The 261,337-nt window shown below is 48.4% G+C and overlaps 1 protein-coding gene across 5 annotated transcripts; it reads right to left on the bottom strand.

Annotated features, from left to right (window-relative positions):
* Nucleotides 1-65,672: 65,672 nt before the first annotated feature.
* On the bottom strand, nt 65,673-237,124 carry SLC4A11 (solute carrier family 4 member 11). 5 transcript variants are annotated; one of them, XM_063925343.1, is made up of 21 exons: nt 236,957-237,124; nt 169,779-169,829; nt 154,071-154,229; nt 140,475-140,521; nt 137,090-137,321; nt 128,645-128,726; nt 119,746-119,869; nt 117,683-117,886; nt 116,391-116,459; nt 113,788-113,872; nt 110,912-111,037; nt 106,630-106,743; nt 100,548-100,680; nt 100,078-100,151; nt 98,098-98,347; nt 91,398-91,504; nt 89,795-89,963; nt 89,449-89,622; nt 88,493-88,688; nt 68,196-68,365; nt 65,673-67,886 (listed from the first exon to the last, which is right to left on the bottom strand). In XM_063925343.1, exons 1-21 carry the CDS (start codon nt 236,994-236,996, stop codon nt 67,823-67,825), a joined length of 2,670 nt encoding a protein of 889 aa, XP_063781413.1. In that variant the 5' UTR covers nt 236,997-237,124; the 3' UTR covers nt 65,673-67,822. The 5 variants fall into 5 exon arrangements, with proteins under 5 accessions (XP_063781413.1, XP_063781415.1, XP_063781414.1 ...); XM_063925345.1 differs by having other exon boundaries at nt 116,421-116,459; XM_063925344.1 differs by having other exon boundaries at nt 140,475-140,518.
* Between the last annotated feature and the right edge of the window lie 24,213 nt (nt 237,125-261,337).

The raw sequence follows: 261,337 nt of genomic DNA, 5'->3' as shown, positions 1-261,337 counted from the left end.
ATTTTATGCATGCTAATATCTTATTAGCCTTCTTTGCTGCAGTCCTACTTTGGGTACTACTGCTTAGCTTGCTATCTATGAGGACACCTAAGTCCTTTTCCAGTACAGAAACCCCTAATTTTACCCCATTTAGTAGGTAGGTGTAATTTATGTTCTTGTTACCACAGTGCATTACCTACACTTGTCTGTGTTGAAGCGCATTCTCCATTTGGCTGCCCATGCTTCTAATTTAACTAAGTCGTTCTGAAGAGACTCGGCATCCTCCTCTGTATTTATAGCCTTACACAATTTGGTATCATCTGCAAAAATTGACACCATGCTCTCTAGACCTTCTGTTAGGTCGTTAATGAAAATATTGAACAATAGCGGTCCTAATACTGAGCCTTGCGGCACACCACTTAGCATTTCAGTCCAAGTTGAAAAAGATCCATTAACCACAAAGCGCTGCTTCCTATTATCTAACCAGTTTTTGACCCAAGTGCATATTATGCTTCCTAGCCCTGATTCTTGTAGCTTGTAGATAAGTCTCATGTGTGGTACAGTATCGAACGCTTTGGCAAAGTCTAAAAAGATTACATCCACGTCTTTACCCTGATCTAGGTTTGCGCTTACTGTTTCATAAAAGCCAAATAAGTTGGTTTGACAGGATCTGTCCTTCATAAACCCATGTTGATTCCTTTTAATGACCTTATTGGTTTCAAGGAACTTCTGAATACTATCTCTTAGAATACCTTCCAATACTTTCCCCACTATAGATGTAAGACTAACTGGTCTATAATTACCTGGTTCAGCTTTACTTCCCTTTTTGAATATAGGCACTACTTCCGCTATACGCCAGTCTTTGGGAACCATACCTGATATAACTGAATCCTTAAAGATCAAAGATAGCGGTTTTGCCAGTTCAGAGTGAAGCTCCATTAGAACCCTTGGATGAATACCATCGGGCCCTGGTGATTTATTAATCTTTAAATGTTTTAATCGGTCACAGACTACTTCCTCGCTTAAATAAGTACCTATCAGTGTGATATTCTCATTATTGAGATTGTGCGTTAGTCCCTGAATTGGGTCCTCACGAGTGAATACTGTTGAAAAAAACTCATTTAGTGTGTCCGCTATGTCATTATCATTTTTGCTTAAGACTCCCAACTTGTCTTTTAAAGGGCCTATACTCTCCTTCTTTAATCTCTTGCTATTAATGTATTTAAAGAATTTTTTGGGATTCGCTTTGCTTTCCTTTGCTACTAGTTTTTCAGTTTCTACTTTAGCCGCTCTTATTTCCTTTTTGCAAATTTTGCAAAAGTTGTTCGCTCGCAAGCTGCTTTTAGCAGCTTTGCACACGCTAAGCCGCCGCCTACTGGGAGTAAATCTTAGCTTAACAAAATTGCGAACGAAATGTTCTCAAAATTGCGAAAAGACTTCTCTGTGCAGTTTCTGAGTAGCTCGAGACTTACTCTTCCAGTGCGATCAGTTCAGTGCTTGTCGTTCCTGGTTTGACGTCACAAACACAGCCAGCGTTCGCCCAGACACTCCTCCGTTTCTCCAGCCACTCCCGCGTTTTTCCTAGAAACTGTAGCGTTTTTTCACACACACCCATAAAACGGCCAGTTTCCGCCCAGAAACACCCACTTCCTGTCAATCACATTACGATCACCGGAACGACGAAAAAAACCTTGTAATGCCGTGAGTAAAATACCTAACTGCATAGCAAATTTACTTGGCGCAGTGCGAACATTGCGCATGCGCAGTTAGCGGAAAATCGCTGCGATGCGAAGGAAATTACCGAGCGAACAACTCGGAATGACCACCACTGTATGGATGTATGTAGATTTCGACAGCTGCAGGTGGCGATGCCCATTCACCGCAGCAAGGACAGAGCTGTCCCTGGCTGTGGCGAGTTCCGGCTACGGAGTGCGCAGGGATCTCGCGTGAGTAGCGAGATCCCACCCAGGCGCAGTGGAGCCGATCGGGATAGGGAGACACAGCATTTCAGCACTGAGCTGAAGCGATGTGTGCTCGGGGTACATCGCTGAAGGGGGAGCGAAAGCAGACAAGATGTTAGTACATCTTGTCGATGTCGGTAATAACGATCCGTGCTGTTATAATACATTTACCCCATAGTGTCTAACTGGTCAACATGACGGGTGTAGTATGTCTGACCGGCGGTCAGGAGACTGCCGGTCAGCATACCGACGCCTGGATCCCGGCAGCATACCGACGCCGGGATCTCGGCGGTCACATGAATAACACCCAACATGACAGACGGCTCTGGATTACTGTGGTGATAGTGATGTGATGCGGGGGTCTTGAACGGTCATTTACTGACAAAGGTCGACAGACTGATAAAGTTATAACCTTTTATCTTGAATGCATTTCTGTACCATGTTGACCAGTTAGGCACTATAAGTGCTACTAATGACTTTTGAAAAATAAAAATATACGTGATTGTGTCTATAATCAGTGATGTTCATATATATATATATATATATATATATATATATTTTTTTAGTTTATTATGCACTATTTAGGGCTGATTCTAGGTTGAAAGCAAAGCAAAAACAGAAAAAGCAAGTAACTTTGCACCTTGGCAAAACAATTAGAAAGGCTTTATAATATTTCTAAGCAATCTGAGCTGCCATTTAATCATTGGCTCAAGGTAGTGGATGTGTTTTTTTGCCTTTTGGGACATGGTCAGCTTTGCTGTTTTATCTTTTTGACCCACATCAGAAACCTTTCATTTAATGCAAATTTTGGACTGTTGCATTTTTTTTTGGTCATTTATCATGAACAGCGAAACAAACGGCCATGAGAAATGAGAACTAATCAATGCATTTTGGAGGTCATTCCGAGTTGTTCGCTCGCAAGCGGATTTTAGCAGATTTGCTCATGCTAAGCCGCCGCCTACTGGGAGTGAATCTTAGCATCTTAAAATTGCGACCGATGTATTCGCAATATTGCGATTACACACCTCGTAGCAGTTTCTGAGTAGCTCCAGACTTACTCGGCATCTGCGATCAGTTCAGTGCTTGTCGTTCCTGGTTTGACGTCACAAACACACCCAGCGTTCGCCCAGACACTCCTCCGTTCCTCCGGCCACTCCTGCGTTTTTTCCGGAAATGGTAGCGTTTTTTCCCACACGCCCATAAAACGGCCTGTTTCCGCCCAGTAACACCCATTTCCTGTCAATCACATTACGATCGCCAGAACGATGAAAATGCCGTGAGTAAAATTCCTAAGTGCATAGCAAATTTACTTGGCGCAGTCGCAGTGCGGACATTGCGCATGCGCATTGAGCGGAAAATCGCTGCGATGCGAAGATTTTTACCGAGCGAACAACTCGGAATGAGGGCCTTTATTTTTACTATTGGCGCTTTCTTGCCGAGCCGAGAACCTAACAGGCTTCTTTTTTTTGTTTTTTTTCTAGAAGCCGTGCAAACCTTTATTTTTCTGATTCTCAAAACATAATATGTGAAACTACTGCAATATGGCCTGGCTCCCAGCCCTGACTGTATTTTTTTAATGGCTCTATGCCATATGTAGTCATTCATGCAAAAAGCATTACAGCCTATGAGGGACTAACAGTTCCCTGCTACAAGCTGCAACATATTCAATCCATCTCTTCTGTGACATCTGGGCGACCTCTGTAAGGGAAGAGCGTACAGTATATAATGCATATCTCCGCTGTAAAGTGCATTCAGAGATAAAAGTCTGCCTTTTGTTGCCAAAGGGAACATCCTCCCTCCTGCTCCATCCAGCAGCTAATTATTATTACAAATGTATCTTGACTCAAATATCTCCAGCGAGACTCAAAATGAATTCATGTAAAGGATCAATTAAGATTAAAAAAAAAAGAAGACTGCGGAGAGTGTGAAAGCTTTGATTTATCTTGCTCTTAAATGTGCTTTTCATTATAGAAACACAGGACAATGCAACCACAAAATTGATGTAGATTTACCTCCATTTAAAGAGCATGCAATTTAATAGTTACGTCTGTTTTCCACGCATCCACCCAGCAAGGACTGATGGAAAAGAATAGCAGCCGCTGGAATCCACTTATTACTAGAGATCCCTTTTTTTATGGGGTCTATTTACTAAGCCGCGGAGAGAGACAAAGTGGCTGTCAATCAGCTCCTAAGTGCCATGTCATAGGCTGTGGGGGAGATGCCCGAAGCCTTGGAGAGAGAGAGAAAGTGGAGAGAGATAAAGTGCCAGCCTAACTGCCATGTTACGGGCTGTGTTTGAAAAATGACAGGAGCTGATTGGTTGGTACTTTATCTCTCTCCGAGGCTAAGTAAATAGACCCCATAGATGTAATATGTGTGACGGTCCTTGATCCCGGGGATCGGCAGCACTGTCTGTCACACCCGCGGCTGCACTCGTGATGCACCACTCTGCTTCAGTTCTCCTTCCTGTATGAGCCCACCCCCAGGCTCCCATTGGCTAGTTACACAGGCGTCTGAGTTACACAGGAAGGGAGACCTGAGTGCAGTGACGGCTGTGACACCCACAGCTCTCCCGGTCCCAGGGGTCATTGGTTTTATTACAAGTCACAACTCTAATTGAAATGAACAGTGACTTAATATTATACAGAAATGAATTGCCAAATCACGTATTTACTATACAGTATTTAGTGACTGATCTCGGGGGGAGGGGGGGAGGCAGCATCTCACAGCATCGGGGGGTCACAGCGGAGCACAGGGTCAGATGCCCGGCTGGACTCACCGGATCACCAAACACCAGTCCTGGCCACAGGTAAAGTTGTGGGGAATTCACGGGTGGTGGCGCATGCGTGGTCACATGCTCAGGGTATTTTTAATGGAAAATGCCCTGAGAACTGTGGTAGGAGGATTTGCAGGGACAGAGATTTCTCACAAGCAGTAGGTGTACTACCTGCAAATAAGTCCTGGGGGCACCTAAGTACCAAGGAGAACATAGCACCTTATGGAAAAGAGGGATTCTTCTTCCACAGGTTTGCTCACATGAGGGAGTGATGTATCAAACGTTGGAAAGAGATAAAGTTAAACCAGTTGCAAGCCAATGACAGGGCATTGACTCTGACTGTCAGTGTCCTGTGCTGCTTGAATTCCCAGCACTGGGAGACAAAATGGAGAAATGTTTCCTTGCACCAGCAGCTGGGGACATCACACTCCAGTACTCTCAGTGATAACAGGGTAACAGCTAGGGCAATAGTACAGCTGTAGGTCCTTTGCGGCAGGGGGGGAGGGGGTTACTCGCTAGTATGTTTTCACACATGTACTCCAGGTGTTTGGCCTTGTATGTGAAAACTAGTTTGCAGATAACACCCCTTCCCCCTGCAGACATACTCCTTCTCCCTGTATCCCGCAACCCACTTTTCTACATGTTGGGAATAATGTGTGTGTAGGTGCTGATATTGCAGAGGTATGTAGGCACACACCAGCAGGTAACTCAAACTGTGAGCAGCCCTTGTACTGGACCACAGATGTTGGTTTATTGAAGTATAACAGGTACAGCCGTACTCACTGTTGTATGCAGCCCAAATGTCCCATTCCCCATGTAGCCTGATTCCCCTTTTCCCTGAGCTAAAATCCTTCCTATGGCACTATGTTGGTTAGGGCCCGGCTCTGCATATCGGTTTTATATGCAGTTGATTATGGGGACATTTGATTGGAACTCATTGCTCCTGGTCATTGGGGGTAATTCAGAGTTGATCGCAGCAGCAAATTTGTTAGCAGTTGGGCAAAACCATGTGCACTGTGGGGGGGCAGATGTAACATGTGCAGAGAGAGTTAGATTTGGGTGGGGTGTATTTAAACTGAAATCTAAATTGCAGTGTAAAAATAAAGCAGCCAATATTTACCCTGCACAGAAACAAAATAACTAGAGATGTGCTGTGGGCACTTTTCGTGTTTTGGTTTTGGATCTAGATCCTCGCTCATGTTTTGGATCTGGATTGGTTTTGCCAAAACCACCCTGTGTTTTGGTTTTGGATCTGGATGATTTAAAAAAAAAAACCCACAAAAACAGCTAAAATCCCAGAATTTGGGGGTAATTTTGATCCTACAGTATTCCATACCTCCCAACTGTCCCGATTTTCGCGGGACAGTCCTGTTTTTTTGGGACTGTCCCACCAGCGGGCCGCAGTGACCCGCGGTGGGGGGTGGGGCAGTTGGGAGGCTCCTGCACTCGCTGCTCTGCGTCTATGCAGTGGAGACAGGAGGAGAGGGGGCATGCCAGCAGCTCACAGAGCGCTGGGCATGCCCCCTCAGTGATGAAAACAGGGGCGTGGCTCGCCCGCAAAGTCACGCCCCCTTTTCATAGGCCATGCCCCTTTTGGGCGGCCATGCGCCGATGTCCCTCCTTCTCATGACCAGAAGTTGGGAGGTATGGTATTATTAACCTCAATAAAATTAATTTCCACTAATTTCCAGTCTATTCTGAACACCTCACACTATTGTTTTTAGGCCAAAAGGTTGCACGGAGGTAGCTGTATGACTAAGCTAAGCGACACAACTGTGTGGTACAAACACCTGGCCCATCTAGGAGTGGCACTGCAGTGGCAGACAGGATGGCACTTAAAAAAACAAGTCCCCAAACAGCACATGATGCAAAGAAGTAAAAGAGGTGCAATGAGGTAACTGTATGACTAAGCTAAGTGACACAAGTGTGCGGCACAAACACCTGGCCCACCTAGGAGTGGCACTGCAGTGTCACTGCCCTAATGGCGGATACGGGACGCACCTCTAACACCAACACAGCTGCTAAGGCCTTAGTTATCCGCTTTGCAACAGTATGACTGCTGTCATATTTCATCTTCCTCGCAAAGGACTGTTGGACAGTCTATTGCTTACTGGAAGTAGTACAAGTGGTCTTCCGACTTCCCCTCTGGGATGACCATCGACTCCCAGCAGCAACAACAGCAGCGCCAGCAGCAGTAGGAGGAAGTGGTTCTTGATCTTTCCCTATTTTATCCTATTTTAACACCTGGCCCACCTAGGAGTGTCACGCAGTGGCTGAATGTCAAAAGTGGCCCGCAAATTTTTCAGGCTACTGACAGCATCTCCTGCACGCCCCAGTCATTTCTCAAAAAATTCTGCACCACTAAATTATTTGTATGTGCAAACCATGGGACATGCTGGAATTTGCCCATATGTAATACACGCACAACACTGGTGGCACGGGAGAGCGTACCTGCTTATGTCTAAAAATAACCCACCCAAATCTTACTCTCTCTGCACGGTACATCTGCCCCCCCCCTGCACTGCACATGGTTTTGCCCAACTGCTAACAAATTTGCTGCTGTGATCAACTCTGAATTACCCCCATAGTCTTCAAATGCAAGTGATGGAGTGTGGACCTGAGTCAGATAGAAAAGGGCGCACTACAAACATCTGCCGGACGTTACACACCACATTTGTTGCAGATTACATAACTGCCTCTTGGCTTGATGTCTCTCATATTTGGCCAGGTATGACATGCATGCATACATACATACACAAACATACATGTGTGGGGCCAAGTAGGACACATTCACTCATTCAGGAGCCCGTGCAGTCTGGGGATGACCACATTACCATCGTTTTCATCCGACTGCTGACAGTAATCCAGTCTTTTTGGACCCATACACTCAGATTTCCTTCCAGTCATGGCTCAAATGGTTATACCCATCCCAGCATGTCCTGTACGCAGGACAGTTGTATTTAAGCATTTGGATTTATTTGACCACATTTTATACTATTTTCTGTGTGAAGAAATGATGGTTATTAATTATGTTAAAAGGATTTTACTGCAGTCTCAGTAGCGGCTCTTGCCACGGGCAAGCAGGCTTTTTACCCGGGGTGCCGCTGCTCCGAGGGCGCCGCCACCGTGGCAAGAGCTGCTACTCCTGATCCCGGGGACACCCCGCAACACCATCCCGCTCCCCGGCTGCAGCGGGCGCCGTGGGCTGTGTGGGCGCCCGCTGCAGCGGCTCCAGTGACAAACACTAGAGGTCTTAATTGGCCCCTAGTGTCTGTGCGGCACTACTATGGGAGAGACGTCATGACGTCTCTCCCATAGAGAGGAGTGGCGGCCGGAGATGGAGGGCAGCGCAGCAGGAGCGGTATTAGGTGTGTTTTTTATTTTTTAATGTGTGTGTGTGTGTGCACGGCGCAACTGGAGCACTTCTACTGGGGGGGCACTGGCACAGCTACAGGGGGCACACCTACTGGGGGCACTGGCACAGCTACAGGGGCACAACTATGGGGGGGTCACAACTACTGGGGACACTGGCACAGCTACAGGGGGCACAACTACTGGGGGCACTGGCACAGCTACAGGGAGCACAACTACAGGGGGCACAACTACAAGGGGCACAGCTACAGGGGGCACAACTACTGGGGGCACTGGCACAGCTACAGGGAGCACAACTACAGGGGGCACAGCTACAGGGGGCACAACTACTGGGGGCACTGGCACAGCTACAGGGAGCACAACTACAGGGGGCACAGCTACAGGGGGCACAACTACTAGGGGCACAGCTACAGGGGGCAAATCAACTAGGGGTACAGCTACAAGGGGCACATCTACTGGAGGCAAATCTACTGGGGGCACACCTACTGGGGGCAAATCTACTGGGGGCACAGCTACTGGGGGCACAACTGCAGGGGTCACAACTACTGGGGGGCACTGCTACAGGGGTTACAACTACTGGGGGCACAGCTACAGGGGTCACAACTACTGGAGGCACATCTACTGGGAGCACTGCTACAGGGGGCACAACTACTGGGGGCACAGCTGCTGGGGGCACAATTACTGGAAGCACATCTACAGGGGGCACAGCTACAGGGGGCACAGCTACAGGGGCCACAACTACTGGTGGCACAGCTACAGGGGGCACAGCTATGGGGGGGTCACAACTACTGGGGGTACAGCTACTGGGGGCACTGGCACAGCTACAAGGGGCACAGCTATTAGAGATGAGCGGGTTCGGTTTCTTTGAATCCGAACCCGCACGAACTTCACTTTTTTTTCCACGGGTCCGAGCGACTCGGATCTTCCCGCCTTGCTCGGTTAACCCGAGCGCGCCCGAACGTCATCATGACGCTGTCGGATTCTCGCGAGGCTCGGATTCTATCGCGAGACTCGGATTCTATATAAGGAGCCGCGCGTCGCCGCCATTTTCACTCGTGCATTGAGATTGATAGGGAGAGGACGTGTCTGGCGTCCTCTCCATTAGAATAGAGATAGATAGATTAGATAGAGAGAGATTGTGCAGAGTCGCAGACAGAGTTAGTTTACCACAGTCAGTGACCAGTGCAGTTGCTAGTTAACTTTTATTTAATATAATATATCCGTTCACTTCTCTCTGCTATATCCGTTCTCTGCCTGAAAAAAAAAACGATACACAGCACAGTCAGTCACACAGTGTGACTCAGTCTGTGTGCACTCTAGAGATGAGCGGGTTCGGTTTCTTTGAATCCGAACCCGCACGAACTTCACTTTTTTTTCCACGGGTCCGAGCGACTCGGATCTTCCCGCCTTGCTCGGTTAACCCGAGCGCGCCCGAACGTCATCATGACGCTGTCGGATTCTCGCGAGGCTCGGATTCTATCGCGAGACTCGGATTCTATATAAGGAGCCGCGCGTCGCCGCCATTTTCACTCGTGCATTGAGATTGATAGGGAGAGGACGTGTCTGGCGTCCTCTCCATTAGAATAGAGATAGATAGATTAGATAGAGAGAGATTGTGCAGAGTCGCAGACAGAGTTAGTTTACCACAGTCAGTGACCAGTGCAGCAGCTAGTTAACTTTTATTTAATATAATATATCCGTTCACTTCTCTCTGCTATATCCGTTCTCTGGCTGAAAAAAAAAACGATACACAGCACAGTCAGTCACACAGTGTGACTCAGTCTGTGTGCACTCAGCTCAGCCCAGTGTGCTGCACAGTCATCAATGTATAAATTAAAAGCTTATAATTAATTGTGGGGGAGACTGGGGAGCACTGCAGGTTGTTAGCAGGAGCCAGGAGTACAATTATATTAATTAACAGTGCACACTTTTGCTGCAGGAGTGGTGACCAGTGCCTGACCACCAGTATAGTATTGTTGTATACTACTAATATCTCTTTAAATATCAACCAGTCTATATTAGCAGCAGACACAGTACAGTGCGGTAGTTCACGGCTGTGGCTACCTCTGTGTCGGCACACGGCAGGCAGTCCGTCCGACAAGAATTGTATTATTTATTATTATATACCTACCACCTAACCGTGGTTTTTTTTTCATTCTTTATACCGTCATAGTGTCATCCTAATTGTTACGAGTATACTACTATCTCTTTATCAACCAGTGTACAGTGCGGTAGTTCACGGCTGTGGCTACCTCTGTGTCGGCACACGGCAGGCAGTCCGTCCGACCAGAATTGTATTATTTATTATTATATACCTACCACCTAACCGTGGTTTTTTTTTCATTCTTTATACCGTCATAGTGTCATCCTAATTGTTACGAGTATACTACTATCTCTTTATCAACCAGTGTACAGTGCGGTAGTTCACGGCTGTGGCTACCTCTGTGTCGGCACACGGCAGGCAGTCCGTCCGACCAGAATTGTATTATTTATTATTATATACCTACCACCTAACCGTGGTTTTTTTTTCATTCTTTATACCGTCATAGTGTCATCCTAATTGTTACGAGTATACTACTATCTCTTTATCAACCAGTGTACAGTGCGGTAGTTCACGGCTGTGGCTACCTCTGTGTCGGCACACGGCAGGCAGTCCGTCCGACCAGAATTGTATTATTTATTATTATATACCTACCACCTAACCGTGGTTTTTTTTTCATTCTTTATACCGTCATAGTGTCATCCTAATTGTTACGAGTATACTACTATCTCTTTATCAACCAGTGTACAGTGCGGTAGTTCACGGCTGTGGCTACCTCTGTGTCGGCACACGGCAGGCAGTCCGTCCGACCAGAATTGTATTATTTATTATTATATACCTACCACCTAACCGTGGTTTTTTTTTCATTCTTTATACCGTCGTCATAGTGTCATACTAGTTGTTACGAGTATACTACTATCTCTTTATCAACCAGTGTACAGTGCGGTAGTTCACGGCTGTGGCTACCTCTGTGTCGGCAGTCGGCAGGCAGTCCGTCCATCCATAATTGTATTATTATTATAATATATACCACCTAACCGTGGTTTTTTTTTCATTCTTTATACCGTCGTCATAGTGTCATACTAGTTGTTACGAGTATACTACTATCTCTTTATCAACCAGTGTACAGTGCGGTAGTTCACGGCTGTGGCTACCTCTGTGTCGGCAGTCGGCAGGCAGTCCGTCCATCCATAATTGTATTATTATTATAATATATACCACCTAACCGTGGTTTTTTTTTCATTCTTTATACCGTCGTCATAGTGTCATACTAGTTGTTACGAGTATACTACTATCTCTTTATCAACCAGTGTACAGTGCGGTAGTTCACGGCTGTGGCTACCTCTGTGTCGGCAGTCGGCAGGCAGTCCGTCCATCCATAATTGTATTATTATTATAATATATACCACCTAACCGTGGTTTTTTTATACCACCTAACCGTGGCAGTCCGTCCATAATTGTATACTAGTATCCAATCCATCCATCTCCATTGTTTACCTGAGGTGCCTTTTAGTTCTGCCTATAAAATATGGAGAACAAAAAAGTTGAGGTTCCAAAATTAGGGAAAGATCAAGATCCACTTCCACCTCGTGCTGAAGCTGCTGCCACTAGTCATGGCCGAGACGATGAAATGCCAGCAACGTCGTCTGCCAAGGCCGATGCCCAATGTCATAGTACAGAGCATGTCAAATCCAAAACACCAAATATCAGAAAAAAAAGGACTCCAAAACCTAAAATAAAATTGTCGGAGGAGAAGCGTAAACTTGCCAATATGCCATTTACCACACGGAGTGGCAAGGAACGGCTGAGGCCCTGGCCTATGTTCATGGCTAGTGGTTCAGCTTCACATGAGGATGGAAGCACTCAGCCTCTCGCTAGAAAACTGAAAAGACTCAAGCTGGCAAAAGCACCGCAAAGAACTGTGCGTTCTTTGAAATCCCAAATCCACAAGGAGAGTCCAATTGTGTCGTTTGCGATGCCTGACCTTCCCAACACTGGACGTGAAGAGCATGCGCCTTCCACTATTTGCATGCCCCCTGCAAGTGCTGGAAGGAGCACCCGCAGTCCAGTTCCTGATAGTCAGATTGAAGATGTCAGTGTTGAAGTACACCAGGATGAGGAGGATATGGGTGTTGCTGGCGCTGGGGAGGAAATTGACCAGGAGGATTCTGATGGTGAGGTGGTTTGTTTAAGTCAGGCACCCGGGGAGACACCTGTTGTCCGTGGGAGGAATATGGCCGTTGACATGCCAGGTGAAAATACCAAAAAAATCAGCTCTTCGGTGTGGAGGTATTTCACCAGAAATGCGGACAACAGGTGTCAAGCCGTGTGTTCCCTTTGTCAAGCTGTAATAAGTAGGGGTAAGGACGTTAACCACCTCGGAACATCCTCCCTTATACGTCACCTGCAGCGCATTCATAATAAGTCAGTGACAAGTTCAAAAACTTTGGGTGACAGCGGAAGCAGTCCACTGACCAGTAAATCCCTTCCTCTTGTAACCAAGCTCACGCAAACCACCCCACCAACTCCCTCAGTGTCAATTTCCTCCTTCCCCAGGAATGCCAATAGTCCTGCAGGCCATGTCACTGGCAAGTCTGACGAGTCCTCTCCTGCCTGGGATTCCTCCGATGCATCCTTGCGTGTAACGCCTACTGCTGCTGGCGCTGCTGTTGTTGCCGCTGGGAGTCGATGGTCATCCCAGAGGGGAAGTCGTAAGCCCACTTGTACTACTTCCAGTAAGCAATTGACTGTTCAACAGTCCTTTGCGAGGAAGATGAAATATCACAGCAGTCATCCTACTGCAAAGCGGATAACTGAGGCCTTGGCATCCTGGGTGGTGAGAAACGTGGTTCCGGTATCCATCATTACTGCAGAGCCAACTAGAGACTTGTTGGAGGTACTGTGTCCCCGGTACCAAATACCATCTAGGTTCCATTTCTCTAGGCAGGCGATACCGAAAATGTACACAGACCTCAGAAAAAGAGTCACCAGTGTCCTAAAAAATGCAGCTGTACCCAATGTCCACTTAACCACGGACATGTGGACAAGTGGAGCAGGGCAGGGTCAGGACTATATGACTGTGACAGCCCACTGGGTAGATGTATGGACTCCCGCCGCAAGAACAGCAGCGGCGGCACCAGTAGCAGCATCTCGCAAACGCCTACTCTTTCCTAGGCAGGCTACGCTTTGTATCACCGCTTTCCAGAATACGCACACAGCTGAAAACCTCTTACGGCAACTGAGGAAGATCATCGCGGAATGGCTTACCCCAATTGGACTCTCCTGTGGATTTGTGGCATCGGACAACGCCAGCAATATTGTGTGTGCATTAAATCTGGGCCAATTCCAGCACGTCCCATGTTTTGCACATACCTTGAATTTGGTGGTGCAGAATTTTTTAAAAAACGACAGGGGCGTGCAAGAGATGCTGTCAGTGGCCAGAAGAATTGCGGGACACTTTCGGCGTACAGGCACCACGTACAGAAAACTGGAGCACCACCAAAAACTACTGAACCTGCCCTGCCATCATCTGAAGCAAGAAGTGGTAACGAGGTGGAATTCAACCCTCTATATGCTTCAGAGGTTGGAGGAGCAGCAAAAGGCCATTCAAGCCTATACAATTGAGCACGATATAGTAGGTGGAATGCACCTGTCTCAAGTGCAGTGGAGAATGATTTCAACGTTGTGCAAGGTTCTGATGCCCTTTGAACTTGCCACACGTGAAGTCAGTTCAGACACTGCCAGCCTGAGTCAGGTCATTCCCCTCATCAGGCTTTTGCAGAAGAAGCTGGAGGCATTGAAGAAGGAGCTAACACGGAGCGATTCCGCTAGGCATGTGGGACTTGTGGATGCAGCCCTTAATTCGCTTAACAAGGATTCACGGGTGGTCAATCTGTTGAAATCAGAGCACTACATTTTGGCCACCGTGCTCGATCCTAGATTTAAAGCCTACCTTGGATCTCTCTTTCCGGCAGACACAGGTCTGCTGGGGTTGAAAGACCTGCTGGTGACAAAATTGTCAAGTCAAGCGGAACGCGACCTGTCAACATCTCCTCCTTCACATTCTCCCGCAACTGGGGGTGCGAGGAAAAGGCTCAGAATTCCGAGCCCACCCGCTGGCGGTGATGCAGGGCAGTCTGGAGCGACTGCTGATGCTGACATCTGGTCCGGACTGAAGGACCTGACAACGATTACGGACATGTCGTCTACTGTCACTGCATATGATTCTCTCAACATTGATAGAATGGTGGAGGATTATATGAGTGACCGCATCCAAGTAGGCACGTCACACAGTCCGTACTTATACTGGCAGGAAAAAGAGGCAATTTGGAGGCCCTTGCACAAACTGGCTTTATTCTACCTAAGTTGCCCTCCCACAAGTGTGTACTCCGAAAGAGTGTTTAGTGCCGCCGCTCACCTTGTCAGCAATCGGCGTACGAGGTTACATCCAGAAAATGTGGAGAAGATGATGTTCATTAAAATGAATTATAATCAATTCCTCCGCGGAGACATTGACCAGCAGCAATTGCCTCCACAAAGTACACAGGGAGCTGAGATGGTGGATTCCAGTGGGGACGAATTGATAATCTGTGAGGAGGGGGATGTACACGGTGATATATCGGAGGGTGAAGATGAGGTGGACATCTTGCCTCTGTAGAGCCAGTTTGTGCAAGGAGAGATTAATTGCTTCTTTTTTGGGGGGGGTCCAAACCAACCCGTCATATCAGTCACAGTCGTGTGGCAGACCCTGTCACTGAAATGATGGGTTGGTTAAAGTGTGCATGTCCTGTTTTGTTTATACAACATAAGGGTGGGTGGGAAGGCCCAAGGATAATTCCATCTTGCACCTCTTTTTTCTTTTCTTTTTCTTTGCATCATGTGCTGATTGGGGAGGGTTTTTTGGAAGGGACATCCTGCGTGACACTGCAGTGCCACTCCTAGATGGGCCCGGTGTTTGTGTCGGCCACTAGGGTCGCTAATCTTACTCACACAGCTACCTCATTGCGCCTCTTTTTTTCTTTGCGTCATGTGCTGTTTGGGGAGGGTTTTTTGGAAGGGACATCCTGCGTGACACTGCAGTGCCACTCCTAGATGTGCCCGGTGTTTGTGTCGGCCACTAGGGTCGCTAATCTTACTCACACAGTCAGCTACCTCATTGCGCCTCTTTTTTTCTTTGCGTCATGTGCTGTTTGGGGAGGGTTTTTTGGAAGGGCCATCCTGCGTGACACTGCAGTGCCACTCCTAGATGGGCCCGGTGTTTGTGTCGGCCACTAGGGTCGCTTATCTTACTCACACAGCGACCTCGGTGCAAATTTTAGGACTAAAAATAATATTGTGAGGTGTGATGTGTTCAGAATAGGCTGAAAATGAGTGTAAATTATGTTTTTTGAGGTTAATAATACTTTGGGATCAAAATTACCCCCAAATTCTATGATTTAAGCTGTTTTTTAGGGTTTTTTTAAAAAAACACCCGAATCCAAAACACACCCGAATCCGACAAAAAAAATTCGGTGAGGTTTTGCCAAAACGCGGTCGAACCCAAAACACGGCCGCGGAACCGAACCCAAAACCAAAACACAAAACCCGAAAAATTTCCGGCGCTCATCTCTAGACTGCACTCAGCTCAGCCCAGTGTGCTGCACAGTCATCAATGTATAAATTAAAAGCTTATAATTAATTGTGGGGGAGACTGGGGAGCACTGCAGGTTGTTAGCAGGAGCCAGGAGTACAATTATATTAATTAACAGTGCACACTTTTGCTGCAGGAGTGGTGACCAGTGCCTGACCACCAGTATAGTATTGTTGTATACTACTAATATCTCTTTAAATATCAACCAGTCTATATTAGCAGCAGACACAGTACAGTGCGGTAGTTCACGGCTGTGGCTACCTCTGTGTCGGCACACGGCAGGCAGTCCGTCCGACCAGAATTGTATTATTTATTATTATATACCTACCACCTAACCGTGGTTTTTTTTTCATTCTTTATACCGTCATAGTGTCATCCTAATTGTTACGAGTATACTACTATCTCTTTATCAACCAGTGTACAGTGCGGTAGTTCACGGCTGTGGCTACCTCTGTGTCGGCACACGGCAGGCAGTCCGTCCGACCAGAATTGTATTATTTATTATTATATACCTACCACCTAACCGTGGTTTTTTTTTCATTCTTTATACCGTCATAGTGTCATCCTAATTGTTACGAGTATACTACTATCTCTTTATCAACCAGTGTACAGTGCGGTAGTTCACGGCTGTGGCTACCTCTGTGTCGGCACACGGCAGGCAGTCCGTCCGACCAGAATTGTATTATTTATTATTATATACCTACCACCTAACCGTGGTTTTTTTTTCATTCTTTATACCGTCATAGTGTCATCCTAATTGTTACGAGTATACTACTATCTCTTTATCAACCAGTGTACAGTGCGGTAGTTCACGGCTGTGGCTACCTCTGTGTCGGCAGTCGGCAGGCAGTCCGTCCATCCATAATTGTATTATTATTATAATATATACCACCTAACCGTGGTTTTTTTTTCATTCTTTATACCGTCATAGTGTCATACTAGTTGTTACGAGTATACTACTATCTCTTTATCAACCAGTGTACAGTGCGGTAGTTCACGGCTGTGGCTACCTCTGTGTCGGCAGTCGGCAGGCAGTCCGTCCATCCATAATTGTATTATTATTATAATATATACCACCTAACTGTGGTTTTTTTTGCATTCTTTATACCGTCGTCATAGTGTCATACTAGTTGTTACGAGTATACTACTATCTCTTTATCAACCAGTGTACAGTGCGGTAGTTCACGGCTGTGGCTACCTCTGTGTCGGCAGTCGGCAGGCAGTCCGTCCATCCATAATTGTATTATTATTATAATATATACCACCTAACCGTGGTTTTTTTTTCATTCTTTATACCGTCGTCATAGTGTCATACTAGTTGTTACGAGTATACTACTATCTCTTTATCAACCAGTGTACAGTGCGGTAGTTCACGGCTGTGGCTACCTCTGTGTCGGCAGTCGGCAGGCAGTCCGTCCATCCATAATTGTATTATTATTATAATATATACCACCTAACCGTGGTTTTTTTTTCATTCTTTATACCGTCGTCATAGTGTCATACTAGTTGTTACGAGTATACTACTATCTCTTTATCAACCAGTGTACAGTGCGGTAGTTCACGGCTGTGGCTACCTCTGTGTCGGCAGTCGGCAGGCAGTCCGTCCATCCATAATTGTATTATTATTATAATATATACCACCTAACCGTGGTTTTTTTTTCATTCTTTATACCGTCGTCATAGTGTCATACTAGTTGTTACGAGTATACTACTATCTCTTTATCAACCAGTGTACAGTGCGGTAGTTCACGGCTGTGGCTACCTCTGTGTCGGCAGTCGGCAGGCAGTCCGTCCATCCATAATTGTATTATTATTATAATATATACCACCTAACCGTGGTTTTTTTATACCACCTAACCGTGGCAGTCCGTCCATAATTGTATACTAGTATCCAATCCATCCATCTCCATTGTTTACCTGAGGTGCCTTTTAGTTCTGCCTATAAAATATGGAGAACAAAAAAGTTGAGGTTCCAAAATTAGGGAAAGATCAAGATCCACTTCCACCTCGTGCTGAAGCTGCTGCCACTAGTCATGGCCGAGACGATGAAATGCCAGCAACGTCGTCTGCCAAGGCCGATGCCCAATGTCATAGTACAGAGCATGTCAAATCCAAAACACCAAATATCAGAAAAAAAAGGACTCCAAAACCTAAAATAAAATTGTCGGAGGAGAAGCGTAAACTTGCCAATATGCCATTTACCACACGGAGTGGCAAGGAACGGCTGAGGCCCTGGCCTATGTTCATGGCTAGTGGTTCAGCTTCACATGAGGATGGAAGCACTCAGCCTCTCGCTAGAAAACTGAAAAGACTCAAGCTGGCAAAAGCACCGCAAAGAACTGTGCGTTCTTTGAAATCCCAAATCCACAAGGAGAGTCCAATTGTGTCGTTTGCGATGCCTGACCTTCCCAACACTGGACGTGAAGAGCATGCGCCTTCCACTATTTGCATGCCCCCTGCAAGTGCTGGAAGGAGCACCCGCAGTCCAGTTCCTGATAGTCAGATTGAAGATGTCAGTGTTGAAGTACACCAGGATGAGGAGGATATGGGTGTTGCTGGCGCTGGGGAGGAAATTGACCAGGAGGATTCTGATGGTGAGGTGGTTTGTTTAAGTCAGGCACCCGGGGAGACACCTGTTGTCCGTGGGAGGAATATGGCCGTTGACATGCCAGGTGAAAATACCAAAAAAATCAGCTCTTCGGTGTGGAGGTATTTCACCAGAAATGCGGACAACAGGTGTCAAGCCGTGTGTTCCCTTTGTCAAGCTGTAATAAGTAGGGGTAAGGACGTTAACCACCTCGGAACATCCTCCCTTATACGTCACCTGCAGCGCATTCATAATAAGTCAGTGACAAGTTCAAAAACTTTGGGTGACAGCGGAAGCAGTCCACTGACCAGTAAATCCCTTCCTCTTGTAACCAAGCTCACGCAAACCACCCCACCAACTCCCTCAGTGTCAATTTCCTCCTTCCCCAGGAATGCCAATAGTCCTGCAGGCCATGTCACTGGCAAGTCTGACGAGTCCTCTCCTGCCTGGGATTCCTCCGATGCATCCTTGCGTGTAACGCCTACTGCTGCTGGCGCTGCTGTTGTTGCCGCTGGGAGTCGATGGTCATCCCAGAGGGGAAGTCGTAAGCCCACTTGTACTACTTCCAGTAAGCAATTGACTGTTCAACAGTCCTTTGCGAGGAAGATGAAATATCACAGCAGTCATCCTACTGCAAAGCGGATAACTGAGTCCTTGACAACTATGTTGGTGTTAGACGTGCGTCCGGTATCCGCCGTTAGTTCACAGGGAACTAGACAATTTATTGAGGCAGTGTGCCCCCGTTACCAAATACCATCTAGGTTCCACTTCTCTAGGCAGGCGATACCGAGAATGTACACGGACGTCAGAAAAAGACTCACCAGTCTCCTAAAAAATGCAGTTGTACCCAATGTCCACTTAACCACGGACATGTGGACAAGTGGAGCAGGGCAGGGTCAGGACTATATGACTGTGACAGCCCACTGGGTAGATGTATGGACTCCCGCCGCAAGAACAGCAGCGGCGGCACCAGTAGCAGCATCTCGCAAACGCCAACTCTTTCCTAGGCAGGCTACGCTTTGTATCACCGCTTTCCAGAATACGCACACAGCTGAAAACCTCTTACGGCAACTGAGGAAGATCATCGCGGAATGGCTTACCCCAATTGGACTCTCCTGTGGATTTGTGGCATCGGACAACGCCAGCAATATTGTGTGTGCATTAAATATGGGCAAATTCCAGCACGTCCCATGTTTTGCACATACCTTGAATTTGGTGGTGCAGAATTTTTTAAAAAACGACAGGGGCGTGCAAGAGATGCTGTCGGTGGCCAGAAAAATTGCGGGACACTTTCGGCGTACAGGCACCACGTACAGAAGACTGGAGCACCACCAAAAACTACTGAACCTGCCCTGCCATCATCTGAAGCAAGAAGTGGTAACGAGGTGGAATTCAACCCTCTATATGCTTCAGAGGTTGGAGGAGCAGCAAAAGGCCATTCAAGCCTATACAATTGAGCACGATATAGGAGATGGAATGCACCTGTCTCAAGTGCAGTGGAGAATGATTTCAACGTTGTGCAAGGTTCTGATGCCCTTTGAACTTGCCACACGTGAAGTCAGTTCAGACACTGCCAGCCTGAGTCAGGTCATTCCCCTCATCAGGCTTTTGCAGAAGAAGCTGGAGGCATTGAAGAAGGAGCTAACACGGAGCGATTCCGCTAGGCATGTGGGACTTGTGGATGCAGCCCTTAATTCGCTTAACAAGGATTCACGGGTGGTCAATCTGTTGAAATCAGAGCACTACATTTTGGCCACCGTGCTCGATCCTAGATTTAAAGCCTACCTTGGATCTCTCTTTCCGGCAGACACAGGTCTGCTGGGGTTGAAAGACCTGCTGGTGACAAAATTGTCAAGTCAAGCGGAACGCGACCTGTCAACATCTCCTCCTTCACATTCTCCCGCAACTGGGGGTGCGAGGAAAAGGCTCAGAATTCCGAGCCCACCCGCTGGCGGTGATGCAGGGCAGTCTGGAGCGACTGCTGATGCTGACATCTGGTCCGGACTGAAGGACCTGACAACGATTACGGACATGTCGTCTACTGTCACTGCATATGATTCTCTCAACATTGATAGAATGGTGGAGGATTATATGAGTGACCGCATCCAAGTAGGCACGTCACACAGTCCGTACTTATACTGGCAGGAAAAAGAGGCAATTTGGAGGCCCTTGCACAAACTGGCTTTATTCTACCTAAGTTGCCCTCCCACAAGTGTGTACTCCGAAAGAGTGTTTAGTGCCGCCGCTCACCTTGTCAGCAATCGGCGTACGAGGTTACATCCAGAAAATGTGGAGAAGATGATGTTCATTAAAATGAATTATAATCAATTCCTCCGCGGAGACATTGACCAGCAGCAATTGCCTCCACAAAGTACACAGGGAGCTGAGATGGTGGATTCCAGTGGGGACGAATTGATAATCTGTGAGGAGGGGGATGTACACGGTGATATATCGGAGGGTGAAGATGAGGTGGACATCTTGCCTCTGTAGAGCCAGTTTGTGCAAGGAGAGATTAATTGCTTCTTTTTTGGGGGGGGTCCAAACCAACCCGTCATATCAGTCACAGTCGTGTGGCAGACCCTGTCACTGAAATGATGGGTTGGTTAAAGTGTGCATGTCCTGTTTTGTTTATACAACATAAGGGTGGGTGGGAGGGCCCAAGGATAATTCCATCTTGCACCTCTTTTTTCTTTTCTTTTTCTTTGCATCATGTGCTGATTGGGGAGGGTTTTTTGGAAGGGACATCCTGCGTGACACTGCAGTGCCACTCCTAGATGGGCCCGGTGTTTGTGTCGGCCACTAGGGTCGCTAATCTTACTCACACAGCTACCTCATTGCGCCTCTTTTTTTCTTTGCGTCATGTGCTGTTTGGGGAGGGTTTTTTGGAAGGGACATCCTGCGTGACACTGCAGTGCCACTCCTAGATGTGCCCGGTGTTTGTGTCGGCCACTAGGGTCGCTAATCTTACTCACACAGTCAGCTACCTCATTGCGCCTCTTTTTTTCTTTGCGTCATGTGCTGTTTGGGGAGGGTTTTTTGGAAGGGCCATCCTGCGTGACACTGCAGTGCCACTCCTAGATGGGCCCGGTGTTTGTGTCGGCCACTAGGGTCGCTTATCTTACTCACACAGCGACCTCGGTGCAAATTTTAGGACTAAAAATAATATTGTGAGGTGTGATGTGTTCAGAATAGGCTGAAAATGAGTGTAAATTATGTTTTTTGAGGTTAATAATACTTTGGGATCAAAATTACCCCCAAATTCTATGATTTAAGCTGTTTTTTAGGGTTTTTTTAAAAAAACACCCGAATCCAAAACACACCCGAATCCGACAAAAAAAATTCGGTGAGGTTTTGCCAAAACGCGGTCGAACCCAAAACACGGCCGCGGAACCGAACCCAAAACCAAAACACAAAACCCGAAAAATTTCCGGCGCTCATCTCTAACAGCTATGGGGGGTCACAACTACTGGGGGCACTGGCACAGCTACAGGGAGCACAACTGCTGGGGTCACAACTACAGGGGGCACAGCTACAAAGGGCACAGCTACAAGGGGCACAACTACTGGGGGCACAGCTACAGGGGGCAAATCAACTGGGGGTACAGCAACAGGGGGCACAACTGCAGGGGTCACAACTACTGGGGGCACTGCTACAGGGGGCTCAGCTACAGGGGTCACAACTACTGGGGGCACAGCTACAGGGGGCACAGCTGCTGGGGCACAACTACTGGGGGCACAGCTACAGGGGGCACAGCTGCTGGGGCACAACTACTGGGGGCACAGCTACAGGGGGCACAGCTGCTGGGGCACAACTACTGGGGGCACAGCTACAGGAGGCACAGCTACAGGGGGCACAGCTGCTGGGGGCACAATTACTGGAAGCACATCTACAGGGGGCACAACTACTGGGGTTACATCTACTGGGAGCACTGCTACAGGGGTCACAGCTACAGGGGGCACATCTACAGGGGGCACAGCTACAGGGGGCACATCTGCTGGGGGCACAACTACTGGAAGCACATCTACTGGGGGCACAGCTACAGGGGGCACATCTGCTGGGGGCACAACTACTGGAAGCACATCTACTGGGGGCACAGCTACAGGGGGCACAACCACTGGGGGTACAGTTACAGGGGGGCACAAGTACAAGGAGATAACTGTGGCCATGCCCCTTCCCTATGAAGAAGCCACGCCCCTTCCCTATGAAGAAGCCACGCCCCTTCCCTATGAAGAAGCCACACCTTCGGCGCGCACCAACTCTGTTTTACCTGGGAAGGGGGGGGGGGGACCACAGGAGACTTTCGCCCTGGGCGCCACAAGGTCTAGAACCGGCCCTGGGACTGCAGTATGGTCATTGCAGCCATCTCTACCTGAACCGCGCAATTGTGAGACAGTGTGTCCCAAAATCACAGATCGGGTCAGTTGCCAATAGGACAGATCATCCGGATCCAGCATTGTGCTATAAATATAAACTCTATAGAGCTGATCGTATTTCTTAAGGGCCCTACACACTTAGCAACGTAGACGGGTGATATGAACGATATCGTTCAGAAATGAACGATTATATCGTTCATATCGTTTAGTGTGGAGCCTCCGACGATGAACGATGCGCGTCCCTGCGGCCGCTCAACGTTGGTTTTCCATCGTTTTTCGATGCAAGTCAATTTGGACGATAACGATCATCATTCAGATCGATCATCGTCCAAATCGCTGACATCGCTAAATGTGTATGGCCCATTAGCTAATAATTTAGTGGATCAGAGCTCTGTGCGGTTACCAGCAGCATGAAGGGAGTCTTGCTGTACGCCAGCAGAAGACCTTGTGGCTAATTCAGACCTGATCGCTAGGCTACGTTTTCATACAGCGGGCGATCAGGTCCACACTGCGCATGTGTATGCTCCGCAATGCGCAGGCGTGTCGCACGGGTACAAAGCGGATCGCCGCTCAGCGATGGGTTTGTGCAAAGGATCCATTCGCACGGGCGTTTCCAAGGAAATTGACAGGAAGGGGGCGTTTTCTGGGAGTGTCTGGAAAAACGCAGGCGTGTCCATGCGTCTGCAGGGAGGGTTCCTGACGTCAGTTCCGGTCCTTGACAGGCTGAAGTGATCGCAGCTGCTGAGTAAGTCCTGGGCTGCGCAGAGACTGCACAAACTGTTTTTGTACCGCTCGGCTGCACAAGCGTTCACACACTTGCAAAGCGAAAATACACTCCCCTAAGGGCGGCGACTATGCGGACGCAGGACTGCAAAGAAAACCCTAGCGAACGATCAGGTCTGAATGACCCCATTGTTATAATAGAACCTTTGGTAAATAGTATATGCTCAGGATTGTTTACACTCCATGACACGCATCTGAGTAACTGGTCGGACAATACACAATCATTTGTCTTATTAGAGTACCCTGTCATCACAGCGTTTATCTTCCACTCAGCAGATAAGTCATCTCTAGCCGGACGGCAGCTTGTCCAGAACAGGGCCAGTGTGACATAAACGCTCTCTGAAGGCACAGCGCACTCACAGCTCTCTGCAATGTGGCATTAGCTCCCCCTAGAGATTTATACAGGCTGGTTCTCTCGCACAATACAAATCAGTGCAGGAAGTTACAGGATTTGTCATCTCATTCCATTTAGTATCATCAGTGTTCTTTTATTTATCGTTTTGTTTTCTTATACCTATGGAACAATACGGAACATATATAGAATCTGGGAGGGGGGACTTCCAGAAGGGACACAGAGGCATCTATAGATTAATAGCAGAAGGATGACTTCTGTAAGTGACAAATTTCTGTGATGGCGTTGTCTGAGCTGAGAACATCATATACCTAATAAAAAAAAAATATTGGTGTTGTAATTGGTTGCTCATTTCGGAGTTATGTGGCGAAACATCCGCCTGCCATTTACAATGCATCACCATTGTGCTCTGGGAAAAATGTGACAGTTGGTGAACTTTCTCTGTACACCTGCTTGGGTGACCTGGAACATGTGACCTGCTGGGTGGTCTGGAAACTGTGACAGTTATATGCAGCCACCACTAAGCAGGAAATTTCCCAAATTTGATCCCTAAGGGGGAGAAAAGGGGTAAAATGTTCTGCCCAGCAAACCTTTGCCCGGTTAAAACCGGGCACATCAGCTAGTTATTATTATTATTATTTGCGGTGAGCCGCAAAAATTAAAGATGACTTATTGCCTCAATTTGCAGCAATAAGGACTTTCTATTCGTCCAGATGTAGCTTTCTGAGTCACCAGCACAGGGCTGCAACAGAAGCCCATCCCAGCTATCAGCAAGAAGTCATGGCACTGCAATCACTTTACTTCCTTCCTTGCCCCCTCAGCTGTGCTACTGCAAATGGACTGACGTCTGTCGTGCATGTTCAAACAGGAAGCACCAGGGAGCGGATCCTTTGGCTGCCTCTCCAGAAAAAAAACATTGAAAAGTAGCTCATAGACAACTACATCATGGAGGCCACAAATAGAGCCCAGAGCCAGGACTACAAGGCAAGCCTACAGTCATTTCTGTAGAGCCTTACCCAGTGTCTGACAGATGTGGGCTCTGCCAGGGGTTAACATTTGTGGGTGGCGTCAGATGGCGGTCACACCTTAACTTCTGGTTACCGCCAGGGGATGCAGATCTAAACGGTTGCAATGTCCAGTGGTGCGGCCATTGGTCCGTCAGTGGTGAGTCTTTGTATGCACATCTGCGGATGTCCACCGCTGCAGGCGGGTATCTTCTAAAAGTGGCGCATTATTGTGGCGATCTCTAAACTACTCTTAGGTTTTCCTCATTTACATAGAATAGAATATGGAGAAACTGGCAATCAAAACAGGTCCTACAGTATGGACCCAAGCCATCGGTGAAGAATTCCAAAATTATTAAAATCTATTTAACCTTCTAGCAAACCACAATGCTGCTGAAACACAAGAACAATTACTATCTAAATTCATAGAAGAACTCCCTGATCTTTCCTAATGTCCGGATACAAAACTTCAGGAGGAAATCTCGGTACAAGTATCCAAGGCAGATAAATCGGGGCGATGCTCAAGCCCATGATTTACTGCACTGCTTGCTTAATGCACTGTTAAAGTAGTCATCAGAGGGTGATACCCAGGTGCGGGCCACACCCACCGCACCCCCCTTGTGACGCCACTGTCTTAGACCTACCAATCATAACATTAAAACAACGGACAGGTGAAATGAATAAAATTGATTATCTCACTACTTTAGTACCTGTCAAGGGGTTGGATATATTAGGCAGTAATGAAATGCTCAGTTCTTGAAGTTGATGTGTTGGAAGCAGGAATACTGGGCAAGCATAAAGATCTGAGACAAGGGCCAAACTGTGATGACTAGACAACTGGGTCAGAGCACCTCCAAAATGACAGGTCTTGTGGGGTATTCCAGTATGTAGTGGTTAGTACCTAACAAAAGCAGTCCAAGGAAGGACAACCGGTGAACTGGCAACAGGGTCATAGGAGCACGAGGCTCATTAATGCGAGTGGAGGGGACAAGGCTAGGCTGTCTGGTCCTATGCCACAGAAGAGCTACTGTAGCACAAAGAGCTGAAAAATTGAATGCTGGTTATGACAGAAAGGGAACTTGTATGGGAAGAAGAGAAGACTGTTTGTTAGGGGCACGCTTTAGTGATAACTCAAGTGTACCCCTAACAAAGAGTCTTTTTTTCAGAGAGCACCACAAATTCTAGGGAGCACCACCAACTATACAAAATGTTACAAGTTGGATAGACATAAGTCCATCCACCGAGATTCACCAAACCATTCTGGGTGGAGAACACCCAGCACATCACAGTTTGCTACGTATGGGGTTATGTAGATGCAGACTGGTCAAAGTGTCCATGTTGACCCCTGTCTACCACCGAAAGTGCCTACAATGAACATGTGAGCGTCAGAACTGGATCATTAACAAATAGAAGAAGGTGGCCTGGTCTTTACATCACGTGGACAGCATGGTGTGTGTGCGTTGTTTACTTGGGGAAGAGATGGCACCAGGATGCATTATGTGAAGATGGAAAGGTGGTGGAGGCAGTAGAATACTCTGGGTCAAGTTGTGCTGGAAACTTTTAGTCCTAGCAAAGACTTGGATAATACTTTGATGTTTACCACTTCCATAAACTTTGCTGCAGATACCTCTTTATGGAAACAATATTCCCTGATGGCAATGGCTTCTTTCAGCAGGATAATGGGCCCTGCCACATTGCAAAAATTGTTCAGGAATGGTTTGCGGAACATGACAAAGAGTTCAACGTATTGACATGGCCTCCACATTTCCGATTTCAATCCAATTAAACATCCGCGGTATGTGCTGGATAAACAAGTTCGAGCCATAGAGTCCCCACCTTACAACTTATAGGACAGGCCTGGCCAACCTGTGGCTCTCCAGCTGTTGTAAAACTACAATTCCCAGCATGCTTTGCCACAGTTTTGCTATTAGGGAATGCTAAAACTGTGGTAGAGCAAGCTGGGATGTGTAGTTTCACAACAGCTGGAGAGCCACAGGTTGGCCAGGCCTGTTATAGGACTTAAAGGATCTGCTGCCAACATCTTGGTGCCAGATGCCACATACCATCTTCAGAGGTCTTGTAGAGACCATGCCTTGATGGGCCAGGCTCCAGCAGAGAGGCTGGCCCCATAACCACATTGCATTATATAATGTGAAGAGACTTGAGAAATAGAATAATTAATCCGATTTAATAAAGGGGGAAAAAGAGGATGTGGGCCCAGGGAAGACATTATGAAGAAAATAATCATCGCTGTATATATGGCAATTATGGCACAGTAGGGACATGGGAAATGTAAGACATTAGTTTTCAGTGAGGTAGTAAATAGGCAATGGGCAATAAATCTAACAATTAAATGTGCTTCTTAACTTGCTTAACTGCTGCAGCACCTCTGTGGCTATAACTAGGAAATATTCAGTTTCTCAATTACTTCAATACACTAGATGCTAAACAAACAATAACCTTCACAAAACACACATATAATGAAATAGAAAAACAGATTATTACTCAGCAGAATAGTTCAGCACCAGACTGATCAATCATTTACTTTAAAGTAAACACAAAATTTTGCCATTGGAGTACTCTCTCCGTAGGGGGTCACTGTCCTATGACATGCATGAATTTGTAATCCACAATAGACAAAATGCATAGGATTAGCATCTAATAATGGTCTTTCTTGATTCCAGAAAACAATAGATTTGACTTTCCACTGATAAAGCACAATAAAAACAGTTCCACTTGTCGTAGCACAGTTATCTTCAGCACTTAATAGTATCAGTAGCTCAGTCCCAAAGTGCACTTTAATCAGCTTACAATTCTCTCACAAAATGGTTTCCTTTCTTTATACGCACAGGCTCAGTCACTGGGCCAATAGTAGCACAAATAAGACACATATATATTGCTGTCAGCACATTGAGATCTGTAGTTCAGTCTTCTGTAAAGGTTAGGGTTACTCAGTGCTTTCAATATATTTCCTATATGCTTCCAATGTACTTCCAATATACTCTTAAAATGATCTCATTTGGGATGTCTCCTTTTAACAGCTTTAACTCAGACAGCCTCCATGGATTCCCAGTTGTGGAGCCAAGTGCTTACCCACTGGATTTCAGGTTTACGCTGCTGTCGCTTCTACAGTGTTCTCCATTGCACCATCAGTGGGAATTAAGTGGCTTTTGGCACCACTTCATCGTCTTCATTTGCCCAGTCCTGAATCTGTAGCACCTCATCCCACTCTCCTGCTCCATCCACAGCATCTCTACTGTGTATCTGCAACCACTGAATCCGTTACTTTTTTTTTGCTTATGTGGAATATCCCATGAGAGACCTTGCTGACAAGCTGGATATCAAGCTGCAGGGGTTAACAAACCCCCCTATCTGTGTCATCACCAGCAACTAAATGACCCCTCAAGCTGGGGGCTGGGTGGAGGAAAATAAGAATTTACTTACCGATAATTCTATTTCTCGTAGTCCGTAGTGGATGCTGGGGACTCCGTCAGGACCATGGGGAATAGCGGCTCCGCAGGAGACAGGGCACAAAAGTAAAAGCTTTAGGATCAGGTGGTGTGCACTGGCTCCTCCCCCTATGACCCTCCTCCAAGCCTCAGTTAGGATACTGTGCCCGGACGAGCGTACACAATAAGGAAGGATTTTGAATCCCGGGTAAGACTCATACCAGCCACACCAATCACACTGTACAACCTGTGATCTGAACCCAGTTAACAGCATGATAACAGCGGAGCCTCTGAAAAGATGGCTCACAACAATAATAACCCGATTTTTGTAACAATAACTATGTACAAGTATTGCCGACAATCCGCACTTGGGATGGGCGCCCAGCATCCACTACGGACTACGAGAAATAGAATTATCGGTAAGTAAATTCTTATTTTCTCTGACGTCCTAAGTGGATGCTGGGGACTCCGTCAGGACCATGGGGATTATACCAAAGCTCCCAAACGGGCGGGAGAGTGCGGATGACTCTGCAGCACCGAGTGAGAGAACTCCAGGTCCTCCTCAGCCAGGGTGTGCCCCTGACCAAGTAGCAGCTCGGCAAAGTTGTAAAGCCGAGACTCCTCGGGCAGCCGCCCAAGATGAGCCCACCTTCCTTGTGGAATGGGCATTTACATATTTTGGCTGTGGCAGGCCTGCCACAGAATGTGCAAGCTGAATTGTACTACACATCCAACTAGCAATCGTCTGCTTAGAAGCAAGAGCACCCAGTTTGTTGGGTGCATACAGGATAACAGCAAGTCAGTTTTCCTGACTCCAGCCGTCCTGGAAACCTATATTTTCAGGGCCCTGACAACATCTAGCAACTTGGAGTCCTCCAAGTCCCTAGTAGCCGCAGGTACCACAATAAGCTGGTTCAGGTGAAACGCTGACACCACCTTAGGGAGAAACTGGGGACGAGTCCGCAGCTCTGCCCTGTCCGAATGGACAATCAGATATGGGCTTTTGTGAGACAAAGCCGCCAATTCTGACACTCGCCTGGCCGAGGCCAGGGCCAACATCATGGTCACTTTCCATGTGAGATATTTCAAATCCACAGATTTGAGCGGTTTAAACCAATGTGATTTGAGGAATCCCAGAACTACGTTGAGATCCCACAGTGCCACTGGAGGCACAAAAGGGGGTTGTATATGCAGTACTCCCTTGACAAACTTCTGGACTTCAGGAACTGAAGCCAATTCTTTCTGGAAGAAAATCGACAGGGCCGAAATTTGAACCTTAATGGATCCCAATTTGAGGCCCATAGACACTCCTGTTTGCAGGAAATGCAGGAATCGACCGAGTTTAAATTTCTTCGTGGGGCCTTCCTGGCCTCACACCACGCAACATATTTTTGCCACATGTGGTGATAATGTTGTGCGGTCACCTCCTTCCTGGCTTTGACCAGGGTAGGAATGACCTCTTCCGGAATGCCTTTTTCCCTTAGGATCCGGCGTTCAACCGCCATGCCGTCAAACGCAGCCGCGGTAAGTCTTGGAACAGACATGGTACTTGCTGAAGCAAGTCCCTTCTTAGCGGCAGAGGCCATGAGTCCTCTGTAAGCATCTCTTGAAGTTCCGGGTACCAAGTCCTTCTTGGCCAATCCGGAGCCACGAGTATAGTTCTTACTCCTCTACGTCTTATAATTCTCAGTACCTTAGGTATGAGAAGCAGAGGAGGGAACCCATACACCGACTGGTACACCCACGGTGTTACCAGAACGTCCACAGCTATTGCCTGAGGGTCTCTTGACCTGGCGCAATACCTGTCCAGTTTTTTGTTCAGGCGGGACGCCATCATTTTTCCCAATGGTTCACAATCATGTGGAAGACTTCCGTGTGAAGTCCCCACTCTCCCGGGTGGAGGTCGTGCTGAGGAAGTCTGCTTCCCAGTTGTCCACTCCCGGAATGAACACTGCTGACAGTGCTATCACATGATTTTCCGCCCAGCGAAGAATCCTTGCAGCTTCTGCCATTGCCCTCCTGCTTCTTGTGTCGCCCTGTCTGTTTACGTGGGCGACTGCCGTAATGTTGTCCGACTGGATCAGCACCGGTTGTCTTTGAAGCAGAGGTCTTCCTAGGCTCAGAGCATTGTAAATTGCCCTTAGCTCCAGTATATTTATGTGGAGAGAAGTCTCCAGACTTGACCACACTCCTTGGAAATTTCTTCCCTGTGTGACTGCTCCCCAGCCTCTCAGGCTGGCATCCGTGGTCACCAGGACCCAGTCCTGAATGCCGAATCTGCTGCCCTCTAGTAGATGAGCACTCTGCAGCCACCACAGAAGAGACACCCTTGTCCTTGGAGACAGGATTATCCGCTGATGCATCTGAAGATGCGATCCGGACCATTCGTCCAGCAGATCCCACTGAAAAATTCTTTCGTGAAATCTGCCGAATGGAATCGCTTCGTAAGAAGCCACCATTTTTCCCAGGACTCTTGTGCATTGATGCACTGACACTTGGCCTGGTTCTAGGAGGTTCCTAACTAGCTCGGATAACTCCCAGGCTTTCTCCTCCGGAAGAAACACCTTTTTCTGGACTGTGTCCAGAATCATCCCTAGTAACAGCAGACGTGTCGTCGGAATCAGCTGCGATTTTGGAATATTTAGAATCCACCCGTGCTGTCGTAGAACTACTTGAGATAGTGCTACTCCGACCTCCAACTGTTCTCTGGACCTTGCCCTTATCAGGAGATCGTCCAAGTAAGGGATAATTAAGACGCCTTTTCTTTGAAGAAGAATCATCATTTCGGCCATTACCTTGGTAAAGACCCGGGGTGCCGTGGACAATCCAAACGGCAGCGTCTGAAACTGATAGTGACAGTTCTGTACCACGAACCTGAGGTTCCCTTGGTGAGAAGGGCAATTTGGGACATGGAGGTAAGCATCCTTGATGTCCAGGGACACCATATAGTCCCCTTCTTCCTGGTTCGCTATCACTGCTCTGAGTGACTCCATCTTGATTTGAACCTTTGTATGTAAGTGTTCAAAGATTTCAGATTTAGAATAAATCTCACCGAGCCGTCTGGCTTCAGTACCACAAATAGTGTGGAATAATACCCCTTTCCTTGTTGTAGGAGGGGTACTTTGATTATCACCTGCTGGGAATACAGCTTGTGAATTGTTTCCAATACTGCCTCCCTGTCGGAGGGAGACGTTGGTAAAGCAGATTTCAGGAACCTGCGAGGGGGAGACGTCTCGAATTTCCAATCTGTACCCCTGGGATACTACTTGTAGGATCCAGGGGTCCACTTGCGAGTGAGCCCACTGCGCGCTGAAACTCTTGAGACGACCCCCCCCCACCGCACCTGAGTCCGCTTGTACGGCCCCAGCGTCATGCTGAGGACTTGGCAGAAGCGGTGGAGGGCTTCTGTTCCTGGGAAGGGGCTGCCTGCTGCAGTCTTCTTCCGTTCCTCTACCCCTGGGCAGATATGACTGGCCTTTTGCCCGCTTGCCCTTATGGGGACGAAAGGACTGAGGCTGAAAAGACGGTGTCTTTTTCTGCTGAGATGTGACTTGGGGTAAAAAGGTGGATTTTCCAGCTGTTGCCGTGGCTACCAGGTCCGATGGACCGACCCCAAATAACTCCTCCCCTTTATACGGCAATACTGCCGTTTGGAATCTGCATCACCTGACCACTGTCGTGTCCATAAACATCTTCTGGCAGACATGGACATCGCACTTACTCTTGATGCCAGAGTGCAAATATCCCTCTGTGCATCTCGCATATATAGAAATGCATCCTTTAAATGCTCTATAGTCAATAAAATACTGTCCCTGTCAAGGGTATCAATATTTTCAGTCAGGGAATCCGACCAAGCCACCCCAGCGCTGCACATCCAGGCTGAGGCGATCGCTGGTCGCAGTATAACACCAGTATGTGTGTATATACTTTTTAGGATATTTTCCAGCCTCCTATTAGCTGGCTCCTTGAGGGCGGCCGTATCTGGAGACGGTAACGCCACTTGTTTTGATAAGCGTGTGAGCGCCTTTAATTTTCTATCGGGGGAGACCCACGCATCATCACACACTTCATTTAATTTATCTGATTCAGGAAAAACTACAGGTAGTTTTTTCACACCCCACATAATACCCTTTTTTGTGGTACTTGTAGTATCAGAAATATGTAACACCTCCTTCATTGCCCTTAACATGTAACGTGTGGCCCTAATGGAAAATACGTTTGTTTTTTCACCGTCGACACTGGAGTCAGTGTCCGTGTCTGTGTCTGTGTCGACCGACTGAGGTAATGGGCGTTTTAAAGCCCTTGACGGTGTTTGAGACGCCTGGACAGGTACTAATTGGTTTGCCGGCCGTCTCATGTCGTCAACCGACCTTGCAGCATGTTGACATTATCACGTAATTCCCTAAATAAGCCATCCATTCCGGTGTCGACTCCCTAGAGAGTGACATCACCATTACAGGCAATTGCTCCGCCTCCTCACCAACATCGTCCTCATACATGTCGACACACACGTACCGACACACAGCACACACACAGGGAATGCTCTGATAGAGGACAGGACCCCACTAGCCCTTTGGGGAGACAGAGGGAGAGTTTGCCAGCACACACCAAAACGCTATAATTTTACAGGGACAACCTTATATAAGTTTTTTCCCTTATAGCATCTTAATATGTAATAATATCGCCACAAAAATGCCCCCCCTCTCTGTTTTAACCCTGTTTCTGTAGTGCAGTGCAGGGGAGAGCCTGGGAGCCTTCCCACCAGCAGTTCTGTGAGGGAAAATGGCGCTGTGTGCTGAGGAGAATAGGCCCCGCCCCCTTTTCGGCGGGCTTCTTCTCCCGTTTTTCTGACAACCTGGCAGGGGTTAAATACTGCCATATAGCCCCAGGGGCTATATGTGATGTATTTTTAGCCAGCATAGGTACTTTCATTGCTGCTCAGGGCGCCCCCCCCAGCGCCCTGCACCCTCAGTGACCGTTGGTGTGAAGTGTGCTGAGAGCAATGGCGCACAGCTGCAGTGCTGTGCGCTACCTTAAGAGGACTGGGAAGTCTTCAGCCGCCGATTTCTGGACCTCTTCTCTCTTCAGCATCTGCAAGGGGGTCGGCGGCGCGGCTCCGGTGACCCATCCAGGCTGTACCTGTGATCGTCCCTCTGGAGCTAGTGTCCAGTAGCCTAAGAAGCCAATCCATCCTGCACGCAGGTGAGTTCACTTCTTCTCCCCTAAGTCCCTCGATGCAGTGAGCCTGTTGCCAGCAGGACTCACTGAAAATAAAAAACCTAACAAAACTTTTACTCTAAGCAGCTCTTTAGGAGAGCCACCTAGATTGCACCCTTCTCGGCCGGGCACAAAGATCTAACTGAGGCTTGGAGGAGGGTCATAGGGGGAGGAGCCAGTGCACACCACCTGATCCTAAAGCTTTTACTTTTGTGCCCTGTCTCCTGCGGAGCCGCTATTCCCCATGGTCCTGACGGAGTCCCCAGCATCCACTCAGGACGTCAGAGAAAACAAGGAAAGTGAAGGAGGAGGTGGACTACAAAAGGTGCTAGCTGGAACACAAAAGGAAGAGTCCATGATGGGGAGATGTGAAGCAGATAGCAGAGAAAGTTACATGATGTGTGAAAGCCTGATATAGGAGACAAAAAAGAAAGGCATGCAACTAATGGGAAAGACAGTATCCAGAGACAAACTGCATTAAAGAGGTGGCTGAGACTTGTTGTGCCACAGGCAGACCAAGCATTCCAGTAGAAATGAAAGCTCCAAGTGATCACAGATTGCCCTGAAGAAGGATACTCTGGGGGTTGCCCTCATCTCTCTGCCAAAATGTCCACAGAAGTGACGTCCGGAGCTCTTCAGGAGGCTGAGACAGACGGTTGCGGGAAGGTACAGGTATGACACGTACACCTGCAATCACCCAACCACGAGTGACTTACCACACTTGTCCCTTTTCGGTATTCTGCAGCTTCACCTAGTGGCAGCCTCCTAAATTACAGTGTCTATTGGCTCCTATAGAGACAGGGTATAACAAAATCAATAGCAAAAATGAGTAAACATCAGGAGCTGTCCAACGATTCCTCTTGTACACGAGACAGGTCCTAAGAATATACTCTACAGTACCTTTTACACATCTGAACATGCAGGGGGAGGGGGAGCCAAAATACAAGAAATAATACATTACGTTACTTATAATGACTTCTTTACGTCACTGCATACTTGCCTACTCTCCCGGAATGTCCGGGAGGCTCCTGAAAATCGGATGACCCTCCTGGCCCCCCCAGAAAAGCAGGCATGTCTCCCGACTTCTGTGCTCACCCCTGCCCGGCCGCCCACTTACTGAGTAAAGTGGGCGGTCCGGGCAGTCGATGATGCGATTCTTGTTGAATCGCGCCATCATAGCCACGCCCCCTGCAGTATAATGCCGGTGATAGCAGCATTATATAGTGGGGGGAAGGGGCGTGGCTTAAATGATGCAATACATCAGCCACGGCCTCATCCTGCCTCCGATCCACCCCCTTTCTGCCTCTTCTCCGCCCCCTCTGCTTGTCACTACCCTTTCCCGCCCCCTGCTGATCTGACTTGGCTGCTCTCTCCCGGAGAGAGCAGCCAAAAAGTCAGTAAGTATGCGTCAATGAAATAAGACCTATGACTGCACAACCTTACATAACTGCATAGGTCCTTTCCTCCACTAACTTCCATACTTTGAAGTCCCACATTTCCCCCACTCTCCCCCTCTCTATACCTCCCAACATGACCCTCTCCAGGAGGGACACAATGCTCTGTTCCTGGACTTCCCTCTTAATTTATGATTGCCGTCACCTGTGTAGAACTGGTTAATTGAGAAGAAAGGTGTTTCAGCACAGGTGATGCCAATCTTAAATTAAGAGGGAATCCCAGGAGCAGAGCATTCTGTCCCTCCTGGAGAGGGTCATGTTGGGAGATGTGCATGTCTTCATGTTCTTCTCCTTAGTTATCCTATCTGCACCCCCTCTCACTCAAGTTAAAACCAGTTGCTGTACTTGCTCCGCAGATATGTTTTCTTGTTAACCGATGCAAAATGAGGACTGTGTAATTAGAATGTCACTCCTCTGTAACGCTATCCTGCCAGTTTGAAGCAAAAACATTAATTATGCATTCAGCAAGAGGTACGGAAACTACAATACTAAGCAAACCCTAAGCAATATACAGTATATAATAGACTTTTACAGCATATGAGCAATAAAACCCAAACCCGTAATCTGCTTATCTGCTTGTCATATGGCCTGAGCTAGGAAATCGCTAGTTTCTTTTTTGCCTCAGATTTTCCTTTTCTTTTAAAATCATAGTTTTAATTATACAGTGAGAGAGACTACTGCTATCCCGTCGCTGCCGCAATGGGCTGTGTGACAAGATGAAAGGAAACATAGCTACGAGCCAGAAGACACATTCTTACATTTATCTCTACTCGGAGAGGTCACATAGGATAGCACTTACATTATCAGAGGGATACGCATTTCAGAAGAAGTTCCAGAACGTTACAGACATTGGGGGTCATTCCGACCCATTCACACGCAGCGGTTCTTCGCTATGGTGCGAACGGGTCGGGACTGCGGCTGCGCGGAGCCTGCAATGCGATGCTACCAGTGCAGAAAGTGATCGCAGCGGCGATCGCATGAAGACTGACAGGCAGAATGGCAGGAGGCGTTCTGGGGCGGATACTCGCTGTTTTCAAGGCGTGGTGAGGCAAACGCAGGCAGATCCAGACGTTTGGAGGGCGGATGTCTGACGTCAATCCCGAGACCTTCGTCGCTGGATCCGTCGCACAGGGTAAGTAACTCTTACCCTGGTTTTGTTTTGCAGGAAACTTTTTTAGCATAGCAGGGCTGCACAAGCGATCGCAGCCCTGCTATGCTAAAATAGCCCATAGGCGGCGTCTAGTTGATCGCACGAGCAGCAAAAAGTTGCTACGTGCGATCAACTCGGAATGAGGGCCATTATGCAGTCACTACACACATAACATCTGCACACAGTACTACAGGGTGTGGCGTGATATGTAAATTTTCATCATGTAGACAGTGATGAAATCATCCTGGTGGCCAACGGTGACTTACCTGATCTGGATGCAGTGGCGGATTCAGGGGGGGGGGGGCACCAAGGCACGTGCCCCCCCTGTCATTCAGGAACTTTTATTTAACACTGCCTAAAGCTTACAGCATTAAGAAATGACACCCGTCCACCGTACACGATGATGGCTGCTGGCTGTCAGTCAGACGCTGTCAGCCCTCCCCTGTTCCGCCTCCGTTAGTAGGATTACTGGGCTATTGGCTCACTGCACCATGTGACATGCAGTGTTGCTGCGCACAAGAGCCCAGCAGCCACCTTGCTGACGCCATCACAGTGATCTCCGCTGACAATCCAGCCCAGCGGACTAAATCAAATATAGTGCCGCTGAGGGACAACATGCTGCAGGGACTCCCAGCCAGGCCAGACGATGTTGCCTCAGAGGACGTCGATAACACGGTCCAGACGCAGAGCAAGCCAGAGGAGGATGCAGTGGGCGCTGAGTAGTGGTGCTGCTAGGTAAGGGGAGAAGGTCCAGGAGTTAGGAGGTTGCTGTTGAGTAGGAGAGTCAGTCTACAGTGGGTGAGGACGGAGGCTGGATGCTGCTGGGGGAGGGTAGTCTGGTGTAGGCGAGGAGCTGATTAGCTGTGCTGCTATATAAAAATAGTGTCAGTATTGGGTGTTAACCAGTAGGGAACCAAAATGCTAGGTGAGTGAGCTGATGTGAGTACAGAATTAATATAGCAAAATCAAATAAAAGAAAATGTTAAATTATTACACATAGTATGAACCACTTCATTGACTCTCATTTCATATAGACCTATTGTCTTTTATGCACTGTTATGCCATTTAATGGGTGTGGATCATAGGGTAAAGTATCGGGGAACCCCAATTAGTGCACCGTGTACGCTCGCCATGCTTCGGGTAAGGTTATTATTCCCAATCGTAGTCCACGTGGATCATAAAGTATGAAAAAGTTAAAAAAATAGAATAAATATGAAAAACTCATGTCAACCTTTTCATGCGTAGACCTTTGCCATGTCGTCCTAATGACCATGTCAACCTAATGCATGTTGACCAATAGTGGTCGCCCTAATGAGTGTCGACCAAAGTGCTGTCGACCCAAAGACCGGATACCCCATTTAATAAAGTAACATATTTTGTGTTATACATTTGACATTCTCTTTTAATTGATTTTGCTATATCAATTCTGTACTCACACCCACTCACACTTGGTCACGCATACTCCGCCCCTCCTCTGTAGCCCTACTACTGATGGTGCCCCCCCCTGTCATTTTTTTCTGGATCCGCCCCTGTCTGGATGGCTACATAGGCTCCAGCGTGACTTCTGGGTCCGGGCAGTCATCTGACCATTACTTCCAGGTCAGACCTCCTCCTCCAGCGTTCCAGTAACATTAATTACCGTATCCCTAACCCTAAATCTTCTTCTAGTGCCTATCCCTATACCACCCCACCCCCACCGCTGCCCAACCCTAACCCGTCTCACCCATTCTCGCAATGTACACACTGTAAATGACATTGACTGCTTCTCGTACTACACACCACACACACACCGCACACACAACAAGCGGAATCAAGGACTCACACAGAGGGGCCGCAGTGGCTGATCAAGTGGCTGGCCAGGGGAGAGACCGCTAATTCTTTCACAAACTCCAGCCTGCATAACTCTGCGCACATCAGAGACCTCATCATATCGAGTGGTAACATAAAATCAGTGTAGCCAGCCCTCCAAACACACAAAGGCCCTCATTCCGAGTTGTTCGCTCGCTAGCTGCTTTTAGCAGCTTTGCACACACTAAGCCGCCGCCTACTGGGAGTGAATCTTAGCTTTGCAGAATAGCGAACGAAAGATTTTCAAAATAGCGAATAGAATAGCGATCAGAAATTTCTTAGCAGTTTCCGAGTAGCTCGATACTTACTCTGCCACTGCGATCAGTTCAGTCAGTTTCGTTCCTGGTTTGACGTCACAAACACACCCAGCGTTCGCCCAGACACCCCGTTTCTCCAGCCACTCCTGCGTTTTTCCCAGAAACGGCAGCGTTTTTCCGCACACTCCCATAAAACGGCCAGTTTCCGCCTAGAAACACCCACTTCCTGTCAATCCTACTCCGATCACCAGAACGAAGAAATTTCTTCGTTAAGCCGTGAGTAAAATACCAAACTTCTTAACAAATTTACTTGGCGCAGGCGCGGTGCGAACATTGCGCATGCGCAGTTTGCGGAAAATCGCTGCGATGCGAAGAAAAATAACGAGCGAACAACTCGGAATGAGGGCCAAAATAGTAATAACGTCCATTTGTATACCGGTTCTCCCAGGCATCCCCCTAGTACCTCAGCACAGGACTGCAGAATTCACCTCTGAAGAAATTCTTCCACCCTGGGCAGATGGTGACTTCAGTCAGTATTCACTATTCATGTCGGAGATGACATGGTCTGGAAGACCCCTGTTTGCATAGGAATATAACTAGGGATGTGCATTTTTGCTGGATTTGGATTTGGTTCTGATTTATCGGCTGGCTTTGGATTTGGATTTTAATTTTTTTTTAAATTGATAAAATCACTTAATTTGGGCCATTTTTTTTGTGCCTAGCGTATTATTAACCTCAATAACATAAATTTCCAGTAATTTCCACTCAATTTTGAGCACCTCACAGCTCACAATATTGTTTTCACCAATATTGGCCAAAGGCTGGCTGGCTAACTGCAGTATACAGTGTGGGTTGGATAAAGTGCGGAATACAGTGTGGGTCAGATACAGTGCAATATACAGGACAGGTTGGATACAGTGTGGAATACAGTGTGGGTCAGATACAGTGTGGGTTGAATACAGTGTGGAATACAGTGTGGGTCAGATACAGTGTGGGTTGGATACAGTATGGAATACAGTGTGGGTCAGATACAGTGTGGGTTGGATACAGTATGGAATACAGTGTGGGTCAGATACAGTGTGGGTTGAATACAGTTTGGAATACAGTGTGGGTCAGATACAGTGTGGGTTGAATACAGTGTGGAATACAGTGTGGGTCAGATACAGTGTGGGTTGGATACAGTATGGAATACAGTGTGGGTCAGATACAGTGTGGGTTGGATACAGTATGGAATACAGTGTGGGTCAGATACAGTGTGGGTTGAATACAGTGTGGAATACAGTGTGGGTCAGATACAGTGTGGGTTGGATACAGTATGGAATACAGTGTGGGTCAGATACAGTGTGGTATACAGTGTGGGTCAGATACAGTGCGGGATACAGGACAGGTTGGATACAGTGCGTTATACAGTGTGGGTCAGATACAGTGCAGGATACAGGACAGGTTGGATACAGTGCGGTATACAGTGTGGGTCAGATACAGTGTGGGTTGAATACAGTGTGGAATACAGTGTGGGTTGGATACAGTGCGGGATACAGGACAGGTTGGATACAGTGCGGCACACAGTGTGGGTCAGATACAGTGTGAGTCAGATACAGTGCAATATACAGGACAGGTTGGATACAGTGTGGAATACACTGCGGGTCGGATATAGTGTGGGTTGGATACAGTATGGAATACAGTGTGGGTCAGATACAGTGTGGTATACAGTGTGGGTCAGATACAGTGCGGGATACAGGACAGGTTGGATACAGTGCGTTATACAGTGTGGGTCAGATACAGTGCCGGATACAGGACAGGTTGGATACAGTGCGGTATACAGTGTGGGTCAGATACAGTGTGGGTTGAATACAGTGTGGAATACAGTGTGGGTTGGATACAGTGCGGGATACAGGACAGGTTGGATACAGTGCGGCACACAGTGTGGGTCAGATACAGTGCAATATACAGGACAGGTTGGATACAGTGTGGAATACACTGCGGGTCGGATATAGTGTGGGTTGGATACTGTGTAAGTCGGATACAGTTTGGCTTGGATACAGTGCAGGATACATTGCTAGTCGGATACAGTGTGGGATGGATATACAGTAGTGCAGGATACAGTGCAGGGTGGATACACCAATAGTGCACTTACTGTGACAGTGCACTCCTCAGTGCGGGAGTGTCGGCAGTGCAGGGGTGCTGGCAGAGTCCTCAGTGTGGGGTTGCTGGCAGTGTCAGTACTGCTGGGGTGATGGCGGTGTCTACAGTGACAGTGGTGTCCTCAGTGCAGTGTTTTCTGGCAGTTTTTGTACTGCTGGGGTGCCGGCAGTGTCCTCGGTGCGGAGTTGCTGGCGGAGTCAGTACGGCTAGTTGTGTTGGCAGTGTGGGGGTGCCAGGGGTGTCCTCACTGCAGGGTTGCCGGCAGTGTCGGCAGTGATGGTGTTGTCCTCAGTGCGGGGTTGCCGGCAGTGTCTTCAGTTCGGAGTTGCTAGAGGAGTCGGTCCTGCTGGTTGTGTTGACAGTGTGGTGGTGTCCTCAACGCAGGAGTGCCAGCAGAGCTGGCAGTGTCCTCAGTGCTGGATTGCCGGTGGTGTCAGTACTGCTGGGGTGCTGGTGGTGTCGGCAGTGTCCTCGGTGCAGGGTTGCCGACAGTGTCGGCAACACAGGAGTGCCAGCAGTGTCCTCAGTGCTGCGGTGTGTCAGTGGTGTCGGCAGTATGGGGGTGCCGGCTGAGTCATCAGTGCTGGGTTGCTGGTTGTGTCGACAGTGCAGGAGTGCCGACAATGTCCTCAGTGTGGGGGTGCCAGCAGTGTTGGCATTGCTAGAGTGCCGGCGGTGTCCTCAGTGCGGGGGTGATCATCAGCGCAGGAGTGCCGGCGGTATCCTTAGTGCGTGGTGCCAGCAGTGTGGGCTGCGGTGTCATTTGCGTGGTGTGGGACGCCATGTAGTCCCATTAATGTCTATGAGGGCAAGCTGATTGGCTAAGAGCCGTGACAGACGGCTCTCTCAGTCAATCAGTGTTCAATCGCCCAAGCCGAAACCGTAAGATTCGACAGCGGGATCTCGTGGTTTTGCCTCGGGTCAGGATCCGAGGTAGCCGGGCCAGATTCGAGGCCTGGTTCGACGGCCTTGGATCCCGGAAGTTTGGAGCGGTTCGGATTTCTTAAAATCCGAATTGCTCATCTCTAAATATAACCAATCGTCATATAGCAGAGGTTCTACCAGATAATACATAGCAACAGAAGTTTTGGTCTAGGACAAAATGTGAACTTTGGTACAACTTGTATCAGTGATGTTTCTTTAGAATGAAGATTACTGTCCGAGGTGAGTATTGCTGAAGAGCACAGAAAGGATGTCATACAGTAGCTTATGTCCTTCGACCAGCATCCCATAATGCAATATGTCTGTGCTTCACAGTCCTGTAGCGGGAGAGGCATTCCGCTAGAGCGTCACAGGGTCACACAGCCATTATGTACACAGCGTCATCCCTGAAGCTGCCACATCCACTTAGCAGAGAGAACACTGCGCTGAGTGAGCAGGTTCCAGGGGGAGAGGAATCAGGACGCCAGCCTGTTACAGCTGCTGCTGGTCTGATCTACTGACGCGATGACCCCGTACGGTGGGGCAGCGGAGTGTATGAGCTGGGGTTCTTTAAATATTTATAATATAAATAAAACATTTATGAGCCTAATTAGAGTGGAGAACATTATGCCCCATAAAACGCTGATTGGTTTAAAGAAAATGACTGCAAATATTTAGTTTTTAGAAGCGCGGTGTGCACCCGTGCACATTATTATTTATTTATTAATAGTTTCTTATATAGTGCAGCAAATTCCGTTGCGCTTTACAATTGGAAATAACAATGATATAACAAACTGGGTAATTATTAATGAACACAGAGAGTGTATGACGCTATGTCATAATATCTAGGATGCGCGTCTCGGTTTTCCAGAAAACTGAATACACCCGAATTTTGTGGGTCACAACTAAAAATCAAAAACTGGCTCCGCATTCCATGAGGCGATCCAATCCGAACCGAGTCCCGGTTCGAATCTTCCCGCGGTTCGGAATTTGGATTTTACTTTTGAAGTTCAGATTTTGGAACGTAAAAATTACATGATTTTATCTGTTCATCAGCGCTGTCGCCACCTCCCTCTCCGGCCCTCATCTGTGTGTGCCCACTTATATAGTTTCATACCATCGATGGTTCCACTCATTTTCCATTGATAGCTGGAGACAGGTAACCATTTTCTTGTAGCTCACATTCTCCTTATTGTTTTCCTCCATGGTGGGCGTTGTAGCAATCGCTAACCATCTCTGTGTTGCGCACGTCCAGGCTCACAGTCAGACAGACGCACTGACAGCACCCACCCTCTTTCCAGGGCCATCTTATGCCACACTGGGGCCCCTACACACCCATTCACGGGAACCAATTAAACAAAATCATCACATGCCCCTCCTGCGGTTCCGCAACATCTCTCCACATGCTTCCATGCAGTGAATGGCTGTCAGCACTATGATTGGTGGCTAGCTCCAGTCTTTCACCAATCCACATGCTGACAGCCATTCACTGTCTGGCTACAGGCTGGGAGGCAGGTAGAGAATGCTGCACTCTGATTGGTGGCTAGCTCCAGTCTTCCACCAATCCACATGCTGACAGCCATTCACTGTCTGGCTACAGGCTGGGAGGCAGGTAGAGAATGCTGCACTCTGATTGGTGGCTAGCTCCAGTCTTCCACCAATCCACATGCTGACAGCCATTCACTGTCTGGCTACAGGCTGGGAGGCAGGTAGAGAATGCTTCACTCTGATTGGTGGCTAGCTCCAGTCTTCCACCAATCCACATGCTGACAGCCATTCACTGTCTGGCTACAGGCTGGGAGGCAGGTAGAGAATGCTGCACTCTGATTGGTGGCTAGCTCCAGTCTTCCACCAATCCACATGCTGACAGCCATTCACTGTCTGGCTACAGGCTGGGAGGCAGGTAGAGAATGCTGCACTCTGATTGGTGGCTAGCTCCAGTCTTCCACCAATCCACATGCTGACAGCCATTCACTGTCTGGCTACAGGCTGGGAGGCAGGTAGAGAATGCTGCACTCTGATTGGTGGCTAGCTCCAGTCTTCCACCAATCCACATGCTGACAGCCATTCACTGTCTGGCTACAGGCTGGGAGGCAGGTAGAGAATGCTTCACTCTGATTGGTGGCTAGCTCCAGTCTTCCACCAATCCACATGCTGACAGCCATTCACTGTCTGGCTACAGGCTGGGAGGCAGGTAGAGAATGCTGCACTCTGATTGGTGGCTAGCTCCAGTCTTCCACCAATCCACATGCTGACAGCCATTCACTGTCTGGCTACAGGCTGGGAGGCAGGTAGAGAATGCTTCACTCTGATTGGTGGCTAGCTCCAGTCTTCCACCAATCCACATGCTGACAGCCATTCACTGTCTGGCTACAGGCTGGGAGGCAGGTAGAGAATGCTGCACTCTGATTGGTGGCTAGCTCCAGTCTTCCACCAATCCACATGCTGACAGCCATTCACTGTCTGGCTACAGGCTGGGAGGCAGGTAGAGAATGCTTCACTCTGATTGGTGGCTAGCTCCAGTCTTCCACCAATCCACATGCTGACAGCCATTCACTGTCTGGCTACAGGCTGGGAGGCAGGTAGAGAATGCTGCACTCTGATTGGTGGCTAGCTCCAGTCTTCCACCAATCCACATGCTGACAGCCATTCACTGTCTGGCTACAGGCTGGGAGGCAGGTAGAGAATGCTTCACTCTGATTGGTGGCTAGCTCCAGTCTTCCACCAATCCACATGCTGACAGCCATTCACTGTCTGGCTACAGGCTGGGAGGCAGGTAGAGAATGCTGCACTCTGATTGGTGGCTAGCTCCAGTCTTCCACCAATCCACATGCTGACAGCCATTCACTGTCTGGCTACAGGCTGGGAGGCAGGTAGAGAATGCTGCACTCTGATTGGTGGCTAGCTCCAGTCTTCCACCAATCCACATGCTGACAGCCATTCACTGTCTGGCTACAGGCTGGGAGGCAGGTAGAGAATGCTGCACTCTGATTGGTGGCTAGCTCCAGTCTTCCACCAATCCACATGCTGACAGCCATTCACTGTCTGGCTACAGGCTGGGAGGCAGGTAGAGAATGCTGCACTCTGATTGGTGGCTAGCTCCAGTCTTCCACCAATCCACATGCTGACAGCCATTCACTGTCTGGCTGCAGGCTGGGAGGCAGGTAGAGAATGCAGGCAGAGAGTGACCATGTTCGAAGGCCTCTAGAATTGTGGGGGCCTGGGCAGCTGCCCAGTGTTCCTGTACATTAAGATGGCCTTGCCTCTTCCATCAGGCAGCTACAGCTTCCCTCCCTCCCAGAACTGTGAGAAGGCACCCCCTGCAGACATAGAGGAGACACTTAGCATACAAATGGTCTGCTCTTCTATCTTCCACTGGCAGTCTCCTTCAGGGTCGGACAGGCCACAGGCAGCGTCAGACGGGGGCATAAAGGTCCCACCGGGGTAATGCATTTGTAGGGGCCCATGTTTAGGGGTGTGGCCAGTCTTCAGAGGCTTAGCTAACCATTAAAGAGTGCATTGTCCAGGCTCTTTGATAAAGTTATACACTAAATACTGCTAGTACATGCATGATAATGTACCATAGTCCTGTGCAGTATAACGTAACATATGTATAATGTATAATTCAAATGCTCAGTGTGGAACCTGATCCCTAGAGGAGGAGGTGGGCCCCCAGGCAGTGAAGTCCCCTGCACCTGTTAACAGGGTCAGACTGGCACACTGGGATACAGGGGGAATTCCCTGTTGGGCCCCACTGCCTGAGTGCAACCCCTCCACTAGCCCTCTGCTGGGCGTCCCCGCGCATGTCAGGGAAGCTGATCGTAGATGTGCTAAATTTATCACAGCTACGATCAGGTCTGAATCCCCCCCATATGTTCTCTTCTATAAAAACGACACCAAGTTTCGCCCTCCTGCTATAACTAAATCCTGGCCCTCCTCTTGTGGGCTGTGGGCTCCAAGTAGGCATTGAGAGCAGAAAAAAATGTTTCTGATCTCGATAATTAAATTTACTCTTTGTGTACTGTACACAAGGAAATGTGCAGCACGCTCTAAGAGGAGCCTGAGTCACTAGCATCAGAGCATAATAGAACATTTATTTTCACAATCGTCCAAAGTACACTGCTCAAAAAAAATAAAGGGAACACTTAAACAACACTTCTTAAACAAATGCTTCCTAAGTGGACAGTTTGATTTCACAGAAGTGTGATTGACTTGGAGTTACATTGGGGTCGATTCTATTCGGCAACTTAAGAATAGCGCCGGGAATTAGCTCCCGACGCTATTCAATTCAGCTGCTAGTGACCCGCAATTGTCGGGAATTCTTCTCTCATCCCCGGGGGATGAGAGAAGAAACCCGACAAAAGTGCTGCCTCGCGGCCGGCGCGAGGCTGATTCTGTCGGGAATCAGCATCGCCGCAGGTAGTTAAGTCGGAGAATGCCCGTTCTCCCGACAAAACTACCTGTTAAGTCGGCGAGAACGGGACATCGCCGACTTAACTGGAGCTGAATTGAATAGCGTCGGGAGCTAATTCCCGGCGCTATTCTTAAGTTGCCGAATAGAATCGACCCCAATGTAACTCCAAGTCAATCACACTTCTGTGAAATCAAACTGTCCACTTAGGAAGCAACACTGATTGACAATCAATTTCACATGCTGTTGTGCAAATGGAATAGACAACAGGTGGAAATTATAGGCAATTAGCAAGACACCCCCAATAAAGGAGTTGTTCTGCAGGTGGTGACCACAGACCACTTCTCAGCTCCTATGCTTTCTGGCTGATGTTTTGGTCACTTTTGAAAGCTGGCGGTGCTTTCACTCTAGTGGTAGCATGAGACGGAGTCTACAACCCACACAACTGGCTCAGGTAGTGCAGCTCATCCAGGATGGCACATCAATGCGAGCTGTGGCAAGAAGGTTTGCTGTGTCTGTCAGCGTAGTGTCCAGAGCATGGAGGCACTACCAGGAGACAGGCCAGTACATCAGGGGACGTAGAGGAGGTCGTAGGAGGGCAACAACCCAGCAGCAGGACCGCTACCTCTGCCTTTGTGCAAGGAGGAACAGGAGGAGCACTGCCAGAGCCCTACAAAATGATCTCCAGCAAGCCACAAATGCGTATGTCTACTGAAACGATCAGAAACAGACTCCATGAGGGTGGTATGAGGGCCCGACGTCCACAGGTGGGGGTTGTGCTTACAGCCCAACACCGTGCAGGACGTTTGGCATTTGCCAGAGAACACCAAGATTGGCAAATTCGCCACTGGTGCCCTGTGCTCTTCACAGATGAAAGCCTGACTGCCATTAGGTACCGAGATGAGATCCTCAGACCCCTTGTGAGACCATATGCTGGTGCGGTTGGCCCTGGGCTCCTCCTAATGCAAGACAATGCCAGACTTCATGTGGCTGGAGTGTGTCAGCAGTTCCATTGATGCTATGGACTGGCCCGCCCGTTCCTCGGACCTGAATCCAATTGAGCACATCTGTGACATCATGTCTCGCTCCATCCACCAACGCCACGTTGCACCACAGACTGTCCAGGAGTTGGCGGATGCTTTAGTCCAGGTCTGGGAGGAGATCCCTCAGGAGACCATCCGCCACCTCATCAGGAGCATGCCCAGGAGTTGTAGGGAGGTCATACAGGCACGTGGAGGCCACACACACTACTGAGCCTCATTTTGACTTTGTTTTAAGGACATTACATCAAAGTTGGATCAGCCTGTAGTGTGTTTTTCCACTTTAATTTTGAGGGTGACTCCAAATCCAGACCTCCATGGGTTAATACATTTGATTTCCATTGATAATTTTTGTGTGATTTTGTTGTCAGCACATTCAACTATGTAAAGAACAAAGTATTTAATAAGAACATTTCTTCATTCAGATCTAGGATGTGTTATTTTAGTGTTCCCTTTATTTTTTTGAGCAGTGTATTTTGTTCTCATCTCTAATCCTAATGATATAATCATAATGCAACTTTGAAATAAATGTTTTTCTTTCGGTCGCAATGCTACACATAGCCACTTGATGGCAGTGGGTGGCAACATATTGGGTCTTTTATAAAATAGTATTTACCGTGCTGTGCATACCCCATTACTCCAGCATCAATATACAGTACAGTGGAGAAGTCCAAGTTGTAGTAACAGCAGCAGCAGAATTATCTTCCTATCACTGGCACAAACTTGATGGTTCCCTTACAGATGGTTTCCCACTATCGAGGTTATCCATCAATGGTACCTTTGATGGTAACCATCGATTGATAGCCCTAATAAAAATGATATTTGTAGAGTGTCTTACTTTATTATGACGTTCCTACATTGCTCTCTGCGTGCAGTCCTCCTACAGCTGGGGGGGTGACAAGAACATCATCTGGAGAATCAGGGAGAGAGCCGATTATCTAACCTCGGATGAGACATCCATGTATGTGTTGCTTTCGTTACTAGGCCAGCAGCGAGACGTCTCTTGTGGGGCAGCGCACGGTACAACTGCAGATGGCAGGATCTTAGAGGGTTATATAATAGATCATATTATTATAAAGGACGCAGCGGATCTGCGAACATATGCTAATGCCGCAACCTCGGGGATTGTACGGAAGTGTTCACCGACGGCGGTCCTAATCCGCTGCTTGCATGCAAAGATGCATCACTGGACCTCTGAGAAACCCTCAGGATGTCTGGCAAAACCATGTAGATGGGGCCAGTGACAGTGCATCCAAGGACGCGGTCAATGTCTTCAGCACTTCCAGAAACGGGCACTGCAACGCTCCTCGTTGCCACACAGAAATTCCTGCAATCAGGCCACCGCTATCGAGACAACTAGATACTCGCCTACTTATAGGGGGTAATTCTGAGTTGATCGCAGCAGGAAATTTTTTAGCAGTTGGTCAAAACCATGTGCACTGCAGGGGGGGGAGGCAGATATAACATTTGCAGAGAGTGTTAGATTTAGGTGGGTTATTTTGTTTCTGTGCAGGGTAAATACTGGCTGCTTTATTTTTACACTGCAATTTAGATTTCAGTTTAAATACACCCCACCCAAATCTAACTCTCTCTGCTCATGTTCTATCTGTCCCCCCTGCAAAGCACATGGTTTTGCCCAACTGCTAACAAATTTGCTGCTGCATTCAACTCAGAATTACCCCCCATAGCTCTCTCCTCCGAGAGAAGCCCAGAGGAGATACGCCGCTGACTGGAGGTGGGGCATGTTATTAGCCCCCACACGGAGAATGCCACCATTCGCCGGGCCACTCATGAGGGGGCAGGGCCCATATTACATGATTTGCATAGAAAGGCATCCTATTGTCCCCGCCCCCTCACAAATGACCCACAAATAACAGCATTATCCACTGGGTAGTGGCCACTTTACTAGGAAGTGAGCAGGTAGCGGGAGGACAACCTAATCTTCCATACATGCCATATGGTGGCAACGTCACAACTATTCGATGGCGCCCTTTCAGAAGGCCGTGCCTACTTCAGTGTCAGGTACGGCCAGGAAGAGTGGCACCGCGCTATGATGTCACAGCCGAGCACCGCACTCCCGGATTGAAAGATGGAGATGTTGCACCCTCACCCCCTCCTTCTAAGGTAAAAAAGCAAAGTGGTGTTTGGGAGTTCTCATGGGGGCAGATAGTTGCCAGAGTGCTGAGACCAGTGCCTGAAGCTGTTCCTTCCATATATACAAGCTAAAGCAATTTGTTCACTGGTCCCTGATAGTTTTAGCCTGGCCCGTAGGCTGACAGACTAGAATGACGATTATTGTGGTAACTGGTCACTATAATGTAATGTATGTTAGTGTCACTGTATATTACTAATGATTTGAAGGGTTAGTAAGTGGTTTAGCAATATTATCTGGTATTTATGCAATAATAACTGGATTTTGGTGCTTAGCGGTAAATCCCTTTCTCCAATTCCACTGGGGACACTGGAGGCTTAAGACCGTGGGGTATAGATGGTGGTAGATGGGAGCCGGTACTTTAAAAATGTAGAAGTGGGACTGGCTCCTCCCCCTCTATACCTACCACCCCCCCCCCCCCCCCCCCCCCCCCCCCCCCAGACCAGTTATAGAAAATGATCCAGAGGAGAGACGGGAAGAAAAAACGGAGGAGAAGGTGAAGAAGAACAACAGAATAATGTAAACTGTGTGAAAAGACAAAACATATAACTTGTAAAAACAGATACAGTCACAACAAACACTAAACACTACTCACTACGGCAGGAAAGAACAGCGCAGGGTGTGTGTCCAGTGGCCCCTGTGGAATTGGAGAAAGGGATTTACAGGTAAGCACCAAAATCTAGTTTTCTGTTTTATCCACTGGGGGACACTGGAGGCTTAAGACCGTGGGGACGTCTCAGAGCTCCCTTTGTCGCATGGGAGAGCACTAAGAACCCTGCAAAACAACACGGCCGAACTGAGAGGCCGAAGCCGCAAAAGTGTCAAACCAGATAAACTTGATGAAAGTATACCGGCCTGACCAAGTAGCTGCACAACATAATTGCGTCAGAAAGTCCCCCTGGGGGCCGCCCAAGCGGGCCTCACTGACCAAGTAGAATGAGCAAAATAGACGTTGGTGGTTGTCTAGATGAAGCCACATACGCCTGACAAATGGCCAATCGAATCCCACGAGATAACTGCTTTGAAGCAGGCCAGCCAGGACAAGCAGCATCATTAAGGACAAAGAGTTTGTCTTACGAATGGAATAAGTCCTGTCAACATAAATCTGTAGAGCTCTTACAACGTCAGGGACTTTGCCAAAGGAGAGACATCTGAGACCACTGGGACCACAATAGGCTGGTTAATGTGGAAAGCCGAAACCACCTTTGGTAAAAAGGACATCCTTGTGCTCAGTTCTGTTCTATCTGAGTGGAAAATCAGATATGGGGATGACACAAAAGAGACCCCCAACTCTGAGACTCTTCTGGCTGAGGCCACTGCCAACAGTAGCACCACCCTCCAAGTAAGGTATTTTTGATCCATTGTTTCCAAAGGTACAAACACCAAATATTGTAGAAAAGATAGAACCAGATCTAGGTCCCACGGTTCCGGTGGGGGAACAGATGGTGGTTGCAACCGAATGAACCCTTGGAAAAAGGTCTGCACGTCCGGTAGCAGAGCTAACGTCTTCTGGAAGAAAACGGTAAGTGCTGATACCTGCACTCTGTGAGACCCCAGACACAGGCCTGCCTAAAAAACCTGAGTGAAGGAAAAGCAGCAGTCTAGACAGCTTGAAACGATGTGGATGAAACGTTACGATCTCACACCAAGTTACATAAGCCTTCCATATTCGGTAGTAATGCTAAAATGTAACTTCTTTCCTGGCTCAAAGCATAATGGGAATAACCACTGAAGGAATACCCTTATCCTTCAGTATTGCCTTCTCAACAGCCAAGCCATCAAACATAGCCGCCTTAAGTCTGGATAGACAAATGGGCCTTGCAGTAGAACAGAGGTTCTCAAACTCGGTCCTCAGGACCCCACACAGTGCATGTTTTGCAGGTAACCCAGCAGGTGCACAGGTGTATTAATTACTCACTGACACATTTTAAAAGGCCCACAGGTGCAGCTAATTATTTCACTTGTGATTCTGTGAGGAGACCTGCAAAACATGCACCGTGTGGGGTCCTGAGGACCGAGTTTGAGAACCTATGCAGTAGAAGATCCTCCTGATGTGGCAGTGGCCACGGATCGTCGACTAGCAGCCTGTGAAGATCGGTGTACCAAGATCTGCGAGGCCAGTCTGGTGCTACCAGCAGCACCGTGACCTCCTCTCTCTTGATTCGTTTGAGTAGACAAGGTAACAGTGGGAATGGCGGAATAGATAGACAAACTGGTAAATGCCAAGGAGTTGTCAAGGCATCCACTGCCTCCACCTTCAGGTCTCTCATTCGAGAACAGTAGGGAGGAAGCTTGTGATTGTGTCTGGATGCCATGAGATCTATCTTCTGAAGACCCCATCGGTGTACTGGTGATGGAGTTTCCACTCTCATGGGTGTAGATCCTGACGACTGAGATAGTCTGCTTCCCAGTTTTCGACCCCTGGAATGAACACTGCTGATACTGCATTGGCATATTCCTCTGTCCACTGGAGAATGCAAGTTACTTCTCTCATTCCTGCTTTGCTGCAAGTGCCCCCTTGTCGATTTATGTACGCCACAGCTGTGGCATTGTATGATTGCACACAGATTGCTCGATTCTTCAACAATGGTAGAGCCAATTGGAGATTGTATATTGCTATTAATTCGAGAATGTTGATAGGTAATGCTGCGGTCCTGAAATTGACGGTCTAACGTCACTGCCCCCCAGCCTCTCAGACTGGCAACCATTGTGAGCAGAACCCAGTCTGATATTCTGAATTGTCTCCCTTGTGACAAGTTTGAGGCATTTGTCTACCAGAGCAAGGAAAAGCGAGTCCTGAGACACAGCTGTACCAGCTGATGAAGAAATAGGTGCGATCCCAACCACTGGGAGAGAAGGTCCAGTTGGAAAGGCCTAGAATTGAAACTGCCGTATATCCCATATGGCAAATTCCATTCCAGGCCTTTCCAACTGGACCTTCTCTCCCAGTGGTTGGGATCGCACCTATTTCTTGCGAAAGCGGCTATCATCTTTCCCAGAAGCCAAATGCATAGGTGAACCGACACTCTGCGAGGTTGTAATATCAAACGCACCAGTTCTTGAATGGAGAGAACCTTGTCCTGCGGAAGACAAATCTTAGTAAAGTGTCCAGGATCATCCCCAAAAACTTAAGTCTAAAGATGGCTAAAGCTGAGACTTTTGTTTAAGATCCAGCCATGTTGAATGAGCAGACGATGAGTACACCCAAAGTCTCGCAGTAGTTCGTTGGACTGTGCCTTGATTAATAGATCGTCTAAATCTGGAACAATGTCCACCCCCTGGGTGCGTAATTCAGCCATCATGACAGCCCGAAAGGTAAGGATAGGAATTGGTAATGGGCGTTCTGGATGGCAAACTGCAGATACTCCTGGTGAGGTGGCCAGATCGGAATGTGGAGATAGGCATCCTTGATATCCATGGACACCATGAAGTCTCCCACGTCCAGTCCACCAATAACTGAATGAAGGGATCCCATCTTGAACTTGAATACTCACAAATAAGGATTGAAGGCCTTAAAGTTCAGTATAGGTCTGACAGAACCGTCCGGCTTCGGAACCACGAACAAACTGGAGTAAAACCCCTGTTTTTGTTGATTTATGGGCAGGAGAACCCCTGTTAACAGGAATTTGACAATTGCCGCCTGTAGCACCTGTCATCATTTTACAGAAAACTGGCAAACCTGTTGTGGAAAAAACGTGGAGGAGGTTGGAACTGGTCAGTGCCGGCTCCATCTACCACCATCTATACCCCACAGTCTTAAGCCTTCCCGTGTCCCCTAGTGGACGAAGGAGAAATACAGAGAGCATGGAGATACTAAAGGGACATTATAGAAACGCTTCTGTGTTGTACTCCGTGGCACTGCGGACATTGGGCTTATGTAAACTGTATTATCGGAGGGACACTGACCGATGTGACTACGTCACTAACCCGGGTGTTGGCCGACTGCACAGATAACCAGTAAGACCAGCCATAAACTGTATCCATGGATGAAGCCAGACAATGTCTCTGTACTGCTTGCATTGCTAGATTAATGCCTATATTGATTTGAAGAGCAGCGTCATTCATTTCCATTGTAATCCAGACTAACAGCGTCCGACTGAAACCAAACCAATCAATAACGTAATGCATTTTGAGCTTTCTATCCAATGTATCCCAGTCCTCCTAGGCTGATCCTAATAGCGGGAAACAAGAGGATTATTTCCGGTGCTGAGGAAGCTAGAGCAATAATATCCGTTGTAACCTGATAAAATGACCCCTTACTCTCCTAAAAGCAGCTATACAGTGTTCTGGGACTGTCCTGACCATTGTGTCAGCGTTAGCCTTTTACTCACACAGTGGGAGGTGTACTGAGAATTAGAGAGAGATAAAGCAGAGACTGAAGAGAGCTAAAGTACCAGCCAATCAGCTCCTAACCGCCACGTTACAGGCCGTGCTTCAAAAATGACAGGAGCTAATTGGTTGGCACTTTATCTCTCTCCACGGCTTCGTACAGCTCCTCCACAGTGAGCTAAATGATAAAAGAGGGATGACCAAAGAGAGTGACCAAGTAAACATATAAATAAATAGTACATTTTTACTAATTAATGGCATCAAAACATATACAGCTACTGTACTGGATACGCAACTTGCACAATGAACGTTTTCTCTAGTGCAGACAATTGAAAAACTTAGGAAAAAATAAAATTATTTTAAAGCAGTATCACATTGAAAAAATATTAGAAAAGGTTTTATTATGTAGCAGCCGAGTCACAGACACATTTTATCAGGTTACAACCAAGATTATTGCTTACTACCTTCCTCCGGGTGTGGATCATTGGGTCGGCCAGAAATAGGTCAACCCATATGGTCATCATGATGTAGGTCGACTGGATTAAACAGTGGACAGGGTCAATAAATCAACATGGAAATGGTCGACACAAAAAAATGTAGACACTTTGATGAGGTTTATTTTCTGTCATTTTGTATGTTTAGCTACATGTAAGGCAGCAAGGCTTTTGTAGGCCAATTAACTATTGCGCAAAGTTCTGCCATCTTGTTCTGCTGCGCATGTTACTACATAATACGGTAGCCAATCAACTCTAATTTTCCTGCTGATCTCTAGGTGAGGCAAGGGAAAACCAGAACTGTGATTGGTCACAACACTATTCCGGGAGGCATATTGCAGTCTCCTTATAGGTTAATATATAACTCCAGTGGGACACGGAGCAGATATAGGAGGGTATTCAATTGTTTGAAAACTCAGTTGGGTGTCTGTTTTTTCCTATCTAACAGACAGGAAAAAACAGACACCCAACCGACTTTTCAAACATTTGAATTCCCCCCATAGAGTGCTATTTGCTGTGTGTGGAGAGAGAGAAGGACTGAGAATGCCCTGTATTATTATAATACTCCCATTTCATTCTTCAGAATGAAAGCTTGGAGAATTTTAGCATCGGAAGCAATTACCCAAAGCAATCGTTATAATGGAGGAAATGGACCTCGCAGGTAGGAATGACCGGACAGGGGCGACTTTGCTCTGTGATGGAGAGGTACTGTTGTGCAAATTCCGAATTCTCCAGCGGTGATCTGGGGAATGTGGAAGCCAAGTCCGCATCTTACACTCTTCGTCATGTTCCTCAAACCATTCCTGAGCAATGTTTGCCGTCTGGCAGGGAGCGTTATGCAGCGGAAAGAGTCCACTGCCATCAAGGAATACTGCTGCCATGAAGGTGTGTACCTGGTCTGCAACAATGTAGTGCCCCATATAACATCCACATCTAGGAGAACGCCCTTGTCCAAGTCACGCAGATCTTTACGCTTGCCCATTTCTCCTGCTTCTAACATCAATTTCAAGTTCTGACCATTCACCTGCTGACTAATATATCCCACCGCCAGACAGGCGCCATTGCAACGAGATAATCAATGTCAGTCACTGCACCCGTCAGTGGTGTTAACGTTATGGTTGACCGGTGTATATATCTACGCATATAGCAAGAACCAGCGTCGCCCGCCGAGAGCTGCCACGGCTACTGTGTAATGGCCTCATTCTAGACTAGACAATGAGCCATTCATCTGCGAATCTGAGACACGCGGTGTAGTGTAACACAAATCGCTCTCTGATCGCTGCGGAACACTTAGCGAATATTATGACGGCAGAACGGATTCTTTTCACATTACAGCTCATTGCCTATCACTGATATTACAAGCACGGCCCTCTGTGTATCTATAGGATGTCTCAGCAGAACATCTTCTAGAACAGGGGTTCTCAACTCAAGCACCTCACGGGCTCCCAGCAGTTCATGTTTTCAGGATTTCTTTCACTATGCACATGTGAGAGGATCTACTTTGCTGGTCAGTAAAAATCCCAGCTGGTCCACAGACATAAATCCTGAAAACATGTCCTGTTGCGGCTACTTGAGGACTGGAGCTGAGAATCACTGTTCTAGAAGAAATCATCTGTACAACGGCGACAGCGGTCACAGAATGCAGTTTATTATCTACGGGGAGATCCTCCTCTAACCAGATTATAATCCTAAAATGGGCACTTTATGGCACACACCTTTAGATGTACTTACAGGCGATGTTCGTGTAATGAGACATATGGTGCACTCACTGAAACCAGTATGTAAAACCTACATGACCTGCGGGAGTGCTTGGGCTTAGCGGTACCGCAGCAAGTGTCACCTTCAAGTGTTCCAGTCGTCTGTACCCCGCGCAGGTAGCCAGTAAGTGGGCGACATGTATTCCTAACAATTCAACACATTAATTCCCTGGGAACGCCGGGCAGGGTGTAGAACAAATTCATATCCGTAGGAATGCATCCTATCCGTTCCCTAGAATCAGGGGAACACTTTGGAGGATCAAGCATCCATTGACATGTGAGGAGGGGAATGGAGGCAGCAGGAAGCCACACACAGAGTTATATAGTAGGAGGAGCAGGGTCCCCAGCAGCACAGAGTATATCAGGAGATGAGTCATGTGTCAGTGAGGACAGGGCTGCATGTGACAGGGGCAGTGACATGATGTGAGGAGGGGAATGGAGGCAGCAGGAATCCACAGACTGAGAATTATATAGTGGGAGGAGCAGGGTCCCCAGCAGCACAGAGTATATCAGGAGATGAGTGATGTGTCAGTGAGGACAGGGCTGCATGTGACAGGGGCAGTGACATGATGTGAGGAGGGGAATGGAGGCAGCAGGAAGCCACAGACTGAGAGTTATATAGTGGGAGGAGCAGGGTCCCCAGCAGCACAGAGTGTATCAGGAGATGAGTGATGTGTCGATGAGGACAGGGCTGTATGTGACAGGGGCAGTGACATGGTGTGAGGAGGGTAATGGAGGCAGAAGGAAGTCACAAACTGAGAGTTATAGAGTGGGAGGAGCAGGGTCCCCAGCAGCACAGAGTATATCAGGAGATGAGTGATGTGTCAGTGAGGACAGGGCTGCATGTGACAGGGGCAGTGACATGATGTGAGAAGGGGAATGGAGGCAGCAGGAAGCCACACACAGAGTTATATAGTAGGAGGAGCAGGGTCCCCAGCAGCACAGAGTATATCAGGAGATGAGTTATGTGTCAGTGAGGACAGGGCAGCATGTGACAGGGGCAGTGACATGATGTGAGGAGGGGAATGGAGGCAGCAGGAAGTCACAGACTGAGAGTTATATAGTGGGAGAAGCAGAGTCCCAGCAGCACAGAGGATATCAGGAGATGAGTGATGTGTGAGGACAGGGCTGCATGTGACAGAGGCAGTGACATGATGTGAGGAGGGGAATGGAGGCAGCAGGAAGCCACAGACTAGGAGTTATATAGTGGGAGGAGCAGGGTCCCCAGCAGCACAGAGTATATCAGGAGATGAGTTATGTGTCAGTGAGGACAGGGCAGCATGTGACAGGGGCAGTGACATGATGTGAGGAGGGGAATGGAGGCAGCAGGAAGCCACACACAGAGTTATATAGTAGGAGGAGCAGGGTCCCCAGCAGCACAGAGTATATCAGGAGATGAGTGATGTGTCAGTGAGGACAGGGCTGCATGTGACAGGGGCAGTGACATGATGTGAGGAGGGGAATGGAGGCAGCAGGAAGTCACAGACTGAGAGTTATATAGTGGGAGAAGCAGAGTCCCAGCAGCACAGAGGATATCAGGAGATGAGTGATGTGTGAGGACAGGGCTGCATGTGACAGAGGCAGTGACATGATGTGAGGAGGGGAATGGAGGCAGCAGGAAGCCACAGACTAGGAGTTATATAGTGGGAGGAGCAGGGTCCCCAGCAGCACAGAGTATATCAGGAGATGAGTTATGTGTCAGTGAGGACAGGGCTGCATGTGACAGGGGCAGTGACATGATGTGAGGAGGGGAATGGAGGCAGCAGGAAGCCACAGACAGAGGTATATAGTGGGAGGAGCAGGGTCCCCAGAAGCATAGAGTATATCAGGAGATGAGTGATGTGTCAGTGATGACAGGGCTGCATGTGACAGGGGCAGTGACATGATGTGATGAGGGAAATGGAGGCAGCAGGAAGCCACAGACTGAGAGTTATATAGTGGGAGGAGCAGGGTCCCCAGCAGCACAGAGTATATCAGGAGATGAGAGATGTGTCAGTGAGGACAGGGCAGCATGTGGCAGGGGCAGTGACATGATGTGAGGAGGGGAATGGAGGCAGCAGGAAGCCACAGACAGAGGTATATAGTGGGAGGAGCAGGGTCCCCAGAAGCATAGAGTATATCAGGAGATGAGTGATGTGTCAGTGATGACAGGGCTGCATGTGACAGGGGCAGTGACATGATGTGATGAGGGAAATGGAGGCAGCAGGAAGCCACAGACTGAGAGTTATATAGTGGGAGGAGCAGGGTCCCCAGCAGCACAGAGTATATCAGGAGATGAGAGATGTGTCAGTGAGGACAGGGCTGCATGTGACAGAGGCAGTGACATGATGTGAGGAGGGGAATGGAGGCAGCAGGAAGCCACAGACTAGGAGTTATATAGTGGGAGGAGCAGGGTCCCCAGCAGCACAGAGTATATCAGGAGATGAGTGATGTGTCAGTGAGGACAGGGCTGTATGTTACAGGGGCAGTGACATGATGTGAGGAGGGAAATGGAGACAGCAGGAAGCCACAGACTAGGAGTTATATAGTGGGAGGAGCAGGGTCCCCAGCAGCACAGAGTATATCAGGAGATGAGTGATGTGTCAGTGAGGACAGGGCAGCATGTGACAGGGGCAGTGACATGGAGTGAGGAGGAGAATGCAGGCAGCAGGAAGCCACAGACTGAGAGTTATATAGTGGGAGGAGCAGGGTCCCCAGCAGCACAGAGTATATCAGGAGATGAGTGATGTGTCAGTGAGGAAAGCGCAGCATGTGACAGAGGCAGTGACATGATGTGAGGAGGGGAATGGAGGCAGCAGGAAGCTACAGACAGAGTTATATAGTAGGAGGAGCAGGGTCCCCAGCAGCACAGAGTATATCAGGAGATGAGTGATGTGTCAGTGAGGACAGGGCAGCATGTGACAGGGGCAGTGACATGATGTGAGGAGGGGAATGGAGGCAGCAGGAAGCCACACACTGAGAGTTATATAGTAGGAGGAGCAGGGTCCCCAGCAGCACAGAGTATATCAGGAGATGAGTGATGTGTCAGTGAGGACAGGGCTGCATGTGGCAGGGGCAGTGACATGATGTGAGGAGGGGAATGGAGGCAGCAGGAAGCCACAGACAGAGGTATATAGTGGGAGGAGCAGGGTCCCCAGAAGCACAGAGTATATCAGGAGATGAGTGACGTGTCAGTGAGGACAGGGCTGCATGTGACAGGGGCAGTGACATGATGTGAGGAGGGGAATGGAGGCAGCAGGAAGTCACAGACTGAGAGTTATATAGTGGGAGAAGCAGAGTCCCAGCAGCACAGAGGATATCAGGAGATGAGTGATGTGTGAGGACAGGGCTGCATGTGACAGAGGCAGTGACATGATGTGAGGAGGGGAATGGAGGCAGCAGGAAGCCACAGACTAGGAGTTATATAGTGGGAGGAGCAGGGTCCCCAGCAGCACAGAGTATATCAGGAGATGAGTGATGTGTCAGTGAGGACAGGGCAGCATGTGACAGGGGCAGTGACATGTTGTGAGGAGGAGAATGGAGGCAGCAGGAAGCCACAGACTGAGAGTTATATAGTGGGAGGAGCAGGGTCCCCAGCAGCACAGAGTATATCAGGAGATGAGTTATGTGTCAGTGAGGACAGGGCTGCATGTGACAGGGGCAGTGACATGATGTGAGGAGGGGAATGCAGGCAGCAGGAAGCCACAGACTGAGAGTATTTAGTGGGAGGAGCAGGGTACCCAGCAGCACAGAGTATATCAGGAGATGAGTGATGTGTCAGTGAGGACAGGGCTGCATGTGACAGGGGCAGTGACATGATGTGAGGAGGGGAATGGAGGCAGCAGGAAGCCACAGACTGAGAGTTATTTAGTGGGAGGAGCAGGGTCCCCAGCAGCACAGAGTATATCAGGAGATGAGTGATGCGTCAGTGAGGACAGGGCTGCATGGGACAGGGGCAGTGACATGATGTGAGGAGGGGAATGGAGGCAGCAGGAAGCCACAGACTGAGAGTTATATAGTGGGAGGAGCAGGGTCCCCAGCAGCACAGAGTATATCAGGAGATGAGTGATGTGCCAGTGAGGACAGGGCTGTATGTGACATGATGTGAGGAGGGGAATGGAGGCAGCAGGAAGCCACAGGCTGAGAGGTATATATTGGATGGAGCAGGTCATCCAGCAGCACAGAGTATATCAGGAGATGAGTGATGTGTCAGTGAGGACAGGGCTGCATGTGACAGAGGCAGTGACATGATGTGAGGAGGGGAATGGAGGCAGCAGGAAGCCACAGACTGAGAGTTATATAGTGGGAGGAGCAGGGTCCCCAGCAGCACAGAGTATATCAGGAGATGAGTGATGTGCCAGTGAGGACAGGGCTGTATGTGACAGGGGCAGTGACATGATGTGAGGAGGGGAATGGAGGCAGAAGGAAGTCACAAACTGAGAGTTATAGAGTGGGAGGAGCAGGGTCCCCAGCAGCACAGAGTATATCAGGAGATGAGTGATGTGTCAGTGAGGACAGGGCTGCATGTGACAGGGGCAGTGACATGATGTGAGAAGGGGAATGGAGGCAGCAGGAAGCCACACACAGAGTTATATAGTAGGAGGAGCAGGGTCCCCAGCAGCACAGAGTATATCAGGAGATGAGTTATGTGTCAGTGAGGACAGGGCAGCATGTGACAGGGGCAGTGACATGATGTGAGGAGGGGAATGGAGGCAGCAGGAAGTCACAGACTGAGAGTTATATAGTGGGAGAAGCAGAGTCCCAGCAGCACAGAGGATATCAGGAGATGAGTGATGTGTGAGGACAGGGCTGCATGTGACAGAGGCAGTGACATGATGTGAGGAGGGGAATGGAGGCAGCAGGAAGCCACAGACTAGGAGTTATATAGTGGGAGGAGCAGGGTCCCCAGCAGCACAGAGTATATCAGGAGATGAGTTATGTGTCAGTGAGGACAGGGCAGCATGTGACAGGGGCAGTGACATGATGTGAGGAGGGGAATGGAGGCAGCAGGAAGCCACACACAGAGTTATATAGTAGGAGGAGCAGGGTCCCCAGCAGCACAGAGTATATCAGGAGATGAGTGATGTGTCAGTGAGGACAGGGCTGCATGTGACAGGGGCAGTGACATGATGTGAGGAGGGGAATGGAGGCAGCAGGAAGTCACAGACTGAGAGTTATATAGTGGGAGAAGCAGAGTCCCAGCAGCACAGAGGATATCAGGAGATGAGTGATGTGTGAGGACAGGGCTGCATGTGACAGAGGCAGTGACATGATGTGAGGAGGGGAATGGAGGCAGCAGGAAGCCACAGACTAGGAGTTATATAGTGGGAGGAGCAGGGTCCCCAGCAGCACAGAGTATATCAGGAGATGAGTTATGTGTCAGTGAGGACAGGGCTGCATGTGACAGGGGCAGTGACATGATGTGAGGAGGGGAATGGAGGCAGCAGGAAGCCACAGACAGAGGTATATAGTGGGAGGAGCAGGGTCCCCAGAAGCATAGAGTATATCAGGAGATGAGTGATGTGTCAGTGATGACAGGGCTGCATGTGACAGGGGCAGTGACATGATGTGATGAGGGAAATGGAGGCAGCAGGAAGCCACAGACTGAGAGTTATATAGTGGGAGGAGCAGGGTCCCCAGCAGCACAGAGTATATCAGGAGATGAGAGATGTGTCAGTGAGGACAGGGCAGCATGTGGCAGGGGCAGTGACATGATGTGAGGAGGGGAATGGAGGCAGCAGGAAGCCACAGACAGAGGTATATAGTGGGAGGAGCAGGGTCCCCAGAAGCATAGAGTATATCAGGAGATGAGTGATGTGTCAGTGATGACAGGGCTGCATGTGACAGGGGCAGTGACATGATGTGATGAGGGAAATGGAGGCAGCAGGAAGCCACAGACTGAGAGTTATATAGTGGGAGGAGCAGGGTCCCCAGCAGCACAGAGTATATCAGGAGATGAGAGATGTGTCAGTGAGGACAGGGCTGCATGTGACAGAGGCAGTGACATGATGTGAGGAGGGGAATGGAGGCAGCAGGAAGCCACAGACTAGGAGTTATATAGTGGGAGGAGCAGGGTCCCCAGCAGCACAGAGTATATCAGGAGATGAGTGATGTGTCAGTGAGGACAGGGCTGTATGTTACAGGGGCAGTGACATGATGTGAGGAGGGAAATGGAGACAGCAGGAAGCCACAGACTAGGAGTTATATAGTGGGAGGAGCAGGGTCCCCAGCAGCACAGAGTATATCAGGAGATGAGTGATGTGTCAGTGAGGACAGGGCAGCATGTGACAGGGGCAGTGACATGGAGTGAGGAGGAGAATGCAGGCAGCAGGAAGCCACAGACTGAGAGTTATATAGTGGGAGGAGCAGGGTCCCCAGCAGCACAGAGTATATCAGGAGATGAGTGATGTGTCAGTGAGGAAAGCGCAGCATGTGACAGAGGCAGTGACATGATGTGAGGAGGGGAATGGAGGCAGCAGGAAGCTACAGACAGAGTTATATAGTAGGAGGAGCAGGGTCCCCAGCAGCACAGAGTATATCAGGAGATGAGTGATGTGTCAGTGAGGACAGGGCAGCATGTGACAGGGGCAGTGACATGATGTGAGGAGGGGAATGGAGGCAGCAGGAAGCCACACACTGAGAGTTATATAGTAGGAGGAGCAGGGTCCCCAGCAGCACAGAGTATATCAGGAGATGAGTGATGTGTCAGTGAGGACAGGGCTGCATGTGGCAGGGGCAGTGACATGATGTGAGGAGGGGAATGGAGGCAGCAGGAAGCCACAGACAGAGGTATATAGTGGGAGGAGCAGGGTCCCCAGAAGCACAGAGTATATCAGGAGATGAGTGACGTGTCAGTGAGGACAGGGCTGCATGTGACAGGGGCAGTGACATGATGTGAGGAGGGGAATGGAGGCAGCAGGAAGTCACAGACTGAGAGTTATATAGTGGGAGAAGCAGAGTCCCAGCAGCACAGAGGATATCAGGAGATGAGTGATGTGTGAGGACAGGGCTGCATGTGACAGAGGCAGTGACATGATGTGAGGAGGGGAATGGAGGCAGCAGGAAGCCACAGACTAGGAGTTATATAGTGGGAGGAGCAGGGTCCCCAGCAGCACAGAGTATATCAGGAGATGAGTGATGTGTCAGTGAGGACAGGGCAGCATGTGACAGGGGCAGTGACATGTTGTGAGGAGGAGAATGGAGGCAGCAGGAAGCCACAGACTGAGAGTTATATAGTGGGAGGAGCAGGGTCCCCAGCAGCACAGAGTATATCAGGAGATGAGTTATGTGTCAGTGAGGACAGGGCTGCATGTGACAGGGGCAGTGACATGATGTGAGGAGGGGAATGCAGGCAGCAGGAAGCCACAGACTGAGAGTATTTAGTGGGAGGAGCAGGGTACCCAGCAGCACAGAGTATATCAGGAGATGAGTGATGTGTCAGTGAGGACAGGGCTGCATGTGACAGGGGCAGTGACATGATGTGAGGAGGGGAATGGAGGCAGCAGGAAGCCACAGACTGAGAGTTATTTAGTGGGAGGAGCAGGGTCCCCAGCAGCACAGAGTATATCAGGAGATGAGTGATGCGTCAGTGAGGACAGGGCTGCATGGGACAGGGGCAGTGACATGATGTGAGGAGGGGAATGGAGGCAGCAGGAAGCCACAGACTGAGAGTTATATAGTGGGAGGAGCAGGGTCCCCAGCAGCACAGAGTATATCAGGAGATGAGTGATGTGCCAGTGAGGACAGGGCTGTATGTGACATGATGTGAGGAGGGGAATGGAGGCAGCAGGAAGCCACAGGCTGAGAGGTATATATTGGATGGAGCAGGTCATCCAGCAGCACAGAGTATATCAGGAGATGAGTGATGTGTCAGTGAGGACAGGGCTGCATGTGACAGAGGCAGTGACATGATGTGAGGAGGGGAATGGAGGCAGCAGGAAGCCACAGACTGAGAGTTATATAGTGGGAGGAGCAGGGTCCCCAGCAGCACAGAGTATATCAGGAGATGAGTGATGTGCCAGTGAGGACAGGGCTGTATGTGACAGGGGCAGTGACATGATGTGAGGAGGGGAATGGAGGCAGCAGGAAGCCACAGGCTGAGAGGTATATATTGGATGGAGCAGGTCATCCAGCAGCACAGAGTATATCAGGAGATGAGTGATGTGTCAGTGAGGACAGGGCTGCATGTGACAGGGGCAGTGACATGATGTGAGGAGGGGAATGGAGGCAGCAGGAAGCCACAGGCTGAGAGGTATATATTGGATGGAGCAAGTCATCCAGCAGCACAGAGTATATCAGGAGATGAGTGATGTGCCAGTGAGGACAGGGCTGCATGTGACAGGGGCAGTGACATGATGTGAGGAGGGGAATTGAGGCAGCAGGAAGCCACACACTGAGAGTTATATAGTAGGAGGAGCAGGGTCCCCAGCAGCACAGAGTATATCAGGAGATGAGTGATGTGCCAGTGAGGACAGGGCTGCATGTGACAGGGGCAGTGACATGATGTGAGGAGGGGAATGGAGGCAGCAGGAAGCCACAGACAGAGTTATATAGTAGGAGGAGCAGGGTCCCCAGCAGCACAGAGTATATCAGGAGATGAGTGATGTGTCAGTGAGGACAGGGCTGCATGTGACAGGGGCAGTGACATGATGTGAGGAGGTGAATGGAGGCAGCAGGAAGCCACAGGCTGAGAGGTATAGATTGGATGGAGCAGGTCATCCAGCAGCACAAAGTATATCAGGAGATGAGTGATGTGTCAGTGCGGACAGGGCTGTATGTGACAGGGGCAGTGACATGATGTGAGGAGGGGAATGGAGGCAGCAGGAAGCCACAGGCTGAGAGGTATATATTGGATGGAGCAGGTCATCCAGCAGCACAGAGTATATCAGGAGATGAGTGATGTGTCAGTGAGGACAGGGCTGCATGTGACAGGGGCAGTGACATGATGTGAGGAGGGGAATGGAGGCAGCAGGAAGCCACAGACTGAGAGTTATATAGTAGGAGGAGCAGGGTCCCCAGCAGCACAGAGTATATCAGGAGATGAGTGATGTGTCAGTGAGGACAGGGCTGCATGTGACAGAGGCAGTGACATGATGTGAGGAGGGGAATGGAGGCAGCAGGAAGCCACAGACTGAGAGTTATATAGTGGGAGGAGCAGGGTCCCCAGCAGCACAGAGTATATCAGGAGATGAGTGATGTGCCAGTGAGGACAGGGCTGCATGTGACAGGGGCAGTGACATGATGTGAGGAGGGGAATGGAGGCAGCAGGAAGCCACACACTGAGAGTTATATAGTGGGAGGAGCAGGGTCCCCAGCAGCACAGAGTATATCAGGAGATGAGTGATGTGTCAGTGAGGACAGGGCTGCATGTGACAGGGGCAGTGACATGATGTGAGGAGGGGAATGGAGGCAGCAGGAAGCCACAGGCTGAGAGGTATATATTGGATGGAGTAGGTCATCCAGCAGCACAAAGTATATCAGGAGATGAGTGATGTGTCAGTGAGGACAGGGCTGTATGTGACAGGGGCAGTGACATGATGTGAGGAGGGGAATGGAGGCAGCAGGAAGCCACAGACTGAGAGTTATATAGTGGGAGGAGCAGGGTCCCCAGCAGCACAGAGTATATCAGGAGATGAGAGATGTGTCAGTGAGGACAGGGCTGCATGTGACAGGGGCAGTGACATGATGTGAGGAGGGGAATGGAGGCAGCAGGAAGCCACAGACAGAGTTATATAGTAGGAGGAGCAGGGTCCCCAGCAGCACAGAGTATATCAGGAGATGAGTGATGTGCCAGTGAGGACAGGGCTGTATGTGACAGGGGCAGTGACATGATGTGAGGAGGGGAATGGAGGCAGCAGGAAGCCACAGGCTGAGAGGTATATATTGGATGGAGCAGGTCATCCAGCAGCACAGAGTATATCAGGAGATGAGTGATGTGTCAGTGAGGACAGGGCTGCATGTGACAGGGGCAGTGACATGATGTGAGGAGGGGAATGGAGGCAGCAGGAAGCCACAGGCTGAGAGGTATATATTGGATGGAGCAGGTCATCCAGCAGCACACAGCAGCGGTGTAATGCTAATTACAGTGATTCAGGGTTGTGGTGTGAAATGTATGCCATCTGAACACATTTCATACATCTAATGTGACACAGTGTATATACCAGGAAACATGCAGCTATAACAATGTAACATGCAATTGTCACAATACCACTCAAGTTTTTGTTTTAAACCATTGTTTATTAATAGAATTTCTTCGGTGCTCTGTTCTCTTTGATTCAAGACATATCAAATATTTACAAAATAAAAGACTCTCTCATAACAAACGCTAGACTTAAAGCAGCCATTGGCCGCCAGGAGCCGTCCGACATGGAGCATGCACCGCACAGTTACAAGGGACACGGGAGGGAGACGCTGCAGCCCTCTAAATACATTCATGAGTCTCAATGTGACATCCACGCCCATCAGCCACCGCCAGAGACACAAAACACTTCTGTATCGTCAAGAAGACAACTCATCCCGGATCTGCAAGGATGGCGCCTACAGAAATACTCTATATTTAATGATGGTATTTTGCTTTCAGATATAGTGCAGTCAAGTGCGTATAGTGATACTTAGTATCCATATAGGCTGCAGCATGCTCAAAGTCAAAAACAAGCGGATGTCTTCTTTGTTCTTCTTCTCCCAGAACATGGAACGGCCGTCCTAAGTAACCAGGTTTCATGCAAGGTGTACAACACAGTGAGATATAGCAAAAACAAAGTATCACTGCAAACAAGACACAGAACAAATCTTTGACAACATTTTTTTTGCCTCAATGTCATATAGAATCTGAAACCGATATACACGTATGTACAAAAATAGCCTTTTTCTCATAAAACTTAACCCATTAGAATATCAGGGACACATTGAAAACATCATACAAAAATTCACGTCAGATACAACAGACTCTGGAGATGTCACGGAAGAGCCCCGTCTGCTAGAAGATAGGACCTTCGCCAGATCTGCTCTGGGGTGGGTTTGGGACAGGCAAAAAACCAGACCCTGCATTTTGCAGGAAATAACTCAGCATTTCGGCTGAAACACCAGCAATGTAACAGGTGACCACGGTAGAGGACCAGGATCTTCGAGCTCTCCATGTAGACTACATTCAAAAACGTTAGTGAACATCCATACATGAACCACAGTTTGGAGATGCCAGCTGTCCACCCATGGTGGTGGTTCAGACGTCATGCATGGGATAGAGCTGTCTTTCCAAAAAAGTGCAGCAGAAGAAATCCAGTCAGTGATTATCGCAACGCAGTCATCCATGAGTTTGGCCTTGACCTCTTATTGGTGAGTGAATGCCGGCCACCACCGCCGCTGCTGCTGCTTGGACGTCCAGAAGGAGGTCATATTGAAACGCTAGTGTGACACCTTCCACTAGTGTTGTATAAACATTATACATAAAACATGCATTTTCAATGCACTGTAAAGCATATACGCGTGGAGGTTTGTCAACACACACATATATATATATATATTATATATAATACACAAAAGCTTTAGAGTTGAAAAAGTGCTGGTATCTGACTGAATTAGTGCATAATGCCAAGTCGCTGCTGTGCAAATTTACAACTCCGATTAAACGTTTCTTTACTTATATTACAAAAAGAAAAACACACAAACAAACCCCAAAAACAAAACAAAAAACAATTCAAACAGATAAAAATAGCTTCAATTCTAAGGCTGGTTTAGCTACAAAAGGGGGGAGAAACACAAGAAACACTTTTGGTTGATCTGCAGACGTCGCCACTGCTGAGTCCAGCGACACAGTCCTTTGCTTTGCAACCCGAGTAAAAAAAAAATAAAAATAAAATAAAAATATATATATATATATATATATATATATTTAAACAGGTCTCATCTCTGCCGGAGTCCTGTCCTTGCACAGCTTGCACACAGCCACAGTTCACTTAAAGCCATTTAAAAAGACTGGTTCATCGGAGGGAAAAAAAAAATAATATATATATATTTTTGGGAAAACACCCCCTCACTGTATTATACTCCAGAAAGGAAATCTGTAGTCCTCGGAAATGGACATTAGGTTCGCTGGATATATAAAAAGGTACAATGCAGTACGTCAGGTCCAGAGGTGAGACAAGCCGGCTCCGGAGCAGCAGAGCATATTTGGGGTATTCCAGTTATGGTTAAGACAGCTTGTTGAGGTCCATGTGCACCTAGTTCCACTCCCATCAATCGTTTCCGATATCAATCCAAAAAGGTTACAGGGCTCAAAATAAAGCTTCAAATTAAAATAAGATAAAAGCCCTGCAATTTCTCCGTCGCAGAAGGACGTCAGCACATTGCGGGCGGGGTAAATCCCCACCCTAGTGCTCAGCATCCATAGCATCCAGGTATTTGGATTCTATTATTTTCGGTAGAAGGTTGTATCTAAGGAAGGAAAAATACCTGCGTTAGATGTAGGCCAGAGGTTGCGGCAGTATCACAGAAGCCAGTGTGCGGCTACGGAGCCTGACGGATTAGTTATACATGGGGTGCGCCATTATATATAAAGGGTCTGCCGCACAGAGGGGGGTATAAATAATCAAATTTTTTTTTTAAAATGCAAGAAAACAGGCGGCTTAAATTGCAGCAACTAATGTGGGATTCAGTTTCGGTACATCTCGCATGGATGACGCTACAACCCCAATGTACGTAAACCCCACGCGTTTTGCTTGCTGTTATTCGCCTGTAACATACCTGATTGGGATCATTCCTATCATGATCAGGGGAAAGATCATCTTCATGTAAGGGAGAGGGGACATGCCGAACCCACACAGGATGACCAGCTGCAGGACCTGGAGCCCTGTGAAGTAGTGAATCTTCCGCTGGGGGACCCTCCTGATGTAATGGGTGGGAGGATACGCAGTCTGTCGGGAGGAACAGAAGAGAGTGAGACAGGAGTGCAGGAAATGTGGGTACAGCACAGAGACTGCCATAGGCTGATATGGCTGGGAACAGAAGTACTCTGAATATTGGAGTTTTCTGCAGTTTGGAATACTTGCATACCGTAATGAGATATCTTGGGGATGGGACCAAAGTCTGTTCACCGAATGCATTTTTTTTCCACATGCCGCGAATACACAGAGTCCTAGGGTCATTTTCTACATTAAATTGCGTTCATGAGACAAGGTCTGTCTACACTGAAGCATCAGAACACAAAGCTGCCACTATCTCAGGATCGCTCAAACAATTCTGGATTTCAGATTATCAGATATTGGAGACTCAACCTGTATACGTAATAGAGTTATACACAAAGAAAACCGGATACTCTCTACTTACATTACAGCAATCAATCCATCATTTCTAGAAATCTCCAGCCAGGTAAAGCAGAATAGAGGGGAGATTAGAGGTGGCACAAGAGGGTAGTGATAGAGTAGAATGGAAAAGAGGTAGGGTAAGGGGGTAGAATAGAATAGAGGTGGGGTAAGGGGGTAGAATAGAATAGAGGTGGGGTAAGGGGGTAGAATAGAGGTGGGGTAAGGGGGTAGAATAGAGGTTGGGTAAGGGGGTAGAATAGAGGTTGGGTAAGGGGGTAGAATAGAATAGAGGTGGGGTAAGGGGGTAGAATAGAGGTGGGGTAAGGGGGTAGAATAGAATAGAGGTGGGGTAAGGGGGTAGAATAGAATAGAGGTGGGGTAAGGGGGTAGAATAGAGGTGGGGTAAGGGGGTAGAATAGAATAGAGGTGGGGTAAGGGGGTAGAATAGAGGTGGGGTTTAGGGGGGTAGAATAGAATAGAGGTGGGGTAAGGGGGTAGAATAGAGGTGGGGTAAGGGGGTAGAATAGAATAGAGGTGGGGTAAGGGGGTAGAATAGAATAGAGGTGGGGTAAGGGGGTAGAATAGAATAGAGGTGGGGTAAGGGGGTAGAATAGAATAGAGGTGGGGTAAGGGGGTAGAATAGAATAGAGGTGGGGTTAGGGGATAGAATAGAATACAGGTGGGGTAAGAATAGAGGTGGGGTAAGTGGATAGAATAGAGGTGGGATAAGTGGATAGAATAGAATAGAGGTGGGATAAGTGGGTAGTATAGAATAGAGGTGGGGTAAGAATAGAGGTGAAGTAAGCGGGTAGAATAGAATAGAGGTGAGGTAAGCGGGTAGAATAGAGGTGGGGTAAGCGGGTAGAATAGAGGTGGGGTAAGCGGGTAGAATAGAGGTGGGGTAAGCGGGTAGAATAGAGGTGGGGTAAGCGGGTAGAATAGAGGTGGGGTAAGCGGGTAGAATAGAATAGAGGTGGGGTGGGGTAAGCGGGTAGAATAGAATAGAGGTGTGGTAAGAATAGAGGTGAAGTAAGCGGGTAGAATATAATAGAGGTGGGGTAAGTGGGTAGAATAGAATAGAGGTGGGGTAAGCGGGTAGAATAGAATACAGGTGGGGTAAGAATAGAGGTGGGGTAAGTGGATAGAATAGAATAGAGGTGGGATAAGTGGGTAGTATAGAATAGAGGTGGGGTAAGAATAGAGGTGAAGTAAGCGGGTAGAATAGAATAGAGGTGAAGTAAGCGGGTAGAATAGAATAGAGGTGGGGTAAGCGGGTAGAATAGAATAGAGGTGGGGTAAGCGGGTAGAATAGAGGTGGGGTAAGCGGGTAGAATAGAGGTGGGGTAAGCGGGTAGAATAGAATAGAGGTGGGGTGGGGTAAGCGGGTAGAATAGAATAGAGGTGTGGTAAGAATAGAGGGGAAGTAAGCGGGTAGAATATAATAGAGGTGGGGTAAGTGGGTAGAATAGAATAGAGGTGGGGTAAGCGGGTAGAATAGACTAGAGGTGAGGTAAGAATAGAGGTGAAGTAAGCAGGTAGAATATAATAGAGGTGGGGTAAGTGGGTAGAACAGAGGTGGGGTAAGCTGGTAGAACAGAATAGAGGTGGGTAAAGGGGGTAGAAAAGAATAGAGGTGGGTAAAGGGGGTAGAAAAGAATAGAGGTGGGTAAAGGGGGTAGAAAAGAATAGAGGTGGGGTAAGGGGGCAGAATAGAGGTGGGGTAAGGGGGTAGAATAGAATAGAGGTGGGGTAAGGGGGTAGAATAGAATAGAGATGGGGTAAGGGGGTAGAATAGAATAGAGGTGGGGTAAGGGGGTAGAATAGAATAGAGGTGGGGTTAGGGGATAGAATAGAATACAGGTGGGGTAAGAATAGAGGTGGGGTAAGTGGATAGAACAGAATAGAGGTGGGATAAGTGGGTAGTATAGAATAGAGGTGGGGTAAGAATAGAGGTGAAGTAAGCGGGTAGAATAGAATAGAGGTGGGGTAAGCGGGTAGAATAGAATAGAAGTGGGGTAAGCGGGTAGAATAGAATAGAGGTGGGGTGGGGTAAGCGGGTAGAATAGAATAGAGGTGAGGTGGTGTAAGCGGGTAGAATAGAATAGAGGTGGGGTAAGTGGGTAGAATAGAATAGAGGTGGGGTAAGCGGGTAGAAGAGAGGTGGGGTAAGCGAGTAGAATAGAGGTGGGGTAAGCGGGTAGAATAGAATAGAGGTGGGGTGGGGTAAGCGGGTAGATTATAATAGAGGTGGGGCAAGCGGGTAGAATAGAATAGAGGTGGGGTAAGAATAGAGGTGAAGTAAGCGGGTAGACTATAATAGAGGTGGGGTAAGCGGGTAGAATAGAGGCGGGGTAAGCAGGTAGAATAGAGGTGGGGTAAGTGGGTAGAATAGAATAGAGGTGGGATAAGCGGGTAGAATAGAGGTGGGGTAAGCAGGTAGAATAGAGGTGGGGTAAGTGGGTAGAATAGAATATAGGTGGGGTAAGCAGGTAGAATAGAGGTGGGGTAAGCGGGTAGAATAGAATAGAGGTGTGGTAAGAATAGAGGTGAAGTAAGCGGGTAGACTATAATAGAGGTGGGGTAAGCGGGTAGAATAGAGGTGGGGCAAGTGGGTAGAATAGAATAGAGGTGGGGTAAGCGGGTAGAATAGAGGTGGGGTAAGTGGGTAGAAAAGAATAGAGGTGGGGTAAGCAGGTAGAATAGAGGTGGGGTAAGCGGGTAGAATAGAGGTGGGGTAAGCGGGTAGAACAGAGGTGGGGTAAGCGGGTAGAACAGAGGTGGGGTAAGCGGGCAGAATAGAGGTGAGGTAACCAGATAGAATAGAGGTGGGGTAAGCGGGTAGAATAGAGGTGGGGTAAGCAGGTAGAATAGAATAGAGGTGGGGTAAGTGGGAAGAATAGAGGTGGGGTAAGCGGGAAGAATAGAGGTGAGGTAACCAGATAGAATAGAGGTGGGGTAAGCGGGTAGAATAGAGGTGTGGTAAGCAGGTAGAATAGAATCGAGGTGGGGTAAGCGGGTAGAAAAGAGGTGAGGTAACCAGATAGAATAGAGGTGGGGTAAGCGGGTAGAATAGAGGTGGGGTAAGTGGGTAGAATAGAGGTGAGGTAACCAGATAGAATAGAGGTGGGGTAAGCGGGTAGAATAAATGTGGGGTAAGCGGGTAGAATAGAGGTGGGGTAAGCGGGTAGAACAGAGGTGGGGTAAGCGGGTAGTAGAGAGGTGAGGTAACCAGATAGAATAGAGGTGGGGTAAGCAGGTAGAATAGAATAGAGGTGGGGTAAGCGGGCAGAATAGAGGTGAGGTAACCAGATAGAATAGAGGTGGGGTAAGCGGGTAGAATAGAGGTGGGGTAAGCAGGTATAATAGAATAGAGGTGGGGTAAGCGGGTAGAATAGAGGTGGGGTAAGCGGGTAGTATAGAGGTGGGGTAAGCGGGTAGAATAGAGGTGGGGTAAGCAGGTAGAATAGAATAGAGGTGGGGTAAGCGGGTAGAATAGAGGTGGGGTAAGCGGGTAGAATAGAGGTGAGGTAACCAGATAGAATAGAGGTGGGGTAAGCGGGTAGAATAAAGGTGGGGTAAGCGGGTAGAATAGAGGTGGGGTAAGCGGGTAGAATAGAGGTGGGGTAAGCGGGTAGAATAGAGGTGAGGTAACCGGGTAGAATAAAGGTGGGGTAAGCGGGTAGAATAGAGGTGGGGTAAGCGGGTAGAATAGAGGTGGGGTAAGCGGGTAGTATAGAGGTGGGGTAAGCGGGTAGTATAGAGGTGGGGTAAGCGGGTAGTATAGAGGTGAGGTAACCAGATAGAATAGAGGTGGGGTAAGCGGGTAGAATAGAGGTGGAGTAAGCGGGTAGAATAGAGGTGGGGTAAGCGGGAAGAATAGAGGTGAGGTAACCAGATAGAATAGAGGTGGGGTAAGCGGGTAGAATAGAGGTGGGGTAAGTGGGTAGAATAGAGGTGAGGTAGCCAGATAGAATAGAGGTGGGGTAAGCGGGTAGAATAAATGTGGAGTAAGCAGGTAGAAAAGAAAAGAGGTGGGGTAAGCGGGAAGAATAGAGGTGGGGTAAGCGGGAAGAATAGAGGTGGGGTAAGCGGGTAGAATAGAGGTGGGGTAAGCAGGTAGAATAGAATCGAGGTGGGGTAAGCGGGAAGAATAGAGGTGGGGTAAGCGGGAAGAATAGAGGTGAGGTAACCAGATAGAATAGAGGTGGGGTAAGTGGGTAGAATAGAGGTGAGGTAACCAGATAGAATAGAGGTGGGGTAAGCGGGTAGAATAAATGTGGGGTAAGCGGGTAGAATAGAGGTGGGGTAAGCGGGTAGAATAGAGGTGGGGTAAGCGGGTAGAACAGAGGTGGGGTAAGCGGGTAGTAGAGAGGTGAGGTAACCAGATAGAATAGAGGTGGGGTAAGCAGGTAGAATAGAATAGAGGTGGGGTAAGCGGGTAGAATAGAGGTGGGGTAAGCGGGAAGAATAGAGGTGAGGTAACCAGATAGAATAGAGGTGGGGTAAGCGGGTAGAATAGAGGTGGGGTAAGCGGGTAGAATAGAGGTGGGGTAAGCAGGAAGAATAGAGGTGGGGTTAGCGGGTAGAATAGAGGTGGGGTAAGCGGGTAGAATAGAGGTGGGGTAAGCGGGTAGAATAGAGGTGGGGTAAGCGGGTAGTAGAGAGGTGAGGTAACCAGATAGAATAGAGGTGGGGTAAGTGGGTAGAATAGAGGTGGAGTAAGCGGGTCGAATAGAGGTGGGGTAAGCGGGAAGAATAGAGGTGAGGTAACCAGATAGAATAGAGGTGGGGTAAGCGGGTAGAATAGAGGTGGGGTAAGTGGGTAGAATAGAGGTGGGGTAACCAGATAGAATAGAGGTGGGGTAAGCGGGTAGAATAAATGTGGGGTAAGCAGGTAGAATAGAATAGAGGTGGGGTAAGCGGGAAGAATAGAGGTGGGGTAAGCGGGAAGAATAGAGGTGAGGTAACCAGATAGAATAGAGGTGGGGTAAGTGGGTAGAATAGAGGTGAGGTAACCAGATAGAATAGAGGTGGGGTAAGCGGGTAGAATAAATGTGGGGTAAGCGGGTAGAATAAATGTGGGGTAAGCGGGTAGAATAGAGGTGGGGTAAGCGGGTAGAATAGAGGTGGGGTAAGCGGGTAGAACAGAGGTGGGGTAAGCGGGTAGTAGAGAGGTGAGGTAACCAGATAGAATAGAGGTGGGGTAAGCAGGTAGAATAGAATAGAGGTGGGGTAAGCGGGTAGAATAGAGGTGGGGTAAGCGGGAAGAATAGAGGTGAGGTAACCAGATAGAATAGAGGTGGGGTAAGCGGGTAGAATAGAGGTGGGGTAAGCGGGTAGAATAGAGGTGGGGTAAGCGGGAAGAATAGAGGTGGGGTTAGCGGGTAGAATAGAGGTGGGGTAAGCGGGTAGAACAGAGGTGGGGTAAGCGGGTAGTAGAGAGGTGAGGTAACCAGATAGAATAGAGGTGGGGTAAGCAGGTAGAATAGAATAGAGGTGGGGTAACCAGATAGAATAGAGGTGGGGTAAGCGGGTAGAATAGAGGTGGGGTAAGCGGGTAGAATAGAGGTGGGGTAAGCGGGTAGAATAGAGGTGGGGTAAGCAGGTAGAACAGAGGTGGGGTAAGCAGGTAGAATAGAGGTGGGGTAAGCGGGTAGAATAGAGGTGAGGTAACCAGGTAGAATAGAGGTGGGGTAAGCGGGTAGAATAGAGGCGAGGTAACCAGATAGAATAGAGGTGGGGTAAGCGGGTAGAATAGAGGTGGGGTAAGCGGGTAGAATAGAGGTGGGGTAAGCGGGTAGAATAGAGGTGGGGTAAGCGGGTAGAATAGAGGTGGGGTAAGCGGGTAGAATAGAGGTGGGGTAAGCGGGTAGAATAGAGGTGGAGTAAGCGGGTAGAATAGAGGTGGGGTAAGCGGGAAGAATAGAGGTGAGGTAACCAGATAGAATAGAGGTGGGGTAATCGGGTAGAATAGAGGTGGGGTAAGCAGGTAGAATAGAATCGAGGTGGGGTAAGCGGGTAGAATAGAGGTGAGGTAACCAGATAGAATAGAGGTGGGGTAAGCGGGTAGAATAGAGGTGGGGTAAGCGGGTAGAATAGAGGTGGGGTAAGCGGGTAGAATAGAGGTGGGGTAAGCGGGTAGAATAGAGGTGGGGTAAGCGGGTAGAATAGAATCGAGGTGGGGTAAGCGGGTAGAATAGAGGTGGGGTAAGCGGGTAGAATAGAGGTGAGGTAACCAGATAGAATAGAGGTGGGGTAAGCGGGTAGAATAGAGGTGGGGTAAGCAGGTAGAATAGAATCGAGGTGGGGTAAGCGGGTAGAATAGAGGTGAGGTAACCAGATAGAATAGAGGTGGGGTAAGCGGGTAGAATAGAGGTGGGGTAAGCGGGTAGAATAGAGGTGGGGTAAGCGGGTAGAATAGAGGTGGGGTAAGCGGGAAGAATAGAGGTGGGGTAAGCGGGAAGAATAGAGGTGGGGTAAGCGGGTAGAATCGAGGTGGGGTAAGCGGGTAGAATAGAGGTGAGGTAACCAGATAGAATAGAGGTGGGGTAAGCGGGTAGAATAGAGGTGGGGTAAGCGGGTAGAATAGAGGTGGGGTAAGCGGGTAGAATAGAGGTGGGGTAAGCGGGTAGAATAGAGATGGGGTAAGCGGGTAGAATAGAGCTGGGGTAAGCGGGTAGAATAGAGGTGGGGTAAGCGGGTAGAATAGAGGTGGGGTAAGCGGGTAGAATAGAGGTGGGGTAAGCGGGTAGAATAGAGGTGGGGTAAGCGGGTAGAATAGAGGTGGGGTAAGCGGGTAGAATAGAGGTGGGGTAAGCAGGTAGAATAGAGGTGGGGTAAGCGGGTAGAATAGAGGTGAGGTAACCAGATAGAATAGAGGTGGGGTAAGCGGGTAGAATAGAGGTGGGGTAAGCGGGTAGAATAGAGGTGGGGTAAGCGGGTAGAATAGAGGTGGGGTAAGCGGGTAGAATAGAGGTGGGGTAAGCGGGTAGAATAGAGGTGAGGTAACCAGATAGAATACAGGTGAGGTAAGCGGGTAGAATAGAGGTGAGGTAATCAGGTAGAATAGAGGTGGGGTAAGCGGGTAGAATAGAGGTGAGGTAATCAGGTAGAATAGAGGTGGGGTAAGCGGGTAGAATAGAGGTGAGGTAACCAGAAAGAATAGAGGTGGGGTAAGCGGGTAGAATAGAGGTGAGGTAACCAGATAGAATAGAGGTGGGGTAAGCGGGTAGAATAGAGGTGAGGTAACCAGATAGAAGAGAGGTGGGGTAAGCGGGTAGAATAGAGGTGGGGTAAGTGGGTAGAATAGAGGTGGGGTAACCAGATAGAATAGAGGTGGGGTAACCAGATAGAATCATTTGAACAGTTGAGTTCCTGGGTAATCTCTGAAGGTTTGTGATGGTTCACAAATAAAGATTTTAAACATAGAACAGAGTGTTTCCCCCAATCATAACCGGTCTCTTGTATCTGGCCTGGACTCTTCCTGACGGACACCACTGAGGAGGGAGCAGAACTGTTACCTACGAGCACATGACAGCACTGTAACACACTGCATGCTATACTGCTCAGCTGCACTACGTGTCTGTCTGTGACTCCCAGGTCACACTGCATGCTATACTGCTCAGCTGCACTACGTGTCTGTCTGTGACTCCCAGGTCATACTGCATGCTACACTGCTCAGCTGCACTACGTGTCTGTCTGTGACTCCCAGGTCACACTGCATGCTATACTGCTCAGCTGCACTACGTGTCTGTCTGTGACTCCCAGGTCACACTGCAAGCTACACTGCTCAGCTGCACTACGTGTCTGTCTGTGACTCCCAAGTCACACTGCATGCTATACTGCTCAGCTGCAATACGTGTCTGTCTGTGACTCCCAGGTCACACTGCATGCTATACTGCTCAGCTGCACTACGTGTCTGTCTGTGACTCCCAGGTCATACTGCATGTTATACTGCTCAGCTGCACTACGTGTCTGTCTGTGACTCCCAGGTCACACTGCATGCTATACTGCTCAGCTGCACTACGTGTCTGTCTGTGACTCCCAGGTCACACTGCATGCTATACTGCTCAGCTGCACTACGTGTCTGTCTGTGACTCCCAGGTCACACTGCATGCTATACTGCTCAGCTGCACTACGTGTCTGTCTGTGACTCCCAGGTCATACTGCATGCTATACTGCTCAGCTGCACTACGTGTGTCTGTGACTCCCAGGTCACACTGCATGCTATACTGCTCAGCTGCACTACGTGTCTGTCTGTGACTCCCAGGTCACACTGCATGCTATACTGCTCAGCTGCACTACGTGTCTGTCTGTGACTCCCAGGTCACACTGCATGCTATACTGCTCAGCTGCACTACGTGTCTGTCTGTGACTCCCAGGTCACACTGCATGCTATACTGCTCAGCTGCACTACGTGTCTGTCTGTGACTCCCAGGTCACACTGCATGTTATACTGCTCAGCTGCACTACGTGTGTCTGTGACTCCCAGGTCACACTGCATGCTATACTGCTCAGCTGCACTACGTGTCTGTCTGTGACTCCCAGGTCACACTGCATGCTATACTGCTCAGCTGCACTACGTGTCTGTCTGTGACTCCCAGGTCACACTGCATGCTATACTGCTCAGCTGCACTACGTGTCTGTCTGTGACTCCCAGGTCACACTGCATGCTATACTGCTCAGCTGCACTACGTGTCTGTCTGTGACTCCCAGGTCATACTGCATGCTATACTGCTCAGCTGCACTACGTGTCTGTCTGTGACTCCAAGGTCACACTGCATGTTATACTGCTCAGCTGCACTACGTGTGTCTGTGACTCCCAGGTCACACTGCATGCTATACTGCTCAGCTGCACTACGTGTCTGTCTGTGACTCCCAGGTCACACTGCATGCTATACTGCTCAGCTGCACTACGTGTCTGTCTGTGACTCCCAGGTCACACTGCATGCTATACTGCTCAGCTGCACTACGTGTCTGTCTGTGACTCCCAGGTCACACTGCATGCTATACTGCTCAGCTGCACTACGTGTCTGTCTGTGACTCCCAGGTCATACTGCATGCTATACTGCTCAGCTGCACTACGTGTCTGTCTGTGACTCCAGGGTCACACTGCATGCTATACTGCTCAGCTGCACTACGTGTCTGTCTGTGACTCCCAGGTCACACTGCATGTTATACTGCTCAGCTGCACTACGTGTCTGTCTGTGACTCCCAGGTCATACTGCATGTTATACTGCTCAGCTGCACTACGTGTGTCTGTGACTCCCAGGTCACACTGCATGCTATACTGCTCAGCTGCACTACGTGTCTGTCTGTGACTCCCAGGTCATACTGCATGCTATACTGCTCAGCTGCACTACGTGTCTGTCTGTGACTCCCAGGTCACACTGCATGCTATACTGCTCAGCTGCACTACGTGTCTGTCTGTGACTCCCAGGTCATACTGCATGCTACACTGCTCAGCTGCACTACGTGTCTGTCTGTGACTCCCAGGTCACACTGCATGCTATACTGCTCAGCTGCACTACGTGTCTGTCTGTGACTCCCAGGTCACACTGCATGCTATACTGCTCAGCTGCACTACGTGTCTGTCTGTGACTCCCAGGTCATACTGCATGTTATACTGCTCAGCTGCACTACGTGTCTGTCTGTGACTCCCAGGTCACACTGCATGCTATACTGCTCAGCTGCACTACGTGTCTGTCTGTGACTCCCAGGTCACACTGCAAGCTATACTGCTCAGCTGCACTACGTGTCTGTCTGTGACTCCCAGGTCACACTGCATGCTATACTGCTCAGCTGCACTACGCGTCTGTCTGTGACTCCCAGGTCACACTGCATGCTACACTGCTCAGCTGCACTACGTGTCTGTCTGTGACTCCCAGGTCATACTGCATGAAATAAGCACAAGAATCTGCTGTGTAACATGAAAAGCTACAATAACAACCCCTGCTCTAGGCAACACTTCTAATTAGGCTCCAGCAGCTCGTTAGCAGAGACATTTCTGCAAATCACTTAACCACATCCATCTCCAAAATACAACACTACTTCTGGGGCTGGAGACATAGGAACGGAACGCGTTCACCTTCCCCTGATGACCTTGTGGCACAGCGAGCGGTAAATGAGCAATTAGCAGGCGTCTGGTGCTGAGGGAGCACTTGTCTCAGAAACACATGTATACGGCCTCTTCCCAGGATAAGATATATACATTTACACACACAAGTTGGGCGACACAGACGGTGTAATGGTCAGCATTGCTGCATCACAGCACTGAGGTCATGGGTTTGATTGCCACCATGGCCCTAACTGTGTGGAGTTTGTTTATTCTCCCCGTGCTTGCCATGTAGGGAAGAAGGGGGAAAACGGACTATGGTTGAAACAAAGACTTTAAGATTGCTCAGATTAGTGGCGCTGGTCATTCAGCAGTTACAATGTATATACAGGTTGAGTATCCCTTATCCAAAATGCTTGGGACCAGAGGAATTTTGGATATGGGATTTTTCCGTATTTTGGAATAATTGCATACCATAATGAGATATCATGGTGATGGGACCTAAGTCTAAGCACAGAATTATGTTACATATACACCTTATACACACAGCCTGAAGGTCATTTTAGCCAATATTTTTAATAACTTTGTTTAATACACAAAGTTTGTGTACATTGAGCCATCAAAATACAAAGGTTTCACTATCTCACTCTCACTCAAAAAAGTCCGTATTACGGAATATTCCGTATTTCGGAATATTTGGATATGGGATACTCAACCTGTATATATTTATATATTGTATCACTTTAAGGATAGAGAGAAGCAGCAGCAGACCTAGGGGGTAATTCAGATCTGATCGCAGCAGCAAATTTGTTAGCTAATAGGCGAAACCATGTGCACTGCAGGGGGGGGGGGCAGATGTAACATGTGCAGAGAGAGTTAGATTTGGGTAGGCTCTATTGTTTCTGTGCAGGGTAAATACTGGCTGCTATATTTTTACACTGCAATTTCAGTTTGAACACACCCCACCCAAATCTAACTCTCTCTGCACATGTTACACCCCCCCCCCCCCCCCCTGCAGTGCACATGGGGCCTGATTCAGATCTGATCGCTGCTGGGCGTTTTCACACAGCGGGCGATCAGATCCGAACTGCACATGTGTATGCACTGCGCCAGCGCGTCACACGGCTGCAATGGGTATCTGCGCCCTGCGACGGGATGGTGAGAAGTATCTACTTGCACGGGCGATCGCAAGCAGATTGACAGGAAGAAGGCATTTGTGGGTGTCAACTGACTGTTTTCTGGGAGTGTCTGGAAAAACGCAGTCATGTCCAAGCATTTGCAGGGAGGGTTCCTGACGTCAAATCTGGTCCCGGACAGGCTGATGTGATCGCAGCGGCTGAGTAAGTCCTGGGCTGCGCAGAGACTGCACAAGATCTGTTTGTAAAGCTCTGCTACACATGCGTTCGCACACTTGCACAGCTAAAATACACTCCCCCTGTAGGCAGCGACTATCTGACTGCAGGGCTGCAAAAATCCCCTGCTAGCGACCAGGTCTGAATTAGGCCCTTAGTGTTCCTGGGGTCAGGAGACATGGCAGGAGACGGACGGAATTATCTATATACACTGTATGTCGAGCATTTCTGGACAGAGTTGGACAGTGGTTGGGAAAGAGTTAAGGGACCACAGGCCAAGGAAGGCGCCAGAACGGATGACAACAATTACACGAGGATTGCTTTGGATAAGATTTATTACAGTGATAACTGGTTTGCGTCTGCTCTTCCACCTGGATTTATGGTGATGACTGGATGCGAACTGGTTGGGAGCCAGATGATGAAACTCCAGAACGCATTGGAAGTAAGCGATTCCAAGGGACAGAGCAGCAGGAAATACAAGTATACAAATACTATAGTGTTCATAGTAATAAAAGCAGAATCCAGATTAATCCGCTTTTATACTAGACTCAAATAAACACACTGACCCAGAGGTTCCCAAACTCCGCCACTGCACTCCAGGTTTTAAGAATATCCATGCTTGAGCCTCGTTAGTAAACCAAATAAAAGCACACAACTGCGCAAAACCATGTGTATTGCAGGTGGGGCAGATGTAACATGTGCAGAGAGAGTTAGCTTTGGGTGGGGTGCATTCATACTGAAATCTAAATTGCAGCGTAAAAATAAAGCAGCCAGTATTTACCCTCCACAGAAACAATATAACCCACCCAAATCTAACTGTCTCTGCACATGTTACATCTGCCCCACCCACAGTGCACATGGTTTTGCCCACTTATGTGCTTTTTGGTTTGCTACAGACAGGTATGTAACAGTGCTATCAGTGTGTATGAGTGTAAGTAACACATGTACAATGTACAGAAGGGTAGGTAACAGTGCTATCAGTGTGTATAAGTAACACAGGTATAATGTACAGAAGGGGAGGTAACAGTGCTATCAGTGTGTATGACTGTAGGTAACACAGGTACAATGTACAGAAGGGTAGGTAACAGTGCTATCAGTGTGTATGACTAAGTAACACATGTACAATGTACAGAAGGGGAGGTAACAGTGCTATCAGTGTGTATGAGTGTAAGTAACACATGTACAATGTACAGAAGGGGAGGTAACAGTGCTATCAGTGTGTATGACTGTAAATAACACATAATGTACAGAAGGGGAGGTAACAGTGCTATCAGTGTGTATGACTGTATGTAACAGGTATAATGTACAGAAGGGGAGGTAACAGTGCCATCAGTGTGTATGACTGTAAGTAACACATGCACAATGTACAGAAGGGGAGGTAACAGTGCTATTAGTGTGTATGACTAAGTAACATAGGTATAATTTACAGAAGGGAAGGTAACAGTGCTATCAGTGTGTATGACTGTAAGTAACACAGGTATACTGTACAGAAGGGTAGGTAACAGTGCTATCAGTGTGTATGACTGTAGGTAACACAGGTATAATGTACAGAAGGGGAGGTAACAGTGCTATCAGTGTGTATGACTGTAGGTAACACAGGTATAATGTACAGAAGGGGAGGTAACAGTGCTATCAGTGTGTATGAGTGTAAGTAACACAGGTATAATGTACAGAAGGGGAGGTAACAGTGCTATCAGTGTGTATGAGTGTAAGTAACACAGGTATACTGTACAGAAGGGGAGGTAACAGTGCTATCAGTGTGTATGACTGTAACTAACACAGGTATAATGTACAGAAGGGGAGGTAACAGTGCTATCAGTGTGTATGAGTGTAAGTAACACAGGTATACTGTACAGAAGGGGAGGTAACAGTGCTATCAGTGTGTATGACTGTAAGTAACACAGGTATACTGTACAGAAGGGGAGGTAACAGTGCTATCAGTGTGTATGACTGTAGGTAACACAGGTATAATGTACAGAAGGGGAGGTAACAGTGCTATCAGTGTGTATGAGTGTAAGTAACACAGGTATAATGTACAGAAGGGGAGGTAACAGTGCTATCAGTGTGTATGAGTGTAAGTAACACAGGTATACTGTACAGAAGGGGAGGTAACAGTGCTATCAGTGTGTATGACTGTAAGTAACACAGGTATAATGTACAGAAGGGGAGGTAACAGTGCTATCAGTGTGTATGAGTGTATGTAACACAGGTATAATGTACAGAAGGGGAGGTAACGGTGCTATCAGTGTGTATGAGTGTAAGTAACACAGGTATAATGTACAGAAGGGTAGGTAACAGTGCTATCAGTGTGTATGAGTGTAAGTAACACAGGTATAATGTACAGAAGGGTAGGTAACAGTGCTATCAGTGTGTATGAGTGTAAGTAACACATGTACAATGTACAGAAGGGTAGGTAACAGTGCTATCAGTGTGTATGACTGTATGTAACACAGGTACAATGTACAGACAGGTATGTAACAGTGCTATCAGTGTGTATGACTGTAAATAACACATAATGGGGGTCATTCCGAGTTGTTCGCTCTGTATTTTTTTTCCGAATCGCAGCGATTTTCCGCTTAGTGCGCATGCGCAATGTCCGCAGTGCGACTGCGCCAAGTAAATTTGCTATGCAGTTAGGAATTTTACTCACGGCTTTTTCATCGTTCTGGTGATCGTAGTGTGATTGACAGGAAGTGGGTGTTACTGGGCGGAAACTGGCCGTTTTATGGGTGTGTGCGGAAAAACGGTACCGTTTCTAAGAAAAACGCGGGAGTGGCTGGAGAAACGGAGGAGTGTCTGGGCGAACTCTGGGTGTGTTTGTGACGTCAAACCAGGAACGACAAGCACTGAACTGATCGCAGATGCCGAGTAAGTCTGGAGCTACTCAGAAACTGCTAAGAGAGGTGTAATCGCAATATTGCGAATACGTCGTTCGCAATTTTAAGAAGCTAAGATTCACTCCCAGTAGGCGGCGGCTTAGCGTGAGTAAATCTGCTAAAAGCAGCTTGCGAGCGAACAACTCGGAATGAGGGCCAATGTACAGAAGGGGAGGTAACAGTGCTATCAGTGTGTATGACTGTAAATAACACATAACAGTAACACAGGTATAATGTACAGAAGGGGAGGTAACAGTGCTATCAGTGTGTATGAGTGTGAGTAACACAGGTATAATGTACAGAAGGGGAGGTAACAGTGCTATCAGTGTGTATGTAACACAGGTATAATGTACAGAAGGGGAGGTAACAGTGCTATCAGTGTGTATGAGTGTAAGTAACAAAGGTATACTGTACAGAAGGGGAGGTAACAGTGCTATCAGTGTGTATGAGTGTAAGTAACACAGGTATACTGTACAGAAGGGGAGGTAACAGTGCTATCAGTGTGTATGAGTGTAAGTAACACAGGTATACTGTACAGAAGGGGAGGTAACAGTGCTATCAGTGTGTAAGTAACACAGGTATACTGTACAGAAGGGGAGGTAACAGTGCTATCAGTGTGTATGAGTGTAAGTAACACAGGTATAATGTACAGAAGGGGAGGTAACAGTGCTATCAGTGTGTATGAGTGTAAGTAACACAGGTATACTGTACAGAAGGGGAGGTAACAGTGCTATCAGTGTGTATGAGTGTAAGTAACACAGGTATACTGTACAGAAGGGGAGGTAACAGTGCTATCAGTGTGTATGAGTGTAAGTAACACAGGTATACTGTACAGAAGGGGAGGTAACAGTGCTATCAGTGTGTAAGTAACACAGGTATACTGTACAGAAGGGGAGGTAACAGTGCTATCAGTGTGTATGAGTGTAAGTAACACAGGTATACTGTACAGAAGGGGAGGTAACAGTGCTATCAGTGTGTATGAGTGTAAGTTACACAGGTATACTGTACAGAAGGGGAGGTAACAGTGCTATCAGTGTGTATGAGTGTTAGTAATACAGGTATACTGTACAGAAGGGGAGGTAACAGTGCTATCAGTGTGTATGACTAAGTAACACAGGTATACTGTACAGAAGGGGAGGTAACAGTGCTATCAGTGTGTATGACTAAGTAACACAGGTATACTGTACAGAAGGGGAGGTAACAGTGCTATCAGTGTGTATGACTGTAGGTAACACAGGTATACTGTACAGAAGGGGAGGTAACAGTGCTATCAGTGTGTATGACTGTAGGTAACACAGGTATACTGTACAGAAGGGGAGGTAACAGTGCTATCAGTGTGTATGACTAAGTAACACAGGTATAATGTACAGAAGGGGAGGTAACAGTGCTATCAGTGTGTAAGTAACACAGGTATACTGTACAGTAGGGGAGGTAACAGTGCTATCAGTGTGTAAGTAACACAGGTATACTGTATAGAAGGGGAGGTAACAGTGCTATCAGTGTGTATGAGTGTAAGTAACACAGGTATACTGTACAGAAGGGGAGGTAACAGTGCTATCAGTGTGTATGAGTGTAAGTAACACAGGTATAATGTACAGAAGGGGAGGTAACAGTGCTATCAGTGTGTATGAGTGTAAGTAACACAGGTATACTGTACAGAAGGGGAGGTAACAGTGCTATTAGTGTGTATGAGTGTAAGTAACACAGGTATACTGTACAGAAGGGGAGGTAACAGTGCTATCAGTGTGTATGAGTGTGAGTAACACAGGTATACTGTACAGAAGGGGAGGTAACAGTGCTATCAGTGTGTATAAGTGTATGTAACACCGGTATACTGTACAGAAGGGGAGGTAACAGTGCTATCAGTGTGTATGAGTGTATGTAACACCGGTATACTGTACAGAAGGGGAGGTAACAGTGCTATCAGTGTGTATGAGTGTGAGTAACACAGGTATAATGTACAGAAGGGGAGGTAACAGTGCTATCAGTGTGTATGAGTGTGAGTAACACAGGTATAATGTACAGAAGGGGAGGTAACAGTGCTATCAGTGTGTATGAGTGTAAGTAACACATGTACAATGTACAGAAGGGTAGGTAACAGTGCTATCAGTGTGTATGAGTGTAAGTAACACATGTACAATGTACAGAAGGGGAGGTAACAGTGCTATCAGTGTGTATGAGTGTAAGTAACACAGGTATACTGTACAGTAGGGGAGGTAACAGTGCTATCAGTGTGTAAGTAACACAGGTATACTGTACAGAAGGGGAGGTAACAGTGCTATCAGTGTGTATGAGTGTATGTAACACAGGTATACTGTACAGAAGGGGAGGTAACAGTGCTATCAGTGTGTATGAGTGTAAGTAACACAGGTATACTGTACAGTAGGGGAGGTAACGGTGCTATCAGTGTGTAAGTAACAGGTATACTGTACAGAAGGGGAGGTAACAGTGCTATCAGTGTGTATGAGTGTAAGTAACACAGGTATACTGTACAGAAGGGGAGGTAACAGTGCTATCAGTGTGTATGACTAAGTAACACAGGTATACTGTACAGAAGGGGAGGTAACAGTGCTATCAGTGTGTATGACTGCAAGTAACACAGGTATACTGTACAGAAGGGGAGGTAACAGTGCTATCAGTGTGTATGAGTGTAAGTAACACAGGTATACTGTACAGAAGGGGAGGTAACAGTGCTATCAGTGTGTATGACTGTAAGTAACACAGGTATACTGTACAGAAGGGGAGGTAACAGTGCTATCAGTGTGTATGAGTGTAAGTAACACAGGTATACTGTACAGAAGGGGAGGTAACAGTGCTATCAGTGTGTATGACTGTAAGTAACACAGGTATACTGTACAGAAGGGGAGGTAACAGTGCTATCAGTGTGTATGAGTGTAAGTAACACAGGTATACTGTACAGAAGGGGAGGTAACAGTGCTATCAGTGTGTATGAGTGTAAGTAACACAGGTATACTGTACAGAAGGGGAGGTAAGAGTGCTATCAGTGTGTATGAGTGTAAGTAACACAGGTATAATGTACAGAAGGGTAGGTAACAGTGCTATCAGTGTGTATGAGTGTAAGTAACACAGGTATAATATACAGAAGGGGAGGTAACAGTGCTATCAGTGTGTATGAGTGTAAGTAACACATGTACAATGTACAGAAGGGGAGGTAACAGTGCTATCAGTGTGTATGAGTGTAAGTAACACAGGTATACTGTACAGTAGGGGAGGTAACAGTGCTATCAGTGTGTAAGTAACACAGGTATACTGTACAGAAGGGGAGGTAACAGTGCTATCAGTGTGTATGAGTGTATGTAACACAGGTATACTGTACAGAAGGGGAGGTAACAGTGCTATCAGTGTGTATGAGTGTAAGTAACACAGGTATACTGTACAGTAGGGGAGGTAACGGTGCTATCAGTGTGTAAGTAACAGGTATACTGTACAGAAGGGGAGGTAACAGTGCTATCAGTGTGTATGAGTGTAAGTAACACAGGTATACTGTACAGAAGGGGAGGTAACAGTGCTATCAGTGTGTATGACTGTAAGTAACACAGGTATACTGTACAGAAGGGGAGGTAACAGTGCTATCAGTGTGTATGACTGCAAGTAACACAGGTATACTGTACAGAAGGGGAGGTAACAGTGCTATCAGTGTGTATGAGTGTAAGTAACACAGGTATACTGTACAGAAGGGGAGGTAACAGTGCTATCAGTGTGTATGACTGTAAGTAACACAGGTATACTGTACAGAAGGGGAGGTAACAGTGCTATCAGTGTGTATGAGTGTAAGTAACACAGGTATACTGTACAGAAGGGGAGGTAACAGTGCTATCAGTGTGTATGACTGTAAGTAACACAGGTATACTGTACAGAAGGGGAGGTAACAGTGCTATCAGTGTGTATGAGTGTAAGTAACACAGGTATACTGTACAGAAGGGGAGGTAACAGTGCTATCAGTGTGTATGACTGTAAGTAACACAGGTATACTGTACAGAAGGGGAGGTAACAGTGCTATCAGTGTGTATGAGTGTAAGTAACACAGGTATACTGTACAGAAGGGGAGGTAACAGTGCTATCAGTGTGTATGAGTGTAAGTAACACAGGTATACTGTGCAGAAGGGGAGGTAAGAGTGCTATCAGTGTGTATGAGTGTAAGTAACACAGGTATAATGTACAGAAGGGTAGGTAACAGTGCTATCAGTGTGTATGAGTGTAAGTAACACAGGTATAATATACAGAAGGGGAGGTAACAGTGCTATCAGTGTGTATGACTGTAAGTAACACAGGTATACTGTACAGAAGGGGAGGTAACAGTGCTATCAGTGTGTATGAGTGTAAGTAACACAGGTATACTGTACAGAAGGGGAGGTAACAGTGCTATCAGTGTGTATGAGTGTAAGTAACACAGGTATACTGTACAGAAGGGGAGGTAACAGTGCTATCAGTGTGTATGAGTGTAAGTAACACAGGTATACTGTACAGAAGGGGAGGTAAGAGTGCTATCAGTGTGTATGAGTGTAAGTAACACAGGTATAATGTACAGAAGGGTAGGTAACAGTGCTATCAGTGTGTATGAGTGTAAGTAACACAGGTATAATATACAGAAGGGGAGGTAACAGTGCTATCAGTGTGTATGACTGTAAGTAACACAGGTATAATATACAGAAGGGGAGGTAATAGTGCTATCAGTGTGTATGAGTGTAAGTAACACAGGTATACTGTACAGAAGGGGAGGTAACAGTGCTATCAGTGTGTATGAGTGTAAGTAACACAGGTATACTGTACAGAAGGGGAGGTAACAGTGCTATTAGTGTGTATGAGTGTAAGTAACACAGGTATACTGTACAGAAGGGGAGGTAACAGTGCTATCAGTGTGTATGAGTGTAAGTAACACAGGTATAATGTACAGAAGGGTAGGTAACAGTGCTATCAGTGTGTATGAGTGTAAGTAACACAGGTATAATATACAGAAGGGGAGGTAACAGTGCTATCAGTGTGTATGACTGTAAGTAACAGGTATAATATACAGAAGGGGAGGTAATAGTGCTATCAGTGTGTATGAGTGTAAGTAACACAGGTATACTGTACAGAAGGGGAGGTAACAGTGCTATCAGTGTGTATGAGTGTAAGTAACACAGGTATACTGTACAGAAGGGGAGGTAACAGTGCTATCAGTGTGTATGAGTGTAAGTAACACCAGTGTGACGTAGAACACACTCTGTAACTACACAATGAGGGTCACACTTCTCGGCCTGTGATTGATTGTGTAACATAAGGCCACGTCTGACCCTGTAACCAGACAGGAAGACAGCAGTGCGGCGCTATAGGCTGTGTACAGCACAATGGTGTCTTTGATGTGTCAGTGATACACACAATAAATCCGTTTCCTCAGGATGCAGAGAGAGACTCTATACCTGCGGCACATCCTGCGCACGCTCTCACCACGTACCTGCTCTTTCAGCAGCAGGGCCACCCTCTCAAAGAGCTGGCTGCCGTCAATGGAGGTCAGGGCGATGTACAGGAAGAGGCCGTACAGGACCGGTTTGGGGATCCACTGCAGGGGGAGAGGCAGGAGGAAGAGGGAAAGGCCGACCATCACATTAGCCACCAGCGACGTCAGGCGGGTCTCCTTCACGCTGACAATCCTGTGACGGAGACAGAGACAGCTCAGTGACAGCGGATTGTAAGATACTGTACGTTGTTAGAAAGGGACTGCTCAGGAACGGCAAGCAAGTGTTCAGCAATTACCGTCACCGTTGCTGATAAGTCTTGGTTGATATCACACTGCCCCCTGCTATTTGTGCACCAGCCAGGGCCCCCCCCTCCCCGCTCCCGGTGCGTCTCTCCGTCCATCCATGGAGCTTCTGCAGAGGCTTACGGATGGCTCGTAGGACACAGAGTGAAAGACCCCGGTTCTGCTCCACATTACAATCCGGCACAAGGGCCATAAAAGTGATTAGAATCTTTAAGTGCACCTGACTCCAATAAAGACAGCCTTTGTATTAGGTGCTGACACGTGCCAGTATAAGCTGGTATTTGTTGGATTCTCAGGAGGCACCTATTGGCCAACTGGCATGACGTCCTCCATCCCAGCCAACACATGGGAGCATCGGGTTACTTCATGCCTAATCTCTGCAGAACCGTGCTGTGCAAATAACACTTATTATGCTGCTGCGGGATGTTCCATGGCTGCGCATATTATATAACCTGTCCTGCTAAAGGCTGTGTGCAATCATTGACTTCTCATCAGGGCTACAGGGAAACCCTGCCAGGGGGCTGCCACGGACTGTATGCAGAGACCGTCACTTTAGTAGCAGAGCCAATGCAGAGTACAATAAAACACTAAGAATACACCAACAACAGGACGTCACATAGTATATATAGTCAGCACACCCTGTTACTTACGTCTCATAGATGTGACCATGCTCCACTCTCTCTTCTACGTTGGCCAGGGCTCGGACGTGCATGGGAGAGTGCGGGAAGGCAGCGTGAATCCAGGGCATCCCAAAGACGGACAGTCCCGTGTTAATAAGTGCAACCAGTAGGAGATCCCAGTGGTAGGCTGTACCTTTAACCAGCCTGCGGGAGAAGAGAGCGGCTTAGTGAGAAAAGCAAGAGGGGGGGCGAGGGCCTCCTCGGATAGGGGCGAGGGCCTCCTCGGATAGGTTACCTACTAATACATTTTCTATGTAGAATGCAGAACGCTAAAGGTGCAGTGTTCCAACACACGAGTTGGGGACTGCGGACTTACCTGTTCTCTGGAGCGTTGGTGAGTGAGGCCACAATGTTCTGCTCTATGAAGAACAACATGGACAGGAGGAAGCCTAGACCCATGGCGCTGGTGATGGAGCCCATGGAAAGCGACCCGATAGGAGCCAGCACAAACAGACTCTCCGTCTCGATGTAATTAAACTTGGCAACTGCAAAACAAGAACCACAGATGTCGGTGACCCAGTGTGAACTCTGACCTCTCTTCCTGACCCCTCCAGGTGACACCAGGAGCGCAATCCAAAGAATTTCATCAAAACAAGTGCGTAACGAGAGATACAGCGGTCGCTGACAATGAGCGACAGACAATAATGTTCCGAGTAAATTGCTAACGTCCCCCACAGGACGGTGGGAATTCCTGGCCGGCCTGCATGGCTCTTCCTGAGGTCGGAAAGGTTTCACCCCTTTGCCAAACTGATCTGATTCAGTTCCTATAAGGCCATTGTGTACAGAGGTGGCCGGGTTGTACCAAATGTGGAAAGAAGCGAGAACACAACACGTCCTCTGCGGTCCAAACACCTGCACAGAAGGCGACATATCCCCTTCCTGTTATTTGGGTGAGAACAATAAAAAACCTAGAGGAATCATTTTCACTATGAGGATGGTGATCGGGACACGGTACGAAATAAAGGTGAACACGCAATGCCACGGATATGCGTCCACAGATTGTGAATGATTTCAGGTTACGGGGACTTTCTGGTAGCTCGGGCCAGAGAATGCTGGGACGGCAAATCTCCCGTAGCATACAGATGGTGCCCTGCTCATCTATCCCTTTAATAGGATTTAACTGAGCCAGTGCTGTCTGACTTAATCCCCTGCTGTAATGACTTAATCCCCTGCTGTATTGTTCTCTCTGTATTGTATTGCAGCTGGGAACAATAGATGAAAGGCTTATGCTAATATACCTTGGTGCACCTAGGTGCAGCAGAGAAGCCAAGATAAACGTGGCTCGATCTGTACAATACAGAAACCTTGAACTACAAACAACAAAGTGTAACGATACACTGCTCTATAACTTAATGGGGGTCATTACATATGTTGCAGCAGGTCACAGGGGACCTTTAGCTACAATTCGGTCCCTGTCGTCCAATCTGGAGCTGGTAAGAATTGGACCCAGAGTTGGAGGAGTCTATCCTGCAGCTACAAGGGAGAGATGTATCAAGACTTCTACAGAGTGTGGAGTGGACCAGAGAAGGAGCACAATTGGCTTCCATGTAGCGAGTACATTCTATAAAATGATAGGCAGAAGTGGATAGGTTGCTATGGGCCAACTCCATGTCCGCAGCCGGGGCAGCAAGTGGGAAGCGCGTGGGCACTATAGCTCCTATGTGGAGTCTCCTGCGACGGCTTTTTCTAGGGTAACACTGATATCAACATTTCTGCACTTGCAATGGTGAAAGATGCACAAATTAAACCGCACCAGGGGCTTGGGTTCTTTGAACATGAAAACTTTATTAAGCAGGATCTTTAATTCCCTTTAATTGTGACGCTGATCCGCAGCCCCCATGAGGCCAGCCCCCGGCCACTCATCCAGAGCCAGCCACTGTTATGTCAACAGAAGAAATAGTATTGACTTGTGCACTTACTGCGTATGTCCTGGAAGAAGTACGATCCCACCGCGGAGAAGGTCAGGACGGAAATGGGCAGCGCACAATCCGAAAGCATCTCTCGCACTCGTGAATGCAGGTATGGGCTGAAAACCAAACGGACGCCGTTAATCATCTTGAAGGTGGATAACTTCAGTTTTCAGACTTTTTTTTTTTAAAGTAACAATTAAATTGTACAGAATCCTTAGATCCAAGCAACACAATGGAACAGTAACGACAACCGGAGGAGCAAAGTTATCAGTCCCAGGAGCTATATTTACAGTATACAGATGTGTTCTGATACAGGGTGAGATGTATCAAACATTGGAGAGAGATAAAGTACCAACCAATCAGCATATAACTCATATTTTAAAATAAGAATTTACTTACCGATAATTCTATTTCTCGGAGTCCGTAGTGGATGCTGGGGTTCCTGAAAGGACCATGGGGAATAGCGGCTCCGCAGGAGACAGGGCACAAAAGTAAAGCTTTTCCGATCAGGTGGTGTGCACTGGCTCCTCCCCCTATGACCCTCCTCCAGACTCCAGTTAGGTACTGTGCCCGGACGAGCGTACACAATAAGGGAGGAATTTTGAATCCCGGGTAAGACTCATACCAGCCACACCAATCACACCAATCACACCGTACAACTTGTGATCTAAACCCAGTTAACAGTATGATAACAAAAGGAGCCTCTGAAAGACGGCTTCCTACAACAATAACCCGATTTTTGTAACAATAACTATGTACAAGTATTGCAGAATAATCCGCACTTGGGATGGGCGCCCAGCATCCACTACGGACTCCGAGAAATAGAATTATCGGTAAGTAAATTCTTATTTTCTCTATCGTCCTAGTGGATGCTGGGGTTCCTGAAAGGACCATGGGGATTATACCAAAGCTCCCAAACGGGCGGGAGAGTGCGGATGACTCTGCAGCACCGAATGAGAGAACTCCAGGTCCTCTTTTTGCCAGGGTATCAAATTTGTAGAATTTTACAAACGTGTTCTCCCCCGACCACGTAGCTGCTCGGCAGAGTTGTAATGCCGAGACCCCTCGGGCAGCCGCCCAAGATGAGCCCACCTTCCTTGTGGAATGGGCATTCACATATTTTTTGCTGTGGCAAGCCTGCCACAGAATGTGCAAGCTGAATTGTACTACAAATCCAACGAGCAATAGTCTGCTTAGAAGCAGGAGCACCCAGCTTGTTGGGTGCATACAGGATAAACAGCAAGTCAGATTTCCTGACTCCAGCCGACCTGGAAACTATATTTTCAGGGCCCTGACAACATCCAGCAACTTGGAGTCCTCCAAGTCCCTAGTAGCCGCAGGTACCACAATAAGCTGGTTCAGGTGAAACGCTGACACCACCTTAGGGAGAAACTGGGGACGAGTCCACAGCTTTGCTCTGTCCGAATGGACAATCCGATATGGCTTTGTGAGATAAAGCCGCCAATTCTGACACTCGCCTGGCCGAGGCCAGGACCAACAGCATGGTCGCTTTCCATGTGAGATATATCAAATCCACAGATTTGAGTTGTTTAAACCAATGTGATTTTAGGAATCCCAAACTACGTTGAGATCGCCCAGTGCCACTGGAGACATCAAAAGGGGGTTGTATATGCAGTACTCCCTTAACAACTTCTGGACTTCAGGAACTGAAGCCAATTTTTTTTTTTTTTTTTTTTGGAAGAAAATCGACCGGTCGAAATTTGAACCTTAATGGACCCCAATTTGAGACCCATATACACTCCTGTTTGCAGGAAATGTAGGAATTAACCTAGTTGAAATTCTTCCGTGGAGCCTTCCTGGCCTCACACCATGGAACACATTTTCACCTAAGCAGTGATAATGTTGTGTGGTCACCTCCTTCCTGGCTCTGACCAGGGTAGGGATGACCTCTTCCGGAATGCCTTTTTCCCTTAGGATCCGGCGTTCACCCGTCAACGCGGCTGCGGTAAGTCATGGAACAGACATGATTCTTGCTGAATCAAGATCCTTTCTAGTATCTCTTGAAGTTCCGGGTACCAAGTTCTTCTTGGCCAAACCGGAGCCACGAGTATAGTTCTTACTCCTCTCCTTCCTATCATTCTCCATACACTGGGTATGAAAGGCAGAGGAGGGAACACATACACCGACTGGTACACCCACGGTGTTACCAGAGCGTCCCAGCTATTGCCTGAGGGTCTCTAGACCTGGCGCTTCATGTGGGACGCCATCATAACCACCTTTGGTCTTTCCCAACGGTTTACAAACATGTGGAAACTTCCAGATGAAGTTCCCACTTTTCCGGGTGGAATTCATTCATGCTGAGGAAATCTTCCTATTTGTCCACTCCCGGAATGAACACTGCTGACAGTGTTATCACATGATTTTTCGCCCAGCGAAGAATCCTTGCTGTCATTGCCCTCCTGCTTCTTGTGCCGCCCCGTCTGTTTACGTGGGCGACTGCCATGATGATGTCCTACTGGATCAGCACCGGTTGACTTTGAAGCAGAGGTCTTCCTAGGCTCAGAGCATCGTAAATTGCCCTTAGCTCCAGTATATTCATGTGGAGAGAAATCTCCAGACTTGACCACACTTCCTTGGAAATTTCTTCCCTGTGTGACTGTTCCCCAGCCTCTCAGACTGGCATCCGTGGTCACCAGAACACAGTCCTGAATGCTGAATGTGCTGCCCTCTAGAAGATGAGCACTCTGCAGCCCCCACAGAAGAGACACCCTTGTCCTTGGAGACAGGGTTATCCGCTGATGCATCTGAAGATGCGATCCGGACCATTCGTCCCGCAAATCCCCCTGAAAAGTTTTTGCGTGAGATCTGCCGAATGGAATCGCTTCGTAAGAAGCCACCATTTTTCCCAGGACTCCTGTGCATTGATGCACTGATACTTGGCCTGGTTTTAGGAGGTTTCTGACTAGGTCGGATAACTCCCTGGCTTTCCCCTCCAGGAGAAATACCTCTTTCTGGACTATGCCCAGAATCATTCCTAGGAACAGCAGACGTATCATCGGAAAACAGCTGCGATTTTTGGAATATTTAGAATCCACTCGTGCTGTCGTAGAACTACTTTAGATAGTTCTTTTCCGACCTCCAACTGTTCTCTGGAAACTTGCCCCTTTCAGGATATCGTCCAAGTAAGGGATAATTAAGATGCCTTTCTTCTTTTAAGAATCATCTTTTCGGCCATTACCTTGGTAAAGGCCCGGGGTGCCGTGGATAATTCAACGGCAGCGTCTGAAACTGATATTGACAGTTCTGTATCACGAACCAGAGGTACCCTTGTTGAGAAGGGCAAATTTGGACATGGAGGTAATCCTTGATGTCCAGGGACACCATATAGTCCCCTTTTTTCCGGTTCTCTATCACTGCTCTGAGTGACTCCATCTTGATTTGAACCTTTTTATGTAAGTGTTCAAAGATTTCAGATTTAGACTATGTCTCACCAAGCCGTCTGGCTTCAGTACCACAATATAGTGTGGAAGACTAATACCCTTTTCCTTGTTGTAGGAGGGGTACTTTGATTATCACCTGCTGGAAATACAGCTTGTGAATTTTTTCCCAATACTGCCTCCCTGTCGGAGGGAGCCGTTGGTAAAGCAGGCTTCAGGAACCTGCGAGGAAAAAATGTCTCGACTCTCCAATCTGTACCCCTGGGATAATACTTGTACGATCTAGGGGTCAACTTGCGAGTGATCCCACTGCGCGCTGAGACTCTTGAGACTAACCCCCCACCTCACCTGAGTCCGCTTGCACGGCCCCAGCGTCACGCTGAGGACTTGGCAGACGCGGTGGAGGGCTTCTTTTCCTGGGAAGGGGCTGCCTGCTGCAGTCTACTTCCCTTTCCTCTATGTCTGGGCAGATATGACTGGCCTTTTGCCCGCTTGCCCACATGGGAAACGGAAGGATTGAGGCTGAAAAGACAGTGTCTTTTTCTGCTGAGATGTAACTTGGGGTAAAAAGGTTGGATCTCCCAGCTGTAGCCGTGGCCCCCAGGTCCGATGGACCGACCCCAAATAACTCCTTCCCTTTATACGGCAATACTTCCATGTGCCGTATGGGATCTGTATCACCTGACCACTGTCGTGTCCATGACATCTTCTGGGAGATATGGACAACGCACTTATCTTGATGCCAGAGTGCAAATATCCCTCTGTGCATCTCGCATACATATATATAGAATGCATCCTATTAAATGCTCTATATCAATAAAATATTTTTAGTCAGGGAATTCGACCAAGCCAACCCAGCACTGCATCTCCAGAGTGATGGCGATCGCTGGTCGCAGTATAACCACCGTATGTGTGTATATACTTTTTAGGATATTTTTCCAGCTGCCTATCAGCTGGCTCCTTGAGGGCGGCCGTATCTGGAGACGGTAACGCCACTTGATAAGCGTGTGAGCGCCTTATCCACCCTAAGGGGTGTTTCCCAACGCGCCCTAACTTCTGGCGGGAAAGGGTATAACGCCAATATTTGCTATCGGGGTAAACCCACGCATCATCACACACTTCATTTTATTTTATCTGATTCAGGAAAAACTACAGGTAGTTTTTTCACTCCCACATAATACCCTTTTTTGTGGTACTTGTAGTATCAGAAATATGTAACACCTCCTTCATTGCCCTTAACGTGTGGCCCTAATGAGGAATACGTTTGTTTATTCACCGTCGACACTGGATTCAGTGTCCGTGTCTGTGTCTGTGTCGACCGACTGAGGTAAATGGGCGTTTTTTTTAAAAACCCCTGACGGTGTTTCTGAGACGCCTGGACCGGTACTAATTGTTTGTCGGCCGTCTCATGTCGTCAACCGACCTTGCAGCGTGTTGACATTTTCACGTAATTCCCTAAATAAGCCATCCATTCCGGTGTCGACTCCCTAGAGAGTGACATCACCATTACAGGCAATTTCTCCGCCTCCTCCAACATCGTCCTCATACATGTCGACACACACGTACCGACACACAGCACACACACCTGGAATGCTCTGACAGAGGACAGGACCCCACTAGCCCTTTGGAGAGACAGAGGGAGAGTTTGCCAGCACACACCAAAAAACGCTATAATTACATAGGGACAACCTTATATAAGTGTTTCTCCCTAATAGCATCTTTATATATATATATTTATATCGCCAATTAGTGCCCCCCTCTCTGTTTAAACCCTGTTTCTGTAGTGCAGTGCAGGGGAGAGCCTGGGAGCCTTCTCTCCAGCCTTTCTGTGAGAGAAAAAATGGCGCTGTGTGCTGAGGAGATAGGCCCCGCCCCTTTTCCGGCGGGCTCGTCTCCCGCTCTTTAGTGAAGTTTGGCAGGGGTTAAATATCTCCATATAGCCTCTGGGGGCTATATGTGAGGTATTTTTAGCCAGTATATAGGTTTACATTTGCCTCCCAGGGCGCCCCCCCCAGCGCCCTGCACCCTCAGTGACAGCGTGTGAAGTGTGCTGAGAGGAAAATGGCGCACAGCTGCAGTGCTGTGCGCTACCTTTAGAAGACCGTCAGAGTCTTCAGCCGCCGATTCTGGACCTCTTCTAACTTCAGCATCTGCAAGGGGGCCGGCGGCGCGGCTCCGGTGACCATCCAGGCTGTACCTGTGATCGTCCCTCTGGAGCTGATGTCCAGTAGCCAAGAAGCCAATCCATCCTGCACGCAGGTGAGTTCACTTCTTCTCCCCTCAGTCCCTCGTTGCAGTGATCCTGTTGCCAGCAGGACTCACTGTAAAATAAAAAACCTAAGCTAAACTTTCTCTAAGCAGCTCTTTAGGAGAGCCACCTAGATTGCACCCTTCTCGGCCGGGCACAAAAATCTAACTGGAGTCTGGAGGAGGGTCATAGGGGGAGGAGCCAGTGCACACCACCTGATCGGAAAAGCTTTACTTTTGTGCCCTGTCTCCTGCGGAGCCGCTATTCCCCATGGTCCTTTCAGGAACCCCAGCATCCACTAGGACGATAGAGAAAAATAGCCTGTACCATGGCAGGTAGAAGCTGATTGGTTGGTATTTTATCTCGCTCTGCTTATCTTTACATTTTACGTATTAGTCGCATTACAGATGCAGCGAAAAGCCACTCGCAGAGACGCCGGGCTGCGACTTTACCGCACGGGAATTGGGCTTACACATGTACAAAGTCGCAGATGAAGCACAACCAACTCATCTAAGCACACATCTATACAGAGCAGGCAGCGTTCAGTTGGCCAGTGCCCCATCGCTGACCCAACCGCATCTAAGTACCAAGTCTGGAATGCAATAGGACTTTCTATCGATAGGCTCCCCGCCTATCTGCCACCGATGACGGGGCTCCCCGCCTATCTGCCACCGATGACGGGGCTCCCCGCCTATCTGCCACCGATGACGGGTCTCCCCGCCTATCTGCCACCGATGACGGGGCTCCCCGCCTCTCTGCCACCGATGACGGGGCTCCCCGCCTCTCTGCCACCGATGACGGGGCTCCCCGCCTCTCTGCCACCGATGACGGGGCTCCCCGCCTCTCTGCCACAGATGACGGGGCTCCCCGACTATCTGCCACAGATGACGGGGCTCCCCGACTATCTGCCACAGATGACGGGGCTCCCCGACTATCTGCCACAGATGACGGGGCTCCCCGACTATCTGCCACAGATGACGGGGCTCCCCGACTATCTGCCACAGATGATCTGCCACGTATGATGGGCCTCCCCGCATATCTGCCACGGACGGGTCTCCTGTACCTTTTCTTGAACTGGTAGAGTGTGTGACCTAGCCACAACGTCCCAAACATCAACATGAGGCTGAGGACGGCGGACTCCTTCCCGTGCTGGTCATCGTCGTGATCCAAGCTTTGGTTTTTCAGGAATGAGTTGTTCAATGTGGCGTTTAACAAGGTGTCGATAGTAAAGCTGACATTGGACGTGGTCTCGTAAGACCCCATTTGGTAATTTAGCTGCTTTCCCGGAGACTCCAGATAATATTTCTTGAAAACTGTAAGAAAATAAATGAAGAGAATGAGCGGGAGAGACGGAACCGCAACTCACTATATTCAGGTCTGTCTCATGCGCAGGAAATATTGGGTCCCAGTATATTCAAAATGCGATCCACAAAATACAGCTGCATCACCAATTTACACAAAGGTTCAAGACGGACTTAATAATGTACATATGTCACTCCGTGATTACTGGCACTATATTATTATAGGTCTGCTTTTCAATATGCAGTAACACAATGTATTAAAAAACAATAATATATATATATATATATATATATATATATATATATATATATATATATATATATATTAGTCCACACGGACCGGCACTCCCTCCTCCCCCTGGGTAATAGCTCCGGTGCCCTCCGGGAACAGTTCAAACAGCAGCAAAAAAGAGGCGGCACTCCGAGACTTAAAAAGTGCAAAAAGTTGTATTACACAGATAGACTGACGTTTCGGGGTCAATATACCCCTTTGTCAAAGTGAACCACGAAACGTCAGTCTATCTGTGTAATACAACTTTTTGCACTTTTTAAGTCTCCGAGTGCCGCCTCTTTTTTGCTGATATATATATATATATATATATATATATATATGAGTAACTGATTATAGCTGTGCAAAATTTTGCACGGCTACGATCAGGCCTGAAGTAGGACCTTAGTACAGACAGATGAACGTAATACAGAACCATAAATAAAGGCTACATGTAACACTTATGTCTGTTGAGGCTTTAAACCCGCTGCAGATAGACTGAACGATCTGTACTAGACCTCTACGGGGTCATTTACTCCCGTCCGGAGGGTATCTAGGTAGGGGGTCCTGTGAAGAGGGTCGGTGGTCTTCCACATCTGTCATAGACAATGGGCCATTTCATTGTATTTTATTTCCTCTCTGTGATTAGTGAAGATAACATTTAAAGGGAGAACGTTGATAACTGGGGAAAGTTTTCCACCGGGAAATGACAGCGAGTGGAGCTGGATTTAGCAGGGCAGGTGCGGTAGAGAGAAAAGGGCTGTTTTATGTGCGGTGACCTCTTCTGCAGAGAGTGGGATCCAGATGTGCGATTCCGGCTTCCTGAGCGTAGCAGCTGACCCAACCAGCCGTGTGTGTGTGGGGGGGGTGAGATGTGTCAATTATTGTAGAAAAGCCTGACCTGCATTGCTATAGCTAGAGCCCCGCACTATGCATTAGGAGAGAGGAGCAGCTACGGATACTAGTGACGCGCGTCATCTTCTGCGGCAGATAGTAATTATTACATGATGCAATAGCCTCTATATGGGAGGACGTGGCCGTTTATTCTCAACTATAAAATATTCTAATTCACTGTATAACTGCTCTCATTTCACCATTGCCCTCTAACAAGGTCACAGTCAGGCTGACGGGGGGAATTGTATGAACAGGAGGCCACATGGCAACAACAACAAGCATCCAAAAATACATCTATTACCGCTCTCATGGCTCCAGCAAATCCCGCTACATCCTCGTAAAAGTCCGAAAAAGACCCAGTTCTTTCCATCGGCATCTGCCCCCCCCCCCCCCCCCCCCCTCCCTCCCGCATCACGGACACGATACCAAGGTCAGCCGGCACTAAAATCCCCGCTTACTAAGCCGTGATCCGCAGCTGCCTCTCCCAGTGCCCAGCGCGTTACTGGTCTGCTGCGACACCCGTGACTCAGCCAGCGCATACCTGCCCTGCGTTATAAATACGCATCACGCAGCCACTTACTTTTGATAATCCCTTTAAGTGCATCCAACACAAACGTTATGGATATAAAAAGTGCTATGATTTCTTCTGTGGACCTGAGGAAAAAGAGGACACAATACGAAATGAGAATCCGGACACAGGAAGCCCCCCCACAACTGCGTTATACCGGCGCTCACAGATAACTCATTGCTGCGTTATACCTCATCTATATTAGAGAGATAAGGTCATGACCCACTGATCGATAGACAGTAAAAAAATGTTTGCAGGCGGAGTGGATATAAATTTAGATTACACATTACATTGCCGTATACGTAAAGGGTCAATGAGGATAAAGTAATGCACAAGTAAAGCGATAACGGTAACAGATATGTATGCAAAGCTTCCAGGAACTTCTTAGATATATGCAAATATATGTATAATAGCAGTACTAATGTGGGGGGGGGGGGGGGGGGGGAGAGAGACCCTTCTACACATATTAGAGAGCAAGTCACCTCTTGAAGAGTTTCATCAGCAGGCTACAATTGAACAGAGAGTAGAGGACAAGAAAACAGCTATTCCACAGCCCCGTCCAGGCGTAGAACGCCTTAAAGTCCAGGTTGTAGTCATCGCAGATTCCTCGTATAACTGCGGGAAGAGGAGACCGGAGGTTACACGCTGCTCATTTATAATACACATATGTAGCTCTGTGTAGACCTCCCCACCCCACCCCAGTAGTCAGCAGCTGACAGAGCTACGGTGCAATAAAGACATCTTACATTTCCGTGTAAATAAATGGGAAATGAGAAAATGATTCTTTACCATGTATACTAATGTACAGATGCGCCCTCATACATCTTTGCTGCAGTTGCGTGTGATCAGCCCCTCTTGGCGTGTCAGGTCCTCAGGGGCTCTGCTAGTGTCGGGGGTCTCTTTTGCAGAAAATGTGTCTTGGTTGCAACGTGATATGACTAGGAGGCACCAGGAGACTGTCATTTGATATGCGGCACTTTGTATATCTGTGTGCGACTGAGTCTCTGAATCTGCATACAAAGCTGCGGCTTTTTCCCATGTCAAGTTCCACTGTGCTCTGTATACAGACTCAGGGGTCTATGTACTAAGGGGGTCATTCAGATCTGATTGCTGCTGTGCGTTTTAGCACAGCGGGCGATCAGTTACTATCTGTGCATGCACCGCAAAGTGCAGGCGTGTCAGACAACGGGGATCGCCAGTCAGAGACGAGATGGTGCGAAAATTCAATTTGCACGGGGGTTCGCAAGGTGATTGACAGGAAGAGGCCGCTTGTGGGTGGCAACTGACCGTTTACTGGGAGTGTCCAGAAAAACGCAGACGTGTCCAAGCGTTGTCAGGGAGGGTGTGTGACGTCAGCTCCGGCCCCCATCAGCCTGTTCTCATCATACTGTAGGCGTAAGTCCTGGGCTGCGCAGAGACTGCACACAGTGGATTTTAGCAGCTCGGCGTACACATGCATGGCGAATTTACACTCCCCCTGGGGGCGGCGACTATCTGATCACAGGACAGCAAAATTAGCAGCCCAGCGATCAGGTCTGAATCTCACCCTAAAGGGGGGTACTCATGGAGCGATCGCTGCTTAAAATCAAAGCATGATCTGTCCGTGTGTACCCCCCAGCGATAGCGATGCGCAGCCCCGCACATCACTATAGCTGGTGCTAGATTGGCGTGCATGCAAGCTCAATCTAGCACATCGCTCATTTCACCCAGCGGGTGAAATGAGCGCCCCCCCCGTCTCCCCCCGCACGCTCAGCACACATCTCTCACCAAATTGGCCCGTGTATACGGCCCTTAAGTCTTGGAGAGAGATCAACTGAACAGAGATAAAGCACCAGCCAATCAGCTCCCAGCTACCATGTCACAGGCTGTGTTTGAAAAATGACAATTGGCTGATTGGCTGGTACTTTATCTCTCTCCAAGGCTTAGTACATAGACCCCTTAGTCACACACAATATACAAGTGTCATATATCAAATGAATCTGCACAGTCTCCCGATGCGTCCTAGTGACATCACATAGCAGCTAAGATGTCAGTAGAGCTGCGCGGGAGCTCACACTGCTTGGTGTATTGCGGCTAGATGAGGACACATCTGTATATACCACCTACAGTGCACAGGCAATGGAGAGCCCGCATTACATACATAAGCTGCACTGTATATAGCAATCACCTTCTATAGTAACACACAGCAGGAGGTTACAGACAGCGGAATATAAAATGTAGCTTTGTCGCACTCTACCCCTCACACATCCCCCCATGTCCCTCTCACTGCTCTCCCACCATACCGCTCTGGCACGTGCTAGGTTACACAGCAATCCTAGCGCAGCGGGTGCCACAATGTGTATAGTGCAGTGGGTGACTCCATGTGTATAGTGCAGGGCAGTGGGAGCCACCATGTGTATAGTGCAGGGCAGTGGGTGACTCCATGTGTATAGTGCAGGGCAGTGGGTGACTCCATGTGTATAGTGCAGGGCAGTGGGAGCCACCATGTGTATAGTGCAGGGCAGTGGGAGCCACCATGTGTATAGTGCAGGGCAGTGGGAGCCACCATGTGTATAGTGCAGGGCAGTGGGAGCCACCATGTGTATAGTGCAGGGCAGTGGGAGCCACCATGTGTATAGTGCAGGGCAGTGGGTGACTCCATGTGTATAGTGCAGTGGGTGACTCCATGTGTATAGTGCAGTGGGTGACTCCATGTGTATAGTGCAGTGGGTGCCTCCATGTGTATAGTGCAGTGGGTGCCTCCATGTGTATAGTGCAGTGGGTGCCTCCATGTGTATAGTGCAGGGAAGTGGGTGCCTCCATGTGTATAGTGCAGGGAAGTGGGTGCCTCTATGTGTACAGTGCAGGGCAGTGGGTGACTCCATGTGTATAGTGCAGTAGGTGCCTCCATGTGTATAGTGCAGGGAAGTGGGTGCCTATATGTGTATAGTGCAGCGCAGTGGGTGCCTCCATGTGTATAGTGCACGGCAGTGGGTGACTCTATGTGTATAGTGTAGAGCAGTGGATGCCTCAATGTGTATAGTGCAGTGCAGTGGGTGACTCCTTGTGTATAGTGCAGCGCAGTGGGTGACTCCATGTGTATAGTGCAGCGCAGTGGGTGACTCCATGTGTATAGTGCAGCGCACTGGGTGCCACCATGTGTATAGTGCAGGGCAGTGGGTGACTCCATGTGTATAGTGCAGGGCAGTGGGTGACTCCATGTGTATAGTGCAGTGGGTGCCTCCATGTGTATAGTGCAGTGGGTGCCTCCATGTGTATAGTGCAGGGAAGTGGGTGCCTCTATGTGTATAGTGCAGAGCAGTGGATGCCTCTATGTGTATAGTGCAGGGCAGTGGGTGACTCCATGTGTACAGTGCAGGGCAGTGGGTGACTCCATGTGTATAGTGCAGTGGGTGCCTCCATGTGTATAGTGCAGGGAAGTGGGTGCCTCTATGTGTATAGTGCAGCGCAGTGGGTGCCTCCATGTGTATAGTGCACGGCAGTGGGTGACTCCATGTGTATAGTGCACGGCAGTGGGTGACTCCATGTGTATAGTGCAGAGCAGTGGGTGACTCCATGTGTATAGTGCAGCGCAGTGGGTGACTCCATGTGTATAGTGCAGCGCAGTGGGTGACTCCATGTGTATAGTGCAGCGCAGTGGGTGACTCCATGTGTATAGTGCAGCGCAGTGGGTGCCACCATGTGTATAGTGCAGGGCAGTGGGTGACTCCATGTGTATAGTGCAGTGGGTGCCTCCATGTGTATAGTGCAGTGGGTGACTCCATGTGTATAGTGCAGGGCAGTGGGTGACTCCATGTGTATAGTGCAGTGGGTGCCTCCATGTGTATAGTGCAGTGGGTGCCTCCATGTGTATAGTGCAGTGGGTGCCTCCATGTGTATAGTGCAGGGAAGTGGGTGCCTCTATGTGTATAGTGCAGAGCAGTGGATGCCTCTATGTGTATCGTGCAGGGCAGTGGGTGACTCCATGTGTACAGTGCAGGGCAGTGGGTGACTCCATGTGTATAGTGCAGTGGGTGCCTCCATGTGTATAGTGCAGCGCAGTGGGTGACTCCATGTGTATAGTGCAGCGCAGTGGGTGACTCCATGTGTATAGTGCAGCGCAGTGGGTGCCTCCACGTGTCTAGTGCAGCGCAGTGGGTGCCTCCATGTGTCTAGTGCAGCGCAGTGGGTGACTCCATGTGTATAGAGCAGCGCAGTGGGTGACTCCATGTGTATAGTGCAGCGCAGTGGGTGCCACCATGTGTATAGTGCAGGGCAGTGGGTGCCACCATGTGTATAGTGCAGGGCAGTGGGTGACTCCATGTGTATAGTGCAGGGCAGTGGGTGCCTCCATGTGTATAGTGCAGTGGGTGCCACCATGTGTATAGTGCAGGGCAGTGGGTGACTCCATGTGTATAGTGCAGGGCAGTGGGTGCCTCCATGTGTATAGTGCAGTGGGTGCCTCCATGTGTATAGTGCAGTGGGTGCCTCCATGTGTATAGTGCAGGGCAGTGGGTGACTCCATGTGTATAGTGCAGGGCAGTGGGAGCCACCATGTGTATAGTGCAGGGCAGTGGGTGACTCCATGTGTATAGTGCAGGGCAGTGGGTGACTCCATGTGTATAGTGCAGTGGGTGACTCCATGTGTATAGTGCAGGGAAGTGGGTGCCTCCATGTGTATAGTGCAGGGAAGTGGGTGCCTCCATGTGTATAGTGCAGGGCAGTGGGTGCCCCCATGTGTACAGTGCAGGGCAGTGGGTGACTCCATGTGTATAGTGCAGTGGGTGCCTCCATGTGTATAGTGCAGGGAAGTGGGTGCCTCTATGTGTATACTGCAGAGCAGTGGATGCCTCTATGTGTATAGTGCAGCGCAGTGGGTGCCTCCATGTGTATAGTGCACGGCAGTGGGTGACTCCATGTGTATAGTGCACGGCAGTGGGTGACTCCATGTGTATAGTGCACGGCAGTGGGTGACTCCATGTGTATAGTGCACGGCAGTGGGTAACTCCATGTGTATAGTGCAGGGCAGTGGGTGACTCCATGTGTATAGTGCAGGGCAGTGGGTGCCTCCATGTGTATAGTGCAGCGCAGTGGGTGCCTCCATGTGTATAGTGCAGTGGGTGACTCAATGTGTATAGTGCAGTGCAGTGGGTGACTCCATGTGTATAGTGCAGCGCAGTGGGTGACTCCATGTGTATAGTGCACGGCAGTGGGTGACTCCATGTGTATAGTGCAGGGCAGTGGGTGACTCCATGTGTATAGTGCAGCGCAGTGGGTGCCTCCATGTGTATAGTGCAGCGCAGTGGGTGCCTCCATGTGTATAGTGCAGCGCAGTGGGTGCCTCCATGTGTATAGTGCAGCGCAGTGGGTGCCTCCACGTGTCTAGTGCAGCGCAGTGGGTGCCTCCATGTGTCTAGTGCAGCGCAGTGGGTGACTCCATGTGTATAGAGCAGCGCAGTGGGTGACTCCATGTGTATAGTGCAGGGCAGTGGGTGACTCCATGTGTATAGTGCAGGGCAGTGGGTGCCTCCATGTGTATAGTGCAGGGCAGTTGATTACTCCATGTGTATAGTGCAGTGCACAGGGTGCCTCCATGTGTATAGTGCAGCGCAGTGGGTGCCTCCATGTATACAATGCACTCAGGCGCAAATCGCTAGCCTTTATAGGGAAAACTAACAAAACACAAATGTATAAAATGAGCTTTGCTGTGTGGCCATCTCTGGGGAATATACTGCTATTACCAGTGATAACTGTAGCATATGACGGACTCCTCTTCCATATAGCAGAACGACAGCACACATGTAATATAAAGGGAACTTTTAAGCTTTTGTGCTTTTTATGTAGGAGACATAAAACTAGAAATGTTCAGGAGAATAACGTTTATTTTACGGAGAGAGACTAGCACTAACCCATACATTGTACTGCAGACCTGCCTCTACTTCTTTTCCTGTATACTTGGATATATGACAATGCACAGTGCCACTTCTCTTGTGGTGTATACTAGGTTATAGAGCAATGCACAACACAGCTTCTCTTATTGTGTATACTGGGAGTACAATGCACAGTGCAACTTCTCTTGCTGTGTGTAGTGGGGCATATGATAATGCACAGCACCACTTCTCTTGCTGTGACAGACGACAAATCAGTGGGTTACTTCCCTTGTTGTGTATACTGGGAAAGCGTACAATACTCGGTGCAACTTCCCTTCCTGTGTATGTGGGACATATGGCAATGCATAGCATCACTTCTCTTGCTGGGACAGAAGACAATGCACAGAGTCACTTCTCTTATTGCCGGTGTATAATAACATCACCATGTTCACCATTCTAATTTAACAAATAATTGCCCTTATTTATCAATGAGTGATACATTTCACTGAGAGTGATAAATTGCACCAGCCAATCCGCTCCTTTCAAACACAGCATGTGACATGGCAGTTAGGAGCCGATTGGCTGGTGCAATTTATCACTCACAGTGAACTTTATCGCTCATTGATAAATAAGGGCAAATGTTTTTTCAACTAAAAATGAAATGTCTACCCTACAGGTGTCACAGCTTCGCTGGAGGCTGCATTTCTATACGTACCGTTGATATATAATGCCAGAGGTGCTGTCGTCAATAATACAACCAGAGGCTGCCCAGAAAAGAGGGCGTAAATTACACCCCCAATGCACTGACCAACTATCGTCTTTTGCACGTCTGTAACGAGAGTTAAAGTGGGAAATGGTGTTAGGTCATGTTCATCTATATCAGTGTTCATGTAATATTAGGAACAACCTATGCACTGGACACTATGATACAGATACAGTCACATTTTTAAAAGGATTTAAAAACCAGGAAAGAAAGATCACCATACAATGTTACAGCAGGGCAATATATTTAGGGCAACAAAGGAGATATATGGACAAAACAGCATCATTAATGTTGAAGTCACATAGCTGGTGTGGTCTATGAGCTTGCTGCAATCACCCGCTCTAGGGGTGCCCCAGGTAATTACTATAAAGGTGTATGTCTAATAGGATAGGCAGCTATACTGTGGGCTTAAATCAACATCCATTTAATAGGAACCAGTGACATCACTGAGAACGCAGCCTATCCATTCACTAAGAGATGCTGACATCACAGAGTGAAACTAATCCATTCACTAGGAACCAGTGACATCACTGTGAATGCAGCCTATCCAGTCACTAGGAGCCAGTGACATCACTGAGAGTGCAGCCTATCCATTCACTAAGAGATGCTGACATCACAGAGTGAAACAAATCCATTCTCTACGAACTAGTGACATCACTGTGAATGCAGCCTATCCAGTCACTAGGAACCAGTGACATTACTGTGAATGCAGCCTATCCAGTCACTAGGAACCAGTGACATCACTGTGAATGCAGCCTATCCAGTCACTAGGAACCAGTGACATCACTGTGAATGCAGCCTATCCAGTCACTAAGAGATGCGGACATCACAGAGTGAAACTAATCCATTCACTAGGAACCAGTGACATCACTGTGAATGCAGCCCATCCAGTCACTAGGAACCAGTGACATCACTGTGAATGCAGCCTATCCAGTCAATAGGAACCAGTGACATCACTGTGAATGCAGCCTATCCATTCACTAAGAGATGCGGACATCACAGAGTGAAACTAATCCATTCACTAGGAACCAGTGACATCACTGTGAATGCAGCCTATCCAGTCACTAGGAACCAGTGACATCACTGTGAATGCAGCCTATCCAGTCACTAGGAACCAGTCACATCACTGTGAAAGCAGCCTATCCAGTCACTAAGAGATGCGGACATCACAGAGTGAAACTAATCCATTCACTAGGAACCAGTGACATCACTGTGAATGCAGCCTATCCAGTCACTAGGAACCAGTGACATCACTGTGAATGCAGCCTATCCAGTCACTAGGAACCAGTGACATCACTGTGAATGCAGCCTATCCAGTCACTAAGAGATACGGACATCACAGAGTGAAACTAATCCATTCACTAGGAACCAATGGTTCACCTGCACTGTGAATGCAGCCTATCCAGTCACTAGGAACCAGTGACATCACTGTGAATGTAGCCTATGACATCACTGATGTACATTGTGCTATAGTAAATGGATTACTGGTTTAGCCTTTGGATGCAGCCTCCAGATCTCTTTTACTATCTATACCCACGTCACACACACACACACACACACACACACACACACACACACACACACACACACACACACACACACACGATAAATGGTCTGAAATGGGACATAATTACAGCTAGACAAGTCTCCCAGACCATGAATGTATCAGTACAATGAGACAGAGTAGACTATACATTACTTATAGGACTCAGTTCCTTCTATTTTATTCAATGCTGCTTAAATTCAAGCAGCCTCGCCAAGTGCTGACCCGAGTAACCCTACTGAAATTACATGGTAAGGTAGAATAGGGTCCAGGCTTGCAAAAAGCATATGGAGGGGCAATAAGCCCAATCTCCTTTGCTATTTACAGGCTTAAAATGCAGATACAGCATTAATTAAAATATGCCCAATAACACCAGATCATACAGTATAATTATCTATTGCAGCAGAGTATAATCCCCCATCACCCAATCAGGACAATAACCGGGCATTCGTCTTCCTAATACACATTTTTATAATGGTCACAGAAGTGATGACATCAGAACTCAGAGATTATAGGTAATTACAGCAGAACTCACTATACAGATACGTCACATGACTTTATAGGTTTGTTCACATATTTATATGCATAACTGGACTACATCTACACAGGAAAATACTACACAATAAACATAGGACATAATTCTACTGTAGACCAGGGGTTCTCAGCAGTAATACTCAGGTATCCCCAACAGGTCATGTTTGGCGGATTTACATAATCATGCACAGGTGAGCTAATCTACTGTGCGTGGTCAGTCATCATTACCTCCTGTTTCCACAGACACAAATCCAACAAACTTGACCAGTCTGGAGTACTTGAGGTCTGGGGTGCAAAGAGAGAGAGAGAGAGAGAGAGAGAGGTGACAGAGGCAAAGATAGACAGGGAGAGGGGTGAGAGAAAGAGAGGGGGTGTGGATGAGAGAGGCAAAAGAGAGACAGGGGGAGAGGGGCAAGAGAGTCAGAGAGAAAGTGAGAGAGAGGGACGAGAGAGTCAAAGAGAAAGAGAGAGGGGCGACAGAGGCAAAGTGATAGGGGCAAGATAGGCAAAGAGAGACAGACAAAGAGAAAGAGGCAACGAAAAGAGACAGGGAGGGGCAAGAGAGGGGCAAAAAGGCAAAAGAGAGAGGGGCGAGAGATGCAGAGAGAGGGAAAGTGAGATGGGTGAAAAGCATAGAAAGAGAGGGGGCAACAGAGGCAAAAATGAGAGGGAGTGGAGAAAGGCAAAGAGAAAGAGAGGGGGTACAGAGGCAAAGAAAGAGGGAAAGGGGCGAGAGAGGCAAAAAAAAGGGAAAGGGGCGAGAGAGGCAAAAAAGAGGGAAAGGGGCGAGAGAGGCAAAAAAGAGGGAAAGGGGCGAGAGAGGCAAAAAACAGGGAAAGGGGCGAGAGAGGCAAAAGAGAGGGAAAGGGGCGAGAGGCAAAAGAGAGGGAAAGGGGCGAGAGGCAAAAGAGAGGGAAAGGGGCGAGAGGCAAAAAAGAGGGAAAGGGGCGAGAGAGGCAAAAAAGAGGGAAAGGGGCGAGGCAAAAAAGAGGGAAAGGGGAGAGAGAGGCAAAAGAGGGAAAGGGGAGAGAGGCAAAAGAGGGAAAGGGGCGAGAGAGGCAAAAGAGGGAAAGGGGCGAGAGAGTCAAAGAAAGAGGGAAAGGGGCGAGAGAGGCAAAGAAAGAGGGGAAGGGGCGAGAGAGGCAAAAAAGAGGGAAAGGGGCTAGAGAGGCAAAAGAGGGAGATGGGCGAAAGAGTTGCAAAAGAGGGAGAGGGGCGAGAGAGTTGCAAAAGAGGGAGAGGGGCGAGAGAGGCAAAGGGAGAGGGGCGAGAGAGGCAAAGGGGGAGAGAGAGAGAGAGAGAGAGAAAGGGGCAAGAAAGGCAAAAAGAGAGAGGCAAAGAGAGGGGTGAGAAGGCAAAAAAGCGAGAGGGGCGAGAGTGTCAAAGAGAGAGACAGCTACAGAGTGGGCAAAGGGAGAGATGTGGGGAAAATAAAAAGAGTAAGGAAAGGGAGAGAGAAAAAAAAAAAAAAAAAAAGAGATGGATAGTGGAGATTCATTATGAATTATTATATTTTTTTGCACTAGCAGGTATGAAGGAAGATGTGTAACTTATCACCACTACCCGCTCCCTACTCCAAAAAAACAAACTAAACAAGTACAGATTTATGCAGTACTCCCTCAAGCATTAAGGAAACGTGGGACACTTGTTTCCTTAATGACGGAGGGCCCTGCACTTTTGGGGAAGAAACAGCTGTGACACTTACTCAGCGACCGCGAGAATGGTGGCCGAGCAGACACTCGCTCATCTATGTGACTCCATAAGTCTCCTGCGGTTGTCTGGATTCGGAGAAACACTGTCTACAGCAAGGTCGTTGTCTTATAAAAACAACTTCTAAAAGTGGAGGCTGGGGCAGCGTACAGCCGTTCACCCTATAAGACACGTCATGGTCTATTGGAAGGTAGCATCTCCGTAATCTAACCAAAGATCATCTTGGCCTGGTCAAAAAAAGGACCATACAACGAAAGGGACCACTCAGAATCCAGGCAAGGAACTCGTTCACAATGACCAACGAGGCAGGAGATGTCTACTCGCCCACTCGTCTCATCAGTGGGTAAGTAAGTAGCACTGCTGCCTGATGCCACCTCTGCTACCCACCTGTTTAATCTCTTCCAAGTTGATAGTTGCAAAACAAATGATCTTCAAAGAAAATCTTACCAATCACCCCTCCAGTGCTTTCATCGTTCAGAGAGCCGAAGGCGATAGAGGGAAGGAGGCAAGCAAAGTACAAGAAAATCATAGTTGTAATGTACTTTCCGATGGCCTTGTTATGTCCGAGAATACCTGCGAGGAGAAGCAGATGAATGTGGAGTGTAGTTACTGCCTCAGCACTAGGGACATCTGTTAGGTACTCATCATGGATAATGGGGGTAGTTGTGTCAAGCAGTAAAAGAGTGGAGAAGTGGTCAAGTGGAGAAGTTTCCCATAGAAACCTATTAGCAGCTACCTATCATTTAACAGAATGCACTTGATAAGTTCTACCCCAATGCTGATTGGTTTCCATGGGAAACGTCTCCACTGGTCCACTTCTCTACGCTTGATACACCAACCGCTATACTGGCAGGCCCAGCCCATCCTATGACATTAGCAGAGGTGCTTACAATCTAAGTAATGCCTGCAGGCGTGCTCCGGGTCTTCCACCTCTCCACCGGTCATGGACTACCTCCTCCACCCCTTGCTCTGGGACATAGACCGCTCACCTGGGCTGCCCAGGTAAGCAGTCTATGTCCTGTGGGATGGGGAGTAGTAGTCCATAATGCGGCGGAGGGGGAAGTCCGAAAGCGCCACCCCCCTCTCTGGAGGGATTTTTAATGGGGTTTTTTCCCCATAACCATAGCAAATGTCTAGTTTTCACAAGCTGAACAAATTGGTCATATCCATGGCTGTTAGTACATGGGATGCAGAACATGCTACTGGTGCATCTGGATATAGTTACATCACTCAATTGTGGTTTTTAGAGAATGCATTTTACCCTGGTGTTTCTGGTCCAGTTCGGCATCAAAGACCCCACCCCCACCCTCCCTCCTCGTGTGTACGCGCCCGGAGCTCTTTAACTCCACAATTTGTCTAAATATTCAGTAAGCTTCCCATCAGGGGCTTCAATACTAGCACTATAAATCCAAAACACCATCTCTAAGCTTGCAGGGTGTGATGGAACTTGCAGTTCTACAAGATGCACAAAAAAGGGAACAATGGACCCACAGGGGTGTCTGCCAGTATCAGTAAGGGACCCGGAACACCTATGACAATTTGGCAGGGACCTAAATGATGAAAGCAGCGGCTTATGCGATCATCTGCAAGGCCCGTAGGGATTATGGATGTAAGGCCCATCCATCACTGAATGGCAGACCAAATTGTCATTGTGAAAGTTGCTCGGGTTATATAAGAATCACTTAACCACTTATCCTGAGGATAAAATGACACCATTAGGCATTAAATGGATACAGGTAGAGAGGAAGACTTGTGGGAGCCTATTAGTACTGTGTGCCGTCTGCAGAGAGCGAGCTGCATGACCCAGTTATTCCATACATGATATTTCTCAGGAGCAGAGATGCAATAACTGGGTCACATAATTATTACCGGTGGCACAGCAGCAACACACTCACTAACTGCTACTTAGCCGCAGGTCTGGCTCAGCAGCCTCCAGCTAAATAATTATCAGGAAAAGACAGCGCTTAGCCCTGGTACCTGCAGGGCGCACGGAAAACTGGTAGAGCAGAGCTTACTGCAGCAACTGCCGTACCACATTTAGAATTAATGATAAATCTCAGATTACTTTGGCTGGGAACAGCTGAAGAACATCTGCGTGGGCCGTGTTATATTCCACTGTTTATCCGCATGGTAATAATGTCACTTTCCCGGGCATATACTTACAATTCCCTGTCTTGACATTGTAAATGTATTCGTAACACGGTGCGGCGGCTGCTCTGCTAATTCCTGCAGAGTGTTTATTATCACTATTAATATTATCACGGTTCAGTTACGTTACATCAGAGAAGCTCCGCAGCGCCGCACAGAGGGGTGAAACATAAAACACTCTGCATATAAGTACAAAATAATACAGACAAGAACATAACAGTACATATATACATTACTGCGGGGCTCAGACTACATAATTACATACAGCGTACAGGGCGGAGGGGGCTCTGCTTGTGGACCCAGAAGAGGGTGAGTTGAGTAATGTATACATGACGGTGGTAAGAGGACTGAACTGGCAGCAGTATATAAAGTACATTTCCAGGAAAAACTAGGGGTGAGATTTATCAAAACTTGGAGAGAAAGTGGAGAGAGATAAAGTACCGGGCAATCAGCTCCTCGCTGCCATGTTACAGGCTTAGTGCAGTTATGTTGTTTTATGGTTTAATTTGTGAAATTAAGGCAAAAATGTTTTATTACACGGACCACTTACTGAGCTGTTATTCCTATAGGACCCTATTTTCTAACCCCAAGCAAAGGGGCATTTTTGGTTTGCTGAGGGAACATCTGCCTAGCGTGGTTCGTCACCCCTCTCCCCCCCTACTTATGGCCAAAGGTCTCGTATAATCTTCTCTTGGTAACGGCTGGAAACAGGCTGAGTAAGGAGCCTTACGTTTCTCTTCCCAGTCATGGACTGAGAGGCCTCCTGAGATATCTCTAGGACAACTGGGAGAAATAAGCCCTCAATCAGATTCAAAGGCAGGAGAGGATGGGGTCATGGCCTGACCTATAAACCATGAACCTTATCCAAAGATTAAGCCCCTGCTTCCCTGCCATGGACCAACAGAGTATTCGCAACACTGGCCAGTCAGCTTTCCAATCTCCTGTTCCAATTTCCATCACTTATGATCTAGATTTGAAACTCCTTAAACTCATTGCCCCCTTGCAATTGGGTGGCAGGCACGAGCTGTAAGGTCATAGACGAGAGTGAAAGGGAGTTACACAGAAGAGACGTATTTTATCCTTAGGGTGATTCCGCTGGGGCGTCCTGGCGCTTCCAAACGAAGACCTTTCTACACTTTACATGAAGGAGAGCGAGAAAAGAAAAGGTCTCTTACCATCCGTGAAATCCAGGGGGTAGACCGGCAGCCTACGTGCAATGTCATCGAAAATTCCCTTTCCCACATTGAAAAATTCTTGCAGCTGGAGAGAGGAAGGAAAGAATGAGAGGCAAGTTGTGACCGTACCACTCACCTCCACCACGGCTCACACAGGGACTGCCACAGAGGTCACAGGACTAATGAGGCCCTTTCAGCACCATGACTGAAGCTACGCGCACAGGATGTCCTGAAGGGCGGCAGATGGCAAACACAGCCCATAGCCAATCGCAGTAAACACATTCAAAAGGTTCTCCACTCATCGCCTGTCCATCTGCATTCTTACCATGGACAGGCAGGACCACGTCTACAAAGCAACATGTCAAATGATCGGAAGTCATCGCTCACCGAGCACAGAGTCAAATTTATCCTAGCTTTGGTAGTGCGGCAGCCAACAGATGATGCTGCATTTAGTAGCTACAGAGCACAATTCGGCTCACTGATATTTCTTGCAACGTGATGGGAAGTCAAAATCTGTATAAATTTTAGCAAATGCCAATGAAATGCAGAATTAGGTTGCTTGCTGGGGACTAATGAACCTGATGAAAGCCCTCATACTAATTTGGTAACTTCTTTCATAAAATATTGACCAAGTCAATAAGGTGATCAACTACGTTCAGATCAGTATAAAGGGCCCAGTACAGGACTATGGGGTCTATTTACTAAGACTTAGATGGAGATAAAGATTCAAACCCAGCTTGTGACATGGCAGTTAGTAGCTGATTAGCTGGTACTTTATCTCCATCCACAGCTTAGTAAATAGACCCCTTTGAACGACAAGGTTTTCCCTCCCCTGTGTACATGGACACCTTGCAACAGACAAAGCCTAATTCAGACCTGATCGGTGCTGTGCGTTTTTGCACAGCGGCCGATCAGGTCTGAACTGCACGTGCGCCGGCACATGCCAGACAGCCGATGGGAGTCTCCGCGCCTGCGATCGCCTCTGCCTGAGGTAGAGGCGGTCGCTGGGCGGGTGGGAGTGGGCCGGCAGCGTTTGGCCGCCAGTTTAGGGGCACGGTCCGGACCGTGCGTGTGTTGGGCGTCCCCCCGCATGTCTGTGTGACTGATCGTAGATGTGCTAAATTTAGCACATCTACGATCAGGTCTGAATTAGGCCCATAGGGCGAGACTTATCAAAGCTTGGAGACAGATAAATTGGAGGGAGATTAAGTGCCAAACAATCAGCTCCTATCACCCATGTTACAGGTCGTGTTTGAAAAATGACAGTTATGAGCTGATTGGTTGGCAGTTCTCTCTCCACTTTATCTCTCCCATAAAGCCTAACACGAGCACATATGTTCTTTATAGAAGGTGCTCATACAGCCAATCATTATGTGCGGAACGCTATGGTGAAAGGTTTCTTACCAGTCACAGTGTTTGTGGTTTTTGATTTTTATGATCAGTATTCTAATTTCCCTGGGGCCTCATCCACACGAGCACATTCTGGTCCCACTCCAAATAGAACACAACTCAAGAGTGCCTCCAGGGAATGATGTAGCAGATGTATCTATACTGTATGTTGGATCCTATACTCTGCCCAGACAAAGCAGCGATAGTAGGCGTCCATATTATTGTGGTCTGCGTGGATACAGGCGCCACTGCACAATGGAAGGGTATGCCGCCCTGAGCTCTGCTTTTGGGATAGGACACGAGGGGAGTTGAGTGGATGAGCCCTTAGTGTTCAATCCTCTCCATCCAATGCCGTGAGACAGTGCTCACTGAGTTATATACCAACACTGCTCATTGGTGCAAGACATCACTGGACAGCGGCAACCAACCAATCAGCGATGAGCCTTTATCTAGTACGGATTAGACTGGTAAGAGCGGACTTCCGAGTGGTTCTATGTTAATGCTGCAACTTCAAGCAAGGCAATAAGTACAGCAGCAGAGCTTCACGGATGACACACAGAGATGGATGATGTGCATTCAACATGCAGAATACCTCATACAAGCCGATATTGTAGATACAGACATATTATATTATACATAGGTTACATTACATGTCAGTCAGTCAGACGCTGCATGGCATCATGGTATTATAACTGAGCTTTTGCAGAGTCTGCTGGCAGCGCTGCCAGGTTGGATGTGGACAGGCGTTATGCTAGGATAGCGGTATTACAGCAGCATGTTATCAGACATGTGACATCGCGGCAGCTTGCATGGAACTTTGTAAAACGGCAGAAACAGGATGGAATGAAGCACAACAGATCAGAACTGTACAGCTCGTCCGCTGCCAGCGCCCAGGGGCCGGCTGGCTTGTACGGAGCGATTAGGTATATTTTTAGTGTACTTGAATCCACCACTGGAGACCTGTATCCCCCCCCAGTGGTGCTCGCCAGAGGTACAGCAGACTGACCGTCCCTTCCCAAGGAGCCTTCAACTACCTGGTCACCTGCAGGTGTTAGTCTACCTTGGGGGCACGGAATTCCGGGCTCCCACTGCTGACTCTCTCGTTACAGTAGAAATATAGAGAGTGCCCATGACGTGACGCCCCCGGGAGGTGCTGCCAGCCGGCCCCCGGTCGCTAGCGCAGATAGGCCGGCCCACGGCTCTCGGACACAGACCAGCAGACAGAAGAAGGAGTTGTGGCAGACCTGCCTGTGAGGCCCGGCACTCGGGAACAGTAGCAGATCCTCCAGAGGCAGAGGCGGGGGGGGGCAGAAAGAAAACAGACATAAACCAGCAATAATACAAGGTACAAAAATAACCCAAAAGGAAAATAACAAATAAAAAATACATAAAGGCAAAAGATATTAGGATTTCACATTTCAACCTAAGGGTGATATAGGTGAGGCTGTCAGGTGTGTCGTTATTACACCTGGGGGAAATTGTGGGTGTGGCCTGGTGATAAAGGACAGGCTGTCAGGGTGTGTGTCTCCATTATACATGGGGACAATTGTGGGTGTGGCCTGGTGATAAAGGACAGGCTGTCAGGGGGTGTGTCTCCATTATAACTGGGGACAATTGTGGGTGTGGCCTGGTGACAAAGGACAGGCTGTCAGTGGGTGTGTCTCAACTACACCTGGGGACAACTGTGGGTGTGGCCTGGTGATAAAGGACAGGCTGTCAGTGGGTGTGTCTCCATTATACCTGGGGACAATTGTGGGTGTGGCCTGGTGACAAAGGACAGGCTGTCAGGGGGTGTCTCCATTATACCTGGGGACAATTGTGGGTGTGGCCTGGTGACAAAGGACAGGCTGTCAGTGGGTGTGTCTCAACTACACCTGGGGACAATTGTGGGTGTGGCCTGGTGACAAAGGACAGGCTGTCAGTGGGTGTGTTTCTACTACACCTGGGGACAACTGTGGGTGTGGCCTGGCGATAAAGGACAGGCTGTCAGTGGGTGTGTCTCTACTACACCTGGGGACAACTGTGGGTGTGGCCTGGCGATAAAGGACAGGCTGTCAGGGTGTGTGTCTCTATTACACCTGGAGACAATTGTGGGCGTGGCCTATTGGCTAGGAAAAGGCTGAAGCAAATCTGGTGGACTGGAGGCACATTCAAGGCTGTTTAGGACGTAGTCTATGTGTTTCTTTTTTGGGGGTAATTTGAACAGGTATGTGCAGATCATCAATCCTACCCCTCACAAAGCATTCCTGTATCACTGCAATGTCACGATTAAACACACACGGAGGCAACAGCTACCCGCTGGTATAATGGTACTGCAGCGGAGACCCCATACACTTACATTCTGCGACTGAGGAGAGTCAGTACTACACCCTGCCGCAGGTGCGCTCTGCAGACGGACAGTGATATCTTTGGGGATATACCTGCACGGTGGTCAGGGGGGGCGCTCTTTATTTCAGAGCACAGAACATAAGAGGAGACGAAGGAGCACGCAGGTAAGGACACTTACCTTTAAAGGTTTGTGGCTGTGGACTTTGTGGCCGTCGTTCATGGAGGAATGCCTGTTTACTACGGTCAGGAGGTGCCTCTGATGCACCAGCGCCTCCTTGAACTCCTCTTCCGTTTTGGTTTCTAAGAGCTTCTGCCGGAACGCGATGTCCGAGAACATTGTTGCAAACGTCCTCCCGACTTCCGAGGCGGTTTTGGTACTTTTCTGAGCGATGGGGAGAAGGAACACAGAGGTGGCGGTGAGAGAGCGAGTGCGCACAGTGCAGACCATTACTCTGACTACACGTATACATGGCTACACACGTGCCACATTGTCCATCGTATTGCCATTTACAGGGATTCTGATGCTTGATGTCAAACTACTAATTATCAGTTTCTGATCGCTGCATTCTGGAATATTCCACTGATATGGCCACGCTTCATTCAAAGAGTGATCTGTGCTACAGGGTTCATATAATATAATATGGGCAGCACGGAGGGCGTAATGGTTAGCATTGCTGTGTGACAGCACGGAGGCCACTGATTCCTGTTCATGGACTGTTCGTGTGGAGTTTGCATGTTCTCCCTGAGTATGCAATGGTTTCCTCCCACACTATACTGGTAGGTTATCTACCGGGATCCCGATGACATTTAATAGATCGAACCCATAATAGAATTATTCTGTATCCGTAATCAGTTTTCAATAAATTAATGTATAATGGGCTGGCCAAGTAATGGAGGCTATTGGGCCACTCGCTAACAATAGCCAGGCACTGCTGGTGTGAGCATTCCACAGGACAGAACTGGACAACGTGTATTTATGCAAATACCAGGGTGTTCTGAGACTTGTAGTTCCACAGCGGTTTTATTTTATGGATTCCATTTGCTAATAACGTTTTTGGCTATAATGTTATTTCACTAAGGGAAATAAGTACAGTATCAACTGGGCACAATGAAAACGTTCATATGGATTAATCACACGCTATAATAGCCATAAGTTTAACCCAGTTACATGACAAAAACACATTTTATAAGGGGCAATCCCTTTACTTTGCTGCCGATCATTAACATAAATCACTCTAGTTAGCTTTAAAAAGGCTCATGAGTCATTAATTTGCCCCTCCGGCTGCAATAAAGATCTGCAGCTTACAAAGTGTCATGTGATTACCACAGTATCCCAATCACATGACATGCAGTGAGTATGAAGGCTTTGGAACGTTCAGAACATAACCTCATACGTCCTCTGCAGTCACATGACCAGAGAGGAGCTGGATGACTGACTGGCAAAAAGTAAAAAAGCTATGTGGGATTGCACCGTTATATTAGGGAGTTGGCAGATATTGGATCTTGGGTTAATTATCATTTGGAGAGGAGGAAAAAAAGTCACACTTACACCATGATTACTGTAGATTTCATTAAAACATGTAAAGATTTTTATTAAACTATAACGTTTATTACCTTACCCATAAAATGAAATGAGCAAAAATAAAGTCTGTGAATAGTACCTGTTCTTTAACAGGAAAAAAGTGTACAGGTTGAGTATCCCATATCCAAATATCCGAAATACGGAATATTCCGAAATACGGACTTTTTTGAGCGAGAGTGAGATAGTGAAACTTTTGTTTTCTGATGGCTCAATGTACACAAACTTTGTTTAATACACAGTTATTAAAAATATTGTATTAAATGACCTTCAGACTGTGTATATAAGGTGTATATGAAACATAAATGAATTGTGTGAATGTACACACACTTTGTTTAATGCACAAAGTTATAAAAAATATTGGCTAAAATTACCTTCAGGCTGTGTGTCTAAGGTGTATATGTAACATAAATGCATTCTGTGCTTAGATTTAGGTCCCATCGCCATGATATCTCATTATGGTATGCAATTATTCCAAAATACGGAAAAATCCGATATCCAAAATACCTCTGGTCCCAAGCATTTTGGATAAGGGATACTCAACCTGTAATATAATACTTTAATAATCAGTACACATATACGGGTGCTTCTCGTGAATAAGACCCATCGTCCTCACGCGGCAAAGTGTTGTGTGTATTTTGCACCCCAGGGTGTGTACTCACCATTTTTGGCGGCGCTAGAACCAGGATGACGAACCTCACTTCGCAGGAGTTTTCCCCCCAATTCTGTGGCCTCTCCAAGCGGCTGATACACACGTGCCGTCGCTGAAGGGACTTTATAGTGCAACTGCGGATGATACAGAGACCGCGTCACTGCAGGCTGCCAACATTGCACAGTGACCAAGGCACGCCATAACATGAGGTACAATGGCAAGCCATACAATACCCTGGCACACTCCACTTAGCAGCGGCTTTATCCGTACTTTCCCGGTCCGCACTACCAATAATATATATTCATGTTACTGTACTGCCTCAGTTTATCAGAACAACAGAATAAGGAAGGACACACACGTTGGCTTAGCCAAAAACACTCTGTGCTGCGGTTATCATTTGCAATACTGTGGTAGGGCATGCTGGGACTTTCACAAGTTTCACAACAGCTGGAGAGCCACAGGTTGGCCAGGCCTGCTGTAGCCAGGATGGCTAAGGGAGGGTTAACCATCAACGGTCACCATCGATTGTACCATTGATGGTTCACTGGATGGTATGAAAAGGTTGGCAGGGGAATCATCGACAGTTACGGCCACCGATGGTCCTCTCTGCTCTATTACTCACTGGGCAGCGGGCCAATCAGATGTGGGGGTGGGGCAACGCGGGTTGCATCAGGGGCGGGGCTAGGAATTGTGTCCCACGCACTAAGAAGAAAAAAAAATGTGTTTTTTTTTAGTGGCATAGATGGCAGAGAAACATTGGATCTCCACCATCGATGGCGGTGGTTAACCATCGATGGTTGTTATCCATTGATAGCCGTTGGCCATCCCTAGTAAGTAGCTATTTACATATAGGAACTAGAACACTTTTAACATAAGACTCAAAGCAGTTCTGCCCCTTCTCGGATAATACTATTACGTGGTACTTACCTCACGTGTCCCTGTGTCATTACCACTGATCTGCAGAAGCCGTCCTGATCCCGACGCCAGCCTGCAGTGTATGTGAGCGTGCACAGGAGCAGATGGGCACAGGGGAGGCTGAATGAACGCATTGTTCTGTGCAGACCTAAACAATTAGCCGGTAAGCAGATCCATATGGGGGATTTAACTTGTGAGCGGATCTTTTTGATGGACACTCCGATAGCTAAACTGCCAGGTTTATGCAATTGAACGCTTTTGGCAAACAGACGGAAAGCCCGGAGACTTTGCGCGCTCCGATGTAACATGTTTATTCCGCTCTTATCTGTAATCTATTTGGAACTCCCCGAGCGCCAACATATTATTATTCCACTTTGTTTTCCGAAATGGAATTTTCTAAGCGCCCTATTTTCTTCCAGGCTATCAGTGGTCGAGATGGACAGATACCGACCTACAGCTTTGGAGGGAGATAAAGTGCGGCGAGACTTAGTACATCTCCCCGTAGGAATCAGTGACATCACTGAGGCATGAGGCACTAGGTTCCTCACCCAGGGAATACAGCTACAATATATTATATATATATATATATATATATATATATATATATATATATATATATATATCTGCACTTTATATTTCGGTTATGCCCTTTGTAAATGCTAAAGGTGATATTCAAGCGCGGTGTAAGTACTGGGCAAGGACGAGAGGAGGCAATTTCTTTCCTTAAAAATATAACCAATGCCCAGACATTATACATTATCTAGACACGATGTCGCCAGAGATGTTAGAAGCAGAGTTATAAATATTTCAAAGCTGTAAAACACTGAACATTAACGTATATAATTGGACACACAAGTAACTATAGAAGGGACGTAACCCGTAGTGACTGATCAGCTTCTGTTATAGTAGTATAGTGTAGAAAATACTAGTAACGCTGTCACTGGATGCTAAAGTGTACAGACCCTCAACGCGTTTCACCACCTGGGCTTCATCAGGGACCCACAAGCCCTCAAGTGCCATCGCTGAAACGCGTTGGTGACCTCACACATTTCTATCAATGAGATTCCACAGGTTTCTTAACGTGGATAAACGCTGAGGCTTGGACTTCCTTTCCTTCCAACTTGTAGATCGGATAAGCGGTTTTACCATTTTATTATCGTGAGCTTTGTCTGGTTTTTAGTTTGTTTTTTTAAATAGTAAAGGAAAAAAAAGGAAGGTCATCAACTGATCTAGGCTTCGATCCTATTAGAAAACAGTAGGACTATGCAGACAACCCGTGGCTCTCTAGTGGCAGTGGGACTACAAGTCTCAGCACGCCCATCGTGCTCCACAACTGTTGAATGGCCAGTTTGTCTGGAACTGCCTTAACATTATGAATGCTAATTCCTTATTCTAGAGGTATACAGAAATACTGCTAAATCAAGCAGCAATGTCCAGGGGCTCCTAAGAACGAGGGAGATATGGCCTCGAAAATGTCCTGTTTCACCACCGCAACACAGAATATGCCCCTAACCAAGCACGGAACTCACCCCTGCTGTGTGTGATGCATGTCTGCGCATATACTACAGCAGCATGTACCCTTCGTCAGGTGCTTCGACATCAATACGCCATCAATTGCGCACCACGGCTGACCCTTCCTCCCAGCTACTCCAACAGTGACTCATAACGACTTGTTCCAAACATACTGAAGCTCCACTTCAATGACCTGCCAGCGGACTGGAGGAGATAACTCAATAATATATAATGTACGAGAGAGGAGGAGGAGGAGGATGAGGAGGAAGAAGAGGAGGAGGAGTGGAAAACACACAAGGAGAATGGGCAACAAAGACCAACACTTTCCACGCAGGTCTTACACTGACAGCAGCAGTGGGGTGCAGGAAATGCCGGAGGAGGATGATGGGGGGGGGTTACTCCGTACGGAGAGGACAATCAGAAGCGTTACACCCATAATAGAAGAGAGGGTGCAGGAGACAAGGTCCCGGGCTGCGTCCAAGCGTGAAATCCCAGTTTTTCTCTATGTACTTTTTAGCTTTAGCTGCCCTGTAAGATATCAGCTTCTGAGAAATGAATGGCACCTATGAAAATGCATTTTGTTTTCCCATCTCCTTATCTTGCGTTGTGACATCGTTTCCCCAGATACAAAGCCGCTACCCATTGTCCTACACAAGCCTTTATTTGCAGGAGATGCTTCCAAGGTCTTGGTTTGCAGCGTGTAAGAATTCCTGGGAGAAAGGAGATACTTCATACATGAAGCGGCACGCCGGGCACTGCCCAGCAGTTACACATCACCACCGGACTCCCGGCTACTTCTGTTCAGTGCCGTTACACAGGGGCAAGCTATTTGGCAAACCATTACATTGGAATTTGCTTACCAACTTATCAGGGAGAATAATGATCACAGACGTTCAGCTTTTATCTCTCCCTCGCACATTAAAACCCAAACATTGCGGACAGTCCATAGCAGATGACGCAGGACGTCTTAATGGACATTTATTTACAGTACTTAGTAATATGCTGTGCGGCGACTCTGCTACTGCCGCCTGTCACCTTGTCACAGGGTGATGTCCAATGGTCAGCAAACATACATGTTCTTAAACATACATACATAATATCTCCATTTACTGACATATACAATACTGTGCAAAAGTTTTAGGCAGGTGTGGAAAAAATGCTGCAAGGTAAGAATGCTTTCATAAATAGAAGTGTTAATAGTTTAATTTTTATCAATGAACAAAATGCAAAGTGAATGGACAGAAGAGAAATCTAAATCAGATCAATATTTGGTGTGACCTCTCTTTGCCTTCAGCACAGCATCAATTCTTCTAGGTACGCTTGCACACAGTTTTTGAAGGAACTTGGCAAGGATTTTGTTCCAAGCATCTTGGAGAACTAACCACAGATCTTCTGTGGATGTAGGCTTGCTAAAATCCTTCTGTCTCTTCATGTAATCCCAGACAGACTCGATGATGTTGAGATCAGGGCTCTGCGTGGGCCATATCAATCACTTCCAGGACTCCTTGTTCTTCTTTACGCTGAAGGTAGTTCTTAATGACATTGGCTGTATGTTCGGGGTTGCTGTACTGCTGCAGAATAAATTTGGAGCCAATCAGACGTCTCCCTGATGGTACTGCATAATAGAGAAGTGCCTGCCTGTATTTCTCAGCAGGCAGTAACAAAGCAAGACAACAGAGATTCTACTTCACAATGTTTTCCACAAGCAGAACTCGCTCTCAGAAATGTGCTGTGTGCCGACAGCTAGCAGATCCATCAGTAAATACCACACAAATTGCACAGATTATTCTCTGACTGGGCAGAGCTGTCAATTTACAGAGCTGTTAAAGAAGACAATTGCTTTGTACAGAAAAAGGCAGACAATGGCATGGAGGGGAGAAAATAAGACCCAATTAAACAGTATAAAAACACAAAGGACAAAGTCGGCTAACAGACAGCTGCTTCGGAGAATCGCCTGCCGCAATTTCACTCCGGTAATGTTTAAATTCTCAAACTGCAGAAATCTGTAATTTGAAAGGCATGGAGTCGGATGACCGAAGACGGAGAGAGCCTTGTCCACTAGGAAAGACTGCATCATGGGGTACGACACCCTTCTGGAGATGTAGAACAGGGCTGGTGGCCTTGCTTCCTCTAAAGACCACTGGCCGTACAGAGCAGGAAGCAATGAGCATTCATGACCGGTGTCTGTAGGGTCTACAAAGGATGCAGCCGTGATTCATGTAACCTATTGCAAATCCACCACAGGAGAGAGACTGCCCTCACTTGATAAACCTGGTGGCAACAAAGAGATAGAACCTGGACCTCTCCTATACAACCAAGCTTAGAGGACTCCGAGAGTGGGAACATGGCAACCTTGCTCCCATCTACTGGGAAAGAACTGATGCATACGAAACAGATGTGCTCTAGTGGGTCCTGAACGTGCTCACCATGGCTCAAACAACCCCGATGTCTAGCACTGTCCAGGAACTCTTAGGAGGTCCATGTCTTTTACAAGCTGGGCTCAGACCTGTGTCTGTAGGGTCTACAAAGGATGCAGCCGTGGTTCATGTAGCGTGATGCGCACCCACCACAGGAGAGAGACTGCCCTCACTTGATAAACCTGTTGGCATCACAGAGGTAGAACCTGGACCTCTCCTATACAACCAAGCTTAGAGGACTCCGAGAGTGGGAACATGGCAACCTTGCTCCCAATCTACTGGGAAAGAACTGCTGCATACAAATCAGATGCGCTCTAGTGGGTCCTTAACGTGCTCACCATGGCTCAAACAAACCCGATGTTTAGCACTGTCCAGGAACTCTTAGGAGGTCCATGTCTTTTACAAGCTGGGCTCAGACCTGAGCATTTAAAGTCTCCGATCCACCCCTTAGAGGCTCCCAACAATCTTTGTGAATTTGTCGGTGGAATCATGCCTGAAGGTGAGGACTCTGAATGGCTGCAGCAAGGCCTATATAAGGACTGAAGAGAAGATCTTGTAAATGCATGGCCACCAGAAAATCCTCCTGCATCATACGAACCAGGGACAGCTTCTTTAGGGAATCATAAGTACATTAGGTACTTATCAGGTAAAGAATGAGATATAAGGCCAGCGGACTAGGGGCCAGATGTACTAAAGCCTTGAAAAGTGATAAAGTGGAAAGTGATAAACTACCAGCCAAGCAGCTCCCGTCATTTTTCAAACAGGGCCCGTGACATGACAGTTAGAAGCTGATTGGCTGGTGCGTCATCACTCTCCACTTTATCACTTTTTAAGGCTTAGTACATCCGGCCCTGCTCCCCTGGGTCCTACATTCTGCCAGGACCTTAGCATTAGACTCATTGATGGAAGGGACTGAATATTGTTTCAGAAAGCCACTTTAGTAACCCTTTACTCAGGGATATTCCTGTAAAGGAACTATATAAAAATACCTCCAAGGATCCGCTCTGGCTGTCCCTTCTGGACAATAAGATCTCGGGGCAGCAGTCTCACTACTACCACTTCTGTGCCCCTTCCCCCTGCTCTTATGTAGCCCTTTGCTGCCTGGGGCTGCCCTGGGTCACTGCACCTGCCGAGTTCATTCAAATTCAGGAAGTGAGAAGGATAAAGCCTCCAACAAATGAGCACTTACAGTACAACGGCAGGCTGGGGTCACCCTGGAGTGGCTACGTCTACCCTTCATTATGGGGCTGCACCTGCAATCCCCCCACTGGTCTACCGTACCATGGATGTGGAATCGCCAATGGACACCAGAACAGATGACACCCGGTAGGCTCCAGATCACCTCTAGAACACCAGGGAAACAACATTTTATATACATTTATTATATTTAAATCTAAAGTCCCCGGCACCAGCCTCTGGCCGCCCTTGCAGTACACAGGGGCTCCTAAGAACGAGGGAGATCTGTCCCCGAAAATGTTCTGCTTCACCACCGCAACACAGAATAAGCCCCTAACCAAACACGCAGCTCACCCCTGCGGTTACTACAGCAGCATGCACCGGTATCAATGTGCAAAGCCCTTCATCAGGTGCATAGAAATGAATACACCAACAATTTTGCACCATGGCTGAAGTTCTGACCCTTTCCCCCAGCTACTCCAACAGCGACTTGTTCCAAACATACTGAAGCTCCACTTCAAAGATCTGCCTAGCGGACTGGATGATATAACTTAATATCTGCTGTACGAGAGAAAAGGAGGAGGAGAGTGGAAAACACACAAGGAGAATGGGCAATAAAGACCAACACTTTCCCCGCAGGTCTCACACTGACAGCAGTGGTGGGGTGCAGGAGATGCCGGAGGAGGATGATGGGGGGGGGGGTTACGCCGTACGGAGAGGACAATCAGAAGCAATACACCCATAATGGTAGAGAGGGTGCAGGAGACAAGGTCCCGGGCTGCTTCCAGTAATCTCAGTTTTTCTCTATGTACTTTTTAGCTTTAGCTACCCTGTAAGATATCAGCTTCTGAGAAAATGAATGGCACCTATGAAAATGCATTTTGTTTTCCATCTCCTTATCTTGTGTTGTGACATCGTTTCCCCAGATACAAAGCCGCTACCCATTGTCCTACACAAGCCTTTATTTGCAGAAGATGCTTCCAAGGTCTCAGTTTGCAGCGTGTAAGAATTCCTGGGAGAAAGGTGATACTTCATACATGTAGCGGCACGCCGGGCACTGCCCATCAGTTACACATCACCGCCATCCTGTACTCTGAGCTTGAGCCTTACGAATATTAGGGACCCACCTGATGAGGTCACCTGGCCGTGGTAGCTGGGCCCATATCTTTGGCCTAAAATGATGCTAAAAACCTGAATTTTACTTAACGTTACATTGCAGAGTTTATTATACTTGTTTTGATTACCAATGCTATTAGTGCTTAGAGTGTGCACCTGCATTTTGCCTTTTTTCTGTGTGGTAACTAAACCAGTAATATAGGGGCAGATGTATTAACCTGGAGAAGGCATAAGGAAGTGATAAACCAGTGATAAGCGCAAGCTGATAAACGCATCAGCCAATCAGCTCCTAACTGTCAATTTACATATTGGAGCCGATCGGCTGGTACGTTTATCACCTTGCACTTATCACTGGTTTATCACTTCCTTATTCCTTCTCCAGGTTAATACATCTGCCTCACTGAGTGGAAGGTATTTGCGGAACTTAGAGCACAATGAAGGCTATGTTCACGAAAAGATATCCGTGAAAAACATACGGTTTTATAAATACGCCAAGCATCTTTTTCGCACAAATCTGCCTCTTAAAAATCACAATGTGATGCAACAAAACCACTGCATGGGACTACACTGATTCATTTGATGTGCGACACTTTTATATCAGTGTGCGACAGAGTCTGTATACGAAGAACAGCGGAACTTGGCGTGAAAAGAAAATCTGGAGCGTTTTATATCCCAATTTAGACTCCGTTGCACACAGATGTACAATACAACTGTACAATCTACCATCTGTAAGCCTCACATTGCAATTCGGATGCACATTTGCAAAAAAAATAACGCTTAGTGCAAAACTTACTGCACAAGAACTAGCGCGCTGACAGAACACGTTTGGCGCAAGTAAAGCCATAATGTACGAGGACACATCTGGATGAGAAAGTGACAGGGGGCTGTCTGTAGCTGTACAATGGTTATAATAGGAAGTTGTCCAGCTGCCAGTATGGAATCAGGAAGGGTTTCCCCACCTCCCACAGGACAGGAAACTACCGAGCTTTATTGGCTTCTTTGTACTTTCACTGAATCAACTGGAATTTTTTTTATTATTTATAAAAAAATGTAAAGGGTCAATGGAGTTTTTACTAAATTTAAAATTAATGAAATTTAGCCGTGTATTGAAATTACCAGCACAAGCCATTTCGTTTTCCCTACGACCCAGCTGTGAAGTGGGATATATAGAGCGGTTCTGTGTCACATCCAAGGGGACAGTGGCATGCAAAAGAGAATCAAATGGCGGCGCCCAGCTGCCAGTTTATTGCAAATGGCTTACACACAGCTTCCCTTGTGCACATTCAGGCGGCAAAAGCACAAGGACTGGGCCGCCCAATTTTAGCGCACGTACACATTTTAATACCAATTTGCGTGTCCGTATAGTTACATTAACGCTTGGTCACGCCAATTTTGGGGATGAAGCAATAAGCTATGGCCAACCCAGCTCTCAGAAAAGTTCAATATTGCTACGCTCCTATTCACCATGGTGACATTCCCCCGGCTACCCTGGAGTTTTAGTAAAAATGGTTGGGACTGTCGCACCTAAAATCACCATCGTTGGAAGGTATATGATACAGGGGTAGGCCCCAGAGTCTCTCCAGCTGCCCGCCCGTACAGATAACACATAAATACATACTGTACATAATATATAACGGCAATGTGCCACTACCACAGCATAAAGTCAGCGTAAATTCACCATAAACCAGCGTAAAGTCGCCATAAATGTAATCATTGCAGTCCATGCAGCAATATACAGTAGATTATCACCAAGGATTCCTGACACATACTCACATTATACAGAGCCAGGATTGCTGGTACTGAACTCCCATTGCCGTGGCTGTAACCCCTTGAATTGTATCAGACAGGAGGTGAACTAGAAAACAACAAAATGCAGAGTTTTAGGTTTATGCAAAAAAACCAATGCGTCACATCGGTGCGTTTATTCGATGGGAGAGTCTCAACATGTGTTGGCACAGCCAGAGTTCTGGCGATTAGCTGAGAGGTTTGCGGCAATGATACAAGCGGATGATCCCCTGCAGAGTTATCAGGGGATATTTGGGAATTCCCTTTCGCAGCCTTACAGTGCAGAATCTTATCATACAGGCCGCTGCACAGGAATAAACGCAGGACTGCAAGATTACCGGATGGGAATCATGAAAATCTCTCCGCTGCTCGTGCAGAGCACACGTCACTGCTCAGCTGCAAGAGGCAAAACCCCAGCGCGGGCCAATCTGCGATATATAGCGGCTTACATGCTATTCGATCGTACGTTCTCAGAAAACGACATAATCCAGTTTAAAAGAAAAACAAAAAAAAGTCTGCTCCCCTCATAAACCATTTCCAAGGGCAGTAAAAAAAAAAAAAATCTCAGTCCGACAGTGCAGTTTACTATTGCAAGTATATATTTAACAAGAATGATAATGATTACAGATGTCGCCAACATGAAACCACACCATCGTCTCTCAGGCCAGGACGGGTTCATGCGAGGAACGGGCGGCACAGGAGGTCACTGGGATGTACATCAACTCAAAACAAGATTAATCTGCATAGGAGGAGATTTATCAATGCCTGGAGAGAAAAAGCGGAGAGGGATAAAGTACCAACCAATCAGATATATATCACTTGTATATGTGTGTGACTAAGGGGTCTATTTACTAAGCCTTGGAAGGAGATAAAGTCAACTGAGATAAAGTACCAGCCAATCAGCTCCCAACTGTCATTTTTCAAACACAGCCTGTGGCGTGTCAGTTAGGAGCTGATTGGCTGGTACTTCATCTCCGTCAACTTTATCTCCATCCAAGGCTTAGCAAACTTACCCCTTAAGGGTATATGTACTAAGCTTTGGCGAGAGATAAAGTACCAACCAGTCAGCCAACTGTAATTTTTCCAACCCAGCCTGTAACATGACAGGAGCTGATTGGCTGGGACTTTATCTCTCTCCAAGCGTTGGCAATTCTGCACTGTATCTTTCAAAAATGTAGCTGCATTACCAACAGAGGTCTAGGGGCGGCGGCCATTTTTTAAAAGACTGTGATCCCCAGACACAGAAAGCTTATGCAAATGCATGCTTTTTTGTTTTTTTTGTAATAAAGGTCATATTTGAGAATTGTCTCAGAACCATCTGTTTCAGACCATATTTGATTAAAGCCAATAAAGGCCAGGTTTAACCTTCATATTCTAGGATTACTTTTACTTTGCATAACTTCCCGAGTCTGTCAATCACGGCTCATTGGGGGCGATTCCACTGTTTATCGTGGCCGATCTCCCTTCTAAAGTGACGGGATAGCGGGGGCTCGTCGTGCTTGAACAGGGCAACAATTTAAATTGTTGCCATAAAGCACCGGCTGCCGGTAAAAACAATTGGCTCGCCGCCTTCGTGTGTTAGCAAAACACTTATTAATCGAATTATCTTCTGAAGGAAAATAAGGAACCAGTAAGGGCACTCTGACCCATGCCCGCGAAGGAAAGACACGACGAGGGCCTCGCTGCGTCGGCTGTAGAGACATGACAGGGGTGCGCTGCATCTATCGGGGCACGTGCTGAAGCTCCCATCGACTGTATAAAGGGTTCTTGCCTAGTCAGACAAACTACAACAGCTGCGTTACCTCAGCCAGAGCTGGAAGGAATTATCTTCCCGACTCCAAAGTGTATGAGTCACCTCAGAAATATTTATGAAGGGAGAAAACAAGAGGCTAATTGGTAGGAGATCCTGCAGCCCCATCTCTATGCCAAGCACGCACCGTGGTGCCAATACAACAGCGTAAACACAGGAACTGTGCATATTTATTATTGCTTCAGAAAAAAATAAAAAATCTGTCCGCGCGGCTGTCTCTCTCTCATTCCTCCCAAACATGTCATAACACAAAGAAATGTAAAAAACAGGATTTTAATACCTACCGGTAAATCCTTTTCTATAAGTCCGTAGAGGATGTTGGGGACACCAAAAGAACCATGGGATATTGACGGATCCGCAGGAGACATGGGCACTTTAAGACTTTCAAAGGGGGCGTGACCTGGCTCCTCCCTCTATATCCCTCCCCAGACTCAGTTTGGAACTGTGCCCGGAGAGATGGACATTTTGAGGAAAGGAATTAACAACAAGGTGAGCATCATACCAGCTCACGCCATAAACATGCCGAATAACATGGCATTCAACTGAACACATGCCAACGGACATGAACAAAATTCAGCATCAAGCTGAAGAAACCATAACACAACCTGTGTGTAACCAGAACTAAACTGCAGATACAGTACGCACTGGGACGGGCGCCCAACATCCTCTACGGACTTATAGAAAAGGATTTACCGGTAGGTATTAAAATCCTGTTTTCTATTACGTCCTTGAGTATGTTGGGGACACCAAAAGAACCATTGGATTATACCAAAGCTCTAGAAAGGGCGGGAGTGCGGATGACTCTGCAGCACCGATTGACCAAACTTTAGGTCTTCATCGGCCAAGGTATCAAACTTGTAAAACTTAGCAAACGTGTTTGACCCCGACCAAGTAGCAGCTCGGCAAAGTTGTAATGCCGAGACACCCCGAGCAGCCGCCCAGGACGAGCCCACCTTCCTAGTGGAATGGGCTTTTACCGATTTAGGTAACGGCAAACATGCCGTGGAATGAGCCTGCTGAATCGTGTGACATATCCAGCGGGCAATAGTCTGCTTGGAAGCAGGATACCCAAGTTTATTGGGAGCATATAGCACAAACAGAGACTCTGTTTTTCTAACTGGAGCCGTTCTGGCAACGTAAATTTTCAAAGCTCTGACGACATCCAGAGACTTTTTCTCAGCCAAAGTGCCAGTAGCCACTGGCACCACAATAGGTTGGTTAATATGAAAAGAGGAAACAACCCTTGGCAGAAATTGTTGCCGAGTTCTCAATTCTGCCCTATCTTCATGGAAGATCAAATAAGGGCTCTTGTGAGACAAGGCCACCAATTCAGACACCCGCCTTGCGGATGCCAATGCTAACAAAATGACAACCTTCCAAGTGAGGAATTTCAACTCCACTTTACTTAAAGGTTCAAACCAATGTAATTTTAGGAATGTCAAAACCACATTAAGATCCCAAGGTGCCACAGGTGGCACAAAATGAGGTTGGATGTGCAGGACCCCTTTTTTACAAAGGTCTGCACCTCAGGAAGTGAGGCCAATTGTTTCTGAAAGAAAATTGACAAAGCAGAAATCTGCACTTTTATAAAGCCTAATTTAAGGCCCGCATCCACTCCATTTTGTAGAAAATGGAGAAAACGTCCAAGGTCAAACTTCTCCACTGGAGCTTTCTTGGACTCGCACCAGGAAAAATATTTCCTCCAAATACGGTGATAGTGTTTCGACGTTGCACCCTTCCTAGCAAGGATAAGAGTGGGGATGACTTCATCGGGAATACCCTTACGGGCTAAAATCTGGCGTTCAACCGCCATGCCGTCAAACGTAGCCGCTGTAAGTCTTGATAGACGAATGGCCCCTGCCGCAGCAGATCCTCGCGAAGAGGAAGAGGCCATGGATCTTCGACTAACAACTCCTGAAGATCCGGGTACCAAATTCTCCTTGGCCAGTCTGGAACTACAAGGAGCGCTGGAATCTGTGATTTTCTTAGGATTCTCAGAACCTCTGGAATGAGAGGAAGCGGAGGGAAAACGTACACCGACGGATACACCCAAGGTGACGTCAGTGCATCCACTGCCGCCGCCTGAGGGTCCCTGGACCGGGAACAATACTTTAGTAGTTTTTTGTTGTGGCGGGACGCCATCATGTCTATGTGGGGAACCCCCCATAGATTTGTTAGTAGGGAGAAGACCTCCTGATGGAGGCTCCACTCTCCTGGATGTAGATCGTGTCTGCTGAGGAAATCTGCTTCCCAGTTGTCCACTCCCGGAAGGAAAATTGCCGACAGATCGCTTACCCGAGTCTCTGCCCAGCGAAGAATACTTGTGGCTTCTGCCATTGCTGTTCTGCTCTTTGTGCCGCCTTGGCGGTTTATGTACGCTACTGCTGTCACATTGTCCGATTGGATCTGGACAGGCCGGTTTCGAAGATGATGCTCCGCTTGTAGAAGGCCGTTGTAAATGGCCCTCAACTCCAGCACGTTTATGTGAAGAAGAGTTTCCTGACTTGACCATCTTCCTTGGAAGGTCACCCCTTGTGTGACTGCTCCCCAACCCCGGAGACTTGCATCCCTGGTCACTAGGATCCAGTCTTGGATCCCGAATCTGCGTCCTTCTAAGAGGCGAGAGCTGTGTAGCCACCACAGGAGTGAGATTCTGGTGTTGGGGGATAGAACTATCCTCCGGTGCATATGAAGGTGGGATCCGGACCATTTGTCCAACAGGTCCCACTGAAACACTCTGGCATGGAAACTCCCGAATTGGAGGGCCTCGTATGCCGCCACCATCTTCCCCAGCAATCGAATGCATTGATGAATGGAGACAGTTGGTTTCAGAATGAGTTTTACCAAACTCTGAATTTCCAGTGCTTTCTCCGGAGGGAGGAACACTCTCTGCTGGACCGTGTCCAGAATCATACCCATGTTGGAATTAAGTGTGATTTCGGCAGGTTCAAGAGCCAGCCGTGCTGTTGTAGAAGCGACAGAGACAGTGCAATGTCCTGTACCAGTTTTTCCTTGGACCTCGCCTTTATCAGGAGATTGTCCAAGTACGGGATAATTGTAACTCCTCTTTTTCTGAGGAGAACCATCATTTCTACCATGACTTTTGTGAAAATCCTCAGAGCCATGGCCAGGCCAAACGGCAACGTCTGAAATTGGTAATGAGTATCCTGGATTGCAAACCGGAGATAACTCTGATGAGGGGGATAAATGGGAACATGAAGGTAGGCATCCTTTATGTCCAAAGACACCATGAATTCCCCCTCCTCCAGGCTGGTGATCACCGCTCGGAGAGACTCCATCTTGAATTTGAATTTCTTCAGGAAAACATTTAGAGATTTTAGGTTGAGGATTGGTCGTACCGAGCCATCCGGCTTCGGCACTACAAATAGGCTTGAATAAAACCCTTCCCCTTGTTGCGCCCGGGGGACCGGGATCACAACCTGATTTTGACATAATTTTTGTATTGCTCCACAGAATAGAACTCTGTCTGGAAGCGAAACTGGTAAGGGTGATTTGAAAAAAGGCGAGGGGGAACGTCTTGGAATTCCAGTTTGTACCTTTGGGTCACAATTTGTAACACCCAAGGGTCCAGGTCCGAGCGAACCCAAACCTGACTGAAAAGCCTTAGACGTGCCCCCACCGGTGCGGTCTCCTGTAAGGGAGAACCGGCGTCATGCGGTGGATTTGGCGGAAGACGGGAGGACTTCTGCTCTTGTGAACTCGAGGAGGCGGAAGTTCTCTTGCCCCTTCCTCTACCTCTGGTAGCGAGGAAGAAGTTACCTCGGCCTTTTCTATATTTATTGGGCCAAAAGGACTGCATTTGATAGTGCGGTTTCTTCTGTTGCGCAGGAGCATTATGTAAATAAGTAGATTTACCCGCTGTGGCCACTGATACTAAATCAGTAAGGTCGTCACCAAACAGTTCCCCACCCTTAAAGGGTAGGGACTCCATATTTTTCTTGGAATCAGCGTCAGCATTCCATTGATGAGTCCATAGCGCACGCCTAGCCGCAATTGACATAGCATTAGCCTTAGCCCCCAGGAGGCCAGCATCTCTTGCAGCCTCTTTCAAGTACGCAGCCGCGTCCCTGATATAACCAAGCGTCACTAGGATGCTATCCCTATCCAGAGTATCTAAATCCGCAGATAAACTTTCAGCCCATTTTACAATGGCGCTACTAACCCACGCTGACGCAATAAGCGGTCTAAGCTGCGTCCCCGTGGTAGTAAAAATAGCTTTTAAAGTAGCCTCCTATTACGATCAGCCGGCTCCTTAAGAGTCGTCAACTGAGCCGCAGGGAGCGCTACCTGTTTAGACAAGCGTGCTAGGGCTTTGTCTACTGTGGGTGGTATTTCCCACTTATCCCTATTCGCTGCGGGAAAGGGGTATGCCACCTTGATCCTATTAGGAATGAGAAATTTCTTATCTGGTGTATTCCAAATGCCATCAAAAAGGTCATTTAGTTCAAAACAAGGAGGAAAAGAAACCGAGCGTCTCTTTTCTTTGTAAATAAGGACCCTCGTTTCTGGTGTAAAGGGGTCCTCGTCAATACGTAATATGTCTTTGGCAGCCACAATCGTATATTGAATACTCTTAGCCAATTTAGGATGTAATCTAGAATCAGCATAATCGGCACCGGTATCAGAGTCCGTGTCGGTATCTGTGTCATCTAATTGGTCAACACCACGTTTTAGTGACCCTTGTAATAAAGCGTCATCTACTGATCTCTTCCAAATCTGCAGTTGAGAGTCAGATTCAGTAAACTTTTGATTTAATAGAGTAACATTAGCATTTAAAGCAATTAAAGCAGTTAACCAATCAGCAGTCGGCGGTGCCGACAGGACCCCCAAAACATTTGGTGTACCCAATAAATTATCCCCCTGAGAGGAAAATTCTGCCTCAGACATGTTGTCTCCCTAACAGCACCCAAAAGAAAGCCTCTGAGGGAACAAAAGGAGAGGAGCCAGCTCACACCCCAGCGCCAAAGTACAGGTCTGAAAACACCCTCAAGTGTCACAGAGCTGCAGCGCTATAATATGTATGTAAATAATCTGCCCCCCCTCGTTTTATAGCCCCTGGTACTTGCTGCTGTGAGGAAGGACCAGCGCTGCTGCTTGGAGGAGTGAGCCTGGAGGAAGAAGCCCCGCCCCCAACATGGCGCTCTTCTTCCCGCTTATTTTTACATGTTTATCCTGGCGGGGGTTTGCGGGCAGTGCCAGGGCACTGTACAGATATGCCAGCCTTATTTATGAGGTATTTTTAGCTCCCCCCCCAGCGCCCTGCACCCAGCGGTGTGTACAGTCCGGCGCGCACTGAGCAAATCACGTTGCGCGGTACTTCTATATGCCGTCTTTGTTGAAGAGAAGAGGTCTTTTCCTCACATACTCACCTGTCTTCTGACTTCTGGCTTGAAGAGGGGGGACGGCAAGCTGTGGGAGGGAGCATCCAGGAGAGCCCGGCGTTCATCTCCCCTCAGGAGCTGAAGGCATCCTGTCAGCAGCAGCAGAGCCCTGAAACTCATTAGAAGTGGGTCTAGACTGCTCTCCCCTCTTTCCCACGAAGCAGGGAGTCTGTAGCCAGCAGATCTCCCCAAAATAAAAAACCCAACATTAAGTCTTTTCAGAGAAACTCTAATAGCTCCCCCGAGTGCCTCCATCTCGCAGGGCACATTTTCTAAACTGAGACTGGGGAGGGATATAGAGGGAGGAGCCAGGTCACGCCCCCTTTGAAAGTCTTAAAGTGCCCATGTCTCCTGCGGATTCGTCTATATCCCATGGTTCTTTTGGTGTCCCCTTACATCCTCAAGGACGTAATAGAAACAAAAAATAATGCTGCAAGAGAAGCAGATTTCTGTACAAGGGACTATTATACAGTGATATAATGTTGCGCAATACCCCAGGAACGCTGCAAACTATGAGCAATCCGCGCAGGAGTCGTGCTCCTGGTAGCCCAACACGTGACCGCACTGTACTGATCTGTCCCGCCCCCGCTCCCGCCGGGCACGCATACAGACACTACGCAGCCCCGTCACAGTCACAACGCTCCACGGTACAAGACCACATTGCGCAGCGCTTCACAGAGAATATTTATCACACGTAGGGCCGGATTTATCAAGCCTTGGAGAGTGATTACTTTATCTCCATGCAATTTACCACTATCCAAGGCTTGATAAATCTGTACTGTAATCACACAAACAGGATATTCTTTTTATTTATTTTTTCAGGAGCCAGTTAACCTACCTGTATGTTTTTGGATTGTGGGATAAAACAGAAGTACCCGGAGGAAACTCCTGCAAACAAGGGGAGAACACACAAACTTCACACCAAAGGGTGGGAATGTAACCCGAGACCTAAGTGCTATGAGGCAGCAATGCTAACCATTGCACCAGCAGTGCTGCTCCGATAGATAAGAGCGTTGCTCACTCTTCAGTGACTGCATGGGCGATAAAGGCAGAAACGGTGGCCTGCGTATTACTCAATGAAACGCCGCATCCAACAACAATGCTGGATTAAAACAAGCACCCAGATAGTTAATGACATCTGCACATGCATGAAAGAAAACCCTAGGTGAATGGTAACAGGTCATGGGGATGATTGGAAAAAGCCCACAATGACGTTCTCACCGTTGCCTTCCCGCGGTGCGCCGGAGTCCGTGAATAAAGTGCTCATGATTTTGTCAAAGTTGCAGCTGGGCTCAGCGTTCTCTGGGTCTTCCACAAAGTGCTTGAGCATGTCCCGCAGGACGTCGTCCAGGGAGGTGGCCGCCTCGTCCAGGATGATGCTGGCTTTGGCGAGGAAGGTGTCCAGGTCCCGGTGAGCTCTCACCTCCTCCTCAAAGTTCTTTAATTTTAGATACTGTGTAAAGAAAAAAAAAAAAAAAAAAGAGCGATCTTAGAGACAGTTTCACATGTTGTTAACGTTGGTGCTTTGCTACTGAATGTATATAGGAGATCTTCCTAAACATGTACCAGGGGGAATCGTTGCTTGGAGCTGCTGTGTCTCATATAAGGATTATATACTGAACTTTTAATATGTTCATCTTTCTATATTTCAGAAAGGACAAACGTCGGCGTAGGTTAGCAAATGTCAGCACGCCAACACCTGCATATCTCAGCTTACTGCCGCTAGCTGTATCACCATATGTAAATGACAAAGCAATCCATCAGCAGCAAAGCATCTTTTAATATGCAGAAATGTGTACGTAGGGAGTAAGCGCTGCCTTAGATTCCTTGGTATATGTAAATGGCTTTTATTAACTCGAATTCCACATTCCAAAGATCACGCGTCTTAAGGGTAACCGACTAGAGAGAACTGAAGTAAAAAAACAATAATTCTACACAACTTGTGGTGAAACAATCGTCTGCGATGTAACATCAACAAGTTAACGAAGAGAAGGAACACTGTTGCACTCATTACAGGTGTCACTCAAACAGGGACGTGTCTTATATGTGTTTCGTTCAGCGCTTGAGAGGAGTTAATTTATATTACCCCAGCGAGACGGGTATGAGTAATACGGACCGAAATGTGCCATCACAGTTACCCGTATTCCCGCTGATCACTCATTGGAATTCCTCCCATAAAGGCAGGACTTCAATAAACACAAAAAAACTATGTAATATAAGCCAACTCGCAGTAATTAAACCTGTACCAAAATGAAAAGCATGTTTTCCAATGCAACGTAATTAAATTCAAAGCAAACATTCCCTAAAACTATATTTTGCGCAAGTTCCTCATTTTCTCGCTCATCAGATAGCATAGGCCACGGAAAAGAGTAAAGAGATCAGGCCGGAGACATTAACTGAATGACCAGCCACTGGACGTGTGGGCTCTTCCGCAGAAAACCAAGTCACATGGCCACCACCCCAATTGCTAAATGTGTGATGTCATCACAGAAACATAGAATGTGACGGCAGATAAGAACCACTTGGCCCATCTAGTCTGCACCTTTTTTTTAACCATATTTTTATCTCAAACCTTACTTGTTCCTTATTTGTACCTCTACCACCTCTGACGGGAGGCTATTCCACTTGTCCACAACCCCTTCTGTGAAGTAATTTTTCCTCAGAGTTTCCCTGAACCTCCCCCCCTCCAGTCTCAGTGCATGTCCTCGTGTCCTATTGCTTCTCTTAATTTGGAGAATATTTCTCTTCTGCACCTTGTTAGAACCCTTGATATACAGTATTTGAAAGTTTCTCTCATGTCCCCCCTTTCCCTTCTTTGCTCCAAACTATACATATTGAGATTTTTTTAGTCTTTCTGGGTATGTTTTGTGATGTAGGCCAAGTTGCCCTTCTTTGTACAGTCTCGAATGTATTAATATCATTCTGAAGATATGGCCTCCAGAATTGAACACAGTATTCTAGTAGAGGCCGTACCAATGACCTATACAGTGGTTTTATTACTTCTTTCTTTCTGCTGCTGATTCCTCTCCCAATGTAGCCAAGCATCTGACTAACCTTCCTCATTGCTTTGTTATATTGCTCATCATATCACACCAAACCGTGCAGGAGTATATGTGGCAGGGTTACAATCCGTTTGCTTTTAGCAACATCACAACAACTAAAGCATCATTCTTTTACAAGTGTGTCCTGACAGAAAGAGGAAGTAGTATCATTGTGATTTTAGCCTAAAAAGGTTTATTACAAAAAGAATGTAAATGTTGCCATTATATACGCTTAGGAGTTCATTTAGTCAAAACAGTCACCAGCAAAACAAGGGGTTAATGTATTTTGATGGAAGAGGAGGAAATATTTCAGAGGTCTGCTTTCCGTCACATTACCATGATTGGTTATACGGGGATAGCCCTGATCACAGGGGAAATTAACCATTCTTACCGCACAAAGCACCATCAAAGTTTGGCTAGAGGCCAGAAAGGACCATATATTTAGAATTCAAATTCAGTATACATTCCTTATATACAAACAGAAATGATTAGAGCAATACTTCTCCCTAAAACATGCTTAGGAAGATCTCTGTATACATTTGTAGTCTCTGAAAGGAGAAAACGTGTCAACTGTACATAAATGTCCCATAAGGTATACAGTATATGATGACGTAATATAACAATTATATTTCACATCTATATGTGCAGAAAATTATACAATGTTTCATTTAGGAACTATCGTAGGAAAGGAGTTATGGTATTTAATTGGGAGTCGTTAATAGAATTGTTGGACCATAAGGTAATAAAAACTGGTGCGAGTGAGGTCACGTGCTTTCTTGGGCGAAGAAGAAAAAAGTTAACACTGGGAGATATCTTTAAATGTATCATTTTTGGGGGGTTCAGTCTGCTACGGAGAACATTCCACATTCATGCCTTTTCCAGGTGGAAGACTACATAGAGTAAATGAACATGGTCTACCTGTTTCTAGGTTTTATTTGAGCTTTATGTTAATAAACTGTTTTGCATTTATAGCTTTGGATGTTAATGTGTTAACATAATTTTTATTCAAGCAAGCATTGTGACTTTCTGTCACATTAAATCCAATTCAATAATGTACTGTCTGTGTGTTCTTAAATGTCAGATACTGTAGGTTTGGTTTGTAGATCGCTACAATTTGACATGGAATTTTGGAACAGTGGAGGCAATGTCTTGTGTATAATAGAGTGAACTATTAGGGGTGTTAGACTGTTTTAGAAAGATGAGGTGTTGTGTGTGTGTCCAGGTGGTTTTTGTTGCGACAAGAACCTTTAATCCAGCAGTAACTGGCAGTGCAAAGTGGTTTCCTAACAATATCACAGCATTAAACCGATATAACTAATGAATGCCACTAGGCGCTAACCCTGCAAGCACAGGTAGGCAACAGAACATTTTACAACTGGTACTTGCTGGGAATTGTAGTTCAGCTGAAGATTCTTACTGGTTCTGTTCAACAACAAAACTAATATGGCTGAAAATGATGATACGACTTTATTTTTTGGATAAAAAAAACTCCTTTATAAAGTGTTAATCAGACAGGCTATAAATAATGTACACAACAAGGGGTCGTGTAATAAAACGTTACTTACTTTCCGTGATGTATGCAGCAATACGCAACCGGAGCTCTCATTTTCTGCTGAAACGAATACAAAACAAAATAAGAACGTGCAAATTTCACAAACATTCGTGTGACAATCTCTCTCCCGATTCAGGGGCCGATTCTGATTCACAACGCAGCTCCGAATATGGCGGCAACTACAGAATTCCCGCAAACTGTAGTGAACATACGCATCATTGTGCATCTCTAGGTGATTTCTCTCCATACGTGAAATGGGTATTTCTGAGTGTAAACTGGGTATGCGCCGTCTCCCAGGAGTATCCTGGGAGTGATGTGGGCACACATCCAGAGTTGGGTCCTATTCTGAAACGTGCAGATGCTAAACAGTCACCTATATCAGGCGGAACTCTTGCACCAAGCCAAAGGTAGGTGTAAGCGGCAGCACGAGTGACAACAGCTGCGCTTGCAAGCAGAAAACAGTGGGTGGTGCTGTTGTTCCTGCTAGGCAGGATAAGCAGGGCGCTGATGGCATGTGGGGAGTACTGAAGGGGCATGTGGGATGGACCAGGAGGCAATGAAAGGGCATGTTGCTTGGTCTGATGGGCATTGCAGGGGCATATGATGTGATTTGATCTCGAGATGGGAATACGGAGAAGCACTAAAGGGGATATGTGGGGTGATCTGTTGGCATGTGGGGAGTACTGAAGGGGCATGTGGGGTGACCAGGGTGGGCCCTGTTTGGCCCTGAAAGGCATGTTTCTTGGTCTGATGGGCATTGCAGGGGCATACGATGTGGTCCGATGGCATGTGGGGAGGAGACGTGGCCTGAGAGGCTTGGCGGGGCATGTGAGGTGGTTTGTTGGGCCATGAAGGGGCATGTTGCTTGGTCTGATGGGCATTGCAGGGACATATGATGTGGTCTGATGGCATGTGGGGGAGGAGACAGGGCCTGAGGGTTGGTCTGAGAGGCATTGACGGGGCATGTGAGGTGGTCTGTTGGGCATTGGGGGATTGAATGGGAACGATATATTATATATGATTCTATGCCACACATCAGTGCCCGCAATTCATAATAGCTGTAGCAACGCGTCTCATCCAAAATTTTGCCTTTTAAAATGAAACTGTGCCCTCCGTAGTGACCAGCGCACTTGGGTGAACACTATGGTGTGATGTATACGCATGCAGACAGACGCATAGTCGTACTGGCACTCCATTAGCAAATATCTCCTTTTCTAAATGCAGCCGCATATGTAGCTGTGGGCGCCTCTATAATTCATCCCCTCAACGAGCGGAACAAGCAGTATACACATAGACTGGTGCATATTCCTGTAGAGCATGAATCTTACATTTTGAACAATTTCATCCATAAACCAGAAGTGACCAATATCATACAGACAACTCATGGAGTCGGAGGGCCATTTTAATGGGTGCTCTAACACTACTGGCTGAAGCATGGGGCCATTTATGGTGTATTACCATTATTTTCGCTTTCTTTTTTCCAACTAGTAATGAATAATGCATATTGTACATATCGCAGTGGACCAATCACACATACCTACATAGAGCGCTGACAGACGCAATATAATCCATCATTACCAGTCACATGACAGAATATAATAATGGCTACAATGAATGGAAGGGGAGATATTCCCGCTCAGGTTAGCCAGATAAGTGTGACCAATACCCATACAGGTGCTTTGTTGTACACCGGAATTCTTGATTTAATTCCAGTGCGAGCATGCACATCAAGGATCATGTTGCTAGGCAACTGCAATGCTGCAGCCATGTTTACTCCTGACTGCTTAGCAACCATGGCTTTCAATGCAAGGACATTGGCTCTTCCTTCATTATTAAGTTAGACCTCATACAACATCTTTCACGTATACGCACACGCCGGTAATTATAGGCAGTCACTTGACGCAGCAATGACAATATTTTGCACGTCCAAGTATAGAGATGACGGAGTGGTTCTTTAAGGATAATCCTCCGTTTCCTGATGTCTGGCTATAGGGTCCTACTACCCAGATACGAAGGGGTAAATTTACTAAGATGGGAATTCTATTCAAAATGGGGTGTTGCCCATAGCAACCAATCAGATCCCAGGTATTATCTTCTAGAAGGTGCTAGATAAATGATAAGTAGAATCTGATTGGTTGCTATCGGCAACATCCCTAGGAAACAGTTTCCCTAATACTGGATCATCTGCAAGCATGCCCTATAATTTGGCAATGGTGGCACTTTATTGCCCACAATGCTGTATATGATTGGGAAGTGTTACACGGCCAGTGCTGAGAAAAAACAAGGTATGTAGTAATAGTCCAGCGCCTTGTACAAATATCTGCACGCTGACACATTGTCACACAACACAATGGCAGCATTCCAACGACATTCCGCAGAGCAGAGACCGTCGCAGCACTCCTGAGCCCCACACCACCCAGAATTCCTCTGTGGAATAGCAGCGAGGCCTCGCTGAACCCGTCTCATCCACCTCACCGCAGGCAAATCAGAGAATGTGCATCGTATTTGTCACGCTGGCCTGGCAGGTGAGTAAGAGCGCCAGGAAGCACGCTCGCAGAGCAGCACGGGGATCTCTGATGGCTGCCGCGATAAGAGCTCCCACACACGAAGGCGACTGCGGGCGGGGTAACTTGGCACAGAAGTAAGGACACAGGTGGATCTGTGGATAGGTGCTCCTAATGTATGGCAGCACTTAGGTAGGCAGGTGATCCCTATAAACACGCGTATAACGCAAGACAAGTTTCACAGCACAATTACTGCTAAGTGTATAACGCAGAGGAACAGTCTTAGGCTACAGCCGCCATATAACTGTATGTGTATAACGCAGAGGAAGAGTCTGTCGCTACAGCCGCCATATAACTGTATGTGTATAACGCAGAGGAACAGTCTGACGCTACAGCCGCCATATAACTGTATGTGTATAACGCAGAGGAACAGTCTGACACTACAGCCGCCATATAACTGTACGTGTATAACGCAGAGGAACAGTCTGTCGCTACAGCCGCCATATAACTGTATGTGTATAACGCAGAGGAACAGTCTGACACTACAGCCGCCATATAACTGTATGTGTATAACGCAGAGGAACAGTCTGTCGCTACAGCCGCCATATAACTGTATGTGTATAACGCAGAGGAACAGTCTGACACTACAGCCGCCATATAACTGTATGTGTATAACGCAGAGGAACAGTCTGACACTACAGCCGCCATATAACTGTATGTGTATAACGCAGAGGAACAGTCTGACACTACAGCCGCCATATAACTGTATGTGTATAACGCAGAGGAACAGTCTGTCGCTACAGCCGCCATATAACTGTATGTGTATAACGCAGAGGAACAGTCTGAGGCTACAGCCGCCATATAACTGTATGTGTATAACGCAGAGGAACAGTCTGAGGCTACAGCCGCCATATAACTGTATGTGTATAACGCAGAGGGACAGTCTGAGGATACAGCCGCCATATAACTGTATGTGTATAACGCAGAGGAACAGTCTGACACTACAGCCGCCATATAACTGTATGTGTATAACGCAGATGAACAGTCTGAGGCTACAGCCGCCATATAACTGTATGTGTATAACGCAGAGGAACAGTCTGTCGCTACAGCCGCCATATAACTGTACGTGTATAACGCAGAGGAACAGTCTGACGCTACAGCCGCCATATAACTGTATGTGTATAACGCAGAGGAACAGTCTGACGCTACAGCCGCCATATAACTGTATGTGTATAACGCAGAGGAACAGTCTGACACTACAGCCGCCATATAACTGTATGTGTATAACGCAGAGGAACAGTCTGACACTACAGCCGCCATATAGCTGTATGTGTATAACGCAGAGGAACAGTCTGAGGATACAGCCGCCATATAACTGTACGTGTATAACGCAGAGGAACAGTCTGACACTACAGCCGCCATATAACTGTATGTGTATAACGCAGAGGAACAGTCTGACACTACAGCCGCCATATAACTGTATGTGTATAACGCAGAGGAACAGTCTGACACTACAGCCGCCATATAACTGTATGTGTATAACGCAGAGGAACAGTCTGACACTACAGCCGCCATATAACTGTATGTGTATAACGCAGAGGAACAGTCTGACACTACAGCCGCCATATAACTGTATGTGTATAACGCAGAGGAACAGTCTGACACTACAGCCGCCATATAACTGTATGTGTATAACGCAGAGGAACAGTCTGACACTACAGCCGCCATATAACTGTATGTGTATAACGCAGAGGAATAGTCTGACGCTACAGCCGCCATATAACTGTATGTGTATAACGCAGAGGGACAGTCTGAGGATACAGCCGCCATATAACTGTATGTGTATAACGCAGAGGAACAGTCTGTCGCTACAGCGGCCATATAACTGTATGTGTATAACGCAGAGGAACAGTCTGACACTACAGCCACCATATAACTGTATGTGTATAACGCAGAGGAACAGTCTGACACTACAGCCGCCATATAACTGTATGTGTATAACGCAGAGGGACAGTCTGAGGATACAGCCGCCACAAAACTGTATGTGTATAACGCAGAGGAACAGTCTGAGGCTACAGTCGCCATATAACTGTATGTGTATAACGCAGAGGAACAGTCTGACACTACAGCGGCCATATAACTGTATGTGTATAACGCAGAGGAACAGTCTGACACTACAGCCGCCATATAACTGTATGTGTATAACGCAGAGGAACAGTCTGTCGCTACAGCGGCCATATAACTGTATGTGTATAACGCAGAGGAACAGTCTGACACTACAGCCGCCATATAACTGTATGTGTATAACGCAGAGGAACAGTCTGACACTACAGCCGCCATATAACTGTATGTGTATAACGCAGAGGAACAGTCTGACACTACAGCCGCCATATAACTGTACGTGTATAACGCAGAGGAACAGTCTGACACTACAGCGGCCATATAACTGTACGTGTATAACGCAGAGGAACAGTCTGACACTACAGCCGCCATATAACTGTATGTGTATAACGCAGAGGAACAGTCTGACACTACAGCCGCCATATAACTGTATGTGTATAACGCAGAGGAACAGTCTGTCGCTACAGCCGCCATATAAACTGTATGTGTATAACGCAGAGGAACAGTCTGACACTACAGCCGCCATATAACTGTATGTGTATAACGCAGAGGAACAGTCTGTCGCTACAGCCGCCATATAACTGTATGTGTATAACGCAGAGGAACAGTCTGACACTACAGCCGCCATATAGCTGTATGTGTATAACGCAGAGGAACAGTCTGAGGATACAGCCGCCATATAACTGTATGTGTATAACGCAGAGGAACAGTCTGACACTACAGCCGCCATATAACTGTATGTGTATAACGCAGAGGAACAGTCTGTCGCTACAGCCGCCATATAACTGTACGTGTATAACGCAGAGGAACAGTCTGACGCTACAGCCGCCATATAACTGTATGTGTATAACGCAGAGGAACAGTCTGACGCTACAGCCGCCATATAACTGTATGTGTATAACGCAGAGGAACAGTCTGTCGCTACAGCGGCCATATAACTGTATGTGTAGAACGCAGAGGAACAGTCTGACGCTACAGCCGCCATATAACTGTATGTGTATAACGCAGAGGAACAGTCTGACACTACAGCCGCCATATAACTGTATGTGTATAACGCAGAGGAACAGTCTGAGGATACAGCCGCCATATAACTGTATGTGTATAACGCAGAGGAACAGTCTGTCACTACAGCCGCCATATAACTGTATGTGTATAACGCAGAGGAACAGTCTGACGCTACAGCCGCCATATAACTGTATGTGTATAACGCAGAGGAACAGTCTGTCGCTACAGCGGCCATATAACTGTATGTGTATAACGCAGAGGAACAGTCTGACGCTACAGCCGCCATATAACTGTATGTGTATAACGCAGAGGGACAGTCTGAGGATACAGCCGCCATATAACTGTACGTGTATAACGCAGAGGAACAGTCTGAGGCTACAGCCGCCATATAACTGTACGTGTATAACGCAGAGGAACAGTCTGAGGCTACAGCCGCCATATAACTGTATGTGTATAACGCAGAGGAACAGTCTGTCGCTACAGCCGCCATATAACTGTATGTGTATAACGCAGAGGAACAGTCTGACACTACAGCGGCCATATAACTGTATGTGTATAACGCAGAGGGACAGTCTGAGGATACAGCCGCCATATAACTGTATGTGTATAACGCAGAGGAACAGTCTGAGGCTACAGCCGCCATATAACTGTACGTGTATAACGCAGAGGAACAGTCTGAGGCTACAGCCGCCATATAACTGTACGTGTATAACGCAGAGGAACAGTCTGAGGCTACAGCCGCCATATAACTGTATGTGTATAACGCAGAGGAACAGTCTGACACTACAGCCGCCATATAACTGTATGTGTATAACGCAGAGGAACAGTCTGACGCTACAGCCGCCATATAACTGTATGTGTATAACGCACAGAGGAACAGCCTGACACTACAGCCGCCATATAACTGTATGTGTATAACGCAGAGGGACAGTCTGAGGATACAGCCGCCATATAACTGTATGTGTATAACGCAGAGGAACAGTCTGAGGCTACAGCCGCCATATAACTGTATGTGTATAACGCAGAGGAACAGTCTGTCGCTACAGCGGCCATATAACTGTATGTGTATAACGCAGAGGAACAGTCTGAGGCTACAGCCGCCATATAACTGTATGTGTATAACGCAGAGGGACAGTCTGAGGATACAGCCGCCATATAACTGTATGTGTATAACGCAGAGGAACAGTCGGAGGCTACAGCCGCCATATAACTGTACGTGTATAACGCAGAGGAACAGTCTGAGGCTACAGCCGCCATATAACTGTATGTGTATAACGCAGAGGAACAGTCTGTCGCTACAGCCGCCATATAACTGTATGTGTATAACGCAGAGGAACAGTCTGACACTACAGCCGCCATATAACTGTATGTGTATAACGCAGAGGAACAGTCTGACGCTACAGCCGCCATATAACTGTATGTGTATAACGCACAGAGGAACAGCCTGACACTACAGCCGCCATATAACTGTATGTGTATAACGCAGAGGGACAGTCTGAGGATACAGCGGCCATATAACTGTATGTGTATAACGCAGAGGAACAGTCTGAGGCTACAGCCGCCATATAACTGTATGTGTATAACGCAGAGGAACAGTCTGACACTACAGCGGCCATATAACTGTATGTGTATAACGCAGAGGAACAGTCTGTCGCTACAGCGGCCATATAACTGTATGTGTATAACGCAGAGGAACAGTCTGACACTACAGCGGCCATATAACTGTATGTGTATAACGCAGAGGAACAGTCTGACACTACAGCCGCCATATAACTGTATGTGTATAACGCAGAGGAACAGTCTGACACTACAGCCGCCATATAACTGTATGTGTATAACGCAGAGGAACAGTCTGACACTACAGCCGCCATATAACTGTATGTGTATAACGCAGAGGAACAGTCTGACACTACAGCGGCCATATAACTGTATGTGTATAACGCAGAGGAACAGTCTGAGGCTACAGCCGCCATATAACTGTATGTGTATAACGCAGAGGAACGGTCTGACACTACAGCGGCCATATAACTGTATGTGTATAACGCAGAGGAACGGTCTGACACTACAGCCGCCATATAACTGTATGTGTATAACGCAGAGGAACAGTCTGACACTACTGCCGCCATATAACTGTATGTGTATAACGCAGAGGAACAGTCTGAGGCTACAGCCGCCATATAACTGTACGTGTATAACGCAGAGGAACAGTCTGACGCTACAGCCGCCATATAACTGTATGTGTATAACGCAGAGGAACAGTCTGACACTACAGCCGCCATATAACTGTATGTGTATAACGCAGAGGAACAGTCTGACACTACAGCCGCCATATAACTGTATGTGTATAACGCAGAGGAACAGTCTGACACTACAGCCGCCATATAACTGTATGTGTATAACGCAGAGGAACAATCTGACACTACAGCCGCCATATAACTGTATGTGTATAACGCAGAGGAACAGTCTGACACTACAGCCGCCATATAACTGTATGTGTATAACGCAGAGGAACAATCTGACACTACAGCCGCCATATAACTGTATGTGTATAACGCAGAGGAACAGTCTGACACTACAGCCGCCATATAACTCTATGTGTATAACGCAGAGGAACAGTCTGTCGCTACAGCCGCCATATAACTGTATGTGTATAACGCAGAGGAACAGTCTGTCGCTACAGCGGCCATATAACTGTATGTGTATAACGCAGAGGAACAGTCTGACGCTACAGCCGCCATATAACTGTATGTGTATAACGCAGAGGAACAGTCTGACACTACAGCCGCCATATAACTGTATGTGTATAACGCAGAGGAACAGTCTGACACTACAGCCGCCATATAACTGTATGTGTATAACGCAGAGGAACAGTCTGTCGCTACAGCCGCCATATAACTGTATGTGTATAACGCAAAGGAACAGTCTGACACTACAGCCGCCATATAGCTGTATGTGTATAACGCAGAGGAACAGTCTGACACTACAGCCGCCATATAACTGTATGTGTATAACGCAGAGGAACAGTCTGACACTACAGCCGCCATATAACTGTATGTGTATAACGCAGAGGAACAGTCTGACGCTACAGCCGCCATATAACTGTATGTGTATAACGCAAAGGAACAGTCTGTCGCTACAGTCGCCATATAACTGTATGTGTATAACGCAAAGGAACAGTCTGACGCTACAGCCGCCATATAACTGTATGTGTATAACGCAGAGGAACAGTCTGACACTACAGCGGCCATATAACTGTATGTGTATAACGCAGAGGAACAGTCTGTCGCTACAGCGGCCATATAACTGTATGTGTATAACGCAGATGAACAGTCTGACACTACAGCCGCCATATAACTGTATGTGTATAACGCAGAGGAACAGTCTGTCGCTACAGCCGCCATATAACTGTATGTGTATAACGCAGAGGAACAGTCTGTCGCTACAGCGGCCATATAACTGTATGTGTATAACGCAGAGGAACAGTCTGACGCTACAGCCGCCATATAGCTGTATGTGTATAACGCAGAGGAACAGTATGTCGCTACAGTCGCCATATAACTGTATGTGTATAACGCACAGAGGAACAGTCTGACACTACAGCCGCCATATAACAGTACGTGTATAACGCAGAGGAACAGTCTGACACTACAGCCGCCATATAACTCTATGTGTATAACGCAGAGGAACAGTCTGACGCTACAGCCGCCATATAACTGTATGTGTATAACGCAGAGGAACAGTCTGACACTACAGCCGCCATATAACTGTATGTGTATAACGCAGAGGAACAGTCTGACACTACAGCCGCCATATAACTGTATGTGTATAACGCAGAGGAACAGTCTGTCGCTACAGCCGCCATATAACTGTATGTGTATAACGCAAAGGAACAGTCTGACACTACAGCCGCCATATAGCTGTATGTGTATAACGCAGAGGAACAGTCTGACACTACAGCCGCCATATAACTGTATGTGTATAACGCAGAGGAACAGTCTGACACTACAGCCGCCATATAACTGTATGTGTATAACGCAGAGGAACAGTCTGACGCTACAGCCGCCATATAACTGTATGTGTATAACGCAAAGGAACAGTCTGTCGCTACAGTCGCCATATAACTGTATGTGTATAACGCAAAGGAACAGTCTGACGCTACAGCCGCCATATAACTGTATGTGTATAACGCAGAGGAACAGTCTGACGCTACAGCCGCCATATAACTGTATGTGTATAACGCAGAGGAACAGTCTGAGGCTACAGCCGCCATATAGCTGTATGTGTACAACGCAGAGGAACAGTCTGTCGCTACAGTCGCCATATAACTGTATGTGTATAACGCAGAAGAACAGTGACACTACAGCGGCCATATAACTGTATGTGTATAACGCAGAGGAACAGTCTGACACTACAGCCGCCATATAACTGTATGTGTATAACGCAGAGGAACAGTCTGAGGCTACAGCCGCCATATAACTGTACGTGTATAACGCAGAGGAACAGTCTGACACTACAGCTGCCATATAACTGTATGTGTATAACGCAGAGGAACAGTCTGACACTACAGCGGCCATATAACTGTGTGTGTATAACGCAGAGGAACAGTCTGACGCTACAGCCGCCATATAACTGTATGTGTATAACGCAGAGGAACAGTCTGACGCTACAGCCGCCATATAACTGTACGTGTATAACGCAGAGGAACAGTCTGACGCTACAGCCGCCATATAACTGTATGTGTATAACGCAGAGGAACAGTCTGACGCTACAGCCGCCATATAACTGTATGTGTATAACGCAGAGGAACAGTCTGTCGCTACAGCCGCCATATAACTGTATGTGTATAACGCAGAGGGACAGTCTGACACTACAGCGGCCATATAACTGTGTGTGTATAACGCAGAGGAACAGTCTGACACTACAGCCGCCATATAACTGTATGTGTATAACGCAGAGGAACAGTCTGACACTACAGCCGCCATATAACTGTATGTGTATAACGCAGAGGAACAGTCTGAGGATACAGTCGCCATATAACTGTATGTGTATAACGCAGAGGAACAGTCTGACGCTACAGCCGCCATATAACTGTATGTGTATAACGCAGAGGAACAGTCTGACACTACAGCCGCCATATAACTGTATGTGTATAACGCAGAGGAACAGTCTGTCGCTACAGCCGCCATATAACTATGTGTATAACGCAGAGGAAGTCGGTCGCTACAGCGGCCATATAACTGTATGTGTATAACGCAGAGGGACAGTCTGACACTACAGCGGCCATATAACTGTATGTGTATAACGCAGAGGAACAGTCTGACACTACAGCCGCCATATAACTGTATGTGTATAACGCAGAGGAACAGTCTGACACTACAGCCGCCATATAACTGTATGTGTATAACGCAGAGGAACAGTCTGACACTACAGCCGCCATATAACTCTATGTGTATAACGCAGAGGAACAGTCTGACGCTACAGCCGCCATATAACTGTATGTGTATAACGCAGAGGAACAGTCTGACACTACAGCCGCCATATAACTGTATGTGTACAGTCTGTCCTCGCAGCGTAAGGGCATGTATAAATCGGCCTTTAATGTTCAGGACATTCAGCATCAAAGCTCCTTCCTTGTGTATATGACTGTGCAGCGGTGTCCTCATACAACTATCCTCAATATGCCACGCAGCACGATACGTATTAAGGATCTGTGTGCGACCGAGTCTGTATATGGAGCACAATGGAACTTGGCATGGTAAAAAGCTGCGACCGCTGCATTGTAACAATGATGCATTTTTGGGGAATAAAAGACACCCGAGGCTAGCAGAGTCACACAGGGCCTGGCTCGCTGAGAGGGGCTGACATATGCGGACGCATCTGTAATATTTACTTCAGAGTACACATCACATATACAGCAAGGCCCTGCATACAGCGCGTGGCGAGTGTGAACGACACACACACACAGCATATTATATAGGAGAGGCCGCATGCCGCCGTCTTGCACACTTGCCAGCGTGGTGTCTTATCAGTACAGGAAGACATACAGCGCGAGCCCCTTGTGCAGAAGCAGCCAGAGGTGAGGCTGCTGTGTGCATTGTCTCATGGCTCATAAACAGCATTCATGTGAGGAAGCAGCCCTCTATTGTGTGCCGAATGTGTCTCCATCAGCCCCAGACCTCCTGCCGCTAGTCCGTGGTCTCCAGGGAATAGAGCAGGCTCATGCGCACGGAGCGGTGAAACATCTCTGTGCTCTGTATAATAAGGGGGGGCTGCCTACCACAGATGCACAACAACTCACACAATGCTCACTTCGGCACGCACAGCCGTGTACTAGTCCCTACTTCTCTAGACTGACCTTCATACAACAAGCCAGGGCAGAACAGTGCCCACTTGTCAATAATTTACAGGCACAGTCCCAGGTTTTAAGCATCATTACCTGCAACTGCCCCTATTTATCAACACCGGCCTGGAGCGCGGTACACTTTAATATGATACGCCATTTCCAAGGATCTTCTGGTCATTCCCGTGGCTGCGTAACGTCATATTTCTTAAAGTGATTGATTTAAAATTCAACTGTATTCCAAAGAACAAAACCAGAGCATGGATCCCAAATAATCAAGGGCTAAATTATAGGAACCACTGTCATGTGATCACTTAGTCCCCCTGCTACAAGTCTGGCCGGGACTCTACGGATTATATCACCAGCGGAACAGTCACTGGATGGACGCGGCTGTAGTTCTTTGCTAGGTACCAGCGACCGGATCCTGTACACATGAAGCCTGCGCTGTGCGGTAACGCCACTCGGCGCTCACACACTTCCCAGTTAGACGGGCGGGATATGGTGAAAGCAGACACGGAGACACATTATCTCAGCCTGCTGTCTGCATGTGTTCTCCATCTGCCACTACGCAGGGTTAGGAAGAGAATACTGCATTATTTATACTGCGGATTAGTGCCAAGGGTAAACAATGAAAATAAATAAATGGCAGCAAGCTGCGGCAAGCACCCGGATGAGGGCACTGCTCGGGAACCTGAGCGTTGGTGCCTGGGTGCTATTAACCCCTTAGCCCCCAGGAGCGGTTTGTGCTACAACCATCAGACACATTTGTACATGTGGCCCCCTCCCCGGTAAGTTTTACAGATTTACATAGAGGTTAGGACGCAGCACAGAGGAATAAGGTGGTTTCACTAGATAGGAATATACAAGACTTCCTTTGCTATAATCCTGCCCGTAGTTACTGTACAGGTAACGCCCCAGAAAGCCACTCTGAAACGCATTTGCTACTTCCCTAAAAAACCGGGCATAACAAATATGAGCGCTGTACGAGGGGTGTCTGATGGCGTTGTGGTACCGGAAATACAATACAGATTGAGGCTATGTACTGTCACCCTAATACTCATTGACAGATTTATGTTAATTAATTTTATAACCTGCAGAGGTTTGTAAAGGGATTACAGCAGAAATAAATGTGAGGGGCTTGGCACACACACACGCCGTTCCCTCTAAGCAGGGCGATCTGGAAGGGAAAAGGGTTAAAGGGTCTATGTAACGGCAACGCCAAACCCACAGGGTGGAAGCAGGATTTTTACTAGAGTACTATTAACACCATTATCCCCAAATCACTCAGTGTAAAGGGAACGGTGAGCGCAGCCAATAAAACCCTGGGAAAACCACCTTTACCGCACCCAACACCAAAGCCATTAATTGCTAGACAGAAGAGAACGATCACGCGCTGCCAAAAGTGCAAGACGCCCATCTTTAACGTCTCGGGGGGCGACGTCCGCACAGTAGTCATTTTGAATTGTAAGTAGACGTATGACATTAGCTGGACGAGTCTTACTTCTCAGGACTCGTCGAGACATTGGTCAGAGTCTACACTGTTCAGGGGTCAGCGACGGCTGCCTCCATGGTGAGCAATCGTGAAATCATAGAGATAAATGTAAAGTTTTGCACAGTGACCATGAAGACGGCCACCCACCTGTGGTGCTCTGCGGCCCCTCTAGGTTGACGTTCACGAAGAAGCGGATGCTCTCCCCGGATACGATGGAGGAGTGCACAGTATCAAACAGCTCCTCGCCTCCCACTCCTTCCTCTTCTTTGGGGTCGCAGCCATCATCAGTGTCACACTTAAGGTAACCTGCAGATAAAGCAAATAGGTTAGGTGGGATGTGGTGGTCTGGAAGCATATTACAGATCAGTACTTCATACGGCGCCCCTTCTTTATAACACCGGCTCCCACCACAGAGAGCAAAGACGTCCAGTGCTGGACAGACACGCCAACTATACACAGCACCAAGCTACAGTAAATAATAGGCCCGTAGTAAGTAACATGCAAGATCTGGCCGGCATGTTATCTTTCCTCTCAGCGTGGTGACAGCGGACATGTTTCCATGGGTTTTCCTAGGCTTCAAACTGGAGGGGGGACTGGTAGACCCAACACCACACACCGTGAGACAATACAGTTAATTAGGCCTTTTGCTTGCTAATGGCAGAGCTCATCAGACCACTGATTAAACAAAGTACAAAAATCACATTATGAAATCTCCTGAATCCTTCCCAACATCTGTGACTGGACATAATGGCCGAGCTTCAGTGTTGTTCTTCACAGGGAAATTGCGGGATTGTACCGTAGTCGGGGAAAATCCAGCAGCTTTCACAAACAATGACTAAGGGGATCCGTCCGGGAATGGGAAACAGGTTACTTTACACCTTCAGCATATTTTAGGATATGACAAGGGGGTAGATTAAGGTTGAAGCAGCGACACTGTATATAGCCATCACACAACATCACCAAGCACCAGACATCTTCCTCACCCACCAAACCATCCTCAATCCTACCGGTACAGAGAACCAAGTCTCTTCACTACTGTCTTCACCCCCAACCGGTCCCCTTCTCATCTCCTCCAATTGCTCCCACCTGAAAGAACATCTGCACCTAGCTCACCTCTGCCCTGTTACCCTCAGCAGCACAAAATACTTGTTGGGGAGTGTGAGCGAGCAAGCTGCAGTACAAGGCAGGCCGCCGCCGTATTCCTCAGTCGGTTCCGGCATCTCAGCAGCATCACAGTCCCGTTGCGTTGCAAAGCTTCGCTCGCTCACACATCCTTTTACTATTACAATGGTTTGCTCACTTCATTATGTCAAGACATGGCTGCCAGCCAAGCGAGAAATACAGGCCACGCGCAGAGAATTTAACCCTCGCTCAGCTGCAATGTCGGAGTAAAGAGGACACAAATCAAATATATTGTGGCTGAGCCAAATAGCATGCAGACTGTCACTTAATAGAATCTGGTGACATCTCTGTGTGATGAACCAACAGCCGGAACCACTCACCCTCACAACCCGATAAGAAAATCTAATGGAAATTAGATCCTAAGTGTATAGTTACTCCCTGATATTGGCTTTTCTAATGTTTGTTTTCCCCCTTACTAGAAGAGTCTCACCCCCCACCTCCCCTTACTTTGTTCCTCCTATTAGGGCAACACTAGTTCCTTCCACCCACAATCACCGTATTAATGACATAGAATGTGACACTAGTCTGCAGCCTGCATTCATTAGTGCGATATTCAGCATCCTCTTCAGCAATGAGCTCTTGTTTGGGGAAATAGTGTGGAGTCCTCTAATGAGGCTGGCTGTTGCGCGATCAAAGGAGCTCGTTTGCAATTAACATGAATGGCACAACAGAAAGGAAGACAAGTAGGCCAAATATGTGCAGAAAATTTAGTAAAATGTGAGGTCTGAACGCTTTGAAGGTGCTTGGGGGGGAGGCGCAGCGTAGGAGGGTATTCCCAGCGCAGGGAGCGTAGTGTTTGTACACTGCATCTGTATCATTTGCTTAGTGAAATTTATTTTCATATTCTTTCAACTCTCTAATTAACCCCGCAGCGTCCATGGTAGGAATATTTTCCTTAACTCACATATCGCCCAGCATAGCTGTATCCCAGTGCGGAATCTTCATGGTGATAACAGGGGGGAGATATATCAAAGCTTGGAGAGAAATAAAGTAGCAGCCAATCAGCTCTGAACTGCTGTGTCACAGGATGTGTTTGCAAAATGACTGTTAGGAGCCGATTGGTTGGTACTTTATCTCTCGCCAATCTTTGATAAATCTTCCCCAATGTTAGAAAGACCACACAAATCGTAACTGGGAGCTGCTGGACATTCCACAGTTCCACCGTGGTTGTAGTTTATAATTTCACCGATGCTTTGCTATTGTCGGCCGGACTGCTGGAGAGGCCACACTGCTGACTGGATTGTGATAGATGCAGGACACTGGCTAACCCTGGAGACATGCTATAAGGCCGGATGCTCGTTACAGCATTAGGTCTCGTTACTGAGCGACACACAGTACTTGCAGGCTCCATAATCTTGATTGTTTAAATGACCCAGGGGCGCTCCTGTCATTTGCATGACGTACTGTATAATGTGCAAATGTGTCTGAGCCAAAAGGACAAGATAGAAATAGAAGAGGGCGTTCACTTTCCAAACACGTGTAACCTGACGTGGGTGTTCTGCAAAACTATTGCGGTTATTTTCTCCCCCTTTAAATTCGTTTCATTCTTTCAAACAGATACTAAGTTGTTAGGAGTGAAATGGTAATGAGGCGTGAACAGGTTTGGCCCTAGCTGCTATTACACAGGACTGTTCCTGTAGGTATTGCTTTAGGGGCACTGTGAAGAGAAAGGAAATTGTGAATCACGGTTCCTATGTTAGAGGCTATAGACACAGACATCAGCCGATAGAGCGGAGGGGGGACAATTACACAGACAGGTAAACTGCAGGTTGGATAAATAGGGGATCATTTATCAACAAGTAAAAAAAAAAAATCTTTTTGCGTACGTATAACAATAAATCTGGGAGGGGGGAAATTTCAGGATCTGTGAAACAATCAATTGCGATTGCAGATGTATTACAGGCATACTCCGCTGCAAGTGTGATGCAACTGAAACGCGTGGGACTCTGCAGGGGGAGGGCTGTCCTGCGGTACAATCTCTGCACCGGAGGGGAGGGCTGTCCTGCGGTACAATCTCTGCACCTGGAGGAAGGCTGTCCTGCGGTACAATCTCTGCACCTGGAGGAAGGCTGTCCTGCGGTACAATCTCTGCACCGGAGGGGAGAGCTGTCCTGCGGTACAATCTCTGCACCTGGAGGAAGGCTGTCCTGCGGTACAATCTCTGCACCTGGAGGAAGGCTGTCCTGCGGTACAATCTCTGCACCGGAGGGGAGAGCTGTCCTGCGGTACAATCTCTGCACCTGGAGGAAGGCTGTCCTGCGGTACAATCTCTGCACCTGGAGGAAGGCTGTCCTGCGGTACAATCTCGGCACCGGAGGGGAGGGCTGTCCTGCGGTACAATCTCGGCACCGGAGGGGAGTGCTGTCCTGCGGTACAATCTCTGCACCAGAGGGGAGGGCTGTCCTGCGGTACAATCTCTGCACCGGAGGGGAGGGCTGTCCTGCGGTACAATCTCTGCACCGGAGGGGAGGGCTGTCCTGCGGTACAATCTCTGCACCGGAGGGGAGGGCTGTCCTGCGGTACAATCTCTGCACCGGAGGGGAGGGCTGTCCTGCGGTACAATCTCTGCACCGGAGGGGAGGGCTGTCCTGCGGTACAATCTCTGCACCGGAGAAGGGGGCTGTCCTGCGGTACAATCTCGGCACCGGAGGGGAGGGCTGTCCTGCGGTACAATCTCTGCACCGGAGGGGAGGGCTGTCCTGCGGTACAATCTCTGCACCGGAGGGGAGGGCTGTCCTGCGGTACAATCTCTGCACCGGAGGGGAGGGCTGTCCTGCGGTACAATCTCTGCACCAGAGGGGAGGGCTGTCCTGCGGTACAATCTCTGCACCGGAGGGGAGGGCTGTCCTGCGGTACAATCTCTGCACCGGAGAAGGGGGCTGTCCTGCGGTACAATCTCTGCACCGGAGAAGGGGGCTGTCCTGCGGTACAATCTCTGCACCGGAGAAGGGGGCTGTCCTGCGGTACAATCTCTGCACCGGAGGGGAGGGCTGTCCTGCGGTACAATCTCTGCACCGGAGGGGAGGGCTGTCCTGCGGTACAATCTCTGCACCGGAGAAGGGGGCTGTCCTGCGGTACAATCTCTGCACCGGGGAGGAGGGTTGTCCTGCGGTACAATCTCTGCACCGGGGAGGAGGGTTGTCCTGCGGTACAATCTCTGCACCGGGGAGGAGGGTTGTCCTGCGGTACAATCTCTGCACCGGGGAGGAGGGTTGTCCTGCGGTACAATCTCTGCACCGGGGAGGAGGGTTGTCCTGCGGTACAATCAGTTAGTGGACAGAGAACCACAATGACAGAATAGTGAAAGGGTGCGTTACTCTGCTCCAGGATAAACCGTAAGTAGGCAAAATATACGCCTATGGGTTTTTCTGACATTTCTAACAATGAAATCCTAAGCCTTCATCAGAAGAGACGTGACTGCTGTGCAAGGCTCTTGTAGAGGCACCTGGGAACTGCACATAGTGATTTTCAAATAATACACTGGAGATTTATTTTTATAACCTGGCATTGTGGGAGTGGTATGAAGCAATGCCTGACTTGGCATAACACAGTGTTCTAGTTCATCAGCATTCCCCTGGTATTGGCCCATCTGTATGGATACCAGCACAGGTGACGGTATGAGTGTCGGCTCTGTAGAACCGGGCAGATCAGTGATGCAGGGAGGATTGCTCCAGAGGACAGAGAATCAGACAGCATCCTCCCTTTATATGTCCCTTCCCTGACAGCACAAAACAGCAGGAGGCAGATTCTCTGTGCGATATGCTGCAGACAGGACTAGAGACCGCCCGGGGGACCAGCACCTACAACCTGACGTGGAGCTGGGGAGGAAGAGTTAGGCTGTTACACAAAGTCATCTCGCAGATCAACCTCGTGTCACGCTCACCTGCTTTACCGCCGGGATCAGAAATTATTATTATATATATATATATATAAAGACTGTCAGTATGGCGTGTTCTATTAAGGAGATGTCCCTCTTTACTTGTGTAGATTAACTAAGGAATTGACATTTTATCCGTTGAACCCAGCACTATACTGATCTGACCGTCTTTACCCATTATATATCCTATATGGAGCTACACTTTACGTGACCATATTTACATTATGGATTTATTTGTCTGAAACCTTTTTGAACAATCATCTATAGCGACATTCATGCCAGTCTTCAGAAAGATCTCTTTGTGGAATCGAAACGTCGACATTGATGGCAGTATACGAATCAAGTGAATAAAAGGAACTTTTTACCAATTAAGTTTATGAGTGAGTGCCCTATTCCAACAAGTGGATACTTCCGTGTATTTGGGTGGACCCTGACCAAGGGCCCATTGGGAGCACCCTACAGTTGTCTTGTTAAGCGGATGAGAGTGCAGGACTTTTGGGAATATATATATATATATATATATATACATACATACACACACACACACACATACACCTGTATATATACACACACACATTTTTTTTTATTTTTACGTTTTGTTTTTTTTCTTCTTTTCCTCCTCTTGATCAGACCTTAAATAACTTGTAATAAAGGAAGTGGGCACTGAAATACACACAAACAAACGCAGAAGGGAAGATAAGGGAATAAATACAATCAAAATCCCGTGTTGTTCTGTAAGACAGCTTTAGAGTAGCTCCCTAACTCCGTCACACAGGCCTGTGCGCCCAGCGCCAAACCAGCACTGCAACATGCCTGCACAGCCCAATACTCGGTGCAAAGATCTGCTGCCTCATCGGTGAGTGCGATTCCCTCCCCTGCACCAGCTGTGACCGCGTGTGGCGCAGTGTGGCCCAGCAGGGGAGAGTGCAGGGAGACACTAGAGTGGGAGGAAGGAGGGGGGTTGTACTTTAAGTGCTGTGAGCAATGAAGACATTGCTGGAAGAGACTCAAGTACAATTGCAGCTCTCTGCCAGAACTCGTTGTAGTACAAAAGCAGATTTATATCCCAGTGCTGGTGCGCGTAGCGACACTAGCCAGGATATTTCCATGCTGCCCGCTGGTAGCTCTCTGGGACAAGGGGGCAAAGTGCAGAACTGATGGCTGCGCAGGTTTGCAAGCAGTTGCAAAGCGGAAATATATTCCAAAGGGCTCTTGATGGCGAGCGCAGTCAATGTGGGCAATATTGGGGAACACAGAAGAAGATTAGCCACGTATCCCGTGCAGCACCATGAACGCCAAATATAACGTAAACGCCCCTGTCTGTGCTTATTGCCAACTCACACGCAATGCATCGTTACTAAAGCCTTTACCGCATGATGTCAACCAGACGCATTTCACGTTGTAAACAGACGCATTGCAATCCATCACCAAAACGGTTTAACAACAAAACGCTGACGACCGCCAGCAAAACTCATTATGAAGTCACATCTTACACTACCAAGTTAAACGATCAGAAACATTTATCTGACTTCCATTCAATACTTTCCAGTTTGTTTGATTACACAACGAGCACAAATCCGCTGGTGTGTTACTGCCGCTTTAGACAGCAGACGAACAGGAGTAAGAAGGAACACAGCCGAGACATTCCAGGGAAGGATTTGCATATAGTAATCTAAATTTAGATATTGATGCTGCAACGGAGATGAAAAAGCCGCTCCACCTGTTTGCAGAGGCACATGGATAGTAAAATAGGAAGTTCCATGTGTAAGTACATATGACAGCTCCAACGCGGTTACACCCACATGGGCAGTGTGTACGCTTACAGAGCAATTATTAAATAGAGCAAAGGGCAATTCCAGCATTAGTCACCAAAACCAGTGTTGTGACTGCAAGCAGTGTGATTCTGTACATGATACTGGAAGGATGCCATGCCGGTGTAAACGTGTCAATATCCGAGGTGAAAAATAAAGCACAAAAAATCATAATTATGTAATAACTCAAAACGCCAGAAGGCAAATGTGTATGAAATGTTGTATCGTAAATCTCTTAAAACTGCAGCACTGACTAAAGGAGATTCATTGAAAAAAAAAAAAAAAAAAGGGTTGAAATGTTGCTGGAATATATATATATATATATATATATATAATATGTGCTGTGACAAATTCGAGAACTACTGAACCCGATTTTGATTGGGTTTTCACTGGAATGTTCCTTGAGATCCTCTGAGTAACACAGGCTATGAATCATCTCGCTAGCAAGTTAACTGGCTAATGGCCCTCATTCCGAGTTGATCGCTCGCTGCCGATTTTCGCAGCGGAGCGATCAGGTTAAAAAACGGCGAAACTGCGTACGGGCCGCAGGGCGCACGCGCGACATACTTTCACACAAAAGTATGCAGTTTTACACAAGGTCTAGCGACTCTTTTCCGTCGCTCTGTTGATCGGTGAGTGATTGACAGGAAGTGGGTGTTTCTGGGTGGTAACTGTCCGTTTTCCGGGAGTGTACTAAAAAACGCAGGCGTGTCAGGTGAAAACGCAGGCGTGCCTGGGGAAACGGGGGAGTGGCTCGCCGAACGCAGGGCGTGTTTGTGACGTCAAAGCAGGAACTAAACAGACTGAAGTGATCGCTAGGTAGGAGTAAGTCTCGAGCTACTCTGAACTGCACAATCATTTTTTGTAGCAGCGCTGCGATCCTTTCGTTCGCACTTCTGCTAAGCTAAGATACACTCCCAGAGGGCGGCGGCCTAGCGTTTGCACTGCTGCTAAAAGCAGCTAGCGAGCAACTCGGAATGAGGGCCATTAAGTGAACAAAATAATAAACACATCTTATGGTCTCTGTCGTCGTGCCGCAGAGCAGGTAATGCGAGGGTTGCAGGCACACATGGGTAATGCGGCATATAATAATGGGGCACCCCCTGTCATTTAGGAAAATGTTAATTTTATTCAAGTGCAGCAACACAGCGTGCAAAGGCGTCGCGGAGGATAACGGCTAAGGGGGCACCAGTCAGTGTCATGGGGTGCAGCGCGTTGAGGAAGCTAGTACCGTTTGCCAGTCACCTGCATTGCTGCATACTAGAACGCCCCCTACCCAGTACCGGCACTCGTCTTTGTACACTGTGCTGCTCTTTTATAATATACAGGTTTTCCTAAATGGCAGGGGGGAACATGTGGGCGCATTACACTATAACACGCATGTCACATGTGCGGTCTAGTCCAGGCTATGCAGAAAGAGACATCAACAAGTGTAATAATAAGAATTTACTTACCGATAATTCTATTTCTCGGAGTCCGTAGTGGATGCTGGGGTTCCTGAAAGGACCATGGGGGAATAGCGGCTCCGCAGGAGACAGGGCACAAAAAAGTAAAGCTTTACTAGGTCAGGTGGTGTGCACTGGCTCCTCCCCCTATGACCCTCCTCCAGACTCCAGTTAGGTACTGTGCCCGGACGAGCATACACAATAAGGGAGGCATTTTGAATCCCGGGTAAGACTCATACCAGCCACACCAATCACACCGTACAACTTGTGATCTAAACCCAGTTAACAGTATGACAACAGAAAGGGCCTCTTAAAGATGGCTCCTTAACAATAACCCGAATTAGTTAACAATAACTATGTACAAGTATTGCAGATAATCCGCACTTGGGATGGGCGCCCAGCATCCACTACGGACTCCGAGAAATAGAATTATCGGTAAGTAAATTCTTATTTTCTCTATCGTCCTAAGTGGATGCTGGGGTTCCTGAAAGGACCATGGGGATTATACCAAAGCTCCCAAACGGGCGGGAGAGTGCGGATGACTCTGCAGCACCGAATGAGAGAACTCCAGGTCCTCCTTTGCCAGGGTATCAAATTTGTAAAATTTTACAAACGTGTTCTCCCCCGACCACGTAGCTGCTCGGCAGAGTTGTAATGCCGAGACCCCTCGGGCAGCCGCCCAAGATGAGCCCACCTTCCTTGTGTAGTGGGCTTTTACAGTTTTAGACTGTGGCAGGCCTGCCACAGAATGTGCAAGTTGAATTGTGTTACAAATCCAACGAGCAATCGACTGCTTAGAAGCAGGTGCGCCCAACTTGTTGGGTGCATACAATATAAACAGCGAGTCAGATTTTCTGACTCCAGCCGTCCTTGCAATGTATATTTTTAAGGCTCTGACAACGTCCAACAACTTGGAGTCCTCCAAGTCGCTAGTGGCCGCAGGCACCACAATAGGTTGGTTCAGATGAAATGCTGATACCACTTTAGGGAGAAAATGCGGACGAGTCCGCAGTTCTGCCCTATCCGAATGGAAGATTAGATAAGGACTTTTATAAGATAAAGCCGCCCATTCAGATACTCTCCTGGCAGAGGCCAGGGCTAGTAACATAGTCACTTTCAATGTGAGATATTTCAAATCCACCTTTTTCAATGGTTCAAACCAATGGGATTTGAGGAAATCTAAAACTACATTTAGATCCCACGGTGCCACCGGAGGCACCACAGGAGGCTGTATATGCAGTACTCCCTTGACAAAAGTCTGGACCTCAGGGACAGAGGCCAATTCTTTTTGGAAGAATATTGACAGGGCCGAAATTTGAACCTTAATGGATCCCAATTTGAGACCCATAGATAATCCTGATTGCAGGAAATGTAGGAAACGACCCAGTTGGAATTCCTCCGTCGGAACCCTCCGATCCTCGCACCACGCTACATATTTTCGCCAAATGCGGTGATAATGTTTCACGGTGACTTCCTTCCGTGCCTTAATCAAGGTAGGAATGACTTCTTCTGGAATGCCTTTCCCTTTTAGGATCTGGCGTTCAACCGCCATGCCGTCAAACGCAGCCGCGGTAAGTCTTGAAAAAGACAGGGACCCTGCTGTAGCAGGTCCCTTCTCAGAGGTAGAGGCCACGGTTCGTCCGTGAGCATCTCTTGAAGTTCCGGATACCAAGTCCTTCTCGGCCAATCCGGAACCACTAGTATTGTTCTTACTCTTCTTTGCCGTATGATCTTCAATACCTTTGGTATGAGCGGCAGAGGAGGAAACACATACACTGACTGGTACACCCAAGGAGTTACCAGTGCGTCCACAGCTATTGCCTGTGGATCTCTTGACCTGGCGCAATATTTGTCCAGTTTCTTGTTGAGGCGAGACGCCATCATGTCTACAATTGGTCTTTCCCAACGGTCTATTAACATGTTGAAGACTTCTGGATGTAGACCCCACTCTCCCGGATGAAGATCGTGTCTGCTGAGGAAGTCTGCTTCCCAGTTGTCCACGCCCGGGATGAACACTGCTGACAGTGCTATCACGTGATTCTCCGCCCAGCGAAGAATCTTGGCAGCTTCTGCCATTGCACTCCTGCTTCTTGTGCCGCCCTGCCTGTTTACATGGGCGACCTCCGTGATGTTGTCCGACTGAATCAACACCGGCTTTCCTTGCAGGAGAAGTTCCGCCTGGCTTAGAGCATTGTAGATTGCTCTTAGTTCCAGAATGTTTATGTGAAGAGACTTTTCCAGACTCGTCCATACTCCCTGGAAGTTTCTTCCTTGTGTGACTGCTCCCCAGCCTCTCAGGCTGGCGTCCGTGGTCACCAGGATCCAATCCTGAATGCCGAATCTGCGGCCTTCTAATAGGTGAGCCTTCTGCAACCACCACAGAAGTGACACCCTTGTCTTTGGTGACAGGGTTATTCGCAGGTGCATCTGCAGATGCGACCCTGACCATTTGTCCAACAGATCCCTTTGGAATATTCTTGCATGGAATCTGCCGAATGGAATTGCTTCGTAAGAAGCCACCATTTTTCCCAGGACTCTTGTGCATTGATGTACTGACACTTTTCCTGGTTTTAGGAGGTTCCTGACCAGATCGGATAACTCCTTGGCTTTTTCCTCTGGAAGGAAAACCTTTTTCTGAACCGTGTCCAGAATCATTCCTAGGAACAGCAGACGAGTTGTCGGGATTAAATGGGATTTTGGAATATTCAGAATCCACCCGTGTTGTCTTAGCACCTCTTGAGATAGTGCTAAAGCTGTCTCCAGCTGTTCTCTGGACCTTGCCCTTATTAGGAGATCGTCCAAGTATGGGATAACTAATACGCCTTTTCTTCGAAGAAGAATCATCATCTCGGCCATTACCTTGGTAAAGACCCGAGGCGCCGTGGACAATCCGAACGGCAGCGTCTGAAACTGATAGTGACAGTTTTGAACAATGAACCTGAGGTACCCCTGGTGTGCGGGGTAAATCGGAACGTGTAGATACGCATCCTTGATGTCCAAGGATACCATAAAGTCCCCTTCTTCCAGGTTCGCTATCACTGCTCTGAGTGACTCCATCTTGAACTTGAACTTTTTTATGTAGAGGTTCAAGGACTTCAGATTTAGAATAGGCCTTACCGAGCCATCCGGCTTCGGTACCACAAATAGAGTGGAATAATACCCCTTTCCTTGTTGTAATAGGGGTACTTTGACTATCACCTGCTGAGCGTACAGCTTGTGAATGGCTTCCAACACCCTCTCCCTTTCGGAAGAGACGGTTGGTAAGGCAGACTTCAGGAAACGATGAGGAGGATCCGTCTCTAATTCCAACCTGTACCCCTGAGATATTATCTGCAGGATCCAGGGGTCTACCTGCGAGTGAGCCCACTGCGCGCTGTAATTTTTGAGACGGCCCCCCACTGTCCCCGAGTCCGCTTGAGAGGCCCCAGCGTCATGCTGAGGTTTTTGCAGGAGCCGGGGAGGGCTTCTGTTCCTGGGAAGGAGCTGCCTGTTGGTGTCTCTTCCCTCTTCCTCTGCCTCGTGGCAGGTACGACAAGCCCTTTGCTCTCTTATTTTTGTAGGAGCGAAAAGGCTGTGGTTGAAAGGTCGGTGCCTTTCTCTGTTGGGGAGTGACTTGAGGTAAAAAAGTGGATTTCCCGGCAGTAGCCGTGGCCACCAAGTCTGATAGACCAACTCCAAATAACTCCTCCCCTTTATACGGCAAAACCTCCATGTGACGTTTTGAATCCGCATCGCCTGTCCACTGTCGTGTCCATAAGGCTCTTCTGGCTGAAATGGACATAGCACTCACCCGAGATGCCAGTGTGCAAATATCCCTCTGTGCATCACGCATATAGATAAATGCATCCTTTATTTGTTCTAACGACAGTAAAACATTGTCCCTATCTAGGGTATCAATATTTTCAATCAGGGATTCTGACCAAACTACTCCAGCACTGCACATCCAGGCAGTTGCTATAGCTGGTCGTAGTATAACACCTGCATGTGTGTATATATTCTTTTGAATAACTTCCATCTTTCTATCTGATGGATCCTTAAGTGCGGCCGTCTCAGGAGAGGGTAACGCCACTTGTTTGGATAAGCGTGTGAGCGCCTTGTCCACCTTAGGGGGTGTTTCCCAGCGCGCCCTAACCTCTGGCGGGAAAGGGTATAATGCCAATAACTTTTTTGAATTTATCAACTTTTTATCAGGAGCAACCCACGCTTCATCACACACGTCATTTAATTCTTCTGATTCAGGAAAAACTGTTTGTAGTTTTTTCACACCATACATAATACCCTGTTTTACGGTATCTGTAGTATCAGCTAAATGTAACGTCTCCTTCATTGCCAAAATCATATAACGTGTGGCCCTACTGGAAAATACGTTTGAATTTCTACCGTCGTCACTGGAATCAGTGCCCGTGTCTGGGTCTGTGTCGACCGACTGAGGCAAAGGGCGTTTTACAGCCCCTGACAGTGTTTGAGGCGCCTGGACAGGCATTAATTGATTGTCCGGCCGCCTCATGTCCTCAACTGACTGTTTAAGGGAAGATAAACCATCACGTAATTCCACAAATAAAGGCATCCATTCTGGTGTCGACCCCCTGGGGGGTGACATCTGCATATTTGGCAATTGCTCCGCCTCCACACCAATATCGTCCTCATACATGTCGACACCACGTACCGACACACACCGCAAACTCACAGGGAATGCTCTAATGAAGACAGGACCCACTAGCCCTTTTGGGGAGACAGAGGGAGAGTCTGCCAGCACACACCACAAAGCGCTATATATACAAGGGATATCCTTATATTAAGTGCTCCCTTATAGCTGCTTTAATATATATATATATAGCCATTAATGTGCCCCCCCTCTCTGTTTTACCCTGTTTCTGTAGTGCAGTGCAGGGGAGAGACCTGGGAGCCGTTCTGACCAGCGGAGCTGTGACAGAAAATGGCGCCGTGTGCTGAGGAGATAGGCCCCGCCCCTTTTTCGGCGGGTTCTTCTCCCGCTATTTTTCCAGTCAGGCAGGGGTTAAATATCTCCATATAGCCCCTATGGGCTATATGTGAGGTATTTTTAGCCTTGTATAAGGTTTATATTTGCCTCTCAGAGCGCCCCCCCCCAGCGCTCTGCACCCTCAGTGACTGCCCAGTGAAGTGTGCTGAGAGGAAAATGGCGCACAGCTGCAGTGCTGTGCGCTACCTTATGAAGACTGAGGAGTCTTCAGCCGCCGGTTTCCGGACCTCTTCACGCTTCAGCATCTGCAAGGGGGTCGGCGGCGCGGCTCCGGGACCGGACTCCACGGCTGGGCCTGTGTTCGATCCCTCTGGAGCTAATGGTGTCCAGTAGCCAAGCAGCAAATCCACTCTGCATGCAGGTGAGTTTACTACTTTCCCCCTAAGTCCCACGTTGCAGTGATCCTGTTGCCAGCAGGACTCACTGTAAAGAAAAAAACCTAAACTAAACTTTCTCTAAGCAGCTCTTTAGGAGAGCCACCTAGATTGCACCCTTCTCGTTCGGGCACAAAATCTAACTGGAGTCTGGAGGAGGGTCATAGGGGGAGGAGCCAGTGCACACCACCTGACCTAGTAAAGCTTTACTTTTTTGTGCCCTGTCTCCTGCGGAGCCGCTATTCCCCCATGGTCCTTTCAGGAACCCCAGCATCCACTTAGGACGATAGAGAAAAACAGATACATGAAGTAAATCCGACGTAAAGAGCGAAGTGGAGAGAGACGAGGAAATAGATAAAACACGTGCGGATTACAGGGGTAAGCAGGGAACAGATAACTAAAGATCTAGTCTTCTCAATCTAGTATGCCAGTACAGCAGGCACCAAAAGCAGAGCATATGGACCATACATGCAGATGGAGTAGGATGTAGTCCCAACTATGCATACAGGGCAATATCTGCAATCCAGTCATTGTGCGAGCCTGTAAGCCTCCCAGAATTATTCCCCCGCCGAGACACCATGCATATAGGGGATGCATCTTCCACTCCAACCCTTCCACCCCCCAAAAACTGCTGAATGACCTGGAGCTTGCATGTTCTACCCCTGCACCGTAATAATAATGGACGGGGAACAATTGATACCCCTTTCACACTGACCAATATTTCCCGGGTTATTGCACATGAACGCGCATCAACCCGGGAATTTGCTCAGTGTGAAAGGGTCCCGGGATGCGCGCAGTGTGAACCGGTATGCCGGGTCAAGGCGACCCGGCACCCGTTCTCTGCATAGGAGGAGGCGGTGCTTGGAGAGGATTTATCAATGAGTGATACATTTCACTGTGAGTGATAAATTGCACCAGCCAATCAGCTTCTAACTGTCATTTTTCAAACACAGCCTGTAAAACGGAAGTTAGGAGCGGATTGGCTGGTGCAAATTATCATTCATGGATAAATAAGTGTATGGGGTCTATTCATGAAGCAGTGAAAACTGTGGAGAAGTGAGCCAGTGGAGAAGAACCAATCAGCATTGAAGTAACATTTATCATTTGCATACTATACAATTGTACGGAGCAGCTGATTGGTTGCCATGGGCAACTTCTCCACAGGCTCACTTCTCCACTCTTTTCACTGCTTCGTGAATAGACCCTTAATCACCCCCACATAGTATTAGGCTACCTAAGAGACCGCAAGCCTAGTACTCTGATACTGGTAATGAGAAAAGATGAACAATTCAGTGAAATAAGACACTAATAAAACGGCTTTTTCTCTACGTACAACAGTAATCCCATAAAAAAAAAAACATCATGATCCCAATCAAGTAATCCCACTATGGAAGTGTGGGACAGTAACGCCCCCAATGTTCGAGGATTGCTTGTGTGAGTGAGATATAAGCTGCACAAATTCAGTTTCTTGCCGCCATTTAATGTATCGGATTCTGCGGTCGTGGGCTTTGATCTCCCGTCATTTGATGGGCCAGCACTTATTTATAATTAGTCAGATGGTGAAACAATTTACAGCTAGTTGAGACAACTTGAAAAGGCCGGCGGTCGGCATTCAACTCCGTCTCCATCCCGTGCAGAAAGTCTCACAGACGTTACATGGAAAAAACAAACCACGGAGGAGATTGCAGAGGAGATGCAGTAACACAGCAGAGCTATTTTTATATCAAAGCACCACACAAAGACGGGAATGCTCCGCACACACAAACCGCTCTGCAACAGTTCAGGGTCTGAATAAAACAGATCTCATCCGTATGCAGTTTTACTGCACTTGTGGTCAATTGTCACTATTGTAGGAAACGCGAAGAGAAACCGTGAACATCATCTGTCATGGACATGTTTGTGTCAAACATATTATATTGATTAAAAAAGAAATAAAAGCAGATTATACTGTATGTCTGCAGAACAGATGGAGAAGACTTTGCAGCTGTGTTGGACATATTCTGGATGCAGAGCCTTTGCCCCTCTGTCTACAGGCACCCGGTACAGAGGAGGGGCAGAACCAGTCTGGCACCAGCGGTATAATCTGCATGGTCTGCGGCCACTTCAATGCAACATTACAATATCCCAGATTATTAAATGTAATAACGGGCGGTAGCAGACTTACCAGTTTCTTCAAAGAAGTATCCATTCCTGGACATCGCTGCCGGGGGTGACTCTGCGGAAATGAGAAGAGACAAGGAGTAAGTCGGTGTTTGTTTGCTTGAGAAAATGCCATGAACATTCTACAGTACTGGGGGGGGGGGGGGGATATGTTTTTGTTCTATTTTGCATTCTGCCAGGTGGGTGTACAGTGGTATCTCCAAGTGCCCTGTGAATCCTTTCTCACCTTCTCTGACTGTTCTTACCCTTAATGACTGATATACACTTTACGCCACGCCCCTCTGCCACCAACACCCTTGGCACCATCTGCTACAACTGCTACCAATGCCCCCCCGCCACTCTTGGCAACAGTCACCAAAGTCTAGGTAATGGTAAATAAATGGGCAATTCTGGCACGTGGCGGCTTCCGATGGCTGGACCCCAGCAGACAGAGCAGGTGGTGTACACTTCCCAATACTCGGCACACTCTCTCTAGGGCCCTTTGATGACTGGTAATGCAGGTCGGATGCAGCCAGAGAGCCCCTACTGCCAGCCGGGCACAGAACCGGTCACTGTGGTCGTATCATAAAGCACGACTCTGAGGCTTCTGACTGCTGCAAGGGAAAACACAACCTCTGGCTTTGTGTGTTTCATCACGCAACCCATCTGAGGCCACAGACCAAAATGCAAATCAGCCCCCTCAGCTGCGGACCGTCAGGCCGGCGTCACCAGGCACACTGAGCAGGGAAATAAGATTTACTTCATTCAGCAGCTACAGTTTAGAATTGTCCTGTGGAGAAGGATCTACAAAACATGTGGCTGCAAGATGGCTCCGGCCCAATGGCTTCTATGGGTGGAGGGCGGGATAGTGACCGTTCTCACTCACAGTATATTGGGGGTCATTCCGAGTTGTTCGCTCGGTAAATTTCTTCGCATCGCAGCGATTTTCCGCTTAGTGCGCATGCGCAATGTTCGCACTGCGACTGCGCCAAGTAAATTTGCAATGCAGTTAGGAATTTTACTCACGGCATTACGAGGTTTTTTCTTCGTTCTGGTGATCGTACTGTGATTGACAGGAAGTGGGTGTTTCTGGGCGGAAACTGGCCGTTTTATGGGTGTGTGTGCAAAAACGCTACCGTTTCTGGGAAAAACGCGGGAGTGGCTGGAGAAACGGAGGAGTGTCTGGGCGAACGCTGGGTGTGTTTGTGACGTCAAACCAGGAACGACAAGCACTGAACTGATCGCAGATGCCGAGTAAGTTTCGAGTTACTCAGAAACTGCACAGAGATGTGTTATCGCAACATTGCGAATCTTTCGTTCGCAATTTTAAGAAGCTAAGATTCACTCCCAGTAGGCGGCGGCTTAGCGTGTGCAAAGCTGCTAAAAGGAGCTTGCGAGCGAACAACTCGGAATGACCCCCATTAGCAGATACTACCGGTATAGACACTAGAGAGGTTACACAGACAACGGATAGATTAGAAAAAAGCCAGCCCAACACTATATAAACACATTATGATGGGGCTCCTTGCTGGGATCAGTAGTTCTGCGGCATTCCTGCAGCCAGAACTTTTATGCAGGCTCCATGTGTGGCTCTCGGCCTAACCTCAACTATCAGTCTGCAGGTGCGGGTACTCCCTCAAGCCGGCTGTCTGTGCCAGGGTCTACGTATGCCCTGCACCCTCTCCAACGGTCTCCAACTGTCACTCCGCATCCCCCGCCCTCCTCATGGTGACTCCCACCAGTCTGTATGGTCTATTTACTAAGCCTTGGATGGAGGTAAAGTACCAGCCAATCGGCTCCTAACTGTCATTTTTCAAACACAGCCTGTGACATGGCAGTTAGATGCTGATTGGCTGGTACTTAATCTCCGTCCTAGGCTTAGTAAATAGACCCCTGTATCACTGGGCGAGCCTGGTCACACCTTTATTACACATACAGAAAGATCCACATTCACTCATTTACAGCTCACAGAGAAAAGGTTCAAAATGTCATCTCAGGAACAGGACGACAAGTTCAAAAGGTCGACACACAAATTGTCGACGCACGTGATTTGGGTGTGTTTTTTTTATTGTTTTCCCAACATTTGCTTGATTTACTCTACACAGGGGCTACAATTGGGAATAGTACCCTGTGGCAAACAACGCGGAGCGAGCCATTTTGCCTGAACCAAACATACAAGATTGGATTAAAAAAAAACAACCTTGTGTCAACCTTAACAACTATCTATCTTTATCTGTCGACCTAATGAATGTCGGCTATGTACCTTTCGACCTAATGAATGTCGGCTGTTTGGTGTAGACCTATTGTCTGTTGACCTAAATACTGTAGACCTCTATTCCGCACACCCAGGACCAAATGATTCTGGAAGGGACAAGGGACAAAAGTGAGTGTCTCCAAAAGGCGTAGGTAGATAGGCGAGGGGCACTAGGACCACGCAGCCTACCCTAGATCTTGTAAAAGGTACACCTACACCCCGACAGTCCAAATAAAAGATTATTATTGTTAATAATAAGATTATTTTTTATTATTATTATTAGGAATATTGGGGTAAATTACTCAAACCATTTATCTTTCTATAAAATGATAGCTAGAATTCAAGTGGTTGCTACGGGTAACTTCTCTACCTGTCCTCTTTAAGAGCCTTAATTAGACCTGATCGTACAATCAAAACTTAGGCATGCGGGGGGGGGGGGGGGGGACCAGCGCAGGGCTTGCCCGCCCCGCACGACCGGCCCTACCCCCCCCCCCCGCGCGCAGACGTGCAAAAGCTTTGCACAGCGGCGATGCTTTCACATCTGCCGAGTAGCGGCAGCCTGCCCGGCAAACGGTTCCGGACACTCCTGCGTTGTCCAGACCACTCCCCCCAATGCCACCAATCAGGCAGAGTCGATCACACAAATGAGGTTCCTTTGCATCTCACTGTGAGCGCACGCGCAGCGCGGCTACTGCACACACGGCACAGGGCTTCAGCCTGCGACCGCTGCAGTGACCAGGTCTGAATTAGACCCTAAATTTGCTCAAACTACCCCTATTATCCTAGATTTCTCAGACATTTCCCCGCAGACCCCAAAAACGCACCTTACTCCAGGATGGATTTAAAGTTGAAAACTATTTAGATCTCAAATTTTAATTTTTTTCCCTTTTTTTTTTTTCCCCCCAATTAACCCCTTACAAATAAAATGTTGGGGTAATTTCCACAGGTACCCGCCCCCTGTGCTGCTAGGAGTCCAATTTGCACATAGGCTGGGTGCAATGTCAGTCACAAATCTGTCCACAGACCTTCAGGTCAGACAATGTGACCCCGGGTGGGGTGGGGTGGGGTGGGATTACCCCAATTCAGGTCTGGGGGCAAGATTGATCGATCGATCCATTCATTTGCAAGGTAATTTGCAAAAAAATATATATATATATATGTGTAACTTTGCAAACATCTTGCAACTTCTAAAGTGAAGAGATTTAGAACCAAATGATAAGCGAGACGCAAAGCCCCTTCAGCTCGCACGCTGGTTGTTTTTAAGGGGACGCGGCCTGAACGGTTACAGGAAACGACAGCAAATCATTTATACGAGCTGGCTACATTCCTCCGCGAGCGGCGCTCGTACTGGGACAGATTTATTAAATTCATATGCTTGAAGGCTTGTAATAAACCCACCAGCAGACATTTATACCTGGATTACCGATCACAGGCTGTGCCCCCAAAAACAACAAAACAAAAACACACATTCCCCGGATACTTCAGAGCTGGAACCAGATGATACGCCGCCGGTATTTAATTAGGAAGACGCGGCCAGGGCATATTCACTATTATGCACCGAGGAGCTACAGTAACAGCCCAACAACTTCTCTGTCCATCCATCCGGCAAACTTCAGAGGAGGCTTCTAATCGGAGGAACCTCTCTGGCAGCGACAAAACCCTGCTGAGACCTACATTGCTCAGTGGATCGGTCAGAATTGCAGAGCCAACGCCACCGATTTCACACGCAGAAGCATGTGAGATTTAATGTTATTAAAATCTTATAAAATGCAATCTTATTACGCGAAGTTTAACATGAGAAAGATACAATGCTTAACGTATACACAAAATCAATAAAAACACGAATGACAAAAGATAGCCGTAGGCAAATTCGTCTTCTTAGACATTAGAAGGAAACAAAAATTACCGCACCCCTCCTTGGCTTCATTTACTAAGCAGTGATAAGAGCGGAGAAGTGTGCCAGTGGGGAAGTTGCCCATGGCAACCAATCAGGACTGAAGTAACATCTACAATTTGCATACTATAAAATGATACAGAGCTGCTGATTGGTTGATGGGGAAATTTCTCCATTGGCTCACATCTCCGTTCTGATCACTGCTTAGTAAATGTCCCCCTTAGTGTAGATTGAAAGCACCGACGAGCAGGGCCCTCTTCCCTCATGTGCTTTTCCTTCCCTCGGTTATATCATCACCTCCCCCACACTGCATACAACGGCACCTAGCTCTCGGGTTCTGCCGAGCCACTAGTTGTTTGGGTGCCATGAACGTTGCAGCACCGCTCACAAGCCTGGTCCATGTTCTGCAATGTTTCTGTACTCTGGGGATAATTCAAACCTGATCTCTGGGCAGCGATTTTTGCAGCCCTGCGATCAGATAGTCGTCACCGCCTACGGGGGGAGGGGGGTTGGGGGAGTGTATTTTAGCTGTGCAAGTGTGCGAACGCATGTGTAGCAGAGCTGTGCAAACACATTTTATGCAGTCTCTGCGCAGCCCAGGACTTACTCAGTCGCTGCAATCACTTCAGGCTGTTCTGGAGCGGATTTGACGTCAGGAACCCTCCCTGGAAAAGCATGGACACGACTGCGTTTTTCCAGACACTCCCTGAAAACGGTCAGTCGACACCCACAAATGCCTTCTTCCTGTCAATCTCCTCGCGATCACCTGTGCGATCCGCTTTGTAGCCGTGCGACGCGCCTGAGCATTGCGGTGCATGCGCAGTTTGTGTCTGATCGCCTGCAGTGATCGGGTCTGACTCGGCCCCTTTGTAAGGCTCTGCAGACCCCTTGTGGCGGCACAGAAATATTTCTGCAGGTGATGTGTGACAGTCCAGGATTTCATGCCGCACAATCCAGCAACAGCGGTCTGCCCCTGACTTCTGCCTACGTGACCTACCTAACACCGTGCTAATGAATTGCATGCAGCAATCTGGGCCTTCTCCCCTATCACAGATACACGTTTTCCCCAGCTCAGGAGACTTTGAAGTCAGCATGTGAACGTGTCGGGGGAAGTAACCAGCAATGGATGCAGAACTGCAACTGCCAACAAAACCTGGGAGTTCCGGCACTTCTCCTATTGAGACACAGGACAATAACTTCCTAGAGATCGGTCGGACGGCGCGAGCAACAAAGGCTGCGGGTAATCGGGTCGCAGTTGTGCATCCACACTTCATGCAAGACACAAACTTCCTGCACGTGGTGCCGGTACTAGGCCACGCTGTACCAGCCTTTACAGCACGCAGAGATCAGCCTATTATCTGGAATAACAGGTTATGGAATGTTCCCGGCTGATACTGTACGCTGTCATTTTCTGCTGCATTTCCAATTATCTGCACCTTCACAGATAGAATTCAAAATAATTCCCCAACTGGCCAATTGTAAGGCGCAACGGAATATGTCGACGCTATATAAGTACCTGCTAATAAATAGAAACGGCTGCTTCCATCTGTGGTTATGTGTATGAGGCACTGGGACGGAGGCGGATGTGAATGTAAGCCTGGTTGCGGAGCGCGCCGTCTGCCTTTTTGCACTGCGCGTGCTCTGGAACAGAACAGTATGTAGGAACGAGCAATACAGAGCTGTACGCACTTGCGACGGATCAGAGATACCTGGGTAGTAATCGGGGTTCTCACGAAAGCGATAATCCGTGCGGAGCGTGCAACTCCGGGCTCCGCAGATTTGGAGCAAGGGGGTAATTCAGATCTCATCGCTGGGCTGGGTTTTTTCCTGTCCTGCGATCAGAGAGTATTTTCGCTGTGCAAGTGTGCGTTCCTATGTGTGGCAGAGCTGCTAGCAATCCGTTTGCGCAGTCTCTGCGCAGCCCAGGACTTACTCCTCCCGAGCGATTGAATTCTGCTGATCGGGGCCGGAGCCGACGTCACTCAAAACGCTTGGACACGGCCACGTTTTTCCGGACACTCCTTGTAAACAGTCAGTTGCCACCCACGAACAGCCTCTTCCTGTCAATCACCTTGCGTACAACCGGGCGAATGGATCCTTCGCACCATCCCGTCGCTGACCGCCGATGCCCGCTGTCTCATGCGCCTGCGCATTGCGGCTCAGACGCATGCGCAGTTTGGACCTGATCGCCGGCTGTGCAAAGATCTGAATCACCCCCCAAGTCCGCAATGATGAGGATTACCGATAACAAACGGAGCCAAACACACAGCATCTGCTCCGAAGTGTACGCATAGGGGGCGTACACATGCCTCATTAATAGTATGACCGAGAAATGAAATAAATACACTAAATGAAAAAAAAAAATTAAAAACCACAAGGTGACCCAGTTAGCCCCTTTGCACAGGAAAGTCGTCTAAAACTAAAACTTTTCTGTATATTTTTGCCATTTCAGCAGCAGCTTCTGGCGCCCGTTACGCAGGAAGTTTTGAGGACAGTTTACCCTACAATTAACCTACAATTTCCTGGCTTATCCACCTGCTGCTGCGCAGCAACGTCACAGGCACACAATTAATTAGGCTTTGTTGACGTCCAATGATTAAATTATTGCAGGGATAAAGTTTCTCAAGTGGAGCTGAAAAGACGGGAGAAGTTTTGGCAAAGAGCAAACGTCAACTACAAAGAGATTGTTGTGTCCCGAATGCAGATCTCAGTCCAGGTAGATGACAGGTGGTAAAGCGTTCCCAAAAGCTAGGTGTCGCATAACAGCCTGGGGAAGAGGCCTCGTCGTTAGGGAGGCCCAATCCCGGACCTTTTTTTTCAATCCCGGGATAGGGTTAAAGATTTTAAAATTAAAATCTACAGTGATTTCCCCCCGGACCCGCTCAGCCCACACAAAAATACTCACCGTCCTAGACAGGTGTGTACAGTCCGGGCGGCTGGCGTCAGACTGCGCAGCATGACCTCTGACATCATGTCACGCTGTACATTATGTACAGTACGCACAGCCGGGGTCAGGGGGAGTCGGTCAGCGTCTGAGCCTGCTGAAGCGGTTCAACGCTGCCCGGCACGGAGAAAAAACAGCGGACTGGTAATCCTGAAATTCCAATCCCGGGATTGAATCCCGGACAATTTTTAGCCTAAATCCCGGGTTCCCGCCAATCCTGTTTGGGCACCATACTCGTCGTAAAAGGAGACTAATAACTGGGTAATTAGCTGGACATATCATGTCCTCAAAAATAAGAATTTACTTACCGATAATTCTATTTCTCGGAGTCCGTAGTGGATGCTGGGGTTCCTGAAAGGACCATGGGGAATAGCGGCTCCGCAGGAGACAGGGCACAAAAAGTAAAGCTTTAGGATCAGGTGGTGTGCACTGGCTCCTCCCCCTATGACCCTCCTCCAAGCCTCAGTTAGGTACTGTGCCCGGACGAGCGTACACAATAAGGAAGGATTTATGAATCCCGGGTAAGACTCATACCAGCCACACCAATCACACTGTACAACCTGTGATCTGAACCCAGTTAACAGCATGATAACAGCGGAGCCTCTGAAAGGATGGCTCACAACAATAATAACCCGATTTTTGTAACTATGTACAAGTAATGCAGATAATCCGCACTTGGGATGGGCGCCCAGCATCCACTACGGACTCCGAGAAATAGAATTATCGGTAAGTAAATTCTTATTTTCTCTATCGTCCTAGTGGATGCTGGGGTTCCTGAAAGGACCATGGGGATTATACCAAAGCTCCCAAACGGGCGGGAGAGTGCGGATGACTCTGCAGCACCGAATGAGAGAACTCCAGGTCCTCCTTAGCCAGGGTATCAAATTTGTAGGATTTTACAAACGTGTTTGCCCCTGACTAAATAGCCGCTCGGCAAAGTTGTAAAGCAGAGACCCCTCGGGCAGCCGCCCAAGATGAGCCCACCTTCCTTGTGGAATGGGCATTTACATATTTTGGCTGTGGCAGGCCTGCCACAGAATGTGCAAGCTGAATTGTATTACACATCCAACTAGCAAAAGTCTGCTTAAAAGCAAGAGCACCCAGTTTGTTGGGTGCATACAGGATAACAGCAAGTCAGTTTTCCTGACTCCAGCCGTCCTGGAACCTATATTTTCAGGGCCCTGACCACATCTAGCAACTTGGAGTCCTCCAAGTCCCTAGTAGGCGCAAGACACCCCAATAAGCTGGTTCAGGTGAAACACTGACACCACCTTAGGGAGAGAACTGGGGACGAGTCCGCAGCTCTGCCCTGTCCGAATGGACAAACAGATATGGGCTTTTTTGAGAAAAAAACCACCAATTTGACACTCGCCTGGTCCAGGCCAGGTCCAAGAGCATGTTCACTTTTCATGTGAGATGCTTCAAATCCACAGATTTGACTGGTTTTAAACCAATGTGTTTTGAGGAATCCCAGAACTACGTTGAGATCCCACAGTGCCACTGGAGGCACAAAAGGGGGTTGTATATGCAATACTCCCTTGACAAACTTCTGGACTTCAGGAACTGAAGCCAATTCTTTCTGGAAGAAAAATCGACAGGGCCGAAATTTGAACCTTAATGGACCCCAATTTGAGGCCCATAGACACTCCTGTTTGCAAGAAATGCAGGAATCGACCGAGTTGAAATTTCTTCGTGGGGCCTTCCTGGCCTCACACCACGCAACATATTTTCGCCACATGTGGTGATAATGTTGTGCGGTCACCTCCTTTCTGGCTTTGACCAGGGTAGGAATGACCTCTTCCTGAATGCCTTTTCCCTTAGGATCCGGCGTTCCACCGCCATGCCGTCAAACGCAGCTGCGGTAAGTCTTGGAACAGACATGGTACTTGCTGAAACAAGTCCCTTCTTAGCGGCAGAGGCCATAAGTCCTCTGTGAGCATCTCTTGAAGTTCCGGGTACCAAGTCCTTCTTGGCCAATCCGGAGCCATGAGTATAGTTCTTACTCCTCTACGTCTTATAATTCTCAGTACCTTAGGTATGAAAAGCAGAGGATGGAACACATACACCGACTGGTACACCCACGGTGTTACCAGAACGTCCACAGCTATTGCCTGAGGGTCTCTTAACCTGGCGCAATACCTGTCCCGTTTTTTGTTCAGACGGGACGCCATCATGTCCACCTTTGGTAATTCCCAACGGTTTACAATTATGTGGAAAACTTCCCCATGAAGTTCCCACTCTGCCGGGTGGAGGTCGTGCCTACTGAGGAAGTCTGCTTCCCAGTTTCCATTCCCGGAATGAAACACTGCTGACAGTGCTATCACATGATTTTCCGCCCAGCGAAAAGTCCTTGCAGTTTTTGCCACTGCCCTCCTGCTTCTTGTGCCGCCCTGTCTATTTACGTGGGCGACTGCCGTGATGTTTTATCCCACTGGATCAATACCGGCTGACCTTGAAGCAGAGGTCTTGCTAAGCTTAGAGCATTATAATTTTACCCTTAGCTATATTTATGTGGAGAAAAATCTCCAGACTTGATCACACTCCCTGGAAATTTTTTCCTTGTGTGACTGCTCCCCAGCCTCTCGGGCTGGCCTCCGTGGTCACCAACATCCAAAACTGAATGCCGAATCTGCGGCCCTCTAGAAGATGAGCACTCTGTAACCACCACAGGAGAGACACCCTTGTCCTTGGATATAGGGTTATCCGCTGATGCATCTGAAGATGCGATCCGGACCATTTGTCCAGCAGATCCCACTGAAAAGTTCTTGCATGAAATCTGCCGACTGGAATTGCTTCGAAGGAAGTCACCATTTTTTTACCATGGCCCTTGTGCAATGATGCACTGATTTTAGGAGGTTCCTGACTAGCTCGGATAACTCCCTGGCTTTCTCTTCCGGGAGAAACACCTTTTTCTGGACTGTGTCCAGAATCATCCCTAAGCACAGGAGACTTGTTGTCGGGATCAGCTGCGATTTTGGAATATTTAGAATCCACCCCTGCTGTTGTAACAGTATCCGAGATAGTGCTACTCCGACCTCCAACTGTTCCCTGGACTTTGCCCTTATCAGGAGATCGTCCAAGTAAGGGATAATTAAGACGCCTTTTCTTCGAAGAAGAACCATCATTTCGGCCATTACCTTGGTAAAGACCCGGGGTGCCGTAGACAATCCAAACGGCAGCGTCTGAAACTGATAGTGACAGTTCTGTACCACGAACCTGAGGTACCCTTAGTGATAAGAGCAAATTTGGGACATGGAGGTAAGCATCCCTGATGTCTCGGGACACCAGATAGTCCCCTTCTTCCCGGTTCGTTATCACTGCTCTGAGTGACTCCATCTTGATTTGAACCTTTGTAAGTGTTCAAATTTTTTTAGATTTAGAATAGGTCTCACCTAGCCTTCTGGCTTCAGTACCACAATATAGTGTGGAATAATACCCCTTTTCTTGTTGTAGGAGGGGTAATTTAATTATCACCTGCTGGGAATACAGCTCGTGAATTTTTTCCCATACTGCCTCCTTGTCGGAGGGAGACCTTGGTAAAGCAGACTTCAGGAGCCTGCGCAGGGGAAACGTCTCGACATTCCAAACTGTACCCCTGGGATACTACTTGTAGGATCCAGGGGTCCTGTACGGTCTCAGCGTCATGCTGAGAGCTTGTCAGAAGCGGTGGAACGCTTCTGTTCCTGGGAATGGGCTGCCTGCTGCAGTCTTCTTCCCTTTCCTCTATCCCTGGGCAGATATGACTCTTATAGGGACGAAAGGACTGAAGCTGAAAAGACGGTGTCTTTTTCTGCAGAGATGTGACTTAGGGTAAAAACGGTGGATTTTCCAGCAGTTGCCGTGGCCACCAGGTCCGATGGACCGACCCCAAATAACTCCTCTTCCTTTATACGGCAATACACCTTTGTGCCGTTTGGAATCTGCATCACCTGATCACTGTCGTGTCCATAAACATCTTCTGGCAGATATGGACATCGCACTTACTCTTGATGCCAGAGTGCAAATATCCCTCTGTGCATCTCGCATATATAGAAATACATCCTTTAAATGCTCTATAGTCAATAAAATACTGTCCCTGTCAAGGGTATCAATATTTTTAGTCAGGGAATCCGACCAAGCCACCCCAGCTCTGCACATCCAGGCTGAGGCGATCGCTGGTCGCAGTATAACACCAGTATGTGTGTATATACTTTTTATGATATTTTTCCAGCCTCCTGTCAGCTGGCTCCTTGAGGACGGCCCTATCTATAGACGGTACCGCCACTTGTTCTGATAAGCGTGTGAGCGCCTTATCCACCCTAAGGGGTGTTTCCCAACGCGCCCTAACTTCTGGCGGGAAAGGGTATACCGCCCATATTTTCTATCGGGGGGAACCCACGCATCATCACACACTTCATTTAATTTATCTGATTCAGGAAAAACTACGGTAGTTTTTTCACATCCCACATAATACCCTCTTTTGTGGTACTTGTAGTATCAGAAATATGTAACACCTCCTTCATTGCCCTTAACGTGTGGCCCTAATAAGGAATACGTTTGTTTATTCACCGTCGACACTGGATTCAGTGTCCCTGTCTGTGTCTGCGTCGACCGACTAAAGTAAACGGGCGTTTTAAAACCCCTGACGGTGTTTTTGAGACGTCTGGACCGGTACTAATTGTTTGTCGGCCGTCTCATGTCGTCAACCGACCTTGGCGCGTGTTGACATTATCACGTAATTCCCTAAATAAGCCATCCATTCCGGTGTCGACTCCCTAGAGAGTGACATCACCATTACAGGCAATTGCTCCGCCTCCTCACCAACATCGTCCTCATACATGTCGACACACACGTACCGACACACAGCACACACACAGGGAATGCTCTGATAGAGGACAGGACCTACTAGCCCTTTGGAGAGACAGAGGGAGAGTTTGCCAGCACACACCAAAAACGCCATAATTATATAGGGACAACCTTATATAAGTGTTTTCCCTTATAGCATCTTTTTTATATATTTCTAACGCCAAATTAGTGCCCCCCCTCTCTGTTTTAACCCTGTTTCTGTAGTGCAGTGCAGGGGAGAGCCTGGGAGCCTTCCCTCCAGCCTTTCTGTGAGGGAAAATGGCGCTGTGTGCTGAGGAGATAGGCCCCGCCCCTTTTTCGGCGGCCTCGTCTCCCGCTCTTAACGGATTCTGGCAGGGGTTAAATATCTCCATATAGCCCCCGGAGGCTATATGTGAGGTATTTTTAGCCAAAAAAGGTTTTCATTTGCCTCCCAGGGCGCCCCCCTCCCAGCGCCCTGCACCCTCAGTGACTGCCGTGTGAAGTGTGCTGAGAGGAAAATGGCGCACAGCTGCAGTGCTGTGCGCTACCTTAAGAAGACTGAGGAGTCTTCTGCCGCCGATTCTGGACCTCTTCTCGTTTCAGCATCTGTAAGGGGGCCGGCGGCGAGGCTCCGGTGACCATCCAGGCTGTACCTGTGATCGTCCCTCTGGAGCTAATGTCCAGTAGCCAAAGAAGCCAATCCATCCTGCACGCAGGTGAGTTCACTTCTTCTCCCCTAAGTCCCTCGTTGCAGTGATCCTGTTGCCAGCAGGACTCACTGTAAAATAAAAAACCTAAGCTAAACTTTTCTAAGCAGCTCTTTAGGAGAGCCACCTAGATTGCACCCTTCTCGGCCGGGCACAAAAATCTAACTGAGGCTTGGAGGAGGGTCATAGGGGGAGGAGCCAGTGCACACCACCTGATCCTAAAGCTTTACTTTTTGTGCCCTGTCTCCTGCGGAGCCGCTATTCCCCATGGTCCTTTCAGGAACCCCAGCATCCACTAGGACGATAGAGAAATGACACACATATATCACAGGAAGGGGCATCAGATACAGCCAAGAGAAACGCAATCTTTTCACTTTGCTGCATTTATAGACGCGCCCTTCTTAGAATAGCGCTGGGATGGGAAACCCGTTCACTCCTGTTATCACCACTACTCGGAGGTAATAATAACACTCAATTACAGATGGGAAACCTCTACATCCTCCCTCGTCGTCGTCTCTCCATTCTTCTCTCATCTGCAACACTCCAAGGATAAATCTGAATTTTTCAATTCCATTTTCATTAACAGGGGAGGCTTGGGGGAACGAGAATCGCTGTTCCGACTCTTAAGTTAATAGGCTGACGTGCTACGGGAGAGCACTTGGTAAAAAAGGTTATCTAAAATACCATTAAAGCCAGGTGAATTATGTCACTTGGCACTTGATTGCAATTGCAGAGAACTGAATGAATCAGCCGGGCGCTAGGAGGCGGCAGGAAATTGCGCACTCTTGACAGCCGGGAGATCACGACATGACGCCATGCAGAAAAGTAATGGCAGATGGATGATTAATCGTCAGGAGAGTCAAGCCGGTGATTTTTTAGATCCATCATCTAATGTTAGTAACATACTTCTGAGAGTAAGGTAATTATAAAATATGATAAATGACAACTAGAAAAGCACTTCGAAGCCTGCCAGCAACTCAGATCTGAATGCTGCGTCTGGAGATACCGTAACGCACGATGGCGGCAGCATCTGCCACCTAAGAAAGATACCTCCGTCCGTTGCAAAAACACTGGCCTCATCTCTCCCAGAAAAGGATTGCAGACACGTCCCCGTTTTCTGGAAACACAGACAGCGCCACCCCACCCGCAGAAAGCAGGGTCACTGCGATGTAATTTTGCAGAAGCAACCCTCCACATGCACAGATCTCTAAGCATCTAAGATGTACTTGAACTATCGGGTTTACGAACATCTCAATCAGGCCCAGTGACGCTGAAAAACACTGTGCAAAAGTAAGACAAAAAAAATTAAATCTAAAATATTTACGTTCTGGCACTGTGCTCTTAAGGCCCAAATGGGCAAAACTTCCAATTTCACAATAGATTATATATAATATACAACAACACAACACAACAAAACAGCAAAATAGTGCAGTACAATTGGTAATCACACACCACTGTGTTAATTAATATAAAAGTGCTTCTTTCACCACTGGAATGCAGTAAGATAACAGAGATCCCCTTCCACCAGCTACTATAGGAATTCACTAGAAAATCCAACAAAGGTATTTGCTGGCATGTCATGGTATCTCTCCATTTTCAGTTTCCCTATCCCTTAAATTAGTGGTAATTTTCTCCAGGATTTCCAGAACATCGATATCACATAACTACATATTGTATGCTATTTTTTTCAAATAGTTTAAATACTTAGAAAAAGGTAAAATGTGTCAAGATAGGTGTCAAACATGGATACACCCAGTCAGACATATAAAATTAGGCACCTTCTGGACGTAAGTGTAATGGTGCTCCCTCACTGCTACTGACGCGTTTCGACAGACTTCTTTCACAATGCTGGAAGGGAGGTAATGCTGGCTGTCCTTTTATTTGGACAGTATTCCAATGATGAAAAACTTTCCTAACCACATGACTCTTCAGATGTATCTAATCATGCATTAGCTACAGCATGTTATGGTAACCAACCACTCATGCGAATAGTTTAACTAGTAACCTTTCTTCATTGGTTGATTTTCATTTACAGCCTCTTGTATGAAACAATGCACCCTATACTATGGATACAAATTGTTTTTTAATCAAGTTACAGAATTCCATTTTCGTATCAGCGGATGATAGTAAATTGTATACTATAATTAGAGAAGAGAAGGGATTTGAAGCAGAGAATTATTTTATTTTTTTAAGTAACAGATAAAAACCCATTACAAAGCAAATTTCTTTTAAAAAGTATTTTGCTTAATTTAAAAAAAAAAAAAATAGTTTTTATTTGACTGGAGATCATTTCTTACAGTCTATTGGAACAGCAATGGGCACCGAAGTTGACTCCCATCTACACCAATTTATTTACGGCATATTGGGAGTCTAAAGTCATATCGCCCCAAGGTAAGGCGGGGGTGAACTTGACCTGTTGGTATGGGTTCAAAGACAATGTTTTCTTTATTTGGAAGACAGTTGAAACAGTTTTTGTTCTTGTTTGAATATTTTTACTATTGGGTATACTCAATTAGTGCCGAATTTTCCGACAGTCGGAAAATCGGCACTAATTCGACCTCCGTGTATTCAATACCGGGTGTTTTGGCCCGTTTTTTCATCCATTTTTGCCCATGCCTTTTCGTTATTTTTTTCAAATCGGCATGGGCGAAAATGGACCCAAAATCTGTCGAAAACGGATGCAAATTCAACAAAACTTGTGGCTCGGCGGCGAATTCGCAGATCCACGTGGTTTTTGCCAGTGCGGATTTTTCGCCCAGTCAAAAAAACGGCACCTCATTAAATAGGTCGCATGTAAATGCGACCTAAAAATGGTCGAAAAGTGCAGCTTTTTCAACTGGTCGAACAAGCGGCACTAATTGAATACCCCCCTATAAGTTCATTTGAAAAAAAATGTTTTTAGATCTTACTGTATTCTATAACAAAAAGGAAAATAAATGCCTAACAGGCGATTACGTATAGGAAATCAGTGCAAGATTCCAAAGGGCCGATTCAATTGTTTTGGCCGTCTATTTTTCCTGTCTAATGCATACTGTGCATGTCGCGCCAAAACAGAAAGGGTTTAGTGGCATAAAACGGCTAGCCCTGTACAAAGTCCTGCTTTGGGTGTCCAATCTCCCGTATGGATGCCCAAAGTGCATTCTTAAGGGCCCCATACACTACAACGATTAGTCTGAGGCTGAAGTCTGAGGCGATTTTCCTGGAACTCTCCCGGGACTGGTTCCATACGATTTGGTACATTTTGCATGCAATATATCTTATGCGATACTAGCCATGCCTGCGGGAACCGACATATCACGAGTGCAGCACTAACGATCTAGGGGAGCCGATCCGACCCTCACGGGAACGCGCAACAAATCGGAAACACATCCAAAATGCCCGATTTCACCTGATATATCGGCTCGAATGCCCGAAATTGGATGAAACTGGGCATTATCGTTCTAGTGTATGTGGCCCTTTACAGCACATCTCTTCTCGCATCTCAGGAGGCTATGAGAAGAAAGGTCAACCCCCGCGGCTATCGGGCATCTAAATGGAGCAATAATTGGATTGCTCCGTTTTGACCCCCTCTAGTGGAAGCAACGTGCAAAAACAATTGAATCAGCCCCCAAACTGCTATATTAAAATCTTGCAGGGATTTCCTATAGATTAAGATTATACGATTACCCAAGAGGATCATTGATCACTTTAGTGACACACAATTTATGTTATGGGGTATACTCCACTTGTCAATCCTTCCAATTCAATTTGCTGTTTTAAATCATTAATTGATTTTCCAATCAATCATAAATCATGAATTGTTTTCCAATTAAAGCAGCTGCTGGAAGATATTGGAGAGAAAGCAGTAATTGCACAACAGAGAAATGATAGCCAGCATATGATTGGTTACTATGGGCAACACCACAAATTCTGTTTTAGAAGCATTAGATTTACCCTACCCTATTCAATTAGGGCCTTTTTTTCACCTTGTTGAAGAAATTGCACTTTTTGCTATTTTTAGGGGGAATGGGGATTTGCCCCATTCAATAGCAGGACATTTTTTTCGGCTAGGCAAAATATTCAGCAGGAGCTAACAACATGTGGATTGATGAATCCATGTCTTTTCGCACCTGCGTCGGCGAAAGCGCGGGCCGTTTTCACCGATTTTGAGGCATTTTCCGCCAATGCCCTAAAAAAGGGTCGTAAATGGTCCGCAATTGAAATCGCAGGGGGGTGAATTTGATAGCTTCAAACCTGTTGGAGCTAATTGAATACCCGCCATAGTGTTCATTCTAGCACCATGCATCTGTCACAACCTGTGCAGACCTCCTTTCCCGTCTGGGGTGTAGCTCTCTGCTCTGGTGCTTCTAGCACACTGTGGTCTGCATTTACAGCCAAGTTAAAGACCTCTTATCTGCCCTCCACGTAGACCACGTAATGGTAATAACACGTATTCTACGTCTGCAGGTGCTAATGGGGCAGTACGGATGGTGTAATGGTTAGCATTACTGCCTCACAGCACTGAGGTCATGGGTTCGATTCCCACCATGGCCCTAACTGTGTGGAGTTTGTATATTCTCCCCGTACTTGCGTGTGTTTCCTCCGGGTACTCTGGTTTCCTCCCACAATCCCAAAAAATACTGGTAGATTAATTGGATCCCAACAAAATTAACCCTAGTGTGAATGTGTCTGCGTGTACATGTGATAGGGAATATAGAGTGTAAGCTCCACTGGGGCAGGGACTGATGTCAAATGGGCAAGTATTCTCTGTAAAGCGCTGCGGAATATATGTGCGCTATATAAATAACTGGTAATAAATAAATAATAATGGGCAGATACTGTACAACGCCGGAGATTGAAGCCTCTGCTGCTTTATCTACATGCTTGAAATACTATGGGACAGATTTATTAAGCTCGGTGAAGTGATAAAGTGGAAGGTGATAAAGCACTAGCCAATCAGATCCTAACTGTCATTTTTCAAACCCAGTCTGTGACATGGCAGCTAGGATCTGATTGGTGGGTACAGGAACCAGGCAGATTGCGCAGACAGGGAAGGGTTATAAGGTCCCCGAGGTACCACCATATGCACAGTGTCACCCCTGCTGCCTCTATGGAATGCAGGAACTCTCTGAACGCACTCACTGCTCTCAAGAGAATAAGGAACTTGGAACTTTAGAAAGTTTGGGGTTATTTATTAATACAATATACAGATATGTGAGCTATTAATTAGAATGTCTGGGATTGCAGACAGGGGATTTTCTGCACAGAATAGAATAATTGGGAAAGTCACCAGTTTGCACTTAGGCCCGTTCCTGTTTCGTTGTTAAGCAGCGCTCCTCGCAGTGACAGATGTGATGTAAGAGCCGGGCGGGTGCAGCGCTCTCTGCGTACATGACAGCACTGGCTGCGTTCCCTGTAGCACACACAGCGATTTATCAAGCCACGCCCCCTTACTGATATATACATTGATAATACAGCTCCATTTATTAGTCACGCTTATGTGCCCCGCAGTCAGACCATTAGAATCATCCGTAGGAAGAGAGCCAAGCTACAACACTCACCGGAGAAGAACTACAACACCCAGCGTCCCCGGCAGTAGAACGATGCCGTTTATGTTCAAAAGGAAATTTAATAGTCGCCCATTTTTTCTCCCAGAGTCTAAAACTAAACATCCTCGTAGGCCGCAAAAGGGGAGACAGAGTCTGGAGGGAGAGCTGAGAATTGTAGTCCCACAAAGCAGAAAACGAGGGCAGCTCTAAGTCCGCCGCTCCCTGCGGCAAAATGAATCGCGATTGGACGCAGCAGCAGACGCACTCTGTACAGAGAGTACCTGGGTGGGCGGACGCGATTGGTTCCGTAAACGTCGAAAGCTGCAGGTTACAGGTTCCTGGGGCGCCGGTGCGAGGGCGCCGCCGCCGCACAGCATTACGTCCACCAGCACTCAGCCCCAGTCTATGGGATGGAAAGCAAGCCAAGAGACAGGGTGGGAAGGAAAAAATAAAATAAAAAAAATAAAATAAGTATATTCATAAAAAAGAAACAGAGGGGTACATTTACTAAAGGTGGGAGTTTTTTTTTTTTTTAGAAGTGGTGATGTTGCCCGTAGCAACCAAATTCTATCTACTATCTTCCAGAAGCAGCTAGATAAATTTTAAGCAGAAGAGGATTGGTTGCTACGGGCAACATCTCCACTTAAGAAAACTCCCACCTTAGTAAATATACCCCAGAGAGAGAGGTATAGTGTAAACGATGCCAGGGATCAATGCAGGACGGGATGCACAGAGGAACAAGCTCCCATCACTCTGTGCTGCACGGTGCCGGCATCCCTGTATCTGATCCCAGAGACAATGTCTCCCTCCTGTGTTAGAGGCTCGGTGGGAAGCAGCGTGCGGGACACGGCTACCCTGCACACACACGTGCACACACACACACACACACACACGGGGCAGCCGGCTCTCTCTGGAAAAGCACCAACACGTCTCGTGCCCTCTGTGCTCTGTAACCCGGAGTGACCGCTACACGGGGCGCGACAATGAGACCTTCCGGAACCGTCACAGGTACACTTAATCCCGACCTGTCAAATGCATTATGCATCCGTTATCCCAATGTATTATTCACACAGCCCTGCAATAACGCAAGCACGCCAGTGTACTGGTAGGAAAGGACGGGGGGGGGGGGGGGGGGGGTGACATGCGCGTGTTACCTGCTCATCAGCGCTGCAGCAATAAACCAAACTCCGTGCCTGTCCCTGCTATCTCTCCGACACCATCCTAGCACCACGACAATCACTTCTGGAGCACCGCCTAGCATTTATAAAACCACCCACTAAATAAACCATGAGTGGGAGACTGCGGCGAGCACAGGGATGCCTTTCCCTCGGCGACGTCAAATAAATCCAAGATCACAGAATCCCAATTAGGAACTAAGGGTCAAGTATACACTCCAACAGCAATGAGTTTCCTGCGCTGCGGAGCCTTTAACAGGCAGCGCCGGTGCTATTTATAAGCATTGCCGCGGGATGAATATTGCATGACCGAGAGCAGCAGTCGCCTCAGAGCTAAACCATCATCGTATGCCACAAACAGCCGCACCGGTTAAAGAGCGCAGTCCGCCCGGTAACCCCCGGCGCGCCAGGAGCGATCATCGCTGACCGGACCAACAGGTTGCGCTCGTCTCCCTGATCATGCTGCAGACCATGAAGGTTTCCGGGCAAGGTGCTGCAACAATTATTATTATAAACTCTGCAACCCAGCAATGCAATTATTGCATATAAAGAAAATAGTGAACTCACCTTTGTGGACAGTTAGCCGGCCGGGAGGGAGAAGGCAGCGCAGGAGGATAGTGGTAGACGTCTCTTTCCACGCCGGCTGCCACAGACAAGTAAAACTTGCTGGATGGGTAAGAACACTAGAAATTAAGGGTCCACAGTGGTGCTGGGGTGGAGGGGGGGGGGGGGGGGGGGGTGTAATGTCGTGTCCCTGGGCAGCACTCTATTGGTGTGCAGGGAGATGAGGTGGAGTTAGAGCAGGGAATAACACGCGTCTGCTGCCAGCTCCGACCAGTGACCAGGAAGGGGGGGGAGACGGAGACAATATAGAATAATAAAAACACATTGGAGCAGCCAGAGCCAGGAACTCGGGGAAAAGCACATTCCAGGGACAGCGCGTCTCACTGTCCCTGCTTCCACAGAGGATGAGGGAGAGAGCAGGGACCAGGCGAGCCAGCGTGCGGATGGAGCAGGGGATGGAGGAGCGAGAGCACAGACAGCGTTCCGTGCCAGGGGATCTGGGCACCCTAGCCAGCAGGGAGGGGCAGCACAGTGACAGATGGCTACACGACGGAAAGATGGGGCTGCACATCGCTATGCACAGAGGAGGAGAGGGCTGGCTGCATCACAGGTAACCAGACACTATGCAATACACAGGTGCACCATCCAGCATGACAGGCTGGAGCCATCCAGGGGCTCGGAGCATGCTGGTAGAATCGGGTCAGCAGGAGACCAATTCCAAAGCCCCAGCAGATTGCAGAGTGGTCACCACCGTCACCGGTTTGCAGCAGCCATGTTGGTGCCTAGAGTAATGACGTATGATCTGCCCCAAACAGGTGCTCACAGGGCACGGGTACAGCTTCTAGGGGGAAACCCAAGTAGGGGCCCCAAACGGGCAACTCTTCTTTACCTGCATGGTTTCATTTATTTATTACACTGCCTTTGTAATGTTTTTGGAAAAAATTTTTTATTTTTATTTCTCTATCGTCCTAAGTGGATGCTGGGGTTCCTGAAAGGACCATGGGGAATAGCGGCTCCGCAGGAGACAGGGCACAAAAAAGTAAAGCTTTACTAGGTCAGGTGGTGTGCACTGGCTCCTCCCCCTATGACCCTCCTCCAGACTCCAGTTAGATTTTGTGCCCGAACGAGAAGGGTGCAATCTAGGTGGCTCTCCTAAAGAGCTGCTTAGAGAAAGTTTAGTTTAGGTTTTTTTCTTTACAGTGAGTCCTGCTGGCAACAGGATCACTGCAACGTGGGACTTAGGGGGAAAGTAGTAAACTCACCTGCATGCAGAGTGGATTTGCTGCTTGGCTACTGGACACCATTAGCTCCAGAGGGATCGAACACAGGCCCAGCCGTGGAGTCCGGTCCCGGAGCCGCGCCGCCGACCCCCTTGCAGATGCTGAAGCGTGAAGAGGTCCGGAAACCGGCGGCTGAAGACTCCTCAGTCTTCATAAGGTAGCGCACAGCACTGCAGCTGTGCGCCATTTTCCTCTCAGCACACTTCACTGGGCAGTCACTGAGGGTGCAGAGCGCTGGGGGGGGGCGCTCTGAGAGGCAAATATAAACCTTATACAAGGCTAAAAATACCTCACATATAGCCCATAGGGGCTATATGGAGATATTTAACCCCTGCCTGACTGGAAAAATAGCGGGAGAAGAACCCGCCGAAAAAGGGGCGGGGCCTATCTCCTCAGCACACGGCGCCATTTTCTGTCACAGCTCCGCTGGTCAGAACGGCTCCCAGGTCTCTCCCCTGCACTGCACTACAGAAACAGGGTAAAACAGAGAGGGGGGGCACATTAATGGCTATATATATATATATTAAAGCAGCTATAAGGGAGCACTTAATATAAGGATATCCCTTGTATATATAGCGCTTTGTGGTGTGTGCTGGCAGACTCTCCCTCTGTCTCCCCAAAAGGGCTAGTGGGTCCTGTCTTCATTAGAGCATTCCCTGTGAGTTTGCGGTGTGTGTCGGTACGTGGTGTCGACATGTATGAGGACGATATTGGTGTGGAGGCGGAGCAATTGCCAAATATGCAGATGTCACCCCCCAGGGGGTCGACACCAGAATGGATGCCTTTATTTGTGGAATTACGTGATGGTTTATCTTCCCTTAAACAGTCAGTTGAGGACATGAGGCGGCCGGACAATCAATTAATGCCTGTCCAGGCGCCTCAAACACCGTCAGGGGCTGTAAAACGCCCTTTGCCTCAGTCGGTCGACACAGACCCAGACACGGGCACTGATTCCAGTGACGACGGTAGAAATTCAAACGTATTTTCCAGTAGGGCCACACGTTATATGATTTTGGCAATGAAGGAGACGTTACATTTAGCTGATACTACAGATACCGTAAAACAGGGTATTATGTATGGTGTGAAAAAACTACAAACAGTTTTTCCTGAATCAGAAGAATTAAATGACGTGTGTGATGAAGCGTGGGTTGCTCCTGATAAAAAGTTGATAATTTCAAAAAAGTTATTGGCATTATACCCTTTCCCGCCAGAGGTTAGGGCGCGCTGGGAAACACCCCCTAAGGTGGACAAGGCGCTCACACGCTTATCCAAACAAGTGGCGTTACCCTCTCCTGAGACGGCCGCACTTAAGGATCCATCAGATAGAAAGATGGAAGTTATTCAAAAGAATATATACACACATGCAGGTGTTATACTACGACCAGCTATAGCAACTGCCTGGATGTGCAGTGCTGGAGTAGTTTGGTCAGAATCCCTGATTGAAAATATTGATACCCTAGATAGGGACAATGTTTTACTGTCGTTAGAACAAATAAAGGATGCATTTATCTATATGCGTGATGCACAGAGGGATATTTGCACACTGGCATCTCGGGTGAGTGCTATGTCCATTTCAGCCAGAAGAGCCTTATGGACACGACAGTGGACAGGCGATGCGGATTCAAAACGTCACATGGAGGTTTTGCCGTATAAAGGGGAGGAGTTATTTGGAGTTGGTCTATCAGACTTGGTGGCCACGGCTACTGCCGGGAAATCCACTTTTTTACCTCAAGTCACTCCCCAACAGAGAAAGGCACCGACCTTTCAACCGCAGCCTTTTCGCTCCTACAAAAATAAGAGAGCAAAGGGCTTGTCGTACCTGCCACGAGGCAGAGGAAGAGGGAAGAGACACCAACAGGCAGCTCCTTCCCAGGAACAGAAGCCCTCCCCGGCTCCTGCAAAAACCTCAGCATGACGCTGGGGCCTCTCAAGCGGACTCGGGGACAGTGGGGGGCCGTCTCAAAAATTACAGCGCGCAGTGGGCTCACTCGCAGGTAGACCCCTGGATCCTGCAGATAATATCTCAGGGGTACAGGTTGGAATTAGAGACGGATCCTCCTCATCGTTTCCTGAAGTCTGCCTTACCAACCGTCTCTTCCGAAAGGGAGAGGGTGTTGGAAGCCATTCACAAGCTGTACGCTCAGCAGGTGATAGTCAAAGTACCCCTATTACAACAAGGAAAGGGGTATTATTCCACTCTATTTGTGGTACCGAAGCCGGATGGCTCGGTAAGGCCTATTCTAAATCTGAAGTCCTTGAACCTCTACATAAAAAAGTTCAAGTTCAAGATGGAGTCACTCAGAGCAGTGATAGCGAACCTGGAAGAAGGGGACTTTATGGTATCCTTGGACATCAAGGATGCGTATCTACACGTTCCGATTTACCCCGCACACCAGGGGTACCTCAGGTTCATTGTTCAAAACTGTCACTATCAGTTTCAGACGCTGCCGTTCGGATTGTCCACGGCGCCTCGGGTCTTTACCAAGGTAATGGCCGAGATGATGATTCTTCTTCGAAGAAAAGGCGTATTAGTTATCCCATACTTGGACGATCTCCTAATAAGGGCAAGGTCCAGAGAACAGCTGGAGACAGCTTTAGCACTATCTCAAGAGGTGCTAAGACAACACGGGTGGATTCTGAATATTCCAAAATCCCATTTAATCCCGACAACTCGTCTGCTGTTCCTAGGAATGATTCTGGACACGGTTCAGAAAAAGGTTTTCCTTCCAGAGGAAAAAGCCAAGGAGTTATCCGATCTGGTCAGGAACCTCCTAAAACCAGGAAAAGTGTCAGTACATCAATGCACAAGAGTCCTGGGAAAAATGGTGGCTTCTTACGAAGCAATTCCATTCGGCAGATTCCATGCAAGAATATTCCAAAGGGATCTGTTGGACAAATGGTCAGGGTCGCATCTGCAGATGCACCTGCGAATAACCCTGTCACCAAAGACAAGGGTGTCACTTCTGTGGTGGTTGCAGAAGGCTCACCTATTAGAAGGCCGCAGATTCGGCATTCAGGATTGGATCCTGGTGACCACGGACGCCAGCCTGAGAGGCTGGGGAGCAGTCACACAAGGAAGAAACTTCCAGGGAGTATGGACGAGTCTGGAAAAGTCTCTTCACATAAACATTCTGGAACTAAGAGCAATCTACAATGCTCTAAGCCAGGCGGAACTTCTCCTGCAAGGAAAGCCGGTGTTGATTCAGTCGGACAACATCACGGCGGTCGCCCATGTAAACAGGCAGGGCGGCACAAGAAGCAGGAGTGCAATGGCAGAAGCTGCCAAGATTCTTCGCTGGGCGGAGAATCACGTGATAGCACTGTCAGCAGTGTTCATCCCGGGCGTGGACAACTGGGAAGCAGACTTCCTCAGCAGACACGATCTTCATCCGGGAGAGTGGGGTCTACATCCAGAAGTCTTCAACATGTTAATAGACCGTTGGGAAAGACCAATTGTAGACATGATGGCGTCTCGCCTCAACAAGAAACTGGACAAATATTGCGCCAGGTCAAGAGATCCACAGGCAATAGCTGTGGACGCACTGGTAACTCCTTGGGTGTACCAGTCAGTGTATGTGTTTCCTCCTCTGCCGCTCATACCAAAGGTATTGAAGATCATACGGCAAAGAAGAGTAAGAACAATACTAGTGGTTCCGGATTGGCCGAGAAGGACTTGGTATCCGGAACTTCAAGAGATGCTCACGGACGAACCGTGGCCTCTACCTCTGAGAAGGGACCTGCTACAGCAGGGTCCCTGTCTTTTTCAAGACTTACCGCGGCTGCGTTTGACGGCATGGCGGTTGAACGCCAGATCCTAAAAGGGAAAGGCATTCCAGAAGAAGTCATTCCTACCTTGATTAAGGCACGGAAGGAAGTCACCGTGAAACATTATCACCGCATTTGGCGAAAATATGTAGCGTGGTGCGAGGATCGGAGGGTTCCGACGGAGGAATTCCAACTGGGTCGTTTCCTACATTTCCTGCAATCAGGATTATCTATGGGTCTCAAATTGGGATCCATTAAGGTTCAAATTTCGGCCCTGTCAATATTCTTCCAAAAAGAATTGGCCTCTGTCCCTGAGGTCCAGACTTTTGTCAAGGGAGTACTGCATATACAGCCTCCTGTGGTGCCTCCGGTGGCACCGTGGGATCTAAATGTAGTTTTAGATTTCCTCAAATCCCATTGGTTTGAACCATTGAAAAAGGTGGATTTGAAATATCTCACATTGAAAGTGACTATGTTACTAGCCCTGGCCTCTGCCAGGAGAGTATCTGAATTGGCGGCTTTATCTTATAAAAGTCCTTATCTAATCTTCCATTCGGATAGGGCAGAACTGCGGACTCGTCCGCATTTTCTCCCTAAAGTGGTATCAGCATTTCATCTGAACCAACCTATTGTGGTGCCTGCGGCCACTAGCGACTTGGAGGACTCCAAGTTGTTGGACGTTGTCAGAGCCTTAAAAATATACATTGCAAGGACGGCTGGAGTCAGAAAATCTGACTCGCTGTTTATATTGTATGCACCCAACAAGTTGGGCGCACCTGCTTCTAAGCAGTCGATTGCTCGTTGGATTTGTAACACAATTCAACTTGCACATTCTGTGGCAGGCCTGCCACAGCCTAAAACTGTAAAAGCCCACTCCACAAGGAAGGTGGGCTCATCTTGGGCGGCTGCCCGAGGGGTCTCGGCATTACAACTCTGCCGAGCAGCTACGTGGTCGGGGGAGAACACGTTTGTAAAATTTTACAAATTTGATACCCTGGCAAAGGAGGACCTGGAGTTCTCTCATTCGGTGCTGCAGAGTCATCCGCACTCTCCCGCCCGTTTGGGAGCTTTGGTATAATCCCCATGGTCCTTTCAGGAACCCCAGCATCCACTTAGGACGATAGAGAAAATAAGAATTTACTTACCGATAATTCTATTTCTCGGAGTCCGTAGTGGATGCTGGGCGCCCATCCCAAGTGCGGATTATCTGCAATACTTGTACATAGTTATTGTTAACTAATTCGGGTTATTGTTAAGGAGCCATCTTTAAGAGGCCCTTTCTGTTGTCATACTGTTAACTGGGTTTAGATCACAAGTTGTACGGTGTGATTGGTGTGGCTGGTATGAGTCTTACCCGGGATTCAAAATGCCTCCCTTATTGTGTATGCTCGTCCGGGCACAGTACCTAACTGGAGTCTGGAGGAGGGTCATAGGGGGAGGAGCCAGTGCACACCACCTGACCTAGTAAAGCTTTACTTTTTTGTGCCCTGTCTCCTGCGGAGCCGCTATTCCCCATGGTCCTTTCAGGAACCCCAGCATCCACTACGGACTCCGAGAAATAGAATTATCGGTAAGTAAATTCTTATTTTTTTTAATAGAGCCTTTTCTACAGGCTCTTGGGGAAGATTTCTGCCACCCTACAGGTGTAAGAGAGCGGGCAATGCTTGCTTGTGTTGGTTTGGGCTGTGTGTGCGTTGCAGGCTATGGCATGAAAGCGAAAAACAGAGAGGGATCGGCAGAATTTACTAACACAAAAACACGTAATGGCTTTAAAAACAAAACTTCTCAGTCCAGACTAGAACGGCACAGACTGTGGGGGTCTGTCCGCAGAGACACTGATTATAGAGAGTTCCACTCCTGACAGGAGAAACAATGGGAGGAATTCAATTGATTTCTGGGGCACCCAACGAAGCTATTCAATTGTTTTGCAGATCGTGGCACAAGCGCACATTACTTCTGCCCACACCCACCCATCACGCTCTTGGGTGCCCACACTGCAGTTTTAGCAACAAACATAAAAGCTTAGATCGGTTTCGGCTCTTTACGGGGCTAAACCCGGTGTATTTGGGTGCGATAAGTAATGGGCACCTATGCCACTCGTGCCAGTCGGCAAAACAATTGAATTGCTCCATCGGCGCCCATTACTTATGGGCACACAAGAAAGTGCCAGTCGGCAAAACAATTCAATTGCTCCATCGGCGCCCATTACTTATGGGCACACAAAAAACAATAGAATCCCCCCTCTCCCCAGTGGCATTACACAGCACACAGAGAGATTGTAAAGGCATCTATAAAACGATGTACATGTATCACTTTACTGTCAAACGCTATAACGCCCCCATACACTGGGCAGATGTATAAGCCGTGATCATCAAATCACAATAAGACAAAGACAGAAAAAACGTCCTATGCAGGACTAGGGGATGCCACTGAAGCATGAGGCACCACCAAGCAGCTACACTGTGCCTCAAGCCTCAGTGACCTCACTAGTTGACCCAAAAGGACTACTTCATAGCTAGATTTATTTTCATGTACAGATAACTCCCAGAACAACAAAACAGAGGAGGAAGACGAGGAGGAGGAGGAGGAGGCGGCATGATCTGAAGCCACAGAAAACAGCACCCACAGGGGGTCCTGCAACATAAGGGCTGCGCTCCTTGGGTGCAGCTGTAGATATACACTGTGCAGATGTGGCCGCTAATTAGATCAAGGTGTCGGATCAAAGGCCATATGCATAATGTATTCAACCCGCTGACCAAGAAGTGGGAGAGCGGTCCTGGCGGGCCAGGGGCTGCACACGCAATGCGGGCCAGCACAGAGGTGCACTGTAACTGGGTGTGCGGAGGTCACGGTTCTATTTCAGTACAACTCACGTGGGGCCTGTAATTAGCGACAGAGAGATGCTTTACCTCCCTGGAACATGACCGGCTTGGGAGATGGCAACGCTCATTTTGTGCATCAAGGTCTGCGATGCCTATTTCTCACCAGCTGGGACTACAAATCCCAGCTTGCCCTGCCGGAGAGAAGAGGTTACAAACATGCGCTGCACATAAGTAATAAATACGTGTTAACGGGAACAGGACCGTTACCAGATTATATAAGTTTGGAGTTTCTTCATTCTGCCACAGAATTGCCCTGGGGCGACTGCACAGAGGTCCTCAGATGAGATAAAAGGGCGACTTTACACCCCGACTCCCCAGATGTCGTACGGCCAGCTGATGTTATGGAGGCCTGTCAGCTTCCATTTTACATAACCCCTTTCTGTTCCTCAATCTCTGGTTCTACGACACTGCAAAGTGTGCGCCGGGGCTCACTACACACAGCAGTCAGAGCGGTCTGCTAATCAGCATTACACCACAACTTCTAGATGGGCTATTTACAGACGCAACACTTCCTGTGCTAGGGTCACAGGAGAAAGAGGGTTTCACCGGACGGAGCAGATATGCACAAAGCACACAGGGGATTATTCACAGTGGGGAGTACAGCAAAAACAGAGAAAGTAACTTTGCACCTGGGTAAACCATGCTGCACTGCAGGTGGGGCAGATGTAACACGTGCAGGGAGAGTTGGGAGATTGCAGTGTAAAAATTAAGCTGGCCAGCGTTTGTGGGCTGCATGCAAAAGCAGACTGTATTTACCCTGCATGCAAAACAATAAATTTATGTACACTTGGGGTTTGCAACCGTCTTCGGACTACGAACGATGGCACGTGGAAGTGCCATTGAGGGGAGGCAACGTTGCAGAGAAACATCGGCATCAGCACTCAGCCAACAATAGTTTTAGACCATTGGCCATCGATGGACAGCTCCCACTACCTATTTACAAACATCACACAGTCTGGTATCTTTCCTAAGGTCAGTCATACCCCATAAGCCCACAGATAGTGGTTCCCTGTATCGGACATGTATACTGGCAAACTGGGGGCGCAGGGGCCGTGGGAACTAGCAACAGCAGGATGGGGGGGGGGGGGGGTGCCAAAAGGAAACTGCGCTCCCGAATCTCCCAGCCCCTTATGCCTGCAGCCAGATAGTAGATGCTGTCTGACCATCAATATCTACAGGAGGAAGGTTGCTCTCCGGTCTCCTCTATAGTATATCTATGGAGAGCAGGACATGTGGCACTTCCCTGAACGATCACATGCCAGGCTGCACGGCACCAGAGGGGAGAGGTATCAAGCCTTGGAGAGAGATACAAGTGTAGAAGTTGCCTAGAGAAACCTATCAGCTTCCAGCTATCACTTATCAAGCACAGTCTATGCAATGATGGTTAGAAACTCATCGATTCAATTCGGCAACTTAAGAATAGCGCCGGGAATTAGCTCCCGACGCTATTCAATTCAGCTCCAGTTAAGTCGGCGATGTCCCATTCTCGCCGACTAAACAGGTTGAATTGTCGGGAGAACGGGCATTCTCCGACTTAACTCCCCGGCGCGAGGCTGATTCCCGACAAAATCAGCCTTGCGCCGGCCTCGAGGCAGCACTTTTGTCGGGTGTCTTCTCTCATCCCCCGGGGATGAGAGAAGAATTCCCGACAATTGCGGGTCACTAGCAGCTGAATTGAATAGCGTCGGGAGCTAATTCCCGGCGCTATTCTTAAGTTGCCGAATTGAATCGACCCCATTGGCTGCTACGGGCAACATCTCCATTTTATCTCTCTCCAAAGGTCGACACACCTCACCTCAGGACTGGTATGTTTACGTCATGTGTGCTCCTGGCAGTGCCAGACTAGGACTGCTACAGGATCACCAGCAAAGCCTTAGTGTGTACACACCTAGAAGACATTGGCGCACTGCGGACGGCGGAGAGAAATCACAAATATACACATCCTGGGTGTGCACCGGAGCGTGCAAACTGTGACCCTATGTACACACCTTACATCTTTAGACATGCCCGGGTGCGTTTCCCTTCCTCCTACACAATGGAGAGAAGGTTTGGTCGCTGCGACGGCTGCCAGTGGGTGGATTAATCTCAAACACACTTTCATCGCAGCTGGGCTATAGGAGATTCCATGCCCCTTCCCCAGCAATCAGCACCACTACACAGCAGTCACATATACAGGACACCTCCTGCATCAGTCTGAGGTCAGGCCCTTGCATCCTGCATCTCTCCAGCTGTTGTGGAACTACATGTCCAAGCATGCTTCCTCTTTAGCTTACACCACACTTTCCCTTATTACAAACACCGACAAGCCTGCAGTCAGGGATCCCTGATCTGGAGATTTCTGCAGCGCTGCCGACGTGGGGCTCCGGAAAGTAAGGCCCAGATTTATCAAGCCTTGGAGAGTGATAAATTGCATGGTGATAACATACCAACCAATCAGCTCCTCACTGCCATATTATAGGCTGTGTTTGAAAAATGACAATTAGGGGCTGATTTATCACTCTCCAGGGAGTACGACGCAGGCCCCCTGTACCCCAGGGGCCCGTGTGCACCGCACCCATTATAAATACTCTAGTGACCCAAATAATGAATACAGCAGACCTTTAACATAGAAGCCGGTGTCTTGCAAATGCGCAGTTCCCACCGCCGGTCCCAGCATCTGCCAGGCAGCCCCCCCACCTTCAGAGAGGTAGGTAGCTCAGACTTGCCTACCCTCCCGCATTCAGCGGGAGGCTCCCGATTTTTAAATGAGCCTCCCGCTGCCCCGCAAAACTTGCCAGCCCCCTGGATTTTCAGGGTCCTCGCCGAAAATCAGCACTGCGCATGCGCAAGAACGGAGGGCCCGGCACCTGCACGGGAGACTTCGGGGGCGGCAGTGTCCGTCTTGCTAGACACACTGCACAGTGAGAAGGAAGCAGTCTCAATCAGGGGTGTGCTTCCTGTGGCTGGCCCCTCCCACCACACTTAGGGCGGGATGTACTAAGCGGAAAATGCAGTAAACTCCCTGTTTACCGCATTTTCCTGATATACTAACCCCCGGCCGGCAGGACAGCGCCGCGGCGGGGTACGCCAGCTGGCGTACGTCCATAGAAGCCTATCGGCTTCTCTCCGCGGCGCTGTGTGAGGGATCCCAGCATGCCCTGCGGCCGCCCCCGTCACCCCGCGCATGCGCAGACTGACTCCTGGGGCCGAATCCCGGAAGTCAGGCTGCCGCTGCGCATCGCGGAGGACAGCTCTTATCGGAAGTTAGTACATATGCGATCAGCATCGTGGCGCAGGGCGGCGATGTACATTAGTACATCCCGCCCTCAGAGAGAGCTGCATGTATGAGTCCAGCAGCAGCAGAAGCTGACCTCTCTCACTGCTCCTCGGCTCTCACTGCTGCCTTCCCACACTGTCCTGGGGTCGTCCTCCAGTCTGCTCCTAAGAGGAAGGAACAACATAGCCAGGTGACTGCTGTGTGTAATGGGGGGAATGTAATGTGGCACTGACCTGGTGTGATATGGGGGAGGGGGCTGTGTATAATGTAATGTGCTGGGTGTAATATGGGGGAGGGGGCTGTGTATAATGTAATGTGCTGGGTGTAATATGGGGGAGGGGGCTGTGTATGATGTGGAGCTGGGTGTAATATGGGGGAGGGGGCTGTGTATGATGTGGAGCTGGGTGTAATATGGGGGAGGGGGCTGTGTATGATGTGGAGCTGGGTGTAATATGGGGGAGGGGGCTGTGTATGATGTGGAGCTGGGTGTAATATGGGGTAGGGGGCTGTGTATGATGTGGAGCTGGGTGTAATATGTGAGCTGGGTGTAATATGGGGGAGGGGGTTGTGTATAATGTAATGTGCTGGGTGTAATATGGGGGAGGGGGCTGTGTATAATGTAATGTGCTGGGTGTAATATGGGGGAGGGGGCTGTGTATGATGTGGAGCTGGGTGTAATATGGGGGAGGGGGCTGTGTATGATGTGGAGCTGGGTGTAATATGGGGGAGGGGGCTGTGTATGATGTGGAGCTGGGTGTAATATGGGGGAGGGGGCTGTGTATGATGTGGAGCTGGGTGTAATATGGGGGAGGGGGCTGTGTATGATGTGGAGCTGGTTGTAATATGGGGGAGGGGGCTGTGTATGATGTGGAGCTGGGTGTAATATGGGGGAGGGGGCTGTGTATGATGTGGAGCTGGGTGTAATATGGGGGAGGGGGCTGTGTATGATGTGGAGCTGGGTGTAATATGGGGAGGGGGCTGTGTATGATGTGGAGCTGGGTGTAATATGTGAGCTGGGTGTAATATGGGGGAGGGGGCTGTGTATAATGTAATGTGCTGGGTGTAATATGGGGGAGGGGGCTGTGTATGATGTGGAGCTGGGTGTAATATGTGATCTGGGTGTAATATGTGAGCTGGGTGTAATATGGGGGAGGGGGCTGTGTATAATGTAATGTGCTGGGTGTAATATGGGGGAGGGGGCTGTGTATGATGTGGAGCTGGGTGTAATATGTGAGCTGGGTGTAATATGGGGGAGGGGGCTGTGTATAATGTAATGTGCTGGGTGTAATATGGGGGAGGGGCTGTGTATGATGTGGAGCTGGGTGTAATATGGGGGAGGGGGCTGTGTATGATGTGGAGCTGGGTGTAATATGGGGGAGGGGGTTGTGTATGATGTGGAGCTGGGTGTAATATGGGGGAGGGGGCTGTGTATGATGTGGAGCTGGGTGTAATATGGGGGAGGGGGCTGTGTATGATGTGGAGCTGGGTGTAATATGTGAGCTGGGTGTAATATGGGGGAGGGGGTTGTGTATAATGTAATGTGCTGGGTGTAATATGGGGGAGGGGGCTGTGTATAATGTAATGTGCTGGGTGTAATATGGGGGAGGGGGCTGTGTATGATGTGGAGCTGGGTGTAATATGGGGGAGGGGGCTGTGTATGATGTGGAGCTGGGTGTAATATGGGGGAGGGGGCTGTGTATGATGTGGAGCTGGGTGTAATATGGGGGAGGGGGCTGTGTATGATGTGGAGCTGGGTGTAATATGGGGGAGGGGGTTGTGTATGATGTGGAGCTGGGTGTAATATGGGGGAGGGGGCTGTGTATGATGTGGAGCTGGGTGTAATATGGGGTAGGGGGCTGTGTATGATGTGGAGCTGGGTGTAATATGTGAGCTGGGTGTAATATAGGGGAGGGGGTTGTGTATAATGTAATGTGCTGGGTGTAATATGGGGGAGGGGGCTGTGTATAATGTAATGTGCTGGGTGTAATATGGGGGAGGGGGCTGTGTATAATGTAATGTGCTGGGTGTAATATGGGGGAGGGGGCTGTGTATAATGTAATGTGCTGGGTGTAATATGGGGGAGGGGGCTGTGTATGATGTGGAGCTGGGTGTAATATGGGGGAGGGGGCTGTGTATGATGTGGAGCTGGGTGTAATATGGGGGAGGGGGCTGTGTATGATGTGGAGCTGGGTGTAATATGGGGGAGGGGGCTGTGTATGATGTGGAGCTGGGTGTAATATGGGGTAGGGGGCTGTGTATGATGTGGAGCTGGGTGTAATATGTGAGCTGGGTGTAATATGGGGGAGGGGGTTGTGTATAATGTAATGTGCTGGGTGTAATATGGGGGAGGGGGCTGTGTATAATGTAATGTGCTGGGTGTAATATGGGGGAGGGGGCTGTGTATGATGTGGAGCTGGGTGTAATATGGGGGAGGGGGCTGTGTATGATGTGGAGCTGGGTGTAATATGGGGGAGGGGGCTGTGTATGATGTGGAGCTGGGTGTAATATGGGGGAGGGGGCTGTGTATGATGTGGAGCTGGGTGTAATATGGGGGAGGGGGCTGTGTATGATGTGGAGCTGGGTGTAATATGGGGGAGGGGGCTGTGTATGATGTGGAGCTGGGTGTAATATGGGGGAGGGGGCTGTGTATGATGTGGAGCTGGGTGTAATATGGGGGAGGGGGCTGTGTATGATGTGGAGCTGGGTGTAATATGGGGAGGGGGCTGTGTATGATGTGGAGCTGGGTGTAATATGTGAGCTGGGTGTAATATGGGGGAGGGGGCTGTGTATAATGTAATGTGCTGGGTGTAATATGGGGGAGGGGGCTGTGTATGATGTGGAGCTGGGTGTAATATGTGAGCTGGGTGTAATATGTGAGCTGGGTGTAATATGGGGGAGGGGGCTGTGTATAATGTAATGTGCTGGGTGTAATATGGGGGAGGGGGCTGTGTATGATGTGGAGCTGGGTGTAATATGTGAGCTGGGTGTAATATGGGGGAGGGGGCTGTGTATAATGTAATGTGCTGGGTGTAATATGGGGGAGGGGCTGTGTATGATGTGGAGCTGGGTGTAATATGGGGGAGGGGGCTGTGTATGATGTGGAGCTGGGTGTAATATGGGGGAGGGGGTTGTGTATGATGTGGAGCTGGGTGTAATATGGGGGAGGGGGCTGTGTATGATGTGGAGCTGGGTGTAATATGGGGGAGGGGCTGTGTATGATGTGGAGCTGGGTGTAATATGGGGGAGGGGGCTGTGTATGATGTGGAGCTGGGTGTAATATGTGAGCTGGGTGTAATATGGGGGAGGGGGTTGTGTATAATGTAATGTGCTGGGTGTAATATGGGGGAGGGGGCTGTGTATAATGTAATGTGCTGGGTGTAATATGGGGGAGGGGGCTGTGTATAATGTAATGTGCTGGGTGTAATATGGGGGAGGGGGCTGTGTATAATGTAATGTGCTGGGTGTAATATGGGGGAGGGGGCTGTGTATGATGTGGAGCTGGGTGTAATATGGGGGAGGGGCTGTGTATGATGTGGAGCTGGGTGTAATATGGGGGAGGGGGCTGTGTATGATGTGGAGCTGGGTGTAATATGGGGGAGGGGGTTGTGTATGATGTGGAGCTGGGTGTAATATGGGGGAGGGGGCTGTGTATGATGTGGAGCTGGGTGTAATATGGGGTAGGGGGCTGTGTATGATGTGGAGCTGGGTGTAATATGTGAGCTGGGTGTAATATAGGGGAGGGGGTTGTGTATAATGTAATGTGCTGGGTGTAATATGGGGGAGGGGGCTGTGTATAATGTAATGTGCTGGGTGTAATATGGGGGAGGGGGCTGTGTATAATGTAATGTGCTGGGTGTAATATGGGGGAGGGGTGTGTATAATGTAATGTGCTGGGTGTAATATGGGGGAGGGGGCTGTGTATAATGTAATGTGCTGGGTGTAATATGGGGGAGGGGGCTGTGTATGATGTGGAGCTGGGTGTAATATGTGAGCTGGGTGTAATATGGGGGAGGGGGCTGTGTATAATGTAATGTGCTGGGTGTAATATGGGGGAGGGGGCTGTGTATAATGTAATGTGCTGGGTGTAATATGGGGGAGGGGGCTGTGTATGATGTGGAGCTGGGTGTAATATGTGAGCTGGGTGTAATATGGGGGAGGGGGCTGTGTATAATGTAATGTGCTGGGTGTAATATGGGGGAGGGGGCTGTGTATAATGTAATGTGCTGGGTGTAATATGGGGGAGGGGGCTGTGTATAATGTAATGTGCTGGGTGTAATATGGGGGAGGGGGCTGTGTATGATGTGGAGCTGGGTGTAATATGTGAGCTGGGTTTAATATAGGGGAGGGGGTTGTGTATAATGTAATGTGCTGGGTGTAATATGGGGGAGGGGGCTGTGTATGATGTGGAGCTGGGTGTAATATGTGAGCTGGGTGTAATATGGGGGAGGGGGTTGTGTATAATGTAATGTGCTGGGTGCGGGGGCGCTGGAATGTTTTTAGGTTGGGGGGGCGTAGGAAAAAAATACTTTGGCGCCCCCTGGTGCTGGCCTCCTCTACCTTTTTAGCCCCCCACCGCTGTGCGGATGAGCGCTTACCTGCAGATCCACGCGGGCGGCATCTCCTTTAAAAACAGCCTGCTACCACAGGGTGCTATGTCCTAGCCGCCGCCGGCTGTCTCTCCTTCACAGAAGCATTACTGGAAGGAGGCGTGGCCAGGCTGGGACATCCCGGGACCATAGCCCCACCTCCTCCCAGTAATGCAACTGTGAAGGAGAGACAGCCGGCGGCGGCTAGGACACAACGAACGAAGATAGGAGAACACAGCACCCTGCGGTAGCAGGCTGTTTTTAAAGGAGATGCCGCCCGCGTGGATCTACAGGCAATTCAAATTATGCCACACAGTATTACAATCTTATTCGCATTACCCCAAACGTAGTGCACCTGATTTATATTATGCCACAAAATAGTGCCCCTTATTCACGTTACGTCACACAGTAATGCCCCTTATACATGTTACGCCACTTATACACAGTACTATCCCTTATACACAATGCCCACATACAGTAGTGCTCCTTATCAGAGGTATAGCTAGGTGCCATGGTGCCCTGAGCAAAGGTATATTTCAGCGCCACCTCCTCTGTATTGAATTGGGGGCATCTTGCATTTGAAAAGAAAAAGATAGTTTAAAAAAATAAAATCGATGACAGGGCCAGTTCTAGACCTTGAGGTGCTCAGGGTGAAAGTTTCCTTTGGTACTCGCCATGCTGAAAACAGGGACAGTGTGCGCCGAAGGTGCGCGAAAAAAATATAGGGCCAAAGAATAGTACCAATTCACATTACCCTGTACAGTAGTGTCCGTTAGTCACATTACACCGCACAGAAGTTTCCGTTAGTCACATTACACTGCACAGTAGTACCCTTATACACATTACACCACACAGGAGAGCCACTTATACAAGTTATGCCAGAGTAAAAGCCTCTTATACACGTTACGCCACAGTAGAGCACCTTATACATGTTATGCCAGGTAGAGCTGCTTATACACTTATGCCAGATAGAGTCCCTTATATACGTTATCCAGATACAGCCCATTATACACATTTGCCAGATACAGCCCATTATACACATTTGCCAGGTACAGCCCATTATACACATTATGCCATGTACAGCCCATTATACACATTATGCCATGTACAGCCCATTATACACATTATAGGGGTCATTCAGACCCCACCGCAAAATCGGCCCGCAGCGCAGTTTGCGTGAGGCCATACACATTGTGGTCGCTTCTCCGATGGATGCAACCACAATGTGATTGACAGGTGACAGCGTAACGGGATTAAGGCAGGGTGGTGACGGAAAAACGGGGGCAGGCCGGGACCATTTTTGGGGCGGCTGCATGACGTCACACACAGACGCTCCCCCAATTAAAAAGTCTGCTGACCGCCTGACAGCGCAGCCAGCCAACACAACCTTAGATCAGATGTGTCCGCAATCTAATTGCGGATGTATCGGGAGGCGGCCTTGCCCTGTGCTGGGCGGCCCTCAGCATGTGCAGGGATGAATGCAGATCTGGCTGCGTATGCAGCAATCTGCTTTCATCTCTGAATAACCCCCTATGCCAAGTACAGCCCTCGTTCCCTCCACAGTGCGGTCCCGATACCTGCAGGAGGTCCCGGCTCGGGCGCTGACTCTCCTCTCTCTTCTCCGCCTCTGGTGTCTCGCAGGCTCCGTTACTCCAGCAGCAGCAGCGGCTCCGTCCTATGTCGTCAGTGACGCCGAGAGGAGGGGGGGAAGCAGGTACTAATTACCCAGACCTGGGACTGATGGAGGGGCCCGCCGGGGGCCCTGGTGCACTGCACTCCCACCCCTCTCCCTCCTTACTGGGCAGCAGCATAAGCTCTCATGTTGGCAGCACAGCACATGCTGCAGTGTGCTGTGCTGCAGTCAGGCAGAGAGGCTGCTGTTCTTGCTCAGCCCCTGCCTTTTCCTGTACAGGTGGGGGTGGGGGGGGGATCACACTGATCACATTCCCCCCTCGAATTGACCCTGGCTGAGGGGCTGAGCCAGGGCTGGGGACTCAGTCAGGGGTCAGGCACTGCACAGATTCCCCCACCACCGCCACTTTTTCCATAAAGGGGCGTGCCCACGCCTCGCGCGATTATGCCACGCCGCCAAAACGTCTCGGCAGCAGGGGAAGTCGGCGGCAGCAGCGTAGCAGTGTGTGGGCAGAGGCCGCACACTGGGGGAGGGAGCAGCGCTACACGGGGCCAGCGCTGCCACTAGCTGTCATCCAGTTTGACAGGCGCAGCAGCAGGGTTGCAAAGCAGGGAGAGCGCCTCCCTGCTTTGTATACCCTTGCTGAGCGAGCAGCGCCGGCTCCCCTGCGCCTCTGTCATATTTGGGGGGGGCAAGCTGCCCCCTTGCCCCCCCTGTTCCGACGCCCCTGGCTGGGTGTAATATGGGGGAGGGGGGGGGTGTTTGCTGTGTGTAATGTGCTGGGTGTAATATGGGGGAAGGGGACTGTGTGTAATGTGCTGGGTGTATTATGGGGGAGGGGGACTGTGTGTAATGTGCTGGGTGTAGTATGGGGGAGGGGGTTGTGTATAATGTAATGTGCTGGGTGTAATATGGGGAGGGGGCTGTGTGTAATGTGCTGGGTGTAATATGGGGGAGGGGGACTGTGTAATGTGCTGGGTGTAATATGGGGAGGGGGGGCTGTGTGTAATATAATGTGCTGGGTGTAGTATGGGACTGTGTATGATGTGAGCTGGGTGTAATATGGGGGGGGGGGGGTGTTTGCTGTGTGTAATGTGCTGGGTGTAATATGGGGGAGGGGGACTGTGTGTAATGTGCTGGGTGTAATATGGGGGAAGGGGACTGTGTGTAATGTGCTGGGTGTAATATGGGGGAGGGGGACTGGGTGTAATGTGCTGGGTGTAATATGGGGGAGGGGGGCTGTGTGTAATGTGCTGGGTGTAATATGGGGAGGGGGGCTGTGTGTAATGTAATGTGCTGGGTGTAGTATGGGGCTGTGTATGATGAGGAGCTGGGTGTAATATGGGGTATGGGACTGTGTATGATGTGTGCTGGGTGTAATATGGGGGAGGGGGTTGTGTATAATGTAATGTGCTGGGTGTAATATGGGGGAGGGGGTTGTGTATAATGTAATGTGCTGGGTGTAATATGGGGGAGGGGGCTGTGTATGATGTGGAGCTGGGTGTAATATGGGGTATGGGACTGTGTATGATGTGAGCTGGGTGTAATATGGGGGAGGGGGTTGTGTATAATGTAATGTGCTGGGTGTAATATGGGGGAGGGAGCTGTGTATAATGTAATGTGCTGGGTGTAATATGGGGGAGGGGGTTGTGTATAATGTAATGTGCTGGGCGTAATATGGGTGAGTTGTGTATAATGTAATGTGCTGGGTGCAATATGGGTGAGTTGTGTATAATGTAATGTGCTGGGCGTAATATGGGTGAGTTGTGTATAATGTAATGTGCTGGGCGTAATATGGGTGAGTTGTGTATAATGTAATGTGCTGGGCGTAATATGGGGTAGGGGGGTGGTATTTGCTGTGTGTAATGTGCTGGGTGTAATATGGGGGACGGGGACTGTGTGTAATGTGCTGGGTGTAATATGGGGGAGGGGGACTGTGTGTAATGTGCTGGGTGTAGTATGGGGGAGGGGGTTGTGTATAATGTAATGTGCTGGGTGTAATATGGGGAGGGGGGCTGTGTGTAATGTGCTGGGTGTAATATGGGGGAGGGGGACTGTGTAATGTGCTGGGTGTAATATGGGGAGGGGGGCTGTGTGTAATATAATGTGCTGGGTGTAGTATGGGACTGTGTATGATGTGAGCTGGGTGTAATATGGGGGGGGGGGGTGTTTGCTGTGTGTAATGTGCTGGGTGTAATATGGGGGAGGGGGACTGTGTGTAATGTGCTGGGTGTAATATGGGGGAGGGGGGCTGTGTGTAATGTGCTGGGTGTAATATGGGGAGGGGGGCTGTGTGTAATGTGCTGGGTGTAATATGGGGGAGGGGGACTGTGTGTAATGTGCTGGGTGTAATATGGGGGAGGGGGATTGTGTGTAATGTGCTGGGTGTAATATGGGGGAGGGGGACTGTGTGTAATGTGCTGGGTGTAATATGGGGGAGGGGGATTGTGTGTAATGTGCTGGGTGTAATATGGGGGAGGGGGACTGTGTGTAATGTGCTGGGTGTAATATGGGGGAGGGGGACTGTGTAATGTGCTGGGTGTAATATGGGGGAGGGGGACTGTGTGTAATGTGCTGGGTGTAATATGGGGGAGTGGGACTGTGTAATGTGCTGGGTGTAATATGGGGGAGGGGGACTGTGTGTAATGTGCTGGGTGTAATATGGGGAGTGGGACTGTGTAATGTGCTGGGTGTAATATGGGGAGGGGGGCTGTGTGTAATGTAATGTGCTGGGTGTAGTATGGGGCTGTGTATGATGAGGAGCTGGGTGTAATATGGGGTATGGGACTGTGTATGATGTGGAGCTGGGTGTAATATGGGGGAGGGGGTTGTGTATAATGTAATGTGCTGGGTGTAATATGGGGGAGGGTGTTGTGTATAATGTAATGTGCTGGGTGTAATATGGGGGAGGGGGTTGTGTATAATGTAATGTGCTGGGTGTAATATGGGGGAGGGGGACTGTGTGTAATGTGCTGGGTGTAATATGGGGGAGGGGGACTGTGTGTAATGTGCTGGGTGTAATATGGGGGAGGGGGACTGTGTGTAATGTGCTGGGTGTAATATGGGGGAGTGGGACTGTGTAATGTGCTGGGTGTAATATGGGGGAGTGGGACTGTGTAATGTGCTGGGTGTAATATGGGGAGGGGGTTGTGTATAATGTAATGTGCTGGGTGTAATATGGGGAGGGGGTTGTGTATAATGTAATGTGCTGGGTGTAATATGGGGGGGTTGTGTATAATGTAATGTGCTGGGTGTAATATGGGTGAGTTGTGTATAATGTAATGTGCTGGACGTAATATGGGTGAGTTGTGTATAATGTAATGTGCTGGGTGTAATATGGGTGAGTTGTGTATAATGTAATGTGCTGGGCGTAATATGGGTGAGTTGTGTATAATGTAATGTGCTGGGTGTAATATGGGGGAGGGGGACGGTGTGTAAAGTGCTGGGTGTAATATGGGGGAGGGGGACGGTGTGTAATGTGCTGGGTGTAATATGGGGGAGGGGGACTGTGTAATGTGCTGGGTGTAATATGGGGAGGGGGGCAGTGTGTAATGTAATGTGCTGGGTGTAATATGGGGAGGGGGCTGTGTGTAATGTGCTGGGTGTAGTATGGGGAGGGGGGCTGTGTGTAATGTAATGTGCTGGGTGTAGTATGGGGCTGTGTATGATGTGAGCTGGGTGTAATATGGGGGGGGGTGTTTGCTGTGTGTAATGTGCTGGGTGTAATATGGGGGAGGGGGACTGTGTGTAATGTGCTGGGTGTAATATGGGGGAGGGGGACTGTGTGTAATGTGCTGGGTGTAATATGGGGAGGGGGGCTGTGTGTAATGTGCTGGGTGTAGTATGGGGCTGTGTATGATGAGGAGCTGGGTGTAATATGGGGTATGGGACTGTGTATGATGTGTGCTGGGTGTAATATGGGGGAGGGGGTTGTGTATAATGTAATGTGCTGGGTGTGATATGGGGGAGGGGGTTGTGTATAATGTAATGTGCTGGGTGTAATATGGGGGAGGGGGACTGTGTGTAATGTGCTGGGTGTAATATGGGGGAGTGGGACTGTGTAATGTGCTGGGTGTAATATGGGGGAGGGGGACTGTGTGTAAAGTGCTGGGTGTAATATGGGGAGTGGGACTGTGTAATGTGCTGGGTGTAATATGGGGAGGGGGGCTGTGTATAATGTAATGTGCTGGGTGTAATATGAGGGAGGGGGACTGTGTGTAATGTGCTGGGTGTAGTATGGGGGAGGGGGTTGTGTATAATGTAATGTGCTGGGTGTAATATGGGGAGGGGGGCTGTGTGTAATGTGCTGGGTGTAATATGGGGGAGGGGGACTGTGTAATGTGCTGGGTGTAATATGGGGAGGGGGGCTGTGTGTAATATAATGTGCTGGGTGTAGTATGGGACTGTGTATGATGTGAGCTCGGTGTAATATGGGGGGGGGGGGGGTGTTTGCTGTGTGTAATGTGCTGGGTGTAATATGGGGGAGGGGGACTGTGTGTAATGTGCTGGGTGTAATATGGGGGAGGGGGACTGTGTGTAATGTGCTGGGTGTAATATGGGGGAGGGGGACAGTGTGTAATGTGCTGGGTGTAATATGGGGGAGGGGGGCTGTGTGTAATGTAATGTGCTGGGTGTAGTATGGGGCTGTGTATGATGAGGAGCTGGGTGTAATATGGGGTATGGGACTGTGTATGATGTGGAGCTGGGTGTAATATGGGGGAGGGGGTTGTGTATAATGTAATGTGCTGGGTGTAATATGGGGGAGGGGTTGTGTATAATGTAATGTGCTGGGTGTAATATGGGGGAGGGGGTTGTGTATAATGTAATGTGCTGGGTGTAATATGGGGGAGGGGGACTGTGTGTAATGTGCTGGGTGTAATATGGGGGAGGGGGACTGTGTGTAATGTGCTGGGTGTAATATGGGGGAGGGGGACTGTGTGTAATGTGCTGGGTGTAATATGGGGGAGTGGGACTGTGTAATGTGCTGGGTGTAATATGGGGGAGTGGGACTGTGTAATGTGCTGGGTGTAATATGGGGAGGGGGTTGTGTATAATGTAATGTGCTGGGTGTAATATGGGGAGGGGGTTGTGTATAATGTAATGTGCTGGGTGTAATATGGGGAGGGGGTTGTGTATAATGTAATGTGCTGGGTGTAATATGGGTGAGTTGTGTATAATGTAATGTGCTGGGCGTAATATGGGTGAGTTGTGTATAATGTAATGTGCTGGGTGTAATATGGGTGAGTTGTGTATAATGTAATGTGCTGGGCGTAATATGGGTGAGTTGTGTATAATGTAATGTGCTGGGCGTAATATGGGGTAGGGGGGTGGTATTTGCTGTGTGTAATGTGCTGGGTGTAATATGGGGGAGGGGGACGGTGTGTGAAGTGCTGGGTGTAATATGGGGGAGGGGGACGGTGTGTAATGTGCTGGGTGTAATATGGGGGAGGGGGACTGTGTAATGTGCTGGATGTAATATGGGGAGGGGGGCAGTGTGTAATGTAATGTGCTGGGTGTAATATGGGGAGGGGGGCTGTGTGTAATGTGCTGGGTGTAGTATGGGGAGGGGGGCTGTGTGTAATGTGCTGGGTGTAGTATGGGGAGGGGGGCTGTGTGTAATGTAATGTGCTGGGTGTAGTATGGGGCTGTGTATGATGTGAGCTGGGTGTAATATGGGGGGGGGGGGGGTTTGCTGTGTGTAATGTGCTGGGTGTAATATGGGGGAGGGGGACTGTGTGTAAAGTGCTGGGTGTAATATGGGGAGTGGGACTGTGTAATGTGCTGGGTGTAATATGGGGAGGGGGGCTGTGTATAATGTAATGTGCTGGGTGTAATATGAGGGAGGGGGACTGTGTGTAATGTGCTGGGTGTAGTATGGGGGAGGGGGTTGTGTATAATGTAATGTGCTGGGTGTAATATGGGGAGGGGGGCTGTGTGTAATGTGCTGGGTGTAATATGGGGAGGGGGGCTGTGTGTAATATAATGTGCTGGGTGTAGTATGGGACTGTGTATGATGTGAGCTCGGTGTAATATGGGGGGGGGGGGTTTGCTGTGTGTAATGTGCTGGGTGTAATATGGGGGAGGGGGACTGTGTGTAATGTGCTGGGTGTAATATGGGGGAGGGGGACTGTGTGTAATGTGCTGGGTGTAATATGGGGGAGGGGGACTGTGTGTAATGTGCTGGGTGTAATATGGGGGAGGGGGACTGTGTGTAATGTGCTGGGTGTAATATGGGGGAGGGGGACTGTGTGTAATGTGCTGGGTGTAATATGGGGGAGGGGGACAGTGTGTAATGTGCTGGGTGTAATATGGGGGAGGGGGACAGTGTGTAATGTGCTGGGTGTAATATGGGGGAGGGGGGCTGTGTGTAATGTAATGTGCTGGGTGTAGTATGGGGCTGTGTATGATGAGGAGCTGGGTGTAATATGGGGTATGGGACTGTGTATGATGTGGAGCTGGGTGTAATATGGGGGAGGGGGTTGTGTATAATGTAATGTGCTGGGTGTAATATGGGGGAGGGGGTTGTGTATAATGTAATGTGCTGGGTGTAATATGGGGGAGGGGGTTGTGTATAATGTAATGTGCTGGGTGTAATATGGGGGAGGGGGACTGTGTGTAATGTGCTGGGTGTAATATGGGGGAGGGGGACTGTGTGTAATGTGCTGGGTGTAATATGGGGGAGGGGGACTGTGTGTAATGTGCTGGGTGTAATATGGGGGAGTGGGACTGTGTAATGTGCTGGGTGTAATATGGGGGAGTGGGACTGTGTAATGTGCTGGGTGTAATATGGGGAGGGGGTTGTGTATAATGTAATGTGCTGGGTGTAATATGGGGAGGGGGTTGTGTATAATGTAATGTGCTGGGTGTAATATGGGGAGGGGGTTGTGTATAATGTAATGTGCTGGGTGTAATATGGGTGAGTTGTGTATAATGTAATGTGCTGGGCGTAATATGGGTGAGTTGTGTATAATGTAATGTGCTGGGTGTAATATGGGTGAGTTGTGTATAATGTAATGTGCTGGGCGTAATATGGGTGAGTTGTGTATAATGTAATGTGCTGGGCGTAATATGGGGTAGGGGGGTGGTATTTGCTGTGTGTAATGTGCTGGGTGTAATATGGGGGAGGGGGACGGTGTGTGAAGTGCTGGGTGTAATATGGGGGAGGGGGACGGTGTGTAATGTGCTGGGTGTAATATGGGGGAGGGGGACTGTGTAATGTGCTGGATGTAATATGGGGAGGGGGGCAGTGTGTAATGTAATGTGCTGGGTGTAATATGGGGAGGGGGGCTGTGTGTAATGTGCTGGGTGTAGTATGGGGAGGGGGGCTGTGTGTAATGTAATGTGCTGGGTGTAGTATGGGGCTGTGTATGATGTGAGCTGGGTGTAATATGGGGGGGGGGGGTTTGCTGTGTGTAATGTGCTGGGTGTAATATGGGGGAGGGGGACTGTGTGTAATGTGCTGGGTGTAATATGGGGGAGGGGGACTGTGTGTAATGTGCTGGGTGTAATATGGGGAGGGGGGCTGTGTGTAATGTGCTGGGTGTAGTATGGGGCTGTGTATGATGAGGAGCTGGGTGTAATATGGGGTATGGGACTGTGTATGATGTGTGCTGGGTGTGATATGGGGGAGGGGGTTGTGTATAATGTAATGTGCTGGGTGTGATATGGGGGAGGGGGTTGTGTATAATGTAATGTGCTGGGTGTAATATGGGGGAGGGGGACTGTGTGTAATGTGCTGGGTGTAATATGGGGGAGTGGGACTGTGTAATGTGCTGGGTGTAATATGGGGGAGGGGGACTGTGTGAAATGTGCTGGGTGTAATATGGGGAGTGGGACTGTGTAATGTGCTGGGTGTAATATGGGGAGGGGGGCTGTGTATAATGTAATGTGCTGGGTGTAATATGGGGGAGGGGTGTGTATAATGTAATGTGCTGGGTGTAATATGGGGGAGGGTGTGTGTATGTAATGTAATAAGGTACTGTGTGTAATAAGTGGGAGGTGGCAGTGCATAATGCAATGTATTCTGGTGCTGTATGTACTAGGTATAATGTGTATGTGGGTGTAGTGGGTGTATGTATACACACACACAGTGCTGAAAGTGGGCCGGTATACACTGGTATGGCATACCGGCACTTCGATCACTGACTGCCGCATCTTTTCAAATTCGTCACTATTAACGCGCCAATTGGAGCTCTTGAACCAGCAGCCAATCAGGAGCAGCCACTCCTGATTGGCTGCTGGTCTGCAGCAGATTTGAAATAGTGGCGGTCATAGGTGGACCATAGCTGCCCCGAAAGCCGCTGCCCTCAGCCTCCTCCTCCGCACTGCCGCCCACAGCCGCCTCATCTGCACCGTCGATGACCACAGCCTCCTCATCCTCCACACTGCAGACCACACACTCCTCCGCTCATTAACCAATCTTACCCTGCTGCCTTTCTCTCTCCCCACTGTATGTCTTTGCTGTCCTCTCCCTATGTCTCTCCCTGTCCCTACTGTATGTCCCTGCGGTCACTCTCCCTGTCCCTCCCGCACCAGTGTATATAGATTTTGGTTTTCTCAGTCACTTAATGTGCACAGTAGATTAAATTAATGTATCTTGCACTTATATAGTTGTTTTTTTTCTAATTCTTTTTTTTGCTGCATTTTGGACTATAGTTGTCACCTGCCATTGCAGGACACACCCCTGATTGCAATAAATACACCCATAGGCGGAACTAGACACACCACTTGGGCGGAGCTCGGCACACCCCTGCACGGCGCATTCTGCTGCCACCTGGAATCTCCCTGAAACTAGTTTTCAAAAGAAGGCAAGTATGAGGTACCTTCTCCTGACATATTACAGGCTGCGTTTCATAAATAACAGGAGCAGATTGGTGCTTTATCTTTCTCCACTCTAAGGCCCATTTATCAACGGGTTTCCCTTTTAAAAACTTTTCTGCATAGGATAAATGGTGCTTCAGCCAATCAGATCCGGTCGTGTGCTTAAAAAGTGACAGTTGGGAGCGGATTGGCTGGTTCACCATTTTTTAAATAGCCAAATGTCATTGACGAATGGAACCCTTTATTTCTCTAACGTCCTAAGTGGATGCTGGGGACTCCGTAAGGACCATGGGGATTAGCGGCTCCGCAGGAGACTGGGCACATCTAAAGAAAGCTTTAGGACTAGCTGGTGTGCACTGGCTCCTCCCCCTATGACCCTCCTCCAAGCCTCAGTTAGATTTCTGTGCCCGAACGAGAAGGGTGCAATCTAGGTGGCTCTCCTGAGCTGCTTAGTGAAAAGTTAGTTTTAGTTTTTTTATTTTCAGTGAGTCCTGCTGGCAACAGGCTCACTGCATCGAGGGACTAAGGGGAGAAGAAGCGAACTCACCTGCGTGCAGAGTGGATTGGGCTTCTTAGGCTACTGGACATTAGCTCCAGAGGGACGATCACAGGCCCAGCCTGGATGGGTCCCAGAGCCGCGCCGCCGGCCCCCTTACAGAGCCAGAAGCCTGAAGAGATCCGGAAAATCGGCGGCAGAAGACGTCCTGTCTTCAAAAAGGTAGCGCACAGCACTGCAGCTGTGCGCCATTGCTCTCAGCACACTTCACACTCCGGTCACTGAGGGTGCAGGGCGCTGGGTGGGGGCGCCCTGAGACGCAATAAAAATACCTTAAATGGCAAAAGATGCATCACATATAGCCCCTGGGCTATGTGGATGCATTTAACCCATGCCAAAAATACACAAAAAACGGGAGATAAGGCCGCCGATAAGGGGGCGGAGCCTATCTCCTCAGCACACTGGCGCCATTTTCCCTCACAGCTTCGTTGGAGGGAAGCTCCCTGTCTCTCCCCTGCAGTCACTACAGAAAGGGTTAAATAAAGAGAGGGGGGCACTAATTAGGCGCAGTATTAACTATACAGCAGCTATAAGGGGAAAAACACTTATATAAGGTTATCCCTGTATATATATAGCGCTCTGGTGTGTGCTGGCAAACTCTCCCTCTGTCTCCCCAAAGGGCTAGTGGGGTCCTGTCCTCTATCAGAGCATTCCCTGTGTGTGTGCTGTATGTCGGCACGTTGGTGTCGACATGTATGAGGAGAAAAATGATGTGGAGACGGAGCAGATTGCCTGTAATAGTGATGTCACCCCCTACGGGGTCGACACCTGAGTGGATGAACTGTTGGAAGAAATTACGTGACAGTGTCAGCTCTGTATAAAAGACAGTGGTTGACATGAGACAGCCGGCTACTCAGCTTGTGCCTGTCCAGACGTCTCATAGGCCGTCAGGGGCTCTAAAGCGCCCGTTACCTCAGATGGCAGATATAGACGCCGACACGGATACTGACTCCAGTGTCGACGGTGAAGAGACAAATGTGACTTCCAGTAGGGCCACACGTTACATGATTGAGGCAATGAAAAATGTTTTACACATTTCTGATAATACGAGTACCACCAAAAAGGGGTATTATGTTCGGTGAGGAAAAACTACCTGTAGTTTTCCTGAATCTGAGAAATTAAATGAGGTGTGTGATGATGCGTGGGTTTCCCCCGATAACAACTGATAAAAATGTTATTGGCATTATATCCTTTCCCGCCAGAGGTTAGGGTGCGTTGGGAAACACCCCCTAGGGTGGATAAAGCGCTCACACGCTGGTAAGAACAAGGGCTCTACCCTCTCCTGAGATCCTTAAGGATCCTGCTGATAGAAAGCAGGAGGATATCCTAAAATGGATTACACACATACTGGTGTTATACTGCGACCAGCAATCGCCTCAGCCTGGATGTGCAGTGCTGGGTTGGCGTGGTCGGATTCCCTGACTGAAAATATTGTTACCCTAGATAGGGACAGTATATTATTGCCTATAGAGCATTTTAAAGATGCATTTCTATGTATGCGTGATGCACAGCGGAATATTTGCCGACTGGCATCAAGTCTAAGTGCGTTGTCCATTTCTACCAGTAGAGGGTTATGGACACGTCAGTGGTCAGGTGATGCGTATTCCAAACGGCATTTGGAAGTATTGCCTTATTAAGGGGAGGAGTTATTTGGGGTCGGTCTTTCAGACCTGGTGGCCACGGCAACAGCTGGGAAATCCACGTTTGTACCCCAGGTCGCCTCTCATCATGTGAAGACGCCGTATTATCAGGCGCAGTCTTTTCGTGGACAAGCGGGCAAAAGGTTCCTCTTTTCTGCCCCGTGACAGAGGGAGAGGAAAAAGGCTGCAGAAATCAGCCAGTTCCCAGGAACAGAAACCCTCTCCCGCCTCTGCCAAGCCCTCAGTATGACGCTGGGGCTTTACAAGCAGAATCAGGCACGGTGCGGGGCCCGTCTCAATGAATTTCAGCGCGCAGTGGGCTCACTCGCAAGTAGACCCCTGGATCCTTCAGGTGATACTCAGGGGTACAAATTAGAATTCGAGACGTCTCCCCCTCGCCGTTTCCTAAAGTCGGCTTTACCGATGTCTCCTTCTGACAGGGAGATAGTTTTGGAAGCCATTCACAAGCTGTATTCCCAGCAGGTGATAATCAAGGTACCCCTCCTGCAACAGGGAACGGGGTATTATTCCACACTGTTGTGGTACCAAAGCCGGACGGCTTGGTGAGATCGATTATAAATCTAAAATCTTTGAACACTTACATACAGAGGTTCAAATTCAAGATTGAGTCACTCAGAGCAGTGATTGCGAACCTGGAAGAAGGGGACTACATGATGTCTCGGGACATCAAGGATGCTTACCTTCATGTAAAAAATGTACCCTTCTCATCAAGGGTACCTCAGGTTTATGGTACAGAACTGTCACTATCAGTTCAGACGCTGCCGTATGGATGGTCCACGGCACCCCGGGTCTTTACCAAGGTAATGGCCGAAATGATGATATTCCTTCGAAGGAAGGGAATATTAGTTATCCCTTACTTGGACGATTCCCTGATAAGGGTAAGATCCAGGGAACAGTTGGAGGTCGGTGTAGCACTATCTCAGGTAGTGTTGCGGCAGCACGATTGGATTCTCAATATTCCAAAATCGCAGCTGGTTCCGACGACTTGTCTTCTGTTCCTAGGGATGATCCTGGACACAGTCCAGAAAAAGTTGTTTCTCCCGGAGGAGAAAGCCAGGGAGTTATCCGAGATAGTCAGGAACCTCCTAAAACCGAGCCAAGTCTCAGTGCATCAATGCACAAGGGTTCTGGGTATAATGGTGGCTTCCTACGAAGCAATCCCATTCGGCAGATTCCACGCAAGAACTTTCCAGTGGGACCTGCTGGACAAATGGTCCGGGTCGCATCTTCAGATGCATCAGCGGATAACCCTGTCACCAAGGACAAGGGTGTCCCTCCTGTGGTGGTTGCAGAGTGCTCACCTTCTAGAGGGCCGCAGATTCGGCATTCAGGACTGGGTCCTGGTGACCACGGATGCCAGCCTGCGAGGCTGGGGAGCAGTCACACAGGGAAGGAATATCCAGGGCTTATAGTCTAGCCTGGAGACGTCACTTCACATAAATATCCTGAAGCTAAGGGCCATTTACAATGCTCTAAGCTTAGCAAGACCTCTGCTTCAAGGTCAGCCGGTGTTGATCCAGTCGGACAACATCACGGCAGTCACCCACGTAAACAAACAAGGGTGTCACAAGAAGCAGGAGGGCAATGGCAGAAGCTGCAAGGATTCTTCGCTGGGCGGAAAACCATGTGATAGCACTGTCAGCAGTATTCATTCCGGGAGTGGACAACTGGGAAGCAGACTTCCTCAACACGACCTCCACCCGGGAGAGTGGGGACTTCACCCAGAAGTCTTCCACATGATTATAAACCGTTGGGAAAAACTCGACAGGTATTGCGCCAGGTCAAGGGACCCTCAGGAAATAGCTGTAGACGCTCTGGTAACACCGTGGGTGTACCAGTCAGTGTATGTGTTCCCTCCTCTGCCTCTCATACCCAAGGTACTGAGATTGATAAGATGGAGAGGAGTAAGCACTATATTCGTGGCTCCGGATTGGCCAAGAAGAAATTGGTAACCGGAACTTCAAGAGATGCTCACGGAGGATCCGTGGCCTCTACCTCTAAGAAGGGACCTGCTCCAGCATGGACCCTGTCTGTTCCAAGACTTACCGCGGCTGCGTTTGACGGCATGGCGGTTGAACGCCGGATCCTGAAGGAAAAAAGGCATTCCGGATGAAGTCATCCCTATCCTGATCAAAGCATGGAAGGATGTAACCGCAAAACATTATCACCGCATTTGGCGAAAATATGTTGCGTGGTGCGAGGCCAGTAAGGCCCGACGGAGGAAATTCAACTGGGTCGATTCCTACATTTCCTGCAAACAGGAGTGTCTATGGGCCTGAAATTGGGGTCCATTAAGGTTCAAATTTCGGCCCTGTCAATTTTCTTCCAAAAAGAACTAGCTTCAGTCCCTGAAGTTCAGACGTTTGTAAAAGGGGTACTGCATATACAGCCTCCTTTTGTGCCTCCAGTGGCACTTTGGGATCTCAATGTAGGTTTTGGGTTCCAAAAGTCACATTGGGTTGAACCACTTAAATCTGTGGAGTTAAAATATCTCACATGGAAAGTGGTCATGCTGTTGACCCTGGCGGGGCCAGGCGCGTGTCAGAATTGGCGGCTTTATCCTGTAAAAGCCCTTATCTGATTTTCCATTCGGACAGGGGGAATTGAGGACTCGTCCTCAGTTTCTCCCTAAGGTGGTTTCAGCGTTTCACCTGAACCAACCTATTGTGGTGCCTGCGGCTACTAGGGACTTGGAGGACTCCAAGTTGCTAGATGTTGTCAGGGCCCTGAAAATATCCAGGACGGCTGGAGTCAGGAAAACTGACTCGCTGTTTATCCTGTATGCACCCAACAAGCTGGGTGCTCCTGCTTCTAAGCAGACTATTGCTCGTTGGATTTGTAGTACAATTCAGCTTGCACATTCTGTGGCAGGCCTGCCACAGCCAAAAAATCTGTAAATGCCCACTCCACAAGGAAGGTGGGCTCATCTTGGGCGGTTGCCCGAGGGGTCTCGGCTTTACAACTTTGCCGAGCAGCTACTTGGTCAGGAGCAAATACGTTTGTAAAATTCTACAAAATTGATACCCTGGCTGAGGAGGACCTGGAGTTTCTCTCAATTGGTGCTGCAGAGTCATCCGCACTCTCCCGCCCGTTTGGGAGCTTTGGTATAATCCCCATGGTCCTTACGGAGTCCCCAGCATCCACTTAGGACGTTAGAGAAAATAAGAATTTACTTACCGATAATTCTATTTCTCGTAGTCCGTAGTGGATGCTGGGCGCCCATCCCAAGTGCGGATTGTCTGCAATACTGGTACATAGTTATTGTTACCAAAAAGATCGGGTTATTGCTGTAGTGAGCCATCTTTTCTAGAGGCTCCTCTGTTATCATGCTGTTAACTGGGTTCAGATCACAAGTTATACGGTGTGATTGGTGTGGCTGGTATGAGTCTTACCCGGGATTCAAGATCCTTCCTTATTGTGTACGCTCGTCCGGGCACAGTATCCTAACTGAGGCTTGGAGGAGGGTCATAGGGGGAGGAGCCAGTGCACACCAGCTAGTCCTAAAGCTTTCTTTAGATGTGCCCAGTCTCCTGCGGAGCCGCTAATCCCCATGGTCCTTACGGAGTCCCCAGCATCCACTACGGACTACGAGAAATAGAATTATCGGTAAGTAAATTCTTATTTTCTCTTCACGCTTTGATAAATCTCCACCAAAATTACTTCACACCAAACCGCGCTCATGTAGATAACATCATTCACACATTGGGGTAGATGTATGAATTAGTGATGAGAGGAGTAGTGAGCCAGTGGAGAAGTTGCCCGTGGCAACCAATCAGCATTAACCTAACATTTATAATTTGCATACTATAAATTTATACAGAGCAGCTGATTGGTTGCCATGGGCAACTTCTCCACTCTTATCACTGCTTCATACATTTACCTCAAGATGTATGTGACCAGATGTATGGCCGCAAGCGAAAGCAGGTTACGTATGAGCACAAGTGAAATAAATTAGATGACAAAACAATTTAATAAATATCAATGGATTACATAGGAGGACGTGCTACAGATTGTAGCCTGTGACAGACGGCACATTTGCTGGGGAACCACTGTAAATAGTGCAAGAATTTTATACCAAGGCAAAAAAAAACAAAAAAAAAAAACTATTTTCTGTAAATAAAAATGCAGACGGTAAAAAGAAGTGTCAGAATGTAATGAGGTAAAACGCCATAGATCATCGCAGAATGCCTGGCTAGGAGCGAGCGTTTGTGACTGCAGCAAATATAAAACACAATCCGGTGGCCTGGTGGCTCTTTGGTGGCTACGTATTTGCAGTCCAGGGGAACTGAGACCCCTTCATTGCTTCAGCCAGCACGATGAATGGGCACTCTGTTTGTGTGGAACTCCGATTTACCTCACTGTTATTGCTGCATCAGCTCAGGGGGCACCGAGATCTTACCCTAGGCCAGTGTGTTACAGGGGCAGACAATGGGAAAAAGACACCCTGCGGAATCCTGTGATGACCCATCCACGCCCACAGAACGTGAAGCAATAGTAACAGCTCCATAACATGTTCCATTCGCTCCCAACGATAATTAACCCATGAGTGGTAGGGAATAGAGACGACAGGCTCCGCTGACTGATGGGAATGATTAAATGGTCTCTGGAAAGTTCTGGGTAACATGAAGTCACCCTATAAAGCAAGTAGCGCCATAGCCAAGTAGGTAGTAAAAGCTGCAAGAGGGTGTGTTCATAGGTTAAAGGTATCTGACGGTGGACAGCCTGACAATCAATGTAACTGGGTTCTCACTACAAAGAAACATAAACGCTTGTCAGAAAGTCTGCGTGGGCACGTCCCTTCGTTCACTTTATTTTGTGGAGCCGTAATGAATTATTGATTATTTTATTAGCAGGAAATTATATAGTGCACACATATTCCACAGCGCTTTTCAGAGACTATTCAGTCATTCACACGAGTCCCTGCCCCAGTGGAGCTTACACTCTATGGGGACAATGGACTAAGCACTAGAGAGAGATAAAGTACCTATTATTTTTCAAACACAGCCTGTAGCATGGCAGTTAAGTGCTGATTGGCTGGTACTTTTTCTCTCTTCACTTTATCTCTCGTCAATGCTTAGTACATAGACCCCTATAGTCCCCTATCACACGAGTATACACACAAACATACGCTTATGTTAAATCTTGTCAGAAGCCAATTAACCTACCCGTATGTTTTTGGAGCAAGGGAGGAAACCTGCACATACATGGGGAGAACATGCAAACTCCACACAAGGGCCATGACCATGATTTGAACTAACAGCCTCAGTATTGTGAGAAAGGATTGCTAACCACCACGCCATCTGTGGTGCCCCACGCTCTTACACCAATGGCCGAGACAATCTGTAGTCGTCAGATGCATCATCATTAACTATGTAAGTTGCTGCTAGCACTTACAATATTGAACACACCTGCCTGTAAGAAGCCGTGCAAATGGTCATCTTTATACAAGAGAGCTTCATCGTGAAAACCAAGGAACACTCAAGCTTCATCATGAAAACCAAGGAACACTCAATGAAAAGATGAGCTAAGTCTTCAATAATGTTCCACAGCATATTGGCCCTATTCTGCATCTGGGTCGAGAATTTTCTCCAGCGGTAATTGCCCGAGTGTTTCACACAGAGGGGTAAATTTACTAAGCTCCCGATTTTGACCGAGATGCCGTTTTTTCATCAAAGTGTCATCTCGGTAATTTACTAAGCAATAATCACGGCAGTGATGAGGGCATTCGTAATTTTTTGCAAGTCCAAGAAAAAAATTACGAATGAATACACCATCGGTCAAAACGCGGCTGTTTAAGTATGAATCTCGGTAATTTACTAAGAAGTGCAAAGCAAAAAAAAAAAAAACACTGCCGTGAAAAATTACAACTCGTAAAAAAGTGCTAAAAAAAAAAAACAGACCTGCTTTTTTTTTCCGTGATTGGATAGGCATGCAGGGATCCATGAGATCCGTGCATGTATATCAGTGGGAAGGGGTGGGAAAGTTGTTATTTTTAAAAAAAAAAAATTGCGTGGGGTCCCCCCTCCTAAGCATAACCAGCCTCGGGCTCTTTGAGCCGATCCTGGTTGCAGAAATATGGGGAAAAAATTGACAGGGGTTCCCCCATATTTAAGCAACCAGCATCGGGCTCTGCGCCTGGTCCTGGTTCCAAAAATACGGGGGACAAAAAGAGTAGGGGTCCCCCGTATTTTTAAAACCAGCACCGGGCTCCACTAGCTGGACAGATAATGCCACAGCCGGGGGTCACTTTGATATAGTGCCCTGCGGCCGTGGCATCAAAAATCCAACTAGTCACCCCTGGCCGGGGTACCCTGGGGGAGTGGGGACCCCTTCAATCAAGGGGTCGTCCCCCCCCAGCCACCCAAGGACCAGGGGTGAAGCCCCAGGCTGTCCCCCCCCATCCAATGGGCTGCGGATGGGGAGGCTGATAGCCTTTTGTGATAATGAAAAGATATTGTTTTTAGTAGCAGTACTACAAGGCCCAGCAAGCCTCCCCCGCATGCTGGTACTTGGAGAACCACAAGTACCAGCATGCGACGGAAAAACGGGCCCGCTGGTACCTGTAGTACTACTACTAAAAAAATACCCAAAAAAAGACAAGACACACACACAGTGAAAGTAAAGATTTATTACATACATGCACACAAACATACATACATACTTACCTTATGTTCACACGCAGGTCGGTCCTCTTCTCCAGTAGAATCCAAGGGGTACCTGTTGAATAAATTCTACTCACCAGATCGCGGGTCCCAGGGTCCTCGGGGCATCCATTTGTAATCCACGTACTTGCATAAAATAAGAAAACGGAGAGCCGAGCCACGAACTGAAAGGGGACCCATGTTTTCACATGGGACTCCTTTCCCCGAATGCCAGAAACCCACTCTGACTGATGTCTAAGTGGGTTTCTTCAGCCAATCAGGGAGCGCCACGTTGTAGCACCCTCCTGATCGGCTGTGTGCTCCTGTACTGACTGACAGGCGGCACACGGCAGTGTTACAATGTAGCGCCTATGCGCTCCATTGTAACCAATGGTGGGAACTTTCTGCCCTGCGGTTGACCTAAAGTGACGTCACCGCTGAGCAGAAAGTTCCCAGCATTGGTTACAATGGAGCGCATAGGCGCTACATTGTAACACTGCCGTGTGCCGCCTGTCACTCAGTACAGGAGCACACAGCCGATCAGGAGGGTGCTACAACGTAGCGCTCCCTGATTGGCTGAAGAAACCCACTTAGACAGAAGTCAGAGTGGGTTTCTGGCATTCGGGGTAAGGAGTCCCATGTGAAAACATGGGGCCCCTTTCAGTTCGTGGCTCGGCTTTCCGTTTTCTTATTTTATGCAAGTACGTGGATTACAAATGGATGCCCCGAGGACCCTGGGACCCGCGATCTGGTGAGTAGAATTTATTCAACAGGTACCCCTTGGATTCTACTGGAGAAGAGGACCGACCTGCGTGTGAACATAAGGTAAGTATGTATGTATGTTTGTGTGCATGTATGTAATAAATCTTTACTTTCACGGTGTGTGTGTCTTGTCTTTTTTTGGGTATCTTTTTAGCAGTAGTACTACAGGTACCAGCGGGCCCGTTTTTCCGTCGCATGCTGGTACTTGTGGTTCTCCAAGTACCAGCATGCGGGGGAGGCTTGCTGGGCCTTGTAGTACTGTTACTAAAAACAATATCTTTTCATTATCACAAAAGGCTATCAGCCTCCCCATCCGCAGCCCATTGGATGGGGGGGGGACAGCCTCGGGCTTCACCCCTGGCCCTTGGGTGGCTGGGGGGGGGGACCCCTTGATTGAAGGGGTCCCCACTCCCCCAGGGTACCCCGGCCAGGGGTGACTAGTTGGATTTTTGATGCCACGGCCGCAGGGCACTATATCAAAGTGACCCCCGGCTGTGGCATTATCTGTCCAGCTAGTGGAGCCCGGTGCTGGTTTTAAAAATATGGGGGACCCCTACTCTTTTTGTCCCCCGTATTTTTGGAACCAGGACCAGGCGCAGAGCCCGATGCTGGTTGCTTAAATATGGGGGAACCCCTGTCAATTTTTTCCCCATATTTCTGCAACCAGGATCGGCTCAAAGAGCCCGAGGCTGGTTATGCTTAGGAGGGGGGACCCCACGCAATTTTTTTTAAGGATTTTACAGTGTTTAATTTAAAAGAAAAAAAAAAAAAATGAACCCCAGCACGGATCACACAGATCCGGCCGAGATTCATTGTAAAAAAGTCGGCAGTGTTTTGCTAATCACTGCCGTAAAAAACTGGAAAAAAAACCGAATGACATCGACATCGGAAAACCCGAAAAGGCAAAATACGGCAGCTTAGTAAATCCATCGTAACAAATTCAAAAAGTTGCAGTTTTACACTTTCGATGTCATTCGTGATTATTCTCCCACCAAATCGGGAGAATTACGAATCTTAGTAAATTTACCCCAGAGTATTTGATCTCTTTCTCATTACTGCTAAACTACACCAATGAATTCCCATCAGGGTATTTTGATTAATGGTGAGAATTCTGAAATACATCGAAGTATAATTCTATGATGTTAAGAAAATAAAATGTGATAGAAATCTTTATACGCCACGGTCTTCAGGGACGGTTACCATGATCACCAGGTGAGCGCACCACGCAGGTAAGTGTAACACACAGACACACTTTGTGCTATTACAGACGGTCCCTTGGGATTCATACCCCTGCGGGAATCCAGAACTTGTCAACACGCTGAAAAATATCTGTAGGAGAACAACGCACAGACCCTTCCTAGAATAACACTCTTTATACACCGTATACAAATGCGCAGAACTGAAGCAGATTTGACTTGTTAATGTAATGTTTATGGAAAACATCCAAGAACACAAGGTGTTATAGGTTATGTTAAATCCTAAACACCCCTGCTATAAAACAATAGACAGACAGTAATCACCTGAGCCTGTCCTCTACAGACAGCGCAGGCAGTCTGGACGGACGGGAATAAAAGTCGCCAGTGGATTTATTCCTTTCTCCATTCCCGAGGCCTCAGGTACAGAGACTGCTATCTTATCTCCCCACGTTACAGACGGTCACAAATCCCTGTGCAGGATAAATGGGTTTACCAGCAGGTAAATCCGGTCTGTTCCATTAACATTTCATCACTGCTTCTCTTTCATGTCTCAGCCTCTACTAAACCCATGCATGCATAACGCTGACAGCTATCTGCAGGAGTGGTGCCAACACTAGTATCACTGCAGCGCTCACTAGGGGCAACTGTCGTACAGCGGGACAAACATGCAGACACACTCACATTCCGGCCACATACGTGTGCCTCGCTACCTACCGTCCATAAGCCACCCATCATAGTACACCACTCCCACCTATACCCTAGCCTGCCCACCATCCACACCTCACAATTCCTAGCACAACCGCCATCCATTCAATACCATCTGTAACCCACCCTATGCACAATTTAAATCCCAACCCTACTCACCCTCCATACCCAAACCCTTATATAGCTCTCCATGCCCAAACCCTTATAGCTCTCCATGCCCAAACCCTTATAGCTCTCCACGCCCAAACCCTTATAGCTCTCCACGCCCAAACCCTTATAGCTCTCCACGCCCAAACCCTTATAGCTCTCCACGCCCAAACCCTTATACCTCTCCACGCCCAAACCCTTATACCTCTCCACGCCCAAACCCTTATACCTCTCCACGCCCAAACCCTTATACCTCTCCACGCCCAAACCCTTATACCTCTCCACGCCCAAACCCTTATACCTCTCCACGCCCAAACCCTTATAGCTCTCCACGCCCAAACCCTTATAGCTCTCCACGCCCAAACCCTTATAGCTCTCCACGCCCAAACCCTTATAGCTCTCCACGCCCAAACCCTTATAGCTCTCCACACCCAAACCCTTATATAGCTCTCCACGCCCAAACCCTTATAGCTCTCCACGCCCAAACCCTTATAGCTCTCCACACCCAAACCCTTATAGCTCTCCACACCCAAACCCTTATAGCTCTCCACACCCAAACCCTTATAGCTCTCCACGCCCAAACCCTTATAGCTCTCCACGCCCAAACCCTTATACCTCTCCACGCCCAAACCCTTATACCTCTCCACGCCCAAACCCTTATAGCTCTCCACGCCCAAACCCTTATAGCTCTCCACGCCCAAACCCTTATAGCTCTCCACGCCCAAACCCTTATAGCTCTCCACGCCCAAACCCTTATAGCTCTCCATACCCAAACCCTTATATAGCTCTCCGTGCCCAAACCCTTATAGCTCTCCATGCCCAAACCCTTATAGCTCTCCACACCCAAACCCTTATAGCTCTCCACACCCAAACCCTTATAGCTCTCCACACCCAAACCCTTATAGCTCTCCACACCCAAACCCTTATAGCTCTCCACACCCAAACCCTTATAGCTCTCCACACCCAAACCCTTATAGCTCTCCATACCCAAACCCTTATAGTACTCCACACCCAAACCCTTATAGCTCTCCACACCCAAACCCTTATAGCTCTCCACACCCAAACCCTTATAGCTCTCCACACCCAAACCCTTATAGCTCTCCATACCCAAACCCTTATAGCTCTCCATACCCAAACCCTTATCACCCTGCTTACCCCATCACCTCCACTAAACATTTACATTTCAAAGCTACAGATAAAAGAGAACTTGTTCTTAAGATAAACAACTGGAAATGTCACTGCAAGTAATCGTCTGCACCAGCCCTGCAGAATAAGAATTGCAGCCATCCGTGGCAGGAGAAACCCGTCCGACAAGGCTTGTGTGTCCCCCACAGGTCACCTGACAACGGAGTCTCCATTCTGCAGCACACACTGTACAGCTAACTGTCCCTGCATCTCCAGGTCAGTCCTTGTAGTTCTGCCACTTTAGTTTGGAAACGCTGCCTGCATACTGGCACACTGAAACCAATGCATTCCTGTAGGGTGGGCACAAGGTATAGACAGGGGTCTATATTTATAATAAATATGAAATCACCAGATCAGACACTCCAGATAGCCTCCGTTTCCCCATCATATGCTACGCTTCCGAGAAATAAATAAATCAGTACTCTCAGGAAAAGGCAATATTTTGTATGTTTACAAAGTGAAAACACAGACACCAGCCAGAGGAAACCTGCAGGGGGCGCAGGTGTGTCTTGTGCTGCCCATAGTGCAAGACAAACCACCCCTCCCTACCTGGAGCCCATCGTATCTATGAAGAAGGAATTCCATCAGATCAACAAGAGCCTGATCATCGCTAGACTGTAAATAAACCAATTATCAATCCTTAAAAGGGAACCCACAGTCTACACAACAAGCCGAGCTCCCTCAGTGCTCACTGCACTCCTGCTTGTGCAGCAGGAAGAGGAACGTAAAGAAACGTTATAAGTCAGAGCATAACTTAATGAAGTCATTATGCTCAAGGCGGACAATGTTCTCCTTCAGTAAACCAATTGCATGTTATATTTTCAATAGTTCCACAAAGATTGGTAGCAACGCCGTCACTATAACCATCTCCATCCGTGTGATGAGGCCACAGGGTCATTTCCCACAAGAAGAGAAAATGTCCTCTATAGGACAAACCCGATACGGCTCTATAACAAACTTATCCAGACAGTAATGAGATTTGGCAAACAATTAGGATGCAATGATTATATCATTTAGACGAATGTGTCGGATTGCTACTAATGCAATTAGTACAGTACGCTGCCCTATTGGGTGCAGACTGGTGACGGAGCAGATGGCGTTGGCGTGGAGGGGGTCCCAGGACCACCTCTGACTAGGGTACCAGCAGGCATTTCAAGTTGCCAGCATGTTTAATGGACTGAACGATCAGCAATAAAATATTCACGCATTTCAGATTTATAATAATATGCCGTTCTCTAGCTTCTGAGGAACTACAACTCCCAGCAAGCAAGCTTCTCCGCTGCATCAAAGCAGGGGGCGGCAATGGAACATTAATTTTCAAAACCACTTAAGTAACCCGACAGTGAGTGGTTATTTCTGTAATTATTACCCATTATTTATCAGAAGCAATTTTGCAAAGACCGCACTTATCCCAAGGTTTTGTGGTTATGGTAGAGGTCAGCCTTCAAGCCGGGGCCTTATTCTATGTCTGTTATTACCTGGTCTAGTTTTATAACCGCATTGTCTACAACTGTAAGGCGCAGCGGAATAAGCCCACGCTGTTGCCACACGGGCGCTATAAAAAGACATGCGTTTTCCAAGTTCAGAATCTTTAGGTCTAACGTTTACAGTGTCCTTATATCACAAATTCACTCACTGATAAAGATGGAGGATGTTACTTTGGTGTGATTAGACACGGAGTGGAAAGCACCCATATGAGTATACCTACTGTATGAAGTGTACACACTGGAGCGATATGTCGGCAACAAGCCGACATATCACTACCAGAACGATGTATTGAAGGACAGAACGATCCCTGGTTCGCCAATGACCTCAGAAGCGTACAAATTGCCTGTACACGCTGAACAATTTGACCGATATGACGTTCCAAATCGGCCAGAAACTACATATCAGGGCAATATTGCTCCAGCTTAAGACTACAGGGCATGCAGAACAGAGTGTGTAAGAGACTTCGGGGGTATTTAGGAAACCTTGGAGAGCGATAACGCACTAACCAATCATCTCCTTTCATGTTACAGGCTGTGGGGGAGTAGTATTAAGCCTTGGAGAGGCTTATTATATAATAATACAATTACAGGGGATGATCACTGTCCCACTCAGCATCCCTGACATTATTACCACAGATCACAGCCCCACTCAGCATCCCCGACATTACCCCAGGTCACAGCCCCACTCAGCATCCCCGACATTACCCCAGGTCACAGCCCCACTCAGCATCCCCGACATTACCCCAGGTCACAGCCCCACTCAGCATCCCCGACATTACCCCAGGTCACAGCCCCACTCAGCATCCCCGACATTACCCCAGGTCACAGCCCCACTCAGCATCCCCGACATTACCCCAGATCACAGCGCCACTCAGCATCCCCGACATTACCCCAGATCACAGCCCCACTCAGCATCCCCGACATTACCCCAGATCACAGCCCCACTCAGCATCCCCGACATTACCCCAGATCACAGCCCCACTCAGCATCCCCGAAATTACCCCAGATCACAGCCCCACTCAGCATCCCCGACATTACCCCAGGTCACAGCCCCACTCAGCATCCCCGACATTACCCCAGATCACAGCCCCACTCAGCATCCCCGACATTACCCCAGATCACAGCCCCAATCAGCATCCCCGACATTACCACAGATCACAGCGCCACTCAGCATCCGACATTACCACAGATCACAGCGCCACTCAGCATCCGACATTACCACAGATCACAGCGCCACTCAGCCTCCCCGAAATTACCACAGATCACAGCGCCACTCAGCCTCCCCGACATTACCACAGATCACAGCCCCACTCAGCATCCCCGACATTACCACAGATCACAGCCCCACTCAGCATCCCCGACATTACCACAGATCACAGCGCCACTCAGCCTCCCCGACATTACCACAGATCACAGCACCACTCAGCATCCCCGACATTACCACAGATCACAGCGCCACTCAGCATCCCCGACATTACCACAGATCACAGCCCCACTCAGCATCCCCGACATTACCACAAATCACAGCCCCACTCAGCATCCCCGACATTACCACAGATCACAGCGCCACTCAGCATCCCCGACATTACCACAGATCACAGCGCCACTCAGCATCCCCGACATTACCACAGATCACAGCCCCACTCAGCATCCCCGACATTACCACAGATCACAGCCCCACTCAGCATCCCCGACATTACCCCAGATCACAGCCCCACTCAGCATCCCCGACATTACCCCAGATCACAGCCCCACTCAGCATCCCCGACATTACCACAGATCACAGCCCCACTCAGCATCCGACATTACCACAGATCACAGCGCCACTCAGCATCCGACATTACCACAGATCACAGCGCCACTCAGCCTCCCCGAAATTACCACAGATCACAGCGCCACTCAGCCTCCCCGACATTACCACAGATCACAGCCCCACTCAGCATCCCCGACATTACCACAGATCACAGCGCCACTCAGCATCCCCGACATTACCACAGATCACAGCGCCACTCAGCCTCCCCGAAATTACCACAGATCACAGCGCCACTCAGCCTCCCCGACATTACCACAGATCACAGCCCCACTCAGCATCCCCGACATTACCACAGATCACAGCGCCACTCAGCATCCCTGACATTACCACAGATCACAGCCCCACTCAGCATCCCTGACATTATTACCACAGATCACAGCCCCACTCAGCATCCCCGACATTACCACAGATCACAGCCCCGCTCAGCATCCCCATTACCACAGATCACAGCCCCACTCAGCATCCCCGACATTACCACAGATCACAGCCCCACTCAGCATCCCCGACATTACCACAGATCACAGCCCCACTCAGCATCCCTGACATTACCCCAGATCACAGCGCCACTCAGCCTCCCTGACATTACCACAGATCACAGCCCCACTCAGCATCCCTGACATTATTACCACAGATCAAAGCCCCTTACAGGTCTGCCCTACATACATTTATCTATAAGTATCACACACCTCTAATAATAATAATAATAGTAATCACTTTCAGTAAGGCATTCCCCCATAAACAGTTGACTTGGCCAGATGATCTCACAATGAAGTAAATAGCATCCTGTAGCTGGCACTGTGAAATAGATGAGTCAGCATTTGTGTTCCAACACTTCAGAATTTAAATTCTTCCTTCAGGGAAATCCATATGTTCCCTATATTTGTACAGTAAAATTCAGTGTACTATATATGCATTATTAGTTTTTCAAAGAATAGCAACTCCGTTACACCAGGGTTGCCACAGCTAAAGAAACTGTCCGGCTCCTGCAATGGTTGATTAACCTTTACGCTCCAGGAGTGTGTATGTATGTATGTATGTATGTATGTATGTATGTATGTATGTATGTATGTATGCATGCCCCTGATGAATACCATTATGTGTTGAAACAGCTGTTGGGCTACAGCTGTAGGATTTACCTGTTATTGATTCATATTGAAGAATAACATTTTTACCTCTTTCATCTGAATCGTGAGTGATGTATGTATGTATGTATGTATGTATGTATGTATGTATGTATGTCAGCAGTGACCACATGCAATATAATGTACCTACCAGTACAACATTGCTGGACGGGGAGGATGAGGTGGTCTGCAGAACCTTTCATGGCTGCAGAGAAGATGCTGATTTTCTAGTCTGTCTGGTAAAGTTTCTCAGCAATGGGGACTAACCTGCTGGAAGCCCCATCCCAGGGCAGTCTGCACTGGTTCCTAATCGTCCAGGGCTACCTTATCATCTAACTGGATAAAAGCAGAACGCTCTTCAAGAAAATGCCAAAAGTGCCCCTTGGAGGTACCGCATACCACCACGTGCATAATACAAGCCTCAGGGCCCATGCCGTCACCGTTGCTGGCTCATGGCCAAGCTAGCCGCCAGCCGTGTAAGGCAATGCACGTGGCTTGCAAGCTGTATTCTACAGTATACAGGGGTCAGAATGCCCAGGTACCCGTGGTGGCATCTGCTGGGCACCTTATACAGAAAGCTACTTAAGACAAACAGAAAAGCCCAGGAAAACTGTTTCCCAGTCACCCATAAGGGCTGCACTACAACTCCAAGCATGCTCTGCCCCCAGCTCAACAACAGGTTGGGAAGCCGTGTGCCGCCTACTTACAGTCCTAGTGATAGGACTATTATTCCCTGTGCTAGTCCTTTTGGACAAAAGTGCTATATAAATAAAATGTACTATTATGGGGGAGACTTATCAAATCTTGGGAGGAGATAGTTTAGAAGTTGCCATTGCCAACAACTAAGCTTTTAGTGCCGGGTACACACAAGGATGGCATGTCGGCAGACCAAAGGTCAAGCCGACCGAACGGCCGATTGAGGTGTCTCCCGTCTTACCAGATGGGCATTTAAATTTGCCATCCAGCTGTGTCGGCGGTCCCTGCAGCAAGTGTACGGGTGGTCAGCACACCCCCATACACACAGTCAGATAAAGCCAACGCAATATGTCTGTGAAAGACGTCGTCCAGTTTGCACCCACCCGCCGACACGCTTGCGATATATCAGCCGTTCCATCAAACGGTCAATACATCGCTCAGTGTATACCCAGCTTTACAGTCATTTGACAGAAGAGGATTGGTTGCCAAGAGCAACGTCTTCACTATCTCTCTCCGGGGCTTGCCTCCTCTCCACTTTCTCTCTCTCTCTCCGAGGCTTGATGCATCTCTTCACATGTTACCAATCTACACACCTGTGCACTACAGATTTCAATACCTTAGCCTCTTAGCACACGCTGCCCATGAAATGTCTTCCCAGGGAACCCCGACCCCCCCACACCCACACGTGACAAACATGTTTACATTCTCTTCTCTTTGGCAGCCCTTCCTTACAAGTCAGCGTTTGTAACAGGATATAGCACTTTCCCTGCACACTGGCCAGAAATTAGATAACATATCTCTCATTCCAAGGCAAAAATCTACACGGCTTGCGACTCCGGCACACGTGTAAACGGACCCAGCACATACTAAATCCAGCCGTCTTTACTGCATAGCTGCACGCACAGGCCATGGAGACAGGGGACACCCCGAGACTGGACATACAGCTTACCTTCTGGGTCCCTGTCCCCAGACTTATACCCCTTTTCCACTAGCTAAATCGACCCGTGTTTTTGCACGGGGACGCGCATCAACACGAGTTTTTAGTAAGTGGACACGGCTCAACACAGGTGGAATCCTACCCTGGTAGCTACCTGGGTTGAACACGGTAACACGGTAATGACCCCGGTAATTGTGCAGTGGAAACGGTCATTACCCGTGTTTTCAGACCCGAGTAACATCAATAGCTTTCACAGAGCTTACCCGGGTTAAGTGGAAACAGATCTGACCCGGGAATAACCCGTGTCGAAGTGCAGTGGAAACGGGGTGGCCGACACGGGTTGTAGCCGGGTTAAACATTCTTGATCGTATCAGGTAGAAAAGGGGTGTAACTGGCACGTAATCCTTATAACGCCACCTCACCGGTGCTAGATAATAGGCACTGTTTTGCAAAATCTCTGACCCAGCTGTTTCTTGCAGCAAATCTACATTACTGTAAATAATATAATGAGGAGGGTAACGCCAGGGGCAGCGAGAGAAAGACACAGACAACTTAGAAATGTCATTTTGCATATTTTTAAGCTTTAAATTCTGGAGAGACCCCTTATCCGGAACACCCCGTGCAGTGAGCATTCCTGATAGTAGGTCCCACACCTGTACGTTATAAACAGCTTGGTAACTGGCGCCGGTTCCGTCCAGTAATGAGGGAATGCTGGCGCTGTATAACGTGATGCTGTGGCAATAGGAACACGAGATATAGATGTATGACTCAACGCGTTCTTCCCGTTCCACAGAAACAACTGCTGATAAAGACAAGGGCTGCGTATTGCAATATTACTCTCCGGCTGTCACAGCACTGCTAATGGAGATCACTGACCCACTGGCTAATGGTCCCGAGCACTGGGCACGGAATTAGTGACAGCAATTATTGTAATGAGAAGCAGAGTCCGCTGTACAGCAAGGGCACCAATGCTGTAATTATAGATATATACACACACTAATAAAATGTACACAGCATCCCTCAGTGTAAAGACTAGCCTCCATTATACACAGGGCATGTGCGTGGGGGAAAACCCACTGTACACATCCCGCACATGCTCCGGCAGATTACCCCAGTGCACCTCCATACACTGACATATATGCACTGCTAATACTGTCTGCATCCTATCCCCAGCAAAGGATACACACATAATACAGTATGCAGACTATCACCCTACTTTCAGTCCCGGCACATACTACATGCCAGTTACATACATGCACCGCTAATATAGTATGCAGACTATCCCTTTACTTTCAATTCTGACAACCGATACCAGTTACATACATAAACTGCATGCAGACTATTCCCCCACCACCAAAACATTCTAAATACACAGACATAGTGATAATACTGTATGCAGACTAGCCCCTAACTTTCAGTCCCAGTACATAACACATGCCAGTTACATTCACACACGGTGAGTACTGTATGCAGACTATTCCACTACCTTCAGCGCATGATAGTGTACATACATGTCATGATAATACTTTCTGCAGACTATGCCCTTACCACCAAAACACGCTATATGCATGTACTGAAATACTTTCTGCACCTACCCACAGTACATGCTACATACAGAACAGGTACTGATAATACTCTGCAGGCTATCCCACAGCACAAGCTACATGCCAGTGACACATGTGTGCTGCTGAAGGACCCCCAGTACATGCCAGTGACCTATGTGTGATGCTGAAGAACCCCCAGTACATGCCAGTGACACATGTGTGCTGCTGAAGGACCCCCAGTACATGCCAGTGACATGTGTGATGCTGAAGGACCCCCAGTACATGCCAGTGACACATGTGTGATGCTGAAGGACCCCCAGTACATGTCAGTGACACATGTGTGCTGCTGCGGGACCCTCAGTACATGCCAGTGACACATGTGTGCTGCTGAAGGACCCCCAGTACATGTCAGTGACACATGTGTGCTGCTGCGGGACCCTCAGTACATGCCAGTGACACATGTGTGCTGCTGCGGTACCCCCAGCACATGCCAGTGACACATGCGTGCTGCTGCGGGACCCCCAGTACATGCCAGTGACACATGTGTGCTGCTGCGGGACTGAGATCTGATGCAATAGGCGTCTCTCCCCCAGCAGGAGCCCCGAGGCAGCTGCTCTCCCTGCAAGGCGGGCGGAGGGTCCCGGGGCCCCGCACTTACCGCATGGCTGGAGGTGGAACACCCGTCTCGCTGCTGCCATCTCTGCCGCCCGCTGCGCCCGCTCTCTCTCTCGGTCTCACCCCATCTTCACCATCTTCTCACTTTAAGTTTTTTTTTTTTTTTTTCTTGCAGGAGGATCCGCTCATCAGCCGAACCCAGAGCTACACCCCCTGCCCTCCCCCAGCTGCCGGCTCACCCGGCCCCGCCTCCCGGCTCACCCTTCCCCCGCACCCGGAGCCTGCCCTGTATGCTGCTGCTGCTGTGTTCCGCCGGCCGCCGGGGAGGAGGGGGCGCCGCTCATACCGCTGCATGTATACAGCCCGGGCACCCACAGGAGAGGAGGGGGCACTGACTGGTACACCTTACAGCCCAGAACCCATAGGACAGGGCACCGCTCATATTGCCTGGCATACAGCTCAGGGGCACCGCTCATATTGCCTGGCATACAGCTCAGGGGCACCGCTCATATTGCCTGGCATACAGCTCAGGGGCACCGCTCATACTGCCTGGCATACAGCCCGGGCACCCACAGGAGAGGGGTATGAGTTTGTTGGCTCGACACTCATTAGGTCGACCACTATTGGTCGACAGGCAGTAGGTCGACACATGGAATAGGTTGGCAAGTCGACATGGGAAAAGGTGGACGACATTTTTATTTTATTTCTGTGTCGTTTTCTTCGTAAAGTGATCGGGAACCCCAATCAGTGCACCGTGTCCCCTCGCATGGCGAGCGAGCTTCAAGCAAGGTGCCTCGCTGCGCTCAGATTAGGGGGGTAATTCAGACCTGATTGCGTTTGCGCACAGCGGGCGAGAGAAAGACACAGACAACTTATAAATGTCTGTTTCGCACGGGTACAAAGCGGATCGCCGCTCAGCGATGGGATTGTGCGAAGTATCCATTTGCACGAGCGATCGCAAGGAGATTGACAGGAAGAGGGCGTTTGTGGGTGTCAACTGACCGTTTTCTGAGAGTGTTTGGAAAAACGCAGGCGTGTCCAAGCGTTTGCAGGGCGGGTGTCTGACATCATGTCCGGTCCCGGACAGGCTGATGTGATCGCAGCGGCTGAGTAAGTCCTGGGCTACTCAGAGACTGCACAAAATCTGTTTGTACAGCTCTGCTACACATGCGATCGCACACTTGCACAGCTAAAATACACTCCCCCCGTAGGCGACGACTATCTGATCGCAGCAGTGCAAAAATCCCCTGCTAGCGATCAGGTCTGAATTAGGCCCCAGGTTACTATTCCCAGTCGTAGTCCACGTGGATCGTAAAGTATGAAAAAGTTCAAAACAATTTAAAAACTCATGTCGACCTTTTCACGTGTCAACATTTGCCATGTCGACCAATAGTGGTCGACCTAGGGACCGTATCCCAGGAGAGGAGGGGGCATCAGTCATACTGTCTGATATACAGCCTGGGTACCCATAGGAGAGAGGGGCACCGGTCATACTGCCTGATATACAGCCTAAACCCATAGGAGAGAGGGGCACCGGTCACACTGCTTCGTATATTGCCCGGGCACCCATAGAAGAGAAAGGGCATCAGTCATACTACCTGGTATACAGCCCAGGCTCTCCTAGGTAGGGTGCAATGATCATACTGCTTGGTATCCAGACCTGAAGTGAGGATGGGGCCAGGGCCGGATTTAGGAAGGGGGGGTGGGGGGGGGCGACCACCACCCCTAACACAGTCATGGCCACTCCCACTTTTGAGCAGAAGAGAGCTCTTCGGGGAAAGTCTGAGGCAGAACGATGTGCTGCAGCTTATACCAGAGCAGCACAGAGGAGCCAGGAGAGCAAGGGTTACAGAGCATTTGCCCCTTACTTGCTGGTGTATGGGTACTAGGGCTAATAAATACTATTACCCCATAGCACAGTTACATGTACATAGAACAATCACAAAGCTCTATCTCAGTCTCACTCAAAAAGTTCAGTCAGAATTGAGAGAGGAGGAGTTAGGAATGCAGATGGGAGGAGTTGGGACTGTAGAGGGAGGAGTCAAGATTAAACAGTAAACCGCCCCCCCTAAAGAAAAGTCTAGATCCGTCCCTGGATGGGGCACTGGTAATACTCCCAGTTATACAGTCCGGGCACCCTTCCTGAGGAGAGGATGGGGCACTGGTCATATTGCCTGGTATACAGGCACAATCTAGCACCGGCGATAGCGGCATGCAGGGCCGCGCATCGCTATCACTGGGGGGCATACACAATAGGGAGAGATACGTGCTTAGCTTCTACGCAATCTAGTCAGATTGCTTAGAAATTAAGCACAGATCTCTCCGTGTGTTCCCGCTTTAGGTAGGAAGGCCCTGCTCACAAGCTTACAATCTACAGGGAAATAGGAAGGATACACAAGGATAGGCTCTATCTATGGGGGTAGCGATCGCAGTCTGAATTACTTTGTGGAGTGCGCACGAGCAGCAACCGCACTGCGTGTGCGCACTTCGGGAGCCCAGTGGCTGCGATCGCCTCTGGCTGATTGATAGGCATGGGCGGGAGGGGGCGTGCCAACGGCGTTAGAACGCCGTTGGCGGGGTGCGGTCCGGACAACGGAGGCATGTCCAGACCGTTGGGCGGCTACATGATGTCACACACAGCTGCTGTGACCCAGAACGCGGTGGGTAGCTCCCTGCCAGAGCTGCGCAGGTAGGGAGCTACTCGCCAGGTACAAAAGCATAGCTGCCATGCGATGCCTTATTACCTGTGCGGGGGGGAAGGGGGGGGGGGGCTGACATACGGGGCGCTGAGCGTCCCCCCGCATGTCTGTGAAACTGATCGTAGATGTGCTAAATTTAGCACATCTACGATCAACTCTGAATTACCCCTATAGCAAATCAGTCACCAGGTTGCAGAGACAGTCCTGATAGTATGTTAATAGATATGAATGCTTCTGAAGGTTATGTGGGCGCCTGCACTATAACTACCAGCAATGCAGGGATGTAGGGCATCATCAGCTGGGGATGGCACTACTCTCCCATACTGTACAGCGGCACGCTTCTTACCAGGAATAAATGGCAGCTTAATAGCCTGATAACCTGCCTCTTATCTCCCCCTCGTCAGCCTTATCGCGCTCTGGCAATGATTGTAGCACTTTGTCAGCAGTTTACACGCTGTTGGGCCAACAATAGTATAACATAGACTGCACAGTTAGCGTGTGTATAGTAAACACGGAGTCATAGCGATCCAGCGATCCGCTACAGTGCAGGTGTATATCATATAATGGTTGTGTCCGTTCATACTCAGCAAGTTGCAAAATGACATCCGCTTACTGTGAAAATCAATACAACATGGGGGGAGGGGGAGCCATCAATCACTGATGGTGCTGTGTTTTTCATTCACCTTTATTTCTATAGTACTGTCATTTTAGGAAACGCTTTGCAGACAAAGCAGATATACAGTATGGGCCAAAGAGCTAAGGCCCTGTACAATCATCTCCCGCACTGTGATACCCACTGCCACTCTGAAAAGTGACGGAAGAAAATATGATATTTTTATTTTTTTGGGAAAAACATTTTTTTCCATGTATGACGACTGATCCCATTCCCTGATAGTCACTTGCTTACATTGATACTATCGCATTGGCTATAGATATCAGGACAGCAATGTCAGAAATTACAGCATGCATGCAGCAGGGCCTACATATAAGAAAATATGGTGTGTTATGAATGATGACAGAAATTCCACTAGCATAATGATTGGACAAATTGGATCACATGACCGTGCATTATTTCCCAACGACCACACACTCCTCATCACAGCCCATATCACTCCACAATTGTAAACAATACACTGAGAGCAGCACATCCCCCGCCTCACTGACAGCGGCAAATCTCCACCTCACTGACAGCGGCACATCCCCCCTCACTGACAGCAGCACATTCCCCCTCACTGACAGCAGCACATCCCGACTGACAGCGGCACATCCCTCGCCTCACTGACAGCAGCACATTCCCCCTCACTGACAGCGGCACATCCCCCCTCACTGACAGCAGCACATTCCCCCTCACTGACAGCAGCACATTCCCCCTCACTGACAGCAGCACATTCCCCCTCACTGACAGCAGCACATCCCCGCCTCACTGACAGCAGCACATTCCCCCTCACTGACAGCAGCACATTCCCCCTCACTGACAGCAGCACATCCCGACTCACTGACAGCAGCACATTCCCCCTCACTGACAGCAGCACATCTCCCGCCTCACTGACAGAAGCACATTCCCCCTCACTGACAGAAGCACATTCCCCCTCACTGACAGCAGCACATCCCGACTGACAGCGGCACATCCCTCGCCTCACTGACAGCAGCACATTCCCCCTCACTGACAGCAGCACATTCCCCCTCACTGACAGCAGCACATTCCCCTCACTGACAGCAGCACATCCCGACTCACGACAGCAGCACATCTCCGCATCACTGACAGCGGCACATCCCCTGCCTCACTGACAGCAGCACATTCCCCCTCACTGACAGCAGCACATTCCCCCTCACTGACAGCAGCACATTCCCCTCACTGACAGCAGCACAAAGCACATCCCGACTCACTGACAGCAGCACATCTCCGCATCACTGACAGCGGCACATCCCCCGCCTCACTGACAGCAGCACATTCCCCCTCACTGACAGCAGCACATTCCCCCTCACTGACAGCAGCACATTCCCCCTCACTGACAGCAGCACATTCCCCCTCACTGACAGCACCACATCCCCGCCTCACTGACAGCAGCACTTCCCGACTCACTGACAGCAGCACATCTCCGCATCACTGACAGCAGCACATCTCCGCATCACTGACAGCGGCATATCTCCACCTCACTGTTAGCGGCACATCCCCGCCTCACTGACAGCGGCACATCCCCCGCCTCACCGACAGCGGCACATCCCCCGCCTCACTGACAGCCGCACATCCCCACCTCACTGACAGCCGCACATCCCCCGCCTCACTGACAGCGGCACATTCCCCCTCACTGACAGCAGCACATTCCCCCTCACTGACAGCAGCACATCCCCGCCTCACTGACAGCAGCACTTCCCGACTCACTGACAGCAGCACATCTCCGCATCACTGACAGCGGCATATCTCCACCTCACTGTTAGCGGCACATCCCCGCCTCACTGACAGCGGCACATCCCCCGCCTCACTGACAGCGGCACATCCCCCGCCTCACTGACAGCTGCACATCCCCACCTCACTGACAGCCGCACATCCCCCGCCTCACTGACAGCGGCACATCCCCACCTCACTGACAGCAACACATCCCCGCCTCACTGACAGCGGCACATCCCCACCTCACTGACAGCGGCACGTCCCCACCTCACTGACAGCGACTGACAGCGGCACATCCCCACCTCACTGACATCGGCACATCCACACCTCACTGACAGCGGCACATCCACACCTCACTGACAGCGGCACATCCACACCTCACTGACAGCGGCACATCCCCACCTCACTGACAGCAGCACATCCCCACCTCATTGGCAGCGGCACATCCCCCGCCTCACTGACAGCAGCACATCCCCCGCCTCACTGACAGCGGCACATCTCCACCTCACTGACAGCAACACATCCCCGCCTCACTGACCGGCACATCCCCCGCCTCACTGACAGCGGCACATCCCCCGCCTCACTGACAGCAGCACATCACCGCCTCACTGACAGCAGCACTTCCCCGCCTCATTGGCAGCGGCACATCCCCCGCCTCACTGACAGCAGCACATCCCCCGCCTCTCTGGCAGCAGCACTTCCCTACCTCACTGATAGCGGCACATCCCCGCCTCATTGCCAGCGGCACATCCCCCGCCTCACTGACAGCGGCACATCCCAGCCTCACTGACAGCGGCACATCCCCGCCTCATTGGCATCGGCAATGGGTGGTTGAAAGCACTTAGGGGGACATTTACTAAGCAGTGATAAGAGCGGAGAAGTGAGCCAGTGGAGAAGTTGCCCCTGGCAACCAATCAGCTGCTCTGTATAATTTTATAGTATGCAAATTATAGATGTTACTTCAGTGCTGATTGGTTGCCAGCGGCAACTTCTCCACTGGCTCACTTCTCCGCTCTTATCACTGCTTAGTACTTGTCCCCCTTAGTCTCCGGCCTCGTGGGTCACAACACACACCAAGATCTGTGTACATCAGAGGGCGACCGCACACCCAAGAGTAGTATCTCTTGCTCTATGGGCCTAATTCAGACCTGATCGCTAGGGTGTGTTTTTTGCATCCCTGCGATCAGGTAGTCGCCGCCTACAGGGGGAGGGTATGGTGTGTGCGCAGGTGTGCGATTGCATTTGTAGCAGAACTGCACAAACATACGTTTGTGCAGTTTCTGCTCAGCCCAGGACTTACTCTTCCCGTGCGATGATTGTGGCCGGAGCTGACATCAGAAACCCTCCCTGCAAATACCTGGGGGGTAATTCCAAGTTGATCGCAGCAGGATTTTTGTTAGCAAATGGGCAAAACCATGTGCACTGCAGGGGAGGCAGATATAAAAATAAAGCAGCCAGTATTTACCCTGCACAGAAACAAAATAACCCTCCCAAATCTAATAGGCCCTACACACTGGCCGATTTTTTGAAAGATATGAACGATCTCGTTCATAAATGAACGAGAACTCGTTCATATCTTTCAGTGTGGAGGCTCCAGCGATGAACGATGCGCGGTCCCGCGCTCGTTCATCGCTGGTCCCCTGTCGGCTGTGCATGCAGGCCAATATGGACGATCTCGTCCATATTTGCCTGCAGTTCTATGGAGACGGGGGGAGTGAAGAAACTTCACTCCCCCCTTCACTGCCCCCCCGCCGCCGGGTCGCTCGTCGGCTGTATCCGCCGTCGGGCAGCTCGGCGGCGGGTCGGCCAGTGAGTAGGGCCCTTTACTCTCTCTGCACATGTTATATCTGCCCCCCCCCCCCTGCAGTGCACATGGTTTTGCCCATTTGCTAACAAAAATCCTGCTGCGATCAACTTGGAATTACCCCCCTGGTCTCCTGCGTTTTCCCAGACACTCCTTGAAAACGGTCAGTTGCCACCCACAAGCTCCCTCTTCCTGTCAATCTCTTGCATTCGCCGGTGCGTTCAGTATTTTCGCACCATCTCGTCGCTGGCCGGCGATCCCCGTTGCTGCAGTCCGTCGCGACTGCGCATTGCGGTGCATGCGCAGTGCAGACCTGATCGCAGCCCGTGTGAAAACTCACAGCAGCGGTCAGGTCTGAATTACCCCCATGTACTGTATAAGTGTATATACACATTTTGTGTGTCCGGTTCGGGTTGATATACTGTAGTGAATCCGTGCCTGCAATGAGAGACACGCACGGCCTTGTGTACAGTATAACGCAGTGGTTTTATTGGCATAATCCTAAAACGTAGTCACTTCGGTGTTAAACAGCCAACAAGTAAAGTAGGTCAATTAGACATATTATCCGGGATTAAAAACACGAAATGCCATAATCCTGACATTGAACTGGATGTATACGTTGTGAAAGTGTTCTATAAACACTCCCGGCCCTCGCTCGTCACCCACGACCCCTCTGGTTTCTCCAACGCCAAGGCTTGTCTCCCACAAAGGTTCTCTAGCTCATAGTGCAGCGCATTGTGATGTCATAAGTGACATGAAGATACATGCGCTGTCCTCTGTGATTTATAAGGATATTACAAGTCATTTGGGGGGGGGGGGGGGGGGGATCTACTCCCATTTGTTATCATTTACCCCATAAAATCACAAACTGGGCTATGTGAATTTTGGCAGGTGTCTCAGTAAATGTTAATCCCAGGCGCCCTTCAGGTTTATGCAAGAGTCCCCTTGGCTCAAGCGGCATGGAAGGGGTTAAAGGGATTATTGGTGTGACTCATGGGTTCTTGGTTTTTAATGATTTCTCCATTTCTTGGCTGATTGATTCTTCATAACTCAGCACTTTCTGCAGCCACATTACCTCACCGCCGCGTCCTTCTGATTGCAGAACCGCTGGGCTGCAGGTCTCTGCTTCTCCACCGTGCTACTATGAGGGGCTGTAATGGGATTCTCACCCGCCTTCCCCTCGCCCACCAGTCCTCATTCCTATTGATCGTCTACGGAGAAGAGTGTCTGCTGCTGTCATGTGAGGTCATTGTGGTGACAACACTGCACATCCCAGGAGAGGAGAGAAACTAATATACTGGAACCAACGTACTTGTATAATGAGGTAGAAAAAGGCAGCATTGAGGGGATGGGTGGTCTTCAGTATGCCCGCTGTAGGGATCCCGACGCACAGTAAACCGGCGCCGGAATCCCGACAGCCGGCATACCGACACTTATTCTCCCTCGTGGGGGTCCACGACCCCCCTGGAGGGAGAATAAAATAGCGTAGCGCGCCACCGTGCCCGCATCTCACCACACTGTCGGTATGCCGGCGGTCGGGCTCCCGGCATCGGTATGCTGGTCGCCGGGAGCCCGACCGCCGGCATACCGTACTACACCCGAGGGGATACATGGCTGTAGTGTTCTCTAATGCCGTGTGTGGGTTCTCTAATGGGCAAAACCATGGGGCTAATTCAGACCTGATCGCTTCTGTGCGTTTTTGCACAGCAGCAATCAGGTCTGAACTGCGCCGGCGGCGCAGTTCGCAGGCACATGCCAGACTGCCGACAGCTGTCTCAGCCCTGCGATCGCCTCTGCCTGATTGACAGGCAGAGGCGAGAGGCCGCCGTTTAGGGAGGGCGGGCCGCTGCGACCCTCACAGTGACGGGTAGCTCCTTGCCAGCCCGCAGGAGATGCGTCGGTGGGGAGCTACTCTTCAAGTACAAAAGCATCGCGACGGGGTAGAGCCTGACATGCGGGGCGGACTGATCGTAGATGTGATAAATTTAGCGCATCTACGATCAGGTCTGAATCACCCCCCATGTGCACTGCAGGGGGGGGGGGGGGCAGATGTAACATGTGCAGAGAGAGTTAGTTTTGAGTGGGTTATTCTGTTTCTGTGCAGGGTAAATACCGGCTGCTTTATTTTTACACTGCAATTTAGATTTCAGTTTGAACACACCCCACCCAAATCTAACTCTCTCTGCACTTGTTATATCTGCCCCCCCCCCCCCTGCAGTGCAATATGGTTTTGCCCATTAGAGAACAATTTTGCTGCTGCAATCAGGTCTGAATTAGGCACTTGGTCTATATATGGAGAGACGTTGGGAATCTATGTGTCACGTTAGAGGAGAGTATCACCTTGTTCGTGGCTTGCTGTGCGTCTGGTTTATCTGATTCCCGGCAGTGCCTCTGAGCAGGTGATGTTCTGTCCAATGCATAAGCCTAGGTTACTGTGCAGGTATCCCCATGCAGTGCCCTGCATACAGAAATAAGCATAGTGTGTGTATTGTGACCCATGCAGAAGGTACTGACCCGCCCATTGGGGGTCATTCCGAGTTGTTCGCTCGTTGCCGATTTTCGCTATGCTGCGAATTGCTGATAAATGCGCATGGTACTCAGCGCGCATGCGCTAACTTATTTAACTAAAAACTTAGCAGTTTTACTGGTGTTCGTTCGGCGCTTTTCAGTCGCACTGCTGATCTATGAGTGATTGACAGGAAAGGGGCGTTTCTGGGAGGTAACTGAGCGTTTTCCGGGAGTGTGCTCAAAAACGCAGGCGTGTCAGGGAAAAACGCGGGAGTGTCTGGAGAAACGGGGGAGTGGCTGGCCGATTGCAGGGTGTGTTTGTGACGTCAAACCAGGAACTAAACGGACCGAGCTGATCGCAGTCTAGGAGTAGGTCTGGAGTTACTCAGAAACTGCAAAGAATTATTTATTAGCAGTTCTGCTAATCTTTCGTTCGCTATTCTGCTAAGCTAAGTGTGGCCGGAGAGCCCCAGCCACGAGGCAAATGGCCGCCGCAGCACTGAAGGGGTTAATCCCTAGTGCCCGGCGCCATTTGCAAAGACAAAGGGGCGCTTGGCGCCAGATTTAAAAATGCATTGTGGGCGCTAGGCGCCGTGTTTTACTAATGTGTTTAAAATGTATTTTAATATGTGCCGTGGTCCCGGACCCCTCCGGAGACCACGGCAGGGAGAACAGCCCCCGGCGCGCTCAGCAGTGTGTGCGCGCCGGGGGAGAGGAGGCAGCCGCTGACCGCCGGAGTCCGGGAGCTCCGCTCCCGGCAGCAGTCAGTGTAGCCCCGGGCGCACTGGAGTGTGCGCGCCGGGGAGAAGGGTGAGCGCTGCGGCTGGGAGCTCGGCTCCCGCTGCAGTGCTCTATGTGAGAGCCGCCGCTGGGGGCCGGGAGCTCTGCTCCCAGCGCCTCAGCACAGCACGAGTGGCCAGCCGCAGCAGCCGGGACGGACGTCCCGGGCTGCTAGCCGGCGAGGGGGGTGCGCTGCAGCCCGGCTCCCCGCCGGACGCTGCAGCGAGGCCACAAGACAGGCGCCGCTCAGGGGGGACCGGGCTAGCCGGCTCCCTAGCGGCGTGGGCACATTAGGCGGGCGAGCAGGCTGATGAGCACTGGGGTCCGGGAGCTACGCTCCCGGCGCCCCAGCGCCACAACAAAGCCAGAGTCACGGCGGCTGGAACAAGTGTCCCGGGCCGCCGGGCTTAGGTACAGGGGGGTGCGCCGCTGCGTGCGGCGAGGCCACTGATTAGTGCCACCCTGGGGGGACAGGGAGAGCCAGCTCCCTGGAACCCCAGAGGCAGAAAAGCAGGCTGGAGGATGGGGGAAGCCAGCCCCATACCTCCAGCACTGAGAGGGAGAGCCCTAGCAGCCAGGCTGCAGGGCTAGGGAAGCACAGCAGTTAAATAAAACATTGTGTAAAATAAGGACATACAGTGTGTTGTAAGGCACTGCAGTGCCTGAGTATGTAGAGTCTGTGCAGGGCACAGGCTCAGTGTATATTTAAAAGGGGAAATGTACAGTGTGATTTTAAAATGTAATGTATTTAAAGAGAAATTGCACTTACTTGATTGTGTGTCCCAGGAGGGGGGAATCCATGGCTGTGAAGGCTGATGGATTCTCCCAGACCTTTTCCCTAAAAAACGGAATGCTTTCCCATCCAGCCTCACAGTTCCAATGGGGACAGGGAGAAAGAGAAGCAGCTTAGCTATAAAACAAGCTGAGTGGTTTCTTGGAGCTCCATGGAGATCAGCCGTAGTGGACCAGAGACCTGGACCGGGGAGCCAGGCTGCCCAGCTCTGGAGCCCAAATCCAGGCTGCAGGCAGTGAGAAGGGGTCCCGGGCAGGTTTCTGGAAGTCAGTTTAGGAGGGAAAACCTCCCCCCAGCCAGACTGAACGGCACCGTGGGAGTAGCCTGCTCTCCCAGATGGGAGAGACAAAGGAGACCGACCACTCCCCACTGTCCATTGGGGACAATGTTAGGTGTGCATGAGACCAGAGCATGCACAGCTCATGGGTAAACATTGATTGGTTGTGCACCACAGGGCGGGCTTACCCCCTGTGGTAAGGGGTCTTGGAGAGGGATAAAAGAAGGGCAGTTGGCCCATAGGATTGTGTATTATAACATCTTCTTCTGCTGAAACATCTTAATTGTATGCTGTTGCCCCTAGCAATAGGGAGGAGCCTTTTTAAAGGTTATTTGAGCAATAAACACCTTTGCCTCAAGAAGACTGCTTCATCTTGTGACCAACAGGGTTAGGCCAAACCTAGCCCCGTCCTCCGGCTGTCCAGGGAAGCACCTGACGTCTCCAAGCTCCGCCTTCCGCCAGCTACCGGTAGAGGCCTAGCAAGTGGCTAGTGGGGATTCGTCGACACCACACAGGTGTGGTAAAGCAGTGCGTCGGCACATACAGAGCAGAACCGTGGTTCCAAACGCCACGGCAGGTTAGGAGTTTGGTGGTGGCAGCGAGAACCCGCCCACAGCGCAGTGGGTGGAGTCAGTAACAGGCGGTTACTGACGGTAAGCGGGAATCCCCTATGTGGTCAGGCCTCGTGCGGCTTGACCTTCCATTCTGTGCGCAGTCAACGGGACGCGGAAGCTGCGAGTGCTTTCGTACGGTATCGTCCTGTCACACTAAGATACACTCCCAGAGGGCGGCGGCCTAGCGTGTGCACTGCTGCTAAAAGCAGCTAGCAAGAGAACAACTCGGAATGAGGGCCATTATTCAGCGTAATCATTTGCACTTTTGCCAAATATTTTGTCTTGCTGCGACTCACCCTACATTCATACTGTATTCTCTCAGCAGCAGTGTGACAGAAGCTTTATATCTCTGCACTATTGTCTTACTGCTGCCTCCATTCCACTTCTTTCATGTCACTGCACCATCACATGCAGCCTTGTCCTCACTGACACATTACTCATCTCCTGATATACTCTGTGCTGCTGGGGACCCTGCTCCTTCCACTATATAACACTCTGTGGCTTCCTGCTGCCTCCATTCCCCTCCTCACATCATGTCACTGCCCCTGTCACATGCAGCCCTGTCCTCACTGACACATCACTCATCTCCTGATATACTCTGTGCTGCTGGGGATGCTGCTCCTCCCACTATATAACTCTCAGCCTGTGGCTTCCTGCTGCCTCCATTCCCCTCCTCACATCATGTCACTGCCCCTGTCACATGCAGCCCTGTCCTCACTGACACATTACTCATCTCCTGATATACTCTGTGCTGCTGGGGGCCCTGCTTTTCCACTATATAACTCTCAGTCTGTGGCTTCCTGCTGCCTCCATTCCCCTCCTCACATCATGTCACTGCCCCTGTCACATACAGCCCTGTCCTCACTGACACATCACTCATCTCCTGATATACTCTGTGCTGCTGAGTCCCCTGCTCCTCCCACTATATAGCTCTGTGGCTTCCTGCTGCCTCCATTCCCCTCCTCACATCATGTCACTGCCCCTGTCACATGCTGCCCTGTATTCACTGACATATCACTGCTGTCCTGATATACTCTGTGCTGCTGGGGACCCCGCTTCTCTCACTATATAACTCTCAGTCTGTGGCTTCCTGCTGCCTCCATTCCCCTCCTCACATCATGTCACTGCCCCTGTCACATACAGCCCTGTCCTCACTGACACATCACTCATCTCCTGATATACTCTGTGCTGCTGGGGACCCTGCTCCTCCCACTATATAACTCTCAGTCTGTGGCTTCCTGCTGCCTCCATTCCCCTCCTCAGATCATGCACTGCCCCTGTCACATACAGCCCTGTCCTCACTGACACATCACTCATCTCCTGATATACTCTGTGCTGCTGGGGACCCTGCTCCTCCCACTATATAACTCCCGGTCTGTGGCTTCCTGCTGCCTCCATTCCCCTCCTCACATTATGTCACTGCCCCTGTCACATGCAGCCCTGTCCTCACTGACACATCACTCATCTCCTGATATCCTCTGTGCTGCTGTGGACCCTGCTCCTCCCACTATATAACTCTCAGTCTGTGGCTCCCTGCTGCCTCCATTCCCCTCCTCACATCATGTCACTGCCCCTGTCACATGCAGCCCTGTCCTCACTGACACATCACTCATCTCCTGATATACTCTGTGCTGCTGGGGACCCTGCTCCTCCCACTATATAACTCTCAGACTGTAGCTTCCTGCTGCCTTCAGTCCCCTCCTCACATCATGTCACTGCCCCTGTCACATACAACCATGTCCTCACTGACACATCACTCATCTCCTGATATACTCTGTGCTGCTGGGGACCCTGCTCCTCCCATTATGTAACTCTCAGTCTGTGGCTTCCTGCTGCCTCCATTCCTCTCCTCACATCATGTCACTGCCCCTGTCACCTGCAACCCTATCCTCACTGACAAATCACTCATCTCCTGATATACTCTGTGCTGCTGGGGACTTGCTCCTACCACTATATAACTCTCAGTCTGTGGCTTCCTGCTGCCTCCATTCCCCTCCTCACATCATGTCACTGCCCCTGTCACATGCAGCCCTGTCCTCACTGACACATCACTCATCTCCTGATATACTCTGTGCTGCTGGAGACCCTGCTCCTCCCACTATATAACTCTGAGTCTGTGGCTTCCTGCTGCCTCCACTCTCCTCCTCCCATCATGTCACTGTCCCTGTCACATGCATCCGTGTACTCACTGACACATCACTCATCTCCTGATATACTCTGTGCTGCTGGGGGACCCAGCTCCTTAGTACAGGGCTTTAGAACTAGTTTTGGCACTTTGTCCCATTGACCACTGCACCAGGACATAAATCAATACCAGGTAGTTGACTAAGACCTGTTTTGTTCATATGTTTGTAAATCCAGTCATAAGGACACAGAGACATGTGAGTTTACTGCTGTGCTGTTTTATTCCATCACCAACTCCAGGCACACTGCACACTGGACCACCCACTTCCCAGCATCCCCCTGGTCCCAGGGACCATCACTGAAGATTCAGGCTTACACAGATTAGTAAGGGAGTGTCTACAAATATTAAGCATTCTAATACACTAACATCTCATCCTCTTTTCTTTAAAGATAAGCCCTGTACACTTCAATGCAACAATTAACAACGTCATATTAAGAACATCATCTAACACGTTTCAATGAGTCTCTCAGGTCTGCGTATTTCCCTTTTGGGTCTTTCATACACAGTCTGTGTTTCATCGACCATGATGGACCTTTCTAGAATCGTGGTTTGTTCACCATTATCAGGATCATCATACATGTCAGATGAAGGGTATTCTTCAGTCATGTTGACTTCATTATGGTTAGGTTGAGATCTTAAATCCACCCGATTATTTCTTACTTCCGTTCCACGCTCTGTACGTATAGTATAAGATCTTGGTGCTACTTGTGCTTGCACAATATCTTTCTGCACCCAAATACCTTTCTCGTGATCTCTGAGACGGACTTGGTCACCCGATTTTAGATCAGATAAGCTTTTTGCTCACCTGTCATGGAACAGTTTCTGTTTCGCCTGTTGACGTCTGACCAACGCTGAGTTATGTGTATTAAGCAGTTCATCATGTATCGGGAGATTTGCTCTAATCCTCCTTCCCATCAGCATTTGTGCAGGAGAAAGTCCATTCTGTAAAGGTGTACTGCGGTAGATTAAAAGACTTTTGTAGAAATCTTCTTTACCTTCTTGAGCTTTTTTCATAAGACTCTATACAGTTTTTACTGAACTTTCCACCAACCCATTTGAGCGTGGATAGTGGGGACTTGACGTAGTATGGACAAATTCCCACTCATCAGCAAATTGTCTAAATTCAGCACTGGAAAACTGAGGACCATTGTCAGTGAACACTTCCATAGGAACACCATGCCTTGCAAAGATTGACTTCATGCAATTGATTACGGCTTTACTAGTAGTTGTATGTAGTGTCTTCACTTCAGGGTAGTTAGAGTAATAATCAGTCACGACAATGTACATTTTCCCATTACAATCAAACAAATCTGCGCCAACTTTCTGGTACGGTCTCTCTGGTACTGCGTGAGGACTCAGTGGCTCGACTTGTTGTTTCGGTCTATACGTAAGACATAATTCACATGTAGCTGTAGTCTGTGCTATGTCTTGGTTCAATCTTGGCCAATACATAACTTCACGCGCTCTCCGCTTACATTTTTCTTCTCCTAAGTGGCCTTCATGTATCTTGCACAGCATAGTTTTCCTTAGTCGTGCAGGTATGACAAATCTATTGCCTTTGTAAATAATACCATCGACAACTGTAAGGTCACTGCGGTACATCCAATATCATGGATAGACAGCGGGCACGCATGTTTTTCTGCTGGCCAACCTTTCAGAATGATATCTTTCAACACTTTCATTGTGTTATCTGTCTCAGTTTCTTTCCTAATCTGTTCTTGTCTTGCAAGAGACACTGGTAGAGAAGCTACGATCAAATTAACATAGGCTTCTATCTCTTCATCCATCAGACTTTTGGAACTTTCACTTTTGTCCACAGCACGAGAAAGTGTATCAGCAATGTACATGTAATTGCAGGGACAGTACAGCAAGTGTACATCATATTTCTGTAGTCTGATAAGCATTCGTTGAATTCTCATGGGACATTCATGTAATGATTTAGTCATGATAGCTACCAATGGCTTGTGGTCAGTTTCCACTGTAAATGTTTGACCATACACAAACTGATGAAATCGCTCACATGCATATGTGATCGCTAGAAGTTCTTTTTCTATCTAAGCATACCTTGTTTCAGCACTTGTCAGTGCTCTTGATGCATAGATTACTGGTTGCCATGTATCCTCATGTTCTTGTAACAGCACTGAGCCTAGGCCAAATTGCGAAGCATCTGCTGAAATTCTTATTCTTTTCGCAGGATCAATTTTAGCACTGGTTGCTTTGAAATGACCTGTTTCAAGTTTTGCCAACTTTCTTCTTGTTAATGTGACTGCATCCATTCGTTATCTTTGTCCAACAACCATCTAAGAGAGGCTGTTCGTTCACAGAGTTGAGAAATAAACTTTCCTAAGTAAGTAATCATTCCTAGGAATCTTCTGACGTCGTCTTTGTTGTTAGGACGTTCCATGTTCACTATGGCTGATATTTTCCTTGGGTCTGGTTTTACACCTTGATCCGAGACCACGTCGCCCATAAAGGTAAATGCATTCACGCCAAATTCACATTTGTCCTTGTTTAGCTTTAGATTCACTTTCTTGACAAGTTCCATTACTTGTCTCAATTTAGAATCATGTTCTTCCTTTGTAGATCCCCAGACAATAATGTCATCCATCATTGTTTCAACACCTGGAATATGTTCAAAAATCATGTATATCTTTTTGTGATATACTTCTGGAGCAGACAATATTCCATATGGTAGTCGAAGAAATCTGTATCGACCTTCTGGTGTATTAAATGTACAAAGCTTTGAGCTGGCCTCATCTAGCTTCATTTGCCAGAATCCTGAAGATGCGTCCAATTTACTGAACCATTTTGCTCCCGCAAATTGCGACATGATTTCATCTCTGGTTGGTAGTTTGAAATGTTCTCGTTTAATAGCTTTGTTTAAATCTCTGGGGTCTAGACATATTCTGAGTTGTCCATTTTTCTTTTCAACAATTACTAAGGAGCTTACCCATTCAGTAGGCTCATCAACTTTCTGTATCACACCCAAGGCTTCCATGCGATTTAACTCTTGTTTCAGTTTTTCTCTCAGCGCAAACTGCACTTTTCTACAGGGGTGTATCACTGAAGAAACTTGCGTGTCTATATTTATTTTATGCTCTCCAGGCAAACAACCTAGACCTTCAAACAAGTCTCTGTATTCTGTAAACATCGATTTGCAGTAATCTCCTACTTGTGATGTCACCATAAAAACTTTCTTTAGCAAGCTTAGTTTCTCACAGGAACTTAATCCTAGAATCGGTTGCACATTTTTATCCACAATTAGTAGAAATGTTTTAAACTGTTGTCCCTTATATTTCAGTGTCACTAAGCATGTACCTATCACAGTAATTTCCTCCCCAGTGTACCGTGTAACTTTCACTTTGGCTGGATGAATTTTAGGTTTTACTCTAAAAGTCTTATAGTCTTGAAACGATATTAAATTCACCTGCGCGCCAGTATCAAGCTTAAAGGGAATGACAATCTCGTTCACAGTTAAAGGGACAATCCATTCTTTCTTATCTACACTGCAAAGTTCAATGCAATCCACAAAGAATTCCTCTGTTTGTTTAACAGCATGCACATTGGTTGTTTCACTTTTCATTTTACAGCATTTGGCAAAGTGATTAAGTCTACCACATTTCATGAACGTTTTACCATAAGCCGGGCACATTTTAGGATTGGGAGCATTTCCACATCTACTACACATTTCCTTATTAGACTGTGGCTTAGACTGCTTCATTCTTGAGAATGGAGGTTTGCTTGGCTCTGTTTTCTGCACTACATAGACAGCGTCCTTGTGTAACTTTTTGGCTTGAAATCTAGTTATTTCTGCAGATCTACACATAGTCACTGCCTTGTCTAGTGTTAGGTCTTGCTCTCTCAGCAGTCTCTCTCTCTGAGTCCATTATCAGGTATTCCACAGACAATACGATCTCTAATCAGTGAATCCTTTAAATCACCAAACTCACAGGTTTTACTGAGTGATTGCAGCTCTGTAACATACTGATCAAATCCATCTACAGACTTCTGATCACATGTGAAAAACTTATATCTTTCATATGTCACATTTTTCCTTGGCACAAAGTAATCTTCAAACTTTTGCATTATAGAAGATAGCACCATATTCTGCCCCTCATCAAACTGAAAACTATTATAAATGTCCAGCACATCCTCTCCTATCACATGGAGGAAAATGGATGCCTTAGTTTTGTCAGCCTCTGTATCAGCTCCACATGCAGCAAGATATATATTAAACCTTTGCTTAAATCTTTTCCAGTTTTTAGACAAGTTATCAGACATCAGCATGCCGGTTGGAGGAGCTAGTTTATCCATGGTTACTCACTGTTTGAAGATAGGAAGCACACGGCAGGCTTTGCAGACACTGAGTATCACAGCCTTACAGACTTCTGCAAGATTCTTTCACACCCTGAGAGCACTAGCAGTCCAAGTTAAACTTCTTCTGACACCATGTTTTTTTCATATGTTTGTAAATCCAGTCATAAGGACACAGAGACATGTGAGTTTACTGCTGTGCTGTTTTATTCCATCACCAACTCCAGGCACACTGCACACTGGACCACCCACTTCCCAGCATCCCCCTGGTCCCAGGGACCATCACTGAAGATTCAGGCTTACACATATTAGTAAGGGAGTGTCTACAAATATTAAACATTCTAATACACTAACATCACAAGACCCAGAACAGGGGAGCAGAGTTTTACCCCGTCTGTGGTATTCACCAGGGATTCCCGCAAGGGAATTTGGGTTTAGCTGCGTCCGATATGCCGGTCACAGCCTCCTGTCTGGGTCACCTCAGGTTAACATGAGAAGGAAACAGTATAGGAGTAATTGATGCTAGATTATCATCTTTGCATCAGAGACTGAAGAATATCGGACTTGTAGCAAAGATTGAAGAGTACTGGACTTGTACAGTAACAAGAACTGCAGAATATCGGACTTGCTCTGACGGCTGAGGAATATCGGACTTGCACCTATGGTTGAGGAATGTTGGATTTGCACCGATGGTTGAGGAATATTGGATTTGCACCGATTGTTGAGGAATATCGGATTGCACGAATGGTTGAGGAATATTGGATTTACACGGATGGTTGTGGAATATCGGACTTGCACGGATGGTTGGGGAATATCATACTTTCACGGATTGTTGTGGAATATCGGACTTGCACTGATGGTTGAGGAATATCGGACTTGCACCGATGGTTGAGGAATATCGGACTTGTACTGATGGTTGAGGACTATCGGACTTGCACCGATGTTTGAGGAATATCAGACTTGCACCGATGGTTGAGAAATTTACTCTGGAGAGAGTCTAAACTGGAATCAGGATCTCGGGAACCGAACAGGTTTACTACGAAGTACAGAGACAAAGCTCATTTGCAAACGAAGCTTTATGCCCAAGGGTAGTTCCGGATTTTCTGGGAGAGTCAGCTGAGCATCAGACTGAACCGGATTGGTCAGAATCACATCACCTGTCACAGGTCAAGATGGTGCCGTCCATACTGCTGGTTCGGTGGGAACTGCACCACATGGAACACTAAAAGCGCACCTCGAATCCCACTCTACACACTCACATGTGCCATGCAGAGTGATCCTGGAATCCGGCTCTGAGCCCTCCAGTGCGACATCACTGGCAGTCCAGAACACCTGCTGCCATTTTTCTGCACCACAGTTTATTTGTTTTCGTGCATCGTTGAGTCACTTGGCCTTGTTTCCATGTGGAAGGTATGATTTTTTGGCTACAAGTCTTCCATGAACACCACTCTGGCCAGACTTCTCTAAACAGTAGATGGGTGTACCTGGGTCCCACTGGCTTCTGCCTGTTCTGAGCTGATGGCACTGCTGGACATCTTCTGATTTCGAAGGGAAGTGTGATGTGTCTTTCATCTGATGCACTCCTTGTCCGACCACTGCGTTTATAGTCCTCAACGTTGCCTGTTTCTTTGTGCTTCAATGCTGGGAAATACAGGCAGGTATTCATCCATCGTGCAATACCATCAGGGAGGCATCTGATTGGCTCCAAATTTATTTTGCAGCAGGACAATGACCCCAAACATATAGCCAATGTCATTAAGAACTATCTTCAGCGTAAAGAAGAACAAGGAGTCCTGGGAGTGATGATATGGCCCCCATAGAGTCCTAATCTCAACATCATCGAGTCTGTCTAGGATTACATGAAGACACAGAAGAATCTTAGCAAGCCTAATGTACATCCACAGAAGATCTGTGGTTAGATCTCCAAGATGTCTGGAACAAAATCCCTACCAAGTTCCTTCAAAAACTGTGTGCAAGTGTACCTAGAAGAATTGATGCTGTTTTGAAGGCAAATGGTGGTCACACCAAATATTGATTTCATTTAGATTTCTCTTCTGTTCATTCACTTTGCATTTTGTTAATTGATAAAAATAAACTAGTAACACTTCTATTTATGAAAGCATTCTTACTTTGCAGCAATTTTTCCACGGGTATGGGATTCAGGGTCGACAGTGTCTAGGTCGACACCAACGACTATTGGTTGACAGTGAATAGGTCGACGCCAGAAATAGGTCAACACGGCCATTAGGTCGACATGAACAAGGTCGACATGGAGAAAAGTCGACATGAGTTTTTTATGTTTTTTTGGTGTCGTTTTTTTTGCAAAGTGAACGGGAACCCCAATAAGTGCACCGTGTCCCCTCGCATGGCGTGCGAACTTCGGGCAAGGTGCCTCGCTCCGCTTCTGCTGCGCTCGGCACAGGTTACCGTTCCCAATTGTAGTCTACGTGGATCGCAAAGTATGAAAAAGTTTAACAAATGAAAAAAAAAATAAGAATTTACTCACCGGTAATTCTATTTCTCGTAGTCCGTAGTGGATGCTGGGACTCCGTAAGGACCATGGGGAATAGCGGCTCCGCAGGAGACTGGGCACAACTAAAAGAAAGCTTTAGACTAACTGGTGTGCACTGGCTCCTCCCACTATGACCCTCCTCCAGACTTCAGTTAGGATACTGTGCCCGGAAGAGCTGACACAAGAAGGAAGGATTTTGAATCCCGGGTAAGACTCATACCAGCCACACCAATCACACCGTATAACTCGTGATACAATACCCAGTTAACAGTATGATAACAACTGAGCCTCTCAACAGATGGCTCAACAATAACCCTTTAGTTAGGCAATAACTATATACAAGTATTGCAGACAATCCGCACTTGGGATGGGCGCCCAGCATCCACTACGGACTACGAGAAATAGAATTACCGGTGAGTAAATTCTTATTTTCTCTAACGTCCTAAGTGGATGCTGGGACTCCGTAAGGGCCATGGGGATTATACCAAAGCTCCCAAACGGGCGGGAGAGTGCGGATGACTCTGCAGCACCGAATGGGCAAACTCTAGGTCCTCCTCAGCCAGGGTGTCAAACTTGTAGAATTTAGCAAACGTGTTTGACCCCGACCAAGTAGCTGCTCGGCAAAGTTGTAGAGCCGAGACCCCTCGGGCAGCCGCCCAAGAAGAGCCCACCTTCCTCGTGGAATGGGCTTTCACTGATTTAGGATGCGGCAGTCCAGCCGCAGAATGTGCAAGCTGAATCGTACTACAGATCCAGCGAGCAATAGTCTGCTTTGAAGCAGGTGCACCCAACTTGTTGGGCGCATACAGGATAAACAGCGAGTCAGTCTTTCTGACTCCCGCCGTCCTGGAAACATAAATTTTCAGGGCCCTGACTACGTCCAACAACTTGGAAGCCTCCAAGTCATTAGTAGCCGCAGGCACCACGATAGGTTGGTTCAGATGAAAGGCTGATACCACCTTAGGGAGAAATTGGGGACGAGTCCTCAATTCTGCCCTATCCATATGGAAAATCAGATAAGGGCTTTTACATGACAAAGCCGCCAATTCTGATACACGCCTGGCCGAAGCCAAGACCAACAACATGACCACTTTCCACGTGAGATATTTCAATTCCACGGTTTTCAGTGGCTCAAACCAATGTGACTTTAGGAAATCCAACACCACGTTGAGATCCCAAGGTGCCACTGGAGGCACAAAAGGGGGCTGAATATGCAGCACTCCCTTAACAAAAGTTTGAACTTCAGGTAGAGAAGCTAGTTCTCTCTGGAAGAAAATCGATAGAGCCAAAATCTGGACCTTAATGGAACCCAATTTTAGACCCATAGTCACCCCTGACTGTAGGAAGTGCAGGAAACGGCCCAGCTGAAATTCCTCCTTTGGGGCCTTCCTGGCCTCACACCACGCAACATATTTTCGCCATATGCGGTGATAATGGTTTGCGGTTACTTCTTTCCTAGCTTTAATCAGCGTAGGAATGACTTCCTCCGGAATGCCCTTTTCCTTCAGGATCCGGTGTTCAACCGCCATGCCGTCAAACGCAGCCGCGGTAAGTCTTGGAACAGACAGGGCCCCTGCTGCAGCAGGCCCTGTCTGAGCGGCAGAGGCTATGGGTCCTCTGACATCATTTCTTGAAGTTCCGGGTACCAAGCTCTTCTTGGCCAATCCGGAACAATGAGTATAGTTCTTACTCCTCTTCTCCTTATTATCCTCAGTACCTTTGGTATGAGAGGAAGAGGAGGGAACACATAAACCGACCGGTACACCCACGGTGTCACTAGAGCGTCCACAGCTATCGCCTGCGGGTCTCTTGACCTGGCGCAATATCTTTCTAGCTTTTTGTTTAGGCGGGACGCCATCATGTCCACCTGTGGCCTTTCCCAACGGTTTACAATCAGTTGGAAGACTTCTGGATGAATTCCCCACTCTCCCGGGTGGAGGTCGTGCCTGCTGAGGAAGTCTACTTCCCAGTTGTCCACTCCTGGAATGAACACTGCTGACAGTGCTAACACGTGATTTTCCGCCCATCGGAGAATCCTTGTGGCTTCTGCCATCGCCGTCCTGTTTCTCGTGCCGCCCTGTCGGTTTACATGGACGACTGCCGTGATGTTGTCTGACTGGATCAGTACCGGCTGATTTTGAAGCAGGGGTTTTGCCTGACTTAGGGCATTGTAAATGGCCCTCAGATCCAGAATATTTATGTGTAGGGAAGTCTCCTGACTTGACCATAGTCCTTGGAAGTTTCTTCCCTGTGTGACTGCCCCCCAGCCCTGAAGGCTGGCATCCGTGGTCACCAGGACCCAGTCCTGTATGCCGAATCTTCGGCCCTCTTGAAGATGAGCACTTTGCAGCCACCACAGCAGAGACACCCTGGTCCTTGGAGACAGGGTTATCAGACGATGCATCAGAAGATGCGATCCTGACCACTTGTCCAACAGGTCCCACTGAAAAGTTCTCGCATGGAACCTGCCGAATGGAATTGCTTCGTAGGAAGCTACCATCTTTCCCAAGATCCGCGTGCAGTGATGCACCGACACCTGTCTTGGTTTTAGGAGGCCTCTGACTAGAGATGACAGCTCCTTGGCCTTCTCCTCCGGGAGAAACACTTTTTTCTGTTCTGTGTCCAGAACCATCCCCAGGAACAGTAGACATGTCGTAGGGACCAGCTGTGACTTTGGAATATTTAGAATCCAGCCGTGCTGTTGTAGCACCTCCCGAGATAGTGCTACCCCGACCAACAACTGCTCCCTGGACCTCGCCTTTATCAGGAGATCGTCCAAGTACGGGATAATTAAAACTCCCTTCTTTCGAAGGAGTATCATCATTTAGGCCATTACCTTGGTAAATACCCTCGGAGCCGTGGATAGACCAAACGGCAACGTCTGGAATTGGTAATGACAATCCTGTACCACAAATCTGAGGTACTCCTGGTGAGGATGGTAAATGGGGACATGCAGGTAAGCATCCTTGATGTCCAGTGATACCATGTAATCCCCCTCGTCCAGGCTTGCAATAACCGCCCTGAGCGATTCCATCTTGAACTTGAATTTTTTTTATATATGTGTTCAAGGATTTCAACTTTAAAATGGATCTCACCGAACCGTCCGGTTTCGGTACCACAAACATTGTGGAATAGTAACCCCGTCCTTGTTGAAGTAGGGGCACCTTTACTATCACCTGCTGGGAATACAGCTTGTGAATTGCCTCTAACACTGCCTCCCTGTCTGAGGGAGTTGTTGGCAAGGCAGATTTGAGGAAACGGCGGGGGGGAGACGTCTCGAATTCCAGCTTGTACCCCTGAGATACTACTTGAAAGATCCAGGGATCCACCCGTGAGCGAGCCCACTGATCACTGAAATTTTTGAGACGGGCCCCCACCGTACCTGGCTCCGCCTGTGGAGCCCCAGCATCATGCTGTGGACTTAGAGGAAGCGGGGGAGGACTTTTGCTCCTGGGAACTGGCTGTATGCTGCAGCTTTTTCCCTCTACCTCTGCCTCTGGGCAGAAAGGACGCACCTTTAACCCGCTTGCCCTTATTGGGCCGAAAGGA

This window comes from Pseudophryne corroboree, chromosome 1 (genome assembly GCF_028390025.1).
Source record: "Pseudophryne corroboree isolate aPseCor3 chromosome 1, aPseCor3.hap2, whole genome shotgun sequence".
Classification (NCBI taxonomy): Eukaryota; Metazoa; Chordata; class Amphibia; order Anura; family Myobatrachidae; genus Pseudophryne; species Pseudophryne corroboree.
Note: the sequence above shows the minus strand (reverse complement) of the source record. Positions and strands in the feature narration are given on the sequence as shown.

Excerpts from the sequence above, each read along its gene's own strand:
- SLC4A11 (XM_063925343.1), bottom strand. The coding sequence starts at position 236,996 with ATGGCAGCAGCGAGACGGGTGTTCCACCTCCAGCCATGCG. Across the intron at positions 169,830-236,956 it reads GTTCCACCTCCAGCCATGCG|AGTCACCCCCGGCAGCGATG; the intron begins GTAAGTGCGGGG and ends TCATTTCCGCAG. Across the intron at positions 111,038-113,787 it reads CCCCCTGGATTTCACGGATG|GTATTCTCGGACATAACAAG; the intron begins GTAAGAGACCTT and ends TTCTCCTCGCAG.